Here is a 243,793-nt window from a genome sequence, read left to right on the forward strand (position 1 = left end):
CACATCAAAAAAAAAAAGAAGTCTTAAAATAGGCAAATAATGTTATTTAAAAAAAAAATACAAATTTGGCACCAACTCTTTGCTAACTTGAGCTTGCTTCAGGCTTGAAACCTCAAGCAGTTCTGGCCCTCTTCCTTATTTATAAATGGATCCAGGATTGTTCTTGAAGGAGAGCAGGGCCCAGGCCTGATCTTAAGGACTCTTTTTAGTTCTTTTTTAAAATAGATTTTTAAAATATTGATTGATTCATTCATTCTTTCATTCACTTATGGCTATGCTGGGTCTTTGTTGCTGCACATGGGCTTTCTCTAGTTGTCGCAAGCGGGGGCTACTCTTCATTGCAGTGTGCAGCCAGTGTTATGGAGCACTGGCTCCAGGCGAGTGGGCTTCAGTAGTTGCAGAACACTGGCTTAGTTGCTCCCTGGCATGTGGAGTCTTCCCAGACCAGGGATCAAACCTGTGTCCCTTGTGTTGGCAGAGGAATTCTTTACCACTAGACCACCAGGGAAGCCTTAGCTCTCCTATCTCTGATTCTACATAATAATCAGAAAATAAAGGTTTGGAAGTATCTTTCAGTGTTTACACTGAAATTTACAATTAAATAAAAACATTCTAATGTGTGTACAAGAATCATCTCTGTTTTATTTATTTTACAGAGTAATGGTTTAAACTGAATATACTTGGGCACAGTAAATATTTTGACATGAAAAGCATCAGAATGGGCATCAGAAAAATAGCTACTCATCTTACACACAATAACTAGAAAATATTTTTGTCTGATCATTTAAGGGTTACAAATCCTGAGAATGTTAGACATTGAACAAACTAGGTACTACTTTATAATTAAATCTTGCTTGGAAATCATCGTTTAAAAAAATGCTCTGAGGTACAAATCACCTATGTATTAAACATGAATCTTTTACATTTTACAAAGACTTTAAACAAATATATCAAATGATTATACTTCAGTGGCTCTAAAACAGCTATCAGTCAGGTTCCAGGACACACTGTTCCACGATTTCCCGTAAATTGGGGTTCTCCATGGCAGCCGCCACTCGCTCTTTGTCATTTATCTGCTTGTTGACTGCAAAAGACACACATACAATTTAGCATAACTCTGTCAATATACAGCAACAGATAATATTTTTATTAGTTTGTTATTACAGAATTCAATTCCTTGAAAACTTAATGCAAGTTTTGTCTAAACATTCGTAAATTTTGAAAGGAAGACTTAAAGAGAAAAAAAAACTTCCTGTAATTCCAGTTTTGCTTTTCCTGAATTCCATCTCTGTTGTTTTTAAGTGGTTGCCACTTCGTTTCTCTCTGTAGGCCAGAGAGTCTTTATATAAAAAAGGTTCTCAAAAAAAAAAAAAGTTCTTTACTCCCATTTTAATACATTAACCCAGGAAGACTCCATGCTTCCACTGCGGGGGACATTGCAATTTGACCCCTGGTAGGGGAACTAAGATCCCACATGCCACAGAATATGGAAAAAAAAAAAAAATTCAATATAATACATTAATCCAAACTCACAAAGACAACCCCTACCCTGAGCTTCCCTAACACTTTATTTTCTGGACCTCTGATTTCAGTTTCAAATATACAGCTCTCTATCCTGCCACCAAAGAAAACAGTCAAGCTCTCCTCAGAATCTGTAAGTCAAGGTTTCCAGAGCTGTATATTCTTTACAGATGTGTGGCCGCTGGACTAAACCAGTCAATAACCACAGGGCTTAATTCTAGTTCACCCAGAGTTCCATTGAAACAATTACTTTCTTCTCAAGGAAAAGCTAGTAGTTGACTGTGTACTCTTTTGCAAATGACACAGTAGACACGTGGCTGGTAGAAGAACCTAATATCCAACATAAAATACTATATAAAGTTGTTTTCTAATAATGGTTCAAGATTCACTTACTATCTTCCTCTGTTGAGTGGGTTCCTTCAGAAATGTAGATTTCCAACTAGGAAAAAAATATATTGAAAGCAAAACATTTAGATGAGTGAGGTGGAATATACAGTGAACTCCAGAACCTAGGGATGAAAGCCCAATCCTGTTTCCAAAATCAAAGACTTGGGACACATCTTCACACTGTTCACTAAAACAAAGGCTGAAGTTACAAGGATTTTTTTTTTTTTGGTCACATGGGGAAAGTTCACAGAGGTATTCCCATTATTTTTTTATAAACACAAATCTACGATTTTACACAGATGAGATCTCATACATATTCTGCTCCAGAATATCTCTCCCCTGTACTCTGCCTTTTCTTCCCAAACTGGTAACTAAACTTATTCCCTGCCCCACCCCAAAAGAAAGTTACATTCATCTAGTGTACTTTCTTCCATATTTTTCTCTGTACCCACGTAATTTTTCATAACACACACACCCACCAAGGCTGGAAGTTTATTTTTATTGCGTATTTTATAAAAACAGGGTCATGATATATAGTTTTCAGTATCATCATTATCTCTACTATTATCTTGATAAATTTATTTTCAAGTACACCACTGGTTAAGCTTTCCCTCTGGGTCCTGCTACACTCACTTGCTCAAATGAGTTAACCTCCAAGAACCAGAGTTTTTGAGACAAACCTACAAAATTAATGCAAATCTTATGGTAACTAAATCATGCTATATGATAAAGATATCTCTATTCTTCAGGGAACATTGGAGCACAATATCTAATTCTGATATACTTATTCACTACTGAGATAAATGTTTTTCATGCTTATTTAACTTATATGCAGAGTACATCATGAGGAACACTGCGCTGGAAGAAGCACAGGCTGCAATCAAGATTGCTGGGAGAAATCAATAACCTCAGATATGCACATGACACTACCCTTATGGCAGAAAGTGAAGAGGAACTAAAAAGCCTCTTGATGAAAATGAAAGAGGAGAGTGAAAAGGTTGGCTTGAAGCTCAACATTCAGAAAACAAAGATCATGGCATCTGGTCCCATCACTTCATGGGAAATAGATGGGGAAACAGTGGAAACAGTGTCAGACTTTATTTTGGGGGGCTCCAAAATCACTGCAAATGCTGATTGCAGCCAGGAAATTAAAGGACGCTTACTCCTTGGAAGGAAAGTTATGACCAACCTAGATAGTATATTAAAAAGCAGAGACATTACTTTGCCAACCAAGGTCCGTCTAGTCAGTTCAGTTCAGTTCAGTCACTCAGTCATGTCCGACTCTCCGCGACCCCATGAATCGCAGCACACCAGGCCTCCCTGTCCATCACCAACTCCCGGAATTCACTCAAACTCATGTCCACAGAGTCAGTGATGCTATCCAGCCATCTCATTCTCTGTCGTCCCCGTCTCCTCCCACCACAAATCCCTCCTAGCATCAGACTCTTTTCCAGTGGGTCAACTCGTCGCATGAGGTGGCCAAAGCATTGGAGTTTCAGCTTTAGCATCAGTCCTTCCAATGAACACCCAGGATTGATCTCCTTTAGAATGGACTGGTTGGATCTCCTTGCAGTCCAAGGGACTCTCAAGAGTCTTCTCCAGCACCACAGTTCAAAAGCATCAATTCTTCGGCGATGAGCTTTCTTCACAGTCCAACTCTCACATCCATACATGACCACAGGAAAAACCATAGCCTTGACTAGACGGACCTTGGTTGGCAAAGTAATGTCTCTGCTTTTTAATATACTATCAAGGTTGGTCATAACTTTCCTTCCAAGGAGTAAGCGTCTTTTAATTTCATGGCTGCAATCAGCATCTGCAGTGATTTTGGAGCCCAAAAAAATTAAGTCTGACACTGCTTCCACTGTTTCCCCATCTATCTGCCATGAAGTGATGGGACCGGATGCCATGATCTTTGTTTTCTGAATGTTGAGCTTCAAGCCAACCTTTTCACTCTCCTCTTTCACTTTCATCAAGAGGCTTTTGAGTTCCTCTTCACTTTCTGCCATAAGGGTGGTGTCATCTGCATATCTGAGGTTACTGATATTTCTCCCGGCAATCTTGATTCCAGCTTGTGCTTCTTCCAGCCCAGCGTTCCTCATGATGTACTCTGCATATAAGTTAAATAAGCAGGGTGACAATATACAACCTTGATGTACTCCTTTTCCTATTTGGAACCAGTCTGTTGTTCCATGTCCAGTTCTAACTGTTGCTTCCTGACCTGCATACAGGTTTCTCAAGAGGCAGGTCAGGTGGTCTGGGATTCCCATCTCCTTCAGAATGTTCCACAGTTTATTGTGATCCACACAGTCAAAGGCTTTGGCATAGTCAATGAAGCAGAAATAGATGTTTTTCTGGAACTCTCTTGCTTTCTCCATGATCCAGCGGATGTTGGCAATTTGATCTCTGGTGCCTCTGCCTTTTCTAAAACCTGCTTGAACATCTGGAAGTTCACGGTTCACATATTGCTGAAGCCTGGCTTGGAGAATTTTGAGCATGACTTTACTAGCGTGTGAGATAAGTGCAATTGTGCGGTAGTTTGAGCATTCTTTGGCATTGCCTTTCTTTGGGATTGGAATGAAGACTGACCTTTTCCAGTCCTGTGGCCACTGCTGAGTTTTCCAAATTTGCTGGCATATTGAGTGCAGCAGTTTCACAGCATCATCGGCTATGGTTTTTCCCATGGTCATGTATGGATGTGAGAGTTGGACTGTGAAGAAAGCTGATCATCGAAGAATTGATGCTTTTTAACTGTAGTGCTGGAGAAGACTCTTGAGAGTCCCTTGGACTGCAAGGAGATCCAAGCAGTCCATTCTAAAGGAGATCAATCCTGGGTGTTCATTGGAAGGACTGATGCTAAAGCTGAAACTCCAATACTTTGGCCACCTCATCCGATGAGTTGACTCACTGGAAAAGACTCTGATGCTGGGAAGGATTGGGGGCGGGAGGAGAAGGGGACGACAGAGATGAGATGGCTGGATGGCATCACTGACTTGATGGACATGAGTTTGAGTGAACTCCAGGAATTGGTGATGGACAGGGAGGCCTGGCGTGCTGTGATTTTTGGGGTCGCAAAGAGTTGGACACGACTGAGCGACTGAACTGAACTGAACTGAACTGATGACAGGGAAAAATCATAAACTATTATGGCTATAAGAGACCTTAGAGATCTTCTTGTTCAGTTTTCTTTAAAATACGAAACACCACATAAATTCCGTCAATATCATTAACAGTAACTCTTATTGTGAACAACAAAGGAGGTGATATAAAATCAATCTATATTCATTTGTTGGTGTTGTTTAGTCACTAAGTTATGTTTGACTTTTACGATGCCATAGACTGTAGAGTCATAGCCTACCAGGCTCCTCTGTCCAAGAGACTTCCCAGGCAAGAATGCTGGAGTGGGTTGCCATTTCCTTCTCCAGAAGTTCTTCCTGACTCAAGGATCAAACCCACATCTCCTGCATTGGCAGGCAGATTCTTTACCACTGAGCTACCTGGGAGACCCCGTATACTCATTTACTTCAGTAATTTAGGGAAATGTGTGAAATGCCGGGCTGGATGAAGCACAAGCTGGAATCAAGATTGCCAGGAGAAATATCAATAACCTCAGATAGGCAGATGACACCAGTCTAATGTCAGAAAGTGAAGAGGCACTAAGGAGCCTCTTGATGAAAGTGAAAGAGGAGAGCTAAAAACTTGCCTTAAAATTCAACATTCAAAAAACTAAGATAATGGCATCCAGTCCCATCACTCCATGGCAAACAGATGGGAAAACAATGGAAACAGTCACAGATTTTATTTTCTTGGGCTCCAAAATCACTGCAGATGGTGACTGCAGCCATGAACTTAAAAGACATCTGCTCCTTGGAAAAAAGTTATGACAAACCTAGAAAGCATATTAAAAAGCAGAGACATTACTTTACTGACAAAGGTCTGTCCAATCAAAGCTATGGTCTTTCCAGTAGTGTTGTATGGATGTGAGAGTTGAACCATAAAGAAAGTTGAGCACCGAAGAATTGATGCTTTTGAACTGTGGTGCTGGAGAAGACTCTTGAGAGTCCCTTGGACTGCAAGAAGATCCAACCAGTCAATCCTAAAGGAAATCAGTCCTGAATATTCATTGGAAGGACTGATGCTGAAGCTGAAGCTCTGATACTTTGGTCACCTGATGCAAAGAACTGACTCATTGGAAAAGATCCTGATGCTCACAAATTATATGATTCCATTTAAATGAAATATCCAGAATAGTCAGATCTATACAGAAAAAGTACATTAGTGGTTGCCTAGGGATAGGCTTCCCAGGTAGCTCAGATGGTAAAGAATCTGTCTGCAATGCAGGAGACCCGAGTTCAACCCTTGGGTCGGAAAGATTCCCTGGAGAAGGGAATGGCAATCCACTCCAGTATTCCTGCCTAGAGAATTCCATGGACAGAGGAGCCTAGTGAGCTACAGTCCATGGGATCACAAAGAGTCAGACACAAGTGAGTGACTAACATTCCACTTCCAGGGATGGGAGAAGGTTTGGGAAAAATAGGATGTGACTGCTAATTGATATGGGGTTTTTACTGGGATAATGAAAATGTTCTCAAGTAATAGTAGTGATGGCTGCACAATTCTGTGAATATACCAAAAACCATTAAATTCTACACTTTAAATAGGTGGTTGTATGATATGTGCATCAAATCTCAACAATGCTGTTATAAAACAACAACAAAAAATACATTCCTTACCTTATGTTTAAACGGTAAACACCGCTGAAGTTTTACTCTTAAGCACAGCCCTGTGGAAGGGGGAAAAAGAAAAAAACCTCATCAATTATCTTTCTTATTGGTTTTTGAAAAAGGATACAGCTACGTGTAGGCATCTCCATACAAAACAGTAGCTGAAAACAGCTTAGACTCAATCCAACGTAGGCCTTGTTTGAGGCTGGCACCTTTAGCTAGCATCTTTAACATATAAGCACAACCTTAAAAATTCCTCATGATAATCCACTGAGTCAGGTGTTATCAACCCCATTCTACAAATTATGAAACCAAAGTCACAATGTAACTTGCTGAAGATCAAAGAGCTAGTATAGTGACTGAGCTGGGATTAGAACCCAAACCACTGCAAAACCCCAGATCCTTTCTATTACATCAATTCGCCTTCCATCAAAGATCAACTGATTCATTAAACTTTGGAATGCTTACAACAGGTCAGGCCACGCAAAAACTTAAAACTAAGTAAGAGCCACTTTTTAAAGCACTCTCAAATTTGGAATCCTCTATGCCTGCCAGGTACAAACACAGTTGTTTGCGCCAAACAAGATCCTCTGAAGTTCAGTTTATTGCCCCAGTACCAAGTCATATTTCAATATTTTTTTTTCTTCTAGTTGAGCCTTTTAAGAGAAATTAAAAGTCACCTTGGAACAGAGCCTCAGTGCCAGTGTTTCACTTCTTCCCCACCACAAAATAAGGAATACAATTTTAATTAAGTCACCATCCCTAGATGGGTCTCCCTGGTGGCACTAGTGGTAAAGAATGCACCTGACAATGCAGAAGACGTAAGAGACGGGGGTTTGATCCCCAGGTCCCCTGAAGGAGGGCACAGCAACCCCCTACAGTATTCTTGCCTGGGGCGTCCTGTGGACAGAGAAGCCAGGAGGGTTACAGTCCATAGGGTCGCAAAGAGTTGGAAACAACTGAAGTGACTTAGCATGCTAAGTCACTTCAGTCGTGTCCGACTCTGTGTGACCCCATAGACGGTAGCCACCAGGCTCCCCTGTCCCTGGGATTCTCCAGGCAAGAACACTGGAGTGACTTAGCATGCATGCATATAAACCCCTAGATAGAGAAGATAAATCAAACAAAGTACCATCAGGTTTTCTAACAGAATCATTATAAAACTTCCAGGAAAGGAAAAAAAATTAGATGAGCTACAATGAACCTGGGTCTACCTTAGAGTCTACAACATAGCAATTCCATAATAGCTACTAGGGAACTCTAAAGAAAATATATAATTTCCTTAAGAAGGGTCTCCCTTTAGAGTATCTATCTGCCTTAAAGTTTGTCTAGCGGGTTCACCTCACTCTGCTCCTACACTGTCTGTTACTTGAGCATCCTCATATGTTCCAGTAACTGAAACAGGAGGGAAGGGGGCAGGGCACAACCTTTGAAAGAATGATACAGCCGAAGGACACAACATAAACTTTTGTTGCTGTTGTTGTTCGGTTGCTAAGTCGTGTCTGCCTCTTTGGGACCCCATGGACTGTAGCATGCAGACTTCATTGTCCTTCACTATCTCCCTGAGTTTGCTCAAATTCATGTCCATTGAGTCAGTGATGCCATCCAACCATCTCATCCTCTGTCGCTCCCTTCTGCCCTCAATCTTTCCCAGCATGAGGGTCTTTTCCAATGAGTCAACACTGTATCACATGGCTGGAGTGATACTGGAGCTTCAGCTTCAGCACTGAAGTACTGGAGCTTCAGCTTCAGCATCAGCATCAGTCCTTCCAATGAATATTCAGAGTTGATTTCCTTTAGGGTTGACTGGTTTGATCTCCTTACTGTTCAAGGGACCCTCAACTTCTCTAGCACCACAGTTCGAAAGCATCAATTCTTCAGTGCTCAGCCTCCCTTATGGTCCAACTCTCATATCCACACATGACTATTGGAAAAACCATAGCTTTGACCATACGTTTTTGTTGGCAAAGTGATATCTCTGCTTTTTAATATGCTGTCTAGGTTTGTCAAAGCTTTTCTTTCAAGGAGCAAGTGTCTCAATTTCATGGCTACAATCACCATACACAGTGATTTTGGAGCCCAAGAAAATAAAGTCTGTCACTGTTTCCATTTTTTCCTCGTCTATTTGCCATGAAGTGATGGGACGGGATGCCATGATCTTAGTTTTTTGAATGTTGAATTTTAAGGCAGGTTTTTCGCTCTCCTCTTTCACCTTCATCAAGAAGCTCTTCAGTTCCTCTTCGCTTTCTGCCATTAGGCTGGTGTCATCTGCACATCTGAGGTTATTGATATTTCTCCCAGCAATCTTACCCTGTCTATAAAAGCTAACCACACCAGATTCAAGGCCACATTCACCCTCTACAACAGCAGACATTTTTGTCTGTGGCACATGCTTCTCCCAAGGCCGGTCTTGCCTTCTGAGATGGCCCACACTATTTGTGGAGTATGTCTCTCTCTAAAAAAATCCATTTCTTACCTATCACTTTGTCTCTTACTGAATTCTTTCTGTGATGAGACACCGAGAACCTGCATTCATTAGGTATTGAAACCAGGTATGTGATCTCAATTGGAAGACCGTGAATTTTGGCTGGGTTCATTCCTGGCCACTTGGGTTCTAGTCCCAAACTGGGTTTTGGTTAGGTTAGCGTCCTGGCCATGTGGTTTCAAGTCCCAGGCATGATTTTGGCTGGGCTGGAGTCTCGGTAAAGTCCCAATCTGAGATGAATGGTTTCAGGTAAGTATTACACCCATAAACAATAACTGTTTTACAATTCACAAAGCACTTTCTTGAATATCAATATTCTCAAGACAGGCAGTATAGAATACTAAGATAGATACTCTGGGTTCAAAACTGGCTCCACTACACACAAGCTGTGTGACACCAGGCAAGTTACTTAACCTCTCTGAATTTCAGTTTCATTATCTGTTTTCATAAGTATTATAATAGTACCACTAAGTATAAGGTTATTACATATGAGGAGTAACTATATTTTTATGCTTAAAACAGTAGTTGACACATAATTAAGTATCCAATAAATGTTAGCTATTATTATTTTATCATTTTCATTTTACAGTCGAGAACCAAGATAAGTGATTTGTTCAACATCACATAGCTAACAAGTGGAAGGAGCTAGAAGTTAAATCTAGACTCCAAATCCTATGCCCTTCATCTCCTGCCTTCTTGCAAAAGATTCCGTTCTGTTCCGTTCAGTCGCGTCCGACTCTTTGCGACCCCGTGGACTGTAGCCTACCAGGCTTCTCCGTCCATGGGATTCTCCAGGCAAGAATACTGGAGTGGGTTACCGTTTCCTTCTCCAGGGGATCTTCCCGACTCGAGGACTGAACCCGGGTCTCCCGCATTGGAGGCAGATGCTTTAACCTCTGAGCCACCAGGGAAGTCACAAGTGGTTTTTCTGCCCTAACCTGAGGCAGGAGATAGATGGGCCCTGGGGGTAAACAGCTGAAGCTTGTTCTGAAACTCTAAGACAAAAATAGCAGGACAATGGAGGGGAGGAGGCTGGGCCCTGCCCAGTTAAGAGATAAGAAAGTGAAAGTCCTGTCCATGACTCTTTTTGACCCTATGGACTATATGAAGTGAAGTTGCTCAGTCGTGTCCAACTCTTTGAGACCCCATGGACTTCTAGGCAAGAGTACTGGAGTGGGCTATCATTTGGAATTCTCCAGGCCAGAATACTGGAGTGGGTAGCCTTTCCCTTCTCCAGGGGATCTGCCCAACCCAGGGATCAAACCCAGGTCTCCCACATTGCAGATGATTCTTTACCAACTGAGTCACAAGGGAAGCCCAAGAATACTGGAGTGGGTAGCCTATCCCTTCTTCAGGGTATCTTCCCGACCCAGGAATCGAACTGGGGTCTCCTGCATTGCAGGCGGATTCTTTGCTAACTGAGCTATCAGGGAAGTTAAGAGATAAAAGACCACATATTCCTCATTCTTAAAGGAGACTTCCCTGACTACACAGGACGGAAAGGCTCCTTGGAAGTCAGAAGAGAGGGGGCATCACCTCAGAGTAAGTGATTCACAGGCCTCTTTGCTAGAATCTATCCTGGCTAAAAGATGCACGTGCACAAATGAGAGGACCCTGAGACAAACCAAATATTGACTCAGAACCTGGCAAGCAGGACGACTGGTCAAAGGAAACCCGGAAGAAACGCCCCACACAAAGTATTTAAACCACCACTAGGGCATGACTCTGAGTCTGCCCGTGTGTCTATCCACACATACTGTATTCTTTTTTTCCTAATAAACACTTTACTTGTTTCACTACTTTGTCTTTATGGGAGTTCTTCTCTGCAAAGCTTTGGGCCTCATCACTGACCACTGGTTCAGTGACTAGAATTCAGTGCTTTCACTGGTTTCAATTTCTGACCAGTAACTGAAGCCCCACTTTAAGCTGCTGCAGACTGAGGCCACCCAAGATCATACCCACTCACCTTCTTTGCGTCTTCCTTGTCTTTGGAATTACATACCAGGGTAACTGAGTAGGTGACAACCTAAGTAGTGAGAGTGGAACTCTTACTCAGGTGCCTTTCTATGCTTAGTACTGAGACAGGAAGAGGGCAAGGCACAACCTTTAAAAGAATGACTTAGCCTGAGGACGTGACATAAACTGATTAGAACCAAACAGATACAAGATGGTGGACAAGTTGATTTCCACCAGACCTTGAGCCTTAGTATTCGCTCATTGTAACCCATCAGCAAGCTATATGACACACCCACAGGCATCCCAAAAGCTCCAAGGCCAACCATTAAAGTCAAGAAGTAGGTAGTGGCCCAATTCACGAAAATCCTCAACGGTTCCCCCAAAATAGCTGGACTACTCCTCCCATTCATTAGCCTATGAAATTACCCACATCTATAAAAACTGACTACCCCTATACCCTTGCTGTCTCTCTTGCATTCTGGAGGTGGCCCACACTCTGTCCATGGAGTGTGTTTTCTCCCTGAATAAGCCTTCTTTCACTTTATTAATGGCTTGCTCGCTCTTGAATTCTTTCCGGCACGAAGCTAAGAACCCATACTTGGTGGCTGTCTCAGGGACTCAGATGTGACCTGGGATGTGACCATCCTCTCAAGACCCACTCTTTCTTGCAACAATATTACCTGCTCATAGGAAATGCCTTCTAATGCATCAGACAGAAAGATGACTCTCTTCATCAAGTTTTCCAATCATGTTGCTTGAACACAGTTACTATGATACATTACTAGGCAACCCTCTGAAAAGCCAAGGGTCTCAACTCAAACCCATATCCAAAGGGCCAAAAGAGTGACAAAACTCTTTTCAAGAAGTGTACAGAACTGAAATATCAACCATAAACTAATCTTGACATCTTTACAGTTATTTTTATTTCATGTCCTCTCTCAATCTTTATCCACAAACATTTGTTTTAAAATAACTGCAATCATAATAAAAATTCAACTTATCATTCAAGCTTTTTCATACACTTCTCATACAGATACTTTAATTCCTTGATTATATTAATTTTAAATAGAAATTAAGAAATTGCATTATTTTTATATCATATCCTTATTAATAGATACTATAGTTTCTTTCAAGATTTATTATTATAAATGTACCCTATATGTTTTGTACATGCTACTATCTTCTCCTGGGAAACTAGTTCCTTACTTCTTAGGGCAAAAAGAATGAATTTTCTTTTTCTTTTTTTGGCCACATAGCCCAGATTGTGGGATCTTAGTTCCCTGACCAGGGACAGAACCTGAAACAGGAGGGAAGGGGGCAGAGCACAACCTTTGAAAGAATGACATAGCCCAAGGACACAACCAGTTTATTAATTAGAATCAAATGGGTCCAAGATGGCACACAAGTTAACTTTGACAGACCCGTAACCCTGAATACTGAAGATACACGCCCAGAGGCGCCATGACAGCTCCAAGGCTGACACATACATGACAAAAAAGTGGGCTGTGGCCTAATTCCTAGAAATTTCCACTCTTTCCCAAAAATAGCTGCAATAATTCTCCCACTCATTAGCCAATGAAATTACCCAACCCATAAAAACTAACCACCCCACATTTCGAGGCCACATGCACCCTCTGCATCGGCCCACACTCTTGTTCATGGAGTGTTTCTACCACAGCTGCTCTTGCTGTCTGAAATGGCCCACGCTCTTTCTGGAGTGTGTTTCTCTCTAATAAATCCACTTCTTACCTATCACTTTGTTTCTCACTGAATTCTTTCTGCAATGAGACATCAAGAACCTGAGCTTCATTAGATCCTGAAACCAGGAATGTGATCTCAGTAGGAAGACCATGGGTTCTGGCCGGGTTTGAGTCCTGGCACATGGGTTAAGTCCCAATCTGAGGTAAATGGTTCCAAACCCTCTGCAGTGTGCCATCCTTAGGGAGAGCGCAGAGTCCTAACTTAGTGGACTGCCAGGGAACTCCTAGTATGAATTTTTTAATAAGGACTTGCTAATATTTACCCAGAGGCTTAAAAATATTTCAACCGTGTGACCCAATAATTCCACTTATAGGAATTTATCCTGAACCAATAATTAGAGACAAAAAAAATATTTATGTGTAAAGTTTTTCATTATAGTTTATTTATAATTGTGGAAGGCTAGAAGTAGTCCACATGGTTACAAAACTGATACATCAGTGAGATTAGCATGTTCCTATATAACCATATAACTAAAGAATAATATTTAAGGAGAACTAAAAAACATTTCTCATCTATTTCATGCTTTCTATCACTTAACCTCTACAACTCAGTGTGTGTGTGCACGCGTGCACTAAGTCACTTCAGTCCTGACTCTTTGCGACCCTGTGGACTGTATTCTACCAGGTTCCAGTTACCCTTATTATCACTATTTTCACAGATAAGGAGATAGGCTAGAAAGGTTATGTAACTTGCCCAAGGCCACAAAGTGACAGAACTAACAGCTGGAATTTTAGCCTGGAGCACACTTTCTAATGCTAACTTTTTAAGATTTTCTTCTTTATGCATTTGTGGAATTTCAAAATTGTCAACAAATGTTATAATTGTGTTTCATAATTTAAGAAACTCACAACAATAGTGGGAACAATCATAAAATATTTACTTTTCCAAGCCTTTTTATAAATTTGTCTATTTTCAAATAGATAATACAGTCTCGATGTTCAAAAACTTAAAAATACAAAAAGGTATAAAGTCTCCCACCTACCCTATCCCCTATCTGACCAGTTCTCACCATCAGTAATGCCCACCCTATCTCAGCTATTCATTTACATCTTCTTTATGATATGCAACCAAATATAAATATATATTTTTACCTTTTATTACACAAATGTAGGAATATTATACTTTTATTTCCTAACAGTATGTCACAGAGATCTTTCCATATTAGTATATGGAGAGTTCATTTTTTGATAACTGCATAGTATTTCATTATTGATAAATACCATCACTGATTATTTAACCGGTTCCCCACTGATCAAGATTTGGTTTGAAATAAAAACTTCGTCTTTTTTTCACAAAATATACATTCAAAGATATTGATGGTATATCTCACTGCTAACTAATTCAAGTATTGGGAATGCAACCTCTCAAAAAGAAAAGCACCTGAAAAAACACCCTCCCCCCAGGACTCCTGCCCATGCTACACAGAAGCCAAGAGAGCCCCTAAAAGGAGAAGACAGTGAGGGCACAGTGCTAGTCTGACCACACCCATTCCAATCTGCAGACCTGAGGGAGAAGACGGCCCACACCCAGCCTCCATAATTGTAGAGAAGCAGCATGGTGTAGCTAAAGAAAAAACACACTTAAAGTCAGGAGACCTAGGGTTGAGCCTCAGCTTCATCATTTCCTGGCTATGTGATGCTGAGCAAGTCCCTTAAACTCCCTGAGCCTCAGGTTCCTCATCTGTAAAATAAACCTAATATTGACTCATACGTTGATTGTGAGAACTACCGAAAACATTCTGTAAACCATAAAGTATGATCCATGATGCTAATTGTTACTGTGGGTCAGTATCAGCTAGAATAATTCAGTATCAACATATAAATATCTTTATCTAAAATCTTACCAATAAGAGTCGCCAAAGAGCAATGAGGTACCGTTGGCGTGAATCTTATAATAACCAAATAGTCATCTTCATTTATCTCCTGAACCTCCACACAACTTTCCGTTACCACTTCCAGTTCTTCTAAAGTATTGGGCTTCTCTGGGTCCCGGATGGTTCGAATTAAATCTGAAGAATCATCAGAAACAAGGTCTTATGTTAAAACACGGATATTCTAAACACAATTGATTTTGCCAGTCTTAATCCAAACACTGACTTCTTTTTGTTTGAGCAAATACTACAGCCACTCCCCAGATTTCTGACAGAAATTTCCTTTTGAGAAAATCATTTTCATGGATTATTAGTACCTCATGTCCAGTTTCTTGGATCTAATTCTGCAGAGAGAATATGCAAATGGGAAAGTGTTACACAAGCTCAAGAGGAAGAAATAACTTAGTTTCAGGATTTATGGAAATGCAATCTGAATTGTCTTTAAAAATGGGTAACATTTTGGAGCATTTCCAAATGAACAAGTTTAGTTTGCCAGGAACTTAGCATTAAGTGAAGAAGTTAAGAGTTTAGGCCAGCCCATTAAGGGTCTTTTAAAGTCAGCTACAGGCAATAGAATATCTATTCAAGAGGCTCTGAACAAGGGGATAACAGGGACAGCGTTACACTGTCAGCTGGTAACTCATTCACCAGCTGGTAGACTCACACTAAAGAGCAGAGCCAGGGATACTGGATGAAAAAGCCGAGCCTAAAACAGGGACGTGACCATAGTAATAGAGAGGAGAAGACAGACACTGAAGTAATTTCAAAGGCAGAATCGACAGACTCTGACAATTGTTTGGACATAGAAGACAAAGAAAGAGAGAAAAGGAAGATGACTCAAATTGTAAATCTAACTGCCTGGAAGAACCAAGATAGAATGAAAAAAAAAAAAAGGAAGAGAAAAAAGGAAGAAATTTGGGTGGGAACTAAGAAAAGTGGATTAAATCTCACATGTAATCATTCTGAGGTGCTTAAGGGGCAAGCCAATGGAACATTCCAGCAACACTGAATTGCAGCATAAGGTTTAAGAGAACCAAGGCTAGAGTGGCTGTTGAACACATGGGATTCACAAACAACAGTGAGTATAACCTTAGTTTTTAACCTTTGCCAAACATGGGAACCACTAGGAATGCTTCAAAAGCAAACAAAACAAAAGCTGGTATCTGAGCCCTCCCCAGGATTCTGATTTAACTGATTCACAGGAGGACTTGGGCATTGAGACTTTAAAAAAAAATCCCTCAGGTTATTCTTATGTGCAGCCAGGTGGGGGAACAGCAAATGTAAAGGGAAAGAGACCCAAGGATAGATCTGTAGGAAGCACCTAACTTGGGGATCAGAAGGAAGCAAAGCAAAAAGCAGTAGAGAAGGAAAGAGGGGATGGTTATTAACATCAAATACTGCTGAAAAAATCAGGTTACTGAGAGCTAAACCAGGTCTCTGATTTATTAGTCAGGAGGTCACCTGCAAGAAAGCACTTTCAGCAGAGAGGTGAAGGCAGAGGCCAGCTCGCAAAAGGGGACGTGAGAAAGAACTGAAAACATAATCCTAGGACTTTGGAAGGGAAGAAGGAAAGGGCAAAGGGCAGTGGGTTTTAAAAAAGCTAGAACGGTGACAAGGATGAGGGAAACGAGTATATATTTTTACAACTCAAATAGAGGCAGGGACACTGAATTTTAAAGAGACTGGTAAAATAAACAGGATTGAACGAGATCAAAGATGTGGGAAGCTAGGTTGGCATTGTAGAGGAAAAGGCTTCCTTCTTACACTGAGGTTGTAGAAGACGGAAAAGGAGAATAAGTAATGGTGAGGTAGAAAAAAGCAGGAGTTCACAAGGGACAAGTTTGATTTCTCAGGACTAAGGTTTCCTTCTACTATTTACAGCACTCTTGTAATCAGAAATCCTGCTGGGAAAAACAAATCAATCAAGCTCTACTTTCTCCCCAGCAACTCCTGAGCTTATCATTTGATTAGAAATAGAATTTGAGAATGGAGGCAGGAAAAAGAACCTTTGCAAGACTTGTGAAACGTGGGGCTCAGGGAAACAAGATTCTTAAAAGGAGTTAGTTCCCCCTCATCCTAGGCCTTTTTCCCTGTAAGGCTCACATACATAAGCTGTATTATATTGTTTATATGTTAAATGACTCTAAAATTAAATCTCACCCCTTATTTAACTTCTCTACTGTTCAGTGATCTGGATTAATTTCTTTAGAAAGAAAGCAATGTTGCTCTCCTCACATTACTCCCTTGACTAAAATTCTTCTACTGGTTTTGCACTGATATTAAATTTTCATTTATACTTAAACCTTCAGGATCCAATCCAACTTGCTCTGTAAAACAATTTTTGACCACACCTCCACATTTAACCACAAACCCTATCCTGTAGCCCTGCCTGCCGTTCCCTAAACAAGTTATTTTCTTACCTCTATAATCTTGCTTCTTCCTTCTGCTCAGTAACCCATGTACCCTTTAAAGGCCCAGATCCTAATGCTTCAAGGCCCAATTCAAGTGACCCCTTCTCCTTAAAGTCCTTCCAGATCCCCTAGTCAGAGATTACTGACTCTCTTTCCTCTCTGCCTGTATTTCTCATACAGATGCTTGCACTGCACATAATTTCTTAAAATTCTATTTCTGTGTATAAAGGTCCCCTTCAAGGTAAGTGTGAGGACAAGAAATCTCCCTCTTCCAAAGTTGTAGCCCCAGTGTCCTGTTGTCCCTAAATGCTGGAGACGGAGACCTGACAGGACAGGAATCTAACTGCTTTGGGGAAATCATTCCATTCACACCAGTCACCTGACTAGGGTTAAGTCCTAACCTAGGAAGAGGTAAACCAGAGTAGTGCCAAAGGTCTTTAACATCCCTGGCTTCTTCTACTGGTCTATAATCCTTACCTGCATTATTTGCATTCTTGTGGTTAGACTTTTACCCTGGATTAGGGTTAGCAGGAATCTCTGAGCGCTAGTTAAATCCAGTCTTTGTAGTTTCAAAAACAATGCTAATTAAGTGCAAAAAGGCAAGTCACAAAGCAATGTAAAGTGGTGAAAAGTGCACCAAGTTAGGAAACAGAAGAGCTTTGGTTTTTGCTGCTTCCTTATGGGCAGAGTGGCCTCCAGGTAGTTGTCTAAACCTGTTTCCTCATCTGTACAATGAAGATGGTTCCAGGGGTTGAATTGAGAATATTCTATGTTCAATACACACATGAAAGCTATGTGTGTTATATGTACATATAAAACTCAGTGCGTGTGTATTCTTTTGCACTCCAGGCGTGGGCGTGTTAAAGAAGTGTCATTTCATGGCCAGGCTCGTGGGGACCTCTTGCCTACTGCCTCTGCAGAAGAGACTGGCTGTGACCTTGGGCCAGACAGTCACCCAGCAGTATCCTCAATGGTGGAAAGAGGAGTGTGTGTCCAGGGTTAGGGACAAGAAGGAAGGAGGCTCAAGTGCGGCAACTGGGCCAGTTCTGCTTCCTAATCAAGCATCTTAAACGCCTCTGCCCAGAAATCTTGAGATGACCACTAGAACATGTGGCACACAAGGGAAATAAGCCAGACTCGGCTTGCTCCGGATTTAGCAAGAGCCTACGTCTTAAGACCCACATGCCCGCGTAATTTAAGACTCGGGACAAAAAGCTTCCTACTCTTGCCGAGGAGATATAGCAAAACACCCGAGTTTACACTCCAAACCCTCAGGTGAGGCCCTCGTTACCTCTGCCTCCACGTTCACCACCAAATGGTACCCTGCACAAAATTAATTACCATAAACTTCTAGCGCTTTCTCTTCCATGATCCGGGGCTGCCGGGCAGCTCCCCGCTCAGAGAGGCCCGAGAGCCACAGGAATCTGCTCAGCGTCCAGGAGAGCAGTCCGGACACCCGCTCCATCCTTACGTTCCGCCATCCCTGGCGACTGTCCCATCCGAGCCACCGTCTCTCAGTAGCGAGCCTCGAGAGTTATCAACTTCCTGGTCTTCAAATGGGCCAACAGAAGCCTAAATGTCCAGGGGAGCAGATAATAGGCGGGACCTGACGGATTGTCGCGGAGGACCTAGGGAAAGTAGGCGCAAGGACTACAAGCCCCAGTATGCTTTGCTCGGTTTCGGCGGGGCAAGAGGAAGAGAAAAATTTCTTGGAGGCACGTGAGGCGCGTTGCGTGCTGGGACTCATGGGCGTGTTCTCTGGAAGACGGCGAGCTGCATTATGGAACCTGTAGTCTCTGAAGCTGGCGGGGGTCGGGGAGTTTTTGGTGGGAGGTAACAGAAAATCCCATGGATGGAGGAGCCTGGTAGGCTGCAGTCCGTGGGGTCGCTAAGGGTCGGACACGACTGAGCAACTTCACTTTCACTTTTCACTTTCCACTTTCACACATTGGAGAAGGAAATGGCAACCCACTCCAGTGTTCTTGCCTGGAGAATCCCAGGGACGGGGGAGCCTGGTGGGCTTCCGTCTATGGGGTCACACAGAGTTGGACACGACTGAAGTGACTTAGCAGCAGCAGCAGCAACGGTCTGTTGCCCGACGCTAATTGCCTTAGCGCCTGGATAAGCTAAAGATGAATCCTGAAGAGGTAGGGGAAAGAGGATCTTGACTTCTAATATTGGAGGAGCGTCTGTACGGGGACGCCCTACTATTTTTTTTCGAGGGGACCTCTTTCACTCGAAGTTTTCTTACTTCCTAGTCAGGCCGGAAGTGAGTTTCCGTTGCGGTGAAATGGGATGTGTTTGGAACCTAGTAAAGATGGTTAGGCGTGGCAGGAGAAGGAGTTAGTTTTTGGTTTTCCCGTCTCATAGGGAAAACACAACTCATAGGGCCTGCACAACTTCCCATTACAGGCTATTTCTGCCAGTCGCCTTCAAGATAACTTATAACGAGAGAGCTTTCTCGCGTGTACAATAGTGACATTGGAGTTCGCCATCCTAAAAAGAACCTCTTTTAATCCCTCTGGTGTTGGTGGCTGTAACGGTTGCCAGTAACAAAGTCGGTGATGTTAATTTTAATTTTATCCATTTACCCCTCCAGTCAAATCTCAAACATTAATTGGATACTTAATTTGGTCTATAGATGCCGAGGGTACAAAGATAGGACACGGAACCTACCCTCAAGCAGGTCTGTGAGCAGGTCTCTGATGGTGAGGAATTGGCACTTACGAACAAACTAAACCTTTTGTCAAAGTTGATGCCGAGTTTCCTATCATCTCTATTGAGAGGGAAAATAAGGATTATCTTGCTAAATTATCCCACGGTAACATATCCCATTTATCTTTAAAGTCTTGTCTAGCTACTTTACATTTCAGGCCCACCAGACAACCAGTGAATAGTCTAGGTCCCAGGAAGCTTTTGCTCAGAGTTTAATAAGTCCCCCACCATCTGTTCCACTCCGCTTACTCCACAGCAGTTGAGAGAATCCTAACTGCTTTGCGACCAAATTTAGGACTCTGAAGTCTCACTTCCTCTTTGAAGTCTCTCGACTTCAAACAGAATTGATGCTCTCTTTTACTGTGCTCCCACAGCACATTATAGGACTGTCCATTTACATGCCTATCTCCCTCAAGTGCCTAGTGAACCAGAAGCGTGTTTATTTCTGTATCTCAAATGCATAGCAGGGTGCCAGGCATGCAATGGGGGTGGTGATTTAGTCCCTAAGTGTTGAACTCTTGCAACTCCATGGACTGTAGCCTGCTGGGATCATCTGTCCATGGGATTCTCCTTTGATCTTCAGTATCCGTTTCTTGAATGAATTAACTAAACATTCTCAAAAGAATAGCGAAACTTTTACTATTTATCTGTCCAGATATCGCAATCAAAAATATATATTGAATCTCTGTGTAGCCACTGTGCTTGGTATGAGTTGGTGGCATGTGAAAGTTTTCAGACTTGGTTCTTCTGCTTAAAAAACCCAGTAGTTAAAGTGATCCAGAGTGCAAAGAGACTGTAGAACCTCGGGTTCCCTCAGTTCAGTTTAGTTGCTCAGTCCTGTCTGACTCTTTGTGATCCCATGAACTGCAGCACACCAGGCTTCCCAGTCCATCACCAACTCCCAGAGCTTGCTCAAACTCATGTCCATCTAGTCGGTGATGCCATCTAACCATCTCATTCTCTGTCCTCCCTTTCTCCTGCCTTCAGTCTTTCCCAGCATCAGGGTCTTTTTTAATGAGTCAGTTCTTCACATCAGGTGGCCAAAGTATTGGAGCTTTAGCATCAGCCCTTCCAGTGAATAGTCCAGGCTGATTTCTTTTAGGATTGACTGGTTTGATCTGTTTGCAGTCCAAGGGACTCTCAAGAGTCTTCTCTAGCACCACAGTTCAAAAACATCAATTCTTCAGCACTCAGCTTTCTTTATAGTCCAACTCTCACATCCATACATGACTACTGGAAAAATCTTAGCTTTGACTAGAAGGACCTTTGTTGGCAAAGTAATGTCTCTGCTTTTTAATAGGCTGTCTAGGTTGGTCATAGCTTTTCTTCCAAGGAGGAAGCGTCTTTTAGTTTCATGGCTACGTTCACCATCTGCAGTGTATTTTGGAGCCCAAGAAGATAAAGTCTTTGACTGTTTCCATTGTTTCCTCATCTCTTTGCCATGAAGTGATGGGACCTGGATGCTATGATCTTAGTTTTTTGAATGCTGAGTTTTAAGCCAGCTTTTTCACTCTCCTCTCACTTTCATCAAGAAGCTCTTTGGTTCCTCTGCGTTTTCTGCCAAAAGGGTGGTGTCATCTGCATATCTGAGGTTATCTATATTTCTTCCAGCAATCTTGATTCCAACCTCCTTAAGTCTTTTTTTCCTGCTCGTCTGCCCCCTGGTTAGGATAACCGCGTCGCGATCTAGGGCTCGGATTGGCTGGGCAGGAGCCGCCGGCCAGCCCCGCCCCGCCCCCAGTCTGAAGGCCTCGCCCCCGCGCCCCCTCCCCGCGCATCCCTCGGGGCTAGTGGCTGCCATCCCCCTTAGCTCCGCTGGAACGCTGTGCTCGCGGTCCTATCTCTCTATAAAGTTGTTGTTGCGGCTTCCGCCGCGGGTGGAGGAAGATGGCGTCGGGTGGTGGTGGCTGTAGCGCTTCGGAGAGACTCCCTCCGCCCTTCCCCGGCCTGGAGCCGGAGTCCGAGGGGGCGGTCGGGGGCTCAGAACCCGAGGCCGGGGACAGCGACACCGAGGGGGAGGATATTTTCACCGGCGCCGCGGCTGTCGTGAGTTCTCACCCTTCGGGGCAGGTGGGGGAGCGCCCCGAAAGGAAAGAGAGGCTAAGCGAGGGTCGGGGAGGCTGGGCACAGCGGGCCTGGCAAGACCTTGCGTTGGTGACAGTAGTCGTGGCTTGGATTCTAGATGAACACGGAGACGGAGAACCTTGGCTTCCCCACTCCTGGGCGGACAGTGAGAAGTGAGGGGTGTGGTGGCTTCTCAGCAGAGATACTGGACAGCTAAGAGCCGCCAAGGCAGGCATTTGGCCCTGCCGTGTGGTGACCCCACGGACCCAGGGGGCTGTTTTGCTGGTGATTTCCTGCCCAGCTGATTTAATAGATCAAAATAAGGGAGTGGGAAGCTGACTTTCCTTTCCCTCGCCTTACTGTACCAAGGTTGGATGAATGGTGTTATCTGGCGTTGCCCAGGATAGTGACCTGTCCACAAATCCTTTCCTCAGCTCAGTTTGTTGTTCTTTAGTCGCCAAGTCGTGTCTGACTCTTTGAGACCCCATGGACTGTATCCAGCTAGGCTCCTCTGGTCCATGATATTTCCCAGGCAAGAGTATTGAAGTGAGTTGCTATTTCTTTCTCCAGGGGATCTTCCCGCTCAGGTATCAAGCCCTCATCTCCTGCATTGTCAGGTGGATTCTTTGCCGCTGAGCCATCAGGGAAGCCGCCTTTAGCTCAATGTGTGTGTTTGTGCTCAGTCCTTGACTCAGTAGTTACCAGAGGCCCTTTCTGGATATTTATCTATGAGAATTAGGTTGACTCCTTTGATCTCCAGGAAAATCCTGCCAGATGTTGGTTGAACAAAACGTCCTGCCAGGTAAATCACTACATGGAGAAAGCTCTGTCTCTTGTAAAGGGATGTGTTTTAAGTACCTCACTGGGAGCAAATCTGTAAATGCAAGGAGGAAATGGTGTTTTTCATAGTAATATCTGAGTGTTAGGTATTGGGAAAAACTAACCTTTATATGTGGAATGTGGAAATCAGTACAGTAGTCAGTTCTGGAACCAGTGGAGATGTTTGGGTCTGTTTTATAAGGAATACTGATTCATATTGTTTGGTACAGTTAGTTCCAGATTGAAAACTTCTTCAGTGCTAGGAGTGACTTTATGTGTTTTTTTATCTTGGATAATGCTTGTCTTCATAGTAGCTGCACAGTATGTGAATGAGTAAACAGCTTTAAATTCTTTATGCAGGCATGCATCTGAGAAATTTGAGGCTTGTCTCATGTCAGGAAAAGTTTGTTTCATCATAGTACCTTCTGGGATAATTAATAGAATTTTCCATGTACTGATTTAGGGATTAAGCTCATAATCCCATCTAAAAAGTATTTGCTGATGCTAATATAACAACTCAAACTGTCTAATGAAGTCTCTGTTATTCCAGGAAATAACTTTTGCTGCTAATTTAGTTGTTTTCTATTCCATTTAAAACAAATCTTTAGTCTATTCCTTTAGTAATTATCTCATAAACCATGAAGAATTCTCTCATATCAGCCACTGTTGATAACTGCTGGGCTGGTAGATAAACTGAACATCTAAAAATAGATACTCTAGCCCTGAAAGTGATTGGTCACATAGGCAAATGATGATTTATTTTTCAAAAAAGACCCTGGAATGATGTATTATTTTTCTGAAGTTCTCTAAGTTCAAGAGATTGTGATTTGATTGATCTCACCAGGTTACTTCCCAGAGTTATTGATACTTCTGTCTCCTAACACAGTGAAAATACTTCGCATAATTTTCATCTAAGGGAAGGAGGAGGGGGTCAAAGTGAACTTGTTCTACCACAGAAAGTCAAATTATTTTTTATTTAGATTTTGATCCAGGAAAATTGAGTTGCTGAGGGACCTAAAATGCCACCTATAAGTAATTTATTTTAGCAGCCTGTCCTGAAGTTAATCTTTAGGAATCCAAGACCCCAAGATTCCTCACCAGTTAAGAGTGTTAAATAGTCATTAATACAGATTATATTATAATAATTGCTTTACTTGTGAGCCAGTGTGAGGAGATGGATTGCAGTGCTTCTGTATCTTAAAATGATTGAAAAATAAAGTAATAATGTGGGCCCGAAGGCTGATTTAAATCCAGACTCTGTTACTTGCTGGCTTAACCTTGCACAGGATACTTATTTACTCTGTACAGTTTTCTCATGTGTAAAATGTGAATAGTCAGAGTATTTACCTCCACCATTATTGTGAGGATTAAATTAGAATACCTGTAAAACACATAGGACAGTTGAGCATTTTGTAAACTCGAATTACATGAAGAATTAAAACCCACAAAATCTAATAATGGATTAGAAAAGTTAATCCTAAAAGTGATTAATATCAAACTAGTAATAAGATTGATTTGATTAAAAGCCGTCCAAGTAGGCATATAATGACTTCAGTAGCTTTATCTTCATACTGTATTTTGTTGCATGTTGGAGGCAAAGAAAGGAGCACTGAAGAATTGAGAGGCTGAGGCATGTAAATTTTAAAACTCTTTTATGGTATGCATGTGAGTTCCTGGACATTGATGTAACAGCTGCTGCTGTTAATCATCCCATCTGCTCTCTTTTGGAGCCCAAGAGGCTTTGTTAATTCAGTAATAAAAATATGATTTGATTTATAACTGAAGGAGCTGCCCATGATATGCATTTTAGGATATACAAACCAGTTATTTGAATGAGAGATGTGCAAGCTTAGTCGCTCAGTCATCTTTGGGACCCTTCGGACTGTAGCCCGCCAGGCTCCTCTGTCCATGGGATTTTTTGGCGAATACTGGAGTGGGTATCTATTTCCTCCTCCAGGGGATATTCCCAACCGAGGGATGGAACTCGAGTCTCCTGTGTCTCCTGCATTGCAGGAGGATTCTTTACCCACTGAGCCATCTGGGAAGCCCATAGACTGGAGTTAAAAGAATTATTAAAACAAATCTGAAATCATTGTCTTAAACTTGAAAAACAGCTTGGGGAAAGTCTGATTCTTGAGAATACCTAAGGCCTTATCTTCTTTATGCCTCTTACTTTGTGGTCTTAGGAATAAAATGGTCTAAAATTCTAAATATGTTATTTGAGTATTTGGACCTGAATCTAGATATGTATTGATTTAGTTAAAACTTTCTTAGTTCTAGAAAAGGGTTAATTTTTCCTTTAGTAAAAGGAGAGACTAAATTGAAGCCACTCTTTGGGTCTCCTAACTCTTAAAATTATTCTGTTGAAAAGAGTAAATGGCATACATATTTTTACATCTCATTTGACCTCACTGGTCTTATTTGCATACTTCTAAACCTGAATGATAAAATTGAAATAAGTTCTTTATCTGCCCTCCCAGAAGTTCTGATATGCCCATCTCTTTTCAGCAATATGTCAGGATCACCATTAGACTTGCCCTCTGAATAAGAGAACTATGAACAGCCTTGCTCATACTGAGAAAATGGAGGAAAACAGATTAATGATATCCTCCGTTCAAATTTTGGCAAATCTGGTGACTTCTTTGTTTGATGATTCATTACACCAATTAGATTTTCCTCATCACTCTTACTCTTAAATTAAAACCCTCATAATTAGAAAAATGGCCAAAAAAAGAAATAGGATAAAGACAAAATAGCAAGGGATTTGAAAAGTCATGTCTTAAAAAAGATTGCTTTTGTCTGATCAAGACTTATTTACATATTCCCACTGGTGTTTAAGACTAAAGAACAATATCACTTGCTTTTATTGGTAGTCAGAAGTCAAGGATAACAGCTAGCTTCTGACTGACAGTGTTTATGGGCTGCAGAGAATTATACAAACCTAAGTTATATATTAACATTTAGACAAAAAAGGACATGGCATTTTTAGAATCCAGTCCTACCTGTATAATATAACATGTGTCCCTGGGGGAATTGTGATATAAAACACAACAAAAATTTATTGTGACCATTTTAAATTGCATAGTTTAGCAGTGTTAAGTGTACTCACATTTGTGTGAAACAGATCTCCTGTAGTTCTGAAATTCTGTACCTGTTAAGTAACAGCACCCCTTACACCTCTCCCCTCAGCCCCTGGTAACCCCATTCTCCTTTCTGTTTCTATGAACTTGACTGATTTAGATAACCTCATATAAGTAGAGTCATACAGTATTTGTCTTCTTATTACTGGTTTATTTCACTTAGCACAGTATCCTCAGGATTCATCCATATTGTAACATGTATCGTAATTTCCTTCCTTTTTTAAGGCTGAATAATATTCCATCACTTTACCACATTTTCTTTTATCCAGACATACCCCGGTGGGCATGTGGGTTGCTTCTACCTTTTGGCTCTTGTGAGTAGTGCTGCTATGGGTGTGCAGATATCTCTTTGAGACTCTGCTTTCAGTTCTTTCAGATATTCGTACTCAGAAATGGGTTTGTTGGATCATAAAGTAGTTCTATTTTTAAGCTTTTGGGGAACCTCCATACTGTTTTCCATCGCAGCTGCACCGTTTTACAATCTTAGCTCTTTTTTAAAACTAGATTATTTCCTTTAGAGTACTTACAGGATAACTTTTTTAGATCTGGATGTACTTTGGTAAATTCATTAAAAGCCCTAAGGAAATTGATAGTTTGGCTGGCAATATTTTAATTCTTTGTTTGCAGAATATATGATGGCTATTCCCAAAGGTGTAACATGTCCTGAGTAAGTTTCTTGATGCTGTCTCTTCTCTGTTCCTAATCAGACTTCTGAAAATTAATTTATACAACAGTATATTTTAAAACAGATTTATTGCTTTGTTGCTTTAGCTAATGGTACAGTCATGTATGACTAATATTAGTAAGTAGTCTTGGGTAAGTGTCCATCTAGTGTGTGTATTTTCTATAAACATGTTGTCTCAAACACTTATTTTTGGAACTGATATCACATCAGGTGGTCAGATCTGATCAAAAGATCAGAAGTTGAAATTACACATTTCCCACACAGGTCTGATACAGATGCTTTTGGAAAATGAGTAACTGGTATTATGGCTAAAGATTCATTTTAATGCTCAGCTCAAATTGTAAACTTTTAATAAGTTTAGATTTTTCTGAAGTACATAGACTCATTGGTTTCGATCATAGACTAGTACTAGCAGTTAACTTAGCTTTCAAGATTATGGAGGAGAAGCTAACAAAAGTAGTTATAAAATACTTTTGGAGGAAAGAGCATGAGAGAAGACTTTTGAAGATGACTAATAAGAACCCAGGACGGCAGAGGATGAGATGATGGTATGGATGAACAAGAGTTTGAGCAAGCTCTGGGAGTTGGTGATGGATAGGGAATCCTGGTGTGATGTAGTTCATGGGGTCGCAAATAGTTGGACACCACTGAGTGACTGAACTGAGTAAAAACCCAACTTCATGCGAAGAGTTGACTCACTGGAAAAGACTCTGATGCTGGGAGGGATTGGGGGCAGGAGGAGAAGGGGACGACAGAGAAGGAGATGGCTGGATGGCATCACCGACTCGATGGAGGTAGGTTTGAGTGAACTCCAGGAGTTGGTGATGGACAGGGAGGCCTGACGTGCTGTGATTCATGGGGTCACAAAGAGTTGGATACAACTGAGTGACTGAACTGAACTGAAAATTTATTTAAAATTAGAGTTTGGGGCTTATGCAAGAAGCAACACTGTTGCAATCTGACTTCTAGTTTCTATAGGGAATTACTGCCCCTTTGCTTATTCAGGTATCAGGGTAATTCTAGTGTCTTGGCCTCTTGCAGTTTGGTTGGTTGGCAGGGGAGAGAGGAAAAAGAGCACTCTAATTTCTCTCCTTTGGTTGTCAGAGCTTCTCAGCCCTCTTTAGTAATTGCTGGCATAAGTAAATCATGAGTCGTTTATAGTTACTAGAGCAAGTAGCCATAAGTATCTCATTTCCAGGAAAAGCCTGTTGCTCAACTTTTTCTGGCTTATCCTTTTGCTTAGTCAAATGGACAGCTGGGGCTTCATTTTGCTTGCAGAGCAGATTTGAACTGGGTTCGTTTTGCTTTTTCAGTTTAGAAGCTAATGTACCATTAGTACTCTGATCCTTCTGCAATTTGGGGCCCTTCTAAGTTATACTTGTTTGAGATCCCAAAAATTTGGTATGGAAACTGCACCAGAGGATTCAGTAGAATATCTGTAGCTAAATTTTATTATCTCATGGATAACCTTTCACTTTGAGGTCTCCACTGCGCTTGCTCATAGTTTTCCTTAACTAGCTCAGTAGTCAGCCTCAGACTTAGTTACCCTTCTAGCTCCTCTTTTACATTTTCATTAGTCTTAGATGAACTAACTTAGAGGTTCTTTATCTTTTGTATGTCATGGACTCATCAGCAGTCCAAGGAAGCCTATGGACCCATCTCAGAATAATGTTTTTAAACGTATAAAATACATAATATTACACAGGAAACCAATTGTACTGAAATCTAATCATCAAAACATTAAAACAATTTTATATTAGTGACATATGCTTTTTTAAAAGTGCTTTAATTAATATCTAGGGATAGGTCTAATAACCGTGATTTTTTTTTAATGAAATTTTGAGGTCTATAACTATAAGATCATATAAAAATATCTAATTTCTGTTAGTTATACTCAGGTACTGCTACTACTCATAATTTATTGCCTATCTTTATAATTGAAGAAAATGCTGAATTTCAGTTAGAGGTTAATGAAAAGTAAATTGTAATTTTATTATTCCTATTTTAATTCATAGACCCCCTCCTGAATTCTGTGACTCAGGGACCCCAGATAAGATTCCCTACCTTAATTCCTTAAATTATGAGAGGGGGTAATACTGTGAAATCATTTGGGTTAGTTGGATATTCACCCAGTTTGTAGAATAAGATGCATCAAATCCAGCGGACACTAAATGTCCATTCTCCTAAGCACAGGCACTTTTAGTGTATCTGTGCCATTTTTGAAATGTGGTGTGGAAAGGAGTTGCTGCTTGTGGTAGGAATCATAACTGCCTCCTCCCCAACATGTCTACTCCTAATCTCAGAACCTGTGAATGTTTTATATTACCAAGTAATTAAGGTGGCTAATAAGCTGATCTTGTGCTTGGTCACTTCAGTCATGTCTGACTCTTTGCGACTCTGTGGACTATAGCCTGCCAGGTTCCTGTGTCCGTGGGATTCTCCAGGCAAGAATACTGGAGTGGATTGCCATGCCCTCCAGGGGATCTTCCCAACCCAGGGATCGAACCCAGTCTCCTGCACTGCAGGTGAATTCTTGACTGCTGCGCCACCAGGGAAGCCCTGGCTGACAGTAAGGGAAATTATCCTGGATTATCTAAGTAAACCCAGTGCAACAATAAGGATTTTTTAAAAATGGAAGAGACAGAGAGTGATAATCTTTAGGTGAAAGGCAAAGAGAGCTGTAACATTTTTGCCTTTGAAAATGGAGGAAGCAGGCCATAAACCCAGGAATATAGGCAACTTCTAGAAGCTAGAAAAAGCAAGGAAGCAGATTCTTCCCTCGAACCTCCAGAAAGGAATGCAGCCCTGATGATACCTTGATTTTAGCCCAGTGAGACCTGTATTGACTTCCACAGAACTATAATAAATTTGCATTGTTTAATCTGTTAAATGTGCAGTAACTTGTCACAGCCATGATAGAAGACTAATATACTACCTCCACTTAGCTCATTTCTCCCCAGAAGTAAATGTGGCAAAAGGAACAATATCTCATGCTTCCAGGGTAATTTTTAAAGACTTATGGATGCTGTCGTTTCTGAGGTTGACTTATTCCTAGTTGTCCTTTTCTTGTCACACCATTCTGTAGCTCCATCTTGACTTAATTAAATTGCCCTAATTTTTCCATTGGAAAATGAATATATACCCTTGTTCTCCAGAAGTGCTGTTTCCAGAGTTTTATTATATGGATTCATCCTCTAAATGCTATTGAGAATTTCAACTGTATTACCCTTCTGCAGTCCCTGGAGTGTAAAGCAGCGGTTCTTCCTGGAGCAAAGAGCAGTTGAGCAACATGAGGAAGAATTACCACTAGTTAACCTGTACAGAAGAGACCTGAAATCACAGCAGTACTTGGCAGGACTGAATGGCTGTGTTAGCTCTGAGGGACAGGAAGCCCACATCTGTCCTTCCCTGAACTAAGGAATTGTATTAGTAGCCTGAGCCTCATGGTTTGAAGCTGGTAATTGGCAAGAAATACCTGTTTGCTCTTAACAGAAGTGCTCTCTTGCTGGCAGATCTTTCTAGGGCCTCTCTGAGAATTAGGATTAGGCTGTCTTGTAATTATAAACAGAAGCGCTTGAACTTTTCTAAATAGACTTATCAGTAGAACCACCTGCCGGAGTTAACGGCCAAAGAGAGTCAATAACCATTGAATATTCTAGACTAGGATTCTGTCACTAAAAGAAAGAATGATTCCTTTATTAAGAAAAAGAGGGGAAGGCAGGGGAAGTAGGCAGATCCATTCTTTGGCTTTATTAACTACATCATAAGCAAACTATATTCATCACAGAAAATAGTCTTATCTCTTGCCTAGAAATTTAACCCCCTTCAAACAGAGTTTTGTTAAGAGATTTTTTAAATATGGGTTATAAAGCACGCCTTATTTTTAGTATTGATTTGCCACTCTGTGATCAGTGTGTCTCTGCCACACAAAATGAGTCTGAATCTGTTTCTGTTTTGTAAATAAGTTCATTTGTATCATATTTTTGGATTCCATATATAAGTGATATTATGTTTGTCTTTGTCTGACTTCACTTAGTATGAAGATCTGTAAGTCCATCCAATATGGTCAAGTATTCCTTTTATATATTTAGCACATCTTGTCTACCCATATACTCGTTGATGGACATTTAGGTTGCGTCCATGTCTTGGCTGTTGTATATAATGCTGCTTTCAACATTGGGGGGAGGGTATATTTTCAAATTAGAGTTTTCTTTGGGTTTATGCCCAGGAGTGGGATTGCTGATCATATGGCAACTCTATTTTTAGTTTTTCTAGGAATCTCTATACAGTTCTCCATAGTTGCTGCATCAATTTGTATTCCCACCAACAATGTAGGAGGGTTCCATTTTCTCTACACACGCTCCAGATTTGTTCTTTGTAGACTTTTGTGATGGCCATTGTGACCAGTGTGAGGCAGTATCTTGTAGTTTTGATTCACATTTTTCTAACAATTAGTGATGTTGAGCACCTTTTCATGTGCTTGTTGGCAATCTGTATGTCTTTTTAGATCTTCTACCCATTCTTTGATTGAGTTTCTTATAAAAAAATTTTTTTTTTTTTTAAATTTTGGCTGCATCAAGTCTTAGCTGCAGCGGCCGGGTTTCTCTCTAGTTGTGGCATGCTGACTCAGTTGCCCTGCTGCGTGTGGGATCTTGGTTCCCCAGCCAGGGATCGAACCCTCATCCCCTGCACTGGAAGGCAGACTCTTAACCACTGGACCACCAGGAAAGTCCCGGGTTGCTTGTTTTTTGTTATTATTGAGTTGTATGAGCTATTTATATATTTTAGAAATTATGCCCTTGTTGGTCTAATCATTTGCAAATATTTTCTCCCAGACAGCTGTTTTACCATTGCTTCAGAAAATGTTCTTAATCTTTAAACTTCCAAGTTTAGATGGTAAATCAGAAATGGAAAGCTGATTTTATTCATCTCCGTGTCACAAGAATGGGTTCTTCTAGGTGTTGTTTAAAAGGGGTAAAGTCTAACCAGTGCTTTTCCTGTTGCTTTAGTCTCTCTGGTGAGCTGCTAGTAAATTACATTGATATACATATATTCTTAATGTATCTTGAGGTTTCATCTCTCCTAGATCTCCATCTCGAGGCAACTGGTATTAGTGGGAACTGAATTAAAAGAAGTCAGAAGGGTTTTCATGAGATTCCCTTTACTCTACCAGAGCATGTATAGGACAGAAGTGTGTATGTAAGAAAGTGGTTGGCAACATAAGAGGCAGAAGGGAAGTGTGCGGTTTGGTTTTGGTTGTTGTCTGTGTCTCTGCAGTGATTTTTTTTTGGTTGTCTTTTTAAGATTGTGGAAGCAGCTAAAAGACAGAATCAGTGTCTCTAACAGAGACACTCTAACTCGGTGTAAAGACCCAAAGGTCTGTTATTTATTTTTATTTTATATTGTACTATATTTTATTTACAGTGTTGTGTTTGTTTCAGGTGTATAGCAAAGTGATACAGTCATATATATATATATATATAAAATGAATTAACAAAAGCAGTTCCCATCTTTTGATGGGGTGCTCATGGTTTATAACATAAATGGCATTATTTTGAGAGAGGGATAACTTAGGTATGGCATTGGGGTTTTTTTCTTTTTGCAGCTTGAGGCAGTTGTAAAATAAATGTAGCTTTCTACAACTGTGTATTCTAGAGTATTTTTTTCATTTGGTGAAATTTTAGCTGTTAATGTTTTTGGCATTGTGCTGTGTACCATTTATTAAATAAAAATTTTAAAAAATTGGTAACATTTAAGCATATACAACTAAAAGCTCATTAAATTTTATTACCATAAACAATTTCAGTAGCAACATTGTTTGCTAGTATCAGTCTATGTATTGGTTACAGTTTCTTTCCCTGAGGGTGGCACTAATACTGGGATAGCGCTGTTGGCATGGCAAATTCAGAGTACCCAATAAATCTGCCATTTCACTTTATCTGGTCAGAAAGGGCCTGTTTCCAAGGAACAAATCCCCTCAGATTTGTTAAGGAAGTGTTTCATAAAAGATCCCTTAAGTCAGGTCTTTTAACTGATTTGGCCTTAGGGTCTGACTTCAAAACTTTCTAGTATGACACCATGGCTTTTGAAGCCAGATTCCCAGTCTTTTGTTCATTTTCTACACAATCCAGCTTTGTTCACTCTGGTACCGGTCTGGGGCCTCACCCCACCCTTGTTTGTAGCTGATCACTGAGCTTTTGATAAAAGCCATGGACTGACTGTATTTTCACCATGTGCCCGTTGGCTAAGCATGGCTGGTTTTTCTTCTGCTAGCCTAACACGAGTCTGGTTGAAAATTGTTTCTCTCTCTATAAGTTAAGGATGAAAAGATGAGTTATATTTACAAATAACATTAGATGTAAAATGTTACACCTTCTTTTGCCTGTGAGGAGGGTTGGTAATGTCCACACAATTGGGTGTCAGTGAATGGTTCGGCTAAGGCCACAAAGAAAGTCAGGATCAGAGCTTGAATTCTGGACCTTAGTGTGATATCCTTGACACTAGAATGTGCCCCATCAGCATTTGAAAGAGTAAAGGTCATCAACTGAGGGTCTTTTGAAAATTATCTGTTTATACACATACCCACATTGGCATCATGTGCCGTGGGGTAGGGCGGTTCAGCAGGGTTATAGTGTTAGAAATTAACACTAATAGCTGTGATCACTCAGTCCAGTTACATCACTAGTAACCATCTGCTGCTTATTGAACTAGCTGACTAGTGATCCTGTCTTTCCTTAAACACCTGGTGGAGCAACTGAGGGATACATCAAAAGTCACTTTCTAGGTTTGTTTGTTGGGGGTTTTTTTGGGTTTTTTTGCCCATGGTGAACAGCTTGCAGGATTTTAGTTCCCCAGGCAGGGATCGAACCCCTGTCCCCTGCAGTAGAAGCACGGAAGTCTCAACCAGTGGACCACCAGGGAAGTCCTCTAGGTTTGTTTTTAATGGTATTATTTTATTCAAAGTATTTCTTTGTTTTCAGAGTAAGCCCCAGTCTCCAAAGAGAATTGCTTCCCTTCTTCCCGTCAACAGTAGCTCCAAAGAAAATGGGATTCATGAGGAACAAGATCAAGAGCCACAGGATCTCTTTGCAGGCGAGTATGGACTCAAAACTTAAGCTGGGAATCTTCTAATTTGCTGAATTTAAGTAAAAAGTTGTGTATATATGAGAAAGACAACTCTTTGTAAGATACTGTTGTGGAGGATTCCAAAGGCAGTAGCTGTCATCAAGATACTTATGGTTTAGTGAGTAAAACATAAATATACAGTTAATTAAGTCATGCGAACTTAGAGGGGTCTGAGAGGAGACTAATGCAGTGGTTTTAGACTTTTATGACAAAGATTCATAGTAAGAAATACACTTTCTGTCATAATCCAAAATATTTATATACTTACATAAAATGAAATCAGAAGTTTTCTTGAATGACTTGCCCTTACTATTTTCCATACAATCTGAAATTTTCTATTGTTTCTCTTTTTTTAAAATGCTGTTTGCAACCCACTAAATTGCTATCACAATTCCCCAGTGAACGACAACCTGCAGTTTGAAAAACACTAGGACTGAGTTCCTCAGTCTTGGTACTCTGAGCATTTGGGGCCCAGTAACCTTGTTGAGAGGGACTGCCCTGTTCTCAACAAGGTATGGTTATCCTCCACCAACCCACCCAACTCAAAGACATTCAAAGACATTTGGCAATGGTTGGAGACGTTTTTGTTTGTCACACCTGGGAGTGCTGCTGGTTTCTGCTGGGTAGAGGCTGTGGATGCTTCTAAACACCCTACAATACACAGACAGCCATTCAGCAAAAGAATTATCCAGCCCAAAATGTTGGTAGTGCCCTCAGTAATAAGCTCTGGTCTACAGTGATCTTGGAAGACTTGAAAGAAGCAGGGTTTATGTCAGAAAAAAAAAAGAGCTTGCAGATGTTTAGGCAGGGAGAATCAATAATATGGTGTGTTTAAGGGATAGTAAACTCAGCAGGCCAAAAGTACGGGCTTCTTAGAGATACCTTGGAAGATAAGTCTGGAAATGCTTAGGAGGATTTTAGATAACAATAATAATTAGAATTTTAATTTTCATCCTAGTGTCAGTTAAGAGCCATTGGCTTAATTGAGTTTTGAGTAAGGAAAGTGAAATGGGCAAGTGATGAAAGACTGACCTGGTAGAATTATTATATAAAACGGGTTGCAATGGACAAAGACTGGAGATGTCAGAAAGTGAAAATGGCTCCATGTCCGACTTTTTGTGACCCCATGGATTATATATATAGTCCATAGAATTCTCCAGGCCAGAATACTGGAGTGGGTAGCCTTTCCTTTTTCCAGGGGCTCTTCCCAACCCAGGGATCAAACCCAGGTCTCCCGCATTGCAGGTAGATTCTTTACCAGCTGAGCCACAAAGGAAGCCCAGAGATGTCAGAAGGCATGGCATCTTACAAATTAGTTCAAGGATGAAATGGTAAAGGTAATAGAAATAGGAAAGAAAAGATGAAAACTTTTCAAGAAGTGAAATCAACAAAATCTGGTATTGGTGATTAGATGTAACGGGTGTACAAAAATGAAGATTAAAGACAAGTCAAAAATTTCAAGCCCAAGGATTGGGAAGAAGATGGTACCATTTTGAGAACTACATTCTGCAGAAGAAAGTATCTTTGAGTTGGAGAGTGTGGAGAGTGAGTTTGGGTTTTAGATTTTTAAAGTTTTAAATGCAAAGGGAAATGCTCAGGAGGTGATTTGAACTATAGTAGTCTCCCTGGGGAAAGGAGTAAGAACTGGACATATGGAAATCAGTCTCCTAGAGGTGGTGATTAAAGCTGCCATGTAAATGAGACCCTCAAAGTAGAGAATGACAAAGGAAAGGAAGAGATGAGAGGGCAAAGGGTAAGATCTTGGGAGGACTCTCACATTTGAAGTCATTGGAAAATTAAGACATGAGAAGAGTTTAGAAGAAAAAATATAAAGATTTCAAACATTTTCTGTTGCTTTCCTCTCTGAAACTTAAGTGCCTACTATTGATTCTGATAATGTTTATATTTTAGATAAAATTTCTGGAGAAGAAATGGAAATAATAATCTAGTTATATGGCAGATTGCACAGAAGGTTTTCTTATATTTGGGAACTTAACATTTATATGATTTGCCCTTTAAGGAGACCTGAAATATTAGTGTTGACTGAATTACTCCCATGGTTGGGTTTTATGTACACAACCATGTAGATCTTTATTAGAGACATATTTATTTCTAATGAGGGTACTGATTTACTTCATTCCCAGCTGTTTTCATAAGCGGCCAGGGCCTGCCTTCACTACTAAGAAAGGAACATAAGATATCTATGGAAAGTAATGCTTGCAGTGATACATTTAGTTTAGGATTCAAGTCGTTTCTCAGATGTGGAAATTTAAATAAAATACTCTGTTGTTTTCTACTTGATTAGTTGTGATCAGAATCTCTGTGATGGAATCCAGTGGCTTTTCTATTACTCTTACGTAGAGTCCAGAGAAAAGGGCACTCCAGCGGTTAGGATTCTGTGCTTTCATTACAAGGACCCAGAACAGAGAACAGAGAACTAGGATCTCATAAGTTGCACAGCCAAAAAAAGAGAGAGAAAACCATTGTTGATGTGTTGTCACATGATTTTCAATTAAAAATTCGCACCTCAGGCTTCCCTGGTGGTCCAGTGGTTAAGAATCCGCCTTGCAATGCAGGGGACACCTGTGCGATGGGAAGATCCCACATGCCTCAGGGCAACTAAGTCCATGCACTGCAACTCCTGAGCCTGTGCTCTAGAGCCTGTGCACTTGGAGCCCTTGCTCTGCAGCAAGAAAAGCCACTGCAAGGAGAAGCCCAGGCACCGCAACTAGAGAGTAGCCCCTCACTCTCTGCAACTAGAGAAAGTCCACGTGGAGCAACAAAGACCCAGTGCAGTAAAAAATAAGTAAATAAAAACATTTTTTAAATGCACAGCTCTTCTTCTTTTAGTAGCATACTCTAATAAGCTTAAGGTTTTAAATGTTTAAATTTCCTGTTCCATTTTCAGTCACATTTGTTGGATTGCATAACTTAATTATTTGTGTGGTGCCTGCATGATGTGACTATCTTAAACTTACTTTAGCTGGTTTCTTTCTTCAAAGATCCTGTCATGTTAACATGTTCATTATGCATGAATCTTTGTATGTATGTCTGCCTTTTTCCTGATAAGTGAAAGAGTCCTAATATGATTCCAGCAGTTTGGCAACCTTGTTTATAGACATGATTAGCTTTTAATGATTATGACATTGATCTAGGACTTGGTTATGCCTTATAGACCCCTCTCTCTGGTTTCAATTTTAGCTCCAAATGAAAGTCTAGAAAAGAAAAAGAAACTGCTCTCTTTGAATTCCTTAAGGCTAGAATTGGATACCTACTGACCAGGCCCGACCCAAATGGATATTTATAGTTTTCTTTATTAAAAAGAAAAAAAATCTGAGCTGTTTAGGTTTTGAACTTCTAGCTCCATTGCTTCAGGTTGAGAGTGCATTCTTATCATTGACGTAAGTAATTTTAATGCCTAAAAATGGTACATAGTGCTCTTTTAAAAATCCTGTCTAGAACACTTAGGGAATGAGTTGTTCTGTTTTCCCAGATAGACAAAGGCACTTCTTAAGCACGTCTTTTTTTGTTTTGTTTTTTACCAGTTTTGATCAAAAGAAATTTTTAGATATTACAGTGTCTTTTTATTCCCCTTGGACAGTGTATATTAAACATAATTTAATCTTTGCAAGATGATCTAAAACTGTAATTGTGAGCAATTCATAAACTGTGGTAAAACAACAGTGTCATCCTTAAATGTGGCAAATAGTGCTTTTCCCCAGTGTTACTGTTTGTCTTAGGTCCATTTATTCTAGCTTACAGTTTTTCTGACTCTTCCTTCATTATAAAATATCAACTATTTTTAGATGCCACAGTGGAGCTATCCCTGGACAGCACACAAAATAATCAGAAGAAGGTGCCTGCCAAAACACTCATTTCTCTTCCTCCACAGGAGGCCACAAATTCTTCTAAGCCCCAGCCAAGCTATGAGGAGGTGAGAATTTGTGCTGTTGGTCTTCTTTTGGATGTTTAGGACTGTGCTGCCAGTCTGAAGTTCAGTTGCTTGAGTTAATATTTATAACTCTTGAAGAAGACCTTTATGGTTAATGAACAGCCAGAATCCAGTAAAGGATTCTTTCCTGGGCATAGTGTCTGTTATCCAGAGGATAGCACAGAGGCTTTCAATGATCACTAGTGATATTTAGTGTCCAAAGCTCCTATATTCAAGAGTATAGTCTCTTCCCATTCCCTCTTTAGCCTGAAAGAGGCAAGTCTTCCAAAACCTAGTAATTATTCATTATGATCAAAATAACATTTTAAGAGAATAGATGTAATGAAGACCTTTGAGCAAGCACCAACTTAGAATTGTGGAAGTTGCTTCATTGAGATTGTTGGGAATGGACAGAGCTGAAGACTGATGTGTAGAGGGATATATCCTGATATTATTATCTTGATGTAATATTAATACAGAGTAAAATGAATAGCCTTTTTTTGGGGTATCTTACTCTCATTGTTTGTTTTCTCTTTAAAAGGTAGAGGAAGAAGAACAGGAAGACCAGTTTGATTTGACAGTCGGTATAACTGATCCTGAGAAGATAGGTGAGTGTACTTAGGACTCCTCTGACATTCAGATGTGGCTGTGGAAAGCACATTTAGCTGATTTCTAAATGGTCACCTCCAGAGCTGGACCAGCTAGTGTGAAGTACTTCATCATCATCTTTGCTATGAAACGATGCTCTTTGCTATGCTTCCAAAACCAGAAACAGCATTTAAGCTATTTATGCTTTTCTTGGCTTTAAGAAGAAAAATCAGAAAATTAAATACTATTTGAATCCCTTTTAAAAAGCCCACTTTGCCTTCTCCCGAGTTGTGGAGACCATTTTATTCCCTCTTGAGATAAACTCCATGTAAGCATGCTAAAAACACAATTTAAAATTTGGAGATGCTGGATTTATTCTTCCCTTAAGACATTTGGATTTCTTGTTACATATCATTTTTTATGTACTCTTGATATTCTAATAAAGTGAGGAAGTCTGCAACTCTCTCTCATAGGTAAAGATTTTAAAATACAGGTTGAATTTTGATCAAATAGAAATTAGATTTTCAGGAAACACAATACATAACTTTGGCCAGAACATGGATTTTTAGGATAGCCTTCCTGTGTCACACGTTTGTGAAACCTTTTAGTGAGCAGAGAGCAACAGGCCTCAACTTTCCTTGTTCTAGCTGTGGTCTCTATGAGAAGAGGCTGCACAGAGCTTTTTCCTCCTATTAAGTAGGGGTGATGTTTATATGGTTAAGAGGAAAAATGTGATTTCCAATCCTTTGTCTATTCTCAGCTAGGAACAAGAGTTTATAAAAATCTGATTAGACTTTATGCCAAAATGGTTTGTTGTTAACTGTGGAGTTTTACTTTTCCTAGACTGGTGCACTGGTAGGATGTTTCTGAGCATCTTATACAGTTCCCTTGTCCAACAATAGAGGAAATTGAGAACCAATAAGTGAAATGTAGCTTTCCTGTCAGGTCACAACATATGGCCTTTGGTAGAACCTGGACCAAAAATCTGAATTACATGTTTAGAATTCTGTCTTACCTCTCTAATATTTATGAATATTCTATAAGTACATTGATTTTAGGCTAGTTATTAGCTACTTTACATCCTTGGTAGAACAAAATAAAACATAAGTAAATGCTGTTTTAACGTTTTATAAGTAATGATGTTTGTACCAGGAGAGGGAGGGAATATGTTAGTTTCCTAGGAGTTCTGTAATGAAGTATCACAAACAGTATGGCTTAAAATAACAGAAATGTATTCTCTCAGAGTTCTGGGGGTCAGAAAGTCTGAAATCATGATGTTCATGAGGCCGTGCTCCCTCTGAAGGCACCAGGAAAGGACTGTTCAGTGCCTCTCCCCTAGCTTCTGGAGTCTCAGGCATTTCTTGGCCGGTAGGGTAGCTACATCACTCCAACTCTGCCTTCACTGTCATATGACATCCTCCCAGGGTGTCTTCATATCATCTTCGCTTTCTGTGTGTCTGTCTCTGTCAAAATTTCCCTTTTTTAGGTGGGCACCAGTCATACTGAATTAAGGCCCATCGTAGTGACTTCTTTCTCCCTTAGTTACTTCTATAAAGACCCTATTTTCAAATAAGGTCACACTCTGATGTACCAGGGGTTAGGACATCAACGTAATTTATTTAGGGGGACACAGTTCAACCCATAACAATAATTTAAATGTCCCATGGGTCAGATTTATTTAAACAAATCACTTTTGGTGATAAACCTTCATTCCCTTGCATCATCATCTAGTTTCTTACTCACATCGATATCAAGAATCCAGCTACTTAAAGCATTTTCGTATTCATATTTCAAGATTCACATCGATCTTTATAACAACACCTTCTGTTTGTTCGGCTGTTTATTCAACATGCGCTTCTCATTCCCACAAACATTTAAATAAATCAGAATCTCACTTCTGCCAGGATATTGCTTGTTAGAGCCTTGGCAATTTGCATGTATTATTTTCAACTTCCTGAAATTATTTAGGAAATTAACGTAAATTTAAAACTGCTGCATTTCTAGAACTTTCCATATCTTATGAGGTCTGGACAGGCAAGTATGTCTGTCTGCTCACACACTGCCTCAATAAAAATAGCTGGTAAGCAGGCAGACTATCTGAAGACCCCATTTTGCTATTGTGTCTTACGTACATTTGCACTTCAGTTCAGTTCAGTCGCTCAGTCATGTCCGACTCTTTGCGACCCCATGAATCACAGCACGCCAGGCCTCCCTGTCCATCACCAACTCCTGAAGTTCACTCAAACTCATGTCCATCGAGTCGGTGATGCCATCCAGCCATCTCATTCTCTATCGTCCCCTTCTCCTCCCGCCCCCAATCCTTCCCAGCATCAGAGTCTTTTCCAGTGAGTCAACTCGTCACATGAGGTGGCCAAAGTATTGGAGTTTCAGCTTTAGCATCAGTCCCTCCAATGAACACCCAGGATCGATCTCCTTTAGAATGGACTGGTTGGATCTCCTTGCAGTCCAAGGGATTCTCAAGAGTCTTCTCCAGCACCACAGTTCAAAAGCATCAATTCTTTGGCGCTCAGCTTTCTTCACAGTCCAGCTCTCACATCCGTACATGACCACAGGAAAAACCATAGCCTTGACTAGATGGACCTTGGTTGGCAAAGTAATGTCTCTGCTTTTTAATATACTACCTAGGTTGGTCATAACTTTCCTTCCAAGGAGTAAGCGTCTTTTAATTTCATGGCTGCAGTCAGCATCCGCAGTGATTTTGAAGCCCAAAAAGATAAAGTCTGACACTGTTTCCACTGTTTCCCCATCTATTTCCCATGAAGTGATGGGACCAGATGCCATGATCTTTGTTTTCTGAATGTTGAGCTTCAAGCCAACCTTTTCACTCTCCTCTTTCCCTTTCATCAAAAGGCTTTTGAGTTCCTCTTCACTTTCTGCCATAAGGGTAGTGTCATGTGCATATCTGAGGTTATTGATATTTCTCCCGGCAATCTTGATTCCAGCTTGTGCTTCTTCCAGCCCAGCGTTCCTCATGATGTACTCTGCATAGAAGTTAAATAAGCAGGGTGACAATATACAACCTTGACGTACTCCTTTTCCTATTTGGAACCAGTCTGTTGTTCCATGTCCAGTTCTGACTGTTGCTTCCTGACCTGCATACAGGTTTCTCAAGAGGCAGGTCAGGTGGTCTGGTATTCCCACCTCCTTCAGAATGTTCCACAGTTTATTGTGATCCACACAGTCCAAGGCTTTGGCATAGTCAATGAAGCAGAAATAGATGTTTTTCTGGAACTCTCCTGCTTTCTCCATGATCCAGCGGATGTTGGCAATTTGATCTCTGGTGCCTCTGCCTTTTCTGATACCTGCTTGAACATCTGGGAGTTCACGGTTCACATATTGCTGAAGCCTGGCTTGGAGAATTTTGAGCATGACTTTACTCGCGTGTGAGATGAGTGCAATTGTGTGGTAGTTTGAGCATTCTTTGGCATTGCCTTTCTTTGGGATTGGAATGAAGACTGACCTTTTCCAGTCCTGTGGCCACTGCTGAGTTTTCCAAATTTGCTGGCATATTGAGTGCAGCACGTTCACAGCATCCTCTTTCAAGATTTGAATGGGAATGACCTTTTGGACATTTGACCATAACTATCAAACTGTGAATAAAAGTCTGAATACGTTTTCTATAAAGTAAATTTAGGGAGGGAGGTGGGAGGGTAGTTCAAGATAGAGAACACATGTACACCCGGGATGGATTCATGTCAATGTATGGCAAAACCAATACAATATTGTAAAGTAAAAAAAAAAGCAAAATTTAGCAGTTTTTTTAAAAAAAAGTAAATTTAGATTTTTTTTTCCTTTTATCAGTGATAAACATCCTTAGTAGTATTAGGAAATATAGTTTAAATGGTTTAGAAGAGAACTAACAGGAAGAAGCACAAGCTGGAATCAAGATTGCTGGGAGAAATATCAGTAATCTCAGATATGCAGATGACACTACCCTTATGGCAGAAAGTGAAGAGGAACTCAAAAGCCTCTTGATGAAAGGGAAAGAGGAGAGTGAAAAGGTTGGTTTGAAGCTCAACATTCAGAAAACAAAGATCATGGCATCTGGTCCCATCACTTCATGGGAAATAGATGGAAAAACAGTGGAAACAGTGTCAGACTTTGTTTTTTTGGGCTCCAAAATCACTGCAGATGCTGATTGCAGCCATGAAATTAAAAGACGCTTGCTCCTTGGAAGGAAAGTTATGACCAACCTTGATAGTATATTAAAAAGCAGAGACATTACTTTGCCAACCAAGGTCCGTCTAGTCAAGGCAATGGTTTTTCCCGTGGTCATGTATGGATGTGAGAGTTGGACTGTGAGGAAGGCTGATCGCCGAAGAATCGATGCTTTTGAACTGTGGTGTTGGAGAAGACTCTTGAGAGTCCCTTATACTGCAAGGAGATCCAACCAGTCCATTCTAAAGGAGATCAATCCTGGATGTTCATTGGAGGGACTGATGCTAAAGCTGAAACTGCAATACTTTGGCCACCTCATGCGACGAGTTGACTCACTGGAAAAGACTCTGATGCTGGGAAAGGTTGGGGGCGGGAGGAGAAGGGGACGACGGAGAATGAGATGGCTGGATGGCATCACCGACTCTGTGGACATGAGTTTGAGTGTACTCCGGGAGTTGGTGATGGACAGGGAGGCCTGGCGTGCTGTGATTCATGGGGTCGCGGAGAGTCGGACACGACTGAGCGATTGAACTGAACTGAACAGTAGTAATCAATATAAGGTAATTTCTAAAACTGATACTTTGTTTTATATGTTGCTCTTTTGGCAGGGCTTGACTGGGTAGAGACCATAAGCCCTCTCTTCCTGTACAGTTTCCAACTTCTCTGTGTAGTTTATAAAAGCAGTTATTCCCAGCCATCTCAGTCAGACCAAATTGTATCTGTGACCCTGCAGGCGTAGAACTTGCCCTCATCCCAGGACCATTTCAGAGGCTTTGGCAGTTATTCATTGTTGACCTGCATTTTCCTGGTTGGTGTGGGGAAGAGGCAGGGCGGAGAGGAAGGGAATGAAACCAACCCAACGCTCCAGAGCCTGGCACTGGACCTATGTCTGTCTCAAGTCCAATGTGTCTTTTCAGTACTCACAGAGTCAATGGTGCCTTTATGTTCCTAAGTGGTAGAGGTTAGGACAGTACCACAGAGAAAAACAATTGCTTGAATCCCAAATTATGTAACAGTCCAAGGTTTTTTCAGAAAAATAATTCCTTCAGGAAAGAGAGATTTGTGTGACATCAGGCAGCCCAAGTGTCTTCCTGCCAGGCCCTTTGCTCTGGGAGAGCATGCTGGATGAGAGGGGTCAGTGTCCCCAACTCGGGTGGAGGGTCTGGGACAGTGTTTCTGAAAGAGCAGAGGGAGCCCAGAGCTAGCTTAGGGTAGAACTACTTGTTTCCTTTTACATCATTTGCTTCCTTCTCCTCCTCCTGCTTTATACAGCAAGAGAATTGTTTGGATTTAGACAGATGTGTGTAACTAGCCCAAATATTGGCATGGTAACAACCAATGGATTGTCAGTGTCCAGTGCTGCTTTGTGGAAGGTATAAATAGAGCCTGGCTTTGAAACAGGGAACTGACTCTCTTGTCTAACTCAAACGGGGACCCAGCCAGCATCCATGGGACCATGATATGTGCCATAGAGGCCTCGAGGCAAAGTAGGAACTGGATTATAGTATAGGATCTAAAGCTTGGAGGTGAAACAAGAGTTCTTATACACGACTCCTGTGGCTGCCTTATGATTCCTAGTTAAATGTTAGCAAGATTGGTCCTGCTTTAGTTCACAAAATCATCCTCTCCTGCTTTCTGTTCTCCTGCAGGGGACGGTATGAATGCCTACGTGGCCTACAAAGTTACGACACAGGTGAGTCCAAGTGACCCTGCTGATGACCACCTTAATAGATTTGGGTACACATACCAAGAAGGTCATCATTCAGATTATTTCTGGGTATTTCTTTAGTTTCTTTGTCAACAACTTCCTTCAAGTTTCCTCAAGATGGAACAAGTCTGCATCCCCTTGGTAATCTCATCTGAGCCTTTCCACTTTTCTTCCAGAGAGCTAACACTTCAATGTGAAACTTTGTAAGTTTTATCAAGACATGTGGTGTATTTGATATAGTGCCATCCCTCTTAAGAGCTATGTGACTTAGAGCTAGTTTGGCGGATCACCCCAAACTGTATCACCTGTTTAAAAATCATCAGTTCTTCTGAGGTTTCCTATGTTGAGCTTCTTTTAACGCTCTCCCTAACCTTTTGCCCCTCGGGTCTGGTCTTCCTTTTTTATATAATATTAATGCATACAAAACTTACACGTTGTTGTATGCAGGTTATGAAGCATAAAAAATGAAGCCCCGAACCTACCACCAGTCTTAAGATGAGTACCATTGACTCCACCTGCGTGTTTCTCCCTCTCCTTTCCTCTGCCTCACACCTTAGAGGCCACCACTCTCCTGAATTGTCTCTCATTGCCTTTATAAAAAGTCTTCACATACGTATCTCTAAACAATACACTGTTTTGCTTTTTTTTTTTTTTTGAGTTTCATAAAAATGGTATCATTGCTAAAAATAGTGCTTTACTACCATTGTTCCTCAGATCCATCCATGATGTGCGTAGCTGTAGTTAATTAGTCCATTGTGTGATTATAGCATAATACATTTATCCATTTTCCTGTTGTGAATATTTGGCATGTTTCCAGTTTTTTTAATTATGAGCTGTGAACATTTTTGCACGTGTCCCCTGGCGTACACATAGAAGAGTTTCTTTGGGGTATATTATCAGAAGCAGTTCCCCTGGGTCACAGGTAGTGCAAATTTTGAAGAAAAGGAATACAAACTGTGTTTTTAAGTTCTTGTACCAATTTATACTTCCATCAGCAATATGTAAAAGTTCCCATTGACATACTTCCTTGCCAACAGTTGGCAAGGCCCCACCTCCTTAAATTTTGCCTGTCTGGTGAGTATTAAATGATCTCTAATAAAATGTAGGCCTTGTCTCTTTTTACTGGATGTTTCCTTTATATTACCTTTCTATGACTTGTTGGCCTGCCCCTGTGTTCTAGACCCTGTGATAGCTTGGAGGTTCAAGTGTCTACAGTGTAGACATTTCTTCTGATCCTCCCCTTAGGGGCAGTGTTTACTGTGTATTTTTTCCAGATTGGCTGCTTTAATTCTGGCAGCAATACCCTTAATAAGTCAGGGCAGGATGAAAGGGTTGGAGATGACCATAGATTTCTAGCTTTAAACTAGATTGCAGCATCTCTTTCCTTAAAGCAAAGGTTCATAACCTGCAAATAAAACAATTTGAATTTAATTAGTTGCCTTTGTAATCCCATGTATGTTAATTTGTGCATTTAAAATCATTATTCTGAGAAGGGCTCCATAGATTTCCAGGCAGCCAGGGAGGATTATAACTCCCAAAAAGAAAAAAGGCTGAGAATCTCAGCCTTGGAGAAAGTTATTTATGAAGTGGCTAGAAGACCAGGGATCTGGGGAAAGATTCCCTTGATGTCAGCTGGATGACTTTCAAGATACTCATCCCCTATTGGAAATGAAATCTTGTGTTTTTTCTGTCCCCAAGACAAGCTTACCAATGTTCAGAAGTAAACACTTTGCAGTGAAAAGAAGATTTAGTGACTTTTTGGGTCTTTATGAGAAGCTTTCAGAGAAGCACTCCCAAAATGGCTTTATTGTCCCTCCTCCACCTGAGAAGAGCCTAATAGGTAAGCCTATTAATTCTGCTTAGATTTTTTCCTTGCATTCTTTCTACAATATACTTTCTACTTAGTATGTGAGATTACTTCTAATGACAGTGTATAATCCAACAGTTAGAAAGGAAGCATTTCCAGCATTTTCCTATAAATCACATGAGGGTTAGAGATACAGCATGTTTTGACATGGTCTCTTTCCTTGGGTGCAGTAGGAGGCCTAGGTTTTAGTTTCCAGAGAGAGAGAGAGAGAAATCAGGCAAGGAATTTTCCCATTACCATCAGTTGATATCTGCTAATCTTTACTCAGAGTCCCATAGTCCCATTTTAGAAAACATGTGCTCTGGAAGTCCCGGGGTTGAGAACCTTCAACACTTTAAGACTAATATGAAAACTGACTCTTGGGTAAAGAACCTTTTGTTCATGTTTGTGCATGACATAGAAGTGGCCTTTAGTTATATTTTGTAGAGCTCCCTCATTGCCTTCCTCCTGTGGGCTTTTCTGCAGCCTAAAGCTTTTCATGATGATATAGTTTTCTTGTTTTTTTCTTTTTAAATTGTGTTCCAGGAATGACAAAAGTAAAAGTTGGGAAGGAAGATTCTTCTTCTGCAGAATTTCTTGAAAAACGGAGGGCTGCTCTAGAAAGGTAAGTACAATAAAACTATTTTCTTGAGTACCACGAGAACAAATGAGGGGCTAAAACTGAGACTTAATTATCATGAGACATTTGCTAGAGTTAGTAGTGGTGAAACTTGAATGAGTTAAAGATTCCCACCTCCATGTTGTCTGTAGCCTTTCCTAAGTCTCTTTCCTTCCCACATTAGGAGAAGAGCATCCTCTTTTCTTTTCCTCTCCTGAGTGAGCAGGCAATCATATTCTCCTTCTTCAGCAGTCAGTCAGGAATGGCTCTGCAGTCTCTTTCTAAGCAATTACTTTTCTTTCCTTTTTGGAAATGTGAAGAATATGAACTTACATGTGCTTATAAGCAGAGTCATACTTAAGTGCCCTGAGGATATTTTAAAGTAATGAAAGACATTGTACGCCTGCCGGCATGGTGTGATGCCCCAAACTTTGTAAGGCCAAGCCAACTAACCAAATAACTGCTTACCCTGTAGGTACCTTCAGAGGATTGTGAATCATCCTACCATGTTACAGGATCCTGATGTCAGAGAGTTCTTGGAAAAAGAAGAGGTTAGTATTGTACAAACTGAATTTCACAATTGATATCTACCCCTGTGAAATGAAACTAGTTCCTTCAACAAATATTTGAGCACATGCATATAGCCTAGTCTGACTGTATCATATTTTATAAGTGCCCAAAAGTGACAAGTATCTTTCAGCCTCTGAAATAAAAGCAGCTCTGCCTGCAGTCAAAAGTAACTGGTTGTAGAGGTCAAACTGCAACCCAGTTTTGCAGTTTTGCAGAATCAAAACACAGTGATCTGTTTTGCAGGTCTTGGCATGTCCTTCATAGGTTACTACCTGGCTTCGATTGAATGCTTATTTTGTGCCAGGAGCTGTGGAATTTTAGTTCAAAACCACTTAACCACAGACCTCAGAACTGCCAGCATGTAGCAAAAGTGTTGATTCAAGTGGACAGCCTTTTAACAGGCTATGCATAGGCTATTCATGATTGTGAAAAATTAGACACAGTCCAGTTGCTAATAATTGAAGAGTTAGTAAAATATATCAGTACAACAAATACTTAATTCTCATCATAAACAGAAAGTATACAGAAATTCATTGGAGCATATATTTGAAGAATGATGAGGGAGAGGGATAAATTAGGAGTATGAGATTAATGGATATACACTGCTGCTGCTGCTGCTAAGTCGCTTCAGTCGTGTCCAACTCTGTGCGACCCCATAGACGGCAGCCCACCAGGCTCCACCATCCCTGGGATTCTCCAGGCAAGAACACTGGAGTGGGTTGCCATTTCCTTCTCCAGTGCATGAAAGTGAAAAGTGAAAGTGAAATCGCTCAGTTGTGTCCAACTCTTAGCGTCCCCAAGGATTACAGCCTACCAGGCTCCTCCGTCCGTCCATGGGATTCTCCAGGCAAGAGTACTGCAGTGGGGCCATTGCCTTCTCCAATGGATATACACTACTATATATAAAATAGATAAACAACAAGGATTTACTGTATAACACAAGGAATTCTATTCAGTACCTTGTGATAACCTTATCATGGAAAAGAATCTGAAGAAATATATATATATATACATATACAACTGAATCACTTTGCTATACCCCTGGAACTAACACAGTACTGTAAACCAACTGTACTTCAGTTTAAAACAAGAATTATAAAATGAAACATGAAATAGCATATAAACACAGCTAAAGAAACACATTAGTCATTAAGAATCAAAAGAAACACTGGAATAAAACAATGTTGTATCTCATAGGAAAGAAAAGTAGAAGGAAATAAGTGACAGTGTATAACTGTTGTTTTGTATTTATTTTTTTATTTTGTTTTTATTTTTAAATTTTTCTTTTAATTTGCATATTGTGTATATTACTCAAAGTAAGAAAATGGTACTAAGTATTTGGATTGCCCCACCAAAATGAACTTCTTTAAAAATTCTCTGATGCTCTAAATCTTAGTTCTCCTCTGAGATTCCTAAATCCATTTTTCCTGTTCATGCCCTCATACCCGCCTGGTGCCCCTAGAGCAGGGTTTATCTCCAGTGGCACTGTTGACATATTGGGCTGGATCATCCTTTGTTGTGGGATGTCCTGTGCATTGTTGGTTTAGCAGCATTCCTGGCCTCTATCCACTCGATGCTGGTACCCTCCCCCACCCCTGTCCCCAGGTTTTTTTGATTTGGTTGTGTCTTGGCGAAGGAAATGGCAACCCACTCCAGTGTTCTTGCCTGGAGAATCCCAGGGGCGGGGGAGCCTGGTTGGCTGCCGTCTATGGGGTCGCACAGAGTCGGACACGACTGAAGTGACTTAGCAGCAGCAGCAGCAGAGTCTTAGTTTTGGCAGTATCTTTCTTGGTTGCAGCATGTGGAATCGTTTGTAGTGGTATGTGAACTCTTAATTGCAGCATGCGAGATCTAGTTCCCTGACCAGGGATTGAATCTGGGTCCCCTGTACTGGGAGCACAGAGTCTTAGCCACTGGACCACCAGGGAAGTCCGCTGTCCCCAGTTTTAGTAAGCAAAATTATCTCCATACATGACCAGCTGTACCCTAGGGGGCAAAATGGCCCTGAGTTAAGAAGACTCTCAAGAGTCCTGGGCACTAAAATCTAATTGTTCAGCGTGGTATACTACATACACTGTGGATTCTTCAGCATCCTTTTCGTGCCTTAGGAAACGAGTGGGAAGACTGAACTAGTCAAATTGTTTCTAAGTATTTGGCATGCTTGACTTAACTAGATGTCCATAAAAGTAGCCATCTATTATGCTCCTTTGTTCCCTGAGGAAAATTCGAATGGAATTACAGCTTCAAAGTCTCAAGATTTTAAGTCTAGCTGTGTGCGAGTATGCATCCAAAAAGAACTTTTGACTTTTAAACAAAAGCATTTGGTATTTAAGCAGTTCATGCCTGGATAGGCAGACAGTCTCAGTATGAAGTCACCTGGCCACATAACACACACTGCTTGTCTTTCTGCACACAGTATCAAAAGCCGACAATTTTGCTGATTCTCTTTAATGTGGTTCTTCAATTTTTTTTTTTTTTCTCTCCACATTGCTAGTTAAGGATTTGTCTAACTGCCCTTGAAAATAACAGCCTACGGTTTAGATAATTTATTTGGCAAGTTCGGGACATGCCATCTGATGGATACTAATTCTTCTGAACCTAAAATAGGGGCAGCAGATAACTTGCCACCCCGCCTTCTTGGTCTTGTAGCTGCCACGTGCTGTGGGTACCCAGACGTTGAGTGGCGCTGGTCTCCTCAAGATGTTCAACAAAGCCACAGATGCGGTCAGCAAAATGACCATCAAGATGAATGAATCCGACATTGTGAGTAGCACTGGGCCTCTCAGCTTCCCCAACCCCCTCAGGGTTATGGGTCAGAAGCCTTGAGGAGTCCTGAAATTTCTGAGATTAGAGACTTTCTTTTTACAATAATTCAGTCCCTTAAAAAAGAAGAAAAAAACTGCTAAGAAAAAGACAGCTCTACACCTGTATGATGAGTAGCCTCCTTTAAAGCTTTGGGCCTGTGTGTTTCAGTGGTTTGAGGAGAAGCTCCAGGAGGTAGAGTGTGAGGAGCAGCGCTTACGGAAACTGCATGCCGTTGTAGAAACTCTAGTCAACCACAGGAAAGGTAACAAGCTTCTGACATGCACTTGGAGCTGGGGGGAAACTGATGTCTCCAGTGATCTAGAGATGGGAGGGCATGTTGTTCCCAAACCTCTCAGCCATTCAAGTTGAAATTCTCAACCCACTTGGTCCTTGATGTTCTGATCAAAGAGATAATGCCTTGCATCTCCTGACAGGAGACTTGCCTCTGCTGCTGAAGGCATTGTGCTCTTTACCTGGGAGGAGTGCAGAGAAGCCGTCCCAGTTACAGCTTGACCTGGGATTGTGGGCTTTGGTTGGTGGCATTTGAGTTGGTGGCTTATATCCAAAATGATGTTACATGCCTTAGCTACATGGTCCAATGAGAAATATGTAAATGCGGGAAACCATGTATGTCTCCTAACCCTTTTTCACCTTTCTCTGGTGAGATGTGCTTAAAAGCTAGTGAAATTTGCCAAGTTTGAATTCTTTAAACATGCTGATAATCAGAAGTCTAAACAGGCAGAAAACCATTAGAATGGAGACCAATGTAAGGGTTGGCAAAATATGACCCAGCCCCCTGGGTCATATCTAGCCATAGACCTATTGGTCGTGGACTTACTGCTGTGGCTGTAAGTGGTTTTTAACATTTTTGAAGAGATGATGGGGTGGAAGGGTGGGGGAGGGGAGCAAGGAGAGTGAGCCGTATATGGTCTGCAAAGGTTAAAATACCTGGCTCTTCACAGAAAAGTCGTTCTGCTCTGGTGCATGCAAGACTATGCAGTGTGTACATACACTCTCTCTCATGCAGGCAGGCTGCTTACTGTGAACTCTAATGTGAAAATCAGAACTGTTCCACTGGCCTGTTTTTATTAACTGGCCCCTAGTTATCCAGGAGCATCAGCACTGCTCCATCCAAGTAAGCCTAACCTGTGGAAACTGAGGGCAGCAGGCACCTCTCTTTGCTTGTGTGCCCGAGCTGCGTCACCCTCACTTTCTGAATTCAGTTGGCTCTGGTGTAAGTGACCAGATTGCAGAGCCCACAGTTGCCAGACACGCAGGGGCCAGGGTAGCTCAGGCACCCGGGCAGTGCCAGCCAACTTGTCCCTCTTCCTCGGGAGATCAGAGGCTCTGCTGTCTTCCTCCTTCCAGAGCTAGCGCTGAACACTGCCCAGTTTGCCAAGAGTCTCGCCATGCTTGGGAGCTCTGAGGACAACACAGCACTGTCACGGGCACTCTCCCAGCTGGCTGAGGTGGAAGAAAAGATCGAGCAGCTCCACCAGGAACAGGCCAACAATGACTTCTTCCTCCTCGCAGAGCTCCTGAGTGACTATATTCGCCTCCTGGCCATAGTCCGTGTAAGCATCTCATTCCTCTCCACTTGTTCCTCCACTGGATTTAATTTGTCTTTTCCTTTGCTCTTCTTCCCAAGATGGTTTCATCCATTATAGCTTGAAATAGGTATAGTTTTTTCTACTCTCAAAAGAGAAAGTGTCTTGTGAACTGAAAGATCCATTAAACTCTTAGTTATCTCTGAGTCATTTTGAGGCCCCAGCCAGTATTTTAAATCAGCTTGAAGAAAAGATCTCACTCTTGAATTTCCAAATAGGCCCTTCCTTATTGTTGAAGCTGGACAGCATCCTATATTCCTTTCTTCAAGCAAGGCTGTTCCAGGCCTAGGTCTGGGCCCCTTGGAGCTGTGACTTCCTCAGCCCTCTGGTCTTTGCCTTCTTGACACTAAGCGGCAGCTTGGCCCCGGTAAGAGCGCTTGCCGGCTTCCATTTTTCCCTCCAGTGTGGGCCACCAGGTAACCGCACACAGCCAGTGTGGTGCTGCATGGAGGAGTGTGGCCAGGGGGCTGAGGGAGCTTGTCACCAGAGCTTTGCTGTGCTGACCACACCAGTGACAAGACTGCAGCCTGCCCCTCAGGTCAAGCACCTCACCTTCTCTTCTGGTGACCGGGGCAATCTGGTTTCCTGACCTTTCAGAGTGGCTAAGGAAGCTTCACTGGGCAGTGAGATTAGCTCTCACATGGCCTCTCTGAGACAGAGGAAGGTGCCAAGAGGGAGCCTGGCACCTGCCCTAATAGGGCCTGACTCTGCCTGATCCAGATTGGGACCAGAACGTCTGAGCCTCTGAGTTGGAACAGAGCCACACACACACACACGCACATTCTGTCTCTCTCTCTTTCTCTCCATCCCCGACCTCTCCCCAGCCTGAGAGCTCCTGCATTGCCAGGAGTCACGCTGCCCCCAGGACTCATTTTCTCCATGATAAGAGTTGCTTAATATAGCCTGTAAGATTGCTCACTGTCCTCTCCCTTTGCTGTTTGGTTTGCTGCTAACTCCAGAGTGGTAAGAGGCTGGAAAAATAACTTGTTCTGGAATGCTTGGAACAGGTCAGACTACTTAGACTAGAAAGCCACCCCAGGGAAGGGTTCTCTCTGGGGATGCTTTCAGAGAGCAGTGTTGTCTGGGGCTTCTGGAGAGTTCAACATTTGGATACGACCCTCAGGCCAGGGACCCTGTATGGAGAGGGGTGAGGGAGGCCTCACTGAGGCAGCTCGCCTTAGTGCTCAGAACTCCAAGCTGGTCTTTTCTCAGAGACCCCTCACCTGCCCTTCTTGTGGTCATGTTCTGACAGTGGGACTGGAGAGATGAACAGATGTTACTTCTCTGCTGAAACCTGCAGCTGTACCACAGTTAGCCTAGGGTGTTAGGTTGGATTTGAGATCACACTTTACCTGATCCTTTGTTCAGCTGTTTAGAAATTGCAGATAAGCAGCAGTGACAATGCAGTGGAAGATAAATTTGGTGTCATTTCACTCCCTAAGGTTCAAGTTTTGGCAAAGGCCTGAACTAAGGAGGCCTGGAAAACATCCAGGGAACTCTTATAGGGGAGGGGAGCAGGGGAAGCAGTGTTGGGAGGCTGCCCCAGGCAGAGGTCTTTCATCCCAGCCTCTTGAAGCCTACCGAGCCAGTGGGGGTGCAGGATGGTTTGGTTAGTCCAACAGGCATCCTCTGGTCATGCTGATTGTGATCAAGGAACTGAAAACAGGGAAGACCAGCAAATGGACTTTGGAGAGCCTCTTGAAGGCCTTGATAGCCGCGAGCAGTTGAATGTATGGATGAGATGAAGTTTAATTAGTATAAAGATCTGTTAAGCTGAAGGTGGTGGGGAGATCTGTCAGGCTCACCCTGTATATTGTTTGGGTGTCAGTATAGAGTTTACTTCTGTAGGTTGGTCTTCCCTAATGTGTCTCCCAGGCTCAACTAGGTCCCCAAGTGTTTTTTTGCAGTACTCTGCTTGTTTTTTCTGTACTCTGCATTCTTATAATTACTTACTGGCAGTTAGTAATACAATATCAGGCTTTCCTGTTAGACTTCAAGCTCCATGAAAGCAGGCCTATGTGTTTCGTTCCCCACTATATTCCTAGCCTTTGGCACAGGGTAGGCATTTAAGGAAAGTGTGTAGACTCATGAACTGACTGATCTCAGGGAGTCCGTTTGAGAGCCATAGATTGGGCATGGGCATCAGACCACCTGCTTGCCCTGGGCCATCCAGCCTTGGGAGCAGCATGATGTTGGTCTGCTGGAGCCTTAGAGAGAAGTCTTACCCAAGCTTGTGCTTTTGGACGTTAAACTTCCAGCTGGGCATTAACACACAATTGTGGAACCTGCCCTTGCTCGGCCCTTACCCAGCATAGCCACTGGGAGAGCCCCCACCCGCCAAGGCAGAGCCAGCAGAGTGCCTGAAGGGCTGGTTGTGCTTTTCCCCAACCTTCACCCCCACAGGCCGCCTTTGACCAGCGCATGAAGACGTGGCAGCGCTGGCAGGATGCTCAGGCCACCCTGCAGAAGAAGCGGGAGGCTGAGGCTCGGCTGCTTTGGGCCAACAAGCCTGACAAGCTGCAGCAGGCCAAGGATGAGATTGTAGAGGTGAGCAGGGACAGGCAGACCTGCAGGGACGTTCTGGCTCCTGAGTAAGTCTGGGTTCCACCTCACTGAACTGCTTAGAACCCCTCAGCAGGCAAGAGAACTGATGGAGTCTAAAGGACAGTGGCTGGCAAAGCCTCTGCGAATGGCCCAGGGTCTTCCCTGAGACCGGGCCCTCCTCCTTCTTTCCTGTTCCACCCACACTTGCCAAATTATAATCTCTGCAGGAGCGGTCCTGCCTGGGTCTTTGAAAAGCTCCGAGGTGATTCACATGTGCCCTTCTGGTGAGAACTAAATTCAGTTCTCTGGGCCTCCCAGCCTTGCTGGCAAGTACCTGAACTGGAGCCTCTGGGGAACTAGATTTCTTAGGAACCAGACTTGGCCTGAGACACATGGCACCTCTTTCCCAGCCAGTTCCAGAGGTGACCTCTACTGGAGTCTGGATTACCTGTGGAATCTGCATATCTAATCTTATCCAGAGGGACAAACAAATGACTAATTGAGGTCTCAGATACAGAGTTGCTGTTCAGAGGTAAAGACTTAATAGTAACTCCATAATATGTTAAGGGATCCTTTCTTTCCTCTCTCTTCCCAGTGGGAGTCTCGGGTAACTCAGTATGAAAGGGACTTTGAAAGGATTTCAGCTGTGGTCCGAAAAGAAGTGATACGGTTTGAGGTAAGACAGAAGATCCTCCTTCTCACCAGTGTGCAGTGCCTGGTTTAGTGGTGGTACTGGTTTTGTCCACGTCTCCACTGAGTAGGGAGGTAGATGGCAGTGCCGGCGACTTGGCATTTATTGTGACCAAGCATGGCCGTGTGTGTGTGCGTGCACGCTCACGTTTGTGTGTTTGTTCCTGAGGCAAAGCGGCTGTCCTCCACTGGTTGCTGGACCAGAGCAGTTAGACATAAAACAAAGCTTGCCCTGTCATAACCCCTCTGCTCCCCTGTCCTTTCTCCTCGCTTTCCCACCCTGCCACCATTCAAGAAAGCCTTGCAAGAGGTTATTGGGCTGGAAATTGTAGCTAATCCAGCTGCTGCCTCTCCTTTCTGAGGCTGAGCCTCGGTCAGCAAAAACATCACCATCCTGTCAAGAGGGGAAGGAGCAACTGTCCGGATGGTCAGTGTAGAATCCTGTCTCCTTTAGAGAGAGAAATCCAAGGACTTCAGAAACCACGTGATCAAGTACCTCGAGACACTCCTGTATTCACAGCAGCAGGTATGTAACTTGTGCATGGCTTTCTTCCTCTCCTGCTTGCTTGGGCCAGCTGCTTACTTGAGACTTTGGTGACAGGGTGGTCTGGCATACATCAGGGGTCTAATTCCTGTTTCTCTAACGTGGAGCATCCAGTAGGGTCTTTTGCTAATAAGCAGGATAGCCCTAATCCTACAGTGAGTTAGTTTTTAAGGACAAACCCCAACTCTCCTCTTCCTGTAACCCCCTGATACCACCTAGCCCTCTTGAGGCTGAGGCCCCAGTCGGTATGTGGAACAGTGACCCTGTTGTGAGGAGCTGACTGACCTGAGCCAAGCTGTGGCCCCCACAGGGGTACTTCCTCTGGGGCAGAACCAGGACTGTCTTCAGACCTTGCCCTTGATGCTTCCTTCAGTCTAGAGAGGTAAGGGCAGTGTGGCTGGCCGGCCAGCCTGTCCCAGGGTCCACTCTCAGCATACCCATTTCCTCAGCTTGGCCTCAGCCTAAGCCAGGCTGAGGAAATGGCCTCCCCATGCTGGCTGAGGGCACTTGGGGGAGTGCCTGGCTTGCTCCCCTTCCAGGCTCAGGCTCTGCCACTCGATGGGAGCACTTGCTTACTGACCCCACTTCTTTGCAGCTGGCTAAGTACTGGGAAGCCTTCCTTCCTGAGGCAAAGGCCATCTCCTAATGGACCAAGGACACCAGAGTCACCTGCCTGACGCTGCCTTTTTATACACTGTTCTCCACCTCTGCCGGACCCAGTGATGCATCCTGCCTAGCCTGGACTTCACCCCTTCCCTCCTGCCCCCATGACCGAGCTGTCCCCAGTCACTCTAACCGTTACTTCACTTAGCTTCCATATATATTTTCTTACCTGAAAGAATAGTTTCTCTTTAAGCAGAAGCCCTATACTAGGTGGCGGGATTAGGGGATGGGGCGGAACATTGATATAAATGTATAAATGCAAATGTATATTTTTCAGGATGTGGTTAGGAACTGGGGATAACGTTTTCTGTTACTCCTGACGGTGCCATGAAAAGATTATGTAATAAAATACTTTAAAATTGGGTCACGTGACTGAGAATGGTGGTGCTTTTTGCTCTAGGCTGGGGAACAGTTGGGAAGCAGCTCTAAACAAGAAGTGCCCGGCAGAGTCATGTAATGAGTTCCTCTCCACAGGAGCTCGTGGGCCTTGGCTCCTGCTCCCCGACAGGACTGGGGTTTCTTTGCTCTCTCTACCCCAGCTGCCTGTTCTGAGGGTCTCTTACTTTAACTCGTACTCCTGCTTCTTTAGGGAAGGAACACGTCTCTTATAATAAGAGGAACAAAACCAATTCTCCCACAAAGGAGGCAGACTTTCATTTTTATTCCTGCCCTATTTCTCTCAGCTGCCCAGGTCTCTCTGAGAGTGTGCCTTCTGATAGCAAAGCCTTGTGTTCTGAACTTCTATGCCACCCATCAAAGCAGGTGCTCAGTAGACTGGTTTATGTTAAAAAATGTAAAGGACTGATAAGGACTTAACAGTTCACCCCACTGACAACAGAACCAGGCACTCTGCCTTGAGATAAAGTCATCCCAGAGTTCCTAAACCTTCTGAGTTCCAAGAAGCTTTACAGTCTATGCCCAGGAAAGAGCATGTCGGCAAGAGGCCCTGGTGTTGTCAGCACAAGCCAAGGGCATTCAAAGGGGTCTCTGTGCTGGCCTGGCCAGGGAGGCCCAGTCTCAGACGTGCCCTTGCTGGGCTTCCCCTCAGCTGTGTCCGCAGCTGCTAAGCTCGCTGCTCAGAGCAGACTGTGAAGCTGCTCTGTGGGGCAGGGCTGGCAGACTGCCTGCACGGGAGCCTCATACTCCTAGCCCCACCACCCTCAGATGCCCTTGCTGAGGGCCCTCCAGACCCACCGTATCTGTTGGGGTGAGGGCTAGGTATCAAGGTTTGAGGAGGGGCAGCCTGAGGCAAGAGAAGGCAGTCAATAGCACTGATCTCCAGTATTCTCCAGCATACCTGCCTGATGGGGGAGTGCCTACGCTGGCAAGTATTTTTTTCAATATGCTGATTTTTTTTTTTTTTTTAAGAAAAAGTCACTCTCTCTCTCCCTTCCCCGTAATAGCCTTACTGCCACCTTTGCTATTACCCTTCCAATCTTACTTATATGCTTGCCCTGCTTAGTTTTAGTAATGGACACATAAAATACTTTGTATCCGGCTTTCATCATTCAACCCTGTATAGGCTATAAGCATTTTTTCTATTTTGTTATGTATTTTCACAGACTTTTATTTGTAATGCTGTGTAATTTTAAGGCTTCCACAGAGTGACTGTACCATAATTCTGACTCATCCCTTGTTGTTGGATCGCTGGTTTGTTTGGGAAATTTTAGAATTTTAGTATGATTTTAAACTTACAAAAAAGTTACAGGAATATCACAAAGAACTCCCACTTACCAAGTGCTTATATTTTACCCCATTTGCTCTATGACTTATGATTTGCTTTATCTGTATTTACCTGTTGTATTTTCTCAATCATTTGAGAGTCAGTTGTAGATATTGTTATCCCTCTACCCCAAAACTTCAGTAAGCCTTTCTTTAAGAAAAAGGACTTCCTCTCATAATTTATAACCATAACCAGTTGTCAAAGCAGGAAGTATAATACTGATAGAATACTAACACTGACAGAACACTGTTCTCTAACCCATGCTCACTGCTTAAATTGTGTCAGGTGTCCTAGTACTGTCCTTTATAGTGAGTCCCTTTTTCCTGATGCAGAATCATGTGTTACATTTAGTTGTAATACATGCTTACACGTGTCTCTCAATTCAGATGTATTCAGATGTCTTTCATTACCTTGGCCCTTTTGAAGAATACAGCCAGATACTTTGTAGAATGTTCCTCAAATTGGATTGGCCTCATGGACTAGATTAGGGTTTAGCGTATCAAGTGGGAACATCACAAAAGTCCTCTGTGTGTGTCTTAAGTTGGCAGGTGATGTTAGTTGATCCCATTAATACTGACATTAGCTCTGTGATCACTTGGTTAAGTTAATGTCTGCCAGACGTCCCCTTTCTCAGTTGACGTCTCCCCTTTGTAAGTAACAAGTTACTTGTGGGGAGACCCTTTGCTGTCATGTACATACTTTGCTCTTCATTCGGTGTGATTCTCTAACTCCATAGTTTCTTCTACACTTGTTTGACATGCTACTTCTAAAGGAAAGCATCTTCCTCTCTTCTTAATCTGTTTGTTTATAGGCATGGATGAATGGATTCCTATTTACTCAAAGTTGCTAGGTATTGCTTTGATTCTCAAACCATCCCAGATTTCTGGCAGGTTCCTGTGTCTTTTTAATATGTCCCTTTCATTTTTTTTTAAATGCTTTCTTACTTTCTGGCTTAAGGTGTTCCAGATTTGCCTTGTATCCTCCCAGCCCCAGCCGTGGAATCAGCTATTTTTTTCCCAGGGAACCTTGATTCCTTTGAATGGAAAATGATCTTAAGAAATTGAGATCTTGGTGCAGAGTGCCTGTTGCTACTGGAATGTCATTGCTTCTAGGCTTTTCTTGGCAGAGCAAGGAAATAACTGTAGAGAAAGATATATGGAAATATTGAGGGAGATGGAGATAGATGATATAAATAAAAATCATGAATTCATACTCGCTCCATAATTTTATTCTCATCTCCCATTTTCATATTTTTAACTAAGAAAATTTTAAAACTTTCTCTTTGTTTTGTTCCATCCAGTGATCCTCTTGATGTAAGTCTGTTTTTGTTATTTCCTGGGGACAGACTCCCTTCTGGTGTCAAAGCTTCCTTCTCAGAGCTTTCCTTCTGTCCCAAGGCTGATGGAACCAGCTGTCTTCAGGGCCTGTGCATTTCTGTGCAGAACTGGCAAGTTAAGAAGACCAGTAGCTGTGTACCCATACTGAGCCAGAGGCCTGTGTACAGGGATAGGGCCACAAAGATGGAGCTGTTCCACTTGGAGACTCAGGAGGAAGAAATTGGAGAAGGGGATGCTTGAGCTGTGTCTTCAAGGTGAAGAGGTTTTTGTTGCTTCTGCTGGACCATCTACCTTCCTGTGTCATGTAGTGAGAGGTGGGCCCATCTAGGGAATGCCAGTGGCTCGATGTGGCCAGAGTCAAGTCAGTGGACGGCCCATGGAGGGATGAGCAAGAGCTGGATCACACAGTGCCTGTCACCTGTGGTGCACTTTGAACATGACCCTGCAAGTGTGGGGAGCTCCTGGGAGGACTTAAGTAGGAAATAGCATGGTCACATTTGTGATGTAGACATATCAGAAGATACTAGGCTGGAGGCACAGAGAGTCCGCCAGAGTGCTGAGGAGGGCAGTAGCAGTGGAGTCCGGGCTCAGGGAGAGGAGTCAGTGGCAGCAACGAGCCACTGGGGGCTGGTCACTGATGCGATGAAAGGCCGGAGGAAGAGAGTGGTAGCTGGCATGACCATGAGCTTCTGACTTGGGTTTCAGGGTAGATGGTGACAACGGTCATGACATAGGGAGCACAGGAGGCCAAACAGGTTTGGAGCAGATGGGCGGGGAAGCAGTGGTGAAAGCAAGTGCATGACCGTGTCATTCATAGAAGAGGCTCGTCTGAATGAGCAGGGAGGACTGTGCTGAGAGGTAAGGGAGACACAAAGTAAAAGCTGGCTTTGTTTCATTTAAAGGCACGTCAGACCTAACATGTTAACAAAATTTAGAGGAGAGAAAGGGAATAGCCATCAGCCATGTCTGGGAGCAAATGCAAAATGCACAGAGCAGGGAGCCTTACTGCTGGGGCTGGGGAAGAAAGATTAATCTCCTGCATGGTAATTCAGATGTTCTCAGACATGGCTATCTTGTTGAACTATTTTGAGTCAAGTGGTTTACAGAAGAGGTGTGGAAATGAGTCCTACTTCTCCTGCTTCCCGGTGGGTTATTTCCCCCATGCAGCTCTGGGCTCCGGAGTCCTGAAGGTGAGGGCTTAGAGCTGGAGACCCAGCATTCAGAATGGGTCTTCAGCAACAGAACAAATGCAAGAAGTAGAAATGATAGGAAGCGTTACACGTGGATATTTGTAACACTGAGCTCTTTCCGAGTGATTTTCATTCTGAATGCACCTGTAGCTGAGAAGCCTAAAGAAAATAAAGAATGGCTGTGCAGCTCAAATTTGAAAAATCATGAGAAGATAATGGAAATCTAAAGCTGGGGCCAGGAACTGGTTGAGAAAGGAGCATGGTGATGGAAGGAGTGTCCTTTGCTGAGCATGTTTAGAGCCCACGTGGGACTGAAAACCATGGATTCTCAGGAACAGCAGACTCTAAGGTGGTGGGATTTTCCCCACCAGTTCCCAGCAGCCTTTGGGAGGGGGAGGAGTGGAAAAGGAAGAGAATGGTGATTCCCTCCTTTCCTACATTTGACCCATGCCTGAACAGGACACTCTGCCTAATAAGTCACTGGCTAAGAGTCGCACCTCCACTTTGGGGAAGAGTTGGGTCAGAGCTGAGTTAGAAATGCACTAGAACAACTCATCCTTGTCTTCTGGCCCCGGGGTTGGTGCAACATCATCTGCCAGTGTGATACCAGTTGTGTGGCTTAATGTTGGCAATCTCCGCCAAACAAAAATTCTGTAATATTTAATTTGGGCCTTAGGGTATCCATAGGAGTGCAGTGGCTACAAAGAACAGGACGCAATGAGGCAGGTGACTGAAGCACAAAAAGCAATTTAAGGCATAAAAAAAATTAAGACAATAAACTCTCCAAAGTGGAACATCTCTTTAACCCTGTGACCCCTGAAAATATCTGGGCTTTAAATAGGTGCTGTGCAGGTAACTGTTGAATGATCTCCAACAGTGGGCCCTGACACCTGGCCTTCACAGCCTGCTGTGAGAGGACTCCAGCTCGCCTTTCCCTGTTTATCTCCTAGTCTTTCACAGCAGTGTGCGTACCTCATGGAAACAGACTCCACATACGCTCCTTCCTTCCCCACTGCTGTGTAGCTTAAGAAGCCTTTATTATCGGTGGCCTTTGCATCTGAAGCACGCTATCTCAAGCCCCCGTCCCTCCCTTCAATCTTAGACTTACACCTGTCTGAAACAGCCAGCCTTCCGTATTGTGGATGAAAGTGTGAGTAAAGAGAAACAAGGGCACTGGTTAGTGTGTCAGGACACTCACTGGGGATTCCCATAGACACTTCTAGAAACCCAAGTCCATGAAGATGGCTATGCAAAGAAGCCCATCATAGCACTGTTTACAGCTGTAAAATTTGAAATCAATCTAAATGTACAGCAGGAAGGGATTAAATGAATTATGGTACATAATGCAATTAGATATACAGTCATTGAAGATGATATACAGCTATATTCATTAGCAAGAAAAACTCATTGTTGAGTAAGAATAGGTTACAGAATTACATGTATGATATGGTCTGCATTTATATAAAATTATATATATATGAGAAGGATGTTGATTGAATTGTTAACTGTGGTTGCCTCCAGGGATGGAATTTTGCATTATTTAAAATTTTTATACTATCTGATATTGCTTGGAATTTGTGTATTATTTTTATAATCATAAACATTAAATAAAGCTATTTTCATTGTGGGAAAACAACCCACCGCATCCTTTGAGGCCTACATTCTCTGGGGAGCTTTCTTTGACCCACCCTCCCACCCTACCCTATTCCCCACTGGAGTGGGAGCCCCGGCTTCTTTATAGCTCTTCACTTAGCACTTCGCTGTCTCCTTAAAATTCTGGTCTTTCTCACCCTTGATTGTAATGTTATCTATCTCACCAGCCTCCATGGCTCTGAACTCCTTAAGATCATGGTTACTCTAGATGGATACTCATCTAGGTCCCTCCTCTACTTCGAGATTCAGAAATAGGCCTGATTTGGGGTTTGGTGGGCTTTGCTGCTGTGGGCTTCCCTAGTGGCTCAAACAGTAAAGCATCTGCCTGCAATGCAGGAAACCTTGGTTCAATCCCTTGTTTGAGAAGATCCCTGGAGAAGGGAATGGTAACCCACTCCAGTATTCTTGCCTGGAGAGTTCCATGGACAGAGGAACCTGGTGGGCTATAGGCCATGGGGTCACAAAGAGCTGGACATGACTGAGCGATTAACAGGCTTTGCTGTGGTTGGCGGAATCGGTGTTCAGTGCCCCAGGTGAGGCCTACAGGTGGGAGGTGATAGCCACCTGCCTCACTGCTTGCCCCTGATGAGCCTCCTCCCTCCCTTTGCCTTTGTCTGTTGTGGAAATGCCCCTCTGGCTCTGCTGACCAGACCTCTGGGGCAGAAATCCTCCCCACCCCCAACACCAAGGCTGCTCAGAGGAGGCCAGCTGCTCAGCCTCTGTGGGATTCATTCTGGGTCCAGAAAAAAACCCCGTCCCATCTGAGATAGGACCTTTCTCTAAAGGGATGTGACAGTGTTTCCAAATGACTGCCTCCTTCTAGCTCAAGCACTCTCAGCTTCCTCTTCCCTTATGAGTGAAAGCGGTGACGGCCACAGGGGCCCAGGAGTGGGAACATCAGCAGCCTCACCAGAAAAAAATGATGAGGCACCTGGCAGCCAGGAAATGTGCAGGGCAGCGTCCAGACCATCCTGGTAGTCCCATCCCACACCAGGACCCCGTAACAAGAGCTTCAATGTGGTAAACACCTTCCTGTGCCAGTGGATGCATGGGTGTGAAACTCACCCGGCACCATGACCCTGCCAGGTGGGCATCGTTATCTACATGAAAAGACTGAGGCTTAGAGACTTTAAGCAGCTTGCGCAAGGTCACGCCGAAGAGCTAAGACTTGAACATTAGTGTACTTGACTCAGCCTGTCTGCATCCCTATGTCCCACATCTGAAGATGGACAAGGAGGATCTAAACGCTAACCCACTAAGCTGTTTCCTTAAATGTCTAAACAAACTCACACAGCAGGGCTATCAAGGAGAAGTTACCCACCTGACATTGTCGGCATTTGCACTTCTCTGACCCTGTGAGATGCTTTTCCCAGATATGCTCAGTGTGTGGCAGGAGCTGAAGCTGGAAGACGGAGAAGCGGCTTGGGTGAGTAGCTGGGGACCATTAATGGCAGAGGCTAAAAACTACTTGCTGAGAAACCCCAGACAGTATCCAAGGCTCAAGTGGGTCGAGGGCAGGGCAGCACCTCCCTTCCAGACAGGGAGGCCTGCTGCTGTGGACACCCCCGCAGCTTTACCTGTTGTCATTAGTTCTTGGTCTTACAGCCTTCTTCACGATAAACTCCTGTGACTTGAGGGTGCCTGAGTACCTTGAACCCAGTGCCGGCACACCAGAGGGGTGATCGGTTGTTCCCCTCACATGCCACTGTAAAGGAAGTTAGGAGTTAGTTGTTGTAGGACCAGAAGAGTCTCCCCGGGAAGCTTCTGCTCCGGTGGCAGGTGGCTGGGGTGCTCTCTGCAGCTCCCCCTGCCCTGGCCTTGCATCATGTTGTCTGAAGCAGCTGCGCTTCTGTCCTGCAGCAAGAGGCAGGTGGCTCCTAGGAGTGACACTGCTGGCTGCAGTCTACCAGTCCCCTGAGAAACAGGGCACCAGCCTAACCTGGGGCCAAACTTTGCTCTCAGGGCTCGGGCAGGATGTGCTTGTCAGAGGTGCCTTCCTAATACAGCCCTGTCCACAGCCCACTTCTCCCTTCTTTGCACCTCAGTTTCCTCATCTATAACATGATGAATTTAGACTAGCTAATCATTTAAAACGTTTTAGCAGCAGACTATTTTTTTAGGTATCTACGCCAAAGTCCAATATTTACAACATAAATTTCTAAATTTTATTTCAGATGTATAAGATGTACTTATTAAGCAGTTAAGTGCTCTGGAAACTTAGAATGGACAGTTGCTTATTTACACCAACCTCTGCTTCCAATTCTTTTTTTTTTTTTTTTTTGGTTTTACAATATTAGAATATCAGGAAAAGCCTGATTACAGAGTTAGTGGTTGGAGTAACTAATAGGATTTTTGGTGTGTGTGTGTGTGTTTAAGCTAACCTTGCAACCTCAGGATACTGAAAGGAATAGAAGAGTTTGTTTTCGTTGTTTCAAAAATGAATTATTAACAATATATGGGACAAACTATGTGTGATCTCCAAAACCCCACAGTTTTGGCCTACAAAAACAGCAAATTCATCTAATTCAGTCAAATAAGAATAACTAACAGATCAAATTGCCAACATCCACTGGATCATGGAGAAAGCAAGAGAGTTCCAGAAAAACATCTATTTCTGCTTTATTGACTATGCCAAAGCTTTTGACTGTGTGGATCACAATAAACTGTGGAAAATTCTGAAAGACATGGGAATACCAGACCACTTGACCTGCCTCTTGAGAAACCTGTATGCAGGTCAGGAAGCAACAGTTAGAACTGGACATGGAACAACAGACTGGTTCCAAATAGGAAAAGGAGTACGTCAAGGTTGTATATTGTCACCCTGCTTATTTAACTTATATGCAGAGTACATCATGAGGAACACTGGGCTGGAAGAAGCACAAGCTGGAATCAAGATTGCTGGGAGAAATATCAATAACCAGATAATGCAGATGACACCACCCTTATGGCAGAGAGTGAAGAGGAACTCAAAAGCATCTTGGTGAAAGAGGAGAGTGAAAAGGTTGGCTTGAAGCTCAACATTCAGAAAACAAAGATCATGGCATCTGGTCCCATCACTTCATGGGAAATAGATGGAAAAACAGTGGAAACAGTGTCAGACTTTGTTTTTTTGGGCTCCAAAATCACTGCGGATGCTGATTGCAGCCATGAAATTAAAAGACGCTTACTCCTTGGAAGGAAAGTTATGACCAACCTAGATAGTATATTAAAAAGCAGAGACATTACTTTGCCAACAAAGGTCCGTCTAGTCAAGGCAATGGTTTTTCCCGTGGTCATGTATGGATGTGAGAGTTGGACTGTGAAGAAAGCTGATCGCTGAAGAATTGATGCTTTTAAACTGTGGTGCTGGAGAAGACTCTTGAGAGTCCCTTGGACTGCAAGGAGATCCAACCAGTCCATTCTAAAGGAGATCGATCCTGGGTGTTCATTGGAGGGACTGATGCTAAAGCTGAAACTCCAATACTTTGGCCACCTCATGGGAAGAGTTGACTCACTGGAAAAGACTGATGTTGGGAATGATTGAGGGCGGGAGGAGAAGGGGACGACAGAGAGTGAGATAGCTGGATGGCATCACTGACTCGATGGACATGAGTTTGAGTGAACTCTGGGAGTTGGTGATGGACAGGGAGGCCTGGCGTGCTGTGATTCATGGGGTCGCAAAGAGTCGGACACGACTGAGCGACTGAACTGAACATTTACTTACTGTGTGCCGGGCCCCATGCTAAAATAAACACTGGGAGTCTACACACAACTCCCTCTGGTACAGATAAGGAGCCTGAAACAAGGGTGTTGTCCAAGGTTGCCCAGGTGACCAGAGCTCCTACGCCCGCCCCCGACCCAGCCCTCGGGGAGCAGCAGTCCTGGCCCAGCCTTGCCCCTGGATTGCCTGGAGCCCAGGTCAGTCCGCCTCCGCCCGCAGGGAGGGGAAGAATCCAGCCTCTGTGCCCAGGAGCTGTTTGTTTTCTTAACGGGGTTAATCAACTTCTGGAGCAGCAGAAGTCGAGCCCGAGTCCGTGAAAGGGGCTTTGTGTGCGGCGGCGGAGGGCCGGAGGGCCGGGCGCGCGGGAGGGAGAGGGGCGGGAGCCGCGATGCAGCCCACCTGGGACCAGGCGGCCCCAGCAGTGGGTCGGGTCGGCAGAACACTTCGGCCCCCAGCTCGGTCCTTGATCTTCATCTCCAGGCTCTACGTCTGGACAGCGGGGCGAGCGTCGCCCCCATCCCTGGCGGGGCTGGTGTGAGCTGTAACAGGCAGGCGTTTCCAACATGGTCCCCAACTGGGAGCATTAGATTCACCAGCGACCTTGTGGAAAACTCATGGGATCAGACTGCCTGCCAGGCCCACACATTCCGAAAACCACAGTCAGGGCCCTACAACTTGAGTCTGGAACTTAGCTCAGTGTTCATATAGGGAGTCGGCCAACGCTTAAAGTATACAGGAAACAAACTTTTCCTTTGACAATAATAACTGCTCTGGAGTATACATCATGTCAGGTGTTCCTCTTTACAGGAAAATAGTCTCTGGACGTTGTTTTATCTCCCCAAAGACATAAAATGTCTCCAGATCCAGGATCTTGTTTTTCTTCTTTTGAATCTTTGTGGCAACCCACTCCAGTACTCTTGCCTGGAAAATTCCATGGACTGAGGAGCCTGGTGGGCTACAGTCTATGGGGCCGCAAAGAGTCGGACGCGACTGAGTGACTTCACTTCACTTCACTCATGTATGAACGAAATGCCATGCAGTAAGGAGCTGTGGCTTCCCAGGTGGCACCACTGGTAAAGAACCCGCCTGCCACTGCAGGAGACACAAGAGATGCTGGTTTGATCCCTGGGTGGGGAAGATCCTTGGAGGATGACATGGCAACCCACCCCAGTATTTCTGCCTAGAGAATCCCATGGACAGAGAGCCTGGCAGGCTACAGTCCATAGGGTCGCACAGAGTCAGACTCGACAAAAGGAGCTGCAGATTTCCTACAAGATATTTCACATCATGTGCATCAAATCTCCTATACCTGGGAATGAACATCCATTGATTTGAGACTTCTCAGGAACACCTGAAAATTGAACAAATGAATAAGGTAGATGACCATCTGCAGAGAGAGGGTAAGAGACAGAGAAAACTAGGTGTCTGCCTCTGCAGGTGGGAAGAGGATTCCTGTTGTCCCTCTGCAGGCCCTCCTGTAACCCTTCAGCAACGCTGCTCCCTTCCTGCCTCTTTCCCAGGCCTTCCCTCCTGTTCCCAGGCTTTCCCCAACAACCCACTCCTCACTACAACCCCCCCCCCCCACCATTCATTCATGTTGTCTTTCAAGCAACAAATATTTCTTCTGGGTGTCCACTACATGCTTGGGCCACGGTGGTAAACTGCTGGCAAGAGACCATGTCCCTGAGCTGATGGTACTGAATCTGGATGCCGAGTTGGGGACACCAGGGAGAAACACAATTAAAAAAAAAAAAAACAATAGGGCTTCGCTAGTAGCTCAGCTGATGTAGAATCCACCAACAATGCAGGAAACCCCAGTTTGATTCCTGGGTGGGGAAGATCTCCTGAAGAAAGGACAGGCTGCCCGCTCCAGTATTCTTGGGCTTCCCTGATTGCGCAGATGGTAAAGAATCTGCCTGCAATGTGGGAGACCTGGGTTTGATCCCTGGGTTGCGAAGATCCCCCGGAGGATGGCCTGGCAACACACTCCAGTATTCTTGCCTGGAGAATCCCCATGGACAGAGGATCCTGGTGGGCTACAGTCCATGGGGTTGCAAAGAGTTGGACACGGCTGAGCAAATAAACACAGCAGTAATACTGGAGTAAGTGCAGAGACAGTTGTGCTATAATAGGGTGGTAAGGAAGGAAGGCATCTTTGAAGGGGTGAGTTTTAGGCTAAGGATTAGAAGCTCTAGGCAAAGTGCACCAGGTGAAGAGTCAGGAAAGGTGTTACACAGAGATAAAACAGTGAGTATAAATGACCTGAGGCAGAAAGAGCTTGTTAGGTTTGACAACTGGAAGAAGGTCACTGAGGCTGGAGCCCCATACCAGAGAGGGGAGGAGAGAAAATGAGGTACAGAGGCTGGGCCAGGTCATCTAGAGCTCTGGAGACCAGGCTTGGGGGGAATGGGGGGTTTTGTTTTAAGCATAATGTAAAGCCTTTGGACTGTGTTAAGCAGAAACCTTGATAGTTGGTGCTGCTAGGTATAGAGTGGACTTTGTATGAAGGAGAGCAGCGAGAAAGAAAGGCAAGGTCCGTTAGATGTAGAAGATGTGGCAGCAATCTGGGTGGTAGGAATAGAGGGCAGACCTTCCTTAGGATGGGTGACCAAGTTTAAAGGTCTGAGCATCCCTGGAGAGGACTAGAAGTGCAGGGTCCCTGACTGGAGGGGCCCTAGAGAGCAAGGGAGGAAATGAAATCCCAGCACTTCTCCTCATGTTGGGTCATTTCCCTCCCTGGAAGTTTCAGCTTCCTGATTCTGGCCCCCTTGTGAGACGGAATTTGGGAGGAAATTGTGTAGGACATGGTACTGATGAGACCTGCTTGTCCCCATACAGGGTCCTCCTCCCAGCCTTTCTGGGGGCAGAGCTGGGATTGGGGGTAGGGGGCTTCTGCTCCAGCACTGCAGCACCTCTGCACTAAGGAGGGAGGGAGTGACCCCATGGTCGCCCAACCCCAACTGCAAAGACAGGTACTCTGCTTGCTGCACCTTCCCACCATGAAGCCTTCTGCTAGGTATGAGTTCTCGGAGGCAGGGGCCTCCCCTTCCTCCATTGCCCCCAAGACTTTCTGGGGAGAAGTCAGTGGAATGAAGGCTTGTGCTGAATGGGACAGCTCCCTTATGGGGGTGGGGAAGAGCTCTGAGAGCTGGGAGCAGAAGCCCCTACTAGCACAGGTGAGAGAGTTCTGGACTAAATCCTGCCACAGACCCAGAAAGATTCCGCCAGAAGAATGGGCAAGAGCAGTGTAGTGTCACCTTCCACAGTCCTCTTCCCCATCCATCGTCCTGTGCATCAACGCCACCCACCTACATCTCCAGGATGAGCTCACAAACTGCCATTTTCTCAAAATCTACTCTGCTGAAGGCTTAACAGGGATGTCTCACTCAACGTTCCTACACTCTCCTGAGGGAGGCATATTATCCCCGTTTTGCAAATGAGCACAGAGATACACAGTTGAGGAAACCCATACTGTCTGCCTTGTAAAGCAGAGCCTTTGTCCCTGCACTGCCTCTCCCCAACCTGATGCAGGTTTGGGATCAAAGATGATTGAAATGGAGGAATGGATTTGAAAACCTAATGAATGGTGAGTGAGTGAGTGAAGTCGCTCAGTCGTGTCCGACTCTTTGCGACCCCATAGACTGTAGCCTACCAGGCTCCTCTGTCCATGGGATTTTCCAGGCAATAGTACTAGAGTGGATTTACTTCTCCAGGGGATTTTCCCAACCCAGGGCTCGAACGCGGGTCTCCCGCATTGTAGACAGACGCTTTACCGCCTGAGCCACCAGGGAATTCTGGGGCATGTGGATGCTGGGGGAGAGGGGGAATCAAAGCCAGCGTGCGTCGAGGTGGAAGGAAGGAGATGGAGTGGCAACGTGGTCCCGGGGAAGGGTGTGAGGAACTCAAGGGACGTCCCTGGTTGGTCTGGGCCCATCCTCCCTGCTTGCCCAGCATCCATAGGTGCTTAAAATCCTTAGTAGGCGTTCAAACAAGAGCAGGTGAAATTGAGCTAGCCCGAACCCTGGCAATCACTGGGCACGCGATGAATGTGGCACGTTGACAAACATATGTTCTCTGCTGAAAGGTCCCCAGGCACAGCCGCCCCACTAGGCTCAAAGGGCCGCGCCCGCTTCCAGCCGCCGGGGGTCCCCCTAATCGGCCCCTTGCAGGACCCGGCGGCGCGCGGGAACGCCCGGGGCGGGGCCTGCAGGCTCCAGGAGGCGGGGCGGCCCGCAAGGGTCCAGGGTCCGCTTTCCGAGAGTTTGGCTGCGGGCGGCGCGCGGATGCTGGAAGTTCACATCCCGTCGGTGGGGCCCGAGGCCGAGGGCACCCGGCAGAGCCCCGAGAAAGGCCACATGGTGAGCAGGGGCAGTGGATGGGAAGGGGCGCGGGGACCCACCGGCTTTCCCCGCGCCGAATGCAATGGGGACCCCGCACTCCGGAATCGGGCGCCCGAGCGCGGCGGCCCAGACGGTCAGGGGACACCCTGTCGAGGGTCTCTGGGCCGCTGGGGTTTGCTAGCCCTGCCGACGGCAGTCCCGGCCCCTGAGGGACTGGCTGCACCGGGCAGAGTCCCCGAGCGTGTGGGAGCGTGGGAGGGTCCCTGGAGAGCAGCGGCGCTGCCAGGCCGCTTTGTGCTTTGCGGGCCGAGGCTGCGCTGGGGGCGTCGCCGGGAGCGGTCGGGCCGCGCCCTGGCGCCGGGTCTAAGGCGCACCCGGCTGCCCGCCGGCGTCCGCAGGTGTTCCGGGTGGAGGTGCTGTGCCGCGGGCGCAGACACATCGTGCAGAGGCGCTACAGCGAGTTCCACGCGCTCCACAAGCGGGTAAGGCTGCGCCCACCACCGACCCACGGGCCCCGGCCCGGCTCCTGCCCAGCCCCCGGGGGTCTCTGCCACCCCCATTACCTCCCCAGGCCCAGGAGAGCTCAGGTCTTGGCCACAGACGTCCCCGCGGGCTGCGGAAAGGGCGCCAAGTTGGGCAGGTCCCAGCCTGTGCTCTTCGTCCCCTGGACGGCCGGTCTGGCGTCCAGGCTCTTGGGGGCGGAGGCGGGTAGTTGGGGGCGCCTCTCGCACTTGTCCCAACCGCCACTCACCACGCGGGTGTGTCTCAGGATAAAGCCTGAAGTTTGGGGGTGATGGCGACCGGGAGGACGGGGGAGGGTTCTTGGCTGGGATGAAGCGAGCTTGAGCTCCACCTGGTTGCTGTGATCGCACCGTGGTAACCTCCTGGCAGATCAAGAAACTGTACAAAGTGCCGGACTTCCCCTCGAAACGCCTGCCCAACTGGAGGACCAGAGGGCTGGAGCAGCGGCGGCAGGGCTTGGAGGCCTATATCCAGGTTTGCGTGGGTCTCAGTCAATAGGACCAGAGGGGAGACCCAAGCGGAGAGGTGTGGGACATGGGGTGATGGGGACCCATATTTATTGGCCAATACTTTAAGCCTCAATTTTCTAAACAGTAAGGGGCTCCTCCTGATGGCTCAGTGGTAAGGAATCTACCTGCAATGCAGGAGATGCAGGTTCGAACTCTGTTGGGAAGGTTCCCTTGAGAAAGGAATGGCAACTCACCCCAGTATTTTTGCCTGGAGAATGCCATGAACAGAGGAGCCTAGTATGCTACAATCTATAGTGTCACAAAGTCGCACATGATTAAAGTGACTTAGCACTCACGCACAATGGGTCTAAACTTCCCTCTCTGAATTGGTAGGATTGAGTGAGGGGGCCAGCAGACAGGTGATCCCAGTAAGATGAAGGCTTGTTCTCTTTTCCTCCAGAGTGAGATCCTGTACTGCCCTCATGATAAGGGTGGAGGCCCTTCCCTGCTCTCCCACAGTTATGCCCGATTACAGGCCAGGCAGGCTTCATGGGCCAATCTGTGTAGTCACCTGGGGTTAGTGCTCAGAAGGGCTTCTAGCTTGGTTTAATGCTCTGCTCTGGCTGTCTTGAACTTCTTTATCGGAAGGGCCCCAGGTTTTCATTTTGCACCAGGCTCTGAATATTACGCCGCTCAGTCTGATTACAGGTTTCCTCTGTTCTCTTCTCCAGGGCATCCTATACTTGAACCAGGATGTGCCCAAGGAACTACTGGAATTCCTGAGTCTTCGGCACTGGCCCACAGACCCCAAGGCCAGCAACTGGGGGTGAGCATCCATCCCTACAGGGGCTTGGCATGGGAGGGGCCCCAGGGCTGGGGGGCTGGGGGCTCTCTGCAGCCAGCTGGTGAGGAGGCCAAGCCCCTTTCCTTCTCATATCTACCAGGCCATGGCCTGGTCCTTCCTCTTTGAGACATGACCTCCTTGGTCATTTTCTTGACCCAGTGGAGGGGCTGTTTTCTGGCACACCTTCGTTACTCTAGCTGCCTCCGGAACTGAGTCTGTTACAAATAGAAGCAGCAGTCCCCTGGGAGGTGAAAGTCTGGGCTTCCGCATCTCCACCTTTGCCTCAGGCTCCCCCAGGCAGTTCACAGCCACTCTCTTCAGCTCCCTGGGGGAGTGCCTGCCTGGCAACAACAGACAAGGCCAAGTCTCCATCTGCCCTGGGCTCCTGCTGCCCCCTCGTGGCCACGTGCTAGGGCCTCACGCCTCCAGCCTGTCCCTGTGGTCCAGGTTTTCGCCTTGGTGCCTTCTACCACTGCCCACTTTTCCCCTGTGGGTCCTTGGTGGTATCAGTTCCTAGCCTCCATCCAACCCGAGATTTTTCTCTGCCTCCGTCTCCACTGTTCATGACCCCTTTTCTTCTTAGCTCGCAGCTGTACCACCGGCCTGTTGTCAGCTTCCTCATGGATCCTTACAGTTGCATCCCATCCCCAGGTGAGATGGTTCCTCTTGACTTATAATCCACTTTTAGGGCCCAGGTAGCAGGGTGGGAGTGAGGGTGAACTTGGTATCTCTCAGCTTTCAGGACCCCCGGGCAGCTTCTCCCTCATATTGCCCTCCTTTGGGGCCACACCTCCTGTAGTCTTTGTATTCTGCAGGGAGCAGACATGGTGAAATGAGCTTGGCTCCCCTGCTCTTCATTCCTCACCAGCCTGGCTTTACCATAGATGTGAACAGAAAGTGAACTGGAAATGCCAGGGCCTCATTTGGGGTGGCTAACTGCTACCTGCTGCCTTGGCATGGACTCCTCCAGTTCCCGGGAGTGGGGAAGGGGTGGTGGCAGTGATGTGGAGAGGTGCCTATGGGCAGGAACTCAGGGAGCTGCAGGCCACCCCACGCCTTCTCTTGCCTGGTGGGCCCTACCCCTTCCTCCTGTTTTCCTTCTGTCCCAGAGCCTCTGCCCAACATGGTGGTGTATGGCGTGCTCCAGGGCCTCTATGGCTTCGATGCCAGCGTAGCTGAAGCCCAGCCAGAGGCCGCCCGTCACCCTGCTCCAGTGCCACCGACACCCTGACCAGCGCAGAGGCTTTTAGGCCACCTGCCAGAACAATCATGTGCCTCAGTCCTCAAGCTGGGTCACCCTTGGCCTGGACCCCAGGACTCACCAATCTCCACCCCTCTGGGCTCAGAACTCAGCTGCACTGGTATCTGAGGTAGTGGAATCCTAGAATTTAGGGATCAGTGCAGGGACAAGAGAGAGTAGGGAATCAAGGGAGAATTCTTTTATAATTTTCACAGCCCACCAATCTGCCTGCACTGCAGGACACTCAGGTTCAGGAAGATCCCCTAGTAAAGGGAATGGCAACCCACTCTAATATTGCCTAGAGAATCCCATAGACAGAGGAGCCTAGTGGCCTATAGTCCATGGGGTCGCAAAGAGTCAGACACCAGTGAGCGACTAGCACTTTCATGAAAAGGTGCAGGTGCATGGCCTCCCCTCCTCCTAGTGTAGGAGGAGGGGAGGGCATGCAAAGGTTGAGGCTCAGTAGCTGGCAAAGTTTAGAAGCAAGTGGCAGAAGCTCCCGCTTGAGGTTTTCTGCACAATACCTGGGGAAAGGGTGCTGGCACCCAAGGCAGGGACTGGCACCACTGCCATAGGAGCCCCAGTTCCAGCTGGCGCTAGACTTGGAAGGAGGTGCTGAAGGACCCAGAACCCAGCACATACACAGATTACTAAAAAAAAAACACCATTTTTTTTATTGGTCAGTGTTGGTAGGAGTTTGTTACAAAACTAGGCCCGTGGAATGGGAGGGGAGGGGCCCGCCCCGGAAGATGCCAGCCCTGGGGCCAGCGCAGCACGGAGCCCTATGGCGGGCTGTCTTCACCCCAGGAGGGCGACAGGGCCACACAGACGGTTGCTCAAAGGGAAGAGGTCCCTGGGGCCCTATTCCTTGGCAATGGCAAAGGGCTTCTCCACTTCGATCTTGCCGCAGTCTGCGATCGTCACGTCCTTCAGAGGCTTGTCCCGACCATCGGTCTTGGTGCCCTCCACCTTCCGTACCACATCCTGGGGAGGAAGGCAGAATGTCAGGTCTGCCCCGCTGGGGGACAGGCCCCAGAGTGCAGCTGGGAGGGCTGAGACCTACACGTGAGGAACAGCGTACAAACCGAGGCACCAAAATCCTAGGGGCGTCATGACTGGGTTCCCACTTGGGTCAGAGAGAACCCAGCTTTGACGACAGGAGGATACAGAAGTTTTGATCCTCTGAAGGACCACCCAGGCTGGGCTAGGGGTATGTTGGGGGGAAAGGGCGGGGATGGGGAGTGGGTACCAAGTGGCTTCTCCAGGACAGCGTGTCCAGCTGGCCCTGTACAACTAATGGTGGAGCCAGGACATGACTGTCTGAGTGACAGGATGAAGCAGCTTTATCTGTGAAGCCTCAAAGGGGTCTCCTGGTCAGCCTCTGCCTGGAGGAATGTAGAATTTGGGGGCAAGACTTCCCTGGTAGTCCAGTGGTTAAGAATGCACTTGCCCAGCACAGAGGGCGCAGGTTCAATCCCTCACTGAGAAACTAAGATCCTGCATGCCACAGCCGAAAAAAGAAAAAAAAACTTGGGTGCCACAGAGGTAGGCTGTTGATTCACAATTCACCCCAGATTTGCACAAATAAAAACTGGTCTGAATCTTTATGTTCCCTTCTGGGAAAGGGATAAAATGTATGGATCCCCTGCCCTGGTCTTTGTCAGATCTCAGTGGGGTATGGGGAGGGTTGCCCAGGGATAGCCTCAGCCCCCTAAACTCACCATGCCCTCTAGAACTTTGCCGAACACTACGTGCTTGCCATCTAGCCAGGCGGTCTTGACTGTCGTGATGAAGAACTGGGAGCCGTTGGTGTCTTTGCCTGCGTTGGCCATGCTTACCCAGCCAGGCCCATAGTGCTTAAGCTTGAAGTTCTCATCAGGGAAGCGTTCACCGTAGATGCTCTTACCTGAGAAGAAAGAGTAGGTCAGGGAGCTAGGGTGGGGGTGGTGGGCAACAAAGCAGATCTTTGGGGTGAGAATTCTAGAGGCCGAATTGGTCCCCAATGCCAGGCCAGGCTCCAGTGGAGTACAAGGACACATGCACCAGTTTCCCACCCACTCTGGCCCTGGAGCCAAACCGTGGTGTTAACCAAAGTGGGGCCTGAGGCCAGGCTGAGTGACAGTACACTCTGATGTGAGAAGGTAGCTTTACCGCTTTCAAGGCACATATGAGAAATGACCCTGGATGTGGCCTCAGAGGCCTGCCGTGGAGGCTTTAGTGGAGAAGAGATGCTGGGCAGGATGCAGGGGGCAGAGGAGGGTAAGAACCCTCCAGAAGAGGCCTGCGACAGCTGACCAGCTTTTCTTCCTAAGCACAGAAGATGCAGAGGAAGCTCCAAGCAGGAAGAGAGGAGTGGGGGGGCTGCCATGTGTGTTTTGGAAAGTCAAGAGCCTCATGGACAACTGAACCCCAGAATAAAGGTGGCTCTGAGTGCGTGTACTATGTCTGTGTGTGGAGGGCCCGGGAGCAAGACAGGAGCCAAGAGCACATGTCTAGCCACCCCGACCTTCCAGAGACCAACTTCAAGCCCCAAAGCTAGGTCCAGGGGAAAACACTGCACTCTCCTCGTCCCTGTGAGAGTCACACTGCACCAGAGGCCCCAAGAAACCCAGCAGCAAAGAAGTGATTTTCACTTTGTTTTACCCAACACCTTTCAAATTTATTTGCATACAAAACCTTTTTCTCCTCCTTCATGCCTCAACCAGACAGAAAGCCTCTTGAGGATAGTTCTGGATGGGAGCAGCGGGACCAAAAATAAGCTATTTTTATGTGTATTGTGAAATGTAAAAAGAAAATTGTCAACTCTTTAAGAAAAAAGATTCCCACGTAAGAATCCTTTGTAAAACTCAGCCAACTGCAGAATTTTGACTACTGCTCCTATCCAAAAAACCCCCAAACCTACATACTTAGCTCCCATCACTCTCCCAAGATACAAGGAGTCCCAAACTTCAAGGGACACCAAAGGTTGTAAACTCGACATACTCTGTCGTCTTTCTCTCCAGACTTCAGTCGTTCTCTTGACATACTCCCCTCTGCACGTTGTCAGTGCTGCCCTCACCCCCACCGTCCTTTCTTCCCGTGCCCGCTCCCCCCACGGCAATCACTGCTAAGGCTCAGAGTGGGAACAGTGTGCCAGAGGACTGGTGCAAGCATCTGACTCATTAAAAGAAAAAAAAACCCACCCCGTAAGGCAGGACCTAAGAGCCCCCTCCTCCTCAAAGATAATGCAAACAAGATACACGAGATACCCTCGCTGGGAAGCAGCAGTGCTGGTGTTCAAACCAAGGTGGTCTGGTTCTCGAATCTCTGCTCTTACCCTGTAGGAATCCTCCCTGGGTTCAGGCTCACATTGCTCGAAGCAGGGGTGGTTGTACCAACCCCCTGCCAGTCTGCTGCTCCTGCGTCCATGTCCTGAATCTACCACATTATCCCTCAAAACTCCCCTGCCATCAGGCCTTGCTCCCATTCAAGTCTTCAGCAGATCTTCACTCTATGGAGGACAAAGCCCTGGGTCCTGGGCCTGGCCTGCCACTCTGGGCTCCTGGTGAGAGCCCCACTTCCATCCTCCTGAGCCACCTTCAACCAAGCCCCTGCCACAGAGCTGAACACATGCCTTAACCCTGCCTCTTCCTTGCCCATTCAAATTCTCCCCAGTCAGGACCCAGCTTAAATCTTCATGTGTGCAAGCCTATTGTTCACCTTGGCCCAAAGTGGGCTTCCCTGGTGGCTCAGACAGTAAAGAATCTGCCTGCAATGTGGGAGACAATTTCAGAGTCAGGAAGATCCCCTGGAGAAGGGAATGGTTATCCACTCCAGTACTCTTGCCTGAAGAATTACATGGACAGAGGAGCCTGGCGGGCTACAGTCCATGGGGTTGCAGAGTCAGACACGATTGAGTGGCTATCACTTTCACTTGGCCCAAAGTGAGTCCTTCGAGGATGGCTGGCTTTCCTTACCACTCGCTGGGCACTGCACGCTCAAACTCTCACCTCACCACCCCCAGCACCCACAACTCCTGACACCTAACTCTAAAGACGAGGAAACTGAGGTTCGGAGGACTTGCTTGCCTGTGATCACAAAGTGAGAAGGTGGCAGACACGCAACAGTGTGTCACTCCATGAGAACAGTGCTTTGGATCATGTCTGCTTGTCCTTCTCATCCAGCCAACTACAACTTACATCCTGTGTCACTTTCCCAGTGATTTCTCCTAGTTCTTCCCACCTAAATGATAAACAACTTGAGGACAGAGCATGAGCCCTAAAAGCTGTGCCACAGCCTATTTGTGACTCTTCAGGTTCTGGAAGTGAAAGTGAGTTGCTGTCCCGCTGACTTTTGTTTTGTTTTGTATCCTCAGCACCCATCACAGAGCCTGGCCCAGTCAATACCGATCAGCTGGGTGAGCTGCAGCCGCGGTCTGAGAGAACGGCAGGCTGTACACCCAAATGTGGTGACGCTTGCAGGTTAGTCCAGGGTATCTGTCCGTCCTACTGTACAAAGAGTGCAGGGGTCAGACTGGCAGCTCTTGTCAAGTGCTCTCTGGTGAGAGACTGCCAAGGAAAGCAGTTTCTCTCAGTCCTCTTGGGGCCTCCAAGGTCACCACACGAGCTCTGCATATCTGGCCTACAATCACCTACAGGTGTGTTTTGCTTTTCTTCCCTCCCCCCAGCAGGTACTGTGGCTAGATCAGCATGTCGGCCAGCTGTGCCATATCCTCCTACGTCTGCCTGAAACCCATTCCTCCCTCTCCTCTGTACTGGGTTCCCTGGCCCTCCCGCCCTGGGGGCTGCCCTGAGACACCCCTATGCCCAGAAGCCTTGAGGTTACCTCCAGTGCCATCTCCCCGGGTGAAATCTCCACCCTGGATCATGAAGTCCTTAATCACACGATGGAATTTGCTGTCTTTGTAGCCAAATCCTTTCTGGAAAAAGGGACAGGAAGGTGAGAAGTGGCATGAGGCAGACACTAGAGGGGCCCTGCAGAAGAGAAGGCCCTGCCGCAGATCCGTCCTTCAACGTGCCACTGGGTGACTAGAGACCAAAGTCCAGGCCGGGAAAGGCGAAGATCCCACATTCCTTGGTCTTTATACAATTCCCCTTCACATAATGCCTCTAGCTTTGCTCTTTCACTTCCTAATCTAATCATAGGAAGAGATGCAAAGAAACTGACAGAAAAAAAAAAATTACCTGCTGATGCAACGGGAAGCTGGAATGCAAACTTTCTTAAATGAAGAATTCAGTTCCTTAAAACCTGGAAAGCCTCTCACTCTGGTGCAGAGGTCACAAGCTAGTTTCCCCAGATGTTTCCTTTAGTTACTCAAAAATGAATAACCAAGTTCTCAAAGATGAAAAATTTTCTCCAAAAAAAAAAAAGAAAAATTCTAATTCTGGATTTAGTTTTTAAAACCCTCACAAGACACGATACTCCTGGATTCCCAGGGCCGGAGGGTACAGCTGGTACTCTGTGAGGGCCACTGCTATGGGTGGGCCATGTTCTGCAGGTCAGTTTGCTGTCAGCCCTACTTGCCAAACTTCACTGCCTTTGAGTTTGGCTACCCTGCCTCCAGCCACTTACCTCTCCTGTAGCCAAGGCCACAAAATTATCCACTGTTTTTGGAACAGTCTTTCCAAAGAGACCGATGACCACCCGGCCTATATCTTCATCTCCAATTCGTAGGTCAAAGTACACCTGAGGAAAAAGGCCATTTAAAACTTAGCATCTTAAAAGGGATCTTCCTGGGGAATGAAGGGCCAAGAAACTACCCAGAAGATGATAGAGAAAACAGAACCATATTTTAATAGCAGTGTTTCTGCATCTGATTTTGGTGGCGACAAAAACCCCACGAAAATCTAATGAATGCTCCATATGTTAGTTTACACTCTCTTTTCACTACTGGGTAACAACTTTTGCTCTAAATAAATAATGGGCCCAGATTCTAAAAATTAACATAAAGAAGGGAGCCCAACCACACCACTCAGGTTTAAACTACATTGCTGTGCTTTGGAATTGGAAGTGACTAAAATCTGGCCTAAGAAGAGAAAGGACTAACAATTTGGCAGACACGATCTTTCACCATTTCCCTAGCACCAGGGGTATTTGCAAAGTCTGCAAGCCCGGCTTCAGCTGGGCATGCTGGGTCAGGGCCGGGCGATCGGGGAGGGTCCGGGTCATTCTCCAGTCTGAATGCGTGAGGATCGCCCAGGTACCAAGAAGCCACAGCAGGGAGACTAGGGAGGGACAGAGCCAAAGCCGAAGACACCCAGGCCCAAGCTCTGGACACATGTAACCAGCTGGGCCAAGGCCTGAACACTGGAGGCGAGGGCGGGCCTCGCCAGGCAGGTCCGGAGAGGGGAGGCCAGACCTTGACAGTGACTTTGGGCCCCTTCTTCTTCTCATCGGCCGCAGATGGTCCAGGCAACAGCAGGAAGAAAACGGAGCCCACGACCAGGGCGGCGACGAATAGGACCTTCATGTTCCGCTCCGAAAGGCGCAGCATCCACCGGGAGAAGGTAGCGATGCCCGGGCGCCGAGGCCGGAAGAGGGTGGGGATGCGGCGACGTGTGACCCAGCGCCTCCACCGAGGGCATCCGGGGGGGACCGGGGCTCCTGCAGGACTCCGAGAGGGAGGCGGGCCCCATTTCCCCCCCTCTAACTTGGCGCCGGATGGTAGGTCTCGACGCGGGGCGGAGCCCGGCTCGCGACTGGGGCGGGCGGAGACGCCGGCTCGTGGGTGGCTGCCACGTTACTGCAGCCTCATTGGCTCCGCAGCTCGCCGGTACCCATCAATGGGAAGGGATCGGCGGAAGGCGGCACCGCCTCCAAGAGCCCAGGGATTGGGCTGCTGAAGACTACAAGCCCCAGCAGACAGAGCCCGTGGCCTGCCCGGCCTTTATGGGCGTGGAAATCGTTTGGCAGTTGGTGACCAATACTTTAGGTTAGGAAGTCTGTGGATGGGGCAAGAAGACACTTTTCCTTGTCCGTGTGGGCCAGTCAAGGATTAGTCACCATCGAATTGGGTTTGAGTGTGATAACCTTCAAAAGCTCAGGGTACGTTTGTGCCTACGCACCGTATAACCTTCCCAGGTGGCTGAGATGGTAAAGAATCTTCTGCAATGCAGGAGACCTGGGTTCCATCCGTGGGTCGGGAGAATCCCTTGGAGAATGGAATGGCACCCACTCCAGTATTCTTGCCTGGGGAATCCCGTGGACAGAGGAGCCTGGTTGCACACTGAGAAAAATTGTTTACCAAGCTAGTTTTCAAAGCAGCCTTTCTCCACAAGAGGAACTAATGCTAAAATAACCTAAAGGTAGCCTTCTTCCCGGAGAAGGCAATGGCAAGCCACTCCAGTACTCTTGCCTAGAAAATCCCATGGATGGAGGAGCCTGGTAGGCTGCAGTCCGTGGGGTCGCTAAGGGTCGGACACGACTGAGCGACTTCACTTTCACTTTTCACTTTCACACATTGGAGAAGGAAATGGCAACCCACTCCAGTGTTCTTGCCTGGAGAATCCCAGGGACGGGGGAGCCTGGTGGGCTTCCGTCTATGGGGTCACACAGACTCGGACACAACTGAAGTGACTTAGCAGCAGCAGCAGCAGCAGCCTTCTTCCACCAGCGACCCCCACCCCAACCCCCGACTTTTGGGGAAAAAATAAGCTTGATGGATAGACTGCTCTCAGTATGAAGTTTTTCTTTCATGATTTTTTTTTTTTTTTTATTAATTTTGACTGTGCTGGGTCTTCAGTGCTGCGCAGGCTTTTCTCTAGTTGTGGTTAGCGGGAGCTTCTCTTAGGTGAGTGGGCTCATTTCGGTAGCTTCTTTTGTTGTGGAAAAGGGGCTCTAGGGCGTGCAGGCTTCAGTAGTTGAGGGTCCCACGCTCTAGAGCACAGGCTCAGTAGTTGTGGCGCATGGGCTTAGTTGCTTGTCAGATTTTCCCTGACCAGGGATTGAACCCGTGTCTCCTGCACTAGCGGGTTTCCCTGGTGGTTCAGCTAGTAAAAGAATCTGCCCGCAATGTGGGAGACCTGGGTTCAATCCTTGGGTTGGGAAGATCCCCTGAAAGGGGAAAGGCTACCTACTCCAGTATTCCGCCCTGGAGACTTCCACGCGCTATATAGTTCCTGGGGTCGCAAAGCGTCGGACATGACTGAGCGACTTTCACTCCCGCTTTGGCAGGCGGATTCTTTACCACTGAGCCTCCAGGGAAGCCCTCTAATGATGATCTTACAGGTGTTTTTCATTAGTGAGGAAGAACATTTAAGTAGTATTGAGTAGTAACAGAAAAAACTGGAACCAAACAATCTTGGCCAGATTGGTGGTTGTTTTGTGGTGTTTATGCACTGGTGATTTTAGATTGTTACGCAGTTACATCATAGTTACACCTTCTGTCTGTATAGATGTTCCTCATTAGCAGAGCAGAATTACAAAGCTGCCATTTCATAGTTGTTTCAGAGATCTTAACTTCCTGGTATTCTAGCACTGAAGAACCACAGGGATACAGAAACTACTAAGTGATGAATGTCCAAATTCTTCCAGAAATGTTTATCTTTAAAGTGACGCACTGGCTAGGGCAATATTCAACCCAAGAGAATGATGCAAGAATGTGAAAATATTAGGCATTATTTTCATTCCTGGAGCCTTCAATCATACTGAAGTTAGTCCTAGCTGGATTCTTAAGTTACAAATGAACCAGGAGAGGTTAAAACCAAACCAACCAATCAAACAGGCAAAATTAGCCAAGAAAGGTAAGACATTTTATTTTACATACAAAAAGGGTGCAAACTGAGTCCTTTCCTCCCCAGACTGGAGAAGAGGTATACTTAAAGATCACATTTGTGTTTTCCATGGTGCCCTAGGAAATGGGCTACTCTGAGATAATATCAAGGCCCGTTTCCATTCACTTCAAAGAAGGCTACTTCCTCCGCAGAGGAGTTTTTACTAAATGATGTACAAATCTCTCTCCTGGAGGAACCATTTCAAATACACCTGAAATTGACATTCATGTTTAAAAATACTACAAGTTTCATTTTCACAGCTGAGCTTTGCAGACCAGTGCCAGGGTTTATGAAACAATATTATGTATCTAAAATAAAAGGTTAAAAAAAAAGGCATTTAACAATAATCACATCCACACATCAATTAAAACTGATTTCCACAGCTGATTTATACATTATCTAGTCTTAAAAAAAACTGCAATCAACATCCCAACATCTTTTTAAAAGTACAATGGGCAAAGATGTAAGAAACAGACAAAATAATAATATAATAATAAATTAGAGCATGTACACATCCAATGGGAATTGAATCAACATTATTTTCCATAGGGGGGGAGCTTATAATATTTTTGGTTTCATTTTTTTCCTGCTGTTTACTCTTCTGCTTGATAAATGGGGCTCATTCCCAGAGCTTGCTGCTACAGTAGAAACTCACTTGTTTCTTGTTTACTTCTGAAAATATTCAGCAACACATGATCCAGCAGCCTGGGCTGTTTTTTTTTTTAAAGGTGGCCTGTGAGTCTTTATGGAAATGAAATGGACACAGATGAGCGCTGGCATGTGCAAACACACACACACACACACACACACACACACACACAGACATACAAATGCAACCACACACACCCATCTGTATAGTCCTCCCCTTCCCCCCCTCCCCCCCACCAAGAAATGGCTCATCTTCCTGAGACATTCCTAACAGATTGATAAGCCTCTTAGAAAAGCTTTCGGTGTAAGGGCTGGCCTGGGATTTGGTCTGGAGCTCATGAAGGGGAACACTGAAAATGTCTCACCTGCTCTGAAAGAGGGGACTTGCGGGAAAGGGGCAGTCAGGACAGATGTCCTCTTGTGTGTTACTGGGACGACTGCATGGCATCCCCGCTTCTTACCATGGACAAAGGTGGTGATGGCACTAGGAAGATGATCATGAGGAGTACAAGAAGAACAGCAAAATAAATTCCGTCCACAGAACTGAGGTTCTTTTATAACATGGAGTTTGGTAACCAAACTAGAAATATACGGAGTACACGTTCACTTTTTTCCTTTGTAATACAAGCTGAGCTACAAATACACATTAGAGTGGACTTCCTGGTTGCTTTTTTAAGGAAATCTGTCAACTACTACTGTCTATATCCAGGGAACCTACTTACTATTTTGAATACAATGGGGAAAACTTTTGCACTATCACCTGCAAAAGGAATTAGGAAAAACAGATTTTTAAGACTGCTTAATTGATCAAAGATTTCCAAGATTCTTTACTTGTGGCTAAAACACTGCTTAAGACGCTGCAAACCCTCAAAAGGGCCGTTTCCTTATTCATAAACAAAATCACTCCCGTTCCCCACTAAAAAACACAACCCACAGGCATCCCATTTTCATTCCCAGCACTTCGTAAGGAGGAAGACTGGGAGTCACTGGCTGTCAACCTCTAGGCAGGACCTTCCTGGAGCCCTGGAGTCGGCAAAAGCAAGAACCCCAGAGGAAAGTGCCTGTCGCTCACGTCAATCCAGATGGGGTGCCGAGTCATCCTGGCCCCCTAAAGGTTTCTGGAATTCATCTGCCCACCTTGGATCAATGGTGGGGATGGTGGCAGTGGCCTAGCAAAGGCAATGCTGGCTGTATGGCACTGCAAGCTCCTGATCTGAGAAATTCTAGCCCTAACGTGGCTCTGACACTGGAGACAACATTGGCAGAGGAGTTCACTGAGAATGAAATCTGGTGTCAATATGGAAACAGAAGAGGTAACTGGGACAGAAGGCAGGTAGACATGCATTAAATGAAAGATCAATTTCCTTAGAGGAGATACTTTCTAGGCTGCCATGAAAGCACTTATTTTTGAAAACTACAGGCCATGCTGCTCACTGGAAGAGAGACGGGTTGTCTTTTGCATAAAAAAGGTTAAGGCTATAATCTTTAGTAACCACTCTGACATAACGTCACCCTCACTTATTTCTGACAACAAAAGTGGTTACTAACACTGAGGACCAACACTGAATATGTACTCCCAATGTACATTTCCAGTGAACTAAGTTGGAAGGTACTTTCGAGGCGATGGACACCTCTTCTGGCTAATGGCAGGGGCTATTTCTATGAACTTGGAATTCACTGAGAATGAAAAGGCAATCAATCCTTCTCCTGGAAAACTCAGAATCCCGCTATCTGCTGTTGCCCCTGCATCCCAAAGTACAGCGGGGCTTTAATTGAAGGCCAACCTAGTCACCTGATTTTGTACCTTCCCAGACCCTGTTTCCTCCTGGACAGACCACAAATGGCAGGAGCATGTTAACAAATGCAGTTATGAGAGCACACTGCTGCTGGCATGTGTTCCATCCTTGTGGAGCCATCTGGAGTGAGATCACTGGGGAATACCAAGGGATGCACAGGAAGTGGTTGACCCTTACGTGCTTAGACTGTACAGACATGGTCACGCTCTGGTCACAAGGGAGGACCGTTTACATCTTGGCGGATTTCTGGCCTGCTTGCCTCGATCTGTTCAGGATGCAATGCCTGAAGGATGGCAGGGCTTGGGAGAACCCCGGCTGTTTTTAGTGCTTAATGCTAACTCAGCAACTACTGCATCAGTCCTGAAGAAGACCCCTAGATATCACGGCCGTGAAATGGGGGAAGTACACGGACTATGGAGCAAGCGGATTTGGGTGGGCATTAGCTGCAGGGAGTGCCCATGCCAGAGGACCTGGCTGAGAAATGGAGGTAAGCAACGACAGCAACAGGGCTGAGGAGGCAGCCCTGATGGGATGTGCTGATGGGGAGGGAACTGATGGCCAAATTACTCCTTCAGTTCAGTTCAGTTCAGTTCAGTCGCTCAGTTGTGTCTGACTCTTTGCGACCCCATGAATCACAGCACACCAGGCCTCCCTGTCCTTGCTGCTGCTAAGTCACTTCAGTCGTGTTCGACTCTGTGTGACCCCATAGACGGCAGCCCACCAGGCTCCCCCGTCCCTGGGATTCTCCAGGCAAGAACACTGGAGTGGGTTGCCATTTCCCTGTCCTTAGGTACTCTTTTTAAAAGATCACAATAGAATCTCTCAGGGGTCTGGAACCACCCTGGAGTGCCAATGGCCCTGGGAGGATCACCATTACTTGGCATGCCAGAAAAATTTGGGTGTTTCACTTTTGTTATGAAAAATCAAATATCTGATAAGAGATTTGTGGGAGGCTGAGGGTGAGAATAGTGCATTAGGAAGAAACCCCCACGAATGCTCAGGCTCAGTCCCGCAAGAGCCAACCTTTAAAACAAACTTAAGACCCCCCAGAAGTCATAAATCCAGCTTCAAGAGGGCCCGCCCTGCAGCCAAGCTGGGAACTACCTTTGCTTTCCTTGTGGAAGTGGGGAGGCACTTAGTGGAGTATGGAGGGCCAGGGATGCTCCAGACTTCGCCACTTGCCCTTGCCCTCCCTTGAGAAGCAAGGCCTTTTCTACACTGGGATGTGGAAGTTAAAGATTCTGTACAGGAAGTTAAGAGTTACCCAAATGCCAAATGAGAAACTACCTAAGTTTCAGTGACAGTGCCTGAACCACCAGCTAATGTCAAGGAAGCAAACCCCAATATTCAAAATTCTTGTGGGGAAGGGGTGTGTCCCTGCATCTCCCAGCCATTCTGTTTTATTTACAGGAAAATTTCTTTTAAAAAATGAAAGATCACAATCTTTACATAAGCTAGGCAAATTTGAAGCCAATGAAGTGGTCTTTCCTAGCCAAGGCCCAGTGGAACAGAAGAGAAGCCCAGTAACTCTGTTCCACGTAAGATACATCAAGGACCTGTCACGGAAAATATCAACTACCAGAAAGTAAGCCCACACCCTCCAGTCCACAAGACAGCTCTACACTTCAAGCCGGAGGCACTACTATGTTCCCCAAGCCCCCAGACTAAGTCACCAGTCACTCTCCCCCATGGTTAGCTCTCTAGCCCTAGATACAAGACCTCATTCTCTGACCGGACTGAATCTTTTCTCCTCGATCATCTCCGGAATGAGAAATCACTACTTGGATAAGTCACTCAACTCAAATGAAAATCAAAATGAGGAGATTAACTCCACACACTGATGACTTTCCAAGCAGTGAATGAGGAACTGAGACCCTTCACGGCCGCACGTCCTGTGTCTATAGCATGGGGGGCGTGGAGAGTGGACGGGCGAGAACAGGCTCTAGACATGCAGCTGTCTCATCTAGAAGGAGTCAATGTCCAAGTGAGAAGATGACTTCACACCTTTCATTGCGGTCTCCTTTCCCCTGGAATTTTCCAGCACCAACCAGCCCTACCTTCCGGTTCACTTAGAGCCCCATGTACTGAGTCCTAAGCCTGCTGCTGTGGAGCTGTTGGGAGAAGATCTGCAGATGCTTGGTTTCTAGTAAGGCAGGCAGGCCAGCCCAAATGCTGTAACCCATCTACTGGGGCAGAGAGTACACACCAATTTTATTTCCTGGCCCCTGCAATGAGCCAAATCCTGAGGTTTCCTCTGGCAGTTGGAAGGCAGGATCACTTTCCTCCTTCTTGTCCACTAAGTGGAAATATGGTGGTGGCTGTTTCATCACTAATTTTGTCCCCCAAGTCACTAAAGAAGTCACATGGCTATCTAGTTGGAAGTCCCTGGCAGTGGAGGAAACAGATATTTCCGGTTTTGTTAAACATCTCCTTCTCTGGGATGAACTGTCTCCTCGTTGCAGTCTGGCTTGGCCGGCTCCTCCCACATGCTGGAGAGCGGGGCTGTCCAAACTGCAGGCTGATGAGGTCAAGAAGCTCTGGGAGGGACATTCTTCAGCAGCCGAGAAGACGAATGAAAATTCAAGTATGTTTCCCTGCCAACCTGAGTGTTCACTCAGAAGGGCACAGAGTTTGGCTTCTTCTCTTCCGGGTGCTGCAGACCCCACTCCTTCCACGGAGAATGTCCTCTGGACCCATCTTCCCTTTGCATGGCTTGGCTGGCCCCATCCCACTCCAAACAGAAAAAAGTAAAAAATCCCAATATAACCAGACACAATATGCATCTGCCATGTTTTTTTGTGTGTGTGTTAAAACAACGATGACAACGAAAAAGAGGGGGAAAAAAACAACTAAAAGTGCAATAAAGTCAGTCTTTTCCTTTGCTTAGAACAACTTGCAACGTTCTACTACTACTGTCTGGAGAAGAGTTCACTTGTCAAGAAAGCTGAGCGCCAACACGCAGGGACAGTAGACTGCAGATTTCTCACAGCTTGCGTGCTACAGTGTAACTTCACAAGAGGGAAGGAGGGAGTAACCTGCACCCCACGGCCAGCTGGGGGTGGAGGCTGCACAGGCGCGGAGAGGGGGCTGCGCCCGCCAACACACCGGGTGGGCGGAGGAGGTCCTTCTCCAGCTCGGGCCCTCGTCTTCCTCCCACCTTCTTGGCCACACCCCCAGCCTCTGAAACTTCAGCAGAAAAGCCTTCAGCTCATTAGCTTGAGTGCTGGAGAGGGTTGAGGGTGGGGCAAGAACCAGGAGTAAACTAAGGGGTGGGAAGAGAATAGTAGTCCTTGAGTTTCTGTGAATGACACCTTCACTGTAAACAATAGGAAGGAGAGTCAACCAGGCAGCCCCGAGGGCAAGCAGTGGAGGACCTGCGGCTCTGGGACCCGCTCAGAGCCTTAGGCAGGCAGGGGTGGCCGCTGACCCACTGGGCCCTGGCTGCCCACACTGGCTCCTTCTGGGGGCCTCTGTTTTCTTCTTTTTGGTTTGGATCTCCACCCTCCCCCCACAGAGGAGTCCCTTCCAATGAGAAATGGCAGGAGCTGCGGGTGCAATCGAGTCAGAGTCCCCAAGGCCTGAGGACTCCTGGGAGGCACTGGTCACTTGTGGCGCTGTGTGGTCTTCTTCCTTTTCCTCTTAAAGAAGCAGCAGCACCTGGAGCACAAGAAGGTCACAAGTCAGCCTGCAGCTGCCCACGGCTTCCTGCCCGCCTCTGTGGACTGCACCCACCCGCAGGGCCGCCCACCATCTACGGTGCACATACTGGAGGCAGTAGGCAGTGTCTGCCGGGAAAGCCAAAGGAAACAGCTACTTTACTGCAAACCCTATCATCGAAGGGCTGCAGGCAGGGCAGGGCTCAGGCAGGCGTTTTAGAAAGGATGAAGAAGGCTTCTTTCCTAGCCTAGTCTAACACCTCAACCTGCCATCTTTCTTTACACTGAACTAAGGTTGGGGATCCTCAAAGTTACACTGTTTGCCCCTTAATACAGAAGGCAAAATTATATAATGCGACTTTAGTGGTCAGCGGGTATGGAAGCTAAACTAAGGCCAAACAAATGCCAAGAAAAGTATGATGTCTGGAACTCTAGGAGGCTCTCACGATGCTACCAATGGAGGATTAAGGATTCTCTCTGCCCTCCATCCCCAGCCCTGGTCAGCTACCTGGTGTAGGCAGGAGAAGCCCTGACTCTAATAATTGGGTGAGCCCAGATCTCTTGACTGAAATCAGCACAGTCTACTCTTCGTTTGGAGGCTCAGTGCCACAGTTCAGGATGCAGCAGGTTGCACGGTCCTTCTCAGCCAGCTTTCTGAGGCTGTTGCTGGGCCAGACTGGGTTCAAGGACTGACCCTGTTTAGGGTGGCGGGTTGGGCCTGATCCCTTCATAAGCCCTCCAAGTGCTGCCTCCTGGGTGACAGCCACAGCTCCGCCACATCCCTAAGCTTCGGTAACCCCCTGCCCCAGGACTGCTGTCTTTGGAACTGGAAGTCGCTCTTGCTCAGGCAGTGACTATTCCAGAAGGGGGTGACGAGGGCTGTGGCACAGCTGGTACAAAAGACGTGCTTTCCAGGAAGCTGATGCATAAAAAATGAGAACGCCAGGGGCAGAAAGTGGTGAGTGAGTCAAAGATGCCAGATGATGGAGGGTAGAGGAGCTGGAAGTGTAATAGGATTGCTGGATCCTTGAAAGAAAAGCTTTTCTCAGAAACTGTCTTTGGCTCTTTTGCCTAATCCTTTGGGTTTAACATCAAAAGTATTCACAAAGAAATAAAGAGCTGTTGCTTACTTCCCTAAGCCCCTAAGTCCTCTGCTGCAGCTCAGATTCCCTCCTTTTTCAGTCAGACCCATTGGTATTCCCACACCCAATGGACTAGTTATTAAAAATTTGGATAAAGTGTCTTCCTAGAATGCAGAAATTAATGTTTACACAGAAAAATGATGGGCTTTACCCATATCTGAATGAATTAAACATGGAGATGTTGGAAACAGGCGCTTAAGAGAGGTTTTAAAAAAAAAACACTGTATTTATTTTGGGCGTTCTGGGTCTTTGTTACTGCCTGAGGGCCTTCCCTTGTTGCAGGGGGCAGGCTTCTCATTTCGGTGGCATCTTTCTGTGGCTCGGAGGCTCTAGGGCTTCAGTAGTTGTGCTGCATGAGCTTAGTTGCCCTGCGGCATGTGGAATCTTCCCAGACCAGGGTCGAACCTGTCTGTGTCCCCTGCATTGGCAGGGAGATTCTTAACCACTGGACCACCAGGAAAGTCCTTAAGAGAGTCTTCAAAAAGATTTTATAAGAGTATGATGATACATGTGATGTACTATTAATGGGTGGCAATATAGTCACTAAACAAAGTGTCCTTTGTATTTAGAGACTGCATAATTTCTTTTAAAGAAAAAAGACCAACACTTTTGATTATTTTCAGTCCTTAATGTATCCTTGGGGAAGGAATAAAAAAAAAAGACTTTTTTTTGTACATATGTTTTAGAAAACAGACATTTTTCAAGGTGAATGTCCAGAAATTATTAAATAAGGTGAATGAAATCTCATGGGAGCACCAATACTCCAGTAGAGCTACCTGATCCCTGTTGACCATGATTTTCAGGGGGATCACTAACATTTAAGTCAATTTCTATTATTCTTTTCGGAGAGTGCTAAGATAATGATTTTGTGTTTTTAAGTAAGAGCAATCATTAAAAAGTTCAAAATACTGTTTTGGCCCAATTCAAATGATACAACTTTTCTTTTACCTCCTCCAGGGCAAGTCATAAAAATTAGTATATCATAACCTGATGTGCAAAGCTGAATTCACCTGATTGGAGGACAGTGTAAGCTTTGGCTTAGAGCTTTAGATTAATTTTTGTTAGTTACTATAGTTAGAACTTCAGCAGTAGCAGAAGCTTCTAATAATTTTCTACCCATGAGGAAATGGTCTCTGCAATCTCCTCTTTGGTTTCTGTGGTGACTACCAGCAATAGGACCTGTAAAACTTCATCAGACACCAGACCAGTCCACTGACTAACTCCATACAGATGTCTTATTCTCAGAAGAGGATGAAAGACAAGGGATGAACCCTTCTTGGGTCTTGGGTTTTCTTCCAGCTGATTCTTTGATTTGCTGTCCCTTCAGCTATTCCTGTATTATGCTTCTCTGCTGTACTGGTACACCCTTCCTTTGCTCTATTGCTGGGTTTAAGCCCCACAGTATCCATCAAGTCTTCCTTAACCATCCCTGTTGACACTGACCTCTCAAGGGACAATAACATGTGGCCTTTCAAGCATGTATGTCTTACCTCTCCAGGTAGATTGCACCTAAGCTCTTTGGGGAAGGCCTTGGGACCCCCTAGAGTTCCAAACATAGAGTAGACGAGCACATGATAGGCCCTCCGCAGTTAGGATCATGTGACTGACATCTCACAGGAAAATACTGACCACGACAATGCAGATTTACACAGACACATGTCTGGTAAATAAACAGGCCAAATGTACTCCTTGGTACTGCAATACTACAAATTCTATCCCCACCAAACCCAACTGTTGTCTTCAATACACCCTGCCACTGGGGAAACCCTGCAGGCAACTTGGCTTAGACTGGTAGAAACTGCTGCCCAACCCAGTCACTGAAGACAAGTAGAAACAAGGCAGTAACAGAGTCCAGCAGACTGTAATCACCACACGGAATATTATCCCAAGCGTGCAGACAACGTGGGGGAGGATTCCAGACCACAGCAGACCACAGCTCACAAGCACCTGGAAAGTCAAGGCAGTGTCCAGGGAGAGAGGTGGGAAGGGGCTCTGTCTTGCAGCGAGGATGTGCCTCAGCCAGCACAGGATCTTTAGGGCTTCCCCTTCAGTACACCTCATGCTGTAACTAAGAATGCATTCAAGGAACCTTTGCTGGGGGTGGAAACAAGAGGCCCCAATATCTCATTAGTCAAGTCAGTCCATGGCCCACTAAACCCTTATAGAAAGGGAAAAGGAGAGGAAAGCAGGAAAAAAGACAGTAAATGAAAAACAAACAAAAAACTCAAAACAGCAACCACAAAATGTCCATCTTTCCCCCAAGAAGTAGCTCTTTTACTCAGAGAGATTCATATTCTACAGATGGAAAAACGAGCTAAACCAAAAAGAAAAGTCATAGATTTTTCCAAAGTTGCTAATTTCAAGGTTAGAGACCAAGCCACAGTATGTGAGAATATATGGCAGTGACTGTTGTGAGGAGTAACTAGATTCTGATTATACAATAATACAGGAACTCGGTCGTCTTACCTCTGTCCCTCTCTGTCTGAGAATATCTCTCTGTGTTAATTTCAGAAAAATATCTGCTCAGCTGAAAATGAAGAGACAGTTTTGGATACTGCGGGATACTGTTCTGACAGGAAGAGGCAGCAGTGTGGTGGGTTTGAAAGGAGAGAGGGGACAGATGAGTTCCTAGGTACAGGCCTGCCCATCACCACCTTGTGGATCCAGTGCCCCGACCTGGGTGGGGACAGCACAAGGTGGCCTACGGAAGCCATTGAGTGTTTCTGAGGCATTCTGTTTGGCTTTGCCAATCCCAACCTAGCCTGGTCCACTCCCCGAGTGTGTGAACTGGAGAGAGGGACTCACCACAGGTTGAGCATTTTCAGGCAGCTACAGAGTGTGTGAGGAGAAAACACGGAGAGGAAGAGAGAGAGAGAGACATTAGTCCACAGAGGCGAGAGGAAAGCGACTCCCTGTGAGCCATGCAACATGCACCATGTGTCTGTGTTCAGGTTCTTCCTTGGTCAAGGCAGGGCGAGCAGGCCCAGACCACTTGGTCCCCACACTGAAGTGGAGGGAGTAGGGGAAGGTGCCTGACAGAAGCGTCAAGGTGGGAGCTGTAGCTCAGTGAGGACTAAGGCAAAACTGAAACAGCTTGGGGGAGCCCCGCGAGTGGGCTTTCCTGGGCAACTTCCAGAAAGGGAGCAGGAGAAAGGGCATATGATTCTGCTTGTATGAATTCAAACAGACACAAGGCAGAGTCATTCTGATTCCCGCATGAAATCATACCATGCAATTTGTTAAGCTGATCTCCCAAATGTTCTGAGGGAAAGAGAAGTCCCTGGCCTTTCTATAAGACCAATATACACACCTGACCAAAAAGGCCAGCAGTTAGCTCTTCCTCTAGAGGGGAAAACAGGCTTAAGAGACACCTTATCCTATTAGGAGAGAACAAGGAGGGTCACTGCTGCTCTGGATTAAGTTATAACTGCCAGAGAAGGGCCTAAATCCCATTCTTGTTAATTCTCAGGGGAAATGAGGTCCACATGTGCCAAGTTGTAGGTAAAGTCAGTGGATAACCAAAAATTCCTGTGTTCTTACAGAAGTCAACCAAAAAGCTGCCTTGCCTCAGTACCCCTTTTTTTTTTTTCTCACTACCCTTTCAGTCACACTTAAACAAGGATATGTGTCCTAGAGCTAAATGTAAGATAGACATTTGTTTATAGTACAAAGAAACAAGATCCTGTTCTCTCCTCCTTTACAGGAAACAAGCTGGGTGGGGAACCCAAAATCAAAAGCTTGGACATGAAGGTTTCACACTGTTTGCTTGGGACCCTCGTTGAATCTTAATCTAAAAGCAACAGCCCCTTCTTCTTCCACAAGCAGGTTGCAAGGACAAATGGTGTCACAGCTGTGTGCAATGAGGAGTTGTGTGGGATGCCTTGTGCTTCTCTAGCTGTGACTTCTTCCCATGAAATAGATCAGGCAGGTTGACACATGGCTCCCGCCACCCACTACTCCCCTCATACATAAAAGGCCAGGAAGAAAAACACATGGCTGTGCCCTGACAGTTCTCTGGGCAAGATGGATTGTCAGCTCATGAAATCACTGGGGAAATCAGCACACAACATGTCCTAAGCCATCCTTTTGGGTGACATTTGGTCAAATACGATTGCTCCCCTCTGGTTTCCACACCTTTCAGAAGGCTCGAATCTGGCACAGAGGTCCTTTCTGCTGAATGGGGAGGCTTTAAACTCTCTTTATGTCTGGAATTTAGACTATGTCAAAACAGAACACACCAGATTGAAATCTCTTTGTGTGAATGGTCCCCTATCTTATACACAGAACACAAACACCACACTCACATATACAATTAGTGTACACATTTACCAAAATGAAATGAAATAAACTGGTTCAAAGATAAATCTGTACAGGGTCTATTATAAGACTAAAGCTCATTGTATCCTGGTATTCGGAGCACAGTAGTAAATCCAGAGCTCACCTAGCCTTCAGAGTAATAGCCACAAGAGTGGATTGGGAGTGCGGTGGGGGTGGGAGGAATGGTGCAGCCACCTTTCAGCTCAGACAATATTTGGGTCAGACCACACCCAGTACAGTGGTTCCCAACCTCAGCTACACATCTGAATCACCTGAACTTTAAAAATTTCTGGTGCTCAGGCCATTATCCCTGATAAATGAAACCAGCATCTCTGGAGCCAGGATTCAGGCACTTGTATTTTCTGACGTGGCCCAGGAGACTCCAAGGTGCAGCCAAGGTTGAGGGCTCAGAAACCACACTGTATATTTGGGAGAATGAAGTTTTGTCACGGGAACTGAAATACTGAGTACCATGAAAACTTCCAAAGTCCCTGAGAATAGGGAGCATGTTTCCTTACTGAAAATGGTCTCCTCCTGACTTTAAACCCCTCCTTTGCCCTCTCTGTATATTAGGGCCTTACATTAACCAGGAGAGGGCTATCTGAAGTCGCCTACAGTGAGCAGGGACTCAGCAAGAGAGTCCAAGTCTTTTTATCTCTTTGTGTGAATAGCCCTGTATCTACTGGGTAGGAATCCTCAAGCCCTGGCTCCTGAAGGAAAGGACCTTGGAAACAAAGTGAGTTCATCACAGAGATGGGCAGGCAGAGCACAGGAGTGGGCAGGGGAACAACCATGCAAAGTTGTACTGATATCTACAAGGAAGAAGGCAGATCTTGATTAGCCTCTTAGTACCTCCTACGGAGGCACAAACATCTTCTGGCTGGTACTTTGGCTATCTGGGGGCTCAAAAGATCATTTAAGGCACAGTATCATTATAGATATGTTGCCTGCTTCTGAGAATGAGATATGGGAACAGCCTGCATGTTCTCAAAGGGTTTATAAGAAGAGTCATCCATAATGGGCGTGGCAGAAGTTGCTAATCTGTGAAGGACTTCTCTCTCCCTACCTAATGTTGTATTGGAGCTTAAATCTGGACCTGAACTCAGGCTGGAACAAAAAGGGAAAGTAGTGATGGAGATGCTGCTTCTGTAGCAGAATCAGCAGTATTTCACCTTTGACCCCATTTTCTAAGAGTTTAAACACAGACCATGCAGAGAGCGCTAGAGGCCAGTGGGATGAGAAGGGCAAGGCAGTCACATGCAAGAGAAGCAGAAAAAGAGGGGCTCACCCACCTTCTTGGGGTTAGTGTGATTTCCTCTCCTTCCCAAGACTCACTCGTTCAACAGGTGCAGATAACTGACTAATTCAAGTCTCTCTGAATTCAGAATACTTTGAGAACAAAAGGGCTCTGAGGCCCTTGGCTAGGACTACAGATATAGAGTGGTTAGCCAAGAACCAGAAATCAAAGGCTGGTCAGCATGGCCCATGGTAAGACAAGCAGATTTCTCTCTGTCCCTTAGGGAGCAAGAGGCTCCAGGGCCCCCAAGAGGCTCGTGACTATTCTTGGGGTGTAGCTTTTGTACCATGATCCTTTTAGGTCACTATGTCTTTTCATCCACGTGGACTAGAAAAAGTGACTGTCTTCCCAGAAATCACAGCTAAAGAAGGGCGGCGGCGGCTAGGGTACCATGCACAAAATAAAGTGGTCAACGGAAGAAAGCGGTGGGCACAAGCATGAGGAATCCAGTCTGAAATGAGCAGCACACAAGAGGAAAAGACAGAGAAAAGGTCTTCCAACCTATAACTCAAAAGCCCCCTTGAAAGATGAACGTACTTAGCTTCCTCCACTACCTCCACCTCGGCGTGAGCTGTGATGGGTGCATTGGAGTGGGCTCCCGTGGGGTCATCGACATTCAGCTCTCCATTGGTTGAGCTAACCACCTGAAACAGAAGGACAGAGTGTGACAGACACCATGGCAACAGAAGCCTCCGGGAAGTGCCAGAGAGGCTCACTAAGGGAGGTCTGGTCTCTAGCTTAACTAAGAGCCAGGCAATGTTTAGAATGTTTGTTTTTCTGGGCAGGGGGGCCCAACGTCCTAATTTAGGGAATGTGCCCAGACCCATATCATGCAAAAACACAAAACTCGTTAACTATAACTTTCATACTGAATGCCTGCTCTGTGTTAGGGACTTGCTACATTGTGTTGTATGTGTGTGTGTAAATCTAATCCTCACAGAAATCCTATAAAATAGTTGATATTACTGTCTCTAATTCTATTCCTCTCAGCTTATTATGCTATAATTATATACAGACTCAGTGATGATGTTAAAAAAAAATCTAAAGAGGAAATCAATAGTAAGCACTGAAAACTATAAGCAGTCACACTTTCCTTCAGAAATTTCTTCACAGCTTTGGACCTTCGGTTTGAAGTTACTCAAATAAGACTGCCACATCCTCTCTGTGTGAGAGGGCAGACAGGAAGGAAACACTTTCCCTTGGAAGACCGGTCTTATGTCAACAACCTTTATTTCAGGTTCAGTGTCATCCCATTTCTCACTGATGGTCCCCGAACTGTAACTGAAGGCTCTCATTCCTGTCATCTGGTTAATGTAGAACCGATCAGGCTTCTCTTGCTTGTGCAGCTGCTTCTGTCACCTGGTTTCATTTCCAGCACATGATTCCTGCTTATGTGGGTGCTGGGAAGTGGGAAAAGGGACCCCGCTGGGCAAACCACTCTGCTGTTAAAGACCTTGGCTGAAACATGGGAGAGAACCACAAAATAGGATAAATGGTTCAGATATCATATGCCCTTGGGTAAGTAACTTTTCATCTATATGAGACTGTTGCTTATAGACTGATGTGAGAATGATACAAGAAAATGCTGGAACCGTGTCTGGTACAATACCTGGGGCACTACAATGGAGGCAGCACAGCGCAGCAGGTAGGGAATGGGCCCTGGACTTACTCAGCCCTGGGTCCAAGCCCCAGCCCCACCACTTACTGCCGTGGGTCCTTGGGCAAGAGCCTCACTGTCTCTGTGCCTGAGCTTCCTAGTCTGTAAGATGGGGAGACAACGCTGCTTGCCTAACTGGGTTACTGTGCAGACAGTCCACAGGAAGTGCTTAGCCCAGTGTCATGGTACATGATAATGGCTCAATAAACACTCACAGTACTGCTATTCTCCCTCCATAAGTGTTTACTTTTATCTCCCTCTAGAGCTGGGAGAGAGTAATCTGTAAAAATTTCCTGCACACTTATAAAGAGGAAGGTGGAGGGAAATGTTTAGTCTAAGGATTCTTTGACGTATTTATTCAAAAAGGAAAGGACAGACAAGGTGAATACTACTTATCATCAGTCTTTGCCCACCATTATTTCTAAACTAGCAGTATTTATTATTCTTATTAATTATATCAATATAAGCTTTAAAAAATTATTAACAATGCTGTACAGTTAGTCAAGGAAACATACAACATTAAACCTGGGCTTACCCATGGGAGACCCAAAATTTGCTAGTAATCAAATTTAGCATCTCTGATCAATGAAACCACCTAACCTTATTTATCTCCTGATATGATATAATGAATACTACATAGTATTATCTATGTAGTATTCTTGCAAAAAAAAATGTATCTGAATCTTAAGTATGATGGAAAAAAATAAGACAAATCCAAAGTACAGGACATTCTATAAGACAAGTCTAAATTCTTTAAAAAAGATTTGTCTAAAAAAATTTTTTTTTAACACAGAGGTGATCTTTATAGATTAAAAGAAATGAAGAGACTGAAGAGGCATAACAACCAAATGCAACGCATGAACCCTAATTAGATCCTAAACACTACAAAATAAATGCTGGAGACAACTGGGGGAAATGTGATATGACTGTATATGAGCTATTATGGAATTCTTAATTTTCTTATATATGACAGTGGTGGTATTGGTTGCATGAGAATGGCTTCATTCTAAGGAGATGCAGGCTAAAGTACTTTGGGATGAAATGTACTTACAAATACTTTAAAAACACCCCCTCCTGAGTTAAAGAAAATATGGCAAAAATCGTTTGTTAATCTAGTTAAGGATACACATAGGCTCACTGCATCTCCCCTTCAACTTTGCTGTAGATTTTAAAGTTTCATAATGAAAAGTGGGGGAAAATGAAAAGTTTCAACAAAAATGAAGAGGAGAGAAGGTTTATAGACTGGAGAACTACAGTCCTGCTAATATTGTCCTGTTAATTTCCTCAGCCTACATATGCTTCTGATGGGCACAAGAAGAAATCACAGTATGTGTTTCAATAAACAATTTAGGCACTAGATAAGATGTTAAATAAAATGTCTTGGCCTCTACTGACATAAATGAAGCAACAGTCAGCATCACCACTGTGAATTACCTGGTGACGCTGGGTCATGGCACTCGCCTACAGCATTTCACACGTCTCATACTCTCTAACTTCTCCTTACTATGCTGCCACTTGACCCACAAGCAATGTCCTTGGGTGCCCCATTTTACAAACTAGACATCTTGTCTGCATCCACGAGTATCTGGTCTCAAACAAATCAGGCACAAATGATAGCTTTACCATCAACTGTCTAACCTTAAACTTAACTGTGTCTAAAATATACTTGGGAATCAAGGGCAACTAATCTGGACTCTAGAACATACACTTAATTATTTCAGGTTGGAGGTACAGTTTGTCAAACCATGGGACTGTTGCCTAGATGTGCGGTGGAACAAACAGCTGGATTCTTGACTGTCAACATTCTCTGTGAGCCCTGGTTTCTAATTCTGTAAGACTAGGCCAATAACCACCTTAGTTCTATTAACCTCATACACGTAATGATTAACCTCATAAACATAATGATGTTTAGGAAAGCAATCTGAAAAACTGTGAAGAGCTCTAAGGATGTAACAAATCATTAGTATTTGAAACTATCATTTATACTTTTCCATTGATTATTTTAGAATAACCTAATTAAAAAGTAGGTTTTATTTGTATACCTTGAACACTGGCAATTTATTTTGCTGTAATCACTATTAATAATATTAATCTCACATTTCTCTGGCTATATCCCGTTTAAGACCAAAGTAATTAATAAAGGATTATCCATGAAAGAGACTAATGTGAAGTACTGTTTTGAACTTTAGCCCTTCATATTGGTAGCATCCCTTTTAAGAGTCTCAGAGATCTGAGTTATAAGCCCTGCTTTTCAAGTTGTTACCATGAAGAAAAATCAAGAGTTGTGTACCAAAGGAAGCAGTACTTTAGCTGATAACCAACATTTCAATCCTAATACATTTGGTAATTCAAAACTAATACATTTGGGAATGCTCTGCTTCAGTTTCCCTATCTATAAAATTGGAATAACACTGACCTTAGTAAGAGTTGTAAATAATTATAAATATTTGAGCAAAGTGAATATTAGCTAAACGTTAAATGTCATTCTTAAGTCGTATGCCCTTATATCTCCTATATATTTTAATTCAAACAATTTTAGACCCATTTTTTGGGACAGAAGTGAAAGTAAGAAAGTGAAAGTTGCTCAGTCCTGTCCATGACTCTTTGCGACCCCATGGACTATATATATAGGCCACGGAATTCTCCAGACCAGAATACTGGAGTGGGTAGCCTTTCCCTTCTCCAGGGGATCTTCCCAACCCAGGGACTGAAACCAGGTCTCACGAATTGCAGGTGGATTCTTTACCAGCTGGGGCTTCCCTGGTGGCTCAGAGAGTAAAGCATCTGCCTGCAATGCGGGAGACCTGGGTTCAATTCCTGGGTCGGGAAGATCCCCTGGAGAAGGAAATGGCAACCCACTCCAGTATTCTTGCCTGGAGAATCCCATGGACGGAGGAGCCTGGTGGCTACAGTCCACGGGGTCACAAAGAGTCGGACACGACTGAGCGACTTCACTTTCGCTTTTCTTTAACAGCTTAGCCACAGGGAAAGCCCAAAAATACTGGAGTAGGTAGCCGATCCCTTCTCCAGCAGATCTTCCTGACCCAGGAATCGAACCAGGGTCTCCTGCGTTGCAGGCAGATTCTTTACTAACTGAGCTACGAGGGAAGCCAGATTTTACATACTGTTGGATGGGATGCTTTTTCCATAATATATTTTGGCCATTTTCCACGACATTCAGAGATCTCAGTCTCTCCACAGTATGGAAGTATTATATTTGTTTAGTTAATGCTACACTCAGATATTCAGTAAGTGTAAAATACATACTAGGTTGCAAAGACTTATTATTAAGGTTAGTTTCACCTGCTTCTTTTTATTTTTTAACAAGTGATTATTAGACAATTTTAAATTACAAAAGACTCATTTCTCTTAACAGCATTGTTCTAAAATATGTATCTTTACTATTTTTACATTTTTTTCCCTGTACTTTTTTGAGGGCTATTTATCTGAAACTGGATTCACTGGATCAAAAGCAGTAGATATTTAAGATTTTAATAGGTATTGCCAAATTACCTCCATAATAGTTGAAATTCACATTTCAACAACACTAGATGAATTGGTTATTATTAAACTTACAAATTTTTGCAAATGAGATAATCAGAAACTGATACATGTGTGTATATATATATATACATATATATATATTCACACATATATATTTAAATTGTTAGGTTTTATTTTAAAATGTTATACAAGCACACTGGGTAAAGAATCAAATATTTATACTCGGATACTTGTGAAAAACAATAATCTCTTTCCTCCACTCCACCATTTCCCCTTCCTTTATAGCTGATTCCTTTGTTTTTTGCTTCCATATCTCTGCATAACATGCATCTTGATTTGTTATTTTTAGGCAATGTATTCACCTTTTTTATCTTTTTATTTCCCCATTAAAGTTTATACAGTAATTACTAAATCAATTCTTAGTGTTTACAACAGTTAAAGGCTATTTACAGCTGTATCATGGAGTATACCATAGTTATCTTTCCTTCCCTGTATAATTTCTTGTTTGCCATTGAGTTAACTGATAAAATTGCTCTCCAGGCCTCCTGACCAGCTCTGTTTGGGACAGGCTGTCCTCTTCTACTGCAAGACAGCTGTCAGTCTGGGACCGCCTGTCTTTATACTGCTGTTTTCCTGAGTTGGATCTCATTTCCTGGATCCCATATTTACTGTTTCTTGGTTGATTCACTCATTTTCATAGCACACATCCTCCTACAGCTTCACAAGGGTGCGTGAGAAATAAAATTACTGGGACCACAGATTTTTGAAAATGTCTTTATTACATATTCCAACCAGAACTGACAGTTTGCAGAAGTGTAGAATTCTAGGTAGGGAAATCGTTTTTTCTCAGTTTTGAAGGGATTGCTCATTGCCTTCTAGCTTCCAGTACTGCTGTTCAGAAACCTGAGGCTATACTAAGTCTGGTCCTTTATTTGCATGTGACTGTATTCCTTTTCTGGCAGCTTGAAGGATTTACTCTTTGTCCTCAGTGTTTTGAAATTTCACAATGATATACTTTGATGTGATTTCACCATCCATTTATACTGGGCACGCAGTAGGCCTTCTGATCTGAAAACAAGTCTCTGATATCTGCGAAATTATTTTGTCCACAAGTTCTGCCCCTCCACTTTCTCTGTTTGCTCTCGGGAACTCCCATTATTTAGAAATTGGACCTTCTGGTCTCTTCTTAAATCTTACATTGTTTCCTACTATTTTTATCTCTGTCTCTTTGCTCTACTTTCTGGGAGATTTCCTCACAACTTTATTTTCCAAATTTTTGAGCTTTTTGTTTTTGGGCCCCACCACATGGCATGTGGGATCTCAGTTCCCCAATCAGCGATTGAACCCATGCCCCCTGAAGTGCAGGGTCCTAACCTCTGGACAGCCAGGGAATTCCCAACTATTGTGTTTTAATTTTTTTTTAAATGTATTTATTTTTTAACTGAAGGATAATTGAGTTTTAATTTTTTGTTTATTATGTTTTTAATTTCCAAAGGCTCTCTCTCTCTCTTTTTTTTTTTTGGTTTGTTTGCTCTTAGAATATTACTTTTGAACGTAGAATCCTGTCTTTGCTTCACAGTAGCAGTATCTTCTATGAGGTTTTTAATAACAAAGTATTTTTCTGTTGCTGCTGTTGCTCTTTTTGGTCTCTTTTTAAGGGCTTTCTTCAGAAGTCTGATAATCCCTGAATGTTTGCTCATATTTAAAAGTGAGAGAAAGTAAACTGGCACTGTGAGTATAGAGATGGGATTTCTAAAATAATCTCATAGCAGAATGATCTGGCTGGCCAATTCATTAGGGAAGCCCTGTTGTCAGTAGGCTCAGATGTTTTCTCTGGGGGTGGTTAGATCCCCCAGAGCTGACTCAAGCTCATACCTTTAAGGTACACACCTGACTATCTGCATTCTTAAGTACTCAATGGGAAAGCAGGCAGTCAGTAGGCACACATTCATTTAATCTCCCTTTTCCAGTATGGTATTCCACCCTCAAATGTGCCCTGTATCTCCTAATCCAGAGACCATCTTCTCTTGTTTTCTTTTGGCCATGCTGCATGGCATGTGGGATATTAGTTCCCTGACCAGGGATAGAACCCGTAATCCCTGCATTGAAAGTGCAAAGTCTTAACCACTGGACCACCAGGGAAGCCCCAGGGACCATTTTTTTTGCCCTCTCCACAGAATAACCTTTGGTCTTTGCTGTAGAGGACAAGTAGGGATCTCTGGCTTCTTAAACAGATTTTATTCTTCATTTTAGCACATGCTTCTCCACACTTTCTGAGCCTTTTGGGGACTCCCCGGTGTAAACAGTCGCTCAGCTTTTTCTTGTATTGCTTCAGACTTTCATTTTCTTGGGACTCCTAAATCATTTAATAATTGCCCATCTGCTATCCAGCTTCTGACATTTGACTGCTGTTGCCTCCTTGTCTTTTTTCTCCATTCTTATATGGATTTATGCCTTTAAAAAACCTCCTTATCATTTTTTTAGTGTTATTTCAGACAGGGTTGTCTTCAGTCCATCATTTTTACCTAGATGCTCCTACGAGAACATTTTTGGTTTACAAGTCAAAGCTGTCCTTTGAATAACACTATCTTCAGTCAGTCAGTCCATGTACAGACCTATCTTAAATAATCAGCCTATCAAGATGTATTTCCTATCCCTTTTTAAGAATAAGAATTTATATTCGGTAGCTCTGGGTTCACCTGTGTGCCCCAACTGGTGCTGTCTCTTACCATTATGAGAAAAACAATCACGTTAAGATTATTAAAATAGTGACATGTGTGAAAAGTTAAGAGACACAAGATGTTCTTAAGTATGAGAGAGAATAAAGATTCAAAATAGTCCAAAGGAAATCAGAAAGAATTATTCGAGGAAGGAAAAAAGAACACAGCCCAACTCCTTGAATTCTCACTCATAAATGGTTGAGTGAGACCAATAAACAATTTGTCTTTATCTGCTAGGGCACATATCATCATAGAATGAGCTACATATGCAGTCCTCTATCCTCAAAATACTTATTTTAAATGACTCTGATCTTTACAGTTTCCGGACTTGACACTAACAGACTTCTACCTTGACATTATTTTATGGTCTATCATAATTGGATCAAGGTTGAAGGGTTCATTTCACCAGAAATTAGTATCAGAAATGATATACATATTTCTTAGTCACTTACAACAACCAACAATCATCTCAACAAGTGATTCTTACAATGCACCCCAGTAGAAAATCAGCACAGAGATATGAAATTAACTGTAAGAGCTGCTCAACCTTACTGTGAGACTCCATTCTAAAGGAACCTGAGTTTCAGAAGCAAGCCAACACTCTACCAGCCAAGCTGGGAGGGCCAGGAGAAGGCAAGGAAGGCAGTAAGTACCTGCACTGATCCCCCATGGCGGTCTGCGGCCAAGTGAGACGTCAGGTACGAGGTATTGGTCTGCCGGCTCGGCTGGATTTCCCACTCTCCTCGGCGCTCTGACGATGCAGTCTGCTCAGGCATTAGGAAGCATGAGAGCAAGATATGGAAGGAAAGGTGAAGCAACAGCAAGCAATTACAAAATCAAGTACATTGGTGTCCCTTTGGGTTTTGTTTTTGTTTTGGATTTTGAACTAACAACTGCTGCAAAGCACTGAGAAAAAGCTTGGCTACATTCATTTCAGCCTAACAAGTCAACACATAACTGTCTCTAATATACCAACTTTGCCAAGACACAGAAAAACAATAATCACCACAGGAGGAGGTTAAAAAAGAAAATCTATCAAAAGCTGGAATCATCCTTAGTTTCCATATTAGTAAAATTTCAATAGCCACTAAACAGACCAAATTCAGAAAGTTGGGATTGCTGCACAAAGGAATAATCATACTTAAATCATTTCACTGATTAAAGATCTACCTAAATAGGTAGTAGTCAATACAGAAAATTCCGAGCGCTAGGAATTAAGATAGTAAGTCTTTTCCTTGAATAAGGAGCCCACTACTCTCAAACTCCCATAAGAATTTCAGCTAATATAAAATGAGCAGCAGCAGGAATATGCTTTCTTCTCTAAAAGGATGAGCAAAGTCTCCCTTGAAAAGTAGGTTCAGAGGTCAAGAATATGAAAAGATGAGGGAAAATAAGGCTACAACGTTCCTCAGATTCCTCTAGTTATCAGTCTGGAATTAGAAAAAGTTTAGATAAGACTACATAAACTATTTTCTTCTAGAAAGCAAAAGGCAGATCTTTTCCCAGCAAAAGGAGGGCTTCTGATTCAAAATCTTGTTGGGTTCTGCTTTCACCTTTGCTGTCAGTCAGGCTCTTTGCATTCCTTCTTTACCTGTTTTTTAGATCTCACACTATTCTAATCTTGCTCATATGTCATATCTGTTCTTAAGAATCTGTTTAGGTGCCTCTTCCCCTGTACCAGATGGGTGAGGAGGTGTTAACATTATGGTGCTCAGCTGTAACAGTCCTAAGGCTCTATAAAAATGAAAAATGAGGTGTTGGAGAGGCAGCAATGAGGGATTAGTAAATCAAATTTTAATTGCTGCTGATATAAACAGCAGCAGGGGCTGGGATAAGATATTGCTTCTCTGCATGAAAACCAGCAAGGATGCTATAAATATTAGAAATATAGCTATACGGAGGAGGAAATGGCAACCCACTCCAGTATTCTTGCCTGGAAAATCCCATGAATGGAGGAGCCTGGTGGGCTACAGTCCATGGTGTTGCAAAGAGTCGGACTCGATTGAGCAACTTTACTTGGGGATTATTAACACTACAATTTACTTCCTGATGAAGAATGCTTATGAAATTTCACCTGTACAGTCCTGGCAACACTATTAAGAGATTTGTAAGAACAGAACAGCCATAGCATTGGAGCCAGTAGTTTGCTTGCCTTTTCCAAATGACTTTCAGGTGATTAAATACAGAAGGAAAAGGAATTAAGGAGTCAAAAAAAAAAAAGAAACATAGATATAAATGTTGTATTCTTTTAAAAAAAAATGTTGGGGGGGAGACTGAAATACTAGTAGTTTGAGGTTCCATTTCACTCACCCCCTTCTAGAACTCATTGACAAAGAGTGGTTTTAAGCTTATCTACAAATCACAAAGGAGATCAATCCTGGATGTTCATTGGAGGGACTGATGCTAAAGCTGAAACTGCAATACTCTGGCCACCTCATGCGACGAGATGACTCACTGGAAAAGACTCTGATGCTGGGAAAGGTTGGGGGCGGGAGGAGAAGGGGACGACGGAGAATGAGATGGCTGGATGGCATCACCGACTCTGTGGACATGAGTTTGAGTGAACTCCGGGAGTTGGTGATGGACAGGGAGGCCTGGCGTGCTGTGATTCATGGGGTCGCAGAGAGTCGGACACGACTGAGCGACTGATCTGATCTGACAAATCACAAAAAGGCTTTGCCCACCCCCCAACCCCGCAAAAAAGGCATCATATGCCAGTTGCAACTTACTCATCTTCTTAACGAATGGAGTATGTAGTCACATGGGTAACAGCATTATAAAAGATGCTGACCATGTTTTCTGATATTCCTCTATAAGAAGGCAGCTGTATTAACTTGCTTGTTATATACTCTAACAAGAGAAAAGTTTAGTTTTATTCTGCCAATCATATTTGAGAGAATCAAAGCTACCCCAAATATCTCCCTACCCCCTCCTACCAAGAGAGGTTCAGATGTTTCATTTCCCCAAAATAAGACTGTGATTTATAACATAATTATGATGATGTTATATCCATAGCCTAGGAGTGCTTAATCTCAATTATTCCACTATTGGAGATTTGAGACAATATCTGTTCTTCTAATATTATAAGTAATATCTATAACTAAATATCTATTAGTGATAGCCTCTTCAGTTCTCTCTAGGACTTTGGATCAGCTATTAATTCTGATTTTCCTGAAATACATATCAGAAGTCTGATTTGATGCTACACATCTGATTCCCAGGGATATACTGCTTATATTCATTCTAGCTAAACAGGTAACTTGCTGGAATAATTAAGATTTTTGTTTAAATGGAAATAGCAAGACATTTTTTCAAAGGCCTTAAAGTTACACTCCATCCTCAAAGCAATGTGCTATTTGTCTTCTGAAGAGAGAAAAATAATGCTAGCATTTGACACTGCTTCATTAACGCTTCCACTGTGACAAGTGGAGAATACATGGCACCATCCCACTGCCCTCTGACGCCTTCTATATCCACTGAAAGCAGCAAAACCAAGAGAGAGATCTGAACTCAGGCTGCTGGTTTATTACTCTGGGAGCTGCTTTCACCGTAATGCTAAACTCTACAGCTATTCTTTTCTAGAATTTAAGGGCTTGGACTGGTATCTAGAAGCTGATGTAAGTAGAAGGTTTCATCTGCCAGTTTCAGAAAGCAACTGAGTGCCTAGAAGCTAAATGAAACCAAAGAATGTCAACAACTACAGAATTCTGCTATTCTACCTGTCCCTGAAAGGTACTCTAGGCGATGCTGTATACACAGCAGTTACGACAGGTGTAATCAGCACAGGAGCCAGTTAAAAATCAAGCAAACCAGTGGAGGAGATCACTATGTAAACCCTTCATTGGTAAAGATCATTCATGCAACATGTCTATCTAAAAAGCAATCTGGAGAGTCATTCAACAAAACCCATCTCTCTGCATTACTTCAAAGACAAAGGCCCACCAGAAGGAATCTCAAGAGTGGGAATTCCTTGGGGTTAACGCTTTAAAATCTTCAGTTGGGACTGTATTGCCTGCGTGGAAATGCTTGGTTTACTATGTAGTAGGTGAACATGGAAACAAAAAAAAGCAGCAACTGAGCAGAGCATAAATCAAAAGCAGAGCTACAAAAACTAGTTCAGGGAAAACATGTAAGCCTAGTGTACATAGCTGAAACCACCCCTTTGCCTAGGGCAGAGAAAGGGAGTATCTTTGAACAACCACTTGGGAGGGATTCATGGACAGACAGTGGGGAGAATGATACTAATGGGAGGGCAAGAAAGTAGAGTTTGAGAACACCTCAAATAACCACCTCTGTCCACAGCCTGAAAATTATCTCAAATTTCTTTTGGTGATAAAGCAATTTTTCTAAAGCAGAAGGCAGGCAAATATCTTCCTCCTGTTGTAGTGAACAAACCACCAAATCTTATTCTTTATTATATAGTTATTTTGAAAAATTAATTTTGATTCCATCTATAAAATGGATCTCATCCATTTTACTTTATGGCTCCTAAAATACTTTTAAAAGTTGCCTCCCATGTCAATCTTCTAGACTTCAATATATAATCACAGTCTTCAACAGTAATTAACAAAAATAGAGATTAAATAGTACCAAAAGGTAAGTAATAAATATACTAGATTACATTCTGTTTTACCACACTTTCAAAATTTTAATGCAGCATATTAAATATACTGTATTATAAAGCTCATGAAACAGAACTAATTTTCCTACACCAGACAGGGATTGTTACATGCAACCTGTCAGCTGTACCAATAGTGAGTTCCTGTTTGCTACAAACTTGATCAAATATCAGAGATATCAGAACATCATTGATAACAATGTGGAGGGGATTATTTCCAAGCCCAATACTATATAGGCCCATAGAGACAGTGGTATCAATTCTGTGAAGTTCTGGGGAAAAAAATCACAGAAACTATCCTAAAGGTTTGAATTCTCTACTCACATCTTGTTTTATTCTTACTCAAAATAGCATAATACACCTTCTGTATGGAACGATGATTTATCTAGGGAGGATCACTACAGAGTCACCCTCTTCCAAGGAGATGCCTCAAAACACAGAGTGTATACTGACATACAAAGCACTGAACAACGCATACAGACAGAAGAAAACTTTAATGTGTAATAGAGAATTAACAGTGGAGGGGAGGGACTTCCATGGTGGTCTAGTGGATTAAGAACCTACCTATTGGACGTCCCTGGTGGTCCAGTGGTTAAGAACCCACCTGCCAGTGCAGGGGACAAAGGTTTGATCCCTGACCTGGGAAGATTCCATGTGCTGCAGAGTAACTAAGCCTGTGTGCTACACTACTGAGCCCAGGCTCTAGAGTCTGTGAGTTACAGCTGAAGCCTGCACACTTTTGGGCCTGTGAGCCACAACCACTGAGCCCAAGCGCTTCAACGACTGAAGCCTGTGTGCCTAGAGCCTGTGCTCCACAGCAAGCAAGAGAAGCCATCGCAACGAGAAGTCCACGCACTGCAACTACAGAAGATGAAGCCCCACCACAACCAAAAATTAAATTAAATAAAGTATAAACATAAATAAATAATATTAAAAACAACAAAAACAAAAAGAATCTGCCTGCCAATGCAAGGGACATGGGTTTGATCCCTGGTCTAAGACCTAAGATCCCACAAGCCGAGGGGCAACTAGGCCCTGTGCCACAGCTACTAAGCCTGCAGGTGCTGTGCAACAAGAGAAGCCACCACAGTGAGAAGCCACACACTGCAACTAGAGAAAGTCTGTGACCAGCAACAGAGATCCAGCACAGCCACAAATAAATAGACAGACAGATAACTACTCCAGTATGATCCTATTAAAAGAAAAAAGAGAGAGAGAGCAGAGGTGAGCAGCAGAGACTACGTCACTGAAGGGGAGGAGCTAAGAAAAAGGCTATTTCAGTTGTGTACTTGTTTCTCGCAATACCCCCTTGGAGTTTAGGTCCCAGCAGTGAGGAAGGATGGCTCATTCTGCACTGAGCTCTGTGATGGAGGCAGGCAGGGCAAGAGTGCAGTCTCCACACCTGAGCTCCTGCTGGACAATAGGCAGCCAGTCAGGAAATCGCACACGGTCAGAAGTAGGCAAGAGATCTCTGCACAAACACATTTGCCCCTTAAACTAGGAAACGCTGAACCTCACTGAAAACCTGTACTCTGTGAAAGGAAGGGAACTGAGAATTTAACAGCTTCTTCTTCTTTATTTTTTTTTAAGGCTACTGGACTTAAAAAAAGTAATAGTAAAGGAATTCATTTTATGAAGATCTCTGACCACCTACTTAGCAATCCGGCCTAACCTCCCCTTTGGAAAAGCTAAGCTTATGAGAAGCTTCATTCATTAAGCACCACAGCACTAAACCACAGCGTATTTTTCTAAGGCTATATATTCCTTAAGTCAAATGCCTTGGAGTCCAGACACAAACAGAACAAATTCAAATTACTCTTTTATTGGGGCATATCTTCTTCAGAATTTGATATGACCTTCTCTCCCTTAAACTTATGCTGCTCCTATAACAATGAGTAAGTAGGATTTGGGGATTCAGTATTACCAGGGGTAGGACACTGTGTCTAGCAGAATTTAATAATTCTTGATAGCCAACATGACTCTTCAGTTCAGTTCAGTTACTCAGTCGTGTCCAACTCTTTGTAACCCCATGGACTGACATGAGTCAGTTCTTCGTATCAGGTGGCCAAAGTATTGGAGTTTCAGCTTCAGCATTAGTCCTTCCAATGAATATTCAGGACTGATTTCCTTTAGGATAGACTAGTTGGATTTCCTTGCAAGTCCAAGGGACTCTCAAGAGTCTTCTCCAACACCACAGTTCAAATGCATCAATGCTTCAGTGCTCAGTTTTCTTTATAGTCCAACTCTCACATCCACACATGACTAGTGGAAAAACCATAGCTTTAACTAGATGGACCTTTGTTGGCAAAGTAATGTCTCTGCTTTTTAATATGCTGTCTAGGTTGGTCATAGCTTTCCTTCCAAGGAGCAAGGAAGGGTCTTTAAATTTCATGGCTACAGTCACATCTGCAGTAATTTTGGAGCCCCCCAAAACAGTCTTTCACTGTTTCTATTGTTTCCCCATATATTTGCCATTAAGTGAGGAACCGGATGCCATGATCTTAGTTTTCTGAATGTTGAGTTTTAAACCAACTTTGTCACTCTCCTCTTTCACTTTCATCAAGAGGGTCTTTAGTTCTTCACTTTCTGCCATAAGGGTGGTATCATCTGCATATCTGAGGTTATTGATATTTCTCCCGGCAATCTTGACTCCAGCTTGTGCTTCATCCAGCCCAGCGTTCCTCATGATGTACTCTGCATATAAGTTAAATAAGCAGGGTAACAATATGCAGCCTTGACGTACTTCTTTCCCAGTCTGGAACCAGTGTTGTTTCTTGTCCGGTTCTAACTGTTGCTTCCTGATCTGCATACAGATTTCTTAGGAGGCAGGTCAGGAGGTCTGGTAATCCCATCTCTTTAAGAATTTTCCACAGTTTGTTGTGATCCACAGTCAATAAAGCAGTTTTTCTGGAACTCTCTTGCTTTTTCGATGATCCAACAGATGCTGGGAATTTGATCTCTGGTTCCTCTGCCTTTTCTAAAACCAGCTTGAATATCTGGAAGTTCACAGTTCACGTATTGCTGAAGCCTGGCTTGGAGAATTTTGAGCATTACTTTGCTAGCGTGTGAGATGAGTGAAATTGTGCTGTAGTTTGAACATTCCTTGGCACTGCCTTCTTTGGGATTGGAATGAAAACTGACCTTTTCCAGCCCTGTGGCCACTGCTGAGTTCCAAATTTGCTGGCATATTGAGTGCAGCACTTTCACAGCATCATCTTTTAGGATTTGAAATAGCTCAGTTGGAATTCCATCACCTCCACTAGCTTTGTTCGTAGTGATGCTTTCTAAGGCCCACTTGACTTCACATTCCAGGATGTCTGGCGCTAGGTGAGTGATCACACCATCTTATTATCTGGGTCATGAAGGTCTTTTTTGGATAGTTCTTCTGTAACAGATCTGTCCTTCCTAACCTTATTTAGCCCAAGCAGTCCTTCTTCAAACGACTACAGAAAATCTACCAAATAAAAGGGATCTATGGGAGAAAAAGGAAACTATCAAAACTGCTGAACCATAGAAGTATGTATTTGTGTAGCATCTACCTGTGTAAGGATGGTCACAAGCTAAAAGTTCGGAAAGGATGTGTGCTGCTGCACGCACATGCCAGTCAATGCAACATGCTATATTTAGCATGTCGAACAAACACACTGCATAAAACCTTCAACAGTACCACACACTGCACGTTAATAGAAGCTGTCTGGATACTGGCAGGATTTACTTCCTGATCCAATTTCATCAGCAAATCCAAGTGAGCTTTGTCAGGTAGAAACAGGCACAACTATTAAAAGTTTTCATTGTCTTCCTAAAGAATGGTAACGCCGAGTTCTTTAAGGGGAACCTGAGTCATGGCAAGACTGACTGTCTTTGGAACTGGGGAAGGACAAATGCCCAGGGTAAAATTACAGAAGTGACTAACCCGCTGGGACCCCTCTGAAGGGATTTAGCTTTTAAAAATATTTTATTCTGCCCAAACTCAGGATTTAATTACAGTTCTCTAGCTGGGTAAATTAAGGTTCAAAGAAATTGTTCTTAAGCATCTAGTATTAAGGTAGTTTTAAAATACAGATCCAATATAGATGAGTTTAAATGCAGTTCTTTGGCCATCATGGTTAGGATCTATTACTGTATCTAGGAACCAAACAGTATTCAATTCAATATAACTACATTATAGACCAGTGAAGCAAAATTTCTCTAAAAAATTCCCAATGTGATGGAGGAGAACTAACACATTATTCTGAACTTGCTTTGCAGCAAAGCCTGTTGTGTCTTTTTGTCTTTTCAGAAACATTTATTTATTTATTTATGGCTGGGTCTTCGTGGCTGCGCTTGGGCTTTCTCTAGTTGTGGCAGAGAGGGGGATACCTCTCTGTGGTAGCAGGAGGGGGCTATGCTTTGTCATGGTGTGTGGGCTTCTCACTGTGGTTGCTTCTCTTGTTGTGGAGCGAGGGCTCAGGTGCGCAGGCTTCAGGAGCTGTGGCGCCCGGGTTTCGCTGCTCCACAGCATGTGGAATCTTCCCAGACCAGGGATCAAAACTGTGTCCCCTACATTGGCAGGTGAATTCTTAACCATTAGATCACTATGGAAGTCGGTGATGTGTTTCTTTAAACCTTTGAGCAGAGACTCTGTCTAGCCCTACTCTGATGGCCAAACAAGGCAGAATGACTCTTGGTGGAAACAGAAAAAACGAGATGAAAGAAAAAGTTTAAAATTTCTTTTTCTTGGAAATGTAAATAAAAATTTATATTTTAAACAAACATCTGATTTCATCTAAACTTCTCATCTGACAGATTAAAATTCACTTATCATTCAAATAATTATTACTTGAGTGACTACTGTTCCAGACATTCTTTCAGGTGTTAGGGATATAGCAGTGAACAAAACAACAAAAATCTCTGTCCTTACAAGACTCACCATTTGTGGAAGCTGAGGCCCCCAAAATCTTAAATGTCCTATAGCCTAAGTCTCGGGATAAGATAAAAGCAAGTTCTCAGCTCCTCATCCTTCTTCTTCTACTCAAAGTAGATAACTAAACAAAGACTGCTAATCCCAGGCTCACTCCCCTACCACACAACTGATGGGCAGATTTACTCAGAATAAGCAGGCTCTCAGGCATTACCATCAAAGCCATCTCCAAAGATCACTCAGGTTTTCTTCTGAGAGCCATCCTCTCTGCCTGCCATCCACCTTCAGCTGGAAAGCACAGCACCAGCTCTGACTCATCCTTCTCCCTCAACCCTGCTCGACATGTGAGCTCCTAATTCTGACAGATTATTTCCTTGCATTATTTTTCAGTTTTATTTCACTTTCACCACCATAGTCTATATAGACCACCTTTACCTTTCAAGGGAATTTACTGTCTTCACCGGTCTCCATACTGGCTGCTAGGTTATTATCACCTTACAAGTCAAAGATTTCTAAAGCAAAGTTTTGCTCTAATCACTGTTCAGTTTGAAACCCTCTAGTACCTATTCTCTGGAGAAGGCAATGGCAAGCCACTCCAGTATATTGCCTAGAAAATCCCATGGATGGAGGAGCCTGGTAGGCTGCAGTCCGTGGGGTCGCTAAGGGTCGGACACGACTGAGCGACTTCACTTTCACTTTTCACTTTCACACATTGGAGAAGGAAATGGCAACCCACTCCAGTGTTCTTGCCTGGAGAATCCCAGGGACGGGGGAGCCTGGTGGGCTTCCGTCTATGGGGTCACACAGAGTCGGATACGACTGAAGTGACTTAGCAGCAGTAGCAGTACCTATTCTCTATTGAAATTAAATACTAACTCTTCAGCAGCCCCATATTTCAGGAGATTTATCCAGTGGTTCCAAGCTATTTTCCTAGCCTTGTCTCCTTTAGTCACAGAAGATATTTTAGCAAAGTGGAACTAGATAATTCACTGTTGCTCATATTTCCTTTTTGCTTGGAATGCCTCTTTCATTTCCACCCAGTTCTTTCTTTCAAGAGCCTTTCAAGTGCAGCTTCTTTCATCAAATTCTTTGTCATGCTCACACCAGATGAAAAGTCTCCTTCTTCCAATCTCTGGAGATAAGTCATTCATTTTGCCTTGTGTTATAAGTCATCTGGTTACTTGGCTTATCTGTCAGATCTGTTAGGACAAGGACTCCCTACATATTTTGTTATCTCCAGGACATACTTTCTCATAGAAAGTCTTCTGTTAGGTTACTAAGTTAAAATTGCTAAAAAAAAAAAAAAAAAGGTTAGCTATACCTAAAGTAAATACCTTCAATCTCTCTCAAGGAGAGATTTTACTTTCTTCTTTTGTTGATTTCAAAACTTGAAAAGAATTAGTCTTAAAAGAAAAAAAAGCATAAGGAAACAGCCCAAAAGATGGAACAAAAGCAATGAGACCACACACTACGACACAGTGTAAAGGCTGAACAGACACTAGAAATCCATTTACCCACAGTGCACAGTGCAGAGGCAATTTTACCCAGCAAGAATTCAGAATTCTGCTGGAAAGGAGGTAGAAAATGTGCACTGACGTGGGAGATTTCTTAGCAGCCATGGGATATGAAAAACCCTAAAAGAAAAAAAAAAATTGCACAGGCTTTCAAGACTCAACTCTACAAAAAGAAGGTTCCTGCATTGTACATGAGATCTCTTAATTACATATTCTGGTTTAATGACCTTTCACTTAAAAGTACACTGAAATTCACTGTACTTTTTACTCAGACACTAGGTATGAACTCATATTCTATCCTGGCAATGTAGGTTTTCAACCACCTCTTTTACCTATACCTTTAAAATTCATTCAAAAGAGCAACGTTAATTATGAATTCACTGAAGCAGAAATGACAAGGGGAACTAAAAGAAACACATATTCTAAAAACACAAGCAGGCGGATATGTTATGCTTTACTGACTATTTAACATTTTTAAATTTTTTTCATACCTTTACTATTTAAATGTATTTTTCATTATAAGGTAACATAACTTCATTATAGTATAGTTTGGAAAAATATAACCCACAGTACTATAACTTCTAACCATAAGCCTCTTAATAGTTTGGTATTATCTCCTCCAATTGTGGAGAAGGAAATGGCAACCCACTCCAGTATTCTTGCCTGGAGAATCCCAGGGACGGAGGATCCTGGTGGGCTGCTGTCTATGGAGTCACACAGAGTCGGACACGACTGAAGCGACTTAGCAGCAGCCTCCAACTGACTTCCTCATTTTCTTTTCCCCTAAAGGGAATCATGAGGTATTTCTAATTTTGTACTGTGATTTATTTACTATACAACCATAAAACCTTTTCAGGTTGCTACAAGTTTTCCTAAATATTTTTTTAAATGGCTAGACAATATTCCACTGAATAAATGCATTACAATTCATTTTATTACAACCCAGTTTATTTGACAAAAGATTTGAGCAGATCTGTAACCATTCTCTTTTAATTGGATATGTGGCTCATTTCTAAAACTCTGCTAGAAATGGCAGTTTATCTTGAATTGTTTTATTATAATGGATTCTAAGAAGTAAAATTATTCTTTCAGAGAGGTTTATAACTTTATCAAATTACTTTCTAGGGAATTTGTAACAATTTGCAAAGTCAAGAGCAATGTGTAAGAATGTCAGTTGAACTGTGCACTCTACACACTTTTAATTTTTATTATTACGGTTTAAAAAAAAAGCTTTTTTGGCTATACTGGGCAACATGTGGGATCCTAGTTCCCCAACCAGGGACTGAACCTGTGCCCCCTGCATTGGGAGCTCAGAGTCTCAACCAGGGGACCACCAGGAAAGTTCAATATTTTTTAAAAGAGCAGCAGGGAAGAACTGCAGAAGTCAACAGTACTCTGCTGTCAGATCACAAGTTAGTCAAAACAGAATCACTAGCCAAGTACCCTGAATAAAGTCTGTAACTCTAGACCCAACTAGTAGACACAGTTTGCTAAATCTCATCTTTTTTGCCAACCTACTCTCTCCTTTATCCACTAATACGTAGAGTTCTTTCCTTTATATGCTTTTTCTTACCCCCAGAACGCCACACCTTTTGCCAAAAGCGTGTACTCAGTGGTGAGCCTATCTGCACCTGTACGTCACTGTGTGCACGTATGCATGTGTATATACCTCAGTATAGTACTTTTTTGTTTTTTTTGTTTTGTTTTGGAGGGGGCACCTGGATTCTACATACTATTTTTAACCTACAACTTTCACACGTACATCTGGGAGAGAAGTGATTTTGCATTTTACTGTAAAAATGTCTGTGAATATAAAACAGTGAAGTCAGGGATAAAGGTAAACAAGCTAATTTGATAGGTGATAATGACTAGTGCGTGTATCTGTTTATTATTCAGTGCTTCTTTATTTATTGAGGTACTGATTTTTCTCTTAACAATATATATGTCATAAGGATTTATCATATTTACTTCCCAAACACTTACCCCGTTAATGCTGTCAAATTTGATTTTTTTTTTTTTTTGGTGTGTTTGCCTCCTCTGTCTTTAGGTTAAGAAAAACCTCTCACTTAACCACTAATTTCCCAAACCACGAACACTGAAGGACAGATGACACTGCCTTCTCTGGAATGGCCTAAAGCAAAGCTGTGTCTTCACTACAGGCCCAGATCCTGGCAGGCTACAAAATTAACCTGGACACAAGGTCAGAGGTAGGGCAGAGGTGCCAGTTCATACCTACATCAGCTGGAAATCCAAATTACCCACCCTTCTTAATCACCAAGGGAAAACCAGCTGGGGTGAGAGCTCCATACTGGACTACAGATGGGAACCAAGGTGGGTTACCTGGCTATCCATCCAGTGTCTTTGGAACTGTGGCAAACTGTCCCTTTCAGCCGACAGATTCTGACAGGACCAGCTTCTCTAGTGTGGATACTTCAGGTAAGACATGTGGCCACACCTCAGTGGCCTCACACAGCCGTGAGGGGTGCTAGAATGCTGCACCACAGCTGTGAGTAACGGGAGCCCTTTGTCTTTCATTTCAGTGCATACACTCAAGCAGAGAAGCTAAAGAGTGGGTTTTACTATTAGTCATGAAGAAGTGGGATTTCTGAAATAATAAAGGTCCAACACGTACCTGATTTCGTAGAGGCTGTTGTGATGGCCGATCCCTGTGTGTGTGGCTTTCTCGAGTTATGGCAGATGCACCAGAATCTACATGAACTGACCCTACTGGAGTGGGCTGGAAAAATGTAACAAAAAGTCAATTGGGGAAAATAGGTCCAACTTAATACTCTGCAAAGGACAGCATCATTCTAATTCTAACAGAATAGTAGTCATTATTATTACTATTATCATTACACCAAGACCAATTTCAAATCTTGCCTTCTCAGTTTGCTTATCTACAAAAGGGAGAGAGTTTGGTCCTTTACAGTTCATTGGAGAGGAGCACGTCTTCGAAAAAAGTAAGAACATCCCACAATGACGACTGTTAGCATTCCCTCAAGTCCCTGGACCGTAGACTGTAACAGCAAATTCAGAAGTTTCCTCAGGCACTGGGCTCCAGTCCGACATAAGTCAGGTACCTTAACAGCTTATGGAGTACCAGCTCCTGGATCATTCAAACTAAATTTCTTCTTAAAAACTGACTCGGGACTTGTCTGGTGCTTAAGAATCTGCATGTCAATTCAGGGGACACGGGCTCAATCCCTGGTCTGGGAACTAAGGTCCCACATACCGTGGGGCAACTAAGTCCTTGCACCACAACTGTGAGCCCGTGTGCCCTAAAGCTCATGCTTCACAACAAGAAAAGTCACTGCAATCAGACGCCCGTGCATCGCAATGGAGAGTAGCTCCCGCTCTCCACAACTAGAGAAAGCCTGAACACAGCAAGAAGACCCAGCACAGCCAAAAATAAATAAAGAATTTTTTAAAACCTTACTTAAATTCTGGTATCTTAGGTCACAGTGGTCATAATCTTAAAAACACAGCAGGAGTAACTCCTTTACTGCTCTAGTGAGAGCAATCTATGGCATCACCCTGAAAAGGCTGGTAAATGGAAAGTCTACAAAGGAATGCTTTTTTCCCACAGATGTAGGCAGAAAGTCTGGCAAGGGGTGAGACAGTGCTGGTCTGAGGGGAGAGGGGAGAAAGAAGATACTTACAATAGGCCTCCCAACCCAATCATACGCGGAGTCAAAGGTGTAGCCTTTCCTTTCAAAGAGGTCTGTGAAGAGCGTCCGTAAATACTCATAGTCAGGTTTTTCAAAGAAGTCTAATCGCCTGACATATCGCAGGTAGGTTGCCATCTCCTCTGTTAGGAAAGAGGTTAAAGGCCATGCTTGTTAGCTGAATGCTTCCCGTACAGAGAAGCTCTGGACCAGGCAAGGAGTACCTGCACAGACTATATTTGCCACTGATGTGTTTTTTGTTTTATGGACCAAATCAAAGTGATAAAAATCTATCTTGATTTAAATAACAATAAGAGGAAACGTAAATTTTTTGGAGAGGACCCTTATCTAGAGATACTAAGTAAGACATGGTTTCCACCTCCTTCAAGGCTCCAGTAGAACTGGCTGGAGGGTCCTGGTGGCATCCTACCTGGGAAGTTTTCACAGAGAGCTTCAATGGGAGTATTCCTTTTGGTGTCACCAATTTTTTGATATCTTTCTTTTAAGGTATCAGCCTGTAGAGAATAAAGAGAAAAAAAGTTACTTGGACAGAGGTGCTAAGTATGGGAGGTCCAATATGTCTGGGGACATTATGACTGTTTCACTCAAACTGTCAGGGTTTATTAGATCATCTCAAGTTTTTTTCTAATACTGACAAATAAGAAATGTACTAGAGATGATACATTTAGACATGCACAGAACATCTGCTGTTCTGGAAAGCTTTACTGGTAATATATTTAGTAGTCTCAGATGAACACCATCAAATGTAATGGCACGAGGGACTAAGATAAGAAAATAAATTCAAAACTGTAACAGCTTAGTAATGTCCTATGGCCACTAGGGTTCAAAAGCGATTCAACCTTCTCATTCTTCGATCAGCTCTAGATAAGATTAAAAATACTGCTAATCTACATGAGTGTACCTATGGCTGATTCCTGTTGATGTATGACAGAAAGCCAAAAAATTCTGTAAAGTGATTACCTTCAAAAAAAAAAAAAAAAAGGAAAAAAATCTTGCTAATCCAAATGGGGGCAAGTAGATAGAAAACGTTAGCTATGATACAGGTATGGCTAACAGACAGGCTTGCTATATGTCAGTGGCTCAAAGTAGCCAAGTCTGGCTTGCTTACGACTGCACACAGAGGGCTTGTGGAGCGTGGACCAATAATGTGGTCTCAAGGGATCTGCATGGGGTCTACCTAGCCTGCTGACCCCAGCTTTAAGCAATTATGTTTTGAAGTTATGCTGGGGACATTTTAAATCTACAACTACCCTAAAATGATTCATGGGTCATGAGAAAATTTCAAGCAATTAATAATACAAGAATGTATTGCTTGGCTGTATGATGAGCAGATAGGATGTGAAACTATTTGACACCTGTCAATATCAATGAGAAGGTATGCAACTAGGAGAACACCATGGAAGAGATGTTAGGAGAGGAATTTAAAGGGAAAGAAAGAAAATCCTCCCAAAGGAAAGGGATAAAAGCCTCACTTATCAGCACCAATGTCCAAGAGAGCACAGCAAAATGAATCCTTCAGGCCTCTGGGAGGGAGGGAGGGACTGTATGGTACCCAAAGCTACTGATAAAGTTTCTTTCCATACTAACGTGTTGAAGTAAATTACAACTCAAACAAGTCCTGCATTTAGCTATCTAATGGGTCTTAGAATGGGTAAGAGGCTCACCATTTCGTCCAAGCAGCTAGAGGCACAGGGTAATCATTACAATGGTTGTAACTATAATTAATAGCAAATGCTGACACAAATGCACTGTATTGACAGCTACCTAAGGAAGGGTATTTAAACTACACATTTTACAAGGAACAGCTATTGTATGCATAGGTATTTATTCAATAAAACACTTGAACAGCAATATTAAACCTGGAGTTTTGTTTAGGTCAGGTGGGTTCTTGGCCTATGCAGGACCAACACGTATTTCCCAGTTCCTATTATGGGTACACCTAACCCTGCTGGCCTTGCGGTAAAATGTGTAGAAGTTGCTGTCATCAATCTATTCCATAAATTCCCCAACGCACTGGGAACACTATTCCTGCTACAGTGGTAGTGAAGAAGGAATATCAACACAGCAGCACTGGCAAGGCTGGGAGGGGATGAGGGAAGAAATTACAAACACAAGGAAGAAGGATTCAGAAGGGGAAGAAGAAAAATGTGGGGAAAACAGAGCTTCCCAAGCCCAGGTGAGTATTTACATTAAAGACTAATGTAGTTCCTGCCTCGCATCTCTGGAGCCGATCATCCCCTCTGTGCTTCTCATAGCATCAAGTCAGCCACCCCTCTCATTATCAGCTAAGTATTTCAGCAAAGCCCTCCACTAAGCACTTTCAAGGATACCTTGAGTCCTTGCCAGGGAAGGCTGCCTCGAAGGAAATACATGAACATATGGCCCAGGGCTTCCAAATCATCGCGCCGGCTCTGCTCTAAAAGGGAAGACAGATCACACGTTATGTTTGCAGTTATTAAAGCAGAAAGGGGTGCAAACCCAAGTAATCCCTTCAAAAACCTGTCTGCTCTGGAAAGGCTCTGCTTACTAATCCTCTGTATGTCTAAATCAGGGGTGGTATTTTAGATCAAAACCAAAAACAGCGTGTACTTCCTTTGCTTAGATCTGTTCCTGGCAAGTAAATACCAAGTGAAAAGAGCAAGTCTAAACTAAAACCCAGTCCAAATCACTGAACAGTGAGTACTACTCACTCGATGCTGTCACCTTCCTGAAAGTAAGAAATAACAAATGTTATTTCTAGTGCATGGGCTACAACTGCTCTTTGGTTACCATTGTGAAAAGTGAGCAGCAGATGGAGTAGCTGCAGCTGTTAAAACAGTCCATTCTGGCTAGGCCTGCAAAGACATAAGCTGCAGAATGCCTAGCATACGTGTGTGTGTGTTTTAGTCGCTCTGTCATGTCTGACTCTTTGCAACCCCACGAACTGTAGTTCACCAGGTTCCTCTGTCCATGGGATTTCCCAGGCAAGAATACTGAAGTGGGTCATCATTCCCTTCTCCAGGGGATCTTCCCAACCCAGGAATCAAAACCAGGTCTCTCACATTGCAGGCAGATTCTCTACTATCTGAGCCACCAGAGAAGCTCAGCATACATGCCTAGTGTTTTTTATTCATTTGACACTTAAAATGTAGTTTAATGTAAGTGATCATCAAGGTATACTCCTTAGCTCCATTCCATTTGCACCACAGCCACCTTAAGAAAGACCTAAAATGTATTACTAAGGTGCCCTTTATGGGCACATAAACCAGTATCCTTGCATTCAGGGAGCTTACAATGTAAAACAAGGTGCTGGATTTTGCTTTCTTTTCTTTAAATTGGGAAGATAAGGATGATAGAGAACTGCAGAATAGTTAATTTAAAAACTGTAACTACATCTCAGAAAACATCCTATACATTCCTTGGCTGTCAGGCAACAGAAGTAGCATATTCTTCCACTTTTAATTTGCCAATTATAATTCATCTCAGACATTTTATGTGTTTATTTTTCAGAATCAAGTCTGGGGCTTCATCAAAAGAAGTGACAGATGTAAAAATAAGGGGCTACCTTCAACATGACTTTTGTCTTCTTTGTGTAGAAAGTAAAACCCAACAGAATCAGGGAGGCAGGAAAAGCTTCTCAGGTAATTCAAAATACAAAAGCACAATACTTTAACTGCCGCCTCTATCACAGGAAATTTTCATGGAAAAGAGCAAATAGTACTCTACAGTGTAGATGAAAAAAGAAAAGGCAACTTTCTAGATTGTACTTTGAAGGAGGTTTTTGCAAATAAGGTCACTTAATGGGAAGGGGCAGCACCCTGACAAGAGATATAAGTAAAATAAAGTGGAGTTGATACACAGCAATTGAAATAATCCTTAAAAGAACGAAGACAAACAGCAAGGCCACCAGAAGCTTCTGACTACAGATTTGGTTAACAGATTCTGTTAATAGAACCTGAAGATACACAAAGAAAGAAAGAACAAGCAGGGTGAATTGGGGCCTCCCACAAAGCAGGGCAGACAGAGAAACCACACCCTGCAGGTTCTCACACTGTACCAAACCTATTCACTGCCTCTCTATTTTTACATCTACTTCCTGTAAGGAGGCCCCCTTAATAAAAAAAAAAAATCCAGGGACAAATGGTTGTATTTTAGCTGGCTGAGCACTAGAGGGCGAAACTCCCCACATTTTGAGTAATTGTTCAGACTACAGAAATAAGCCCAACTTTTCTTCACAGCAAAACCCACTATAAAATGAAATTAAAAAAAAAAATTAACCCCCCTAAAATATACTAAACACATTTAAACTCACCAGAATGAGTAATAAAGTAACTTTTCAAATACTGAAAATCACGAAAAGAAAAGTTGTGGGACATGGGATGTTAAGAAAAACAATGGTTCCTAAGTCAGGTTATCTAGGTCTTGGCCTATTCCTTTCCACTAATTTATTAATCTATGCAAAATCAAGCAGGGCCAAGTCACCTTTTGGGCCTCAATTTCCTCATCTGAAAACAAAATGATTGATTTAGATACTATGAACGTCATTTTCCACCTCTAAAATTCAAAGATAATCTACAATAATTTAAACCATCATGTTTGTACTTAGTTGCATCTGACTCTTTGCAACCCCGTGGACTGTAACCCACCAGCTTTCTCTGTCCATGGGATTTCTCAGGCAAGAATACCGGAGTGGGTTGCCATTTCCTCCTTCAGGGAATCTTCCCAACCTAGGGATCGAACCCATGGCTCCTGCATTGGCAGGTGGATTCTTTATGACGGAGCCATCTGGGAAGCCCCAATTTAAATCATAAACATCTTTTAAAAAATGAGAATGAAAAACAGAGCCAGGCTTTATTTCCATATTTCTTTGAACACTCCACATTTGTTAAATTCAGTATTTCCCGATGCCCTTATTTTTTCATGAAGGTTATTTTTATTTTCAAAGAAGGAAGGTTTCAATATCAGTGAGAACAGGACGACACAAATTCATCCACATCATAAAGGCTTCATCCATATCATAAAAGGCCACCCAAGACGGACGGGTCATGGTGGAGAGTTCTGACAAAATGTGGTCCACTGGAGAAGGGAATGGCAAACCACTTCAGTACTCTTGCCTTGAGAACCCCATGAACAGCATGAAAAGGCAAAAAGATAGGACACTGAAAGATGAACTCCCCAGGTCGGTAGATGCCCAATATGATACCAGAGATCAGTGGAGAAATAACTCCAGAAAGAATGAAGAGACGGAGCCAAAGCAAAAACAACACCCAGTTGTGGATGTGACTGGTGATGGAAGTAAAGTCTGATGTTGTAAAGAGCAATATTGCATAGAAACTTGGAATGTTAAGTCCATGAATCAAGGCAAACTGGAAGTGGTCAAACAGGAGATGGCAAGAGTGAACATCAACATTTTAGGAAACAGCGAACTAAAATGGACTGGATTGGATGAATTTAACTCAGACTGACCATTATATCTACTACTGTGGGCAACAATCCCTTAGAAGAAATGGAGTAGCCATTATAGTCAACAAAAGAGTCTGAAATGCAGTACTTGGATGCAATCTCAAAAATGACAGAATGATCTCTGTTCGTTTCCAAGGTAAACCATTCAATATCACAATAATCCAAGTCTATGCCCTGACCGGTAATGCTGAAGAAGCTGAACAGTTCTATGAAGACCTACAAGACCTTCTAGAACTAACACCCAAAAAAGATGTCCTTTTCATTATAGGGGACTGGAATGCAAAAGTAGGAAGTCAAGAAATACCTGGAGTAACAGGCAAATTTGGCCTTGGAGTACAGAATGAAGCAGGGCACAGGCTAATAAACTTCTGCCAAGAGAAAGCACTGGTCATAGCAAATACCCTCTTCCAACAACACAAGAGAAAACTCTACACATGGGCATCACCAGATAGTCAATACCAAAATCAGATTGCTTATATTCTTTGCAGCCAAAGATGGAGACGCTCTGTACAGTCAGTGAAAACAAGACCAGGAGCTGACTGTGGCACAGACCATGAACTTATTGCCAAATTCAGACTTAAACTGAAGAAGGTAGGGAAAACCACTAGACCATTCAGGTATGACCTAAATCAAATTCCTTATGATTATACAGTGGAAGTGAGAAATAGATTTAAGGGACTAGATCTGATAGAGTGCCTGATGAACTATGGATGGAGGTTCGTGACATTATACAGGAGACAGGGAGCAAGACGATCCCCAAGGAAAAGAAATGCAGAAAGGCAAAATGGTTGTCTGAGGAGGCCTTACAAACAGCTGTGAACAGAAGAGAAGTGAAAGGCAAAGGAGAAAAGGAAAGATATAACCATTTGAATGCAGATTTCCAAAGAATAGCAAGGAGAGACAAGAAAGCCTTCCTCAGTGATCAGTGCAAAGAAATAGAGGAAAACAACAGAATGGGAAAGACTAGAGATCTCTTCAAGAAAATCAGAGATACCGAGGGAACATTTCATGCAAAGATGGGCACAATAAAGGACAGAAATGGTATGGACCTAACAGAAGCAGAAGATATTAAGAAGAGGTGGCAAGAATACACAGAACTATACAAAAAGGATCTTCATGACCCAGATAACCACGATGGTGTGATCACTCACCTAGAGACAGACATCCTGGAATGCAAAGTCAAGTGGGCCTTAGGAAACATCACTGTGAACAAAGCTAGTGGAAGTGATGGAATTCCAGTTGAGCTATTTCGAATCCTAAAAGATGATGCTGTGAAAATGCTGCACTCAGTATGCCAGCAAATTTGGAAAACTCAGCAGTGGCCACAGGACTGGAGAAGGTCAGTGTTCATTCCAATCCCTAAGAAAGGCAATGCCACAGAATACTCAAACTACTGCACAATTGTACTCATCTCAACGCTAGTAAAATAATGCTCAAAATTCTCCAAGTCAGGCTTCAACAGTACGTGAACCATGAACTTCCAGATGTTTAAGCTAGATTTAGAAAAGGCAGAGGAACCAGAGATCAAATTGCCAACATATGCTGGATCGGCGAAAAAGCACCAGAGTTTCAGAAAAACATCTGCTTCATTGACTATGCCAAAGCCTTTGACTGTGTGGACCACACAAACTGTGGAAAATTCTTAAAGAGATGGGAATATCAGACCAACTGACCTGCCTCCTGAGAAATCTGTATGCAGGTCAGGAAGCAACAGTCAGAACTGGATATGGAACAGCAGACTGGTTCCAAATCGGGAAAGGAATACGTCAAGGCTTTATACTGTCACCCTGCTTATTTAACTTATATGCAGAGTACATCATGCGAAACGTGAGGCTAGATGAGGCACAAGCTGTAGTCAAGATTGCAGGAGAAATATCAATAACCTCAGATATGCAGTTGACACCACCCTTGTGGCAGAAAGTGAAGAAGAACTAAAGAGCCTCTTGATGAGTGAAAAAGTTGGCTTAAAACTCAATATTCAGAAAACTAAGATCATGTTATCTGGTCCCATCACTTTATAGCAAATAGATGGAGAAACAGTGAGAGATTTTATTTATGGGGGGCTCCAAAATCACTGCGGATGGTGACTGCAGCCATGAAATTAAAAGACGCTTGCTCCTTGAAAGAAAAGTTATGACCAACCTAGACTGCATATTAAAAAGCAGAGAAATTACTTTGCCAACAAAGGTCCATCTAGTCAAGGCTATGGTTTTTCCAGTGGTCATGTATGGATGTGAGAGTTGGACTACAAAGAAAAATGAGCGCCGAAGAATTGATGCTTTTGAACTGTGGTGTTGGAGAAGACTCTTGAGAGTCCCTTGGATTGCAAGGAGATCCAACCAGCCCATCCTAAAGGAAATCAGTCCGGAATATTCATTGGAAGGACCGATGCTGAAGCTGAAACTCCAATACTTTGGCCCCCTGATGCGAAGAGCTGACTCATTTGAAAAGACCCTGATGCTGGGAAAGATTGAAGGTGGGAGGAGAAGGGGATGACAGAGGATGAGATGGTTGGATGGCATCACCAACTCAATGGTCATGAGTTTGAGTAAATTCTGGCAGTTGGCGATGGACAGAGAGGCCTGGCGTGCTGCAGTCCATGGGGTCACAAAGAGTTGGACACAACTGAGTGACTGAGCTGAACTGAACTGATAAAGGGTGTCTTTCAACCAGTCAGAAAGATGTGCCTCGTTTACCTGCATTGCATGCTTGATTTTAGGTCAAATATATTTCGTTGAAGGAAAGGAGCCAGGTGACTCAGTGCCCTCACCCTAACTTCAAATATTAAGGAATATAAAATGGGCAGGTTTAATCAGTGGGAAGGTGACTAATCTAAAGTAGTAAATGTCAGGTTTACTGCTTCCCTTGTTTTGTGTCCTCGCAAAATTAATAAGCAATTCTCTTCAGTTCAATTTGAAAAGATACACTTCTTTTTCCCATTACAACATATAAGAAGCTACACATTTGAAAACCAATAGGATTAGAGTTCCTGCAGAAACCTCTCTGAGTTTGAGACCATGGCCAGAGAGTTTAAAGGGCATGTGGCAACCACCTATACGTATTCTCTATAATGGGGACATTATAGATAAACATGGTGACAGGCTGGATCTGACCTGAAAAAAACCCTGCAACTCAGGAAGTCCACATGTGGAGCTAAACTCAAAAATTCCAGCAGAAATAGCTACACCAAGAGATAAAGGAACCCAATCTGATGACAGGAGATGCTTAAAACATATTTTGTTGAATAAATGGTAACTACCATTACACAGTCTTTAGTATAATTAAGCAATATCCTAAACAGTTTATATGCTTTATCTCACAGAACACTATGCTATAAGGTACTATTAATATAAACATTTCAAGGCAGATGAGATAACTGATGGTGACAGAGGAAGGTTATTGGCCCATACAAGTTTATTTTAAAGAGCCTGAATTTACAACCCCTTTTCTTAACTATTACATTGTACCTTAAACAAACAACACTGAATATACATTTCTTATCTGTTCTTGCTTTTCCTGATAAGAATAATAAAATCAGAACACAAATCCTGAGCCCAGGAAGCAGACATCAGAACAACTTCTAGACTATGGGTTAAACCAAACGATCATGACTTTACTATGTACCACAGTATCTCTCTTTGTGAAAAGGAAGGAAGAAGGGAATTCTGAGCACTCTGCAACAGAACCGTGTTACATATGTTATCACTCATTCAACCAGCAACACATCCTTGTGAAATACTACTCTAGTTTTACAGGTCAGTTTCAGGGACAAGTTTTGGACAAGTTTGATACTTGTCCAATGTGTCACCAATAAAAAGTGGCAGAAAACCTTCCAGTCTAATTTTAAACTCTTATATTTAGTTAAGTGAGAATATCCAGGTAGTTACCAAAACAATCCTGACAGCATTCATTTCAGCTTAGGTTGTATCACACCACTTGGTAATGTCATTTTTATTCTTCACTAGCATCCTCACATGAATCTCTGAGTAGTGTACTCAGTGAGGCAACTTTGTAGTTACTTACATTAGTCTTTGAAATACTTTTTGTGTAAACAGTTCATTAATATTTAAATACCTTATATAATGAGCTGTGTCTAGGAATCTAATATTGTTTATATGTCTACTCTCTAGAGTGGTGATTTTCAAACATATCTTTTCAATCACCTTTGTACCTTTTCTTCAAATAGAATCTTCCATGAAAGCCCAATATATAAAACAGACAAAAAGGGAAGCTTTCCTGGAGAAGTTGCTGAGGGCCCAGAGTCCTACCAACTAAGCCTTCCCACTGTTCCTTAGGCTTCTCTCACAAATACTCTCTCTGGACTAGTCTCTCTAACATGGAAGTCCTTCTGCCCTGACTAGAGCTTTTAGCAATATTTGTCCAAATTGTCTATCATGAGTAAAACTCAAGACTCATGGAAAAGCAAATGTATTTTCACTGAATAAGATATAGGCTTTTCCTGGAAAAATGAGTCACAGAACTATGCAAAGATAACAGAAGCCTGGCCCAACTTTTAATGAAGTACTCTTCTCCAAAGATCAGCCTGATGGCCTTTTCAGGTTATATAGGGGGCCATGTGTATGTAGCTATCAAACTCATCACTAAACTTACCAAGATGCTATCACCTTAACTGAGTCATTAAAGTATCCACACTGCTGAGAAAATAAGCATTGGGAGACAAAGAATTAAAAATCCTTAAATGGTCAAGAGGATACTGAGAAAGTCACTGACTTACCATCTTAATTTCTCAAGTATAAACATCACTTACCCTATGAAGCAATAAGAATCACAAGTTGTAATGCACAGTGGGTACAAAAGTGTTTTGGGAATAAAAAGGTGTTTTAACAACCTGCCTCTTTCTTGGAGCTGAAAATAAACACACCTTTGCCAAGATGCGTGTTGATAGACATGTATCTTGCTGTTCCAGTTAAACTTTTGTGTTCCCTATAAGGTATATGTTTTTTGGTTTCAGGGTCAATGTATTCCTTGGCCAGTCCAAAGTCTATAATGTGTATAACATGCTCTTTCTTATTGCCTTGTCGACCGATCAGGAAGTTCTCTGGCTTGACATCTCGGTAGATGAGATTCTTTGAGTGGACATACTCCATTCGGGAAAGCTAAAAGAGAGAACGACAGTGATACAAATACTACTCTGAAGAAGTTTATTATAAAAGTACTCCAAAACGTTTTATCAGCTCAAAGTTGTCATTACTGAAATTAAAATAAAACCTTATTTCTTCACCACCCAGAGTCATTTTACTCTTGTAAATCAGAATGTATTTTCTGATACTAATACACATGACAAATATGAAGATAAAAGAGAAAAGGATAGTATGGTTCAGCTAAAATGATAGTATACGGTTTTACTCCACGTAACAACTTGCAAATGATGAACAGAATTAATGTTTTTATGTTACTGCAGAAGGAAAGCATTTGAGAGGCAAGAATTACTCCCAGGCAGGAAATAATATGGTGGTGGCCTCTGAAGACAGATGCTGCTACCTCCTTTACCTCCTGCCCACACCTTCCTATACTCTTGTCTCTTTGCTGCAGAAATAAGGAAAGCGAGGCCCAGAGAAGCTGACTTAACTAATATCACAGACCTAACTAACGGCAGAGGTAAGAGTATAGTTTTTAGGAGAAAGCAAACATAGCCCAAAATAAAATTTTTTTTCAAATTCCATTAAGTTCATTTCTACCTTTAAATCATTTCTGCTTAGTATAGAAAGGAAGCTTTGGCATTTGAACTTTTGACTCTAAAGTCAAGATCGGTTTTCTAACGTTCCCAAGTCTTTAAAGTGGGTGAGAACATCACCATTTTAGACACAGAGATGCATCTACATCCTTGTGCAGAGGGGCTGACAAACTTCTCAAAGCAACTGTCTTAACTGTTCCTTAAACTGATACTGGTGTGGGCTTTGGTAGGTGCTGAGAGACACAGCTTTAGCTGTGTTGGTCTCTGTGAGAACTAGAGGCCAGAGACCCAAAGCAGGTTCTTGATCAACTCTGAAATCTGATTCTAGGGCAGTGGGTTATATTTTCCATCTCTTCTTGGATGCAATGATAAGAAAAGAGGGAGGATGTGACAAAACTTTACAGTCATGTGTTTAAAACCTATAAATAAAACAACCAAGAAGTTACTTGCATTTGAGCAATTGTCACCGAATCATCCTCTTTCTCCCTATATACCACCTGCACTTCAGTTAAGGGCAGAGTATTGCTCCCAGGTGCAAATTCTTACAATAGAGCAAACGGCAAATGCAGTGTGACTTCTTGGGTTAACCCTTTTGGCCCCAGACAGCTGTCTACAACGCCACCAAGCCAGTGAATGTGCATTCACAAGGTGTCACTAGAGCTGGTAAATGCCAACAGACACACAAGGATGCGGTTAGGAGACCTGCCCCTCCCTGTCTATCCCTAGGCAGAAGAGCAACGCCAACTTACCAACTGAATGGCTATCATTAACACAGTCTTCAAAGTAAAGGTCCGGTCACAGAGGTCAAACAAGTCCTCCAAGCTAGGGCCGAGAAGCTCCAGCACCATGGCGTTGTACTTCCCACATGGTCCAAAGTAATACACCTGGGGGAGACCTTCACCTGAAAGCAGAGGGAAAATGGGGTGCAGAGTGAGGGACGCAAAGACCAAAATATGACACAGCTGCATCAGCATGAAGCAGATAAAAAGGAAATTCAGCTTGTGAGATTTTCGTTTTCTTTCATAGTTCCCACCGGAGAACCTAAACTAAGTACGACAGCTTCAAAAGGAACTAGCAATATGTGGGAAAGGCTAAGTCATTGCACAATATGTTCAAAATAAAGTAGTTATTTCATACCAAAGGCATTCCCACTGCTATGTAAGACAGAGAATAGTCCACGGTCCACCGCTGGACTGGAGCATATTCTCCACCAAGTATGCCCAAAGTACACTATCATAAGTTTCAAAAAGATGACTCGTGAGCTCAAAGGCCAGGTTCACACACCTTGCTGCACTAGCTGGTTTCATTTGTACTCTGTACTTACTGCCAAAACCACATGGAGATACAGCTGTTTGTGACTGCTGCTCCAAGGAGGACTCAGACTGAAGGGGTGAGGTGACAGAGGGCGCAGCTTGGTCTTTTTCTCATTGGGAGTCTCTGCAGCTTCCTGCTTTTTCTCAGTAGGAGCAAAGTCAACAGACTGGGTTTGGTTACTGATAAGTAATTATGAAAGGAAAAGGAATAAAAATACAAGGCTGGGCTTTCCCCAGATTCCAAATTCATAGCTATAAGAAGCCAAAATCTAGACTTTCTCATCTAAGTGGCAACCTGTGAATGAATTTCCTCCTTAAAGTGTACTGTAAATGAGACATCAGTAAATATGTGGTAAATGGCACCATGTGAACTCTGGCTATGAATGAGACTACAGAACTTTGAAAAATCTGGTCCTTTGAGTGGGAACACTTCCATCTTAATGCACTTCTGTACACTGTGGTCTACAGTTGTAAATGCTGCAGGTCGCCGCATGCTCCTGCCTATGAGTTTTTCAGATAACAAGGTTCTCTCCATCTTGGCATTCTCTTTTCATTTGTACAGGTAGGAAACTGGCAGAGGTAATTATAACTGCTGTGATCTGAACATCTGTGGCCCCTTCCCAAAATTCGTATGTTGATGCTATGAATGCCACTAATGCCCCGTGTGATTATTTTAAGAGGTGTGGGCCTCTGGGAGGTGAGATCATGAAGGCAAGGCCTTCATGAGTGGGACTACTGCCCTTAAGAAAGAGAACCCATAGAGCTCCCTAGCCCCTGCAGCCATGAGAGGACACAGCAGGAAGTTAGGCTGTCTGCAACCCAGACGAGGGCCTTCAGCAGAACTTGACCCACTGGTATCGTGATTTTGGACTTCCAGCTTTTGGAACTGAGAAAAAAAATTTTCTGAGTTTATAAGTCACTCAGTCTGTGTTGTGTTACAGCAGCCCAAAGGAACTGAGACAATATCTAATCCTTAAAACTTTAACCCAATCAATATGCCTGTCCTTCTCTCCAGCACAGGTCTTGTATATTTGGAACTGGTACGAATCATTGCTACGATATGCGTCTATAATTATTTTGTTTGCTGCATCAGTCTATTTTATTCCATATAAATACTAGACAACTTCATTTCCAGTGTTTCTATAAGGTCATTCCTGGCTCATACCGTCTACTATAGTATACTCTGCTCCTACTAGCCCCATAAATATCCACTGAATTGCCCTGTGCTTGTTTTGATTCTCCCTTTCCCCAAAAGGAATCAGAATTTGTCTTTTTCCCCCTGTTGTTTTAAGAACTCATCTTAAGTTCACTTGAAATATATAAAACCTAACAGCTGTTCCCAATGAATCCTGCTGAGAAATCCAAAGCAGAACACTACCATAGAGATTTACTGCTTTGATTAATCAGACACATTGTAGGCTGTGGTTTGGAGATCTTTTAAATGCTATATCCTACATAATAGTTTTTGATGTGATGAAAAATTGATTTTCCTAATAGTATATTCTTCAAAATAGGTGGGGCCGATCTGCCGGTTGCCTGCGCCCAATATCCATTCCCTCCCTCTTTGTTAATAACTAATTAACAAAATCTAATTCTTGTGAACAGCAACTCACCTAGTTATAACCTTCTAGTCTCCTTTGATAATAGGAATGGCAAGTGAGATGGAAGCAGAAAGTGTTAGATAGGGTGGTTCCAGAGAGTTCTTTAAGGGAGCTGACTCAAGTTGGAGGTATGTGCCTTTGAGATGACTGAAACTCCAGAAGTCATCTAGAACTATCAGATTCCTAGAAGATTTAAGATATGGATGAAACAAAATTAGAAGAACCCATCCCTGATGGCTGGGAAGCAACCCACCAATGCAAGGCTTCCATTCCCTCTGGACTTTTTTAATCCAGAAGAAAAATCAATCTCTACCTTGACTGAACTATTGTTCTTTGGAATTTTTTTTACAACCAAGTCTAATCCCAATTAATAAACATTCTACTCCTTTACTTGGTTAAATTGCAAACCTAGGCACAATATCCTCCTTCTGAAGTAAAAGCTAAAAGTAAGGCCTGTGTAGAAATATAAAACTTGTATGATTTTCTAGACTTGCTGCCAATACTTAAGGATCAATTTAAAAATAAGACAGATGGTCATCTTGTTCTCGACAATCTTTAGTACCAAATCTAGGCATCTCTTGTCAGAAATTTCCATGTTTACAAAGAAGCCACAAAAGCTTTCTGGGTGATGTCTATAATTTCTAACTGTGAGTAATGTCACTCGTAACTCCTGCCTAGAAATTTCAAAGATGTGAGGAGTTCCTGCTGGCTGTATTACTGTTCCTTTTATTAAATACTTTGAATCTCATAATACCCCATTGGGCTTTGGGACACTCAAGACAACTTCTGGATTACTGAGTTTTGGCCTTGAAGGCTTTTCTAAAAGATGGACTAGGTCCAAGATGCTGGTGTACAAAGAATTCAAGCCAGAGTTGTGGATTTGGTTTTGCTACCAACTCTGAAAGCTCTTTCACCTCTCTGCTCTTTTTCATCCATAAAGAGAAGGAGTTCAGACTGGTTCTCTCCCTCTTTTTTTTTTAGCTATGCTGTCCAGCATGTGGGATCTTTGTTACCCAACCAGGGATGGAACCTGCACCCCCTGCTTCCCCTCACTGGGTAGAAGCAGAGTCTTAACCATTGGACCATCAGGGAAGTTCCTAGACTTGTTCTTTTAAATCTATAATACTGATCATAGCTAGGATTTTCTTCTAGCTATCTTATAGGTTTTTCTTTGTATAGCCATAGAACCAGTATAAATGAAATCTGTCTCCATAGAATATGTGTGGCACAAATTCAAATATAAGCTGGTAATGGTAACTAGTAGTGGCACACCTCTAAAACTTTAAAAAACGGATACAGTGATGTCACTTCAAACCTACCAAACCAGAACTTCTAGTAGTGGGTACAAGCATAGTTCCACAGGTAATTCAGAAGTGCAACCTCAGCTGGAAAACTCTGTATCTAGAGGGTAAAAAATAAAGGGCACTGCTTTGCTTTATGGCTAATATATTATGAAAATTTGGAAAACACTGAGAGACTAATCTTTTTCAGAGCTCTTTCCTATCAGAAAAACTGGACTCAATACCTTTCGAAAGGAATCATTTTAAGGCTATTTGAAAGGCTTGTTCTTGAGTTTCTTAGGTATTATTGAGTATAAAAATCTCTTTGGAAGATGCAGTTGTAATTTATTAGAACTATCTGTACAGATAAAGATGCCCTCACAAAAGTTTCAATCTGTGTCTGATTTTACACATGACTACCCACAAACTGGCCAGTGCTGGTGGTGAAAGACACAGGCTCACGAGAAAAATCTGCCTGTTTGGTCAGAGACGACTGCACAGTAATAATTTATCACCTGGGCTGTATTTAAATAAGAAATCCTGTATATCAGGTTTCATTCTACTTCTGCAGAGCCATCTCTAACCCACTGTTTACGAAATTTTTAATTAATCAACATTATGGTGTGAAATCACTCAATTCTTGGTATTTTAGAAATTAACATAGTATTATAATCTCTCGTATGCTCTGAAAATAAAAGCACTAATAAGGTCTCCTTCCTAAATTGGTCAGCTGCATAAAAGCTTGAAAATTAAAGTAGATTCCAATTTTTCCTTTTCTGAAGGATTTACAACAGATTTCACTGTATTACTGTTAACCATAGGCTAAATCTCTTCTAAAGCAAAACTTCAAGGCTTTACCCACACTGCAGATGTTATCATATATATTCTCACAGGGAACTATGAAATAGCTTTTCCATCCATCAGTAACATATTCTTGTAACCCCCGCTGGACATATGGCCCACACATATATCAAGTTGCACAGAACAGGAAGCAAGGTATATAACACTATAGCTAATTTTCAATCTGTCATAAATTCAACTTGGGTTAAACACTCCAAATCAAGGATAATGGCTTCTTTATCATCCAAGCTGTTACCTAAAAAGATTCCATAATGTATTATGAACAGTAACTACCCTAAGTAGAGATATTTTTAAATACACATCAGGTAGAGAACTGAAATAGAACCACCTTGAAGCTTTTGGTAATTTGATCACATTATTGCCTAATAATTAGCCTTTCATTCTTTTTGAAAAACTAAATTACCTATCTGTGAAGCAAATTCAAATTATTCTCATATGTACATTAATATCTGGATGTACAAAAGTAACATCTATATTAATATTTCTATGGAAAAGTACATATATGTTGATGACTATCTTCTAAAGTCAAGACTGGAAAAAAACCTTTAAGGACATAATGACCTCGGCAATTCCTTTTCTTTGTTTATACAGTTTGGTTTTTAATTTTTAAAGAAAATAGGATAGTTTTTCTTCAAACTTAAGCTGTCCTTGGTTCCACCAATGGTAGTGGCTTTTAGCACAGTTACTGAATGTTCCTTAATGTTTTACTAGAGATCAGGGAATTACTGATATATAGGGAATAATTTAATATTATTATTACTATACATATGGGGATAGTAATAATAATATTAAATAAGTTCGCTTCACAAGAAAGCAGAAAGAACAGGCAGATAAACATGATTATATTCTGTAGGAAGAAGTGAAAGGAGAAAATGAGAGCATACCCTTTAAAGCTCAGAAAATATTAAAACAACAAAAACAATGAATTTTCACAAAAAACTTGAGACATTACATGTGTTTTTGTTTTTAAAAAAAGAACAGACTCCCTCTCACTTCTCTGACTCTGAAAAAAAATGCCTTTTTACAATATGATGCAGTTCAACATAAGAATCTATTCAAACTGCTGGTGTAATAACCAAAATAGTGAGACCCGGGATTAAAGAATCAGGATTATTTTGTCTTGTTTATAATGAAAAATGTTTTACAACCACCTTGTTCATAGGCCTCTTGGGAACTGGAATATCACTAGACATATGCTGCTAACAAGAGCTCAAATTTGTATGGTGGGAGAAGAGAAGGTGAGGAGAGGCAAGAGCAGAGGAATAATCTCACAGAAATTGAGCGTTTACAGTTTCTCTATTACATACAGTCATGATTACAAAGGCCTTACCACTCAAAGCAGGTTTTGAACTTTTGTTTAGTCAAAGGAATCAGGAAAAAGTCTAAGACAGGACAGATTTCTTCTGTAGCAGATTGCATCAAAGATAAAAAATGTTTTAAAAGTGTGTTATGTATTGGGGGTGGGAGTGAAGGGTGGGGGATCCTTTTTCTTTTCCAAAAGACTAGTAACTCAGTTCAGAACTGGTAAATTTACGGGATGAAAAGACCCAGTCTCTGAAAATTTACTACTTTATCCCTGTGATTAAGTTATAAAGACAGACTACTGAGTTTCAAAAGCTGAGAGATGACCAATTCTTAACACACACCTGAACAATAACAACTGAAAAGTTAAGAAAGTTTAGCAAGCATTTAGAATGAATAAGAAGGAAAAAATGAGATTACTCAAAGTACAATGAACCTCTTCCTGACAATTCTGCCCAACTCCCATTCCACTTTCTTTGTCCATGAATCTGCCTTCCGTATGAAGGTTTTCTGAAGCAGGTGATTACTATATGTTAACTATGTGTTAATTATGTTTATTACTGCCTAGCACTAGTCAAAGCATATGGTAGATAAGGGCAGAGTAAGTATTAATACCAAGTAAATATATAAACACAATTGTCTCCAAGTTTTAGACTCTTTTTTTCTGGCCATGCTGTGAGACATGTGGGATTTTAGTTCCCCAACCAGGGACTGAACCCATGTCCCCTTCACTGGGAACGCAGTCTTAGCCACCAGACCGCCAGGGAAGTCCCTAAACCACATGTCTTTTTGGTAAAGTTACTTTCCCTTCCTTCATAGGCAGTTTAATTTGTCCTATCCACCTTCTTGGTTTCCAATATTTTTCTATCAGTCCCATGAATACTATTTTACACCTTCGTATCATCTGTTCATCTTTCTATAGTTCTTGATTTTTGTCAATTTCAGTTCCTTATCTGGAAAGGGGGCCACCAGGGAAATAATTTTTTTTTTAATTATAAAAGTGATATATACTAATTTAAAGTAAGTATAACAGCGAACCAAAAGCAGTACAGGAACATATGAATAAAAAGTATTCATACATAACAGATGACACACAGACACATAATTAAAAATACATTTCTGAAACTTCATTTTAAATTTAATATTATATAATGGACATTTTCCCTTATCAACATATAGCTGTACATTAAAAGCTATATCCTATCTCCCCCTATGATGTATCATATTTAAGTTTTCCTATACTGATGGACTATCTTGGTCGTGAAGATCTTTTTTGTACAGTTCTTCTGTGTATTCCTGCCACCTCTTCTTAATATCGTCTGCTTCTGTTAGGTCCATACCATTTCTGTCCTTTATCGAGCCCATCTTTGCATGAAATATTCCCTTGGAATCTCTAATTTTCTTGAAGAGGTCTCTTGTTTTTCCTATTCTGTTGTTTTCCTCTATTTCTTTGCATTGATTGCTGAGGAAGTCTTTCTTATCTCTCCTTGCTATTCTTTGGAACTCTGCATTCAAATGCTTATATCTTTCCTTTTCTCCTTTGCTTTTCGCCTCTCTTCTTTTCACAGCTATTTGTAAGGCCTCCTCAGACAGCCATTTCGCTCTTTTGCATTTCTTTTCCATGGGGATGGTCTTGGTCCCTGTCTCCTGTACAATGTCACAAACCTCCGTCCAGAGTTCATCAGGCACTCTATCAATCAGATCTAGTCCCTTAAATCTATTTCTCACTTCCACTGTATAATCATAAGGGATTTGATTGAGGTCATATCTGAATGGTCTAGTGGTTTTCCCTACTTTCTTCAATTTAAGTCTGAATTTCACAATAAGGAGTTCGTGATCTGAGCCACAGTCAGCTCCTGGTCTTGTTTTCGCTAACTGTATACAGCTCCTCCATCTTTGGTTGCAAAGAATATAATCAATCTGATTTCGGTGTTGACCATCTGGTGATGTCCATGTGTAGAGTCTTCTCTTGTGTTGTTGGAAGAGGGTGTTTGCTATGACCAGTGCGTTCTCTTGACAAAACTCTATTAGCCTTTGCCCTGCTTCATTCCGTGCTCCAAGGCCAAATTTGCCAGTTACTCCAGGTGTTTCTTGACTTCCTACTTTTGCATTCCAGTCCCCTTACAGAAGAACTGTACAAAAAAGATCTTCACGACCAAGATAGTCACGATAACGTGGTCACTGACCTAGAGCCAGACATCTTGGAATGTGAAGTCAAGTGGGCCTTAGAAAGCATCACTACGAACAAAGCTAGTGGAGGTGATGGAATTCCAGTTGAGCTATTTCAAATCTTGAAAGATGATGCTGTGAAAGTGCTGCACTCAATATGCCAGCAGATTTGGAAAACTCAGCAGTGGCCACAGGACTGGAAGAGGTCAGTCTTCATTCCAATCCCAAAGAAAGGCAATGCCAAAGAATGCTCAAACTACCGCACAATTGCACTCATCTCACACGCTAGTAAAGTCATGCTCAAAATTCTCCAAGCCAGGCTTCAGCAGTATGTAAATCGTGAACTCCCAGATGTTCAAGCAGGTTTTAGAAAAGGCAGAGGCACCAGAGATCAAATTGCCAACATCCGCTGGATCATGGAGAAAGCAAGAGAGTTTCAGAAAAACATCTATTTCTGCTTCATTGACTATGCCAAAGCCTTTGACTGTGTGGATCACAATAAACTGTGGAACATTCTGAAAGAGATGGGAATACCAGACCACCTGACCTGCCTCTTGAGAAACCTGTATGCAGGTCAGGAAGCAACAGTTAGAACTGGACATGGAACAACAGACTGGTTCCAAATAGGAAAAGGTGTACGTCAAGGTTGTATATTGTCACCTTGCTTATTTAACTTATATGCAGAGTACATCATGAGGAACGCTGGGCTGGAAGAAGCACAGGCTGGAATCAAGATTGCTGGGAGAAATATCAATAACCTCAGATATGCAGATGACACTACCCTTATGGCAGAAAGTGAAGAGGAACTCAAAGGCCTCTTGATGAAAGTGAAAGAGGAGAGTGAAAAGGTTGGCTTGAAGCTCAACATTCAGAAAACAAAGATCATGGCATCTGGTCCCATCACTTCATGGGAAATAGATGGAAAAACAGTGGAAACAGTATCAGACTTTATTTTTTTGGGCTCCAAAATCACTGCAGATGCTGATTGCAGCCATGAAATTAAAAGACGCTTGCTCCTTGGAAGGAAAGTTATGACCAACCTTGATAGTATATTAAAGAGCAGAGACATTACTTTGCCAACCAAGGTCCGTCTGGTCAAGGCAATGGTTTTTCCCGTGGTCATGTATGGATGTGAGAGTTGGACTGTGAAGAAAGCTGATCGCCGAAGAATCGATGCTTTTGAACTGTGGTGTTGGAGAAGACTCTTGAGAGTCTCTTATACTGCAAGGAGATCCAACCAGTCCATTCTAAAGGAGATCAATCCTGGATGTTCATTGGAGGGACTGATGCTAAAGCTGAAACTGCAATACTTTGGCCACCTCATGCGACGAGTTGACTCACTGGAAAAGACTCTGATGCTGGGAAAGGTTGGGGGCGGGAGGAGAAGGGGACGACGGAGAATGAGATGGCTGGATGGCATCACCGACTCTGTGGACATGAGTTTGAGTGTACTCTGGGAGTTGGTGATGGACAGGGAGGCCTGGCGTGCTGTGATTCATGGGGTCGCGGAGAGTCGGACACGACTGAGCGACTGAACTGAACTGAACTGAACTGATACTGATGGACATTTAGGTTGTACCCATATATTTGTTATCAGAAATAGATATTACAGTGAATAGCTTTTGCTTGACACGTGTTATTTTCTTCCTTCTTCTGATAACATCTTCTTACTCTTCTAGGGTGAAAGCACCATTCCCTTACTGTTACTGCTTGTGGGTAAAGTGGGGTCAAGCCATTTTCCACTGTCACCCCAAGGATATGACTCAAGCCAGGTTAATTAGAAGATTCTATCCTCCTCCCCTACGGAACTGGGTCAAGAATAGGTACTTAAACTATGCTGGTACAATGCAAGTCGGCTCTGGGACTTTGTGGAACTACTATAGGGAAGGAGAAGCAATTTTTGTCCCACTTGATAACTAAACAGAAAGGAGAGTTGCCTGCAGCTATCAGAGACGACCACATGAGAATAGGTAGATTACTTATCTGAGAATGAAATCAACACAGAGAAAGCAGAAATCAGAGAAACAGACAGATAAATATACCACATACCGGAGGACCAAGGACTGGTCCTGGCTTTGGCTGGCCTGCGGTCAGTCCTGTAGGCCAAGCAATTCTCTCCCCCAACTCCACTCACTCAATTAAGTAAGCTAGAACTCCATCAACTGAAAATGAAAATGTCTAGACAGAGACACATATACATATGTAAAAATTCCTCGTGCCTACATCTGGGGGCATGAATACACACAGGAATTACTACTCTCATTTTATGGGTAAGGAATTCATCTGAAGTGACCAACCTCGCTCTGCCTCCAAGTTTCAGACTCTTTGGACCGCCAGGAAGTTCCTCAGGCTCTTTTACTGTACCGAATAGATCTATCTGTGCCCTAATGTCCACGGACATCTAGAATGACAGCAAGGACTATCAGGTAACATTACTTTGATAGGAGATTGATGGTGCTGGGAAAGATTGAAGGGAAAAGGAGAAGGGGGCGACAGAGGATGAGATGGTTGGATGGCATCACTGACTCAATGGACATGAGTTTAAGCAAATTCCACGAGATGGTGAAGGGCAGGGAGGCCTGATGTGCTGCATTCCATGGGGTTGCAAAGAGTCAGAGACGACTTAGCGACTGAACAACAATAGATTCAGTGAAATGCAATCTGTGTATGAACCTAAGGGTCAATCACAAGACACTGATGATGTTTATAGGTTGTAAACTCAAGTAATAAAGTGTATTTTTCCTTACAAAAGCACAGGTTAAGATTCTATCTAGAGTGCATTAGCAGTATTTTTCTAATGTAACTACAAAGTAGTCGATCTTTCCGCCTAATAAGCACATCATTTAGGAATTCAGAGGGCAACTTGGCCTATGTTTAGATCAATACAGGAAGTACAGACCAGGACTTAACCCAAGTGGCATGCTCAGTGTTGTTGTTCACTCAGCTGTGTATGACTCTTTGCGACCCCATGGACTGTGGCACGTCAGGCTTCCCTGTCCCTCACCATCTCCCGGAGTTTGCTCAGACTCATGTCCATTGAGTCAGCGATGCCATCCAACCATCTTGTCCTCTGTCAGCCCCTTCTCCTCCTGCCTTCAATCTTTCCCAGCATCAGCATGTTTTCTAATGAGAAAGTTTTTCACGTTGCGTGGCCAAAGTACTGGAGATTCAGCTTCAGCATCATTCTTTCCAATGAATATCCAGCATTGCTTTCCTTTAGGAGTGACTGGTTTCATCTCCTTGCAATCCGAGGAACTCTCAAAGAGTCTTCTCCAGCACCATGGTTCGAAAGCATTAATTCTTTAGTGCTCGGCCTTCCTTAAGGTCCAACTCTTACATCCATACATGACTACTGGAAAAACCATAGCTTTGTCTATATGGATCTTTGTTGGCAAAGTGATGTCTCTGCTTTTTAATATGGTGTCTTGGTGTATCATACTTTTTCTTCCAAAGAGCATCTTTTAATTTCACAGCTGCAGTCACCATCCACAGTGATCTTGGAGACCGAGAAAATAAAGTCTGTCACTGTTTCCATTGTTTCCTCATCTATTTGCCATGAAGTGATGGGACTTAAGCCAGCTTTTTCACTCGCCTCTTTCACTTTTATCAGGATGCTCTTTAATCCTCTTCCCTTTCTGCCATAAGGGTGGTGTCATCTGTATATCTGAGATTATTGATAATTTCTCCCAGCAATCTTGATTCCAGCTTGTGCTTCATCCAGCCAGCATTTCGCATGATGTACTCTGCATATAAGTTAAATAAGCAGGGTGACAATATACAGCCTTTCCCAATTTGGAACCAGGCTGTTGTTTCATGCTGGGATCTAACTGTTGCTTCTTAATCTGCATATAGATTTCTCAGGAGGCAGGTAAGGTGGTCTGGTATTCCCATCTCTTTAAGAATTTTCTATAGCTATCACCCTCTTTAAAAGGCCTTCTCTGTTTCCCATAATTAGAAACCATTTTTCCCTTCAGAACTTCCATATAATTTTATATGTAAATTAAAAAAGTAACATTCCATTGTTTTGGTGTGCATTATAGTTACTTGCATACCTTAGTGAGCTCCTTGAGAGTAGTACAACAATGTCTTACAGAAAATATGAAAATAAACATTACGTTTTCCTTCCAATAGGCAGTGACTATATTTTTTTATTATATAACTCTGTGGCTCTTTAAATTACTCACCATAAGTGTTATGGACACGGCTGATGCTGAGTTCCTGCTAGTGAAAATATCATCTCCTTGCCCTATGACTAAAGTAATTATTAGTAAGAGACTCTACAGGTTGGCAAGAAAAGTTGAATTAAAGCAATATAAATTATAAAGAAAGAGGAAAAAAATGTAGAGAAAAGCTCCAAGTGTGTTAGACTGTTGAAAGCACAAAAGAGTGCAAATGGGTACAGAGCTGACACTCTCTTAAGTGGGTGGAATATAAATTACTTAGGAGTCATTGAAAGAAGAAGAAAATATTACTCACATACGTTAAAACTTGATCTTTTTGTTGGTTTCTGTCTTAAGTATGCTTACAGATACAAATATGCTACAAATGTAAAAAGGCTTAGCTAGCAACAGGATTATTTTGATAATAGGTGTGAGGCATTATCTTAATGCAGTCTGTTACTGGAATTTAAGGAAAATATTCTCTCCCACAATGACAATGAGAGATACTGGAAAGGAATTCACTGAGTTTTAATATAATACAGTAGACACACGCTTTTCACCTTCTCATAACCCACAGGAATAATTCACTTCAACAACTCATCTCTTTCATTCCTCAGTAATCCATAACTTTGAGGAAGCTAAATGTTACCTTCCTTCTTAATCATTAACCTTGACAAACTGCGAGTTAAGGAGGGGGAGTCACTGAGGGCTGTGGTGAGTTCTATGATGGCCACCGAGACTTCCGCCTTTGCCTTCTTTCCACAGGCATTTTCTAAGGGCAATCACGAAACTATTCTTAATGTCTGGAGAATATGGGAGGAAGAGAAACAAGCAAGTACATAGGTAAGACAGGTATCTGTAAAGACAGAAAACTAAAGTATAACCTAGAATTAAAAGGAGGAAACAGCATCACAAACTTGAGGGTCTGTGTTGACTTCTAAGCAAGCTTTGGACAAGCTTTGGAGCTTGACTGTTTCCAAACATTTGCCTTCAAGAGTACTGTAACCATTTTCTGGAACCAATCACCACACTCCAGCCCAGGCCATGAACACATAAGTGACTTGGGTCTATTTTTGGAACTTCGCCTTCCATTTTTCATGAAGATCCTTAAAAGAAGTAAAAATCCAAGTAACAAATTCTGAGCAAATATCTCTCCCAGTTCTGTACTTTGCAATGAATGCACTGAAAACGTGTTAGCACTGTGTGTAACTGTGAAGTGCATGCAGGCCACACAATTTCTATAATAAACTCACAACACTATTTGCAGTTAAAGAAATTACTGGCCCAACAAGTCTTCATCCGCAAAATATCTAAAATAGAAGTGGTGGGTTTTTTTCCTCCAGAAAGGGGACAAATTTTATGTATGTTTTTCTCCATCCATGAGATTCTCCAGGCAAGAATACTGGAGTGGGTTCCCATTTCCTTCTCCAGGGGATCTTCCCAACACAGGGATCAAACCCCAGTTTCGCCGCATTGGAGGCAGATGCTTTAACCTCTCAGCCACTGGGGAAGCCCATTGTAATCAGAGGTAATTACTTCTGTGCCTCAAGTGACTGAGAGCTATTTGAGAGTTTTAAAGAGAAGACAAGGGCCACAGGGGTTTGGCTCCAACAGATAAGCTAGCATATGAGAAATGTCTCAATGCTCTAAACCACTGAAAAAACACACAAAGGTCATTCAACCAAAGAATTAATCCTAGTCCAGAAATGTGCTGGGTATTGAGTTTCAGAAATATCAGTTCCTTTTTATGTCAAACTAGTGTAGCTAGTTAATTAAACTTAAAAGTCATGATGTTTTATCCTTGGAAAAATGGAAAGAAATTCATTGTACTATCACAACTAAATTAGCTCCATTAAAGACCAGAAAATTCGTACAGAGTACGACCATTATACCTTTCCAAGCCCAGTAACTGAAAACAATCCTTTCTATTTTTTCTTCACAAAATTAACAATTTACTATAGATTGGATTTATGCTGTAACATCAGTGAGGCCTGGTGTGCTGTGATTCATGGGGTCGCAAAGAGTCGGACATGACTGAGCGACTGAACTGAACTGAAACGTCCTTAAAAAAAAAAAAAGATTTATTCATATATTGGCTGTGCTGGGTCTTCACTACTGCGCACAGGGCTTTCTAGAGTTGCAGAGTGGGGGCTACTCTTCATTGCGGTGTGAAGCCTTCTCTTGTTGCAGAGCATGGATCCAGGCACGCGGGCTCAGTAGTAGAAGTGCATGGGCTTAGTTGCCCTGAAACATGGGGGATCTTTCCGGACTAAAGATCGAATCCATGTCCCCTGCACTGGCAGGTGAATTCTTAGCCACTGGGCCACCAGGGAAGTCCTAAATGCCATTTTAAAATGTTTTCCGGACAACGTAGGTAGATTTGGAAATACACATGCACGCATACAGACTCTTTAAGAGGAAAAGATGACAAGCACAACATACTTGCCCTTGTCGGAAGTTTGCTCCATATACAGAGGATATTTTAAAAATTGAAATATAGTCTATTTACAATGTTGTGTTAGTTTCTGTTGCATAGCAAAGTGATTCAGTTATACATACAAATACATTCCTTTCTATATTTTTCCATTACTTACCATAATGATATTGAATATAGTTCCCTGTGCTGTACAATAGGACCTTGTAGGACCTCCACCCTATATAAACTACTTTGCATCTGCTAATCCTAAACTCCCATCCATCCCTCCCCCACACTGCCTCCCCCTGGCAGTCACAAGTCTGTTCCCTACGTCTATGAATCAGTTTCAAGTCAGAAATGCTTTTCACATACCCACCTCAGGCACTTGCTACTGACTCACCAACTCAAGCACACTTTCGTATTTCGGTTCTTTTCCCTGAGAGGAACAACAGTGACACTGCTGCTGCTCCTTCTGCAAAGCATACTCAAATATACTCAGATATTTCCAAACATCCTCCTCACCCTTTACTCAGGGGACAGGACTTTGACTTTTTTTTAATATGAGGCTTCTGCTGTTGCCCCAATGGTTACTTATTTCAAATACGCCACTCATGCTGAAAGGAGCAGGCTTTCGAAGGGTGGAAGTTCGGCAGAAACGGCTTTAAATTCATTGTTCCACATTGGTGTGTTTAGAGATTTAGTATAAAAACAAAAAGATGGATCAAATCTGTACAGTTTATATTGTTTCATATTTTGCAAATTCTATATTAAAAGCGTTCTATACATATATTAAAATATCAGTGTTCCAGACCCCTCTAAGTATAAGAAGATTGGTCTCTTTTAACATAGGCCCAAAGAAGGCTTTTCTCTTAAGATTATTCTTTTCCAACAAGCATTTGATAAGTATAATAAACACAGATACAATCAGCTGTGAAAGAGGCAGTTCTCTTTCTGAGAGTACTCACTGCCCTTTGCTAGGACATCACATGGTTGTTGTTTATAGACTCTAATCCCCACTTTGAGAATCTCAGTATGTTGAAATGTCTCAAGGCAAAACGCTTTGCTTTCTAGCAACTGGTACAAGAAGAGTAAAAATGTATGGTCTGTGAGTTCACTGTTCTCTTGTCACACTGTCAACTGCTTTCTCCCAGTTCTTGAGCCACATTCTTAGAGAGCGTGATCTATGCTGAGTGGTGTGGTCCATGTGATCTTCTGCCTCCTTATCAGAGCATCGGGATCTGGATTGAAAAGCTACTCCAAACTGAGTCAGTGAGTCTCTTTCCTTGTTGTTGCTGTTTAGTTGCTAAGTCATGTCCAACTCTTTTGCAACCCCAAGGGCTGCAGCCTACCAGGATCCTCTGCCTATGGGAATTTCCCAGACAAGAATACTTCAGGGGGTTGCCACTTCCTTCTCCAGGTGATCTTCCTGACCCAGGGAATCAAACCTGCATCTCCTGCATTGGCAGGTACATTCTTTACCACTGAGCCACCTGGGAAGTCTCTTTCCTAGGAACTTCCAACTGAGAAAAAGAACTTCAGTCACTCTCTGCTGGTGCTTAAATGGAGAAGGGCTACATAAAAGGATCTTTCCATCAAATGTAAGGAGAAGCAGAGAAGGCTGATAATACAGAGAAAATGAAGAGTTCTCACAGAAGTCAAGGCAAAAGGTTTTACAACCCTAAGCAGAAGAAGGGTCAAATATAGTGCCAGAGCCCAGAAGAGTTAGATAGAAGGCCAAGAAGTAGTGAATGATCTCTGTTCGTTTCCAAGGCAAACCATTCATTATCACGGTAATCCAAGTCTATACCCTGATCAGAAATGCTGAAGAAGCTGAAGTTGAACGGTTCTATGAAGACCTACAAGACCTTCTAGAATTAACACCCAAAAAAGATGTCCTTTTCATTATAGTAGACTGGAATGCAAAAGTACGAGGTCAACAAACACCTGGAATAACAGGCAAATTTGGCCTTGGAAGTACAGAATGAAGCGGGGCAAAGGCTAATAATAGTGTTTTGCCAAGAGAATGAACTGGTCATAACAAAAACCCTCTTCGAACCACACAAGAGAAAACTCAACACATGGACATCACCAGATGGTCAACACCGAAATCAGACTGATTTTATTCTTTGCAGCCAAAGATGGAGAAGCTCTATACAGTCAGCAAAAAAAAAACAAGGAGCTGACTATGGCTCAGATCATGAACTCCTTATTGCCAAATTCAGACTGGAATTGAAGAAAGTGGGCAAAACCACTAGATCATTCAGGCATGACCTAAATCAAATCCCTAACAATTATACAGTTAAAGTGAGAAATAGATTTAAGGGATTAGATCTGATAGACAGAGTGTCTGGAGAACTACGGACAGAGGTTCGTGACATTGTACAGGAGACAGGGAGCAAGACCATCCCCATGGAAAATAAATGCAAAAAGGCAAAATGGCTGTCTGAGGAGGCCTTACAAGTAGCTGTGAAAAGAAGGGAAGCGAAAAGCAAAGGAGAAAAGGAAAGATAGAAGCATCTGAATGCAGATTTCCATAGAATACCAAGGAGAGGTAAGAAAGCCTTCCTCAGTGATCAGTGCAAAGAAATAGAGGAAAACAATAGAATGGGAAAGACTAGAGATCTCTTCAAGAAAATCAGAGATACCAAGGGAACATTTCACGCAAAGATGGGCACGATAAAGGACAGAAATGGTATGAACCTAACAGAAGCAGAAGATATTAAGAAGAGGTGGCAAGCATACACAGAAGAATTGTACAAAAAAGATCTTAATGACTCAGATAATCATGATGGTGCAATCACTCACCAAGAGCCAGACATCCTGGAATGGGAAGTCAAATGGGACTTAGGAAGCATCATCACAAACAAAGCTAGTGGAGGTGATGGAATTCCAGTTGAGCTATTTTAAATCCTAAAAGATGATGCTGTGAAAGTGCTGCACTCAATATGTCAGCAAATTTGAAAAACTGAGCAGTGGCCACAGGACTGGAAAAGGTCAGTTTTCATCCCAATCCCAAAGAAAGGCAATGCCAAAGAATGCTCAAACTACAGCACAGTTGCACTCATCTCACACACTAGCAAAATAATGCTCAAAATTCTCCAAGCCAGACTTCAACAGTATGTGAACCGTGAACTTCCAGATGTTCAAGCTAGTTTTAGAAAAGGCAGAGGAACCAGAGATCAAATTGCCAACATCCGCTGGATCATCGAAAAAGCAAGAGTGTTACAGAAAAACATCTATTTCTGCTTTACTGAGTATGCCAAAGCCTTTGACTGTGTGGATCCACAATAAACTGTGGAACATTCTGAAAGAGATGGGAATACCAAACCACCCGACCTGCATCCTGAGAAATCTGTATGCAGGTCAGAAAGCAACAGTTAGAACTGGACATGGAACAACAGTCTGGTTCCAAACAGGAAAAGGAGTACACGTCAAGGCAGTATATTGTCACCCTGCTTATTTAACTTATATGCAGAGTACATCATGAGAAACACTGGGCTAGATAAAGCACAAGCTGGAATCAAGATTGCAAGGAGAAATATCAATAACCTCAGATATGCAGATGATACCACCCTTATGGCAGAAAGTAAAGAATTAAAGAGCCTCTTGATGAAAGTGAAAGAGGAGAGTGAAAAAGTTGGCTTAAAGCTCAACATTCAGAAAACTAAGATCATGGCAACTGGTCCCATCACTTCATGGCAAATAGAAGAAACAGTGGAAACAATGGCTGACTTTATTTTTTTCTCCTCCAAAATCACTGCAGATGGTGACTGCAGCCATGAAATAAAAAGATGCTTACTCCTTGGAAGAAAAGTTATAACCAACCTAGTTAGCATATTAAAAAGCCTGAGACACTACTTTGCCAACAAAGGTCCATCTATTCAAGGCTATGGTTTTTTCAGTGGTCATGTATGGATGTGAGAGTTGGGACTATGAAGAAAGCTGAACGCTGACGAATTGATGCTTTTGAACTGTAGTGGTGCAGAAGACTCTTGAGAGTCCCTTGGACTGCAAGGAGATCCAACCAGTCCATCCTAAAGGAAATCAGTCCTGAATATTCATTGGAAGGATTGACGTTGAAGCTGAAACTCCAAGACTTTGGCCATTTGATGCAAAGAGGTGACTCATGGGAAAAGACCCTGATGCTGGGAAAGACTGAAGGTGAGAGGAGAAGGGGACGACAGAGGATGGGATGGCTGGATGGCATCACTGACTCAATGGACATGAGTTTGAGTAAACTCTGGGAGTTGGTGATAGACAGGGAGGCCTGCCGTGCTGCAGTCCATGGGGTCACAAAGAGTTGGATACGACTGAGCCACTGAACTGAACAGTTCCTACAAGCTTTCTAAGTGCTTTGTTCCAATCCCTAGTGAGACCTGAATATTTCCTTCCTCAGTTACATAGTCTATGTCCCTATGATTTTTCAGCAAATCCTCGTTTAGAATCACAGCCAATTGCAGTCGATTATTATTTGCAATCAAATGATGTTTACCAATACACACATATAATTGTTTCCCTTCCTCTTCTTTAAAAATCACTTGCTAAACACTATGTGCAAGACACTACACTAGATGTTTAAGGGGAGAAAGAAAAATGATAAGACAGAGATTCTCTCCTTAGAGAGCCTACAGACAGAAAATAGAGAAGTAAACATCTAACATAGCACTAGGTCAAGTCTTTCATAAAAATTAGCAAAAAGGAAGAGTGTGATGTGGAATGGCATAAGCACTAAATCCACTTACTTTAATGATATATTCTTGGGCAGAAAAAAATTTAAGAAATTAAAAAAAAAACTAACAGTATTTTGCATATGCATACCTTATTACATAAACTCTGCAGCACTGCATATACTACAGATTCATACCACTCAGTACACATTTTCCAAGGAGTACATATTTACTGATCATGATTATACACACAAATCCAATTAGACTACACTCTATACTCCATGGGCAATTTAAGAGATTTTTCAAGGCTATCTTTGATTATATGTGATCTTCACCTGTGTGCTAACTTTAGCTCCTAACTTCACATGTGACTACACTGTGTTCAACAGTTGGCTTCCTTAGAAAAGTCGTCATCCTTGAAATTCTAGCATTTTAAATTAAATAAAATACCTATAAACCAGTAGATAGATGTGAGGTGTGATCTGCGGTAGCTGGTGGTCTAGTTATTGACTGATTATTATCTCTCAAATCCATACTGGATGATAATGCTACAAGAACCTCAGCAGTGTTTGAAACTTACTGCTTCCCACCTGATAAACAGATCGCCATCTTATATTGAAACCAGAAAAATTTTAATGAAAAAAATTTTATATATAAAAAGACTAAGGAAGTACACATAAGGATGGTGGTTGTGAGTAGAGAGAGTAACTGTTTTACATATTTTTCAAATATTGGTTTTATCCATAACTTATAAAATTTTTTTTTCCCCTTTGGTCAAGCTGCACACAGATGGTTGTAAATTCCTTATTCTCTCTCTTTTTTAGGTAGCAGAGTAAGAGATCTTTCCTGAACTATAACTGCTGAAAGTGAAGCCAAGCAAAAAGTTGACAAGTTATGACAACTGGTTCAATGTGATTTAGTCCAAATAATTCTCAACTGCTGATGGGCCATTTATGTATGAAGATATGCAATGATACAGACATTATATTGATGGGAACCACACACACTCCCTACCTTTAAAGAACCTATATTCTAAAACTTTTGCCAGGCAGTTCTTGAATGTTCTGAGTTTTCAGTTAACAGTGGATATATATGCATTACTATGAACAAAGCTAGTGGAGGTGATGAAATTCCACTTGAGCTATTTCAAATCCTGAAAGATGATGCTGTGAAAGTGCTGCACTCAATATGCCAGCAAATTTGGAAAACTCAGCAGTGGCCACAGGACTGGAAAAGGTCAGTCTTCATTCCAATCCCAAAGAAAGGCAATGCCAAAGAATGCTCAAACTACCACACAATTGCACTCATCTCACACGCTAGTAAAGTCATGCTCAAAATTCTCCAAGCCAGGCTTCAGCAATACGTGAACCGTGAACTTCCAGATGTTCAAGCTGGTTTTAGAAAAGGCAGAGGAACCAGAGATCAAATTGCCAACATCTGCTGGATCATGGAAAAAGCAAGAGAATTTCAGAAAAACATCTATTTCTGCTTTATTGACTATGCCAAACCTTTCACTGTGTGGATCACAGTAAACTGTGGAAAATTCTGAAAGAGATGGGAATACCAGACCACCCGACCTGCCTCTTGAGAAACCTGTTTGCAGGTCATGAAGCAACAGTTAGAACTGGACATGGAACAACAGACTGGTTCCAAATAGGAAAAGGAGTACGTCAAGGTTGTATATTGTCACCCTGCTTATTAAACTTATACACAGAGCACATCATGAGAAATGCTGGGCTGGAGGAAACACCAGCTGGAATCAAGATCGCCGGGAGAAATCTCAATAACCTCAGATATGCAGATGACACCACCCTTATGGCAGAAAGTGAAGAAGAACTAAAGAGCCTCTTGATGAAAGTGAAAGAGGAGAGTGAAAAAGTTGGCTTAAAGCTCAACATTCAGAAAACTAAGATCATGGCATCCGGTCCCATCACTTCATGGCAAATAGATGGGGAAACAGAGGAAACAGTGGCTGACTTTATTTTTCTGAGCTCCAAAATCACCCCGGATGGTGACTACAGCCATGAAATCAAAAGACCCTTACTCCTTGGAAGGAAAGTTATGACCAAACTAGACAACATATTGAAAAGCAGAGACATTACTTTGTCAAAAGGTCCGTCTAGTCAAAGCTATGGTTTTTCCAGTAGTCATGTATGGATATGAGAGTTGGACTATAAAGAAAGCTGAGTGGTGAAGAACTGATGCTTTTGAACTGTGGTGTTGGAGAAGACTCTTGAGAGTCCCTTGGACTGCAAGGAGATCCAGCCAGTCCATCCTAAAGGAAATAAGTTCTGAATACTCATTGGAAGGACTGATGGTGAAGCTGAAACTCCAATTCTTTGGCCACTTGATGCGAAGAGCTGACTCATTTGAAAAGACCCTGATGCTGGAAAAGATTGAGGGCAGGAGAAGGGGATGACAGAGGATGAGATGGTTGGATGGCATCACTGACTCAATGGACATCGGTTTGGGTAAACTCCGGGAGTTGGTGATGGACAGGGAGGCCTGGCATGCTGCGGTTCACGGGGCCGCAAAAAGTCGGACATGACTGAGAGACTGAACTGACTCATACATGTCTCTGACTACAGACCAAATCCTTGAAGAAAAAAGCTTGGTGGAGTTTGTTCTGATATCTTGAACTATTCATTCATATCTCTATTCTGCTTCCTTAATACAATTAATTAAGAATTGCTAACATAAGCAAATAAAGCAGTTGAGAGCCTCAAAGGGAGAGTAAATGTAAAAGGAGCTGCAACTTAACTTGGTGATCTCACTGCCAGTGAAATACTGCTCAGAGTTTATACACTGAGATTTTATCAATTTAACAGACATGTATTGAGTCTCTTCTTTGGGTGAATTTATTTGCAAATAATGCTACAGTGAATAAAAGATGCTTCTCGCCCTTAAAAAAACTCACTATCCAGGGAACCCTCTTACACTGTTGGTGGGAATGTAAATTCACTATGGTGCAGTCACTATGAAAACAGCCTGGTGCAGTCACTATGAAAACATCCTGGAAGTTGCTCAAAAAACTAAAATTAGAGTTCCCATATGATCCAGCAATCCTACTCCTCAGCATATATCCAGAGAAAGCTATAATTTGAAAAGACACAGGCACCCCAATGCTCATTTCAGCATTGTTTACAATAACCAAGACATGGAAACAACCTAAATGTCCATTGACAGGTGAATGGATAAAGAAGATGTGGTACATATATACAATGGAATACTACTCAGCCATAAAAAAGAACAAAATGCCATTTGCAGAAAATGAATGGATCTAGAAGTTATCCTACTAAGTGAAATACATCAGAAAGAGAAAGACAAATTCCATAGGACATCATTTATATGGGAAAGTTAAAATATGACACAAGTTAACTTATCTACAAAACAAAAATAGACTCACAGACACAGAGAACATTCCAGTGTTTGTCTTGTGTGAGAGGGATGTGGTGAGGATGGATCAGGAGTGTGGGATTAGCATGTGTAAACTATAATATACAGAATAAACAACAAGGGTCCTTCAGTATAGCACAGGGAAGTATATTCAATAACCCATGATGAGCCATAATGCAAAAGAATAGGAAAAAGAAAGTACAACTGAATCACTCTGTTGTATAGCAGAAATTAACACAACACTGTAAATCAACCAGACTTCAATAAGTGGGGAAAAGAAGTCCACAATCTAGCAGCATATTACACTTTGAAAAGTCCAGAGAGTAAGGGATATGTTCTCTTTCTGTAAGTTCTCTCATTCCAGAGCTTCATGTGTGGCATGTATACAAGGAATAAAGAAGTACTCCCTGAAGTAATTCCTGTGTTATACAAACCGAGTGATAAGAAATAAAGAGTTGTGGTCACTGCCATGTGAGAGCAAAGATCAACAAACTATAGCCTTTAGGTCAAATCTCGCCCATCTATTTTTGCAAGATTAGAGAATGAAGAACGGTTTCTATATTTTTAAATGTTTGAAAAAAATGTAAAGAATACTTCATAAGTGCAAATTACATACAATTCAAATTTCAGTGTCCAAGAATAAACCTTTATTGGAATATAGCTTATTTGCTTACAAATTGTTTTTGGCTATGTTTGCACTATAAGGACAACAAAAGCTGAAGATAAGTTAACAAGAGGTGAATACTTGCAAGAGAGACAATACTTGTCACAAAGCCTAAAACATTTACTATCTGTTCCTTTATACTGTCTGGCTTCCTAAGAAATCTCACCTTCCATAATGGAGGCAGGATACAGGCCAACCGTTTATATCTTCCACTTTGGGTGGCAATGACATTCACTAACATTCCCACAGACCACTGTAATAAACCTTACTTGTGATGTTTCAGTAGTTCATCACTAGTAATACCACTTCCTTTGAGAATTCACAGATGAATCCAGTTATGCTAAGGACCAAATATAAATGAATCCCTGGGCTTGAACTTTGCATAATGGTTTCAATTCTGTTTTACCAAACAAAAGTAGGTATTGACCATTTGAATTTGTTTTTCCTGATCTTCTTTTCCAAGTAGTAAAAGATGGCTGTGGTCAAGCATTCCCCTAAACTAGCGTGAAAGGCTGGGGGGCTGTAGAAGTAAGTGTTCATTTCACCAAGCAGGCTCTTAACTGTTATTTCTACCCAACCACATTCAGCTCCTCTGAAAGAGACAAACATCTCCCTCAAGATCACAGCTCTAGTGGGTTCACCACAGTGAAATTCTGCTCTCTGAAGTCAGGGAAAGGACTGGGAAATATTTACTCACTATTGTTTGAGAATCCATCAAAAATTCTTCAAAAATGAAACTATTAACTCTTTGTTCTGCTATCTTTCAAAGCTATGAGAAATGTAAATAAGATATTTCTACAGGAAAGTTAGATCTTCAGTTTCAATGTAAAACAATACCGCCTTGTGTTTATACAGCACTTTCCCTTAAGGATTCAAGGCCTTTACAGACATTACCTCATTCAACTCTATAAGGTCTGCAAACTCCATAAGAAAGAGGAGGTTCCCCCTGGTGCGTGAATAGGGGAACTGAGGCATAGCAAGGGCACGTGATTAACAATAAGTCACAGAAAAACAAAGTTTAGGCTAAATTTCTCCTTGCTCCATTGGCTGTCTCCACTGCCTATAATTAGAGAGGGCAAGTGTCTAAATCTTCAGTCTTCAAGATGTAATTTCAAGGCTGTCCATTTATCCCAATTAAGATCTGTTTTCCCTGAATTTAGTGGTGTATGTCTCATCTCTCCATGGTATCTCTGGCAGACTTTTGAAAAACTTATACATGGCAAGAAAGAATCCAGATTTCACTTTCTTTTACCAAGTTCACCATTTCATCCTTTTTCCTCTTGTTATGAAAACTTTCTGCCCAAATGGGGACCAAAACATTTCTTCTCAATTCCTTAAAGCACTCCAAGCTATTGAACATCTAAGTTGACATGTGTTACTTGTACGTAACTACCCTCGTTATGTGATTTACTTCTATTTCAGTAAAATTACCATCTTTCCAGCATCTCTTGGGATGATCTTATTTTTTAATTTTCCTGTGTACTGCTTCCTGTGTTTGCCCAGCCTGTTTACAGTGTACACCTAAGGAATTTCACCACATATAGGAGGGTTTTGCCAGTCTCATGCTTTCTCATGATTTTCTTCAGATCTATGCTTTATTCCTCTGGTTAAGTAAAACCAAATTCCTGTTAACTTAACAACTGCCTGGATTCAGAGTTCTTCTTCTGGGACCAACCAGTACACCCTGTCCTTTAAAAAAAATAATTTGATTTACTTATTTATTTTCGGCTGTGTTGGGTCTTCACTGCTGTGCAGACTTTCTCTACCCGCGGAGAGCAGGGGTTACACTCTAGCTGCAGTGCATGGGCTTCTCACTGTGGTGACTCTAGGTTCATGGGCTTCAGCAGTTGCGGCACATGGGCTCGGTAGTTGTGGCTCCCCGGCTCTAGAGCACAGGCTCAGTAGTTGTGGTGCGTGTGCTTAGTTGATCTGCAGCATGTGGGATCTTCCCAGACCAGGGATCGAACCCGTATCTCCTATGCTGGCAGGCGGATTATTTCTTTACCACTGAGCCACTACGGAAGCCCCCTTTCCCCCAATCTCTTTTGATGACATATAAAACCATTCCCTCTCAGAAACTTCAAAACTGCAAAGCCCAATCAGTAGCATGAATACTTTTAAAAAAAATATTTATTGACAAACAGTTGATTTACAATGTTAATTTTAGGTGTACAGCACAGTGATTCAGTTATACATATACATATATTCATTCTTTTTCAGATTCTTTGCCCATACAGGTTAACAGAACATGAATACTTTAGTTATAGCATAAAGATTTCGGTGGGTGAAAAAATGGCTTGCATGGAGTAGCTCTGAGCTCTTCGGTTGCACACATGGAGAAAGTATTCAACACAGATGATTAATTTACTTCAGAAAGAAATGTTTCAAAACATAGATCACCAAGGCATAAGTAACAAAGGCATGAAATTAGGGGGCGCCATGTGAAACAGGAAATCCTATTCTTTCACTGGGGGAAAGTCCTGGGGCTTTGCTTCAATAGACGCTTTTATAGCTATCTTTCACTAGTTTATTACAATTAGGCAAGGGATAATGGGTAAGGTGCCAGGCATCTGCTCAGTATACACAGAAGACAAAAATTTGTACAAAAACATGAGATAAACACATTCCTAGCTCAGGTTTTTCTACTGTGTGCTCCTCGGTAAGATACTAACCTTCCTTGTGCTCAAAATGGGAAAAATGAAACAACCATATAAAGAACCTAGTGGGCATTTGCTTTCTCTTCAAAACAAGATTTTGCCTAGGCTTTATTATTTGTTACACTGTGAAATTTCAGTAAGTATCTTAATGTCTTTTTTATTTTTTAAATTTATTTATTTATTTGCTTGCCTGCCTTGCTGTGCAGCCAGTGAGAGTTCCCTGACGAGGGATTGAACCTATGCCCCCCTGTAGTGGAAGTGCACAATCCTAACAATGGTACTGTCAGGGAATTCTCTCTTGTTGTCGTTGAGGATCAGCATCTCTTTTACAAGAAAGACAAAGCAGAACAGTCATTAGCAGATTAGAATAGCTGCTGGAAAGCCAGGGCATGGCAGCTCAGGCTTAGATCAGGTCTGATACGATATTCATTCCTATAGCCCTTGAGAATTTTTCCCAGGTAGGTTGCTGGGTGGAAGTGGAATTAAAAGTTTAACCAGAGCAAGATCAGTGGCTCTACTACATTTAGGATCTCTCAACACAATTAAGAAGGCTCTAGTAGCAAACAGACGACAGCATTATCTGTTTATAAGCTGCTGTGCTTAGCTGCTAGGTTGTACCCAACTCTTTGTGGACCCCATGCACTGCAGCCTGCCAGGCTCCTCTGTCCATAGGATTTTTCAGGCAAGAATACTGGAGTGGGTTGGTGTTTCCTCATCCAGGAGATCTTTCCGACCCAGGGATAGAACTTGTGTCTCCAATGGCTGTTGCAGCGGCAGGCAGATTCTTTACCACTGAGCCACCTGGGAAGCCTCATATTTTGAGACCCCACGGACTGCAGTCCACCAGACTCTGTCCAGGGAATTCTCTAGGCAACAATACTGGAGCGTGTAGCCATTCTGTTCTCCAGGGAATCTTCCGAACCCAGGGATCAAACCTAGGTCTCCTGCATTGTGGGCAGATTCTTTACTGTCTGAGCCACCAGGGAAGCCTATATTATAAGTTGCTGCTACTGCTGCTGCTAAGTCACTTCAGTCGTGTCCAACTCTGTGTGACCCCATAGACGGAAGCCCACCAGGCTCCCCCGTCCCTGGGATTCTCCAGGCAAGAACACTGGAGTGGGTTGCCATTTCCTTCTCCAATGTGTGAAAGTGAAGTCGCTCAGTCGTGTCCGACCCTTAGCGACCCCACGGACTGCAGCCCACCAGGCTCCTCCATCCATGGGATTTTCTAGGCAATACTACTGGAGTGGCTTGCCATTGCCTTCTCCGATATTATAAGTTAGGCCTTTCCAAATGCCAAGTGAAGTGATGGGAATTTACCATACCTTACCCTAATGCTTGTGACTAAAAATGCCAAACTTACTGTGCAAAACCACTGTTCCTGAGACCCGAGAACTCTGAGAACAGTGACAGAAGGGAACGTGTTGCTCCTTCTGGCTAAGTCAGAGGCCTCCACCAGCTTTTACCACTTGCACTCTTATTTCTGCACCCAGAGTCCTGCCTTCTTGCATGTGACTATTCACCTCTCCCCATCTTCTCTCACTTGCTCCTGCTCTTGCTGCCTCATCCCCTCTCCCTTCTTCCCTCTCTCCTGCCACTTTAGCTGCACCCTTGGTTATGGTTTATTCATTTTTTGTTAATTACCAAACACTGGCCCCTGTTATGTGAGCAGCCCCTATCTAGCTATGAAATTTCATGCTCATACTGTCCCTCTTATGCTTAGGCCTCCTCTCTGTGGAGGCCACTGGTTTTGCCTGTCCCTGCCCCAAACATACCATCTACCAAGTCCGGTTCCTGTGTGTCAGGATACAAGCAAAAGTGGGAGGTGTACTGGATGAAAGATTTGTGGGTTGGGAATTTTAAAACTGACAATGTATATACTCTCCTAAGTAAAAGGTACTCAGAACACAGGGAAATCTAAAACATTCCCATAACAGGAAAATAAGTTTGGAACTTACCTGTGGTGACTATAACACAATTAGCCCAACACTGATCGCTGAGGAAAACGATAAGAAAATAAGAAAGATGGTAACAGCTCACTGGGTGCTTTCATCTACTGAATGCAAGGCTTGCAGTCTTTAATTATCATGATTAAATACTGCTATTCTTTCTTGTGAAGCTAGCACACTATACTGAACAATACTTAAGCTACCAGGAGGGCAAGAAAGTCCCAGGGAATCCACAGTCAGTCTTTAAGTCCTTCATTTCTAATCTTGGGTACTCAGAACAACCTATAGAAAGTACACATGAAAAGAAAGCATATTGTGCTCAATCCCAAAGCCCTTTGTACTGTGAAAAATCAAACAGCGATTTAAGAAAGAAAAAAGCGAAAATAAGACAAAAACTGAAGATTGTACTTGGTTTAGTCACAGGAGAAAACCTAAAACTTTGATGTTACAACAGCAAAGAATATAATAATGTTTCATAATTATTACATATAGTTTCAGAATTGGAAATATTGTATAACATATAGTTTCACATGTTTAAAATACTGCTTTTCTTTGTATGTAATAAATTTGGAAATCCTCCAGCATTATCAGGTTTAATAACTAAACTATAATTTGCAAATAAAAATCTATTCCACCCCTGCACATCCAAGTATGTGAAAACAGTAGATAATATTCCCATTTCAATTCTGACTACTGGGTGTCCACTGTGCCAGGGTTATATTTTTGATGTAATTAACTTTAGAAACTGAATAAGATACCAACTATAAATATCTACATGGTAACATGGTCTTTGAGAGTTTTTAATACAATTTCAGTGTGCAAATAGGTCTTAAAAAGTCATATAGTCTAACTTTCTATCCAGTGTACAAATCTCCTTTACAACATCCAGAATGTATTAACTGTTCAATTGCTGCCTGAAAACCAACCTCCCATTAAGAGACAGGAGAGCAGAGACATCACTTTACCAAGAAAGATCATATAGTCAAAGCTATGGTTTTTCCAGTAGTCATGTATAGATGTGAGAGTTGGACCATAAAGAAGGCGGAGCGCCAAAGAATTGATGCTTTTGAATTGTGGTGCTGGAGAAGACTCGAGAGTTCCTTGGACTGCAAGGAGATCAAACCAGTCAATCTTAAAGGAAATTAACCCTGAATATTCATTGGAAGGACTGATGCTGAAGCAGAAGTTCCAATACTTTGGCCCCCTCATGTGAAGAGCTGACTCATCGGAAAAGACCCTGATGCTGGAAAAGATTGAAGGCAAAAGGAGAAGGCGGCAGCACCGTATGAGATGGTTGGCAGCACCACTGATTCAGTGGACATGAATTTGAGCAACTCTGGGAGACAGTAAAGGACAGGGAAGCCTGGCATGCTGCAGTCCATGGGGTCGCAGAGAGTTGGACACGACTTAGCCGACTGAACAGCAAAAACAACAGTCATTTAGGTATTTTCTGTGCTCATGTGACACATCTGTGTATGTTTTTCTTGTCCTGCAGAGATATAATCATGTTATACTATTTTACAAAGCTTCTTATAATATTTAAAAAATATACTGGGGCATCTTTCCATGTTAGTACACAGTACCACTTTCTTTCTAATAGTTAACGCCATGATATAAATATATCATGATTTATTTATCCAGATCCATACTGATGACATTTAGATTACTTTCAAACTGTTTTAATTGTTACACAAAATCAAATTTCTCTTACTGAAATTTCTTTCTATAATTTTTGCTCTGGAATCCTTTGGAATAAATTTAATCTATCATCTAATAGATTTTTAAACATATGAGAAACACTATCATATGGGAAGTAAATGGCAGAACATATGAAAAGTTTTGAGTTATATACTCAATCAGAAATCAACAGGGGAAATGCTTTCTTCAAATAAAAACAAGGTATAAATGTCTGGCAACACAAAATGGATGCCTAAATTATGGTCTATGAAGCTGATAGGATGTTATACAATGATCAGAAATATGTATCTAATGTGGCATCAAGACAAATGTCACAATGTTCAGTAAATGAAGGCATGCAATTGCATGTGAACTGAGATTAATTATTAAATATGTCTATACATGAAAAAGAGAGAAATAGTCAAGTGAAATGTGGTTGAGTTAGGGTGGTAAGAAGATGGACCATCATTTCCTTTTAAAATACCCTTTAATATTTCATAATTTGGTTTCTACAATAAATGAAAAAAAGAAAAAAATGATAATCCTCATTCTCAGTTTCAAGGCCCTCTTTCTTCCCTGATTATCTTAGAGGTATCAACCTTCACAGTAAATAATCAGGTTCTGAAACACTTGACAGCAAAGTTACAATCAATAAACAAAGCCTGAAGTGTGGACTGTTCACTAAAGAACAGAATGGTATGGAAGGGAAAAAGCTAAGGGATCAAACAAGGAAAAGAAGGGACCATCAGGAAGAGTTCCACCTTAAACCATGTTCACAATCATCCAGTGCTACCATTTTTGTTCTATCTACACAAGTGCAGAGACCTGGTATGAATTTCCAGAACATTCAGTCGAGGCAATGTGAAGGTCAAACACCAAGTTAATAAATAAGATTTATGTACGTAAGGACAAAAATGGTCATATTCTCAAGCCAACACAAAAGTTCTTATTTAGGAATTTAAAGTCTCAAGCTCTAATAGCTATATGGGTATTCATTAAATTCATAACCACTCATTTCTGTCCCCAAATTTAATCCATTTTGTAAGTACCAATTAATTCCTTGAACAAACCTAAGTTACAACAGGCTTTTTTTTTAAGTATTCCTCATCATGATAACCAAATATTTTGCATCTATGTCCTATGTTAAATAATGAAAGATAAAGCACCAGTGAGTAAAAGCAATGATGGCATTATTTTGGTTCATGAGCTTCGGGCATGAAAGGTTGTTTGTTTACAAGGCCACAACATCACCTTGGTTCTGAAGATAGTGACATATGTGCTCTAGCAGCTCAAAGATTAACTACCGATGAGTCACATTAACAGCTGGGAACTTCACTCTAGAAAAACAGGAAGAGAAACGCTCATGCCTGTAAGTCAGGAACAAACTGTAGTGTTCATGCTCACACTTAAGAGGGAGACATAGTAAAATCTTGTCTACTTTGTCAACTGATCTACTTTCAAAATAAATTTCCTGGCCTCTCACCTTCTGAGATTGCCCATACTCTGAAAGTTTCTTTCAGGACTAGTCTTGCCTTTTGAGATGGATTGCATTCTGTCTATGGAATGTGTATCTCTCTAAATAAATCTACTTCTTATCTATCATAAATAAATAAATTTCCTTTTCTGGCCATCCTCAGAGAATATTTTTCTTTATAATTTGGCAAAAATCTACAACACATGCTTTTCAAATCTTTTCAACTTCTTTGTGTCACCAAAACACATCCCAGCTTCCTATTAGGTGAAAGAACTATGTTGGGCCTTGAGACACATTCGGGACAGCGGGGTAAAGCGGGCACAAGCCTGTTCTCAAGGAGCTTACAGCAGTATTATGGAGGGGGGCAGGGCAGGGGGATATGCAGCTATGATTTAAAAAACAGTCAATATGTAATCATCAGTAACAATCAGATTGAAAAGTATCCTAGTTCTTAGTAATAATGGGATAAAACAAGATGACCCTTGAAAGTTTTGGGTGATCGAAATCAGTTATATAATCAGAAAAATGCAGAAAGCCTTGGTTGATGGTGGTTTATATAAAAAAAAAATGTAAAGGTTTCAACTGAGTAGAACTCCATAAATGCAGTCAACTATGTAAAATGGCTGTTAAAATAGCAAATCTAAATTAATAGAAGTACTATGTCCAGATCACGAAAGACAAACAATCCCACTGCCCCCAAATCCACAGTTACTGGTGCTGTTTTATGAGGCTCATTTAAGAGGAACATCATAAAACGAGGAGTGTGTACATGTGTACACTCATACTTGCTACAGGAGCAATGACAGCAAAGTGTCTGTTAATCACACAATGCAAAAACTGAAGGAACTGAAGACATGGAGCTTAAAAGAAGACTTGCAGGTGAACAGTGGAGAGGCAGCGTGTACAGGTGAGATGAATACCTTTGAGCTGTCTGCAAGAACTCATGTTAGGTTCAGTTAAAGACAAATGCTCATCCTGGCCTCCCTAGGTTACGACCATGGTTGATTATTGCCATGGTCAGGGTATATAAGACGACTTGAATAAAGCCCAGTGGCTCTTGTATAATTCTATATATTTTAGGAAATGAAATCCAATATTCCTTCAATAGTACCTTCAGTAATGGCACTTGAAAGTTTCAGTCATTCACACACACACACAAAAACACAACTGTCACACTGAAGAAGCATAAAGCAGAGCAATGTCTGTTAATGTCAAATAATGAAACTAGCACTGAAGGAGTTCATCTTCTGCAATACGTATCCTGTGGGTTCAACCTCCTTAGGGATGGTTACATTTGCTTAGTCAGTATATTTTTCTGGAAGCCGGTAAGGTATTTCAGAAATTTGAGATTTTAGGTAAAACACAGGAATGTCTTTAAAAATTATAAACTTAATTTCTTAAAATCCTCAAAGGATTATTACAATCATATAGATAGGTCTTCCAAATTGGTGAGAACAATAGATAAAGTGACACTGTTAAGGTATTTCAGAGATATATCTTAGCATATGTCTTTAAGATGGATATGTACTCTCAGTGTGGTGAAAGCAGTTTGAAAATTACCAATACCTCCTCCTTTCTTTCTGTATACACAGAGGAAAAGAAAAGACAATGGATAAACTACCAAAAAGCAAAACTTCATACCATGTGTATTTCAGGTAGATGAAAGCATTCAGAGGTTGGTTTGTGGGCAGTCATGGCATCACAGACCCCCAATCAACTCAACTGCCCTTCCAGATGCCACAGAGTAAGCAGCTTTTCAGTTGACTATGTGTATTTACCTATCCAGTACGCAGGGGAGACATATGGTTTGGCAAAAAGGATAGACAAGAAAATTTACATATTTTAGGGCTTCCAGCTAAGCTATATGCTAAATAAATGGAGAAAATATTGACTTACCTGCACTGCCAAGCTGCTTATAAAACCTGTACTCTAAATGAAGCTGTGGAGCACGTGATTTTATTGGTTCCTGAAACCCAAGAAAAGAAATCATGATCAGATTTGACAGTTTTTCCATTCCTAGGTTTTCAGAGTAAATCAGGGTTAAGACCACTTAATATTTTAGCGATGATATTCATATATGATAGCATTTTCTTACCACAATTTCCCTTTGAAAGTACATCTAGGGGAAGATGAAGTTGAATTATACACAATCTCTGTAATGGATATTTAAATAAAAATACACTGTATGATACACCACTCAAGGATAGCTCTCTCATCATGAAGTATTCTCCTGAAATATCTTCTCCTAGGAAACCATATGTCACACCTTTTAATGAAATACTAGCATGTATTTCGGAGAAGGCAATGGCACCCCACTCCAGTACTCTTGCCTGAAAAATCCCATGGACAGAGGAGCCTGGAAGGCTGCAGTCCATGGGGTTGCTGAGGGTCGGACACGACTGAGAGACTTCACTTTCACTTTTGACTTTCATGCACTGGAGAAGGAAATGGCAACCCTCTCCAGTGTTCTTGCCTGGAGAATCCCAGGGATGGAGGAGCCTGGTGGGCTGCCGTCTATGAGGTTGCCCAGAGTCGGACACGACTGAAGTGACTTAGCAGCAGCAGCAGCAGCATGTATTTCCTGCTTATTTTATTATGAATTTGGGGCAGTAAATAGTTTTATTATTTTAGGAAAAATGATATATGCTCAGGAAAAAAATTCACTTACACAAAAATTAGAAAGAAGGTAAAAATACCCCAAGACTCCACCATTTAAAAGAGAAGCCCTATTAACATTTAGGTGAATGTTTTTCCAAATATTTATTTATACATATATTTATATATATATTATAGACTCAAAATGTATTTTAAATAAATGAGAGCACACTATATTTGGTGTTCTGAACTGGTCATGGAACAACAGACTGGTTCCAAATAGGAAAAGGAGTACGTCAAGGTTGTATATTGTCACCCTGCTTATTTAACTTCTATGCAGAGTACATCATGAGGAACGCTGGGCTGGAAGAAGCACAAGCTGGAATCAAGATTGCCGGGAGAAATATCAATAACCTCAGATATGCAGATGACACCACCCTTATGGCAGAAAGTGAAGAGGAACTCAAAAGCCTCTTGATGAAAGTGAAAGAGGAGAGTGAAAAGTTTGGCTTGAAGCTCAACATTCAGAAAACAAAGATCATGGCATCTGGTCCCATCACTTCATGGGAAATAGATGGGGAAACAGTGGAAACAGTGTCAGACTTTATTTTTTTGGGCTCCAAAATCACTGCAGATGCTGATTGCAGCCACGAAATTAAAAGACGCTTACTCCTTGGAAGGAAAGTTATGACCAACCTAGATAGCATATTAAAAAGCAGAGACATTACTTTGCCAACCAAGGTCTGTCTAGTCAAGGCTATGGTTTTTCCCGTGGTCATGTATGGATGTGAGAGTTGGACTGTGAAGAAAGCTGATCGCCGAAGAATTGATGCTTTTGAACTGTGGTGCTGGAGAAGACTCTTGAGAGTCCCTTGGACTGCAAGGAGATCCAACCAGTCCATTCTAGAGGAGATCAGTACTGGGTGTTCATTGGAAGGACTGATGCTAAAGCTGAAACTCCAATACTTTGGCCACCTCATGCGACGAGTTGACTCACTGGAAAAGACTCTGATGCTAGGAGGGATTGGGGGTGGGAGGAGATGGGGACGAGAGAGAATGAGATGGCTGGATGGCATCACTGACTCAATGGACATGAGTTTGAGTGAACTCCAGGAGTTGGTGATGGTAAGGGAGGCCTGGCGTGCTGTGGTTCAAGGGGTCACAGAGAGTCGGACAAGACTGAGCGACTGGACTGAACTAAACATTCAGATCAGTCCTGGGTGTTCATTGGAAGGACTGATGCTAAAGCTGAAGCTCCAATACTTTGGCCACCTCATGCGAAGAACTGACTCACTGGAAAAGACTCTGATGCTGGGAGGGATTGGGGGCAGGAGGGGAAGGGGACGACAGAGAATGAGATGGCTGGATGGCATCACCGACTCAATGGAGGTGAGTTTGAGTGAACTCTGGGAGTTGGTGATGGACAGGGAGGCCTGGTATGCTGTGATTCATGGGGTTGCAAAGAGTCGGACACGACTGAGCGACTGAACTGAACTGACCATGCCTTTAAATTCAACAATGTGATCATACCATTCCATAGCAGTCAGTAAAACTGTATATTATTGTGTGTGTGTGTTTACATACACGCAAATCATATGTCTGAACATCTGAACTGTTTTCAATTTTCGATATTATGAATAAAGCTGTAGGAACAGTGTTACGTGTATTAATTTTACACTGAAGAGAATTACAGACTACAAGTGCACCTAAGACATGTAGCTTTAATTAGGATGGTGTTCAAGCTTTTAAAAATAGAATTTACTAAGTAGCCCAAAGATAAAGCAGCCACACTACCACATTTTGCTCTACACCAAACTTCAAGAATTGGTTGGCTAATCAATCATTCTGAATTAACAGCATACAGGCAACTAGTTAACCAGAAAAATCAAACATCACTCTGAAAGATACATCTGTATATCCATTAGGATGACTATTATTAAAAACACAGACAACAAACAAGTGTTGGTGAGCATGTGGAGAAACTGGAATCCGTGTGTACTGCTCGTGGGAATGTAAAATAGTATAGTTACTAAAGAAAGCAGTATAGTAATTTCTCAAAAAGTTAAATATAGAAGTACCACATGATCCAGCAATTCTGCTTCTAAATATGTACCCAAAAGAACTGAAAATGCCGACTCAAACTGGCATTTGTAGACCCACGTTCACTGTAATATAATTCACAAAAGGCAAAAGGCGAAAGCAACCCAAACATCAACAAATGGATGGATAAATAAAATGTGGTGCATTTTGTTCCGCACGTGTGATGGCATATTATTCAGCCATAAGAAGAAAAGCCATTCTGACACATGCTGCAAAATGGATGAAACTTGGGGACAGCATGCTAAGTGAAGTAAGCCAAACTCAAAAGGACAAACACTGAATGCTTCTACCTAAGGTAGTCAAATTCATAGACAGAAAGTTGAATGGCAACTGCCAGGAGTGTGATGGGGGGAGAGGTGGGGAACGCTGCTGGTGTTCAATGAGCACAGAATTTTAGTTAAGGAAGGTGAAAAAAATTTCAGAGATGGATGATAGTGATGGGAGCACACCAATGTGAATGTACTTAATGTCAACAAACTGTAAAACTAAAAATGGTTAATTCGAGAACCAATTCCTTATATAACTTTCAAATATTTCTTCCCATTCCATGGGTTCTTCACTGTTCAGAGTCTTCTGATGCACAAGTTTTTAATTTTGATAAAGTCCAACCTAACTTTTCTTGCTTATGCTTTTTGTGTTACATCCAAAAAAGAACTGCCAAATCTAATGCTATGAAGCTTTTCCCCTAAGCTTTCTTCCAAGAGATTTATAGTTTTGGCTGTTACGTTTCTTTGATCCATTCTTAATTAATTTTGGTGTATGACGTAAAGGGTCTCACTTCACTGCATGTGGATCTCCAGTTTCCTCAATGCCATTTGCTGAAAAAAACTGTCCTCTCCTCATTGAATGATTGCTTGTCCTATTTTTAAGATAGGCTCAAAGTCTCCTTTGAGCTCCTCAGCTTCCCTTGATAATTCACGCTTGTGTCTAACAAGTTTCATAGTTTGGAAGATCTTTATATGTAACTGTCATCTCCAACACTGAAACTTCAGCCTATTTCTCCTATGTCCTCAGTAACAAAGATAAGACAGCTCCTGACTAACCTGTGAATACTGTAACAGCTATCTTCAAATAACAAAGCTCTTCAATCATTTCCTAGACTTCCTTTATTCAGGCAAAGTAATTTCAGATTTTTTAAACTTTCCTCACTGGTCCTATTTTTAAGTTCTCTGATCACCTTTGAAGGCTCTTCCTGAACCCACCTGAAGTTTTCTGCATTTAAAAAAAATATAGACTCCATAAATTACAGAATTCAGACCTTTCCTTTGAAGTTATCTAGTCTGTCCCTTTGCTTCTAAGAAAGCTTTATCTAAATCAATTCAGGTAGACTGGAATATTTCAAAGCCCTAAGGAGCTCTGCGAAAGAACTCATACACTTCTTTGATTGCAAAATCAGGAAACATCAGAGCTGGTCTTCGAGTTTCTCAAGATTCCTGTGGTCCCAAAAAATGTACAGAAGACTAATTATACTGCAGAGTCACAGCAGTCCTTATTCATTTATCTCCTCAGATAGAGAGTGTCCATTTAGTGTTAGATCTTCTAATATATCACCCCCAAAGCAGCCAATCACAGAATCTGTCTTTTAGCAAAATCATTAATAATTTATAAGAAACCAAGAGAATCAGTGATGACAAATTTGTATGGGGCCAGAGGTTGATCTAAACACTAGAAACATGAGTGTTCTTTCTGCAGAAACAGTCTTGAATTTTGACAAACCACAAGAGTCAATGAATTTAAAAAAAAACACAGCTCCTTCTTCAAACACAATATTCTCAAATTTTATATTGGAAACATTAATAGGAAATATTCAACCTGATCTTGGAAAAGTAAGTTAACTCTTTAGAGCTACAGGGCTGAAAGTGGGTGTACACATCACATATATTCAGACATGAGTGGCTTTTTATCACAGACAGAAGGATTTACACTCTTCAGCCAACCCCTTCAGCACATAGTTGCAGCCTGCTCAGCCAACTGGAGCATCAAGTGCTCTTCTGAAAGCACTATGAATAAAGGATACTGCAAACAATCTCCAGATTGTGAAAGGCAGTGGGATTAGCAACATAGAGAGAAAACTTTTTAAACAACTGTTAGAAAATCCCTGACAAAATGGCTGATAAGGGTAAAGGAGGGATTCATTACACAAGTTTGTTTACACTGTATCTGATTTTTTTTAAACTGTTCCTAGAAATCCAAGAAACGGGAGCCTACAAGGAAGAGTCAAACAAAGTAGAACTGAAGTACCACGAGCAGGACTTCCTTGTATTTCTGTGTGAGATGCTGATGACATCTCTACAGAGGACTGGCCATCTGCCAGAATCACGGTTGTTCCGGAGAACACAGGCCCGCCTGAAACCCTAAACCAACAGCAGACGGCTACCTGCTAAGACTGTAATGCTTAAGGCAAATTTTGCTGTTACAGTGAAGAGAGCTCAATTACTGCCATCATATCTCCCACAGAAAACACAGCCCCAGAGCAAGAGAGGAGGCCCACAGACAAGACTGTTATCCTTTAAAAAGCCTCTATTTAAGATTTATTTGAAAGAGACTGAGGGACTGAGGCATATCATAGCAGATAACATGAAGTCTATTTGGCTTTAACTCTTGGCCATATGAAGAATAAAACTTTAATAAAATGTAAGTGAAACGCAATGGTCAGTCATGTCAATAATATGTTATGCAAGCTTATCTAAACAGGCTAACTAGTATGAGCCGAGAAGGAGAAATCTAGATAGAAAAAGCTGTGCCTACCAGAAGTCTTGATAAGTAAGGGGACAATTATAAACATACATATTGAGGCAACATTTTAAAGTGTTTTAGGGGGCTGCTTCTTCCTATTACTAGTTCCAAAGAATCAAAATTATTCTAACTTAGCAAAATAATAAAACAGAAAAAGTAAAAAAAAGAGATGAACTAGAGAATAGTTTTACAGAATAATTAAATTCCCATAAGTAAAAATATATGGCTAATCCTTTGATACTTAATCTGAGGAAAATATCTGGTCTGCATTGTTACATGCATTCTCTCTCTTCCTCCTCTCATTTTGCCAACAAAAGTTCCAAGTCAACAAACAAAAGGAAATACTTGGTTCCCTAGCAGCTATCTGCTCTCATACCTGCTCCCTGTCCACCTCTTTGTAGAGAAACCACTCTGATGACTATCAGTTCTTCACAGGACAACTCTAACTCCTCCACAAACAAACTTAAGGAGAGAAAAGGACCAACCACAAAGAAAGTGTGGATGTGGTAGGTGCAATTCATTAGAAAAAACAGTGATTACCACAGGAAACTTCCTCAACTATTAATGCCTCTGCCTTCCAACTAAGAGTGCCAAACCACCTGCGGATCCTGGGAAACATACTAGGATTTATTAGAAGGACAATATTTATACAGCTTTCTATTTATATAGAAACTAGTTATACAAAGCATTTCATATGGCTAGAAGTGGTTTAGTATCAATCCTTAAATACAGGCTAAAGAAATGTCTCTTCTAAAAATATTAACCCCTAAAAACAACAGAATTATTCTTTAACAGGATGTTATTTTCAATGACTAGATTAATTATTCATAAGACTAGCACTGACAAAAATAACTGAACTCTTTGCTTCAAATCTGAGCATATGATGTGTTTTCCATGTTTGACATCTTTTTAAGGCAATGATTAGATGATCAGATTTGGAAGTATATTGATAAATATCTTTTATTTTTTAAATGGATCAGTCATATTTAGGAATAAGAAAATGTTAAATAAAAATAGCACAGTGAAAGGTACAAAGTTTACAGAAATTACTAGGATTTTTTCTCCTTCTAGATATTTTTAATTAACTTTTTGGATTCATCATTGCTAACACTATAGTTAGCATCTTCTAACTGCACAGTGTTTCACAGTATACAGTGATTCATCACTGTAACACTATATATATTAGAAGGAAATGACTGTGTGGTATTATATGCAAGGAAAAAAATTAGTATTTTTATGAACACTTTCAATTATTTCCTGTAAAAAGATATGTGAAGGGTGAGAGCACTAAAACATCATTACCACAAATATAGATTCTACTCACCAGTTTGATAGCTACATATTCATTGGTGTAGAGATTTTTACCTAGGGGAAAAGCAGAATGTATATGTTTTAGTGACAATTATTCTGGGAAATGCAAAGCAAAATCTTAGCTTACAGGGTCATGAGAAAGGTCACATTCCCAATGCTGTTCACATATATGAAACATGATTTGTAAGTGAAAAGCTAAACAGAGATAATGAGACCCAGCAGGACAAGAACAAAAACAGCTTGAGAATTTGAAAATTTAAGTTAGACATGAGAATCCTTTATTTTAAAGAAAACAAATTTCTCTCTGTCACATGTACATTTTGTTATTTAGTATTTCCCAACTATTAAGTTACAAGGCAACTCAAGAAGAAGAGACGCCAGAATTACAAAGATGGAGAGATTTTAATTCTTGTCACAATAAACACAAAACCTCATATTTCTAATCACTGACAAATAAGGCTTTTATATTTTTTTGTCATGGTATTTAGTGTCAACCTTAGTTGGCATAAAGGACAGTGTGAAATAAAACCTATTACAGCCTGCGTCTCTCTGTGTGAGACTCATCTGCTGTCTCTCAGAGGATTCTCAAAGCTGTTCTGACCCTTCACCAGCACTCGAGCTCTACACCTTTACTATGTGCAGCCACAGCTCTCCACCAGGACAACACTGAAACTACTCAAAGTTCTTCCTGAAGGTTTAACCCTTTTCCCTCTCAACTTCTCTACCTGTAGAAATGGAATCAATATTCTTCTATACTAGATACCTAGAATCAGAACCTAGCATGAATGTAAGAGCAACAACCACCAGTTGGTTGAACCCACATTACATGCCAGGTACTTAGCTACCTTCATCTCTACCTTCACTTCAACTCCTCTGATCCTTGGAGGCTAATGTGATTTCCTTCTGAGTGCTTCGTATATACCATATAGCTCAGCCACTGCACTGGACTTCACATTGTTTCTTATTTTTGTCCCATTTTAGTCAGCTAGACTACAAACATCTTGAGAGTAGCGATTTTATTTAATGGTTTTGTCAATGTCCTATGGTGCTTGAATCATGTTTTGCTTATTTCAGATACTCAAAACCTTAACTAAAAGTTGTAGGTACGCACAGTATGACTATTTTTTACGTAATACACAGAGGTAAATGTTATCTTTATATACAAGACAGTTGAATATATGCATGGAAAAGGACACAAAGAGATGTACACTAAGGTATTAAATGACTGTTTCTAATTTTATATAATATAGTTTATTTTGATAATAAAAATCTTACATTTGGGGAGCATAAGGCTGCTTACAATACTGGTTATTTTTAACAAGCTCTAGACAATAGACGACCCATTGCAAACTACCCTGTTATACTTGTGATACTGTCATCAGTTTTCCCAGCACCTTTGTGTGGAGAAGAGTACATGGAGTTAGGAGTAATTTCTGTCTGCAAACAACATTAAAGAGGATTCACAGGTTACCATTCAGAGACTGTACTCTGGATCCTGACACCAAGACTTTGCACATGGGTCAAAGTTTATTAAATAAATCACACAAAGTGATAAGGGTACAAAGGAAATATGAACAAGTCAGTAGATGACGCAGATGAGGGAGAGTCAAGCATCTGGGCCGTAAGCAGCACTTGAGGCGAGACACTGAGAACAAGCAGGAGAGGGTAAAAGGCATTTCTCTAAAACAATACTAACAGTGAGGTGGAGAAACGACAGAAAATGCAGAGAACGTGATCAACTGAGTGGGCCAATATGAGAGAAGCCAGTATAGCGGGGAGAATGGTGAGAAACAAAGCCAGAAAAATCAGACTACAGACAGAGTGTGAATAACCTGGAAGGCCAGCTTCTTATTCTGAGGTGGGCATACTTTTCCTAAATCCTCACTTGTTTTGAAGATTTGGGGAAAATCTTCTTTTTTTTTTTTTTTTTTAAATAATTAAACAAACTCACTATATTATATAAATTGTGCAGTTTTCTTAAAAAAAAAAAAAAGCATGAGCTTATAGATCTGCTTTTTCCACCTAGGAGGCCCCACCAATCAGTAAGGAATCTTTTCCTCATTTTCCCTGTGTTCAGTTGGGCAGTCCAGTTTTCACAGTTGTTTACTTTCCATAGTGTGACCTTTCCAACTCCTGTGAAGGTGGAAAAGAGTAGCTGCCAGGTGAGGCCAGGGAAGGAGGGGATGTGGCGATGCAACTGCTCCATACATGTATGTACGTGTATATATGTGTGTGTGTGCGTGCTCAGCCACTGCAGTCGTGTCTGACTCTTTGCGACCCCATGGACTGTAGCCTGCCAGGCTCCTCTGTCCATGGGATTCTCCAGGCAAGAATACTGGAGTGGGTTGCCATTTCTTCCTCCAGGGAATCTTTCCAACCCAGGGATCAAACCCGAGTCTCCTGCACTGCAGGATTCTTTACTGTTGAACCACTGGGGAAACCCAAAAATACATATGGACTTGCAGCTACTCTTGTTTTTAGCTCCTTCTGCATCCCAACTTTCTGAAACTTCCAAATGTCTTCAGTTCTTGAAGATATCTGGTGTTTATATGTTACAAACTGGCCTACCCTTCAAATCATTCAGCTTTCTCCAGACTGCTAAATTAGTTACAACTGCTTTCTAGCTTCTAGAATTCTGGTACCATTTCGCACCTATTTTTAACCTTCTTTCCCATTTTGTTGTTGTTGTTGCTGTTCCTTGTGGCTTTTATACCTTAAAAAAAAAAATCCCTTTTCTGTGTAAATTGATACAGTCACTATGGAAGAGAGTATGGAGATTTCTTTTAAAAATTAGGTATAAAATCACCATACCACTCAGCAATCCCACTCGTAGGCATATACCCTGAGGAAACCAGAATTGAAAAAGACACATGTACTCCAAAGGTCACTGCAGCACTATTTACAATAGCTAGAACATGGAAGCAACCTAGATATCCATTGACAGATGAGTGGATAAAGAAGCTGTGGTATATATATACAATGGAATATTACTCAGCCATAAAATGGAATGCATCTGAGTCAGTTCTAATGAGGTGGATGAACCTAGAGCCTATTATACAGAGTGAAGTCAGTCAGACAGTGATATTCCACTCATCTTTTTATTCCTAACAACAAAGATCTGATATATAGTAGGTAACAGATACTTGCTGCTGCTGCTGCTGCTAAGTCACTTCAGTCGTGTCCGACTCTGTGTGACCCCATAGATGGAAGCCCACCAGGCTCCCCCGTCCCTGGGATTCCCCAGGCAAGAACACTGGAGTGGGTTGCCATTTCCTTCTCCAATATGTGAAAGTGAAAAGTGAAAGTGAAGTCGCTCAGTCGTGTCTGACCCTTAGCGACCCCACTGACTGCAGCCTACCAGGCTCCTCCATCCATGGGCTTTTTCTAGGCAAGAGTACTGTAGTGGCTTGCCATTCCTAATTTTTATTACTTCTATTATTGTTGCAGGTATGATGCAATAATTCCTGGAAGATAACTTTAAAAAATAGGATTTAGAATCAAGACATTTAAGAAACAACTAGCAACCTTTGGATTACATATAAACATGAGAGAGAGGGAAAAGAGAAAGGTGAAAGTTGCTACTCTAATTAGAGGAAAACAGAGAGGAAACCAGGAGGGTAAGCAACGTTCATCTCACTCTACCACAGTGCCTTCCTCCAAGTTCTCGTTAAACGCAAAAGAAACAGACAAATTACGAAACACCTTTCAGCTTCAATTTCTGTATTTGTATAAAGGAATATTATCAGAGAAGTATAATAAATGACAGCCTATGTAACACCAAACACAACAGGTGATGTATCACAGAATGCTAGTCTTGCTTTTGTTTTATTTTCTCTACTTATTTAAAAAAAAACAAAAACAAAAAACTGAACACATCACCCTCTTACAAAGCGATTATCTTTATTCCTAAGAGGCCTTGGAAGTGACTAGGTAATTCTGCTGAGCTATGCATCATTCAAATGAATTAGTTTGCCAGGGGGTATCATTAAGACTGAAGTGTGTGCATGAGGAGTTGCTTCAGTTTGACTCTTTTTGACCCTAAGGACTGTAGCCCGCTTCAGACAGAGGAAGGCTCCCCTGTAAATGAGATTCTCCAGGCAAAATTACTGGAGTGGGTTGCTGTGCCCTCCCCACAGAATGTTCCCAACCCAGGGATCGAACCCATCCACGTCTCTCGTGTCTCTGCATTGGCAGGCAGGTTCTTTACCACTAGTGCTACCTGGGTCATGGGGATTCTCTGGAGATCTGGTGGTTAGGACTTGGTGCTTTCACTGTCATGGCCCAGGTTCACTCCCTGGTCCTTGAACTAAGATCCCACAAGTCACATGAAGCCAAAAATATAAAAAATAAAAGACTGAAGAGGTCAATACAAAACACAGTCAAGTGGAAGGCTAGACAAACACCAAGCCACTCGATGATATAAAAAAATTTTGTTCTGAAAGAATTACAAAGACAGAAGTTTACAATCCTGCCCACTTAAAACGAATGACTGCTTCAGCTTAAAAAATTATATATATATATGTAATTATCTACATATTAGTACATGAATGATATATGAATAACTGTGAGGTAGGCAGGCAGTTTAACGAACAGAAAAACACCACTGGTGAGATGGCATAATCCCAAGCAGCCAAAGGTTTTAGTGGCTGCACAAAATCCACAACACTTTCCGAGGTCACTTCCTGGTTACGGCTTTTTTTATTGTTAGTGTAAGAGAAACTGCATTACATAGTAGTTTGGGGAGCTTTCCATCCAAACTCAGCTCTTTTGAAGCAGCAGTCCTAGATGTGAAGCTACGCATAAAACCCACTGCATGAAGACTTCCTGTTTCAGTAAGTCACCTACAGAGACAACATTTATCATAAGCTCCGTCAGACACAGCACTGTTTCAAAGAACCAGCAGGTCTCAGCTCTCAGAGTCACACTGATAAAGGAACATAACAAGCCTCAGGCTCCCAGTTTGGTTAGATCTCCAGCTGTCAGATTTTCTTGCCCAAAGGTAAAAGTAGTGCATTTATAAATTACTACCCTTAAAAAAAATAAAAAAAATAAATTACTACCTTGAACTTGTTTTTTTTAAAAAGAAAATCAAGCCAAATGAATTTGAGGTAATTAGTAGTTAAAAGAAGAAACCACCTTTATGTGACTCAGGTTGGTTACCATGTCTGTTTAGGGCAGAGACTGGCCTATTGCCTCCGCCACCCAGGTAACATCTCTTTAAACAGGCAGCATGATCAGAGGTCAATTCAGTTCAGTCGCTCAGTCGTGTACGACTCTTTGCGACCCCATGAATCACAGCACACCAGGCCTCCCATCACCAACTCCAGGAGTTCACTCAAATTCATGTCCATCGAGTCGGTGATGCCATCCAGCCATCTCATTCTCTGTCGTCCCCTTCTCCTCCTGCCCCCAATCCCTCCCAGCATCAGAGTCTTTTCCAATGAGTCGACTCTTTGCATGAGGTGGCCAAAGTATTGGAGTTTCAGTTTTAGCATCAGTCCTTCCAACCAACACCCAGGACTGATCTCCTTTAGAATGATCATGGGTAGATGGTAATAAACCCTACAACTTAAAAAAAAAAAAGCCAGAGGTCTTCATTATTTTTACTAATTTAATTATACTAGTTTATTAAAATATTCTTTGGAAATATTTCCCAATGGTTATCAGTTAACAGCAATGGTTATTCCTTCTTGTGCCAAGTTTTTTGAAGGGATTACTTATCCATACCAGCAAGTAGTTTATTATAAAAAAAAACTTATTAGATCTTAACACCACTAGTAATGGGATAGAGCATGTTTACTATTATGTTTACTATTAATATGTAAGACATGTCTGTTTTAGACATTAAAATGTTTTCTAAACTGCAGAGTATGATCAATAGAGGAGTGTGAAATAAATAAATTCAGTGGGTCCTAACATATTCTTTAAAGAAAAATAATTTACATCACAGTAAAGTGTATTATTTCATAAACTTTTTCTTCAGACACACACAAATATTGTGTATATATTAGATCACAATATGATATGTGTTTTTTAGTGTGAGTTACGGTCAAAAAAAATAACAGCCATCAATAAAAACCTTCTGAAAAGCAGCTTCCATTATTCCATTTTGAGATATAAAGCTTAGGTCAGTGACTCAACTAGCTCTTATGACTTTTCTAAACGATTCAACATGATAGTCTGTGCTGATCAATCTGTTAGAAAAATCCTCAAGAAAATTGAGGATTTCCTCAAGAAATTGATAAATGGAGTCAGAGAAGTAACTGTACTCCACCTCAAGAGGGTGAGCCTATAAAAGTACTTACAGAGGTTATGCTTTACTGAGCACGTGTGTAAAACTTTCTACATTATAGTGGTGAGGGAGGAAAAAAACACAACAAAACTGGAATGAATCACTCCAGAAAGCATGATACTCTACTGTAGAGAAATAATGACGTACTTCAGTTTTTAAAATTTTTATCATGCAAAATCTCAAAGTTATATCATGATTCCCCCATGTAACTACACCCAGTTTCAATAATGAAATGATTTTGAAGCAAATCCCAGATGTTATACTATCTCGTCAGTAAATATTTGATTACAGCTCGCCTATAGACTTGAAATATTCTTTAGATGGATTACTTGCTATTTGAAAACTTGCAACATAAATGTGAAAAATTAAACGGCCAAATGGAGGCCTGTAGATATTGAGGTTATAGTACCTAGTCATTTCAGCCATTCAGGAAGAGAAGTCCAAATGATCACTGAAAAAACAAAATGGGCTAAAAGTGAAAAAACCACAATAATGAACATAGTTAAAACAATTGATTCCAGAAGAACTGAAACCATGGATTGTCAATGACTTGAACCTGCAGGCAAAAATGGTCCAATATTTTATAAATATTTTTATGCCAAGAAGAATACAGACCTCCATTACAGACGACAATGAAAGTTTTAAGAGGAGAGAAATATATTAATAAAGTTGTGGGAGTAGTAGAGTATTTACACTTAAAATTAGGCACTCATCTAATGCACAAATTGTAGAAGCCAAAGTATCTGAGAACTTCACAAATCCCAGTGATTCACCTATGTCAATTTCTTTCTCACTGTAATGACAGTAATTACATTAATAGGAGCAATGTCAACTGCTTTTTGGTTTTTTTTAAGTCTTTCTTTATTATTAACTATTTGGACAATTTCCGGAAGTCTGGCACATACTTTTTCAGCTTTGTTTAGAGCCAGTGATTGTGAAGTAGCTCCTCTTGAGGAATAGTGGAAAGCTGTGTGAGGGTCACTAACACATACTGTTAACATCTAAAACCAAAATGTAATACTCTTGTACAATTGCTTTCCCCTAATTATTTTTAACTGAGGTATAATTTACATGGAGTATGCAAGTGTAAAATGAACAGGTCAGTGAATTTATACATATCCATACATATGTCTGGGCTTCCCAGGTGGCACAATGGTAAAGAATCCACCTGCGAATGCAGAAGACCCAGGTTTGTTCCCTGGGTTGGGAATATCCCCTGGAGAAGGAAGTGGCACCCCACTCCAGTAGACTTACCTGGACAATTCCAAGGACAGAGGAGCCTGGCAGGCTACATTCCATGGGGTTGCAAACAGTTGGACACAACTGAGCATGCATATACCTACGTAACCATCCAGTGAGAGAACATTTTCAGCACTCCAGTAGGCTTTCGTGTGCTTCTTCCCAATCAATAATCCTCATTCACTACTACCCAGTTGCAAGAAATTAGTTTTGCCTATTTTGAACATGTATTACTGAAATTATATAGTAACCACTTATTTGTGTCTGTTTTTTCTGAACACTAATTTTAGACTCATCCATTTGGTTGCATGTATTAACAGCTTGTTCTTTTCGTTTTCTAAAATAATTGGGGGAGGGAGTAGTTCATGTTTATTAGTCTGCATAATGACTTAATTTTCTGTTTGAACATTCTTGAACATATTTGTTTTGGTATGCATAGATATGCATTTTCTTGGGCATACACCCAGAGTGGAATTTCTGGGTCACAGCGTATTCACATGTAGAAATAACTAAAATGTCCATCATCTGATGAATTCAGTATGTCCATACAATCCATACAATGCACAAAGAAATGTACTGCCTCCAAAGAAGTGATTCACAAGAAATTACAAGGCTTCTTATATCAGAGGACAGGTCTCGGGACTTCCCTGGTGGTCCAATGGTAAAGAATCTGCCTGCCAGTGCAGGGGACACCAGTTTCATCCCTGGTCTGGGAGGTACCATATGCCTTGGGGCAACTAAGCCCCTGTGTCACAACTACTGAAACCTGCACACCTAGAGCCCAGTGCTCCACAACAAGAGAAGCCACAGCAACGAGAAGCCCTTGAGCCTCAGCTGGAGAGAAGGCCCTGCTGGCCACAACTAGAGAAAGTCTGCACATAGCAACAAAGACCCAGCACAGTCATAAATAAATAAATAAACAGTATTTTTTTAAAAGTTACTAAGAGGAAATCTTATAAATTCTCATCAAAAGAAAAATTAATTTTGTAATTATCTGTGGTGATGTATGTTAACTAGACTTACTGTGGTGATCATTTTCCAATATATACAAATAAACATTATGTTCTACACCTGAAACTAATGTAATATTATATGTTAATTACACTCCAATACAATTTTTTAAGAAATACATGATTTTTTTCCTTGATGAATTAACTCAAGACGAATAATAATTACACCACTTGAACAACACCCTTAGGGGTTAATCAAGTAAACAAGGCCGTTCTGCCCAGATTGCTCTGCTTTGTGACCTTGTCACCTCTCTTGCTATCAGTCTGTCAGTGATCACTTCTTGATGTATGTAATTCCCTCTTCCTTCTGTGCTTCTACTCTTTGGAAGATTAACAACAACAAAAAAATCGAGTAAGCTTGTTGGAATATAAAATAAAAATAAAATAGAACACAAAGGCTTTAAGACTGAATGTCTGATGTACGCAACTTTGGGGTACATAGATCCTAAGGTATCTGTTTTGGTTTGTGTGTTAGTCCTCCGCTTTGATGCAGAGAGCTGGTGCTTGTTAAGAAAAATGACACCATGTGCAGCTTTACCACAACATGGGTAAAATCTTCAACAAATTAATTTATAATTCTAATTTACATTAATATTAACATATTCTATATAGATTTTGTGAAAAAATGCTACATTTAGCCTTCTCTATTCTGAAATATGAGTATTTTAGAGGCAAATAAAACTGTAGAAAGATAATTACATTTTCACTGATGTGTAAATTTTCTGCCCTATATAAAACTAATGCATCTAGCAAGCTACAGAGGATGATGTATTATATGTCCGATAATAATCTAGTTTCATGAAAATGTTTGTTATTTACACATAATAATAATAAAAGCTAGAAGTAACCAAAGTCCAATTATGGGAGTCCACCTGAAAAAGCAGAATAGCCATTAAATTTACAACTATGAAAATCACATAGGAATTTAATAAATTAAAAAAAGCAGAATCTCAAAAGTATATCCAACTTTGTTTACACCAAAGTACATATATGTTTGGAGAAGGAAATGGCAACCCACTCTAGTATTCTTGCCTGGAGAATCTCATAGACAGAGGAGCCTGGCAGGCTACAGTCCATCGGGTTTCAAGGGTCAGACACGACTTAGCAACTAAACCACCACCACCACCACCACATATACGTGTATGCGAGAATATATATACATATACACATTTACACACAATTGAGCAAACAGTTGCTCTAATTTTCTGTGATGTTACAATTCTGTCTACAAAAATAAAACCCAAATAAACAAAACCCAAATAAGCTTCAAGAATTGGAATGATCATTAACTTCTTTATAGGCTGGATGTTCAAATTCCAACAATCTATTATTTAGATTCATCCATCTCTGAAGTAGTTCATATCAATAACAAAGTAGAAAAAGAAGCATAACAACCACACACGCGCATACACACAGACACACAAACTGTTAACTTTGAGTTTCACAGTACAAGCATCACCTTAAACTACCTGCAAAAGCCTTTTAATCAAAGAAACATTTAGAATTATTTAAATCACAAGGCATTTACTGTTTCAGCTTTCTGTCATTCAAACTGGAGAACTCCTGTATTTATCCTTTAGATGTCAGCATCACTAGATTTAAAAAGATCACTCTTGTTTTTTTTTAAACAATACAGAAAAATGATCAGAAGTTCTAATTAATTTATGATCTCTGGTGCGGGTGGAAAACATGACACACAATTACTTCCAAGTTTTTCTTTTCTCTTTTATTGCCAACAAGACAAAGTCCAAAATCTGTACTGTGACCCACAGCCAATCAAGATAAAGCTCTGCTCACATCTCCAGCCTTACTTCCCACTGCACCTTATCCAGATAAAAGGCTAAAGGTAAAAAAAAAAAAAAAAGGCCAAAGGTAGAATAAGGAATAATATCCTCCACTGTGATTTTACCCTAAATTTCAAAAATATACTTTGCAAAATTAAAATGAAAAATTATTAATCAATTAGCCAATGCTTTCCCTCCTTCAGTTCAGTTCAGTCTCTTAGTTCGTATCCGACTCTTTGCAACCCCGTGGGCTGCAGAACGCCAGGCCTCCCTGTCCATCACCAACTCCCGGAGTTTACCTAAACTCATGTCCACTGAGTCGGTGATGCCACCCAACCATCTCATCCTCTGTCGTCCCCTTCTCCTCCTGCCCTCAATCTTTCCCAGCATCAGGTCTTTTCAAATGAGTCAGCTCTTCGCATCAGGGGGCCAAAGTATTGGAGTTTCAGCTTCAGCATCAGTCCTTCCAATGAACACCCAGTACTGATCTCCTTTAGGATGGACTGGTTGGACCTCCTTGCAGTCCAAGGGATTCTGAAGAGTCTTCTCCAAACCACAGTTCAAAAGCACCAATTCTTTGGCGTTCAGCTTTCTTTATAGTCCAACTCTCACATCCATACACGAGTACTGGAAAAACCATAGCCTTGACTAGATGGACCTTTGTTGGCAAAGTAATGTCTCTGCTTTTTAATATGGTGTCTAGGTTTGTCATAATTTTTCTTCCAAGGAACAAGCGTTTTTTAATTTCATGGCTGCAGTCACCATCTGCAGTAATTTTGGAGCCGAAAAAAATAAAGTCAGCCACTGTTTCCCCATCTATTTGCCATGAAGTGATGGGACCAGATGCCATGATCTTAGTTCTCTGAATGTTGAGCTTTAAGCCAACTTTTTCACTCTCCTCTTTCACTTTCATCAAGAGGCTGTTTAGCTCTTCGCTTTCTGCCATAAGGGTGGTGTCATATGCATATTTCTCACGGCAATCTTGATTCCAGCTTGTGCTTCATCCAGCCCAGCGTTCCTCATGATGTGCTCTCCATATAAATTAAATAAGCAGGGTGACAATATACAGCCTTGACGTACTCCTTTCCTGATTTGGAACCAGTCTGTTGTTCCATGTCCAGTTCTGTTGTTTCCTGACCTGCATACAGATTTCTCAGGAGGCAGGTCAGGTGGTCTGGTATTCCCATCTCTTTCAGAATGTTCCACAGTTTGTGGTGATTCACACAGTCAAAGGCTTTAGCATAGTCAATAAAGCAGAAATAGATGTTTTTCTGAAACTCTCTCGCTTTTTTGATGATCCAGAGGATGTTGGCAATTTGATCTCTGGTTCCTCTGCCTTTTCTAAAACCAGCTTGAACATCTGGAAGTTCATGGTTCACGTATTGCTGAAGCCTGGCTGGGAGAATTTTGAGCATGACTTTACCAGCGTGTGAGATGAGTGCAATTGTGCAGTAGTTTGAGCATTCTTTGGCATTGCCTTTCTTTGGGACTGGAATGAACACTGATCTTTTCCAGTCCTGTGGCCACTGCTGAGTTTTTCAAATTTGCTGGCATATTGAGTGCAGCACTTTCACAGCATCATCTTTCAGGATTTGAAATAGCTCAATTGGAATTCCATCACCTCCACTAGCTTTGTTCGTAGTGATGCTTCCTAAGGCCCACTTGACTTCACATTCCAGGATGTCTGGCTGTAGGTGAGTGATCATACCATCGTGATTATCTGGGTCATGAAGATCTTTTTTGTACAGTTCTTCTGTCTATGCTTGCCACCTCTTCTTAATATCTTCTGCTTCCGTTAGGTCCATACCATTTCTGCCCTTTATTGAGCCCACCTCTGCATGAAATGTTCCCTGAGCATCTCTAATTTTCTTAAAGAGATCTCTAGTCTTTCCCATTCTATTGTTTCCCTCTATTTCTTTGCGCTGATCACTGAGGAAGGCTTTCTTATCTCTCCTTGTTATTCTTTGGAATTCTGCATTCAAATTTCCCTCCTTACCTCTCAGAAAATCCCTGAAGAATAAAGTTGGTCCAACATAGAAACTAGATAGTGATACCTGAAGAAAAGATTACTGGCTATCATTTTATACCTTATATTTCTTTTCTTGGTAGAGGTACAATTAAATTGAATGTCAGTGATTATCTATCACCTTTGGAATTAGGGATTAATTCTTATGTCCTTTTAAACCTTATATTTTTCAAGCATGTAATATTTCAACTGTACACTTAACCACTACATGGTGAAACTGTGTGACACATACTGGAAATATCAGTCCGGGATGTCACAGATCTCGGCTCTAGTTCCAACTCTGTGGCAAGCTAGTTTATCTTACCTTGACCAAATTACTTAATTTCTAATTTCTTTCAGTTTTAAAATGATGCAGTTTAGAGTAGACAATGCCAAAGTTCCTTAGAGGTCCAAAACTTAAGAAAGATCTTAAGTTTTGTTGCTCTGGACTTTTATTCATTTACTTTTTGGTTTTTGGCTTCTCTGGGTCTTCACTGTTGCACATGGTCTTTCTCTCATTGCAGCAAGTGGGGGCTACTCTTTACTGTGGTGTGTGGGCTTTTCACTGTGGCGGCTTCTCTTGTGGAATATGGGCTTCAGTGTGCACAAGCTTTAGTAATTGCAGCATTCGGGCTTCAGTAGTTGGGCTCTAGTGCAAGGGTTTAGTAGCTGTGGCGCAGGGGTTTAGTTGGCCTGCAGCATGTGGTATCCTCCCAGACCAGGGATCAAACCTGTGCAGGCAGGTGGATTCTTAACCAATGGAACACCAGGGAAGTCTGATCTGGACTTCTTATGTCTATTAAATCAGTCTAAGTTATCATGAGCTTTTGGGGGCAATTCCCACTCTTATCTCACAGCCATCTTTTTCACATAAGTGTTGACAATCTAGTTGTCAGACCTAAATTATAGAGTAGGATTCTTGAATCAAAGTAAGATTTTTTGTTCAATTCATTGCTTATTCGATTTAATGTTAAATCTTGATTCTGTTAACCAGCACTGTATTAGCTGCCCCACCTCAAGCATTGTTATGTGAGGATTTCATTAGTATGTTCCTTCAAGGATCTCCATAACATTCACAGTTGAACTGAATGGAACCAAAATACAGAGCTCTATTGTTTAGCATCTGTGATGATAATGATTCAATTTTCTTTGATGAGGTGGGTAAAAAAAACTACAAATCTCTTCAACTATCTTATTAGCTAGCTCATATTTCTATATGTCTTCTAGAATACTACAAAAAGTTGTCAAATTCTTTCCTGAATAAAAATATATGATACATAGAGACCTCTGATTTAACATGACAGATAAAATTTAGGCATTTCACCCTATGCCTTTCCAAAAGCCCAATGAAATGCCAAAAGGAAGCAAAATAGGTGGGGAAAAAAGCAGACTAGAGATATCAACACTTTGGAAATGAGAAGTAAATAAATAGCCAAAATAGTAACTGACTTAGTAGATCTGAGAAAGCTAACACGTGTGTACTGTAGAATAATTTAATGTTAAGATTACTTAATCATATTGACAGAAATTTTACAATTCTGTTGGTAACCTGAGAGGAAGAATTAATAAAAGGTATGTAGATACAAAAGAAAAATTTTTTAAAAAGTCAAATATCAGTACTTTTTAATTCTAAAGGAAGAAGGAATGCAAATGTACTAGGAAGGAAATACAACAGTGCTCTCATAGCTCAGCTATGAATGCTATGTCCAAAACCATAATGCTATGTTTTCTACTATAAACGTAGAAAAATGTTTTAACCCCAAATGTATGACATAAATATATTGGGAGAATGTGAGGAATGTATATATGTGATTGGGGATATTAACTATGAGAAAAATCAATAAACAATATCTAATGTTGGAAAAAAATATTTAGAACAAAGGAGGTATCTAGAGGACACTGGTTGCACTTGATGTTAGCCAAAAACCTGAGAAGTAATAGAGGACATTGTTTGAAAAGTCAAAATGCTTAACTGTAGGGATTAGGCTTTTAAAATCAACACATAGTTATTTTCATTAAAATTATATTATAAAAAACATATATCTCCAGATTATCTCCAAAATATATAAGCAGCTCAATATCAAAAAAACAAACAACTCAATAAAAAATGGGCAGAAGGCCTAAACAGACTTTTCCCCAAAGAAACCGATGGTTAACAGACACATAAAAAACTGGTCAACATTCTTATTATTCAGTTCAGTTCAGTCGCTCAGTCGTGTCCAACTCTTTGCGACCCCATGAATCACAGCACACCAGGCCTCCCTGTCCATCACCAACTCCCGGAGTTCACTCAAACTCATGTCCATTGAGTCGGTGATGCCATCCAGCCATCTCACTCTCTGTCGTCCCCTTCTCCTCCCGCCCCCAACCTTTCCCAGCATCAGTCTTTTCCAGTGAGTCAGCTCTTATAAAGACAAATCAAAACTACAATGAGGTATCATCTCAAACCAGTTAGAATGGCCATCATTAAAAAATCTACAAACAATAAATGCTGGAGAGGATGTGAAGAAAAGAGAAACCTCTTGCACTGTTGGTGGGAATGTAAACTGATACAACTACTATGGAGAACAGTGTGGAGATTTCTTAAAAAACTAGGAATAAAACTACCATATGACCCAGCAATCCCACTATTGGGCATATACCCTGAGAAAATCACTATTCTAAAAGACACGTGTACTCCAATATTCATTGCAACAATATTTACAATAGTCAGGATATGGAGGCAACGTAGATGTCCACTGACAGATGAATTGATAGAGAAGCTATGGCACACATATAAAATGGAATATTATTCCGCCATAAAAAGCAACAAATTGGAGTTAGTTCTAGTGAGGTGGATGAACCCAGAGCCTATTATACTGTGGAAAACAAATGATACAATTAGTTACATACTTACGAAGTGGGAACCTATATAATTCTTTCTGAGGGGAAGAAAAATGTTTTGTCAGACTTACAATTTACTATAACACAAACACAAATGTACACACATTAGATATTTCCAAAGAGATAAAGCACATGGGACAAATATTAACAACTGCTAAATCTAAGTATTATTATGTATACTCACTACCATATCCTTTTTAGTTTTTTGTAAAAATTTGAAAATTTTCTTCATATAAGTTGGAAAAAAATAAAAATTTAAACAACAACAAAAAAAAACACCAAGTGCTCATTATGCATCAATCACTATCTTAGGTGATTATATACATTATCTAAATTTTATCTCCATAATATATCTGTAAGTAGATATTATTATTACCCTATTTTTATGGAGAAAAAAAAAGAAACTTGGAGAGGCAATCTGACTCCAGGACTCTCTCTTTAAATCACTTGAAGAAAATAATAACAAGACTCTAAAACTTGTTTTGGGGACTAGTGGTCCAGTGGTTAAGACTCTGCCTTCCAATGCCAGGAGTGCAGGTTCGATCCCTGATTGGTGAACTAAGATTCCACATGCTGCAGAGTGTGGCCAAAAATTAAAATAAATAAATAAGTAAATAAATAAAACTTGTTTTTAGTTTGTTGTATCCACAAACCCTAAAAACTTGCAAATTTATAGGGAAACTTAAACAATGTTGTAAAAGCACAAATAAAATCGCCCCTTACTACCTGTGGGGATTGGATCTAGGACCTTCATGGATACTAAAATCTGTGGCTGTGGATGCTCAAGGCCCTTATAATGGTATATATTATTTGCATATAACCACCTAGGTACATCCTCTGTATACTAGATCTAGATATCTAGACTACTTATTACATCCAGTACAATGTTAATGCTATGTAAACAGTTGTAAATACTATGTAAATTCTATGTAAAATTCCACATGCACAGGGCAAATTCAAATTTTGCTTTTTGGAACTTCATGGGACCATTTTTCCCCTGAATAGTTTCCACCTCTGGTTGTTGGAAACCACAGAGGAGAGACCTGTGGACATGGAGGGCTGACTGTGCATCAGTTTTTCTGTTTTGCTGACTGGCTTGGTTCTGGGCTGATATAGGTTGAGTTTCATGTGTTTGAAATGCTAAGATTTCCTAAGAAACTGACTATAAAACTAAACATTTGATTTTACAGTGATTTTACTTTCACCTAGAGAAGAAATATTTTTAAATCTTGTTTTATCTTAAGCCTATATTCTTTCACATGAATGCTTTCAAAAAAATTTTAACACAACAGAACCATACCTTTTAAACAAAATCTTATTGAAAACTCAATATAAAGTTAACAGAGAGACTTTTTCCTCTCTTACTTTTCCTTTCTCATTCTCTTGTAGGAAATTAAGGGCTCCAAGATTTTGTGGGATGCAATATAAACCACATGCTTTATATAATATGCAACCGTAAACTGTAATGATCACAACTGCCAGAAACAGGACTGACTGGTAAACTGAAGTTTGTTAGCGATAGTTACGGAGAAGGCAATGGCAAGCCACTCCAGTACTCTTGCCTGGAAAACCCCATGGATGGAGGAGCCTGGTGGGCTGCAGTCCATGGGGTCGCTAGGGGTTGGACACGACTGAGCGACTTCACTTTCACTTTTCACTTTCACATATTGGAGAAGGAAATGGCAACCCACTCCACTGTTCTTGCCTGGAGAATCCCAGGGACAAGGGAGCCTAGTGGGCTTCCATCTATGGGGTCACACAGAGTCGGACACGACTGAAGTGACTTAGCAGCAGCAGCAGCAGCGATAGTTACAGAGAAGGCAATGGCAAGCCACTCCAGTACTCTTGCCTAGAAAATCCCATGGATGGAGGAGCCTGGTAGGCTGCAGTCCGTGGGGTCGCTATGGGTCGGACACGACTGAGTGACTTCACTTTCACTTTTCACTTTCACATACTGGAGAAGAAAATGGCAACCCACTCCAGTGTTCTTGCCTGGAGAATCCCATGGTTGGAGGAGTCTGGTAGGCTGCAGTCCATGGGGTCACGAAGAGTCAGACACGACTGAGCGACTTCACTTTCACTTTTCATTTTCACACATTGGAGAAGGAAATGGCAACCCACTCCAGTGTTCTTGCCTGGAGAATCCCAGGGACAGGGGAGCCTAGTGGGCTTCCATCTATGGGGTCACACAGAGTCGGACATGACTGAAGTGACTTAGCAGCAGCAGCGATAGTTACAGAGAAGGCAATGGCAAGCCACTCCAGTACTCTTGCCTAGAAAATCCCATGGATGGAGGAGCCTGGTAGGCTGCAGTCCGTGGGGTCGCTATGGGTCGGACACGACTGAGTGACTTCACTTTCACTTTTCATTTTCACACATTGGAGAAGAAAATGGCAACCCACTCCAGTGTTCTTGCCTGGAGAATCCCAGGGACAGGGGAGCCTGGTGGGCTTCCATCTATGGGGTCACACAGAGTCGGACACGACTGAAGTGACTTAGCAGCAGCAGCAGCAGCGATAGTCAAGTAATCCAGATAAGGAAAGTACAACATGCAGAGAAATTGCTGTGTATGCTCTATAGCCACAGAAATAAGTGTCTTATTTTAGAAGGGAAGAGTGTGTCACCCGAAAAGCTGATAGCCTTGGACAATTTACCTCTGTCAGAAACATCCTTCTGTTCTAATGTACTTTTGCATATTTCACCAGATACCAAAGATGAAAGAGAACAAAAAAGTCAATTCTTTGTGCCTCCATTTTCTTGTTTGTAAGAAAAAACATTTTTTAACAATATCCTACTTCACAAAGACAGTATAAAAATCATTAGTAAAATTTATATGCCTGACTATTTAGTCTAAAGGGTCTCCCATAAACATAGGTACATACATACCTATTAGGATATGAAATCACCTATCTACTTATTTTTGCAACTAAGAAAGAAAAAAGACTGGTATTTGTAGACCAGGTATATATATTTTCTAAGTCCTAGAGGAATACAATAATTTTTAACAAATGTTTACACGATTCTTTCCAGACCTGATTTAGCAAGAGGCTTTAAGTCCGCAAAATATTTCCCCATATTGTTTCACAGTGAACAAAAAAACAACCTGCAGATCCTTCAGGTCCTCCTACCTTTATCCATAATCATCCTTCATCAATCTTCCTTTCTCAAATCTTCAAAATTCCCCTTTCTATTGAGGCAATATACATAGGTAAGACTCCACAGAAATAATCTTTCCATTGAAAAATACGCAAAGGCCACAAAGGATTAAAAGAAGAGATATAAATAAATGTGTAAAGATGTTTAACTTCACCCATGAACACATGCAAATTTAACTAGATACCATTTTCCCCTGTCAGACTAGCATAGATGAAAACATTCTCAATAATGTTCAAGGTTTCTGAAGTAGAGAAACAAATACACACACATACTCACTCACACATACACACTCACACAGAGAGTTAAGGGAAATCAGGGAAATTATCTTTCTGGAGGGCAAATTGACAATATGTAGAGTTGACTCACTGGAAAAGACTCTGATGCTGGGAGGGACTGGGGGCGGGAGGAGAAGACGACAGAGAATGAGATGGCTGGATGGCATCACCAACTCGATGGACATGAGTTTGAGTGAACTTCGGGAGCTGATGAAGGATAGGGAGACCTTGCGTGCTGTGATTCATGGGGTCGCAAAGAGTCGGACATGATTAAGTGACTGAACTGAACTGAACAGATCAAAAATATGTATGTATTTCTGACATAGAAAGTACATTTCCAGGACTTATCCTAAGAAAATAATCGACCAAGTTTGGACTACAAGGACGTATTTATTACAAGCATCTATAAGGATGTTTATAATAATATTATTTATAATTTAAAAATAGAAATAATTTATCTGTATATTAAGACCGGCTTATAAACTACTATACTGTGTAGACTGTGTCAATCGTGCAGTCGTGTCCAAATCTTTGCAATTCCATGGACTGTAGCTGCCAGGGTCCTCTGCCAATGGAATTCTCCAGGCAAGAATACTGGAGTAGGTTGCCATTTCCTTCTCCAGGGGATCTCCCCAACCCAGGGACTGAACCCGGGTCTCCTGCATTGCAGGCAGATTCTTTACCATCTGAGCCACCAAGGAAGTTCAATAAATTACTAAATACAGACATTAAAAATGCATGATCTGTAAGCTGACACAAAAGTTCATGCTGTATTAAGTGATTAAAAACAAGTTTATAGCACAGTTTGACTGCATTTCTATAATATGTCCTGATAATGGCAAGCCACTCCAGTGTTCTTGCCTGGAGAATCCCAGGGACGGCGGAGCCTGGTTGGCTGCCGTCTATGGGATCGCACAGAGTCAGACACGACTGAAGCGACTTAGCAGCAGCAAGCATTTTTTAATTCTGGAAAATTAAATTAATTAAACAAAATTAGTGGTTATCTTTGGAGATGCTTTTAAGTAGAATTTTTAAAAAATTTGGGGCAACAGCATGGTTTCTTTTTTAAAATATGCCTTTAAAGGCACATTTTTTGCTTTGCTTTTTGTTTATTGCTTTTTTTTTCCTGGTTACAAAAATACATGCATTCATAAAAAAAGAAAAGGAAGGAAAAAAGGAGTCATCAGAAATACATAAACAGAAGTAAAAGACCAAAGGCTGTAATAATTAGCTTCTTCTGTTTAACCTTAGGGCACAAGGCTGTGCTTAATGCTCGAACCCTCTAGAAACTCTTCTCTTGACTTTTCAACTTCTCTGTTCTTGAGGCTCTCCCTCTTCTAGCATCCCTTAAATGCACCCGCTTTCTCCCACTCACACAAGCTCCACATCATCTCATCACTCATGATTGCATGTTCATTAACACCTACACAGTGATGATTTCTTAATCCCTATCTGATGCCTAAACTTTTCTATGTCTGAGTCATATTTGTGCCTATGTGCTGCACACTCCTCAAAGTCAATATATTCACCAAGTCTAACTACTTGCCTTCACCACTGCCTACGCTGGTCCTGTGTTTCCTATCTCTGGTAAAGGTTTCCTCATTCACTTGGTATTCCCAACCTGGCAAACTCAGCCGTCTTTGACCCTTTCCCCTAAAATAACTGGCAAACAAATCCTGCCTAAAGTCTACTTGTAAAATCTCTCCCTAATCACCCCTTCCTCTGCATCTCAGTGCCATTTTCAGAGCTAAGGCAGGCCCAGCCACCTCTGACCTGGACTACTTAGGTACCCGTTATATGTCATACACATAAAAGGAATTAAGAATATGAATACATATGAGAATATCAATAAAGCAAATTACTACCATCAAGCATATCTTGCAGTAGAGAGATGAAGGAACGTAACTCAAAGTGACAAGTACTACAATGAGAGCAAAAATCCACAACCTCTTTTCTATCTGATCTAATTTTATACTGGGAATTATCTTTCTAGACTACAAACAAGATAATGTCTGGTTTTATTTTATTTTTTTAATGTCTGGTTTTATAAAACCCTTGATGGTTCTACTCCACTGCCTATAGAATGAAGTCCATATGCTTTAATACCACGCAAACACTTCACAATCTGGTCCCAACCTATCTTACAGCCTCATCTATTACTTTTCTTTCGCTTCACATCCCACAACCCAGTCATGTATAAATGTTGCTGCTCTGACACTCTGCTAAACACTTTCACAGCACACAGAGCTGTGTGCAGACTCCTTCTGCTGGTGCAGACTCCTTCTTCCTTGGGCTTACCAGTGAAGTCCTATCCTACTCTCAATCAAATAACACATTTCTGTGAAACCTTCATTAACCTTCTCTGCCAGTGTAGTTTTTACACAATCTACTATAATACTTATTTACGCTGTAATTTGTTTTTCTCTTTCTACCACTAGCCTGTGAGATTCTTTTTTTTAATTGTAGTTGATTTATAATATTATGTTTGTTTCAGGTATACAGCAAAGTGATTCAGTTATACATACATATATACATTTTTTTCAGATTCTTTTCTTTCACAGGTTATTTCAAGATATTGAATAAAGTTCACTGTTCTATACAGTAAATATTTATTGATTATTTTATATATAGTGGTGTGTATATGTTAATCCCATACTCCTGACTTATCTTTCCCCCCAGATTGTGAGATTCGCAGGGACACCATGTTATCCTCTGTATCGTTCCCAAAGACTAGCAAGATGGTCAGAGAAGGCAATAGCAACCCACTCCAGTACTCTTGCCTGGAAAATCCCATGGTTGGAGGAGTCTGGTAGGCTGCAGTCCATGGGGTCACGAAGAGTCAGACACGACTGAGCGACTTCACTTTCACGCATTGGAGAAGGAAATGGCAACCCACTCCAGTGTTCTTGCCTGGAGAATCCCAGGGATGAGGGAGCCTGATGGGCTGCCGTCTATGGGGTCGCACAGAGTCAGACACGACTAAAGTGACTTAGCAGCAGCAGCAAGATGGTAAATATTCAATAAGTGTTTGTTAAATGGATGATATGGTGGAAACAGATTCACAGAGAACCAAAATACACTGATCATCACCTTTTTGGGGAGGGTTCTCTGTCTGGAATCCAAGAGTCTATCTAAACATTGAGGCCACTACCCACCGTGACCCCCTCCTACCAGGAACCCAAAGATGCTCATGTTCCTCCTGCCCCTCTGCTTCCTATTCATCTGGCTGTCTTTTCATCCATGCCACAAATAACAGCAGCAAATAATACAGATAGAATCCCCTGCCCTCCAAGGGGCTTATATTCTAGTATAAGGAGAGACAATTAACAGGAAAACATATATTAATAAAATACCTTTGGACAGTGATCAATGTGATGAATAAAGTGAAGCAGTCTGATGGGATAGAATGCGGCTGGGGAAAAACGTACTATTTTAAATGGAGGTGGAAAGAAGTCACAGCATGTTTCTCTGAGACAGTAACATGAAAGCTGAGGCCTGAGGAATGAGAAGCAATCAGCTAAGCAAAATTTTGAAGAAAGAATTCTGCAGACATAAGGAATTGTAGGTGTGGCTCTGAACCACGAACACAATTGATTATTTGAGGGACAGAAGGGACAGTGTAGTTAGAGAAAGAAATGAATTTGGAGAAGAAAGCATAGCCCTGTAATGGCAGCCTGGATGGAGGCCCATCTGCACCTTCTTGAGTTCAGAATTTTCCAGTTTATACCTTCTGTCATCTGCACAGTCCTCTACTTGAAAGAGGGCAATGGAATGGAGTATATAGCACACCCTATTGTCAGGAAGACATCAAATGATTCTGAACGTTCCTTTTCTTGTTTCTGTCAATAAAAAGTATTCCCAGATACAGTGCCCTAACAGTAATGGTACCAGAACGAATGAAAACCTCATCAGCACACAAGAATAAAACCACTTGAAAAGAAAGACGAGTTCTTTCTACTGACTACAAGGCAAGTCAAAATGAGACCCATCATAATTACCCTAGCTTCATTACAGGAAATAAAACACAACACTTTACCAGTCTGAGAATATACATAGGCTACAAATTTATCCTTCGACTTGAATAGATTTTTCCATTTTTGTGTAAACATAAAGATCATATATACAATACAAATCCAGACTCAAGTAACTAAAATACATTTCCAGTTTTCACTGACCAAAATTTTCCTTCATCCTTATAGAAACTAAGCAATTTCATGGTGTTTTGAGAAAGCATGAATTTATATACATTATAAACTGACTCTCAGCAGTAATCTGTGGATGTTTATGTCATACTCTATTTAATTCAAGTACTACTGTGTTGCTAGAGCAAAGTCAATCCATTATATAAATGAATATTCACAAACCTAGCTGCTAAAGCAACTCAACAGTTGATAGGAACTCAAGCAGTGTGAAATTACACATCTTACTCCTATTCTCAGTAGCATCTGCTGGCTTTGCTAACCCGAACATGAACACATCACTAAATATAAAAAGGCTTTCATTATCCTAGTCAGGTCTTAAAATTCCAGGCTGCTAGTCTTCTAGTGGTAAAAATAAATTCATTCTCAGCATCCCTAAATTCAATTCTGCACCCAGTGATCTCTGGCTAGTGCAGCTGAATTTCTGTATGGGGGGATGAGAAGATTTTTTTCAATCTTCTTTTGAAAAATCATAAGAAGTAGCAGAGGCAATCAACAAAAATCATCTTAAGCTCCCATGCTCTGTTCCCTCAGAGGGCAAAGCCTCTTACAATAGGTCTTCATAATAATATACAGCCTCAACAGTTATGAAAAATTAGCCTAAAAAAGGATCTGTCACAATCTCTAAGCTGATGACATCACAAATTTATCTTTCATTTTCTCTTCTGCATTCACCTAGAGAAGGTCACAAAAAGTGTCTAAATAACCAATGTACCTTCTTCCCAATTTCACATCTTCAAATTAGATGATTTTATCATTATTCATCATCTCACATATAAACTAATACTCAAAATAAAAAATTCTCTTCTTGGTTGGGAAATAAAAAATTGCAAAGTTTCTCCTTGGAGCTCTAGCTTAGTCCTGATGCTGGAACTTCCAGGAAGGAATGTAAACACAGAATCAGTTGGAAAACCTCTCTAAACACTGATGTATCTCCTTGCAGAGTAAGTATGGGATCACTGAGTAAGGATTTACTCTTCCTTTACTAGGGGCAGAGTCTGAATTACAATAAAGCCTTAATAACCCTTCTCAAAATGTGACTCAAGGACCAACAGCATCTCAATCAACTGGGAGTTTGTTAAAAAGGGCTCTATCTCTCCAACCAACTAAATAAGAATCTTCATTTTACTGTTACCTGCATGCGGATCTCCCTTCATCATAAAATCTCAGCGCTGGCGGAAAATATTAAATCCTATCACACACACAGAGGGATGAACCTTGGATACCAATAACACCTGACAATGACTATAGTCACCTTCACGAGTTCTTCAGTTCTTTTAACAGTTCCTCATTACAAGAGCATCTTATAAAATTATAAAATGCGTGTCTTGAAACACATCAAAGCTTATTACAGCTTCTGCTGTTGCTGTTAGTCTAAACCAATAATAAGAACCAAGTTCTTACCTAATCTGAGCTCTCCGAAGTTCCCACACCCTATCTTCTTGCCAACCCTGAAGTTGGGTCCCACCATAAGAACCCCAGAGGATGTTGAGCCGGATGGTCGGGAACAATGTTCTCTCCTTTGTGCCATGGGTTTAGCTGTCCGTTGTCTTTCATCCTTTTCCCTACTAGGATGGTCCATGATCCTACACGACAGAGTCTCCGCACGAGTAATTCAATCTGTATACGTCTCTTCAATATAAAAGTATGGCCAAATAAACTGTCATCAGAGTAAGGGAAGGAGTTCTTTTGGCACCATATTTATGTTTTTATTTCCAGGAGATGAAAAACCATTGATTAGTTCTTGTAGGATACGTAGATCTCAAGCATAGGAGAACATTGTTTAACCTAGGTAAAAATCAAAAAAGCATACAGTTAAAATCTGTATTTTAAAAACAAATAAGAGTGTTACCACTAACTAGAATGGATCCTATCCAAAACTATGCAAAGTGGATAGCTTCCTGAAATGGATTTTGGTTTTATATCCTCCAAAATGTTAGCCATCTGGACTAGTAATTTACCTGGTAAAACACACTCAGTACGCTACAGACCGATGGCTGGATGGCAACACTGACTCTGTGGACATGAGTTTGAGTGAACTCCGGGAGTTGGTGATGGACAGGGAGGCCTGGCGTGCTGTGATTCATGGGGTCGCGGAGAGTCGGACACGACGGAGCGACTGAACTGAACTGAACTGAACGCCAGAGACCATGGCAATTAAGGGAACACACAACCCTTTAACATAAAATGCTTTCTTCTGGCGTTGTTCATATTACTCAAAGGAAAGTTATTTGTTGGCTTTTTCATCACTGGCTAACAAAAATACAGTGGGGTTCCACTAAGTTAAATAATCTGAGGGCGGTTAAAAGCTATTCTTTTTAATTTGGACAGAATCTATCAGAAATGAACCCACTCTCTACCCACTGTCTCCCTCCTCCATCCCCACTATTTATCAAGCACTGACAACAATCACAAAATCCAAAACAAGTTACTGACTGACAGAGTGCGTGAATGTGCGTGCTTAGTTGCTCACTTGTATCTGACTCTCTGTGACCTCATGGACTGCAGCCCAGCAGGCTCCCCTGTTCATGGAATTTTTCAAGCAAGAATACTAGAGTTGGGTTGCCATTTGCTCCTCCAAGGGATCATTTCAATCCAGGGATCGAACCTATGTCTCCTGCATCTCCTGTATAGGCAGGTGGATTCTTTACCACTGAGCCACCTGGGAAGCTCAAAAGCAGCTAACTCCTCCAGAGGCACCACTTCTATAAAGGCCTTTCTAAAACCCTAGTGCTAGAAAGTAGTCCAACACTAAATCTCTGGAAAGCTCAACTTTTGGTCTAGTTTTCATTGTGGACTGAGTATAAATGACAGTGTCTGAAGTAGATCCTTTGCACAACCTCCAAGTGAAAATAAATTTGAGAAACAAAAAACTTTAAAACTCATCCATTTCAGAACTCTCCAGTTTCTCAATTCAGGACTAAACCCAAGACAAAGTTTACAATGAGGTAATTTCAACACTAATTTTTGAAAATCTAGGTCATTTTCCTTAATAAAAGAATAAACAGAATACTGTGTCACAGCAATCACTGACTAAACACATACTTTTATTTCACTTTCATTAAAGACTTACCTTAAAATTTTAAGGAAGATGAGAATTAGAACTGCTTGGTTATTATTACATGTAATACAAGAAAATAAGTAGGTCTAGACTGTCTAAGCTTCTTACAGACACCATTAATTCCCTAGTACAGGAACAGGCACAAACCTGTGAGCTGAATTTACAAATGGGCACATGATCCCAGAATACAATGCTTACTTCATTATAGTAGTTAAACTGTTTATTCTCATCTTTTCTGTTTTTCTTTCCATTATTAATTCTGCATAATGACCTTATGCTTCTGTAATGCTAATAATCATTAAAATGTATTTCCCCGAATTCAGGAAATGATATGACTTTCATAACATATATTCTGTTAAGGTAAAAAAGCAGGGTGGTAAGAATAGGCCAACAGTTACTGGGCTTCCTACATGAACAACATAATGAATTTATATTTCTTATTACTTTCTCTTCTTACAACTTAATCTAATAGCCTTCAATTATTTCTGTTGTCTACCCAAGGTCCCTCAAACAAGATGAGTAAAGAAAGAGAAATGGGGAATTCCCTGGAGGTCCAGTTGTTAAGACTTAGTGATTTCACTGCCAAGGGCGCGGGTTCAATTCCTGGTTGGGGAACTAAGATCCTGCAATCCTTGCAATGTGACCAAATTAAAAAAAAAAGAGAGAGAGAGAAACACAATTTAAGATGTTTTATTTAAACAGTCTCATCTTAACAGGTGGTCATGTGTCTATATGTGAAAAACGGTCAGGCTATATATACTCTCTTCCCTTATATCATACATTTTTCTGAGAACAGGTAAAGGGTGTTTTAGCCTGTCCAGACACTTTTGACCACTGAACTAATCCCCTAAAGCTTCATCAATTATCATTGGTATAATAGTCTCATTTGTAAGATTTGGAAAACTGTACTATCTTGTCTATTACTCTTTGTATTTTTCATTTGTGTTCATTTTTTGCCCTGATTTAGAGCTTGTTATTTTAGATTATCATATGCTGGCATTGTCAAAAATGAGGAACATATTTAAATTTTAAAGTCAAAACACACACATTCTTTGTTGACAGTCATGACAGGACTTTGTTAAGCTGCTAAATCTCTCTCTCCTGATATAACTTACAGATGAAATTGTTTATGAGTGTAGCTGGATCATACGGTAAGGGTATGTTTAAAGAATTTCCAAAGTGACCATACTCTCTTTTCTACACCATTCCTTCATTAATACAAGTTGGCTTTGGTCCTAATGCTTGCAAGCTCCTGGTCACAAATTTCAGCATCAGGTATCACTTCCCGTATCAGTGTCCAAAACAGAAATGAAAGAGCAATAGCAAGATTTTCTCATCATGCATCTCTTTTTTTGGTAAAGATGAAAATTCTTTGCAGAGCCCCCAGCAAAATTCCCCTTGTGTAGAAAGTTGCCAACAAAAATGCCTGCAACAAATCTGAAATTCCCACTGTAAGCTCCTCAAAGAATGAGATCAAAGCCTAATATGATGTTTAGAACACAGGATAAATTTCAAGGGCAGTATGGGTTTCCCTGGTGGCTCAGATGGTAAAGAATCTGCCTGCAATGTGGGAGACCTGGCCTCCATTCCTGGATCAGGAAGATCCCCTAGAGGAGGGCATGGCAACATACTCCAATACTCTTGCCTAGAGAATCCCCAAGGACAGAGGAGCCTGGCAGGCTGCAGTCCATGGGGTCGCAAAGAGTCGGACATGACTGAACGATTATCTTTCTATCTATCTATATATATATCTCACACCCAAAGAAAGTATTCAGTAAACATTCAGTAAAAATGATATCTGCACACGTGAATGTGCTTGCATGTGTGCTTAAAAAAAAACTAACAAAAATAATATGACAATTTTAAAAAGTATACTACAATTTAAGTAAAAACAAAACATTTATACTCATTCTAACTTTTTTTTTAAGGGACACCAATAAGAATCTCACTTGAATTAACCTAATGAATGATCAAAATCTTTTTATTTAACCAAAATACATTATATAAGGGAATGCTATTACTGAAGGAAGAACAAAGTTTACAGATTCTCATTTTGGTTAGTTTTTTTTTTTCTTCCCGGAAGAAGGAAGAATTTATTACTTGCAGCAAGTAAGAAGAACACTGAAGATCTTTCTCAAAGAAGTGTCCTGGTTTGGTATTTCTTTTCTCCACAAATCCCAATTATTAACTTCTCCCATTCTTACTATTCCAGCTCTCACTGATCAATCTATTCCCACCTGATAATTATGTTTTCCAATTTTATTGCTATACAACTGACACACATTAGTCATATATTAGTATTAGTTTACAGTATACAACATGATTAGATACAGGAATGTATTACAAAATGATTATCAGAAGAAGTTAGCATCCATCACCAGACAGATTCAACTTTTTCCTTATAATGAGAACTTTAAAAATGTACTCTCTTAGCAACTTTGATATATACAACACAGTATTATTAACCACAGATCCCAGCTGTCAGTCAGTCAGTCAGTCAGTTCAGTTGCTCAGTCGTGTCCGACTTTTCGCGACCCCATGAACCACAGCACGCCAGGCCTCCCTGTCTATCACCAACTCCCGAAGTTCACTCAAACTCATGTCCATCGAGTCGGTGATGCCATCCAGCCATCTCATTCTCTGCCGTCTCCGTCTCCTCCTACCCCCAATCCCTCCTAGCATCAGACTCTTTTCCAGTGAGTCAACTCGTCGAATGAGGTGGCCAAAGTATTGCAGTTTCAGCTTTAGCATCAGTCCTTCCAATGAACACCCAGGATTGATCTCCTTTAGAATGGACTGGTTGGATTTCCTTGCAGTCCAAGGGACTCTGAAGAGTCTTCTCCAGCACCACAGTTCAAAAGCATCAAATCCCATGCTGTACCCACCCCAGAAATTATTTATCTTGTAACTGAAAGCTTGTACCTTTTAATTTACTGTCAGCATTTTGCACCCCCCTTCCCTTACCCTCATATCTGTCTGCACCACTCTGTTCTCCTTTCCTATGATTCCACAGATAAGATCACACAGTATTTGTATTTAGCTGTTTGACTTATTTCATTGAGCATAATCCCATACTGTTGCAAATGACAGGATTTCATTTTTATGGCTGAATAATATTCTTCTGTGTGTTACTGTTGTTTACTCACTAAGTCATGTCCAACTCCTTTGTGACCCCATGGACTGTGGCTCACAGGGCTCCTCTGTCCATGAGATTTCCCAGAAAAGAATACTGGAGTGGATTGCCATTTCCTTCTCCAGGGGATCTTCCTGACCCAGGGATTAAACCCATGTCTCCTGCACTGCAGGTGGACTCTTTACCACCAAGCTATCTGGGAAGCCCCTGTATGTGTGTTCAGTTCAGTTCAGTCGCTCAGTTGTGTCCGACTCTTTGCGACCCCATGAATCACAGCACGCCAGGCCTCCTGTCCATCACCAACTCCCAGAGTTCACTCAAACTCATGTCCATTGAGTCGGTGATGCCATCCAGCCATCTCATTCTCTGTCGTCCCTTTCTCCTCCTGCCCCCAATCCCTCCCAGCATCAGGGTCTTTTCCAGTGAGTCAACTCGTCGCATGAGGTGGCCAAAGTATTGCAGTTTCAGCTTTAGCATCAGTCCTTCCAAAGAACACCCAGGACTGATCTCCTTTAGGATGGACTGGTTGGATCCTCCTGTAGTCCAAGGGACTCTCAAGAGTCTTCTCCAGAACCACAGTTCAAAAGCATCAATTTTCAGCGATCAGCTTTCTTCACAGTCCAACTCTCACATCCATACATGGGCAGGTGGTTCTTCATTTATCTGTTGACAGGCACATAGGTTGTTTCTATGTCTTGGCTATTGTAAATAATGCTGCAAAGAACATGGGGGTGCAGGAATCTCTTCAAGACAATGATTTTCTTTCCATTGGATATATACTGAATAGAAAGTGAAAGTCGCTCAGTTGTGTCTGACTCTTTGCAAGCCCATGGACTATACAGTCCATGGAATTCTCCAGGCCAGAATACTGCAGTGGGTAACGGTTCCCTTCTCTTTACCAGCTGAGCTACCAGAGAAGCCCGATACCCAACAGTGAAACCTTCACACTGCTTACCACAGTGGCTACATTAATTTACATTGCCATCAACAGCACATAAAGGTTCACTTTTCTCCACAGTCGTGCCAACACTTATCTCTTGTATTTTTGATGACAGCCATAATGTGTATGAAGTGATATCATATTGTGGGTTTGACTTGCCTTTTCCTAATGATTAGTGATGTTGAGCTCCTTTTCAACATGATGCTGGCCATTAGTATGTCTCCTTTGGAAAAATGTCTATTCAGCTCCTCTGTCCATTTTAAAATCTGATTTTCTTCCCTGAGTTGTATGAGCTTTTAAAAGATGTATTTTAGATATTAATGCCTTATCAGATACTTGATTTGCAAATATTTTCTCCCATTCTATAGACTGACTCTTCATTTTTAAAAAATGTTTATTTTTGGCTGTGTTGAGTCTTAGCTGTGGCATGTGGGATCCAGAGCAGGTAGGCTCTGTAGTTGTGGCATGCAGGTTCAGTATTTAAAACAAGCGGACTTAGTTGCCCCATGGCACGTGGGATCTCAGTTCCCTGATGAAGAAACAAACCTGCATCCCCAGCATTGGAAGGTGGATACTAAACCACTGGACCACGAGGGAAGTACAGATTCTTCATTTTATTGACGGATCTCTTTGTTGTACAAAAGCTTTTTAGTTTGATACAATCCGGCTTGTTTATTTTTGCTTTTGTGGCATTTGCTTTAGGTGTCAAATCTAAAAAAATCACTGCTAAGACCAATGTTAAGGTGCTTATGCACTATGTTTTCTTTTAGGAGTTTTATGGTTTTGCTGCTGCTGTTGCTGCTACTGCTGCTACTAAGTCGGTTCAGTTGTGTCCGACTCTGTGTGACCCCAGTGATGACAGCCCACCAGGCTCCGCCGTCCCTGGGATTCTCCAGGCAAGAACACTGGAGTGGGTTGCCATTTCCTTCTCCAACGCATGAAAGTGAAAAGTGAAACTGAAGTCGCTCAGTTGCGACCCCATGGACTGCAGCCCACCAGGCTCCTCCGTCCATGGGATTTTCCAGGCAAAAGTACTTGAGTGGGGTGCCATTGCCTTCTCCTTTATGGTTTCAGATCTTATCAAATTCGTAGTCTATTTTTTAAAAATCTTTTGGCCATGCTGCATGGCACATGGATCTTATCTCCTCAACCAGGGATCGAACCTGTGTCCCCTGAATTGGAAATGTGGACTCTTAAACCACTGGACCGCTAGGGAAGTCCCTCAAGTCTATAATCCATTTTGAGCTTTTGTGTACGGTTTAAGACAGGGGTTCAGTTTTCCCACTACCACTTATTGAAAAGACTATCCTGTTTCCACTGTATATTCTTGGCTCCCTTGTTGGAAATTAATCGGCCATATATGCATAGGCTTACCTCTGGGATCTCTATCCTGTGCCTTTGATCTATGTGTCTGATTTTATACCAGTACCACCATACTGTTTTGATCACTATAACTTCTGTATTATAATTTGAAGTCAGGAAATGTGATACTTCCAGTTTTATTGTTCCTTCTCAAGATTGCTTTAGCTCTTTGGGGTCTTTTGTGTTCCATACAAACTTTGGGATTGATTTTTTTCTTTCTATGTAAAATATCATTGGAACTTTGATAAGGACTGCATGGAATCACATAGGATGAACAATTTAACAATATTAATTCTTCCAATTCATGAATACAAAATATCTTTCCATTTATTTGCATGTGTCTCAATTTCTTTCAATGTCTTATAGTTTTCAACGTACAGATCTTTCACTTTGCTCATTAAATTTATTCCTAGGTAGTATTTATTATTTTGATGTACTCGTCAGTTATCAGTATTAGCTCAGTTGCTCAGTCGTGTCGACTCTTTGTGACCTCATGGACTGCAGCACGCCAGGCCTCCCTGTCCATCACCAACTCCCGGAGCCTATCCAAACCCATGTCCATTGAGTCGGTGATGCCATCCAACCACCTCATCCTCTGTCGTCCCCTTCTCCTCCCAGCATCAGGGTCTTTTCAAATGAGTCAGCTCTTTGCATCAGGGGGCCAAAGTATTGGAGTTTCAGCTTCAGCATCAGTCCTTCCAATGAACATTCGGGACTGATTTCCTTTAGGATGGACTGGCTGGATCTCCTTGCAGTCCAAGGGGCTCTTTCCAACACCACAGTTTAAAAGCACCAATTCTTCACCACTCAGCTTTCTCCATAGTCCAACTCTCACGTCCATACATGACCACGGGAAAAACCATAGCCTTGACTAGACGGACCTTTGTTGGCAAAGTAATGTCTTTGCTTTTATTATGTTGTCTAGGTTGGTCATAACTTTCCTTCCAAGGAGTAAGCGTCTTTTAATTTCATGGCTGCAGTCACCATCGTAGATATTTTGCAGCCCAAAAAAATAGTCTTTCACTGTTTCTGTTGTTTCCCATCTATTTCCCATGAGGTGATAGGACCAGATGCCATGATCTTAGTTTTCTGAATGTGGAGCTTTAAGCCAACTTTTTCACTCTCCTCTTTCATCAAGAGGCTCTTTAGTTCTTCACTTTTTGCCATAAAAGTGGTATCATCTGCATATCTGAGGTTATTGATATTTCTCCCGGCAATCTTGATTCCAGCTTGTGCTTCCTCCAGCTCAGCGTTTCTCATGATGTACTCTGCGTATAAGTTCAATAAGCAGGATGACAATACACAGCCTTGACATACTCCTTTTCCTATTTGATGTACTCATAGATGGGATTTTAAAAATTCCTCAGATGGTTCATCATTGAAACCCAATAGACTTTTGCATACTAATTTTGTATGTATCCTGCAATTTTACTGAATTTCTCAATTAGTTCCAACAGTCTTTTGGTGGTATCTTTAGGTTTTCTACATGTAGTACTGTGTCACTTGTAAACAGTGACAGTTTTAGTTCTTCCTTTCCAATTGGGAAACCTTTGAGAGTTCCCCGGTGGTCTAGTGATTAGGATCTGGGCTTTCACTGCTGTGGCCCAGGTTCAATCCCTGATCAGGGAACTGAGATCCCATAAGTTGTGCAACACAGCCAAAAAAAGAGAAAAAAGCAGCAGCAGCCTTTTATTTCTTTTTCTTGACTAATTGCTCTGGCCAGACCTTCTAATATTAACATACGTTGATTTCTCTTTTGGATTTTTCCTTGTTTAGTAGCAGGTTGTTTAATCTCAAGACATTTCTGAATTATCCAATTGGCTTCTTGCAATTGACTTCTAATTTCATACCACTGTGGTCAGAAAAGATAGATGCTTAATATAATTTCAGTCTTCTTAGTTTAGGGTGTGCCAAGATCTGCCAGTGTCCCAAGGTGGGGATCTCAGTCAGCACCTAGATGTAGGCTGACTAGAAGCTGGACCATCCACAGCAGCTTTTAAAGTATGTAGGTAGATCTTTCAGGGAGAGACTGAGGACTGGGCTTTTTTAGTCAGCTCCCTCAGAGCTAGTTAGCAGATAGTTAGGTAAGAACTGTTTCTTTATTACAGTCCTGTGGGACCCATGAATGCAAGTGAAACAGGGGTGCATCCCCTAAGATGCAGCCACAAGAGCCAGGACAACAGATGAGTGTACAACTCGTAACAGAGAGACACCAGTGACACGGAGTGGGCCAGAAGGAGAATGTGGAAGTGATACCTGCCAGCCTCTCAAGTCTCTATGGAGCACGGTGGCCTGTCCCTAGATGTGTACTGAATGAGAAGCTTGACTCTTATGCAGCAGTGCTTTGAATATGCAAATAGTCCTCCTTCATGGAAAGACTGGGAGACGGGTATTTCTGTTTTCTGTCTCTGCACTGAATTCTGGGGGACAGCCATGTCAAGAACTATTAAGAATTATTTCTCTGTTTGCTATAGTCTTCAGGGTCCCAGAGACACAAGCTTCACTGGTTTTCAGAGCCAGGTGTTTTGGGGACCAGCCTTCAGGTCCAAGACTAAAATGTTGGGGTGCTACAGGCTGGGTCCAACCCCTTCACGCCTCACAAGCTGGGAGTTTTAAGTTCTCTCCTGACTGTGTGTTGCTGTGCTGGGGGTGGGTTTTTTGGAAAGAGTTTATCTCAGTTTTTCTGATTCTTTCTGCCATGCATTTTTCTTCATTTGCCCAATGTGCAGGAGTTATTCATCCAGTTACTGGATTCCTTTCAGAGGGAATTCTTCTGTGGACAGCTCTAAGATTTGGTGTCTTTGGGAAGAGATGAGTTCAGAAGCCTCCTATGTTACCATCTCACACTGGAACCAAGGCCAAGCCCACCTGACAAGTTTCACTCCTTCAGTATCTCACAATTTTTCATATCTCCCCACTTAGAAAAAATTTTGTACTACCATTTAAAAAATAAACTCTCATCCAGTTATTTTGTGAGCATTGGCAAACTGATTCTAATTATTATATGAAAAAGCAAAAGACCCAGAATAGCCAACATACTATTGAAAGAAAAGAACAAAATCAAAAGACAGACACTACTCAACTTCAAGACTCATTATAAAGCTATAATGATCACTAATCAGTGTTGTATTGGAAAAAAGAAAAGACAAATAAATCAATGAAACAGAATAGAAAGCCCAAATCAAATATACACAAATACAGTCAAACTGTTCTCTGACAAAGGACCAAAGGCAATTCAGTGAAGGTCTGTCTTTTCAACAAGTAGTGCTGGAACAAATGGATGCTATATGTAAAAAAGTGAACTGAGATACAGATTTTACCTGTCACAAAAATTAAATTACAGAGCAAAACATAAAGCACAAAATCTGTGAAACTACTAGATACTACAGAAAATATCTAAGTGACCATGGGCTTGGCAATGATTTCTTAAATACACCAATAAAAGTGTGATCTATGAAAAAGAAGATTTATAAGTCGAACTTAATAAAAACTAAAAACTTCTGTTTTGCAAAGTGACTCTAAAGAAAATGAAAAGATAAGCTATAGACTGGGAGAAATAGTCACAAAACACATAACTGAAAAAATACTGTTATCCAAAATACACAAAAAAACTCTTAAAGCAATAAGAAACAATCCATTTCAAAAAAGGGCAAAATATTAACAGATGCCTCACCAAAGATAGACAGATCACAAATGAGTATATGAAAAAGATGCTCAACATAATACACTATTATGGGATTATTTCACAGTAAATTAAAATGAGATACCACTACAAACTTCTTAAAATGATGAAAACCCCAAACACTGACAACACCAAATGCAGGTGCAACAAGAGGAACTCTTGTTCACTGCTGATGGGAATGCCAAATGGTACAGCCACTTGGAAGACAGTTTCTCAGTTTCTCACAAAACCAAGCATACGTTCACTACATGATCCAGCAATCCTAGGTCTTTATTCAAATGAACTAACAACTTAAATCCATACAAAAACTTTCACGTGAAAGTTTACAGTTGCTTTATTTGAAACTGCCAAAAACTGGAAGCAATCAAGATGTATTTCAATAGGTGAGTTGATAAATAGACTGTGCTATAACTATGCAATGGAATATTATTCAGTGATAAAAAGAAATGAGGTATCAAGCCACGAAAAGGACATAGAGGAAACTGAAATGCATACTGCTAAGTGAAGGAAGCCAATCTGAAAAGAATACGTATATTCCAACTATATGACATTCTGAAAAATGAAAAACTATTGAGATTTTAAAAAATATATCAGTAGTTGTCAAGGATTAGCGGGGTGGAGGGATGAACAGGTGAACCACAGAGAATTTTCAGTGCAACAGTAACACTTTGTATATTGTAAGGATAGACACATGTCATGGTTGTCAAAACCCATGCAACACACAACACAGGACTGGACCCTAATGCAAACTATGGATTTTAGTTAATAAAAATAAATCCATATTGATTAATCAGGTATAAAAGTTGTATGCGTAACACTAACGCAAGGGAAAAATACTTACTAAATAGAAAAATGGGAAGGGGATATTGTGAGGGAGCATATAGAAATTCTCTGTATTTTCTGTTCAATTTTTATGTAAACCTAAAATTGAGCCTAAAAATCTATAAAAATATAGTCTTTAAAATAATAATAATTCCATCTAAAATAGCATCAAGAAAACTAAAAGTACTTTTGAACATATTTCATACAATGTACAAAATTTATGTTCAAAACTATAATATACTACAGAAATAAAGACCTGAATAAATAGATATACTGTATTTACAGATTGGAAGACTCAATATATTGATAGTTGTGATGTTAATTTTCCCCAAACTGACAGATTTAATGCAATCCATATAAAAATCACTATGGAATTTTTATACATATTAACAAGTTGATTAAAAAGTGTTTATGGAAAAGAAAATGACTGAGAATAGCCAAATCACTCTTTTAAATACACACACATACAATATAGGAGGACAAATATGGCATGATTCCACTCATATAGAGATATCTACAGTCAAAATTACAAAAACAGAAAGCAGTGAAGGGCTAAAAGAGAGTTGTTGTTTGATGGGTACAGAGCTTCAGTTCTGCAAGATGAAAAAGAGAGGATAAATGTTCCACAGCAATGTGAATACAGTTAACATTACTGAATTATACACTTAAAAATAGGTAAGAGGATACATTTGTGTTATGCGTTTTTCCTACCACAATTAAAAATTTTTTTTTTTAAATTTGGAGGACACATTTTAAAGCTACAGTCATTGAGACACATGTGTTACTCAAAATATATAAAGTTCAATAACAATCCTCTCCTCTTTGAAGGAAAAGGAGAAATTAAATGCAAGGGGACACTAAGAAACTTTCTTGGCTGTTGAATATCCACGGTTCAGTTCAGTCAGTTCAGTTCAGTCGCTCAGTCGTGTCCGACTCTCCGCGACCCCATGAACAACAGCACGCCAGGCCTCCCTGTCCATCACCAACTCCCGGAGTTCACTCAAACTCATGTCCACAGAGTCGGTGATGGCATCCAGCCATCTCATTCTCCGTCGTCCACTTCTCCTCCCGCCCCCAACCTTTCCCAGCATCAGAGTCTTTTCCAGGGAGTCAACTCGTCGCATGAGGTGGCCAAAGTTACACTTATCAAAACTCAATCCAAGAGTTCACTCAAGATTTGTGTATTTCCTTACATGTAACTCAAAATGTAAAATGAGCAGGTCTACGGAGTGGGAAAGGAACAAGGGACCCCGTACAGAGTGTAAGACCCTGAAAATGGTGAGGAGCCCAGCATGGAAGTCCTAGGTCCTCACCCAGCATGGTACGCTGGAGCACAGGCAAGGTGAAGCCATCTTCATCTGTGTGGAAGAGGCAGTCCAGCATGGAGTGGCAGAATCCAAGTGAAGTGAGGAGTGAGTGGAGGTGGCTATGGGAGATCAGTCATATACAGGCAGATTGATCAAATTAAGTAAACATATTGAAAAATGACAGGTTTTTCACTTTAAGAGAAAAGAATTACAAAAATGGAAAGGGAAAAAACTAGAATGAACTGGGTGGTATTGAACTGGCATTGGAAGTATCAACGTAAACCCATGATATTGTATATACATATATATGTATATTACTATTTAGTCCCTAAGTTCTGTCTGACTCATTTGCGACCCCATGGACTGTAGCTCACCAGGCTCCTCTGTCCATTGGATTTCCCAGGCAAGAATACTGGAGTGGGTTGCCATTTCCTTCTCCAGGGGATCTTCCTGACTGAGGGATCAAACCCAGGTCACCTGCATTACAGGCAGATTCTTTACCACTGAGTCACCAGGGAAGCCCCATACATACATATACTTGACAAACAAACACGGCAATAAAATAATTATGAGCTCCATCCACTACCAGGGCCTGAGAGGAACAACACTCAATAGCATGAGCACATTTGGCACCCAGATTTTGGTTTTAAAACCATTCTCAAGGATCCAGAGTTCCTCAGAAATGGCTCATTTCAGAGCTAAGGCAGTGGAGTACAAGATGAGCCTAGAAAATCGAGGTAAGGAAGTGATCAATGAATGATGGGGACATGTCAAAAGGACACAAGAGACACACAGGGATTCACAGCGGCCAAATATGAACATCAAAATAAATTACACTGAGGCCTCCCTAATGGTCCAGTGGTCAAGAATCTTCCTGCCAATGCAGGGGAAAGTGAAGAAAGTGTTATTTACTCAGTCATGTCTGACTCTCTGTGACCCCATGAACTGTAGCCCACCAGGTGCCTCTGTCCATGGGATTTTCCAGGCAAGTATACTGGAGTGGGTTGTCATTCCCTTCTCCAGGGAATGTTCCTGACTCAAGGATTGAACCTGGGTCTCCTGCATTGCAGGCAGATTCTTTAACCATCTGAGCCACCTGGGAAGCCCCAAAATTTATTTATTTGGGTGCATCAGGTAGTTGCTGCATGTGGGATCTAGTTCCCTGACCAAGGATCAAACCCTGGCCCCCTGCATTGGGAGTGCAGAGTCTTAACCACTGGATCACCGGGGAAGTCAATATCCATATCAGGACTTCCCTGATGGGCTAGTGGTTAAGAATCTGCTGTGCAGTGCAAGGGACATGGATTCAATCCCTGGTCAGGGAACTAAGATCTCACGTGCTGAGGAGAAACTAAGTCCACATGCCGTGGGTTCAATTCCTACTCTGGGATGATCCCACAAGCAGCAAGGCAGCTAAGCCCATTTACAACAACTACTGAGCCAGTGCTCTAGAGCCCTCGGGCCACAACCACTGAGCACACGTGCTGCAACAACTGAAGCCCACGCATCCTAGGTCTGCGCTCAGCAGCAAGAGAAGCCACCACAATGAAGAGTAGCCCGCACTCGCCACAACTAGAGAAAAGCCCGCAAGCAACAAAGGCCCAACACAGCCGAAAAGAAAGAAAGAGATCTTTACCAAAAAAAAAAAAAAAATCACAGTAACAGATTATAACCCACTGAATAAACTAATAAACCAGGGATTTATACAGATATAATTGAATACATTAAAACCCTGAATATGATTTGATCATACTATACTGTTAAGGACATCTACTGAGTATTATTTTTAATATCAAGAAACTAGAGTCAACTTAAATTCCCATGATTAGAATGGTTAAAAAAAAAAACAGTATCTCCATATATGGAATTGTATAGGCTACTGAAAAGAAAAAAAGGTAGATTTATTATGTGCTTGGTTTGGAAAGAAAACCAAATATGGTATGATAGGGGAAAAAAAGGTCTGTTGCACAATCATATGTACGTATGACCTCACTTTTTAAAAAAAAACAGTTAAAATCCTTCTGCAATCTCTCATGTGAATACAGTTTGTGTGTATTTAGAAAGAAATCTGATAGGATACATTAGAAACTGAAACTAGTTAATCTCTGAGGAACACAATTAAAGGGCAAAGAATGAAATTTCAAATTTCTATTTTATATCTCTGGATTCTAAATAATTTTAAATAAGCATGTACTACTTTAGTTATTTAAACTTCTATCTTGCTATTTCATAGAAACAAAAAGTTCTATGACGAAAATTCCCTTGATTTTCTAACACCAAACCTTCCTGTCTCATACAGGAGAGGTGGCCCTCCTGCCCAAGTCAAATCACTTCTACAAACTTTACTGTATTATTGCTCTCTTCTCTTAACTTTATCCTTCTCTGTTGACTTCCTATAATGAGCATTAAATATGTTCACAACCTTACCATTAAAAACACAAGCTCTAACACCCATCCCTTGATCACGATTTCCTGTCTGGCAGCTATTCTCTCTCTCCCCACAGGCCCTTCACAGCCAAACCGAAGAGCTGTCCTCACTAGATGTTTCTGTTTCCTCATTCCTGAACTCACTGCAATAAGGTTTTTAATCTCATCCCTCCAAACCACTGATCTCCTTCTCCTCACCCAGGTAAATCACATCCTTGAGGAAAAATCCAAGAAACACGTTTTAGTCATCTTCTTATTCTCCTGACCCTGACAGCCTTTTGGTCTTTCTTAAAATACTCTTTCCTCTTTGGGTTCACGCTGTCACTGTCTCCCAGGTTTTCCTCCTGTCTCTCACTGCTCCTTCTTACTCAGCCTGTCCCTAATTGTTTCATTTCCTCCCAATACTGGCGCAAGCCTACCTCTTTTGTCACTCAAAACCACTCCCACGGCGTCCAGTCATGTATTCATTCAAAAAATATTTAATAAGTGTCCACTATACAAAAGATACTGTTCCAAAGTACTGCAGTTATTGTTCAAAGCACTCCTACATGTTCATTTATATGCTGATGAATCTTAATTTGTATTTCCAGCTCACACCCTTCTCCTGTGTTTGAGATGTATATACTCAGGAGTATATTTTTCTACCTCATCATAGAAAATTCAGACACCTCAATTTCAATAGTCCGAATTAAGCTCATCTTCTCTTGGTTCCCACCATCCCTCTCCTCCCCCCAAAAATGTCAAACCTACTTTCCTCTCTTGGGTTCTTTCTTCAATGAATACTATACTAAACGTCTACCCGGTGACCTAAACAAGACACAGAGGAATTTTAGCTCTCAAATAACACTCAAATCTCTAAGCTTTCCTCAGTCTTCGTTAGTACCACTCTGGAAAGAAACCATTCTCCCAGAGGAATGAAACAATCTCTCAACTGATCTTGCTTTCAGGTTTCTCCTCTTAACTCCCTTACCTCTGTCTTCAAACCAATTTGTGTAGCACTGCAGCCAGAGGGAACTATCTAAATGCAAGTCTAATCATGTCATCCTCCGACTTGAAGGCCTTCAATAGCTTCCCAATGCCCTTAAAAAAATGCTTCCCAGGTGGCTCAGTGGGGGCTTAACAGTCCTTCCTGACTTGGGACGTGCTCACCTCTACAGCTTCATTTCAGTTAAATCACTCCCTTATGTTACATGTTAATGAATAACAAACTCACTTCATTTTCACCAAAGGGCCCTTGGCCTGGATCCCCCTTCTATCTCTGCTCCTTAGTTCGTTAACTCATGCTCCTCTTCAGCTTTTACTTTAGACTGTATCTTTCTCTGGAAACCTTTCCTTTGACGTGATTCTGGGGTTTGGGCCCCTCTTATGAACTCTTTTAGCATCCCCAAACAGCATTAAGCACTGTGCACTGTAACTGCGTGTTCACTGGTATATTATTCTGTGAAGACAGGAACTCTCATTCACCATTTTATTCACAGGGCCTGGCATAGTAGGTTCTCAAATATTCAATGAATAAATCTCAATCTTGGTTTTCAACCAAAGAAGAGATTAAACAGGTTGATTGAAGAGATTATAATTCCTGCCATCATTCTCAAGAGAAAGAAAAACATAATAATTCCAAGTACCATGATGACTATATCCTGCTTAGTTATATGCAATGTGTTAACTGTAGAAAAGGCACTAATCATTAGGAAAGAATGACCCAAATTTTTACCCATGTTAGAGGTCGTAAGACAGCATCAGAAAATAAAATCTAACGACCAAGACACTAAGTGGTCTCACCTGAGAGTTTCTCTGGCATTATCACTATTTAGTTTCTATATATTTTTCTAAGCCATGCAAAAACAGCCTGTTTAACACAGACACACAGTTGGTGAAGTAGAAGACCAAAGCCAGAAATCTGCAAATTTATTTTCAGCCCTGACACCAATTTACTTTCCTCCATTTGATTCACTTTTTCCCATAAAAAAGGGACATACCTGAAACTTACCATATCTTTTACTACAGGACAGAAAGATTTAAACTGTTCTTACAGAAAAAAAAGGAGGGAAAGGAAAGGAAAGAGAGAAGTATGTACAGGGAACTTACAATTTTCAGTTCTGCATGTAAGGAGCTTATAAGTCACCACTCTAACAGGTAAAACCTCGAGGAACTGAAGAATCAACAGCTCTCAGATCCATAAAAGCAGGAAGAGTATAGGCCGAACCACTGATGCCCAGATTGGAGAAGGACAAGTGAAAACAGGGAGTCACAGCTTACTGGAGTAGAGGGTATGTGGCAGGAACCAGTGCCAGGGAAGGAAAACCTGAACTGTGATGAATTTCTGGATGCTCAGTGTAAATAGCTCTAAGAGTTAAAGGTTCCAGGTCACAGGAGGGACCCCACAATTTTGTGAGATTTGCCTCCAGGAGCTCAACCAGGTTCCCACAGCAAATATTAGAGGGCAAAAAAAATCCCCTTGAGCTTTCAGTCGGGGAATGGAAAAGTGAACTATTTTTAAATATGCCAGAGGACTCTGTTTTTTAAGGACGCCTGCCCTCTGGAGAAAATAGTTCATCACAGCCTAACTTGCTAGGATATTATTTGTCAGAGCCTCCACTCCAGTACTCTTGCCTGGAAAACCCCATGGACAGAGGAGCCTGGTAGGCTGCAGTCCATGGGGTTGCTAAGAGTCGGACACGACGGAGCGACTTCGCTTTCACTTTTCACCTTCATGCATTGGAGAAGGAAATGGCAACCCACTCCAGTGTTCTTGCCTGGAGAATCCCAGGGACGGGGGAGCCTGGTAGGAGGCTGTCTATGGGGTCACACAGAGTCGGACACGACTGAAGTGACTTAGCAGCAGCAGCAACTGACCTGGGCGGAGAAGGCAATGGCAAGCCACTCCAGTACTCTTGCCTAGAAAATCCCATGGACAGAGGAGCCTGGTAGGCTGCAGTCCATAGGGTCGCTACGAGTCAGACATGACTGAACGACTTCACTTTCAACTTTCACACATTGGAGAAGGAAATGGCAACCCACTCCAGTGTTCCTGCCTGGAGAATCCCAGGGACGGGGGAGCCTGGTGGGCTTCCGTCTATGGGGTCACACAGAGTCAGACACGACTGAAGTGATTTAGCAGCAGCAACTGACCTGGGAAAAGAGAACTACTCAACTCCAGCTCCCTCTAGCCTTCCATATGACGGAAGGGAAATGCCCAACCCCAAATGACTCTAGCCATCCTGTTCCACCGAAGTGAGACACACATGAAACTCACAGTTCAGAGAAACAGGCTCACTAAAAGACTGACACCTAATCACAGGACTACAGAATGTTTCCCCTCCCCTTATACCTTGCCATTTTATTATGAAAGGCCTATTTACAGCAATTCCTTTTACCAGGTATATCATATCTGGCTATCAACAAAAAATTACAAGGCATACTAAAAGGCAAAAAATGCAATATGAAGAGACAAAGCAAGTAACAGAACAAGAGATGACAAGAATGATGGAATTATCAGAACAGGAATTTAAAACAACTATTATTAACAATCTAAGAGCTCTAATGTCCTTCAGAAGCTGAATAGATAAACTGTGGTATATCCAGACATCCAGAATACTGAAGTGAAGTGAAGTGAACTGAAGGTCACTCAGTCGTGTCTGACTCTTGGCAACCCCATGGACTACACAGTTCATGAAATTCTCCAGGCCAGAATACTGGAATGGGTAGCCTTTCCCTTCTCCAGCAGATCCTCCCAACCCAGGGATCGAACCCAGTTCTCCCACATTGCAGGAGGATTCTTTACCATCTGAGCCACCAAGGAAGCCCAAGAATACTGGAGAGAGTAGCCTATCCCTTCTCCAGCAGATCTTCTCGACCCAGGAATCAAACCGGGGTCCCTTTCATTGCAGGCAGCTTCTTTACCAGCTGAGCTATCAAGAAAGCCCAAACATCCAGAATATTATTCAACATTAAAAAGAAATGAGCTACGAAGCTACAGAAAGAAAGAAGAAATTTAAATGCATATTAGTAAGTGAAAGAAGCTAACCTGAAAATGCTATATACTGTATGATTCCAACAATATGACATTCTGGAAAAGGCAAAACTATAGAGACAGTAAAAAAGATCAGCAGTTACCATGGGAAGGGTGGTGGGTGTACAAGCGCAGCACAGATGATTTTTAGGATGGCGAAACTACTCTGTATGATACTATATTGGTGGATACGTATCATTTTACATGTCCAAATTATGAACATGTTGGACATTATTATATGGACATTATGTCCAAATTCACATAATGTACAACACCAAAAAAATCTCCCTGTGCTTCCAGCAGGGGGAGGGAAAAATAAACTATTTTGAAATATGCCAGAAGTTTAAAGTACAGGATTTAGATAATTATGAAGTGTCCGTGTCGGTTCATCGATAGTAACAGTACCATTCTGATGGAGGATACTGATAATGGGGGAGGCTATGCATGTGTAGGAGCAGAGGGTATATGGGAAGTCTCTTTACCTTCCTCTTAATTTTGCCATGAATCTAAAACTACTCTTAAAAAATGAAGTCCTTAAAAAAAAAATTCCCTGGGATCCAGTTGTCAGGGCTCAGCACTGTCACTACTGGGACCTGGGCCTTGCCTGGGGGAACTAAGATTTCACAAGCCTTGCAGAATGCCTCATCCCCCCCCAAAGAGATACTCAGATATGTGTTTTAAAATACTATTTCTAATAAAAGAAACAAAAGGAATTATAGCAATTACTGAAGGAGTCTGCACAATTTCTTGGCGTCAAAAAGGAAAAGTATAAGCACATGTATTTACTCAAAGTGGAATTCTTTTTTCTTCAAAGTGGAGTTCTTAATTCAACCAAACATTTACTGACTGTCTCCTATGTGCCTAAAACTAGGATAGTCACTAGGGATGTAACAGTGAACTCACCATACACACAGTTCTAGTGCTCACAGAGTTTACAGTCTACAGTGGGCATCACAAACAATCACATGAATAAAAACACTGCAAATTTGCGTCATGCTGCAAAGACCTGCTGAAGATAATGGGGAAGTCAAAAGAGAGAGTTTTAGAAAGAGGGTGATCAAGGCCTTTATTAGAAGCTACATTTAAATATTGTCCTCAAGGATGAGAAGAAGCCAACCATATCACGAGCTGGGATCAGAGCCTCCAGAAAGAGAAAAACCTTGTAGAGACTCTTGGTAGAAGAACAGCAAGGCAGGGGATTACAAGGGAAGAGGTAGCAGGAGTTCAGGATTTATAGGTTGCTGATAACCCACCATTATCAAATGAGAAGCCATTTAAGCATTTAAAGTAGGGAAGTGACATTTATATTTAAAAGGGACTTAGGTTTATAAAAGACATTTATATTTTTATGTCACCTGAGGCCAGTCAGAATCATTTCAGTTCAGTTGCTCAGTCATATCCGACTCTTTGTGACCCCATGAATCACAGCATGCCAGGCCTCCCTGTCCATCACCAACTCCCGGAGTTCACTCAAACTCACGTCCATTGAGTCGGTGATGCCATCCAGCCATTTCATTCTCTGTCGTCCCCTTCTCCTCCGGCCCCCAATCCCTCCCAGCATCAGAGTCTTTTCCAGTGAGTCAACTTGTCGCATGAGGTGGCCAAAGTATTGGAGTTTCAGCTTTAGCATCAGTCCTTCCCAGGAAGGACTGGGAACACCCAGGACTGATCTCCTTTAGAATGGACTGGTTGGATCTCCTTGCAGTCCAAGGGACTCTCAAGAGTCTTCTCCAGCACCACAGTTCAAAAGCATCAAAGAATGGCCATCATCAAAAAATCTATAAACAATAAATTTTGCTGAAGAGGGTATGGAGGAAAGAGAATCCTACACTGTTGGTGGGAATGTAAACTGGTACAACCACTATGGTGAACAGCATACAGAGGTTCCTTAAGAAACTAAAAACAGAAGTACCATATACATGACCCATTAATCCCACTCCTGGGCATATACCTGGAGAAAACTGTAACTCCAAAAGATACATGCACCCCCAAAGCTCACTGCAGCACTATTTACAACACCCAGGACATGGAAGCAACCTGAATGTCCATCAACAGAGGAATGGACAAAGAAGATGTGGTACATATATACAATGAAGTATTATTCAGCCATAAAAAAGAATGAAATTGTGCACATTTGCAGAGACATGAATGGAGCTAGACACTGTCATACAGAGTGAAATGAGTCAGAAATAGAAAAACAAATATTGTACATTAATGCACATATGCAGAATCCAGAAAAGCATAAGATGAACCCATTTGCAAAGCAGAAATAGACACACAGATGTATGGACACCAAGATGGGAACATGGGGTGAGATAAATTGGAAGATCTGGATTGACATATATACACTACTGAGTATACAGTAGGTAATTAATGACAAAATGCGGTCCACTGGAGAAAGGAATGGCAAACCACTTCAGTATTCTTGCCTTGAGAACCCCATGAAAAGTACAAAAAGGTAAAATGATAGGACACTGAAAGATGAACTCCCCAGGTCAGTAGGTTTGCAATATGCCACTGGAGATCAGTGGAGAAATAACTCCAGAAAGAATGAAGAGACGGAGCCAAAGCAAAAACAACACCCAGTTGTGGATGTGACTGGTGATGGAAGTCAAGTCTGATGTTGTAAAGAGCAATGTTGCATAGGAACTTGGAATGTTAGGTCCATCAATCAAGGCAAATCGGAAGTGATCAAACAGGAGATGGCAAGAGTAAACATCAACATTTTAGGAAACAGCGAACTAAAATGGACTGGATTGGGTGAATTTAACTCAGATTGACCACTGTAACTACTACTGTGGGCAAGAATCCCTTAGAAGAAATGGAGTAGCCATTATAGTCAACAAAAGAGTCTGAAATGCAGTACTTGGATGCAATCTCAAAAATGACAGAATGATCTCTGTTCGTTTCCAAGGCAAACCATTCAATATCACAATAATCCAAGTCTATGCCCTGACCGGTAATGCTGAAGAAGCTGAAGCTGAACAGTTCTATGAAAACCTACAAGACCTTCTAGAACTAACACCCAAAAAAGATGTCCTTTTCATTATAGGGGACTGGAATGCAAAAGTAGGAAGTCAAGAAACACCTGGAGTAACAGGCAAATTTGGCCTTGGAGTACAGAATGAAGCAGGGAAAAGACTAATAGAATTTTGCCAAGAGAACGCACTGGTAACAGCAAATACCTCTTCCGACAACACAAGAGGACTCTACATATGGACATCACCAGATGGTTAATACTGAAATCAGACTGATTATATTCTTTGAAACCAAAGATGGAGAAGCTCTATATACAGTCAGCAAAAACAAGACCAGGAGCTGACTGTGGCTCAGATCACGAACTCCTTATTGCCAAATTCAGATTTAAATTAAAGATAGGAGGGAAAACCACTACATCATTCAGGTATGACCTAAATCAAATCCCTTACGATTATACAGTGGAAGTGACAAATATATTCAAGGGATTAGCTCTGACAGAGTGCCTGAAGAACTATGGATGGAGATTTGTGACTTTGTACAGGAGGCAGGGATCAAGACCATCTCCAAAAAATAAGAAACGCAAAAATGCAAAATGGATTCTGAGGAGGCCTTACAAATAGCTATGAAAAGAAGGGAAGTGAAAGGCAAAGGAGAAAAGGAAAGCAGGGAATGAATGCAGAGTTCCAAAGAATAACAAGGAAAGATAAGAAAGCCTTCCTAGGTGATCAATGCAAAGAAAGAGAGGAAAACAATAGAATGGGAAAGACTAGAGATCTCTTCAAGAAAATCAGAGATACCAAGGGAACATTTCATGCAAAGATGGGCTCGATAAAGGACAGAAATGGTAGGGACCTAACAGAAGCAGAAGATATTAAAAAGAGGTGGCAAGAATACACAGAAGAACTGTACAAAAAAGATCTTCACGACCAGATAATCACGATGGTGTGATCACTCACCTAGAGCCAGACATCCTGAAATGGGAAGTCAAATGGGCCTTAAGACGCATCACTATGAAAAAAGCTAGTGAAGGTGATGGAATTCCAGTTGAGCTATTTCAAATCTTGAAAGATGATGCTGTGAAAGTGCTGCACTCAATATGCCAGCAAATTTGGAAAACCCAGCAGTGGTCACAGGACTGGAAAAGGTCAGTGTTCATTCCAATCCCAAAGAAAGGCAATGCCAAAGAATGCTCCAACTACCACACAATTGCACTCATCTCACACACTAGTAAAGTCATGCTCAAAATTCTCCAGACTAGGCTTTAACAGTATGTGAACCATGAACCTCCAGATGTTCAAGCAGGTTTTAGAAAAGGCAGAGGCACCAGAGATCAAATTGCCAACATCTGCTGGATCATCAAAACAGCAAGAGAGTTCCAGAAAAATATCTACTTTTGCTTTATTGACTATGCCAAAAGCCTTTGACTGTGTGGACCACAACAAACTGTTGAAAAATCTGAAAGAGATGGGAATACCAGACCTCCTGAACCTGCCTCTTGAGAAATCTGTATGCAGGTCAGGAAGCAACATTTAGAACTGGACATGGAACAATGGACTGGTTCCAAATTGGGAAAGGAGTACGTCAAGGCTGTATATTGTCACTGTGTTTATTTAACTTATATGCAGAACACATTATGAGAAATGCTGGGCTAGATGAAGCACATGCTGGAATCAAGATTGCCGGGAGAAATATCAATAACCTCAGATATGCAGATGACACTACCCTTATGGCAGAAAGTGAAGAGGAACTCAAAAGCCTCTTGATAAAAGTGAAAGAGGAGAGTGAAAAAGTTGGTTTAAAACTCAACAATCAGAAAACTAAGATCATGGCATCCGGTCCCATCACTTCATGGCAAATAGATGGGAAACAACAGAAACAGTGGAAGACTGTTTTTTTGGGCTGCAAAATATCTACGATGGTGACTGCAGCCATGAAATTAAAAGACGCTTACTCCTTGGAAGGAAAGTTATGACCAACCTAGACAGCATATTAAAAAGCAGAGACATTACTTTGCCAACAAAGGTCTGTCTAGTCAAGGCTATGGTTTTTCCAGTGGTCATGTATGGATGTGAGAGTTGGTTTATAAAGAAAGATGAGCATCGAGGAATAATGCTTTTGAACTGTGGTGTTGGAGAAGACTCTTGAGAGTCCCTTGGACTGCAAGGAGATCCAACTAGTCCATCCTAAAGGAAATCAGTCCTGAATATTCACTGGAAGGACTGATGCTGAAGCTGAAACTCCAATACTTTGACCACCTGATGCAAAGAGCTGACTCATTGGAAAAGACCCTGATGCTGGGAAAGATTGAAGGCAGGAGGAGAAGGGGACGACAGAGGATGAGATGGTTGGATGGCATCACCAACTCAATGGACATGAGTTTGAGTAAACTCTGGGAATTGGTGATGGACAGGGAGGCCTGGCATGCTGCAGTCCATGGGGTTGCAAAGAGTCAGACATGACTGAACAACACTAATGAGAACCTACTATATAGCACAGGGGGGAAAAGGTACATATATTAAGGACATATATTTAGTTAATCTTAAAAATGCATTCCAATATACACGAGAAGCAGACAAATACTACTTGATCCCGCTTATACAAGGTACCTAGAATAGTCAAGTTCATAGAGTCAGAAAGTACATTCATTGGTAGATGCCAGATCCAGGGTGTGAGCGTGGGGTGGGGAGGGGGAATGGGGAGTTAGTGTTTTTTGGGGACAGAATTTCAGATTAGGAAGGTGACAAATTCAGGAGATGGATAATGGTGAGAGTTGTACAACAATGTGAATGCACTTGCTGCCACTGAACTGTACAGTTAAACATGTTAAAACTATGTTTTATATCATAGGACTTTTATCACAATAAAAGTTTTTTTAAAATAAAATGACTGACTGTGACCTCTTCCTTGAAGTTAACATGGACTTTGACATTCCTCGCCACAGACAAGGAAACTGAAGCTCACAGAGTTTATATTCACTGACTAGATCACACAGTCAAACCCAGCCATGTGTTCAAAGTCTGCGCTCTCTCACGTCACCCTTAAAAAAGAACCCTGTACTCACTCACCCATTCAGCCCCATTGAGTCAAAAGTGCACTGGCCTCACAACTGTCCTCCTGAAACAACAACAACAAAAAAGTGTGTGGCGATTTTTAAATATTTCCACAATTTTTTTGCTAGGAAGTCAAACTAACTTTCCCTCCCTTACAATTTCTTCTATTTACCACACTGATGTTCTTCATCATTTAATATGGTATTTATGCTCCTTTTTTGTGGCAGCACTTCTCCATCCGATTTGGTTTTTTTGTTTTAACAGCTTCACTGATGGGAATTTCCTGATAGTTCAGTGGTTAGGACTTGGAGTTTTTACTGTGGTGGCCCAGGTTCAATCCCTGGTCAAGGAATGAACATCCCACAAACCATGTGGCAGTCAAAAAAAAGAAAACAAAAAAAATCCATCTTCCTTGAGATGTAATTCACATACCATACAATTCATCTATTTAAAGCATACCTCTGTTTAAAAAATAACTCCTAAACTGAGAGAAAGCAAACTGGCCTACAATTAGTCCAATTGATTTTTCCAGAATTTGTTTATCCAGTAAAGACTTACCAGATTCTCTAGTTGGTTCATTTATTTCGCTACCTGATAAAGATGGACAGGGAGCTAGGGCTTAAGCAACTGCTATACAGCTCAGGAAAAGATTTTATGACTACTTTTCCTGTCCTGGCCCTCATCTCTGAATTTTGTTCGTGTCAATGTGGTGGAGACTCTTCCTGCAGAAGTGAGCCAATTGTGACATTAAAAGCTTTTATCAGAGAGGAGGGAAAATATGCACTTATATAAATATTTTATAAATAATGTGAATAAATCATACATAGTCTCCTTATGACTTTGCTGTTGTGGCCTCAGGACACAATGAACCATGTACCTTACTTGTTTATTCCTGTGACATGTTAGTCAGGATTTTCAAACATTCTGTGGTTCTGACAACAGTGTGATCCTCTTGGAAAGGATAACCTCAGCTGAACTTCTTTCAATCTAATCCAAAATATAATGTTCCTGGAAGACAGTCCTTTAAATCTGTGGCATTAAATTAGGTCTGTTATCTGTTTTCATCACCCTGAAGTTTTCACTACTTTTGCTTCAGTATTATTTTTGTTATTGTTAATTCATTATACTCCATTTGGCAGGGGAGTAGTTAAGGTTGAGGGCTAATAGGTATAAACCTAAATCTATAATATCTTCTTTCCTGGAGCATTATTTCCTTTGAACAAATGTACAAACGCATTAATACAATGAAGGTGGATAAAATTTGGTTTTATCCAGATAGTAACCTATTAGACAGAAAGTTTAATGACTTCGAGATACTTCATAAAATTTGTCCTGCTTAATTTTCTTGTCAAGTTATATTTATCTTTCAAGTGTTACTGATATATATCTATTCTCAAAGGACAAAGATTTGATATGCCTGAGAATATTTAAAAGACATATACCATTTTTTTCCAAAAATGTTTTGAGTAGAACTTTTAGAATTGGCTTATTGAGGTGATTACTTTTTTAAGAAAGTAATACTTGTTTGGATTTTAAGTTATTAGAAGTTTTTTCAAAGTTAGCTTAATTTATCATGCTCATATCCTTGAATTTATGTTATAGACATAAAATGTAATATGTTTCCCCTTAATAAATAAAAATAAAAAAGGAAAATACTGCTTGTTTAAAGATTAAAAAAAAAAAACCCACACATACAGTGCGAACTTCCATGGTATTCCATTGTAGTCCAGTCGTTTAGATTCTTCCTGCCAATGCAGAGGACATTGGTTTGATCCCTGATCCAGGAAGATTTCTCATGCCACAAGGTAACTAAGCCCATGTGCTACAATTACTGAGCCCACACACCACAACTAGTGAAGCCTACATGCCCTAGAACCTGTGCTCTATGACGAGAAGCCACTGCAACAAGAAGTCCAAGCACCGCAACTAGAGTCACCCCTGCCCTCCACAACTACAGAAAGCCCGAGCATCGCAATAGAGACCCAGCACAGCCAAAAATAAATAAATAATGTAAAACACACACACACACACATACACAACAAAACTGAGTGATAATCTAAGCAGACCATGGTTTTTGAGTCTCCAGGTAATTCCACTGAAAAGGGCACAAAACAAACTCATTGATGTAGAAATTGCAATGCTACGAAGGATGGAAGTTCAATGTAAGGACTGGATATCTAATATAAAGAGTGATGACTACTAGGACTCGCCTGGTGGCCCAATGACTAAGAATCTGCCTTCCAGGGCAGGGGATATGGGTTCAATTCCTGGTCGGGGAACTAAGATCCCACATGCTGCAAGGCAACTAAGCGGCCACACCGCAACTGGAGAAGCCAGTGCATCACAACTAGAGATTCTGGGCACTGCAAATCGCCACAACTTGGGTCCTGTGCCACAGGGAAATATCCTGCATGATGCAGCAAAGATCCCATATGACACAACCAAGACTCAACACAGCTAAAGAAACAAAATGAATGAATTCAGGTCCAATGCTGGCAGCTCTGATTTTTCAGGAGTTGTTAATCGTTGAAATTACAATAAAATATCCCATTTTTTATACACTGGAAACTAATTTAAAAAATTTTTAAACGGTGTCTGAGATACCAATTTGCAGTCTCTGGTATAAAATTGTTAAAATGAAATACAGCTTTTAAAGCCTTCAGCATAAACAATCCATGCTGCCAAAAACAAGGATGGGAACTCACAAAACAAGAAAAAAGCACCATGTTTAACTAAAAAGTACTTTGTTCACTCCAGAAACAAAAACAAGACTGAATATAAATAGTGGGAGTCTGCAATGATAATGCTTTCAATAAAGAAGTTCAGAGTATCATTGTTAGTACAGTTAACTAGACAAATTTAATTCATTTCTGTTCCTTATACAAGGGAAAATTCCCATTTCTCAATTTCAGATCTAAACAATAATTTGATGTATTATTCTAAGGAAATGAATGGCATTCAACATAAAAAGTTACTCCAAAGTAGATTAAGGCAAACATTTATATGACGAACAGATAGGTTTATGAAGGAAAAAGGCTAAGATACATCAAACAGAATTACCGTAAGTCCAATGCCTGATGACGAATGCAGCTACCTGCATTGAGCTAGGTTAAGGCCACGGACACTGTAAATTCATTTCAAAGCATACAGTCAAAGACTCAACACTAATATTGGTAAAGCTTTTCATTATAAAATGATAATATCATTAAACTTCCCTGAGCAAGAAGAACAGCCAACAGGATGGGAAGAAGGAAGGGGAGCTGGGTTTGTAATGATACTATACATAAAACCTGAATTCTCTTCCTGTATTTCTCCTAACTCATATAGAAAAGCCATACAAAGCAGTAACACCTCACAGTAGTGCCTGCTAGGCTCTAATTAGATCTCATGTAACATTTCACCATATTTTTATTCCATTTTCTCACCTCAATTACCCTGAGTAGTGAACATTTCTCACCTTCTGAAATCCTTACCCTGTAACTTTTTATTCTTGTCTCGTGGATGGAGCATAAAAGTTTAAAACATGACTGCTCCCATATTTCAGATTTCTCTTAGTTTTATGTATGAACTAGCCACAAAGAAATCTGGGTTTTTTCCTCTCCCAGAGTTGCCATCAGCTCAGTCTTTCGAGGGGGGCTTTTCATTGTGGAGTGCGGGCTTTCTCTAGTTGCAGTGCACACACTTCTCCTGTTCTGTCATTCGGGCTCTAGAGCACTCACAGGCTCAGCAGTTGTAGCACACAGGCTCCCAGAACACACGGGCTCAGTAGCTAAAGTGGCAGACTTGGCTGCTTGACAGCATGTGGGATCTTAGTTCCCCAACAAGGGATCAAACCCGAGCCCCCTGCATCGCAAGGCAGTGCTATATTACACCAAGGTTCTGAAAGTATACCTTCCTTGTACCTTTCATTTCCTTAATTTTCCTTCCACTCTTTCAAAGTTCCTTCCTAAGGGTGGTCCTTTATCAAACTATAAGGATGTATAACCTTCCAGTCTTTCCCAGACCCCTATAACGTTCCCTAATGTTTAAAACAATATCCCTAGTGTTTAAAATATGGCTTTATAGACTATAAATATGTATTTATGACATTATTACCAAATAATTAAAATTATATTTACAGTCAAACACAAGTACAAGAATGGAAAATAAACAGTTTCTGTTAGGATGGTGAGATTTCCACTTCATTACATTACTTGTGCAACAAAATAAGTACCACCATCCTTGGTTGAAAAACTATTCATACAAAAATGCTACTTAACTCTTATCAGCCAATTCTCTCATGCAGTTGTTTCAGAATGTTGGTAAATTTCAGTGCGCAGCCAAATTTAACAGTCATTACAATATATGTCATGCTAAAGTTTTCATTAGAAAGACATCCCACTCATTATGGTTGTCAAAAATCAGCCAGAGGACTTCCCTGGTGGTCCAGTGGTTAAGAATCCGCCTGCCAATGCAAGAGACGAGGGTTCAATCTCTGGCCCGGAAACTAAGATCCCAAATGCTGCGGAGCAACTAAGCCCGTGTGCCACAACTACTGAGTCAATGAACCACAACTATAGAAGCCCACATGCTCTAGAGCCTGTGTTCCATAACCAGAGAAGCCACAGCAAAGAGAAGCCCACGCACTGCAACTAGAGAGTAGCCCCTGCTTGCTGCAACTAGAGAAAGCCTGAGAACAACAATGAAGAGACTGTGCACCACAATGGAGACCCAGCACTACCAAAAAACTAGCCAAAAGTGTATTTTATGATCAAAACCAATGCAGTCCCATTATGGCAAACAGTTGATGAAGGGAATCAGGTTGAAACCACTAACCAATAAATGATTACTTTTTTAAGGCACCTCCTCTATTAAGAAGGAACTTAGTTTCTTGAGTTTCACAAACTCAAGAAGGGGCAAAACACATGGACTCACAAATGGGTCCAGTGATAAAGCAATGAAGAAAGAATCAAGGGAAATAGTAACCTTTGACTATGTCTCAATTCCTTTACTGGTAAAATAAGAACAACCAACAAAGAAAAACAACACTGAGTGGCAACCCAGAGTGTTCTTTTCCCTTATCCATGTTCTCCCTATAAAATAGCTTCAAAGCTGGAGGCGGTAAGTAGGTAAGGAAAATGAGGAGGCAAAGATAACCATAATCTGTTGAGCAACCTTTCCTCATATCCACACAGAGGGCCAATGAGTTTCTCCTATTCTTCTTTCACCTCCACACAAAATAAACAGAATCCTAGGGAAAAAAAACTTGAATTTATTCTGGCTTGTTTGTGAGTTTATATTTATTACTACTGAGGACAGTCCCAGAAATCTCTCCTTTCCTTCCTGTGATCCCTTACTGAATTCACAAGAATTCACTGTCTTTTGGGTCTATCTGCAGGAGTAGTAGTCTCTGATAAATAGCCTCTTAATTGAAATCCAGTGAAAACGCTACAAAGATAATGTTCGAGAGAAGTAGAGGAGGAAATAGCCTCCCATGGCCTCAAAGGAGAAAAAGTCCCATTAACTCTGTATTAAATACCAATACACTAAAATAAAAGACATACATGTGAGTTTCACTTTGGAACAGTAAAAGCAATGAGCAAGAAGAGCATTTTAAAAACAACAAAAAAAAAGCTTTTTCTTTAAAGCCAAGAAAGACATAATGAGAAAAGAAACAATTCGTAAGCCCACTACAAAGAAGCAAACAAACAAAATACACCGAAATATCCGTCTTTTAGTATTACTTTGTAGAGTATTAATTAAAACTATTCTCTAGTAACCTGCTCAGAAGTCAAATATATACATGCCCACAGGATTCGTACAAGCCTGGGCCAAATTCAATTATTAAGTCAGTGTTGTGAAATTATTTTAGAACAATTTTGTATATTTGGATACATAAAAGTCCGACTCTAAAACAATGCTTTAAAATTCCAGAATAGGAAAAATGCTGTTACTCAAAAGATAACTGGGCTTCACTTATCTCTCTTGTTTTTATACCACCTTCTAATAATAAAAAATCATTTTAATCAGTTATATAATATTTTAATTCTTAAAATCTAAGGACAACATCTAGAATATTTATAAAATGCCTAGGGGAAAATGTGACATTAAAATATAAAATGAAAAACTTCTTTTTAATGAATATTCCAAGAATAAAATTATTACCATACTGATCTTGAGAGTAACTATTTTCCCCTTCCCAATAATCAAACATACTTACCTAACCTTTTTACTCTTTTCCATAATTAGTCTTTATCTCGTTCCACCTTCTAATCTTCTCATACCTCGACCAACCACAATTCTGTCTAACCAAATACTCATAAAAAATACATGTATCTGGTTATGCATGTCAAACCATACTTGTGCACAGATACAAATCTCTTTAAGTATAACCACCCCTCATTAGTATAATCATTAAGAAGTTACGTCCTGAGTAGATGAATTTGCTAGATAATTAAAGCTTATTTTTTTAAACCCTACAACTAAGATTAAAATATACTTCATACTTAAATAAAAGCCATTATAAAATAACTTAATCAAAGGTCAAAAAGGAAAAGAAATGAGATATAAATATTGGGAGAGAAAAAAAGGAAGAAGCAATTTTAGAGCATATTCTCACACATGGACTCTTAGCACAGTTAAACACACGTAACATGTGAATGTAACCTTTTTGATGGCTGAGAATAACCACTGTATTTTTCTATGAAAAACTATGTCATCTAGCCCTAACGATGTAACGCCAAATGCTGCAATACTAAATGGCCCCAGGGTACTAAGTTTTAATACTGTATTTTTCGTCTCTTTCTCCCAGTTGGTGCGTTCAGCTCTAGCAGCACCTTCCTTCCCTAATGTGTAATGTGCCTCCTTTTTAAAAATTATTTTGGCCACCACGCATGTAAGATCTTAGTTCCCTGGCCAGGAAACAGGGTGTCTTAACCACTGGACTGTCAGGGAAGTCCCATAATGTACCTACTTTAATATGCTATGAGCTATAACCAAGTGAAAGAGTTAGAAGCTCAGTCACGTCTGACTCTTTGTGACCCCATGGACTGTAGCCCACCAGGCTCCTCTGTCCACAGAATTCTCCAGGCAAAATACTGGAGTGGGTTGCCATTCCTTTCTCAAGAGGATCTTCATGACCCAGGGATCGAACCCATGTCTCCCACATTGCAGGCGGATTCTTCATCGTCAGAGGTGGCTTAGTAAAATGCGGTGACTATGTTCCTGGAAACTACAGAAGTACACTTTCAGGAAAAGTACATGAATTTTAGGACTCACACTTAAACAATACAGATTTTCTAGTCTATACTCAAGTTCTCAGCTACGTATACAAAGAAGTTTCTAAGGGAATTAAAACTATTAAGAGTTTCTATAAGCGTAAAACTATGATTAGATAAAGGATCACCTTCATTTCATAATCAGGTCAAATCCAGATCCAGGAGCAGTGGGTAAAGACTCGTGATTTGTGTACTGAAAATGATCATTGTTCTTTAATTCATTAAGAGATTGCATTATGTTTTAGAAAGGGCAGACTAGTTTGAAGATTAGCCCAAAGAATGTCTTTAACTTATAAATGTAATAATTTCCAAACATTAAAAAGAAATGCTATTTAATGTATTCAAACACACATAACAAATCAAGTTAATAAAGAACAATTTCTAACTAGGAATCTTGAGTACATTCCTAATACAAATAAATAGGAAGAGCCTATAATAAACATGTCAAATATAAATGCCTCTCAAGCAATTTGCTCTCTATTAGGTTAACCATTGCCTCGATGACTCTGACTCCATCAAATTATTTCTTAACAAACTATTTTCCACAGACGTTTTTCAGCCATGGGTGAAAATAATTCTCGGTAGTTATGACCCAACAATTTTCTGAACTTCAGAAGAGTTCAGTTCAGTTCAGTCGCTCAGTCATGTCCAACTCTTTGCGACCCCATGAATCACAGCACGCCAGGCCTCCCTGTCCATCACCAACTCCCGGAGTTCACTCAAACTCATGTCCATTGAGTCGGTGATGCCATCCAGCCATCTCATTCTCTGTCGTCCCCTTCTCCTCCCAACCCCAATCCTTCCCAGCATCAAACTCTTTTCCAGTGAGTCAACTCGTCACATGAGGTGGCCAAAGTATTGGAATTTCAGCTTTAGCATCAGTCCTTCCAATGAATACCCAGGATTGACCTCCTTTAGAATGGACTGGTTGGATCTCCTTGCAGTCCAAGGGACTCTCAAGAGTCTTCTCCAGCACCACAGTTCAAAAGCATCAATTCTTCGGCGATAAGCTTTCTTCACAGTCCAACTCTCACATCCATAGATGACCCCTGGAAAAACCATAGCCTTGACTAGACGGACCTTTGTTGGCAAAGTAATGTCTCTGCTTTTTAATATGCTATCTAGGTTGGTCATAACTTTCCTTCCAAGGAGTAAGTGTCTTTTAATCTCATGGCTGTAATCAGCATCCGCAGTGATTTCGGAGCCCAAAAAAATAATCTGACGCTGTTTCCCCATCTATTTCCCATGAAGTGATGGGACCAGATGCCATGATCTTAGTTTTATGAATATTGAGCTTTAAGCCAACTTTTTCACTCTCCTCTTTCACTTTCATCAAGAGGCTTTTTAGTTCTTTTCACTTTCTGCCATAAGGGTGGTGTCATCTGCATATCTGAGTTACACCACATCAAAACTCAAGGTGGACTCATTAGCAGACTTCAAACCTTACACACCTGACAATGCAAACCAGAAAAAGTACATCCCTGGCAATTTCCATTGACCTCTAATACTTCAGAAATTAATGTAGTATTGATGTGACTCAAACTGTATTATTTTTAAATAAATTTTATTTACTTCTACTTTTTTTTTTACAGTTAACACATACATGATTTCCAAAAACTACATGGCACTTCATACATATTATAAGTATGAAGCACAGATTAATTAAAATGCTGTACAAAAATAACATTTTTCATCTATGAAACCGGTAATATGATACAAAATCGTTATGCCCCACATAGGTAAGTCCAGAGTAATAAGCTCTCATGCCTTGCTGAGGAGACTGTACCACCTTTCCAAAAGACTGATGAAAATGTTCTTATTGAGTCTTCAGGAATAAATAATAATATCTGTCAATCAAACCCTAAAGAAAGAAGTTTCCTAAGGAAATAAAATATTTCAGAATTTATAGCAGCAGACATCTGAAATAACCGAAAAACAATAGAAGTATAGTTAACTTGGGTGTTTTACAGCCATTAATGATCTAATGATATGGAACAATTTTCTCAACAATAAGTGAAAAAAGAATACTATTAACTGTATTACTTAAAACATACATTATACATATATCTCTGTCTCCTTTCATATAATCACAGAAAAAATGGAAAGAAAATTTATCTGCAAATAATGCTTAAGAGGAGCCTCTAGGGCTATAGTCCATGTCACTGCTAAGAGTCAGACATAACTGAGCACACACGCATGCATGTAATGATTACTCTCTAGGAAATATTATATTTGGTTTTATTTTGTTCTTAATAACTTTGCCTCACTGCTCAAATTAAAAAAAAAAACCTTCACATATGAAATAATCACATAAATTAACTGAAAAGAGAAATCAAAACCAAATGCTTGGTCTATAATGCTATGAAAAAAATACTGAGATGCTGTTTAAAAAGGGCTTCCCTTGTGGCTCAGGTAGTAAAGAATCCGCCTGCAATGCGGGAGACCTGGGTTCAATCCCTGGGTTGAGAAGATCCCCTGGAGAAGGGAAAGGCTACACACTACAGCATTCTGGCCTGGAGAATTCCATGGACTGTATACTCCATGGGGTCGCCAAGAGTCAGACACAGCTGAACGAGTCACTTTTTTCACTGTTTAAAAATGTTTTTAAATAGGAAAATAGTTCATACTGTATTTTATAACAAGAGAATTTAAAATATATATATGCTAGCATACAGAAGTAGAATTTAAAGGAATATACACAAACTGCCAAATTTATAAACCAAAATAGAGCACTTATAAAAGCACTTACACTTTGTTAAAAATGGCAAAACATCATTACTTTTTATAATGAATGTTTTACCTCTGTAAAAAGCTTACAATAATAGAAAGTCTTCCTAACACTGTTTAAATTATAAATGATACTTGCAAGGAAACAACCCAAGAGTTTAATGAAGTTGCCATTAAAATAAGTAGTCACTGATTAAAAGTATAAAAATAAGTAGTCACTGATTAAAAGTATATATCAAAATTAATCATAATTTATCTTTTTACCTTAAAATATTGTGACTGAGTTACACTGGATTTAGAATGTTATAAAACTAGCAATCATACATATGCTGAAGTATACTACAGTATATACTACAGTCCTCGAAAAATTAAAGTTCCTGCCACCCAATAGAGGTAACGTGACTATTCAAAAACCAAAACTTTTGTGCACAGACTACATTACATCTTACTGGGCACACCAGAGACTATTCTCAAGTCTTCTCAAGTCAAGAGTGTGTGTGTGTGTGCGCGTGCGCGTGTGTGTTAGTTGCTCAGTTTTGTCCTACTCTCTGCGACACCATGGACTGTAGCTCCTCTATACATAGAATTCTCCAGGCAAGAATACTGGAGTGGGTTGCCATTCCCTTCTCCAGGTCACTTACTCAAAGCCAAAATTAAATTCTCCCAACTCTGTAACTGGTCATCACTGGACCCAGGATTTTAACAATGTGGAGAATCAAGATAATTGTTACATTAAGGATTAAGTGGATTCAGTGTTTAGCTCCCTCAAATGAAAAATACTTGATCCTGCATAACCAACAACACTTTTAATATATTTCAGTCAGTACCAAAAGAAAACCAGTGCAAAAAAGAAACCTAAGGGACACAGCTTTTGTGAGCAGGGAAGAATGCCTCAGGTAGAGGAACTAAAATCTAAGAACTGAATTAAGGGCTAAAAATTCTGAATTCTAATCACAGATAAGACAGTGACCCAACCTAAATTTTATCTCAACCACATATTCTCGACCACAAATGGAGACTTATTCAAAAATAAGTCATAAAATGTTTGAAAAAATTAAAACTTAAATTTTTAACCAAGAGAAAGAATTCATTTTCCTAACCTGGTCCACATATAGACAAATCCCAATGGCCCTGAAATCAGTACTGGTAAGTATGGCAACTAAGAAAGATTTAAAGTGTGTTTAGCAACTGGGGGGATGGTATTTTAGCACCTTAGTTTAATCACAGCTGAGTGCATAAAGAGGTTTATGCTGTCAGTACTGTCCTAACAAGAAAGGTACAGCATAGCCTTACCTACAAAATGATTAAAAATGTGCAGTTCAAGAAAAAAGATAATGATAACTATACATACATAAGAATATAAAATGCTATTCACTATTTATTATCACACATATTAAAATCTTAAATCAAAATATATTTATGTTAAATATGTAAGCACAGTTTTAAACTGTATATATACTCTGTATTCAATCATTCTCAAGTATTTCTATACTAAATACTTAGCTCTTTAACCATATTAGTCCTTACTGACTTCATTCATCATCTTTGTTATGTGCCCCTTTTTTGGATCTCAGCATTTTTATCTTTTATTATCTGAAAAAGCCAGATTATTGACATTCTTCATTTGGTAAATTAAAACTAAGATGAAATTGTTTCTAACTTCTTAAACTTACACTGGATAAAGTTAATGATAAGAAAATTAATGAAACAGCTTAACAGCACAGCTTGGGAATTATTATATGAAAAAAAGACTCCAGGGGGTGGGGATAGGAGGGAAGGGAGGACAGAACTTTGCAAATGGAAATATGGCAGATTATTTAAATGACCTGCCTACTAAAAACAGAAAATACTGAATTAAAAACAACTGAAGTATTTTTCAGCTTGAAAATTTTATTTCATTCTGTCATATCTTATACCCATTTCTCTCCTAAGCATATAAATACTTAAACTTTTAAAAATAATTGTTTTTTAAAATCTTGGTGTACTAATTCTATCATTTCAGCATTTCTAGGTCTATTTCTATTGACTAATTTTTCTCTTAGCTACGGAGGATATTTTCCTACTTATTTGCATATCCAATTAACACAGAATTCAAGATAATGATTCCTTTTAGGTCAGAAAAAGAACCTTCTAAGATACCAGTTGTATTCTATTTCTTGGATGGAGTGATGGGTATAGTGTTTACTTCTAGTCTTTAAACCATATGTGACTCTCTCTATATATGCTGTAGTTCTTGAAAAAAAAATACTGTAGAAACTTAAGTTAGATGCTTTGAAAAGGTTCAGTGGGAAGAAAAAGGAAGTCAGCAAGGGAAGGACAAAATTGTAATGGACCCAGCAGGGAACTCCAAGGTTCCATCCACTGCACACACATACACATATGTACACACAGAGAGAGGATGGAAAAAAAGTCAGAATTAACTTTTGCAGACCTGTGTAATCTAATAAAAATTACAACAACCAAGAAAGCTTAGCAAAGAAAGAAGCTCCTACACTGAAGTGAGAGAGCAATATGGTGTTTCTAATTGCCTACCTACCATTCCCCATTCCCCAGTGCAACAAAGGCAGTAAGGATGGCAGCTGCACACCCATTGAAGGCTAACAGTGCCAAGGGAGCAATATAAACCTTACTTACAAAGAAGTGTGAGTGAACGCTATGACCTAACTGGAAACTTCCTCAAAAACTGGCACAAGAAGATGCTTTTGTTCTGCCTGACTTGGAGCACTCCCAGGGCAAGCAGCCTAGGGGAGGGGAAAATAGGCAGGATAAAACATGGAGAGCTAAAAGCCTGGCAAGTGAGAGCTTGAGGAAGGAGATACGTGGGGAGAAAGGGGCTTTGTAAACTCTTACAAGGAATTTAGAAGTCCACACATATTTCCAAGGCTGAACACACACACAGAAAATGTCTAAAAAGACCCTAGACTTTCACCTCAAGCTGACCTTTAGGCTCCATCCAAACAGGAAATAAAGGCTAAGGCAGGGTTGTAAATAGCCCAGCTAAGCACTAGAGTACCCAAACACAGAACCATCCAACTAAAAGTAGGGCAGTATTTTTTTCTTTTTCTTTTATACTTTCATGGTCTCCAGGTGTTCAAGGGAACTGGGTCAAAATACTAGTTGACCGCAAGGTTAATGGAACACAGACTTCAATAACCACACACGACAAAGAATATATACATAACAAAAATAGTTTAGAAAAGACACTAAACAAACAACAATGAAATTAACAATAACCCACAATAAGAAGCAACAAAAAACCCTGAGGAGGGAAGGAATCTGATATCTAAAGTCAATACATAATATTCAAAATGTACAAAAGATTATGTGGCATGCAAAGAAACAAGAATTCTTGTATAGAAATTTATTATATATATTTTACCACAATATTTCTTTAAAGCAAAGAAAGGCAGAGAAGGAACCATTATTAAGTGAATGTGAGCAGTAGTCACTTAGGAGATATGACAGATTGAGAAAAAGAGTGCTATTTGATTAATAACTACTTAAAATGTGAACTATGACCAATTATATAAACAAGTGAACAGTAACAGTACGTGAGCCGAGAACTTCCAGATGTTCAAGCTGGATTTAGAAAAGGCAGAGGAACCAGAGATCAAATTGCCAACATCCGCTGGATCACAGAAAAAGCAAGAAAATTCCAGACAAACATATACTTCTGCTTCACTGACTACGCTAAAGCGTTTGACTGTGTGGATCACAACAAACTGGAAAATTCTTCAAGAGATGGGAATACCAGACCACCTTATCTGCCTCCTGAGAAACCTGTATACAGGTCAAGAAGTAACAGTTACAACTGGACATGGAACAACAGACTGGTTCAAAATCGGGAAAGGAGTATGTCAAGGCTGTATATTGTCACCCTGCTTATTTAACTTATATGTAGAGCACATCATGCAAAATTCCAGACTGGATGAACCTCAAGCTGGAATCGAGATTGAGGGGAGAAATATCAGTAACCTCAGATATGCAGATGACATCATCCTTATGGGAGAAAGCTAAGAGGAACTAAAGAGCTTCTTGATGAAGGTGAAAGAGGAAAGTGAAAAAGTTGGCTTAAAACTCAACACTGAAAAAACTGAGATCATGGCATCTGGTCCCATCACTTCATGGCAAATAGATGGAGGAAAAAGTGCAAAGAGTGAGAGACTTTATTTTCTTGGGCTCCAAAATCACTGCAGATGGTGACTGCAGCCATGAAATTAAAAGATGCTTGCTCCTTGGAAGAAAAGCTATGACAAACCTAGACAGTATATTGAAAAGCAGAGACATTACTTTGCCGACAAAGGTCCATCTAGTCAAAGCTATGGTTTTTCCAGTAGTTATGTACGGATGTAAGAGATGGACCATAAAGAAGGCTGAGCGCCAAAGAATTATGCCTTCAAACTGTGATGCTGAAGAAGACTCTTGGGAGTCCCTTGGTCTGCAAGGAGATCAATCCAGTCAATCATAAAGGATTTTACTCTTTTACCACCATGGCTCCAGGTTCAATCCCTAGGCGGGGAAACTAAGATCCTGCAAGTTGCATGATGAAGTATAAATAAATAAAATAACAAACTTCAGTGAGGATATAGAGAAATTAGAACCCCTGGACATTGTCGGTGAGAACGTAAAATGGTGCAGTTACTACAAAACAGGTGGTGGTTCCTCAAAAAATAAAAAGCAGGATTATCATGCATGTTTGTGAGCTACGTCACTTAAGTCATGTCCAGCTCTTTACCACCCCATGGACTATAGTCCACCGGGCTCCTCTATCCATGGAATTCTCCAGGCAAGAATATTGGAGTGGGTTGCTGTGCTCTCCACCAGGTGATCTTCCAAGATTACCATATGACCCAGTAATTCCATACCTATCCCAAAGAACAGAAAACATGTATTTAAACAAAAACTTGTATGTCATCATTCACAGGAGCTATTCACAATAACCAAAAGGTAAAAACAAGCAGAACACCTATCAACTGATGAATGGATAAACAAATGTGGTATACCCATACAATGGAATATCGTTCAGTCACAGAAAGAAATGAAGTGCCGATACATGCTACAACATAGATGGATCTAGAAAAAGTTATGCTAACTGAAAGAAGCAGATACAAAAGGTAACATACTGTATGATCCATTTATATGCAATACCCAAAATAGGTAAATCCATGGCGGTAGGAGGCCGATGAGTGTTTGCCAGCAGCTGCAGGGAGAGAGGAATAGGGAGTAACTGCTTAACAGGTTTGGGAATTTTCCTTTTGGAATGATGAAAATGTTTTGAAACTATATAAAGGTTATGGTTGCACAACACTGTGAAAGTAGCAAATGCCATCAAATTATGCACTTTAAAATGGCTGATTTTATATTATGTTAATTTTATCTCAATGAATAAGGTGTTAGAACAGAACTGACAACCTTTTATGAAAACAAGTACCCAAACATATCAAGTTATTTTACTATCAATATTTACTGCTTCCCAACTAAAACAAAATAATACAAACATTTCTTAAACTATCTGAAGATGCTCCTAACCTTTTCCTAAATCACAATATTTCTCTAGTAGAAGAGTGGTATTACAGAAAGCTTCTCAGGTATAATTTACTCAAAGATTTATCTACACTAAAATCTAAAAGATATTTTTTGAAAGCTCAGTGAGGTTTTAAACTTACTCACCATGAGCAAAAAGACCAAACAAAACTCAGAAACTCAGCTATTCCAAGTTACTTTGGACTTTATACTTAAAAAGCATAGTACAAAAATTTCCATTATTTCTCATGATCACTTTTACAAAATAGTTTCAAATGGGCTAAATGACTTGGCCAGTACTCACTATAAGGACTATTTTCCTTCTGACAGTCACTTCCCCTTGCTATCTGTCACCAAGGACTAAAACTTTTCTGAGTCTTGTTTATCTCCTGATCTCCAGTTAGTCTCCAGGTACCATAAATTTTTTCTTCAAGAAGCACAAGTACTTGAGCTTGACATCCTGTGTCTCCCACTTATCAACAGTGTGAAAGTTGGTGGTAACCTTCCTTTTTTGCCTCACTTTCTGATCTGTATAATGGGAATAACAGTCATATCTCAGAGGCTTGCTGTGAGATTGTGTCCAAAGCATTTAGCAAACTCCTATCATATAACAAACACTAAACTGCCATCACTATTATTACTGTTCTGTGTTTTCACTAAGATTTTCCTAGGACAGGCTGTCACTGCTAGATTATATCCACTAGATTATGTCTGTACCTCCTCAACTGGCTTTCTTCATTCCTCTGTTAGTAGTCCAAAGGATACTGCACATCATAATCAGATTTACCTTGCATATATATAAATACATCCTGTTACTCCCCAGCTGGAAAAAACCTTCAATGGGTCACTACTTACTATGACATCAAATCTAAAATCCTCTGCCTTTCATCAGCCTCTGTTAACTGCTGTTCTCAAACTCTAGTGTACATTGGAATCATATGGATTGTTTGTTAAAAACATATTGTTGGAATCTACTCCTGAGTTTCCAATTCAGCAAGTATCAAGCAGAGCCTGAGAATTTGCTTCATAATGAATTTCCAGGTGATTCTGAGGCTGTTGGTTGAGGAATCACACTTTGAGAAGTATTGCTTAAAATATGCCCCTTCTGCCTCCTTAAGGGCTTCCCTAGTGGTTCAGGTGGTTAAAGAATTTTCCCGCAATGCGGGAGACCCAGGTTCAATCCCTGGGTTGAGAAGATCCCCTACAGGAGTAAATGGCAACCTACTTCATTCTTGCCTCCAGAATTCCTGGCAGGCTACAGTCCAAGGGCTTGAAAAGAGTCAGACATGACTGAGTGACTAGTACTGCCCCTGATTCTGTTAGTCACTCTGTCTTTTCAAGTTCCCATGGAACTATTCCAGCCTACTCTTCTTAGGCCCATTAGGACATAGTTCAGTTCAGTTCAGTTCAGTCGCTCAGTCGTGTCCAACTCTTTGCGACCCCATGAATCACAGCACGCCAGGCCTCCCTGTCCATCACCAACTCCCGGAGTTCACTCAAATTCAAAATCATACCCATCCTTAAAGCCTGTTGTTCTCAACACCTCCTGCACATTACAATAATCTTGGGGAGGATTTTAACAACAGTAGGGGAATTCTCTGGCAGTCCAGTGTTCAGGACAGGAGCACAGGTTCAATCCCTGGTCAGGGAACTAAGATCCCGCAAAGTGCACAGTGCAGCCCCAAAACAAAAAAACATGAATGTCCCACCCCTGAGATTCTGGTTCAACTGATCCTGGGACAAGAGTCCCCATGTGATTCTAATAAGCAGCAAAGTTGAGATCCCTACTTTACCTTCAATCTTCTTCCCATCAGAATTAATGAATGCTCACTGAATTTTCTGCCCCCCAAATTCCTATAGTGCTATTAGAGTGTATCAGGTTTTCACTTAGTTACATATGAAACCACATTACTCTCCCCATTCATTTTAAATTCATTCTCAAGCTTGATCAATGATTATATCTTGAAGTTCCATATTAACTACAATACTAGTATGGTGATAATACACAGTAGGAACTCAGTGTGTTTCCGCACTGATTGTGCATTCAAACTGAAATTCAGAGCTTTAAATACTTCTACTCTATCCACGTCAGGAAACTATACTCCCTCTTTTTTTTAATACAGTTCTGCAACAAACTCATTTTGTAACTGTGAGTCATTTAACTCCTTCCTCCCCCAATAAATAAACTGAAAAAAACACGAATGTATCAAAATGCTGTGGAGAATAATAAAATGATTAATAGCATCATAAATGGCTTCATAGTTGCTTCCTTAGAGCAAATGGCCTTTTCTAAATCCATTAAAGACTTTCAAAACAGTTAAAGAGAATCAAAGCCCACATATTTAAAAATGCTGAAGCTCTGAATAGTTCTATGATTTGTTTTCTCAACAGATGTGCATCCTTCAAGCCCTGAATTCACCAGATGCATATTAAATTAATCTGTATTTTCAGTTTTACATAACACTCCACTCTAGCTTTATAAATATACCACAACATAAAGCAGAACTCCACTGTTGCTTTACGACATTAAATATTAACAGACTATCTCCACTGTGCACAGGAAAAAATACATTAAGATTCATTTTAATGCAGTCAAATACGTGCTTGCTAAATATAGGCTATAATATCTTCATTATTTTTGAGCTGGTTGATTTCTATCTAGAATATGAAAAGTAACAAACTTGATCTTAACTAAAGATCCAGTGACACCCAGTATTCAAAAATACTAACTCAGTTCAGTTCAGTTCAGTTCAGTCGCTCAGTCGTGTACGACTCTCCGCGACCCCATGAATCACAGCACGCAACACTTCATAAATTAACTAATTAATTTAGGATTTCAACTAAATAACTTAATTTTAATTCTGTAGTTATTTAACAGTCTACTTAAATTTCTTGTAAATTTTACTTCCTACAAAATCATTTATCTTCATTAAAAGAACGAACTGGTATATTATATCAGAAACAACTGGAATAGAAGTCAGGAGACTTGGGTTCCAGTGTGATTCATCAGCTATACAGTCTAGATCAAGTCTCAGTCTCTCTATACTTGAGTAATCTCAGCTGTAAAATGAGAAAGTCTAACTCGACCATTTCCAAGTTTTCTTTTACTTTATGATTCCATAATCTATGAAACTCAAGAAACATAAGAATTAACCAGATGGATCCCATTAAAGGCAAAACAAGCTTATGTATTGATTGATTGGGAGAGCATCTATCTTTGGAAAACCTAAGTGCTTTCACACAAACAGATTGTTCCTCATGTATGTTTTATTCAACTAGGTGAAAAAAAGAAACAAAAATCCATCAAGCATGGAGTTTTTAAACATTTTTTGCATCATACTCTAGATAACTGGAATATTTGGATGTCACAATACCAATTTAAGGTTAAAGAGTTTTGGAAAATAGGTGTCCTAGAAAACCAGGACAGGACAGTTATAATGCCAACTGAAAGAGGATTCTAACAATTACTGCTTGGGCGATGTGAGAAATAGTGCATCAGGACAGCATTTTATTACTTTTAAAATAGTTATTTCCACTCTGAATCCGAATTTGAAATATCAAGCAATTACAGCAGCACCTATGATGTCTTTTCCTACTCAGACTTTGCCAGCTCAAGTTTCTGGATGACCTTCAACAACTGTAATAGGAAGATGACACAGGAGAGGACAGCAAAAGAAATCTGTACAGCCGAAACCTCCATGACAATAAAATGCAAGCGACAAAAGACCTTAACTTTAGTGATAGTTCAAAACTCCTGAATTTAGATCTCCTATCGAGCCTCCTTCACCTGCAATTGCTATGTGGAAAGTACCACATTTAGTTCACATTTCCTAATGCTCCAACTGAACTGAACTGAATGCCCCATTACATATCTCAAAGAATTACAGCACCTGTCAATCAACATCTAATGACCCAGCATCAATCTTTCTGAAATGGAAACTCGAGACTGAACAATTACATCTCAAAATGTTAGAAAAATCTCATTTCAAAACCACCCCCAGGAATTATTTTATTCATTTTATTTTTAAAAAAGAAAAAACTATCCAAGAATTAGGGTGGTGGGAGGGATAAATTGGCAGAGCACAGAGGATTTTTAGGCATTGAAAATACTCTGTATATTATTACAATGGATAAATGTTTCTACACATGCTTGCAAACCCATAGTATGAACAGTACAAAGAATCAACTCTAAATTAAACTATGGACTTTGGGAAATTATGTATCAATGTAGGTTCATAATTATAACAAATGCATTACTTGGGTAGAGAATATTGATAATGGGGGAGACTATGTATGTGTGGGAACAGAGAGTAGATAGGATATCTCTGTACCTTCCTCTCAACTTTGCTGTGAACCTAAAACTGCTCTAAAAAATAAAGTCTTGGGACTTCCCCAGTGGTCCAGCAGTTAAGATTCCAACCTTCTACTGCAGGGGTGTGGGTTCAATCCCTGGTAGAGGAACTAAGATCTCCCATGCCGTGTGGCCAAAAATAAATAAATAAAGTCTTTCTAAAAAACTACCACATTAACATTTTGGGAAAGAAAATATTTTAATAAAACAACTGGACGTCCCTATGGGCTTCCCAGGTGGCCCAGCGGTATACAATTCACCTGCCAATGCAGAAGACACAGGAGGTATGGGATTAATCCCTGGGTCAAGAAGATCCCTTGTAGAGGGAAATGGCAACCCACTCCAATATTCTTGCCTGGGAAACCCTACAGACAGAGGAGCCTGGCAGGTTACAGTGCATGGGGTCACAAAGTTGGACACGACTTAGCAACTAAACAAGGCAAAACTCACTATTAAAAGAATAAATTTAGGGATGGCCCTGGTAATCCAGTGGCTAAGACTCCGTGCTTCCAACGCAGGGGGCTTGGGTTTGATCCCTGGTCAGGGAAAAAAAGATCCTACATGTCATGAGATGAGGCCAAAATATGGAAAATAAGAATAAGTTTAAGTGGATTCATCAGTAAATTTAAAAAAGTCTTCTCTCAAAAGAAGCTTCTCTTCCAGTTGTAACAGAGGGAAAAAATAGGATTTATTATATATCTCCATAATCCATTTTTTTAGCAGCTTCCACCCATAAGTGGCAAGCAGTAATGACAAGAATGGTTTATTAAGCAAATGATAACAAAGATGCATGAAGGTATGTAATGTTCAGATAGTTTGAAATAACAATTACTTTTAACCAACGTCTGAGATCTTTCTGTGTAACTCAATATAAAATGCAAGTTCTTTTAACTACGTGTTCACTGATACAACTGAAATTATATAACCTAAATCTACTGAGGGTTTTGATTTTTGAAAAAAAATCTGATGAATTCAAAGCCACAAAACATGAAGGGGTGAGGGAATAGGAATCTGAAACAGATGGCATCTCTTTTTTTTCCCTGAGTCCATCTTGAACACAATCTCAGTAATGTCAAAATCCAATTTAGCTCTCCAAATAATTAACCTACAAAAAATAAAATGCTAATTCTGAAGTAAATTCATTCTTTTTTTTTTCTTCCCAGCTTCTATATTAGGCAGAAATGAGTAGAGACAAGTTAGATGTTAAATAGAGAAAAACTATCATTCCACAAATTCTAAAGTTCTTTCATGAAAACCTACTTCCATTTATCTGAAGCCATTGAAGCAGTTTCTATCAAGACTGGTGAGAATAAAGTCTGTCTATGATATCAGCCTTTTTTTTCTGGATACGATGATTATTTATCCTTCAGTTCAGTTCAGTTGCTCAGTAGAGACCAAATCATAGCTCCAAAAAGAAATAAGCTCTAAAATAGAAACAAGCTCTGGAAGAATACTCATTTGGTTTGAGTAAAGCATTGCCTGGAATTTCTGAAACATTTCCACAGTAATTCACTTCTGGTTTGGCAACATCAATAAAGCTAACTGTACTTTGTTCATTATACATTCTATTATGCTATATAAACCTTCCCAATCTTTCCAAAGGCTTTCTGAGATCATCCAAGAGACAGACATTAAAGGAAGGTTTAGTCATTTTTAGATTTCCTGACAAGCAAATTCCATAACTGACAACTGCAAAAATTCATGGAATGGCCACATACATTGTTTAAGTGGAAAAGGTCATTGAGAAAAGTATCATATGTAACAGTCTCTATTACTGCCCACATTTCTGATATATCTTTTTACAGCTAGTATCCTATGTCTTATACCAAAATAAATTATTTAAGTTTTATGAGAAGATAAAGAAAAAAATGAGAGCTTCTCATGGCTTTACCAAAGCAAGATAATATGGTCTCAACCTTAAGATTCAAAAGATGTTGAAAAATAATGATCCAGGAAAACCGTTAAATGCTTACATATATAGTAAAGACTTTACAAACTCAGAAAAGCCATTTAGAAAGTTGAATAACCTTAAGAAAAGTCTACAATGATAGTAAAAACATAATTTCAATTCTTTAAAAAGCAGTATAAGTATCTTATCAATAATTTCAAATATATCCATCCAGTTATCAATTTGACCAATATCTACTGGGTGCCTATTATGTAGCTTCAGTGATGGATAAAATTTAAAATAGTATTTCTACCTCAATGAGCATGCAACTGGACAGTTTCATTTTAAAAAAAATTCAACTTTGTTTAAGAAAAACACAAAGAAGAAATACAGTTGAAAATTCTCTCAAAATTATTAGAAACTTCTCTAAAAAGTAATAATGAATTACACACTTTGTAACCACTTTTCACACACACAAAAATATTATTAAAGCAAGTTATTTATCTTTTGAGTATAAAAATTAAAAATCACCAGGAATTCCCTGGTGATCCCGTAGTTAGGACTTCGTGCTTTACTGCAGGGATAGAAGTTTGATCCCTGGTCAGGGAACTAAGGGCTTCCCAGGTGGCTCAGTCATTAAGAAGCTGCCTGCTAATGCAGGAGACATGGAGTTCAATCCCTGGGTCAGGAAGACCTCTGGAGGAGGAAACAGCAAACAACTCCAGTATTCTTGCCTGGAAAATCCCATAGACAGAGTCTGGAGAGCTACTGTCCATGAGGTTGCAGAGTCCAACACCACTGAATACGCAGGCACAGGGAACTAAGATCCTGTAGGCCACTCTGCATAGCCACCCCAACCCCCCAAAATTACTAACTTTAAGTTACATCAAAAAGCAAACTACATGAGCTGAAAATCTGACATACAACAGGTTACAAATTAACTGTATCGTTTTAAAATCTACAAAACAAATTAACATAAAGATTTCATGTTTCTGAGATATATTTCTACATCATCATCACAGAAGACTTAAGGGCAGAAATTCATTCCATTTCACTTATTTTACATATATTACACATATAAAAAGTCATAAGTTTTGCTAACAGTTTAACTCCAAGATGAGTCATGCTACTTGTGTTGATTTTATTCTTAAAATTACAACTACTTTCTATTTTATGCCCCATATTTATTCTCTCCAGAGATATGTGATGTTAATTAAGATTTATATACATACTTTAACAATGTTTTTCTTATCAATCCATACTATACACATCACAAATCTGAAAAAAAAAAAACCTCTGAAACAGTCTTGGTCATTTCAGTTAATGCACACATTCTGCTTTATTTTTCAGAGTTTTAAGAAACTACTAAGAACTGAGTTTCACGCTACTTATCATCAATATCTAGAAGCTACTGAAAGTCCTGCTGTGTATACATGATTTGGAATATTATCCAGTTCTGCTCCTATCTCAAACCTCATTCCACAAAACTGGGAAGCCCTGACTGTGTAAGATTATTTATAATTCATGTTTCAACTGGAAGGTGCTTCCATTTAAAGCTGTTATTTAAATACATTAACCCCCTCCCCTTTTATAAAACTGATTAGAATTCTAACTCATGTTACTTATGAAGAAACCGAATCTCTGGTAGGTTCCATGACTTAACCCAAGGTCAACAACTATCCAGAGGCAGTCCTGGTTCAATCCCAGATTTGCCTAACCTCAAAGCCAATACTTCCACTTGACCACAATTATCTCCTTAAAAGATTAAGAGATAGGCTCAAAAGCAGGGAACATTGTCTCTCTCTCCCTTTGAACGGTTCACGTATCTATTCTGAGACATCCATAACCACACAGAACCTACACTTCAGTCTCTGATTGAAATATAAATGAAGAGGATCTTTCTGCTTTATTTAAAATAGGGCAAGCTCACTGGCAGGTAAGAAGGATGTTGGCAAAGGCTTGCCTCAACATGTCTCGCTTAGACCTCTATGCTTTGAAGGTCCCCCAAGTCTATTTGTTATAAACACGCATACCTACCAAACAAGGATATGCCAGACTAGACTACAGGTTGGTGCTTTTCAGGATTGCACTTTTCTAAAATTCAGACCAGACTTAATACTGATCTGGGAGACTTGGTTGGCTATGTCAATCTGGCACTTCCCTAACATTCGAAGCATCATTTATGGGCAACAAACCCAGTTCCACCTTCTTTCTTTTACTCTGGGATGCCTGCACCACTTGGGGAGTGAGGGACCGCTCCTGTAGACACTGGGGCTAGAAAGCAGTAGAGGAAGAAGTGGGGGAAGCGCACGGAAGTTGGGAGGAGGGAGGTCTCCTTACCCACTCTATTGCCCTAGCTCCGCCAAGGGCGGCTCCCCGCGGTGCCCAGCCGACTCAAAACCCCCACAACCCTAGAAGCCGGGCTCTGTCCCAGTGAGGTGGGCAGAAGAGTCGGGCAGTGGAAGTATGAGATTGCCCCATCTACCCCGCCAGGGTCCGGGCTCTGCTTTTGGACCCAGAGGATGCCCCCCTCTTTCAGAGATAACCCTCCAGGTGGCAAACTCCTCGTCCACATCAGCCGAAGTCTTCAGTAAGCGAGGGGGCGCCTCCTCCGCAACCTCGACCGGACCGCCCGAAACTCTCCGTCAGCCGTGACCCCCCAACCCCTCCATTCCACCTCCGCAACCCTCTACAGCCACACACGCCGGCCTCCGCCCCACCCAGTATCTCCGCGCTCCCCTCCGCGATCTGGCGAAGGGGGCCCCCCACAAGCCCCCAGATACACACACACCCTCCTCAGGCGCCAGCCTCCTGGACCCCGTCGTGGACGGAGCGAGTACCTGGTCTGGCCGTGCTTCGGGACTCAGATGGGGCGGGCGCAGTCCCCTCCCGGTGGCGCCGAGCGCTTCTCTACCCACCCGCAGCGCTGGCTTCTCTCTTTCCCAGGAAAGGGAGGGAGGAGAGGTGCGGGAGGGGAGGGGGAAGGCGAGGAGCCGAGGGGCGGCTGAAGCCGATCCGGAACCTCTAGCGCTGGCCCCACCCTCGGCCCGGCGCAGAGCACCCTGGCCCTGCAGATAGGACAAACTTCAAGCCGGCAGTGAGCAATGGACAACACCACTTCCGGGTCATCCCCGCCATCGCCCCTCCTTAGCAACCGCGTGGGGTTGCTAAGCGGAAGCGTCTTCAAAGACAACCGCCCCCATTACTTCTGGGACCATCAGGAGGTAACTGGGAACGTGTGCTCCTCTTGGGTAACGCACTTTTACCTTCTGCTCCTAGTCTTGGACTGAGCACCGGCTTCGCTGCGAAAGTCACGAAGCCAATTCTGCTTTTCCCTTCGCTTGTACTCCCCCTACGAGCCCCCAGCCACTATTTACTCCTTGTTCCTCCCTCCCTGAATCCCAGGCGGACCTATTGACTCCTCCTAAGGCTCTTTCAGGTCCCTCAAGGGAGTTACTTTCTGGCGGTTTAGCAAGCATCTCCCTCTTGTGGATTTTCAGTTATGTTTCAACTGGGCTTTTAAATCTCTTCCGTTATAAAATCTTTTTCTTGCACTTCGTTCTCATGTGACAAGCCCCTGAAACCCAAAGGTTTCACCCATCTGCTTTTTTGTAAGGATTGCACTTGCTTGTGTATGATCTGGAAATAAATAATTCTTAAAAGAAACAATGAGAAGAGGCCAGAGGAAGCCGTTAATCAATTTTGGGAAGGAGGAAGACATTTAATCTACTCAGAGTAAACTTTCATTCGTGTACTGTGGACAAGAAGTTAATAAGAGACCTCA

At 41.5% G+C, this 243,793-nt stretch overlaps 5 protein-coding genes across 12 annotated transcripts; 2 read left to right on the top strand and 3 right to left on the bottom strand.

Moving 5' to 3' along the window:
* Window positions 1-620: 620 nt before the first annotated feature.
* On the bottom strand, window positions 621-18,803 carry CIAO2A (cytosolic iron-sulfur assembly component 2A). 2 transcript variants are annotated; one of them, XM_088839683.1, is made up of 5 exons: window positions 18,457-18,803; window positions 14,678-14,842; window positions 6,642-6,691; window positions 1,911-1,960; window positions 621-1,084 (listed from the first exon to the last, which is right to left on the bottom strand). In XM_088839683.1, exons 1-5 carry the CDS (start codon window positions 18,578-18,580, stop codon window positions 1,066-1,068), a joined length of 408 nt encoding a protein of 135 aa, XP_088695809.1. In that variant the 5' UTR covers window positions 18,581-18,803; the 3' UTR covers window positions 621-1,065. The 2 variants fall into 2 exon arrangements, with proteins under 2 accessions (XP_088695809.1, XP_055292606.1); XM_055436631.2 differs by having other exon boundaries at window positions 1,915-1,960; window positions 18,457-18,802.
* A 2,810-nt stretch (window positions 18,804-21,613) lies between these two features.
* SNX1 (sorting nexin 1) lies at window positions 21,614-60,986 on the top strand. Of its 3 annotated transcripts, XR_016038219.1 has the most exons (16): window positions 21,614-21,900; window positions 33,519-33,630; window positions 37,470-37,597; window positions 38,136-38,202; window positions 44,011-44,054; window positions 45,768-45,909; window positions 46,462-46,540; window positions 47,010-47,085; window positions 49,754-49,867; window positions 50,078-50,171; window positions 51,278-51,483; window positions 53,920-54,063; window positions 54,656-54,736; window positions 55,205-55,276; window positions 55,514-55,676; window positions 55,890-60,986. XR_016038219.1 is itself a non-coding variant. In XM_088839684.1 (15 exons), exons 1-15 carry the CDS (start codon window positions 21,718-21,720, stop codon window positions 55,938-55,940), a joined length of 1,593 nt encoding a protein of 530 aa, XP_088695810.1. In that variant the 5' UTR covers window positions 21,616-21,717; the 3' UTR covers window positions 55,941-60,986. The 3 variants fall into 3 exon arrangements, 2 of the variants coding, with proteins under 2 accessions (XP_088695810.1, XP_055291879.1); XM_088839684.1 differs by lacking the exon at window positions 55,514-55,676 and having other exon boundaries at window positions 21,616-21,900; XM_055435904.2 differs by lacking the exon at window positions 55,514-55,676 and having other exon boundaries at window positions 21,619-21,876.
* Window positions 60,987-69,368: 8,382 nt separating this feature from the next.
* Window positions 69,369-73,464, top strand: SNX22 (sorting nexin 22). Of its 2 annotated transcripts, XM_055436652.2 has the most exons (6): window positions 69,370-69,918; window positions 70,299-70,382; window positions 70,792-70,896; window positions 71,603-71,697; window positions 72,299-72,366; window positions 72,825-73,464. In XM_055436652.2, exons 1-6 carry the CDS (start codon window positions 69,607-69,609, stop codon window positions 72,944-72,946), a joined length of 786 nt encoding a protein of 261 aa, XP_055292627.2. In that variant the 5' UTR covers window positions 69,370-69,606; the 3' UTR covers window positions 72,947-73,464. The 2 variants fall into 2 exon arrangements, with proteins under 2 accessions (XP_088695812.1, XP_055292627.2); XM_088839686.1 differs by lacking the exon at window positions 70,299-70,382 and having other exon boundaries at window positions 69,369-69,918.
* Window positions 73,465-73,606: 142 nt separating this feature from the next.
* Window positions 73,607-79,499, bottom strand: PPIB (peptidylprolyl isomerase B). Its single transcript, XM_055436651.2, has 5 exons — window positions 79,314-79,499; window positions 78,527-78,640; window positions 77,780-77,873; window positions 74,677-74,861; window positions 73,607-73,939 (listed from the first exon to the last, which is right to left on the bottom strand). The coding sequence occupies exons 1-5, from the start codon at window positions 79,446-79,448 to the stop codon at window positions 73,817-73,819; spliced, it is 651 nt and encodes a 216-aa protein (XP_055292626.1). The 5' UTR covers window positions 79,449-79,499; the 3' UTR covers window positions 73,607-73,816.
* A 2,166-nt stretch (window positions 79,500-81,665) lies between these two features.
* Window positions 81,666-243,098, bottom strand: CSNK1G1 (casein kinase 1 gamma 1). 4 transcript variants are annotated; one of them, XM_055437367.2, is made up of 13 exons: window positions 242,850-243,098; window positions 192,894-193,277; window positions 168,660-168,700; window positions 161,801-161,870; window positions 129,068-129,219; window positions 127,506-127,740; window positions 119,512-119,597; window positions 117,591-117,675; window positions 117,155-117,303; window positions 116,128-116,232; window positions 103,117-103,227; window positions 95,120-95,226; window positions 81,666-87,827 (listed from the first exon to the last, which is right to left on the bottom strand). In XM_055437367.2, the coding sequence occupies exons 2-13, from the start codon at window positions 193,069-193,071 to the stop codon at window positions 87,773-87,775; spliced, it is 1,374 nt and encodes a 457-aa protein (XP_055293342.1). In that variant the 5' UTR covers window positions 193,072-193,277; window positions 242,850-243,098; the 3' UTR covers window positions 81,666-87,772. The 4 variants fall into 4 exon arrangements, with proteins under 4 accessions (XP_055293342.1, XP_088695813.1, XP_055293343.1 ...); XM_088839687.1 differs by having other exon boundaries at window positions 242,801-243,098; XM_055437368.2 differs by lacking the exon at window positions 103,117-103,227 and having other exon boundaries at window positions 242,850-243,097.
* Window positions 243,099-243,793: the final 695 nt, after the last annotated feature.

The sequence above is a fragment of the Moschus berezovskii genome, chromosome 9 (assembly GCF_049115385.1).
Source record: "Moschus berezovskii isolate FMDL1 chromosome 9, NW_MosBer_1.0, whole genome shotgun sequence".
In the NCBI taxonomy this organism is placed as follows: domain Eukaryota; kingdom Metazoa; phylum Chordata; class Mammalia; order Artiodactyla; family Moschidae; genus Moschus; species Moschus berezovskii.

What these genes read in the sequence shown, in the direction of transcription:
- SNX22 (XM_055436652.2), top strand. Translation starts at nt 69,607, where the DNA reads ATGTGGCACGTTGACAAACATATGTTCTCTGCTGAAAGGTCCCCAGGC. An exon ending in GCCCCGAGAAAGGCCACATG is followed by an intron (nt 69,919 to 70,298) that starts GTGAGCAGGGGC and finishes CGGCGTCCGCAG; the next exon opens with GTGTTCCGGGTGGAGGTGCT. An exon ending in CAGTTGCATCCCATCCCCAG is followed by an intron (nt 72,367 to 72,824) that starts GTGAGATGGTTC and finishes CTTCTGTCCCAG; the next exon opens with AGCCTCTGCCCAACATGGTG.
- SNX1 (XM_088839684.1), top strand. Translation starts at nt 21,718, where the DNA reads ATGGCGTCGGGTGGTGGTGGCTGTAGCGCTTCGGAGAGACTCCCTCCG. An exon ending in CCCAGCCAAGCTATGAGGAG is followed by an intron (nt 37,598 to 38,135) that starts GTGAGAATTTGT and finishes TCTCTTTAAAAG; the next exon opens with GTAGAGGAAGAAGAACAGGA. An exon ending in CCTACAAAGTTACGACACAG is followed by an intron (nt 44,055 to 45,767) that starts GTGAGTCCAAGT and finishes TCTGTCCCCAAG; the next exon opens with ACAAGCTTACCAATGTTCAG.
- CIAO2A (XM_055436631.2), bottom strand. Translation starts at nt 18,580, where the DNA reads ATGGAGCGGGTGTCCGGACTGCTCTCCTGGACGCTGAGCAGATTCCTG. An exon ending in GAAAGCGCTAGAAGTTTATG is followed by an intron (nt 14,843 to 18,456) that starts GTAATTAATTTT and finishes ATGATTCTTCAG; the next exon opens with ATTTAATTCGAACCATCCGG. An exon ending in CCACTCAACAGAGGAAGATA is followed by an intron (nt 1,085 to 1,914) that starts GTAAGTGAATCT and finishes TGTCTTTTGCAG; the next exon opens with TCAACAAGCAGATAAATGAC.
- CSNK1G1 (XM_055437367.2), bottom strand. Translation starts at nt 193,071, where the DNA reads ATGGACCATCCTAGTAGGGAAAAGGATGAAAGACAACGGACAGCTAAA. An exon ending in TAAGCAGCTTGGCAGTGCAG is followed by an intron (nt 129,220 to 161,800) that starts GTAAGTCAATAT and finishes CTCTGCTTTCAG; the next exon opens with GTGAAGGTCTCCCCCAGGTG. An exon ending in TAATGATAGCCATTCAGTTG is followed by an intron (nt 127,741 to 129,067) that starts GTAAGTTGGCGT and finishes TCTCTCTTTTAG; the next exon opens with CTTTCCCGAATGGAGTATGT.
- PPIB (XM_055436651.2), bottom strand. Translation starts at nt 79,448, where the DNA reads ATGCTGCGCCTTTCGGAGCGGAACATGAAGGTCCTATTCGTCGCCGCC. An exon ending in TGGCCTTGGCTACAGGAGAG is followed by an intron (nt 77,874 to 78,526) that starts GTAAGTGGCTGG and finishes CCCTTTTTCCAG; the next exon opens with AAAGGATTTGGCTACAAAGA. An exon ending in GCAAAGTTCTAGAGGGCATG is followed by an intron (nt 73,940 to 74,676) that starts GTGAGTTTAGGG and finishes CTTCCTCCCCAG; the next exon opens with GATGTGGTACGGAAGGTGGA.